Source organism: Aethalodelphis obliquidens, unplaced genomic scaffold (genome assembly GCF_003676395.1).
Source record: "Aethalodelphis obliquidens isolate GAN/ISIS:26980383/991018 unplaced genomic scaffold, ASM367639v1 scaffold16, whole genome shotgun sequence".
Classification (NCBI taxonomy): domain Eukaryota; kingdom Metazoa; phylum Chordata; class Mammalia; order Artiodactyla; family Delphinidae; genus Aethalodelphis; species Aethalodelphis obliquidens.
Genome location: NW_020837960.1, coordinates 9,074,566 through 9,362,923, shown reverse-complemented (window position 1 = coordinate 9,362,923; position 288,358 = coordinate 9,074,566). Strand labels below are relative to the sequence as shown.

The following is a 288,358-nucleotide window of genomic DNA, read 5'->3' as shown; positions in this document are numbered from 1 at the left end:
CTGCCCAGTAGAGACCCCATAGCAAGCCCTGCTTGCCTGTGGGTGCTCCCAGCTGACACATGCAGAGCCCCAGACTGGGCTGTCTGGCGAAGGGTTTCTCTGCCAAAGTAAATCCGTAGGCTCTGGAAAAGGAGAACTCTTCCTCAAATATGCAGATAACAACGCAAGGATTCAAGAATCACAAGTAATCAGGTAAACATGACACCATCGAAGGAAACTAATAAAGCTCCACTCACCCTAAAATATTTAGAGTTATGAATTGAATAACAAAGAATTCAGAATAAACTCTTAAAGAAATTCAGTAAATTAGGAAAAAAACACAGAGATAACTAAACAAAAATAGGAAAACAGTGCATGAACAAAATGAGAAGTTCAGCAAAGAGATAGAAATCATTAAAGAAAAAAAATCAGAAATCCTGGAACTCAAGAAAGCAATGACTGCCCTGAAATATTCAATAGAGAGTTTCAACAGTCAGATGAAAGAATCGGTGAACTTGAAGATAAGCCTTCTGAAATTTTCCAGTCAGAGGATCAAGAAGAAGAAAAGAAAAAGGGTGAAGAAAGCATACAGGACTTATGCAATACCATCAAAGGAAGCATCACTGACATTATGGGAATTCCAGAAAGAGAAGAGAGAGAGAAAAAGGGAAAATAAAATTAGTATAAGTGTCTCTTCTGACCACAACAATATGAAACTAGAAATCAATAACAGGAAGTAAATTGGAAAATTCACAAATATGTGGAAATGAAACCATACACTCCTGAACAAATATGGGTCAAAGAAGAAATCAAAAGGAAAAGTCAAAAAGTTTTAAAGACAAAAATAGATATGCAACTTTCCAAAATATATGGGATGAAGTGAAGTAGTTCTTTTTTTTTTTGGCTGTGGCATGTGGCTTGCAGAATCTCAGTTCACCGACCAGGGATTGAACCCGGGCCACGGCAAAGTGCCGAATCCTAACCACTAAATCACCAGGGAACTTCTGAAAGTAGTTCTAACAGGGAGGTTTATAGTGATAAATGTCTAAATTAAGAAAAAAGAACTACCTCGCATAAACAACCTAAAGTTGAACTATACCTCAAGGAACTAAAGAAAGAACAAACTAAACTGAAAGGTATGAGAAGAAAGGAAATAAGCAAGATTAGAATAGAAATAAATGATAGAAACTAGAAAAACAGACACCATAATGAAGTGGCAGTTATCCCTGGGATGCAAGGTTGACTTAACATACACAAATCAATAAATGTGGTACAGCACATTAACAAAACGAAGGATTAAAATTATATGATCATCTCAATCAATACGGAAAAATATTTGATAAAATTCAAATGAACCGATTAAACAATGGGCAAGGACCTGAATAGACATTTTTCCAAAGAAGACATACAAATGGCCGACAGGTGTACAAAAAGGTGTTCAACATCACTAATCATCAGGGAAATGCAAATCAAAATCACAATTAGCTATCACCTCACACTTGTTGGAATGTCATTAAGAAAATGAGAGATAACAAGTGTTGAGGACGATGTGGAGAAAAAGAGAACCCTTGAGCACTGTTGTTTGGAATTTAAATTGGTAGGGCTAATATGGAAAATTGTATGGAGGTTCCTCTAAAAGTTAAAAATAGAGCTACCATGTGATCCAGAAATCCCACTTCTGGGTACAGATCCAAAGGAAATCAAGTCAGTATTTTGAAGAGGTATCTGCACTCCTATGTTCACTGCAGCATTATTCACAATAGCTAAGAAGCAGAAATAAACTAAATGTCCATCGATGGATGAAAAGATAAAATAAATGTGGCATATAGAGAGAGAATGAAATATTAGCCACAAAAAAGAAGGAAATCCTGCCATCTGCAACAACATGGATGAACCTGGAGGACATTCTGCTAAGTGAAATAAGCCAGACACAGAAAGACAAATACTGTATGATCTCACTTATATATGGAATGTAAAAATCTCAAACTCATAAAACCAGAGAGTAGTATAATGGTGGTTGCCAGTGGCTGAGGGTGGAGAAAATAGGGAGGGATTGGTGAAATGGTACAAAATTTCAGTCGTAAGATGAATAAGCTCTGGGGATCTAATGTACAGCATGGTGACTATGGTTAATAATAATGTACTGTATACTTGAAATCTGCTAAGAATAGATCTTAAGTGTCCTCACCATAAAAAATGTATAAAGGTAACTATGTGAAGTGTTAGATGTATTAACTCACTTGATTGTGGTAATCATTACACAAAATATATTAAATCATCATGTTATACACCTTAAAAATCATGTTGTATGACCTTAGCATATATATAATTTTTATTTGTCAATCATACCTCAACAAAGGTGGAGGTGGGGGAGAAGTGTGTTGTTTAATCTTCAAGCATTTTGAGATTTTCCAGTTATTTTTCTGTTATTGATTTCTAGTAATTCCACTGTGGTGTGAGAGCATATTTTATATGATTTCTTTTTTTTTTTTTTCCCGTCACGCTTCGTGTCTTGCAGGATCTTAGTTCCCTGACCAGGGATGGAACGCGGACCCCCAGCAGTGGTGTCTGACATTAAGTTGGAGAAATTCTAGGTCATTATTGTTTCACTTTTTTAAAAATTTCTTTCTCTCTCCTTTCCTTCTAGTATTCCCCCTGTGTGTATGTGACACCTTTTGTAGTTGTCCCACAGTCCTTGGAGATTCTGTTCCAGTTTTTTTTTTTCCTAGTCTTGTTCTCTTTGCTTTTTATTTTTATTTATTTATTTATTAATAGATTTATTTATTTTTATTTACTTATTTTTGGCTGCATTGGGTCTTTGTTGCTGCTTGCGGGCTTTCTCTAGTTGTGGCGAGCGGGGGCTACTCTTCGTCGTGGTGCGCGGGCTTCTCATTGCGCTGGCTTCTCTTGTTGTGGAGCGTGTGCTCTAGGCACGTGGGCTCCAGTAGTTGTGGAATGCAGGCTCAGTAGTTGTGGCTTGAGGGCTCTAGAGCACAGGCTCAGTAGTTGTAGCGCACGGGCTTAGTTGCTCCACGGGATGTGGGATCTTCCCAGACCAAGGATCGAACCCCTGTCCCCTGCATTGGCAGGCGGATTCTTAACCACTGCACCACCAGGGAAGTCCCTCTTTGCTTTTTAGTTTTTGGTTTTGCTTGATATATCTTCAAGCTCAGTGATTCTTTCCTCAGCTGTGTCCAGTCTACTAACAAGCCCATAAAGGCCTTCTGCATTTCTCTTATGGTGTTTTGGACCTCTATCATTTCTTAACTTTTCTATGCTTCATTAAGGTTTTTTTCTTGAGGTTTTATCTTGTTCTTTTGTTTGGAACACATTCCTCTGTTTCTTCATTTTGCTTGACGCTCTGTGTTGGTTTCTACGCACTGGATGAAACAGTTACCTCTCCCAGTCTTGCAGCGTTGGCCTTGTGTAGGAGATGAGCTTTATTGTTCTAGCTGTCCTAGCTCTTCATTGTCTCAAACCTTTGTGAGCCAAGCAGTTTATTTTACCTTTAACAGCTCCCCGTCACTGAGGCTGTACCAAGACCAGTCAGTGCCAAAGGAGAGGAGTCAGGCTGATTAGAAGCCAGACCCTCAGGCAGCAGCTCTTACAGAATGCAAACATACACAGTCCCTTGTCGGCAAGCATAAGCTACCAGAGCCAGGGAACCTGGAGGCGTCCTCGGGGTAGCAGTCACAAAAATCAGGGCTCCAGACAGTGCATTAGTTCCTTTCTAGGAGATACCCGTGAGCTGTGGCGAGGCAGAGGGACCGTATAAGATGGCATCCCCTGGCCTTCATTCCTTGAGCCCCTCCGTAGCCTCTAGATGTATGCCAGTTGTAAAGCCTGCTCCTAGGCCAAAGCTCCAGGACAAACGTAGGCCTCTTTCACACAAAGCCCGGGGGTGTGTTTCAGTCAGCTGTTTGGGCAGTGCCCTGGCGTGGTAGCCTGCCAAGAACTGTCTATGGGATTGTTACAGTCCTGCTCACGTGCAGGAGTGCAAGCCGCCCGGCCACCAGAGCCAAGGAGTCAAGCTGCCAAAACCAGGGCACCAGATGTAAACACGGGCACCAGATACATAGAAGAGCTCCTCTCCGAGAGATGCTGGCACACTGGAGCAGGGCAGAGGTAAAGCATGAAGATAGCATGTCCTCGAGGTCTCAGGAAAGGTCTAAGGTCAGCCTTAGATGTGTCATTAATCAGAAGCCTGCCCCTCAGGCTGTGGCTGTAATGATAAGGCGATAGGCTTCTCCGACTTGCTGTGGGAAAGACAGACCTCCTGGGTCTGTTGCCTCCTGCCGTGCCCCAGGGGTGGTAGGAGTTTATAAATTCTTTCTCCTTGGTTCCAGTTGTAGGACTCCTGGAGCATAAACCCCACTGGCCAGCAGAACCAGGTGATATAGAGGTGTCTCCTGGCAGCCGCCACAAAAGTCAGGGCACCTGACAAGGGTATAAGCTCTTTATGGGAAGATACCAGTGAGCTGGAGCAAGACAGAGGGAGAAAGCAAAGATTGCATCCATGGGTCTCCATTCCCTGAGAGCACCTCCATAGGCCCACATAAGTGAGCCAAAGCAGAAGCCTGTCCCTTAGGGCAAAGATCCTGATGAAGGAAACAGGGGGACTTCCCTGCTGGAGCAGTAGTTAAGAATCTGCCTGCCAAGGCAGGGCACACAGGTTTGATCCCTGATCCGGGAAGATCTCACATGCCACAGAGCAACTAAGCCTGTGTGCCACAACTGCTGAGCCTGCGCTCTAGAGGCCGCGAACCACAACTACTGAGCCCGCGTGCCACAATTACGGAAGCCCACGCACCTAGAGCCCATGCTCCGCAACAAGAGAAGCCACCGCAGTGAGAAACCCGTGCACCGCAACAAAGAGTAGACCCCGTTTGCCGCAACTGGAGAAAGCCCGCATGAAGCAATGAAGACCCAACGCAGCCAAAAATAAATAAATAAATAAATAAATAAATAAATAAATAAATAAATACAAGTAAGGAAACAGTCCTCTTTCTCAGAAAACCTGGGGAAGCGTTTCAACCTGCTATCTGTGCAGCGCCCTGGGGTGATACCCCGCCAAGAACTGTCTCCCTGTGGGACCCAGGAGCGCAAGCCCCTCTGGCTTACAGAGCCAGGTTATCAAGGGGCATCCCTTGGGTGGCAGCTGCAGACACCAGGTCACCAGACGTACAAACTGGGGCACTGGACATATATAGAAGTTCTTCCCCTTTGGGAGATGTTGGTGCTCTGGAGAGCAGCAGAGAGGGTGGTGATACACCCACTGGCTGGAGCAAGGTGGGGCGGGGGGGGGGGGGGTAGTGCAAAGATGGTACCCACCAAAAAGAGAAAAAAGGGGAAAAAAAGCAAAAAAAGAAAGGAAGGAAAGAAGGAAGGAGGGGAGAAAGAGAAAGAAAGAAAAGAAAGAAAAAAAAGTTTAAAAAAAGAAGGAGAGCCAGAATATTGCACCCGCCAGCCTCCATCCCCAGAGATTTTCCCAGCAGGCCTCTACCCCTCAGACCAACACTGTCAAAAGTAGCAAGTGAGTCCTTTTTCACAGAAAGCCTGGGCACTTTTCAAAGGGCTGCTTCTTTGCTGGGCCCTGGTACCCATGGGTCTGCGCACCAGCCCTCAGTTTGCTACAGCCCATGAGTCTCCCGTGTGCAGGCTCTGCTGGTCTTCTAAGCCAGATATTTGGGGGCTTGTCTCTTGGGTGCAGGTCTTAAAGGTTGGGGTGCCCAATATGGGGTATAGACCCTTCACTCCTCAGTGAGACGATTCGGGTTTTGAGGTCCCTTCTGTTGCAGATCCCTGCACTGGGGGTGGGGGATTTATGGTGAGATTCTGCCTCAGCCTTTCCCACCTGCTTCCATGTGGCTTCCCTCTCGTTTTTCAGGTGTGAAGGGCTGCTCTGCCAGTTTTTAGCTTTCTTTCAGAGGAAACTGTTCCACATAAATTCGGTGTGTCCATGGGAGGAGGTGAGTTCAGGATTTTCCTATGTCACCATCTTGAACCAGAACCTCTATCATTTCTTTTTGGTTTTTTTCTTAGGATTTCCATCTCTCTGATTACATTGCCCATCAGTTCCTGCATCCTGTCTATTTCATCCTTAGAACCCTTAGCATATCATTTATAGTTGTTTTCAATTCCTGGTCTGATAATTCCAACATTCCTGCCATGTCTGGTTCTGATGCTTGCTCTGTCTCTTCAAATTGTGGTTTTGTGGGCAGTGGAGCTGAGGTCAGCATCAAATTTGAAATATTTAAAGTGGATACAGAACCGTTTCAGCAACGCAGACAATTAAGTGTGTTGTCGGTGATGGTGCTGTTGGTAAAACATGTCTCCTGATATCCTACACAACAAACAAATTTCCATCTGCGTATGTACCAACTGTTTGTTTTTTTTTTTTAATTTTTTTTGCCACACCACACATAGTATGCAGGGATCTTAGTTCCCCAGCCAGGGATAGAACCCGTGGCGCCTGCAGTGGAAGCATGGAGTCTTAACTACTGGACCACCAGGGAAGTCCCTGTATGGACTGTTTTTGACAACTGTGCAGTCACAGTTATGATTGGTGGAGAGCCATATACTCTTGGACTTTTTTTTTTTTTTTTTTATGGTACGCGGGCCCCTCACCACCGTGGCCTCTCCCGTTGCGGAGCGCAGGCTCAGCGGCCATGGCTCACGGGCCCAGCCGCTCCGCGGCACGTGGGATCCTCCCGGACCAGGGCACAAACCCGTGTCCCCTGCATCGGCAGGCGGACTCCCAACCACTGCCCCACCAGGGAAGCCCTACTCTTGGACTTTTTGATACTGCAGGGCAAGAGGATTATGACAGATAACCTCTGAGTTATCCACAAACAGATGTATTTCTAGTCTGTTTTTCAGTGGTCTCTCCATCCTCATTCAAAATGTGAAAGAAAAGGGGGTGCCTGAGATAACTTACCACTGTCCAAAGACTCCTTTCAGGCTTATTGGGACCCAAATTGATCTCAGAGATGACCACTCCACTATTGAGAAACTTGCCAAGAATAAACGGAATCCTGTCACTCCAGAGGCTGCTGAAAAAGTGGCCAGTGACCTGAAGGCTGTCACATATGTGGAGTGTTCTGCACTCATACAGGAAGGCCTAAAGAGTGTATTTAACAAAGCAATATGGGCTGCCCTGGAGCCTCCAGAACTGAGGAGCTGCAGGTGTGTGCTGCTATGAACGTCTCTCCAGAGGCCTTTCTGCACAGCTGGTGTCGGCATCATACTAAAAGCAATGTTTAAATCAAACAATCTTAAAAATTAAGATTCGTTTTTGCAATAATGACAAATGCCCTGCACCTACCCACATTCACTCCCATGAGACAAGGCCCATAGGTATGGCCCCCTTCCCCCTCTCAATACTGGTTAATTTTGAGTGATTGTGCATTGTCAGAAAAATGATCAGTACTAGTTTTTGTTTTGTCATTTCAAAAAAAATTTTTTGTTGTTGTTGTTTTTTTGTTTAAAAGCAAGGCATGCTTGTGATGACTCTGTAACAGACTAATTTGGGTTGTTGAAACAGTTCCCGGTTTCCACTCTGGAGAGCAATCTGGGATATCTAGCTTTTTAAATTTTCCTTTTTTGAGGGGTGGGGCAGGGAGGTGTGTGTGTGATTTGTTTTTATTTAGTCATTTTTTTTTAATTCATTAACCATTGGACAGCCCTTAAGGGGAGGAGGACGGATTGATTTCACATTCTACTTCCTAGATCTAGTTTAGAAAACATGTTCCCCACCTGGTGCTCTCAGGAAGGAGTATAGTAAACGGCTCATTTAACAATATACTCCTTTTTGGGAATTCCCTGGCGGCCCAGTGTTTAGGACTCGGTGCTTTCACCGCCGTAGGCCTGGGTTTGATCCCTGGTCGGTGGAACTAAGATCCCGCAAGCCGCGCAGTGGGGCTAAAAAAGAAAAACTTTACATATATATATATATATATATATATACTCTTTTTGAAAGTTGCCTTTTCTCTTGACCCTTGAATAGGTCCAGTATTTGACGAAACTGATGAAAAGTGGTTGGAATCTGTCTTGCCCCTCCTCTGTTCTAGGATGCACTATATATGTGACCCTGACTCTCAAGGAAATTGGTTTGCCATTTGCCATTGATTTTTTTTAAGTTAATTTCTAACTTTTTTCACTGACAGATGAAGAAAAGTACTGCACCTTCTGAAATACACAAAATGGATTGAGTATGCAATTAAAAAACATTTTTTTCCCTATCAAAAAAAATTTGTGGTTTTGCCTTTTAATTTTTTGTTGATATTGGGACCTGATGTGCTGGGTAAAGGGAACTGCAGCAAATAGGCCTGTAGTAATGCAGCCATGAGGAGTGGGGAGGGGAAGCCTATTGTTCTTGATTAGGTTTCAGCCTTTTAGGGAGCCTGTGCCTCTGAACTGTGAGCTTTAAGTGTGTTTTTTACTGTTTTCCTTCCCCTTAGGTGGGATAGAGTGGGCTGGAGTTGGGTATTTTCCTTCTCCCACCTGGAAGGCTATAGTTAAGTGGAGCTGGGTATTTCCCTTAGTCGGGCTCTTATAAGACCCCAGCAGATTAGGCTCTGATTAACTAGTTTCTCCTGAGGGCAGGCCTGGTGCGAGAGTGCCCTGGGGTATTTAAAAACAGGCTCCATTTCCCCTCTCCCTTCGGAAGCACGAGGGGATTTTTCTCCCATGTTTACCGTGAAAACTCTCAAGCTCCCAGAGTCGGAGGCCCCCCTTTGAATGGGTCCTCTGGAGCTTTTAACTTCAGAGTTGTCTGCCCTGAGCCTCTACCAATTTGTCAGTTGTGTTTGGATTCTTCCTACCTCAGCCCTGGTTCCTGCCACGGTTCCTGCCCCTGCGTCTGCCCTCCCGGTAAGCCAGTACTCCCTGTTGTTGCGTCTCCAGTCTTGGGAACAGCCGTGTGCCCTGTGTCCTCCCCTCTCTTATGGATCCAAGAAGAGTTGTTGATTTTTCACTCCATTCAGCTTTTTAATTGTTGTTAGGATAGAGCGGTGACTTCCACACTCCTTACATGAGAAACTGAAATTGTTTTGCCTTTTTTTTTTTTTGCGGATGGCATCTTTTTCTTTTTTGAAGTGGTCACAAGTTCTGAGCGCTCTACCAGGGACCAGAAGGGAGGGTTTGGGGGAACATCCTTCTCTCTTTTTTTAGTTGGAGGAAGTCAGCTGCCCTCCTCCCAGCCGCGCACGCGAACGGCAGCCGGGGCCCATGCAGGAATAATGCTGCTGCCTGCTCCGGGGGTGCCTGTTTTGCATTTTTTAATCGTGACACATAAAGTACATGTTGTACCCCTTGTAGTTTTGTGGCGGTATTGGTGGTTAGGACACAGTGTAAGATCCCTTCCACTGGGATTCAAGGTTGGTCTTTTGGTGGTATTATCTTTTCCAGAAGAGAGAATTTCCAATTTGAAGGTCATGTAGGGTGTGTGGTGGGAAAGGAAACCTGACCTGTTGATGATAAATATGAGTGTATTTAATAAAACTTTAACAATATTTAAGGATAGATATTATTTTTAAAAAATTTTATTGGAGTATAGTTGATTTATAATGTTGTGCTAGTTTCAGGTGTATAGCAAAGTGATTCAGTTATACGTGTGCATATATTCATTCTTTTTCAGATACTTTTCCCACATAGGTTATTACAGAATATTGAGTAGAGTTCCCTGTGCTGTACAGTAGGTCCTTGTTAGTTATCTGTTTTATATATAGTAGTGTGTATGTTAGTCCCAAGCTCCTAATTTATCCCTCCCCCCACCTTTCCCCTTTGGTAACCGTAAGTTTGTTTTTGAAATCTGTGAGTCTGTTTCTGTTTTGTAAATAAGTTCATTTATATCATTTAAAAAAATGAGTCCACATATGAGTGATATCATATGATATTTGTCTTTCTCTGTCTGACTTACTTCACTGAGTATGATAATCTCCAGGTCCATGCATGTTGCTGCAAATGGCATTATTTCATCTTTTTTTATGGCTAATATTCCACTGTATAGATGTACCACATCTTCTTTAACCATTCCTCTGTTGATGGACATTTAGGTTGCTTCCATGTCTTGGCTATTGAAAATAGTGCTGCAGTGAACATTGGGGTGCATGTATCTTTTCGAATTATGGTTTTCTCTGGATATTTGCCCAGGAGTGGGATTGCTGGATCATATGGTAATTCTATTTTTAGTTTTTCAATGAACCTCCATACTGTTCTCCACAGCGGTTGTACCAATTTACATTCCCACCAGCAGTGCAAGAGGGTTCCCTTTTCTCCACACCCTTTCCAGCATTCATTGTTTGTAGACTTTTTGATGATGGCCGTTTGGACCAGTGTGAGGTGATACAAGGATAGATATTAGATCAAATTAGGGTCACGTAAGGTCCAGAAGAGGTGAGAAATCTTCATTGGCCTGCCAGTATTATTTCATAATACATAATTATGCATAAGGGAATAATCAGTGTTGACTGGAGGGGGAGGATCTGAGGATCTCCAGGACCAAGTACAAGATTTGGGGCAGGTTGGGTGCCTCAGAGAGTTTGGCTAGTTTGAATTTAAGAGCACTGTTGGCCTGCTTTATTTTTCCAGAGGATTGAGGGTGGCTAAGACAGTGAAATTTTTGTAGCAGTGGAAGTACTTGTTGAATATCCTCAATAACCTTACTGTTGAAGTGGGTTCCTCTGTCACTAGAGAGGAACAAAGGGACCCCCACGTAGGGAAAATTCTTTCTGGTACCAGCTTAGCTACAGTTGTGGCAGTAGCCTGTTTGCAGAAAAAAAAGCTTCTAACCATCCCGCAAACAAAGATATACATGTCCTTCTTTTTTTGTGTATAAAGAGGGAAAAGAGTAACGAGTAATTGAGGGGTCTAAAGGTGGAAGAAGAGGATAGAGTTTTTCAGGTTTTGAAACACAGACGTGGAAGGAGTCCCAGTTCGAGGGATCAGCGTTGTTTCCTTGGTCGTGGCATAGAGAGGCGAGGCGATCGTGAAAAAGCTAGGGATCCGGCTCAGCAATAGGCACCTAATCCCAGAAACCCTCAGGGTTGTCTTGGTCTCAGGGAAGGGGTCTTTTTTTTTTTTTTAATTTTTATTGGACTATAGCTGTTTTACAATGTTGTGTTAGTTTCTGCTGTGCAGCAAAGTGAATCAATTATACGTATACATATATCCACTCTTTTTTAGAATTCCTTCCCATTAAGGTCACTACAGAGCTATTAAACAATAGCTAGCAACAAAACCAAACCAAGAGGGCTTCCCTGGTGGCGCAGTGGTTGGGAGTCCGCCTGCCGATGCAGGGGACACGGGTTCGTGCCCCGGTCCGGGAGGATCCCACATGCCGCAGAGCGGCTGGGCCCGTGAGCCATGGCAGCTGAGCCTGCGCGTCCGGAGCCTGTGCTCCGCAACAGGAGAGGCCACAACAGTGAGAGGCCCGCGTACCGCAAAAAAAACAAAACAAAACACCAAAACCAAACCAAACCGAGAGATGGCTCCCAAAACCAAAATCAAATCCTTACCGTGCTACCACAGACAGTTTTCTGCAGCACATGGATCAGGGGCTGGACTCCAGCCTGAGATCCCTAAATCGCCCTTCAGGGAAGTGGCACAGGGGCTCAAAAAGCCTCAGGACCTGGGTGGAGAAGATGGGGGCCCAGAGGTGGGCTTCTAGTTCCATTCCAGTAATGGCACCAAACTGTCAAAGACAAAAACCAAACAAGTAAGGAAACTGAGTTTATTCAGAATATTGCCATCGTGGAGAACAGTTCAGAATCAAAGGCAGGGTGAGTTTGCCTTAGACTGTTATAGGGAGGGTTTGGACAAGTTATAGGTAGAGTAGTTTACAGTTAGAATTGCTTTTGTAACTAGGGGAAGTCTTGGTCGGCTGACTAGGAAATGTGTATTTTGGTGTCTAGCTAGTTTGGGCGCACTTCTTTTTTTTTTTTTTTTTTGCCTCACAGCGCATCTTGTGAGATCATAGTTCCCCGGCCAGGGATCAAACCTGGGCCTAGCAGTGAGAGCACCGGGTCCTAACCACTGGACCGCCAGGGAATTTCCATGGGCGCACTTCTAATCTCAGTTAATCATTCATGAGACAAAGGACTTGGAGTTAGAGACCCTGTGTCTGGCCTTGTTGGCAGGTTCAGGCAAAAATGGAAACGTCTGTGTTTAACCTTCTCGCAGGTAAATAAGGGGCTCCTCTGTGAGCCCTATGGTAGTCATGAGAAAGAGTAGACAATGACTCTCATCTAAGTCACGCGGGAGAAGGTGGTTTGCCGCAGTTACCTATTTCCAATCACAAAAGGATAGGATCATCTCCAGGGAGAAAAAAAAAAAAAAGGTTGAAGAGATTTCTTAATCATCACTGTTTGTCCTGTGGCACAGGGATTAGGTAAAGTTCAACGCTGTCAGTTTCAAGGTTAATTTTTTTCCATTATGATCCAGTTGTTTTGGTAGATTTGTTGAAAAGATTTGTTGCTGCCAATGCTTTGTTTCTAAAATGAAAACTTCAGTCCTCAGTTGGATTAGCCACATTTCAAGTGTTTAAGAGCCACATGTGGCTAATGGCTACCATAATGGATAACCCAGACATAGAACGTTTTCGTCATCACAGAAAATGCTACTGAACAATACTGCTGTAGGCCTTACAGCACAGTGTCTAATAAATGTTTTGAATTTTGTGAAAAGCAGTCGAAAGCAAATTACACTGTTAGAGGCACATATGAAAAAGTTAAAACTCAATGACTGAGCACAATTTATTTTGAGGATTTTATAGTGAAACAGTGTTGATAAATACAAATATAAAAACACTTTTGTAAAGCATACATTAGACCAGACTAATTCAAGGGATGTTTGGGTATGTATGATGCTGAACTCTTAGGATCCCACACAGTACAGGGTCTCTTTGTTAAATATTTTTATTTAAAATTCTCCTTAATAACTAGAATTCCAGAATCTTCAGTTAATTTGGGGATGGTAGTGAAAGGAGCTATACTGGATTAGAAGAGAATTAATTATTTAATTAATGAAAATACTTCAGCACTACTTCTGGAACATGAAATATAGACTTTGTGAGACCACAAATTCTTGATTTAATGAATGAATGAATGAATGAATTCATTAATTATTTAAGAATTAATTAAGAATTAATTATTTAATTAATGAAATATACTTCAGCCCTACTTCTGGAACATGAAATATAGATTTTGTGAGACCACAAATTCTTGATTTGCGTACTTGAGAAAATTCATACATACTGCTGAGACCACAGTTGAACAGCCCTGCAGATATTGCTAGATGTTTAAAATATGATCAGATCCTTCAGAATTTTCTCCCAGAGAGGCAAGTTTAAAGGCTGCACAGTGTAAAATCCAAAATACTGACAATACCAAATGCTAGGGAGGATGTGGAACAATAGGAACGCTCATTAATTGCTGGTGGGAATGCAAAACAGTACAAGCCACCACTTTGGAAAACATTTTGGCACTTCCTTACAAAGTTAAACATAGTATTACCATGTGATCCAGCAGTCACAGTCCTTGGCGTATACCAAAATGAGTTGAAAACTTATGTCCATGCAGTAACCAACACGAGTGTTTATAGCAGCTTTATTCATAATTGCAAAAATTCAAAGCTAACAAAATGTCATTTAGCAGGGAAATAGATAAGTAAACTGGTATACGTACACAATGGAATATTACTCAATGATAAAAAGAAATGACTATCAAACCGTGAAAAGACATGGGAATCTTAACTGAATATTACCAAGTGAAAGAAGATATATTCCAACTGCAAGACACTCTGGAAAAGATAAAACTAGACAATAAAAAGATCAATGTTTCCCAGGGGCTGGGGGCAAGGAAGAGGAGGCATAAGTAGATTGAACAGAGGATTTTTAGGACCGTGAAACGATTCTGTATATTACTGTAATGATGATAGGTACATGACATACATTTTTCAAAACCCATAGACCTGTACAACACAAAGAGTAAACCCTAACATTAAACTACACGCTTTAATTAATGATATATCAGTGTTAAGTTCATCACTTGTAACAACGGCACACACTATTGCAATATGTTGTAAACAGCGGAAACTGAGAAGGGGTGGAATATGTGGGAGCTTCCTGTAGCTTTCTGTTGGATTTTCCAGTAAACCTAAAACTGATCTTAAAATCTATTTATTAAAAAAACAAAACCCCCAAAACTTAAAGGTATCTCTGCAGAAACCTGCAGGGTTTTTCCCATTTTCCTACAGGCTCATGATTTCAAATGAGAGGTTGCTACATCTTTCATAAACGTTAGAAGAAAAGCTAAAACTTATTGAACCTTTATATTATGGGTACTACGTATAAGTATGTTATTCTACTAATCAACAAATATTTATTCAGAGCAAGTATATCCAGCCTACGTTTAGAGGTATATCACCTACGCAATTTAGTTCAATCGTCACACGCTATGAAATACTATTGCTATTAACGTTTTCAAAAACAAGAACTCTGAGAAGTCAAACAACTAATAAACACTAGAACGGGTATCTAAACTGAATTCCACACCCAAAGTTCGAAACCATAACACCGAATAGAAGAGAATTAGCGATTTCTAACTCCGTCATCCGAAACAATGAACAGCCGACAATCTCGCGATGTTGTTGCGGCTACTACTACTCCCAACATGCAAAGCGGCTACCGTGCCGCAGCCCGTGCCGCAGCTGGTGCCGCAGCCTATGCCGCAGAGTCCGGAGGGCCCCGTCGTGCCTCGAGGCGCGAAAGGTAACCTGGGAGCCGTAGTTCTCCTGGACGCCTACTGGTGTTGCCAGCGCGGCGGTGGCGGATCGCTCGGTTCCAGCCAGTAGGTCCTGTGAGGGCGAGCTGAGGCGGAGAAAGGGCGTGGAACTGGAAACGGGTGAGTTGGACGCGGTCTACGCGGTCGAGGGAGGCGGCACCGCGGCTTAGGGTTGACTTAAATAAATGGACCCGTGCTGCAGTCTCTCCGGAGACACCGCGGTCTTAGCGTCAGCGAGCAGAGGGTGAGGAGGCGCCAGAGCCCGGTCCTTGCACCCGTACTCGTCCTCAGCTCTCCGCCAGCATCTCCACCATGCAGTCCCGGGAAGAAGCTTCGCGCTCTCGCCGCCTTGCCAGTCCCCGCGGCGGGAAGCGGCCCAAAAGGGTTCACAAACCCACGGTTTCAGCTTTTTTCACGGGCCCGGAGGAGCTGAAGGACACGGCCCATTCCGCAGCCCTGCTGGCCCAGCTCAAGTCCTTCTACGACGCGCGGCTGCTCTGTGATGTGACCATCGAGGTGGTCACGCCTGGCAGCGGGCCTGGCACGGGCCGCCTCTTCCCCTGCAACCGTAACGTGCTGGCTGCCGCGTGTCCCTACTTCAAGAGCATGTTCACCGGCGGCATGTACGAAAGTCACCAGACGAACGTGACCATGCACGATGTGGATGCCGAGTCCTTCGAGGTGCTGGTCGATTACTGCTACACGGGTCGTGTGTCTCTGAGTGAATCCAACGTGGAGCGCCTGTACGCCGCCTCCGACATGCTGCAGCTCGAGTATGTGCGTGAAGCCTGTGCCTCCTTCCTAGCCCGCCGCCTTGACCTGGCCAACTGCACGGCCATCTTCAAGTTCGCCGACGCCTTTGGCCATCGCAAGCTGCGATCACAGGCTCAGTCGTTTATAGCCCACAACTTCAAGCAGCTCAGCCAGATGAGTTCGATTCGGGAGGAGTCTCTGGCAGATCTGACCCTGGCCCAACTTCTGACTGTCCTGCGCCTGGACAGCCTAAACATCGAGCATGAGCAGACCGTGTGCCACGTGGCGGTGCAGTGGTTGGAGGCGGCTCCCAAGGAGCGGGGTCCCAGCGCTGCAGAAGTCTTCAAGTGTGTCCGCTGGACACACTTCACCGATGAAGATCGGAATTACCTGGAGGGGCTGTTGACCAACACCATGGTGAAGAAGTACTGTCTGGACCTTGTTGAAGGGGCCCGGCAGATGCGATATGGTGACACGTTGTGCAAGTCTCTGGTGCCAAAGCCAGAGAGCAGCAGCGGTGGCAGCAGCAGCAGCGGCGGCGGCGGCGTTAGCAGTGTCGTTAGCGGCGCTGGTGGCGGCGGCGGCTGCAGCAGCAGCTCTGTTGTATCGGTGGCAGAAAATCCACCCCAGAGGCTGGGTGTGTATGCCAAGAAGATGGTGATCTTCTTTGGACATCCCAGAGATCCCTTTCTGTGCTGTGACCCATACTCGGGGGACATTTACAAAGTGCCATCACCTTTGACCTGCCTTGCTCACACTAGGACTGTGACCACCTTAGCTGTCTGTGTCTCTCCAGACCATGACATCTATCTGGCCGCCCAGCCCAGGAAAGACCTCTGGGTGTATAAACCAGCCCAGAATAGTTGGCAGCAACTTGCTGACCGCCTGCTCTGCCGTGAGGGCATGGATGTGGCATACCTCAATGGCTACATTTACATTTTGGGTGGGCGAGACCCTATTACCGGCATTAAACTGAAGGAGGTGGAGTGCTACAGTGTCCAGAGGAACCAGTGGGCACTGGTGGCTCCCCTGCCCCATTCTTTTATTTCCTTCGATCTGATGGTAATTCAAAACTATCTTTACGCTCTCAATAGTAAGCGCATGTTCTGCTTTGATCCCAGCCACAATATGTGGCTGAAGTGTGTTTCTCTGAAGCGCAATGATTTTCAGGAAGCCTGTGTCTTCAATGATGAGATCTATTGCATCTGCGACATCCCTGTCATGAAGGTCTACAATCCAGTCAGAGGAGAGTGGAGGCAGATTAATAACATTCCCTTGGTGTCAGAGACTAACAACTACCGGATTATCAATCATGGCCAAAAACTGTTGCTGATCACCTCACGCACCCCGCAGTGGAAAAAGAACCGGGTGACCGTGTATGAATATGATATTAGGGGTGACCAGTGGATTAATATAGGTACCACATTAGGCCTGTTCCAGTTTGATTCTAACTTTTTTTGCCTCTCAGCTCGCGTTTATCCTTCCTGCCTTGAACCTGGTCAGAGTTTTCTCACTGAGGAGGAAGAAGTGCCCAGTGAATCTAGCACTGAGTGGGATTTAGGTGGATTCAGTGAGCTGGACTCTGAGTCAGGAAGTTCAAGTTCTTTATCTGATGATGATTTGTGGGTTCAGGTAGCCCCTCAGTGAAATGCGCAGGGTCAGCAGAGTATGTTATAGATAAGCTGAAACTCTAAGGTGTTTTTACTGCTTTGGAAGGTATCTTACAGAGACCCTTTCGTTTTGCTGGAAAAAAAAAAAGAAAAAAAGTTGATTAATTTCAGGTTTGGTTTAGAAAGGGTATTGTTTGAAATACTAACGTAATTTAATGTTACAGAATTTAAACATTAAAAGAAATCAACCTATTTAATAATTTACTGTTCTAAAAGTCCAGTGTTGATTGTTTAGTATGTTTATGTTTGATGACAATATAAGTTAGTTGTAATCAATAGTCTTCTATTATTAAATCTTACATTCTGTCTTGTGCCACAAATACTTCAACTTGAATTTTAATTTCTACAATAGAAAAACTGATTGGTTAGGAATTATTAGAGAGGGTTGGAAAGCATATATTTTCCTTCAGAACAGTGTAGTAGATTTCCAAAACTTTAAACTAGTGGATTTTTACAAAATGTGTTCTAACACATATAGTCTGCTAAGTTTTAGTTCAGTTTTCTCCTCTTTCGTGAAAAAAAAATACATATGTTTAATGTGACTGAATGGTGATTTCATTTGTGATAATATATAGAATGGTCATACGCTCACTGAAAGTAAAAACAAAAAAACAGGATTCTACTTTTTGAAAAGAAATTTCAGTTTTAAATCTGTAATATAACGTGTAATTTGCAAATAGTGACCAATTTTCCATCTAAAAAAATTCCATTCTAGTAGTGTCACCAATCATCTAAAAACCTTTTTAAAAAAAAAACAAAAACCCAGTAACTTGCTTTGTAGGTTCATATTTTAAATCTATACTTGATACATGCTTCACTGAATCAGAGGAATAATCCTTTTTTCACTGGACATGATTGTGAAAATTTTTATCCACTGTCCTAAAAAGTTTATGTGATTCTTAAAATATTTTGGCTGTACAGTTTTGGTGTTTATCTTAGAAGATTTGTCAACAAGATGTGATTATTCTTTACTGTTTTGTGAGTAATATTGGTTTTGAAAGTATGTATTAGTTAAGAACAGTATTTTATTGAAATCAGTAGCTATTGTGTCTGTCAACTATAAGATCAAGTGCCAGCAAAGAATTTTCAAACTCTAAGTTGTGTATAGAACTGTTTTGTGTAGCATTGAAAAATTCTGTCAGTTTTGTAAGTCGCTAAATGTTATTATCAGCTTAAAGGTATTTTTCTATTAAAAGTTTACAGTTCAATAACATAAGTGGATGATAGCATTTGGGGCCAGTAGTGAAAGTATATTTCGTCTAAAATATTTCTCTATGCAGTGGTGTACAAGGCTATTTTATTATGGTATTTGTATCTGTTCTGTGTTTCTCTATGAACCATGCTCCAGTCTTTGTTTCTGTCAGCATATGTAAGGGAAAGAAAGTCCAGAAATAGAGAATAAATCACACAAGACTTACATTGTTAAATACATGAAAACATAAGTGCTTACCTCTTGAGGGTTTATTAGATATAGTTGTTATTGATACATATACATGATAAGTGACCAGATGTTTATGGTGTATAACTTTTTCTACACACAATCAGAATGATCTCCCTGAATCTTCATTCAGTGACATGATAATTCCTCTTCTGTGTTTATTCTCTAGTGACAGCGTGCTAACATTTCTTACACCCGGGCAGAGTACAGAGGAATGTGCTCTTTCTGGTAGGGAACTGGATTTTTTATTGAAATACCATAGGATGAAAACAGAGAGGAAGACGTAAAAGGTTGTTTTTTTTTTTTTAAAGATATTTCTTAGCCATTTTGATGGGCTGTTTGAAGATTCTACAAGACATTCCTGTTCAACATTTTTAGTGAAATAAGATGCTTGCTTATCCTACCAGTATGTGTTCCTTCAGAAGGACAGACATGCTTTTAGTTGCCTGAGGCTCAATTTTGTTCCATTTGACATCAGGGTTGTTTTCGGCAGTGTCCTTAACACAAAGCTGTTTCTCAATAGGGTTATTTTTTTGGCCAACTTTTTCTTCACCAGGAACTTCTTGTTGATAGCTTTTTCCTTTGTCGGGTTGAAATAGAACAGTGATGATCTCAACCAGACTATCCTTCTGCAGAATTAAGGTGTGCAACTGATTGATAAAAGACAGATTCTCCAATTGTCATTTTCAACTTTTAAGTTAAAGCCTAAGCGAAATAGTAGTAATATCTTGGTTTACAAAGAGATTTTCTTGGGAAGAATTTGGTTTCGTGCTATATTTGTGAATTAGAGAATAGTTGTTAATCATTATTTTACGGATAAGTGATTTGTATGTGATTAGTTACAAATAAAACATACTAGAATCTAGACTTTCTGATTTTTTAATTCATTGTTTCTGTTAAATGTATAAAACCCTTGCTTGTACAGTGAATGACAACTAGCAGTGTTGAAATCCCTTCTTGACTGGAAAGTACCCTTGTCTCTGTTTTCCAATTAATCACATCTTTTAATAAATATGTTTGTAGGACTGCTATTTGTAAGATTTAGAATGATGTTAATTATCTTTCGTATCTGTCCCTGTAGTCTGAAAAGTTCAAAGGACCCCAATTTTAAAAAATTCTTTTAAGTTCAAACCATAAGTGGTGTTAGGATTTCCAAAAGGGTAAAGTAGAAATATTTGTACCTGATCTTGTTGAGAATCTGGGGAACACTTTTGATCTACTCCCAAGAAAAAGGCCGGTGTCATAACATCCCTGAAATTATAAAAGTATGACTACTTCTGAAGCTCATCAGACTCAAGATAAGAGCACTTGTGACAGTCTCTCCTCCCCATACCTGCGTAAAACCTTTAACCCTTTCATCATTCTAACTAACTTTAAAGGAACATTTGTTAGAGCAAATATGATAAAGCAGGGAAGTATGAGGAAGCAACCTTACTTACAGAAAATGTGACTATCAGTAGAAACCTAAAAGAATCAGTGTCATTTTTAGAACCAACTAGAGGGTTCAATGTATACAAACCAATTGTTTTTTTTAATAATAATAAAAAGCAAAAGACACTGTTCACCGAAGTTGCCAAACCTCAGAGTACCATGGAGGCATAGGTTTGTGCAGAATAGGGGGAAGGGCCCCCCTCCTTTACTCTGCGCCCTTTGTCATTCTTATCCGTTTCATCAAACTTCCATTCCTCACATCTTTAACCTTGAGGACTCAACATGGTCCAAGGCACAGGGAGAGTAGGAAACAGATACTGTTGTATAACATTCCATCCATATCTGAGACATTTTGTCCTAAAACAGCCTAGTCTGTGGGGAGTCACCTGTCTGTATTGGAGTCACCATTTTTCATTCTCACCTCTAAAGCTAAAATTGCTGCTCAGACCCACTATATCAATCAGGAATATTCTTTTGGGCAAACTATTCATTAATTGTAGGAAAACTAGTTTAAAAGGACTATGTAAATGTCAGGCAAAGTATTTCTTCCAAAACAGATATGTTTGTGCCTTGAAGAAAAAGAAGAGCCAGGACTCTCAGATAAATTAATATCACCTTAATTTAGATCATCTTAAGAAAATAGAATAGAATTTTGTTTTCGCATACTGTAACTGAAAAATTCAGCCGTGGCGCTCACTTCAGGTACAGCCTGATCCAGGGTCTCAGCGTCCTCAGGGCTTTCTTTGTACAGAGAAGATATCATGGGGCAATGTGTTCCCTCATTTTGTGCGTTGATTAGAATATAGGGGCGGTTGTATGTAATGGAGACCTGTAATTGTGTAAGTAAGTTTCTCATATGAAATTTCTCATGTCAAAGTCTAATCTGTTGTGTTATCCCTCATCTAGAAAGTTGACTGGCACCCAGGCTTTTCTGTTTTCTTGTTCTGCTACCCTTGGGGTGTTGTCCCGACCCACATGGTCCAAGCCGGTTCACCCTTGTGTCCACATTCCAGCCATTAAAAGGGGAGGAAGGGGGAGGGGAGGACACGACCCTTCCCTGTGAGGGAAGTCGTGAGCATTGCTTCAGTTGCGTGACACTGGCCAGATCTTAACTACATGGACATACCTAGCAGCAAGAGTGCCTAGGAGAGGTAGTCTTTGTTCTGGGTCAACATGTATCTAGTTAAACTTCAAGGGTTCCTTCTTACAGAATGAGGGGAAAGGCTATTAGGTTAAACAGCAGTCTCTATCACACCATCTGTCAGGCCAGGTTTTGTCACATGGCAGCCAGAGTGATAACACCATCCCAGCAGTTACTGCAGTCAAGGCAAGATGGCCAGGCCTCCGTCCTACCCCAGAAACACTCAGAGAGCTCCCTGGGCTCCCGCTGCCGCTCTGTACAGAAGAGGCAAGGGCACTTCATATTGTTTTGATTAAATAAAGCCTTCTAGGCTCAGTGTGTACTGGTACCCTACATCATGAGCCAGTCTTATATTGGCATTATATCGTAGAATGTTCCAGCTTCCTAGAAGGAAGGAAAAGAGTACTGAAAAATGGCTCTGTGTAATCAATGGCAGTATTAATTATCTTAAACAGCAAACGTTGCTTCTAATTAAAATGTGAGATATCAATTATAGAGTAATGATGAAAACTGGACATTTCTTAGAGCAAAATAGGCTGTTTAGCAGCATTGTAGCATTTTCTGTGCCTGGATCATCTTTGCAGTGCTGTGTGAATATAAGCTACTCCTCTCCCCCTCTGTTGAAGCCCAGACCAATTAACCACAATAGTCTATTCAAAACTTAGTTTCTTGCTGAATTCTTTTTTTTTTTTTGAATTCTTATACTGACTTCAGGTTAATCATAGTTCGTGCAATATACACATATAGTGTCACTTTTTGTGTTTGTGAAAACTTCAAAACAGCTGCCAGAGAACATTTTGAGTAATTGCTTCTGTCAAGTATATAACTTTTATCATCATAATTTTCATTACAGATAGCCATACTTATTTTAAAAAGACTCAAACAACCTGATTTTCACATGGAACCCTAACGTCCGCCCGCAAGTGAAGAGTAAGTAATACTTGTGTTAGTAGTTGTATTTCTATTAGTACATGAATGAAGAATATGACTCCATTCTCTGTTTCATTTCTTGTCTAAAGACAAGATTTTTGATATATGCTGTGACTGGGTTCTTCTCCATATTCTGTACTAGATACTGCTTGTTTAGTATCCCACTCCCATTACTTTCCTGTATGGCCTCCTCACATGCTGGCGTTATTCCATGTGTTGATCTGTTTACTCTTTATTATATGTCTCCTGAACTAAACTGTGCACTCTTCATGGAGGAACCGCGTCTGTCTTTTCCACAGCTCCTAACATAGTGCCGGGCACATCATCCGCATTCCATAAATGTTTGTTGAACAAAGAAAGAAATGTATTTCGTGCTTGTTTGCATTTATATGAGAAACACTTGCATTCAGAGCTCTCATCTTTTTGTCAATTTTCCAGCTATGAGGGAGAGCTATTATTAAACTCTTTTGTCTGGTTGTCATAGCAACCCACTGGCCTCCAGAGCTACAGGTTATTTCTGATGGGCATATTCTCCTAGACAACCAAACACGCAGCGTTTTCAATTATGGAGTAATGATGCTATTATAAATCACATTTCTGACACTATATTTCTCTATCTTTTATAAAGATGGCAGAGAATTAGAACAGAGACGAATCTGTTCAAATCAACAAAGGCTAGGGGAAATTAAGCAGTATGACTCACATCTCTCCTCTCAACCCTTTCATATTTCCTCCAAGTTCTCCACCTTTCCATAAGCACCTGTGAATTCACTTGGGTGTTCTGACCAAGTTATTAAGGAAGTTTTGAAAGTTAATTGCTACAAGACAAACTCTAAAAAAGCTCTGTTACAGCTTAAATAGTTTCTTTTTCTCCTCCTTGTTTCTTCCTTCCTCTGTCCGTCCCTCCCTCCCTCCCTCCGTCCCTCCCTCCCTCCCTCCGTCCCTCCGTCCCTCCCTCCGTCCCTCCTCCGTCCCTCCGTCCCTCCGTCCCTCCCTCCCTCCCTCCCTCCCTGATCTTAGTTCCCCACCAGGGATCGAACCTGTTTCCCCCTGCAGTGGAAGCACGAAGTTCTAACCACCGGACCACCAGGGAATTCCCAGTCCTTGCTTGTTTCTTAAATTTCATGTTAAGTTAGCAAATGATAATAGCCTTGCAAAAATTGAGATTTGCTCGGAAAAGTTTCAAAATGAGGTCTTTTCCAACCTCATTCTTCCTTCCATTCATATTTTAGTGGCAAGAATTGAGAAGAGTTTTATTAAACTGGGTTAGTCATCATAGAAAACTCATTATCAGTTCAATAAAACAGGGTTTTTCTGGCCCATTCAACAAGGCATGATTGTAGTTTTTAAAAGGCAGAGTCTTCTTTTTTTTTTTTGGCTGCGTGGCTTGTGGGATCTTAGTTCCCTGACCAGAGAAGGAACCCAGGCCCTCAGCAGTGGAGAGCGCAGAGTCCTAAACACTGGACTGCCAAGGAATTCCCAGCAGAGTCTATTTTCTAATGATGGATACCTTAATGGGATTTTACATGTATGTTATGCTGTATTTTCTTTTCTGTAGGTTTTGGTCACATGCAGTATGGAGAGTCAGTTACCACCTAGTTCCAAGTAGATCCTATGAAAAATACTTCACTACACCCTTTCTCTGTGCAGTTCTAATGCTTTTGTTATACATACAGTTGTGATACCCATCAGGAAACTGTCCCATAACTTTATTTAAAAGAAGTGATACTGCATTTAGCTTACCTACTGGGCTTTGACATTATAAAAGCAGTAACACTTTAGTACATGCAACGATCTTCAACAAATAATATACAATGGGGATACTGTCAGGAAGACAAAGAGAAAGATAAGGGGGGATGGTATCGTCTGTAATGTCAAGATTGCAGATTTGGGTACCTGAACACCTGGGGTATTTTGATTAACATATATATATATATTTTAATATCTTTATTGGAGTATAATTGCTTTACAATGATGTGTTAGTTTCTGCTTTATAACAAAGTGAATCAGTCTGATTAACATATTTTTAAGAACTTCATTTTAGTCTTCTAGAAATCTCCATGCACTGTTACTCTTTTAAATAAGCTCTGAATCCTACACATTAGCTGAGATGTCAAAACTTTGAGACAGCTAAACCTAGATATCTGCCTATTGTAAAAATTGAAAATGGCCCAGTGGAAGGGAAGGATTCTCCAGGGCAGGAATGAAGGGAAGGGTTCTCCAGGGCAGGAATGAAGGGAAGGGTTCTCCAGGGCAGGATCAGACGTCCAGCCACACAGATCTTGCAACAATTCTTGACAAAATCACCAATTCCCAAGTCTAGTTCTCTCCTTTAGAAATTAGGGTATTCAGTAATTACTGCACCTTGATTTGGTTGGATTTGGGTACTGAGTCAGATTAACCAAACTATCAAACAAATATACAAAATCCGTAATATTGATACATTAACTTACAAAAAGAAAATAGAGCTTTTGCATTCAGGAGGGAGCCCCCAGTGCCCAATTTTTCCCTCGGGAGTGAAGAGTTTGGACCGTGTATCAAGTGCCACAAATTCGAAGGGTGCCACCCAAGGGCCTGCATCCCAAATCACATAGCTTGGGGAGCCTTGGGGAACCAACCAGCCAGCCTTGTCATTTGCAAGTCCTCCAGGACCACATTAAAAAAAGGAGTGATGTCAAATGGGTACTCAAGTACTTCCATGGGCTCAGCACAGAGGGGACAGGCAAAAACACCCCTCCTCTAGTTTCTCCCTGAAAGGAGCTTTACTGCATACTTTCCCAGCTACTGCCTGAAGGTCCAGCTTCTAATCAGCTTGTGTATGGATGTTGACTGGGATTCTCCCAGGAGACTGAAGGAGCCCTGGGCAGTCCCCCTGCTTGCTGTCTAAAGCTCGCTCCAACAATACAAACAAGTCTCCAGCTTCTCTCTGGAAGGAGCTTGTCCACACATCCAGCACCGCAACTTACCTGGCTGCCCCCTGAAGGACTGGCTGCCAAGCCACCTTGCTCTGGAAGCCAACAGGGCCCAGCTTCCACAACGACCCTGGAGCCCCATTAAACCAAGGGGCAGTTTGATACAGAAATGTCAGCAGGCTCAACACACAGGGAACAGACAAAAATGCAAGGCTCTCAGTTTCTCCCTGGAAGGTATTTGCATAATTTTCCAGCTTCTGCCCAAGGTTTGGGCTTCGAATTAGCCCATACCTGAGAGCTGACAAGGCGTATAATTAGTCATCATGTGAGGGTCTGAACGGGCATGTGCATTCTCCTTCCTGTGCCTTCTCCCCGCCTAGCTCACCCCAGCCATAAAGCCAAGTCTCCGGATACTCTGTGAAAAGAGTTTGTCAACATATCTAGCACCCCACCTTCTATGGCTACAAGCTGAGGGACTGGTCCTAAATCTCCTAGCTCTGGATGATGATGGGGCTCAGCAGTTATGAGTCCCCTGAGACCACAGAGAACAAAGAGGCATTTTTATATGGGTGCACAAGTGTTCCCAGCAGTGATTCCCTCTGGCTCAGCACAGAGTGAATAGGCTCAAATTCCCAGCTCCTGGTTTCCCTTTGATAGGGGCTGGACTGTAGAGCTAACATCCTGCCTTTCCCAGTTGCTGCCTGAAGGTCAGGCTTCCAATTAGCCTGCACTGGGGACCTGAAGGGACAAGCAATTAGTAGTCGTTTGGGAGCCTGAACGTGTGCGTGGGCACTTCCCATGCCTTTGGAACAATAATGGGTCTTGGCACACCCGAATCTGCTAGAAGCCACCAAGAATAAGGACTGTGATTTGGATAAGCACAGAAGTTTGAGAAACGGGACTTCCCTGGTGGCGCAGTGGTTTAGAATCCTCCTGCCAATGCAGGGGACACAGGTTCGAGCCCTGGCCCGGGAAGATCCCACATGCCGCGGAGCAACTAAGCCCCTGCGCCACAACTACTGAACCTGTGCGTCCTAGAGCCCGTGCTCCGCAACAAGAGAAGCCACCACAATGAGAAGCCCATGCACCACAACGAAGACCCAAAGCAGCCAAAAATAAATAAATTAAAAAAAAAAAAGTTTGAGAGGCAATCAGGAGCTCAAGCCATGCCGAATGGCAAGATTCATCTCTCACACAAGGCTACTCTTTCTAAACTGGGAGAGGGGGAATTCCCTAGCAGTCCAGTGGTTAGGACTCCGTGCTTCCACTGCTCGGGGTCCGGGTTCAATCCCTGGTCAGGGAACTAAGATCCCACAGGCTGAGCGACCAAAAAAAAAACCAACCAACCAAACAAACAAAAAAAACAAAACTGGGAGAGGTGGCTGTTTTATCTGATGCACAGAAACCAACACAGAGAGTCAAAGAAAATTAAGAAACAGAGGAATATTTTCCAAACAAAAGAACCAGATACAACCCCAGAAAAAAGACCTTAATGAAATGAAGATAATGACTTACCTGATAAAGTGCTCAAAGTAATGGTAATAAAAATGCTTACAAGGTCAGGAGAACAATGCATGAACAAAGTGAGAATTTCAGCAAAGAGAAAACGTAAGATACTGTCTTATACTTAAAAATATTTTGATAACTATATTTTAAAATGATTTTGTATGTAATCCTATGTATTTTAATAGTTTTATTGTGATATAATTCACATACTGTATAATTCCCCTACTTATAACATAATTTAATAGTTTTTGTATATTCAGAGTTGTACAACCATCATTACAATTAAAATTTTTTTTCCATCGCTTTAAAAAGAAACCTTGTATCCATTAGCAGTCGTTTCCCATTTTCCCTCAACTTCCCCCCCTTCTCCAAGACCTAGGCAACCAATAATCTACCTTCTGTCTCTATGAACATTTCATACCAATGAAATCATATCATACAAAATGTGGTCTTTCGTGTCTGGCTTCTTTTACTTAGCATAGTGGTTTCAAGGTTCACCCGTGCTGTGGCGTGTGTCAGTACTTCATTCCTTTTTATGGCCTGATGATATGCCATTATATATGCCATTATTTGGACGTACCGTATTTTACTATACGCTCTCAATAGATGGACATTAGGGCTTTTTCCACTTTTGGGCTATTATGAATCATGCTGCTGTGAACATTCACCTATGAGTTTTTGTGTGGACATATACTTTCAGTTCTCTTGGGCGTATATGTTTACCTTTTTGAGGAAGCGCCAGGCTTTTCCAAAGCTGCTGCCTCCTTTTGCAATCCTTTCAGCAATGTAAGAAGGTTCCAATTTCTCCACGTTAACAATTGTTATTTTTCTGTCTTTTTTATTATAGCCATCCTAGTAGGTATGAAGTACATTCTCATTGTGGTTTTGATGTGCATTCGCCTGGTATCAAACGGCTGATGATGTTGAGCATTTTTCCATGTGCTTCTTGACCAAATGTATATCCTGTTTAGAGAAATGTCTTCTCAGACGTATTGCTCATTTCTCAATTGGGTTGTCTTCTTATTGAGTTGTAAGAGTTCTTAGTATATTATGGATACTACTGCCTTATCAGATATATGATTTGCACATATTTTATTGCATTCTATGTGTTATAGGCTGACTTCTGTTCTCCTCACAATTCATATGTTGCAGCCCTAATCCCCCAGTACCTCATTTTGTATCTGTATTTGAGGATAGGGCCTTTATGGAGGTAATTAAGTTAAAATGAGACCCACACCCAGGATGGACCCTCATCCAATCTGACTGGTGTCCTTATAAAAAGAGTTGATTAGGACACATACAAAAACACCAGGGATACGTGTGCACAGAGGAGAGTCCATGTGAGGATACATTACAATGGTGGCCATCTGCAAGCCAAGGGGAGAAGCCTCAGAAGAAACCAAACTTGCTGGCACTTGGACCTCTAGCCTCCAGAATTGTGAGAAAATACATTTCTGTTGTCTAGGCCATCCTTGCTGTGGTATTTTGTTATGGCAGCCTTCCAAACTAATATAGATTTTGATACTGGAACTGAGGTTCTGCTGTTTTAAATGCTTAAAAATGTAGAAGTGGCTTTGGAACTGGGTAATGGGTAGAGGCTGGAAGAATTTTGAGTGCATGTTAGAAAAAGCCTAGGTTGCCTCGAGGAAACTGTTGGTAGAAATATGGCTGTTAAAGTTGCTTCTGGTGAGACTAATGCTGAAAACTCAGTCTCTCTACACCAGTGCCGAATTGACTCTTGGAGACAGAGTTTTGGGTGAAGTAGAAAAGAAGAGCTTTATTGCTTTGCCAGACAAAGGAGGACACAGCAGGCTTCTGCCCTTGAAAACTGTGTGTCCCCACCCAGGAAGATTTGGTGAGGAGTTTAATTTTTTATTTTTTAATTAATTTATTTTTTATTTTTGGCTGCGTTGTGTCTTCGTTGCTGTGTGCGGGCTTTTCTCTAGTTGCAGTGAGCGGGGACTACTCTTTGTTGCGGTGCACAGGCTTCTCACTGTGGTGGCTTCTCTTTGTTGCGGAGCACGGGCTCTAGGTACGCGGGCTTTAGTAGTTGTGGCTCGCAGGTTCAGTAATTGTGGCACGCGGGCTTTAGAGCGCAGGCTCAGTAGTTGTGGCGCACGGGCTTAGTCACTCCACGGCATGTGGGATTTCCCAGACCAGGGATTGAACCCACGTCCCCTGCATTGGCAGGTGGATTCTTAACCACTGCACCACCAGGGAAGTCCTGGTGAGGAGTTTTATAGCAATGATTCAAGTGTGGGGTTGATAAAACTAGGGTGTGTGCAGGGCCTGCACTCCAGTAATCTGGTCTCAGGTAATCTTTTTTTGTTTGTTTGTTTTTGCGGTATGCGGGCCTCTCACTCTTGTGGCCTCTCCCGTTGCGGAGCACAGGCTCCGGGCCAGGACGCGCAGGCTCAGCGGCCATGGCTCATGGGCCCAGCCGCTCCACGGCATGTGGGATCCTCCCGGACCGGGGCACGAACCCGTGTCCCCTGCATTGGCAGGCGGACTCTCAACCACTGCGCCACCAGGGAAGCCCTCAGTTAATCTTTTGATGAGCTTCTCTGGTTGCTTTAATCTGGCCTCAGGTGGTCTTCTCTGGAATGAAGAATGCTGACATCTTCCATTTGTTGGGGGTTTTAGTCCTATAAAGGGCTTAAAGATATTGTTATGTGTGTCCCTTGAGGTGGGAACCAGGACCCTGCCCTGAGGCTGCACTCTTGTTTCTTGACTGCTCCTCCCTTGTCTTTGCATCCCCTCCCTTCCCTGATTAGCAACTGTTTGAATCTGCCTTTTGGGACTCAGGGAAAGTCATGGAGGCTGGAGTCTGTTCCCTACAAACAAGAAACGGGGGACATGGAAAGGCTTCACCAGTAGCCCCACAGGGTGCTGCTTGGTTTCAAGACCCCAGATGGAAATAAGGAACGTGTTATTGGGCATTGGAGGAAAGCTGATCTTTGTTATAAAGTGGCAAAGAACTTAGCTGAATCGTGTTCTAGTATTTTGTGGAAGGTAGAACTTTGAGTGATGAACTTGGATGTTCAGCTGAGGAGATTTCTAAGCAAAGGATTCAAGGTGTGACTTAGGTTTTCCTTGTTGCTTGTAGTAAAATGTGAGAGGAGAGAAACTGAAGAAGGAAATGTTAAGCAAAAAGAAACCAGAAAGTGAAGATTTGGAAAGTTCTCAGCCTATCCTTATTGCAAAAAATTGAGAAAGCATGTTCCAGAGAGAACATCAAGGGTATAGCAGAACAATCACTTGATAAAGAGATTATGGCTGTGAGTCCTGGATCTAATCAGCCATTTCAGCAGAGGCCAGGAAGGGGACAAAACGGAGGAAGGCTATTGAACTTCTGGGATTCAACAGAGGGGATGACAGAGCTGTTCTCTGTGAACATGCCTTATCTTTCAACAAAAGGGAAGAATGACCCTGAGGGTGATTCTGAGACTGGGAGGGCTGCCACTCCCACAGGGTCCCTGAGTTTCAGCAGGACAGGCTGCCCAGGGCCTCAGGGCTGGAGCTGCTCCCTGGAGCCTGGGCAGGGGGAGTTGCGGGTAGGGCCACTACTTCAGTGGGCCTAAGGTCAGAGTATCAAGCCAAAGAATATTATTCTTGAGCTTTAAAATCAGGGAATTTTTCCTGCTAAGTTTTGGGCTTGCTTGGGACCCATGACCCCTTTCTTCTTTCCAATTTCTTCCTCTTGGACTAGGAATGTCCATTGTATGCCTGTCCCACCATTGTATTTTGGAAGCAGATAATTTGCTTTTACAGGTTCACAGCTTAAGAGGGATTTTTGCCTCAGAATGAATCAAACCTCAAGTCTCTCCCACACTTGATTTATTTATTAATATTTATTTATTTATTTTTGGCTGCGTTAGGTCTTTGTTGCTGTGCGCGGGCTTTCTGTAGTTGCGGCGAGCGGGGGCTACTCTTCGTCGCGGGCGGGCGTCGCGTCGTGTGCGGGCTTCTCATTGCGGTGGCTTCTCTTGTTGCGGAGCATGGGCTCTGGATGCGAGGGCTTCAGTAGTTGTGGTACTCAGGCTCAGTAGTTGCAGCGCACGGGCTTAGTTGCTCTGCGGCATGTGGGATCTTCCCGGAACAGGGCTCGAACCCACATCCCCTGCATTGGCAGGCAGATTCTTAACCCCTGGGCCACCAGGGAAGTCCTCCACACTTGATTTAGATTATACTTAGTTGAAACTTGGGACTTCACGCAGATGCCAGAATGGGTTAAGACTTTTGAGCTGTTGGGATGGGGATGAGTGTCTTTTGCATGTGGGACATACATGAATTTGGGGGTCCAGATGGTGAACTGTTATGGACTGAATAGTGTCCCTCTAAAATGTATATTTGAAAGCTTAATCCCCAGTACCTCAGAATGTGACTGTATTTGGAAATAGGGCCTTGAAAGAGGAAATTCAGTTAAAAAGATTGGATTAGGCCCTCCTAATCCAATCCGACTGGTGTCTTTATAATATAAGGAGATCAGGACACGCAAAGAAGCAGCAGGGATGCACATGCACAAGGAAAGACCAGGTGAGGATACAGAGAGAAGGCAGCCATATGCAAGCCAAGGAGACAGGCCCCAGAGAAGACCAAACCTGCTGGCACCTCGATCCCAAACTGTGAGAAAGTTAATTTCTGGTTTTGAGGCCATCCTGGCTGGGGTGTTTTGTTATGGCAGCCCCAGAAAACTAGTACCTCATGGGTTATCTTTTCACTTTCTTCTTCTTCTTTTTCTTTTTTGGCCTCACAGTGTAGCATGCAGGATCCTAGTTCCCCGACCAGGGATCAAACCCACACCCTGCATTGGGAGTGCGGAGTCTTAACCACTGGACTGCCAGGGAAGTACCTTTCTTGATAGTGTCCCTTGAAGCACAAAAGGTTTTAATTTTTCTGAAGCTCAATCAATCTATTTTTTCTTTCTTGTGCTTTTGGCATTATGTCTAAGAAGGGAAAGCCCTATCCTTAGGTCATAAAGATTTATTCCTACATTTTCTTCTCCAAAAGTTTTATAGCTTTACATTTAGGTTTCTGATCCTTTTTTTTTTTTTTTTTTTTTTTTTTTGTGTGTGTGGTACGTGCGCCTCTCACTCTTGTGGCCTCTCCCGTTGCGGAGCACAGGCTCCGGACGCACAGGCCCAGCGGCCATGGCTCACGGGCCCAGCCGCTCTACGGCATGTGGGATCTTCCCGGACCGGGGCACGAACCCGTGTCCCCTGCATTGGCAGGCGGACTCTCAACCACTGTGCCACCAGGGAAGCCCTCTGATCCATTTTTAAAAATTTTATTTTATTGAAGTATAGGTGATTTACAATGTTGTGTTAATTTCTGCTGTACAGCAAAGTGATTGTTATAAATATATATATACATTCTTTTTCATATTCTTTCCCATTATGGTTTATCACAGGATACTGAATATAGTTCCCTGTTCTATGTAGTAGGACTTTGTTGTTTATCCATTCTATATATAATCGTTTGCATTTGCTAATCCCCAACTCCCAAGCCCTCCCTGCCCCTTCCCCCTCCCCCTTGGCAACAAGTCTGTTCTCTATGTCTGCGAGTCTGTTTCTGTTTCATAGATAAGTTCATTTGTGTCATATTTTAGATTCCACATGTAAATAATATATGGTATTTGTCTTTCTCTTTCTGACCTACTTCACTTAGTATGATAACCTCTAGGTCCATCCATGTAGCTGCAAATGGCATTATTTCATTCTTTTTTATGGCTGAGTAGTATTTCGGTGTTTGTGTGTGTGTATTCCACTGTGTGTGTATATTATATATATATATATATAAAATATTCCATTGTGTGTGTGTGTATATATACATACATACGTACCACATCTTCTTTATCCATTCCGCTGTTGATGGACATTTAGGTTGTTTCCCTGTCTTGGCTATTGTGAATAGTGCTGCTCTGAAGATAGGGGCGCGTGTATCTTTTTGAATTACAGTTTTGTCTCAGCATATGCCCAGGAGTGGGGTTGCTGTATATGCTCCGTTTTGAATTAATTTTTGTGTATGGTATTATGAAGGGGTCTACTTCATTCTTTTTACATGGGGAGATTGAATGATTCCAGGACCACTTGTTGAAAAGACTATTCTTTCCCCCATTGAATGGGCTTGGCACCCTTGTTAAAGTTCAAATGACCATAAAAGTAAAGGTTTATTTCTGGAGTCTCAATTCTGTTTCACTAATTTATGTGTCTCCCTTTTACCAGCACCACACTTAGTCCTGATTTCTGTGGCTTTGTGGTAAGTTTGGAAATCAGGAAGTGTGAGTCCTCTAACTTTGTTCTTCTATTTCAAGTCTGTTTTGGCTATTTGTAATTCCTTGCATTTCCATATGCATTTTAGGATCAGCTAAGGATTTTGATAATGATTGTGTTGCATCTGGATCAATTTGTTGAATATTTCTATCTTAACACCATTAAGTTTTCCAATTCGTGAACATGGGCTATCCTTCACTTATTTAGATATTCTTCAGTTTCTTTCAGCAAAGATCTGTAGTTTTCAGAGTACATATTTTGCACTTATTTTCCCGAACTTATTCCTAAGTATTTTATTCTTTTTGATGTGGTTATGAATGGAATTATGTTAATTTCTTTTTTTTAGTGTAATCCTATGTATTTTATTTTTGGCATTTATTTATTTATTTATTTAGGCCATGCCACATGGCTTGCAGGGGTCTTAATTCCCCAGCGAGGGATTGAACCCGTGCCTCCTGCAGTGGAAACATGGAGTCCTAACCATTGGACCGCCAGGGAATTCCCTTTATTTCAGGCATTTAAACAGTTCTTCTGAGATGGGATCTGTAGAGTTCACCAGACTATCAAATATGTTCAAAGGAAAAAAAATAAAATAAAAAGCCCTACTCTGCGTTGTAGCCAATGATCTTTATAAAATACAAATCTGACCATGTCTCTTCACTGATTAGAACTTGTAACTGACTGCCCGTGGCCTCAGACGAAAGTCCAGTTTCCCTACCATAGCTTGTAAGTTCCTGTATGCATTGTCACTGCTTGCCTGCCTTTCTGGCCTGTCTCTGTACCTCTGCCTCATCCTCATACTTTGTGCTCTGATCTTAGTAAACTACTCTTAGATCCTTGAAAACACCCTTCTTCTTCTCCCTCGCCAAGACCTTTGCATGTGCTCGCCCCTCATCCTGTAACCCTTTTTTCTGCACCTCATGGCCTCACCAGTGCCGACTCACTCTTCAGTTCTCAGGTTAGACATACTTACTCCAGGAAGCCTTCCTTGACCCTGACATCTGGGCTGGGGCTTCTCCAATGAGCTCTCCCGGTCTCTAGTGCTTCCACTGACCATCTGTGTGTGTTAGTACTTGCCTGTCTGCTTATCTGTACCCTTACTGGATTGTAATCTTAATAAGAGCAGACATTCTGTCTTTTCCCTCTGTTTTCTCCTGTACTCTGCTGGCAGGAACAGAACTTGGTCTGGAAAGTCATTTCTAACTCTGATGTGTTTTATTATCCTCAAGTTTTTGTAATTTCCTCATTTCTATATATAATACCAAGGTTTCCCCACATTCCAGTCTAAAAATATTGGGACTGTCTGTGATGTTTGTCTTTATTACTAAGTTACAGTTAGTGATCAAATGAAGTTTGAATTTTTGTCTGTATTTTATCTCACATTATTGTTTGGCTCTATATTTCAACACTCAAAATGATAGATTTAGAAATTACCCTAAAAATCAACCAACCAGTTTTGCTTGTTTCAGTTCCACAGCTGAATAGATGATCATTCAGATTCTGCTTGAATACCACCAGTGAAAGAGAGTTCATTATTTTGAAGAAGGTTCTTTTTTTTTCTTTTTTTGGCTGCACTGCACGGCTGTGGGATCTAAGTTCCCCCGACCAGGGATTGAACCTGTGCCCCCTGCAGTGGAAGCCTGGAGTCCTAACCACTGGACCGCCAGGGAATTCCCACAGAGTTCATTATTTCACTCTTCTAAATTTGTTTCTCCTTGCTTGGATTAAGAAAAGAAAAGGGGAGAAAACCCACAAGATTTTCTAAGTTGAAGAAGAAGATGGAGTCTAGGATTTAGGATACCACTAGACATACCACCAATCCACCTACCTTTTTATTATTTGTTTTACATGAGAAATACTGTCATGTCATCTGCTAAAAATTGTGCAGATATTAGCCACACCATCTACTGGAAAAATCAGGTCAGCAGAGATTTCATGAAATGACTGCATCTGATAATGCTTTTCAATTTCAAGACCTCCTGTGTCATTACTTTAAACAACCCAGTGATTATAAGCCATAATGTAAATAAGTACATCATAATACTTGTAGGCCACACGTGATAACTCAGCATTATGGTTAAATCCCCTGTGGAGCACAAGAGCCCATAGCAAAGTAAAATATTGTACTTCACATTGAAACAAGTATTGTTGTATCAAAACAAATTAGAAAACTTGAGAGTATTGTATAATAATTTTAAATATATTTTTTTCATGCTATACTTGAGGAAAGATGGATTCAATTTCAGGAGAATGAAGAGATCTTTTGGGGATTTTCTAGTTTTAGAAATAGACTATACATGAACTCTCTTCAATACTCTGTAATGACCCACATGGGAATAGAATCTAAACAACAGTGGATATATGTATATGTGTAACTGACTCACTTTGCTGTACAGCAGAAACTAACACAACATTGTAAATCAGCTCTACTCCAATAAAAAAATAAAATAAAAAAATAAAAAAGAAATAGATTATATAGATCCTTTTTGGAGTAACAAGTTATAATACAACTTATTTTGGGGGCAAAATTAGAATTCTTTTTATGTATATTAAGGAGCTCTTCAAAGACAATAAAATTTAACCTCTCAAAGCAAAATGTTCATACATTTTTTAGTCTATTCTTGATTGCTCACTTGCTCGCTGGATTTGAAGAACATTTTCCTTTTGACTCACAAATGTGTTTCGATGCTTAACCAAGGTCTTTGCTTCACCCTCATCTAATAAGGGGAAGACTCAAGATTTTATAGATTTAGACTGACATGTTCCTTTCATGTTCCTTTCATGTTCCAGGTTGGATTATTTTCATTTTGGTACACTTCCTTCCAGTCATTTATTGAAAGTGTTTTCTTACATAGACTTTATATATCATACTGTAGATACGATTTTATATGATTTTGCCATACTTTCTTATTTCACAAAAAGTTCTCCCAACATAATTGTACATGTGCGCAAATTAATATGGTAAAGAGGCTATATATATACAAGGATGCTTATTACCGTATTATTTATAATAGCAACATATTTAAAACGCCATTAATGTTCATCAGCAAATATTTGGATCCTAAACATATAAACAAAAATTCAAAAAATTCATATAAACAAATGTAAACAAACATTTATACTACAGAATTATATGCAGCCATTAAAAAGAATGAGGTGGATCTGTGCGTTTTGATGTGGAAAGTTGTTGCCGTTGAATTTGTTGTTATCTGGACTGTGTGACTTCTGAAACCCCTTCCTGTTTGGACAGCCTGAGACTGTTTGAAGTCTCCTAGGGACAGGGCTTTTCTACAAAAGCAAAAAAGTTTGCAGGTAGGTACTTTCCCAGACTCCTGGCAGAGAGCTTGTGGGCAAAATTTATGAGCGTGTATGTTCTTTTCTAGGACTTTGAATCTCAAGAAGTGACACAAAGAAACAGCGTATTTAGAATTCTTTCTGGTCATGGCAGCAGTAGTGGAAAGAACATCTATGTGCTGGGGCAGGAGAGTAACAGCATATAAATAAGACCCTTTAATGTGGCTTTTTACTTTCAAAATTTGTATTACACATTTGTGACAACATGGATGGACACTGGGGGGATTATGCTAAGTGAATATGTGAGAGAGAGAAAGACAAATACTAATTATATGTGGAATCTAAAACCAAAACAAATGAACAAACCAAACCAAACTCATAAATACAGAGAACAGATGGGTGGTGACCAGAGGGGAAGGGTGTTGTGAGGAAGAGTGAAATGGGTGAAGGGGGTCACTTGTATGGTGACAGATGGTAACTAGACTTATTGTGGTGATCGTGTATACAAATGTCAAATGTGTTATGTTGTACACATGAAACCAGTATGTTATATACCAATTTTACCTCAATTTTTAAAAAAAGAAAGAAAAAATCAGTAAAAAAAAAAAAATAGGTATTATATACAGTTGGTTCAGAATTCAAAGAGTACAAAGGAAAGGTCCCCCCTCTTTTCTCCCATCCTTCTTATCCCTGTCCCGTAAACACCTGGTTTTATTTTCCAATGTTCTTAATTTTGTGTGTGTATCCTTCCAGAAATATTTTATGGACATACACAACAGTATGTGAATCTTTCTCTTCCCCCAACCTTTTTTTTTTTTTTTTTTTACTAAAATGGCATCATACTATATAAGCTACTTCTGATCTTGAAGCATATTCTGTATCCTAAGTCAGGAACCTGTTCATTCTTTGTTTTATAGCTACAGAGTAGACACTACATACATACATACAAAGGTATTATAATTCAGTCAGTTTGTATTGGTGGATACTTGGGTGATGTACAATCTTTTGCTCTTACAAACAATGCTGTTGTGAATACCCTTGTACTTGTGATCTTTCATGCCTCTGCCAAAATATCTGTAGGATAAATTTCTCAAAGGATATGTACATTTGGAATTTTGATGAGGTATTACAAAATCCCCCCCCCAGAAAGTTTACGCCAATTTATGCTTCCACCAGCAATGTGTAATGGTGCCGTTTCCCCGAAATATGTTATTAGACTTACTGATTTTGCTCTGACTTGATTTTGACTTTAGTTCTAGCTGCCTGAGAAATCTTGGTTTTCCTGCACATTTTCTGAGCTGGTTCTTTGCCTTTCCAACAAATTCCTTTTTCTTTCTTTCTTTCTTTTTTTTTTAAATTAACCAGAGAAAGTTTCTGTTGTTTGCAACCAAGAATCTAGACTGGTATGATGTCTATGATACATTGTTCAGAGCAAAATCAAGTTGAGGAATAACATGCTTACGGTGATTCCCATTTTTTTTCTTTTGGCCGCTCTGACTGGCTAGCAGGATCTTAGTTCTCCGACCAGGGATGGAACCTGGGCCCACTGCAGTGGAAGTGTGGAGTCCTAACCACTGGACTGCCATGGAATTCCCTGGTGATTCTCATTTTTATAAAAACAAAAATCAAAACAAAATCACATGCATGTAGGTGTCCAAAAGAAATATCTGGAAGGATACATTCTAGACAGTGGCTGGTTACCTCTGGATACAGGAGTTGTCAGAGGAGGTTAGGGAAACACCTTAACTTTCTCCCTCATACACTTGATTATTATTGGAATTTTTTACAATGAGCATATATTACATTTACCTAGAGCCCACACTCCTCAACAAGAGAAGCCACCGCAATGAGAAACCCGTGCACTGCAATGAAGAGCAGGCCCTGCCCGCCGCAAACAGAGCAAGCCCGCGCGCAGCAACGAAGACCCAACAGAGCCAAAACTAAACAAATTTATTTTAAAAAGACATATTTCTAAAAAGAAAAATCATATTTGTACTATTCTGTACTTGCTTTTTTCACTGCTCATTATGCTTTTGAGATATATCCATACTAGTCCATGCAACTCTGAATCATACACCCCAACTGCTACTATTTCTTTTTTTTCTTTTCTTTTTTTTGCAGTACGCGGGCCTCTCACTGCTGTGGCCTCTGCCGTTGTGGAGCACAGGTTCCGGACGTGCAGGCTCAGCGGCCACGGCTCACGGGCCCAGCCGCTCCGCGGCATGTGGGATCTTCCCGGACCGGGGCACGAACCTGTGTCCCCTGCATCGGCAGGCGGACTCTCAACCACTGCGCCACCAGGGAAGCCCTACTATTTCTATCTTTAAAAAAAGAAGAACTTTGATTGACTTTGCCAGCCACTTACTTCCCTGTTTTTTTGCTCTTTTCACCCTTTTGGCAATAAAATTACCTGAAAGTGTTGTCTACACTCGCTGACTCTAAGTTTTCTCTCAAACTTTCTAAACCCACTGCATTCAGGCTCCCTCGATTCCACTAGCAAAAGACCTGGGTGTGACAGCTAAAAATCCTTCCTCTCTAGAGTGGCTGTATTGCTTCATGAACGGCCAACGAGAAGCCTCACGTCTCAGCTCCTGGCAGTGGCTTCCGTGGTGGCCCCACGGCTTTAGAGAACCTTCTTCAGCTTCTCTGGATCTTTAGGCTCTGGGGCCAAGCAGCCTCGCAGACCGGCTCAGCTCAAGAGGTGATGGTAGTTCTGTTGCCTCTGCCGCTGTGTGATAGTCCTTGGAACACGGCACACGTGAAGATGCTGAATCTAGAAGTCCTTTCTGACAGCATGGGATGATTGAGTAGGCAGGCTGTTTCTTCCAAGCTGTTCTGGTCTTGCTAGGTCACTTGGAAGAACTTCCAGGGACACCAGATCAATGCTGTTTTTGCTTGCCACCTGTGTTTTTCATCGTCCCTGAAGCCATCAGAAGTCTCCTTCAGTCCCTCTGCTGCCACTAAACTTCACTCTGTATGACAGACTCTAGGTCCATCCACACCTCTACAAATGACCCAGTTTTGTTCCTTTTTATGGCTGAGTAATATTCCACTGTACATATGTACCACATCTTCTTTATCCATTTGTCGATGGGCATTTTTGTTGCTTCCATGACCTGGCTGTTGTAAACAGTGCTGCAATGAACATTGGGGTGCATGTGTCTCTTTGAAATATGGTTTTCTTTGGGTATATGCCCAGTAGTGGGATTGCTGGGTCATATGGTAATTCTATTTTTAGTTTTTTAAGGAACCTCCATACTGTTCTCTACAGTGGCTGTATCAGTTTACATTCCCACCAATAGTGCAAGAGGGTTCCCTTTTCTCCACACCCTCTCCAGCATTTGTTGTTTGTAGATTTTCTGATAATGCCCATTCTAACTGGTGTGAGGTGATACTTCATTGTAGTTCTGATCTACATTTCTCTAATAATTAGTGATGCTGAGCAGCTTTCATGTGCCTCTTGGCCTTCTGCATGTCCTCCCTGGAAAAATGTCTATTTAGGTCTTCTGCCCATTTTCTGATTGGGTTGTCTGTTTTACTAATATTGAGCTGCATGAGCTGTCTATATATTCTGGAGATTAATCCTTTGTCCGGTGATTCGTTTGCAAATATTTTCTCCCATTCTGAGGGTTGTCCTTTCGTCTTGTTTATAGTTTCCTTTGCTGTGCAAAAGCTTCTGTTTCATTAGGTCCCATTTGTTCTTATGTCCATTACCCTAGGAGGTGGGTCAAAAAAGATCTTGGTGTGATTTATGTCAAAGAGTGTTCTTCCTATGTTTTCTTCCAAGAGTTCCATAGTGTCCGGTCTTACATTTAGGTCTCCAGTCAACCCTGAGTTTATTTTTGTGTATGGTGTTAGAGAGTGTTCCAATTTCATTCTTCTACATGTAGCTGTAGAGTTTTCCCAGCACCACTCACTGAAGAGACTGTCCTTTCTCCATTGTATATCCCCACCTCCCCTGTCATAGACCAGTTGACCATAGGTGCATGGGTTTATCTCTGTGCTTTCTATCCTGTTCCATTGATCTATGTTTCTGTTTTTGTGCCAGTGCCATATTGTCTTGATTACTGTAGCTTTGTAGTATAGTCTGAAGTCAGGGAGTCTCATTGCTCCAGCTCCATGTTTTTCCATCAAGACTGCTTTGGCTATTCAGGGTCTTTTGTGTCTCCATACACATTTTAAGATTTTTTGTTCTAGTTCTATAAAAAATTCCATTGGTAATTTGATAGGGATTGCATTGAATCCATAGATTGCTTTGGGTAGTATAGTCATATTCACAATATTGATTCTTCCAATCCAAGAACATGGTATATCTCTCCATCTGTTTATGTCATCTTTGATTTCTTTCATCAGTGTCTTATAGTTTTCTGAGTACAGGTCATTTACCTTCTTAGGTAGGTTTATTCCTAGGTATTTTATTCTTTTTGTTGCAGTGGTGAATGGGATTGTTGCCTTAATTTCTCTTTCTGATCTTTCATTGTTAGTGTACAGCAATGCAAGAGATTTCTGTGCATTAATTTTGTATCCTACAACTTAACCAAATTCATTGATTAGGTCTAGTAGTTTTCTGGTGTCATCTTTAGGATTCTCTATGTATAGTATCATGTCATCTGCAAACAGTGACAGTTTTATTTCTTCTTTTCCTCTTTGTATTCCTTTTATTTCTTTTTTTTCTCTGGCTGCTGTGTTTAGAACTTCCAAAACTATGTTGAATAGTAGTGGCGAGAGTGGACATCCTTGTCTTCTTCCTGATCTTAGAGGAAATGCTTTCAGTTTTTCACCATTCAGAATGATGTTTGCTGTGTGTTTGTCGTATTATGCTTTATTATGTTGAGGTAGGTTCACTCTATGCCTACTTTCTGGAGAGTTTTTTTTTATCATAAATGGGTGTTGAATTCTGTGAAAAGCTTTTTCTGCATCAGTTGGAATGATCATATGGTTTTTATCTTTAGTTAATATGGTTAATATGTTAATATGGTGTATCACATTGATTGATTTATGTATATTGAAGAATCCTTGCATCCATGGGATAAATCTCACTTGATCATGGTGTATGATCCTTTTAATGTGTTGTTGGATTCTGTTTGCTAGTATTTTGTTGAGGATTTTTGCATCTATATTCATCAGTGATATTGGTCTGTAATTTTCCTTTTTTGTAGAATCTTTGGTTTTGGTATCAGGGTGATGGTGGCCTCATAGAATGAGTTTGGGAGTGTTCTTTCCTCTGCAACTTTTTGGAAGAGTTTGAGAAGGATGGCTGTTAGTTCTTCTCTAAATGTTTGATAGAATTCACCTGTGAAGCCATCTGGTCCTGGACTTTTGTTTGTTGGAAGATTTAAAAAAAAAATTTTTTAAACATCTTTATTGGAGTATAATTGCTTTACAATGGTGTGTTAGTTTCTGCTTCACAAGAAAATGAATCAGTTATATATATACATATGTTCCCATATCTCTTCCCGCTTGCGTCTCCCTCTCTCCCACCCTCCCTATCCCACCCTTCCAGGCGGTCACAAAGCACCGAGCTGATCTCCCTGTGCTATGTGGCTGTTCCCACTAGCTATCTGCCTTACGTTTGGTAGTGTATATATGTCCATGCATCTCTCTCGCTTTGTCACAGCTTAACCTTCCCCCTTCCCCGTATCCTCAAGTCCATTCTGTAGTAGGTCTGTGTTGGAAGATTTTTAATCACAGTTTCAATTTCATTACTTGTGATTGGTCTGTTCATATTTTCTGTTTCTTCCTGGTTCAGTCTTGGAAGGTTATACCTTTCTAAGAATTTGTCCATTTCTTCCAGGTTGTCCATTTTATTGGCATAGAGTTGCTTGTAGTAGTCTCTTAGGATGCTTTATATTTCTGCGGTGTCCATTGTAACTTCTCCTTTTTCATTTCTAATTTTATTGATTTGAGTCCTCTCCCTCTTTTTCTTGATGAGTCTGGCTAAAGGTTTCTCAATTTTATTTTTCATCTCAAAGACCATCTTTTAGTTTTATTGATCTTTGCTGTTGTTTTTTGTTTCTATTTCATTTATTTCTGCTCTGATCTTTATGATTTCTTTCCTTATACTAACTACGGGTTTTGTTTGTTCTTCTTTCTCTGGTTCCTTTAGGTGTAAAGTTAGATTGTTAATTTGAGATTTTTCTTGTTTCTTGAGGTAGGATAGTATTGCTATAAACTTCCCTCTTAGAACTGCTTTTGCTGCCTCCCATAGGTTTTGGTTGGTCGTGTTTTCGTTGTCATTTGTCTCTAGGTATTTTTTGATTTCCTCTTCGATTTCTTCAGTGATGTCTTGGTTAGTTAGTAACGTATTGTTTAGCCTCCATGTGTTTGTGGTTTTTACGTTTTTTTCCCTGTAATTGATTTCTAATCTCATAGTGTTGTGGTGGGAAAAGATGGTTGATATGATTTCAGTTTTCTTAAATTTACCGAGAGTTGGTTTCTCCTGAGGCACCTCTCAGCTTGCAGATGGCCGCTTTCTTGGTATGTCCTGGCATGGTCTTTTCTGTGTGGGTGTGCATACCTGGTGTCTCTCTCTGTATATCCTAATCTCTTCTTTTTACAAGAACAATAATCATATTGGATTATGGCCCATGCTAATTGCCTCATTTTAACTTAATTAACTTAAAGGTTCTATTTCCAAATTCAGTCATATTCTGAGGTACTGGGGAGTTAAGGCTTCAACATATTACTTTGGAAAAACACGATTCTATTCACAACAAGTGCCATTTAAAATTGGTAGAGCCATAGCTTTAACATGTAAAGAGCTTACAGTCATCACTCCAGCCCTCACAAGAAGAAATAAGTTGAACAAACTTAAAAATCAAGAATTTTCTTAGATCAGTCAGAGGACCGAGGTCACAGGACAATCCACCATTCCCCCAAATTGGAGAGACAGATAAATACAGAGAACAAAAGTCAGCTTACCTGAAGTAGAAGCACTGGAACCAGGACTGATAGAAATATTCAAAAGGTAATTGATGAATTGCTGGAGGCTGAGTGTGGACTAGTTTAGAGTTAACTCCTGGGAGCCCAGTCTTTAATTTTACTCTCCGGGAGCATTGTCTGTTCTCCTAGTGAAGACCTGAGAAGAGTTCCCTCTTGTTTGGTCTGGGAATATTAATCCTTTTGAAATATGCCCAGGGGAAGAAGCATTTTGAAATATCCCCAAGAGCATCATTTTTCATATTAAGGCCTGCTATCAGGGGAAACCACTTTACCAGAGCCATAGCTAATGTGAGCAGGGAAGAAGGGAAATATCCAACTCCAGGACCCTCCAGTCTTCCTGTATCACCTACGTGGGGGAGAGGGGAAGCTGAGAAGCATTTGTGAAACAGGCTCACCAAAAGACTGAGACTTAATCATCAGATTATAGACTGCTTCCCTTGCGCTAAACTTTACCACCACATTGATACGGTTCCAGTATAGTAACAAAGGATTTCAGCTGAAAGAACTGCAAAGGCTCAGATCCTATTCAAGAAGGAATTTCTAGAGGAATTATCTGAACAGGAATTTAAAATAACTATGATTGATGTGCTAATGGCTCTAATGGAGAAAGTGGGCAACATGTGGGAACAGGGAGATGGAAATTCAAAGATTCCAAAGGAAATGCTAGAAATAAAAAGCACTGTAAAAATGAAGAATGCCTTTGATGAGCTCTTCAGTAGTCTGGGCATGGTCAAGTTAGCAGCCAGCTTGAAGGTATGTCCATAGAAACCTCCCAAAGTGAAATGCAAAGAAATAAAATGAAAACAAACAAAAAACAACCACAGCCACAACACTGGAACAGAATATCTGAGAACTGTACATACCAAGAGTAAATGCTAATGTAAGCTATGGACTTAGGGTGATTATGATGTGTCAGTGTAGGTTCATCAGTTGTAAACAGTGTACCACTTGGGTGAAGGATATTGATATTGGTGGAGGCTGTACATGTGTGCAGACAAGGGGTATATAGGAACTCTCTGTACCTTCCTTTCAATTTTGCTGTGAACTTAAAACTGTTCTAAAAATTCCCTTTTACCTAAGAAAATGGAGGCATAGAGAGGTTAAATAACTTGCCTAAGTCTTAACCAAGGTCTATTAGGTACAGAATAGGAATCGGCAATGAGTCAGTCTGGCACTAGAACTTTTGTCTTCAACCAGTGCACTTTTCTTCCTTTTTTGAATCTTGCTGCTTCTTTTACCTAACAATGTATCTTGCAGATCAATCCAAAAAGCGCAGGGAGGGCCTTTGCAATTTAACCAGTTTTTTTTGTTTGTTTGTTTTTTTATTGGCTGTGCTGCGTGGCATGTGGGATCTTAGTTCCCCAACCAGGGATTGAACCTGTGCCCCCCGGCAGTGGAAGTGTGGAGTCTTAACCACTGGACCACCAGGGAAGTCCCTAACCAGTTATATATATCTATATATCTATATATCTATATATATATGTATATATAAAAGGTGTCATTTACATCCCTGCAGTCCTTGTGAATATTAAGTGCCTCAAAGCACTGGTTTTAAACTTGCTGTTATGGGAACGGCTATAAGGCGGCAGGATTTCTTCATACCCAACTCTAGTCACTTGGGCAACCAGAGCCTTAGAGGAAGTCGTGTTCCTGGGTTGAAATTAGAGTGGAATATGCCAGAACAAACACCCAAAACCTTGGGTCTCATTACTACTTTTTTTTTTAATTTAATTTTTATCAGAATAAAGTTGATTTACAATGTTGTGTCTTTTCTAGGTGTACAGCATCTTGTTCAGTTACACATATACATATATCTATTCATCTTCGGATTCTCTTCCCATATAGGTTATTAGAGAGTGTTGAGTAGAGTTCCCTGTGCTATACAGTAGGTCCTTGTTATCTATTTTATATGTATTAGAGTGTATATGTTAATCCCAACCTCCTAATTTATCCCTTCCCCCCAACTTTCCCCTTTGGTAACCATGAATTTGTTTTCTGAGTCTGTGAGTCTGTTTCTCTTTTGTAAATTAGTTCATTGATATCAATTTTCAGATTCCATCTATAAGTGATATCATATGATGTTTGTCTTTCTCTGACTTACTTCACTTAGTATGATCATCTCCAGGTCCATCCATGTACCTGCAAATGGCATTACTTCATTCTCTTTTATTGCTGAGTAATATTCCATTGTATATGTAATGTGTATATATATATATATATATATATATACACACACACACACACACACATCATCTTTATCCGTTCCTCTGTTGATGGACATTTAGGTTGTTTCCCTGTCTTGGCTATTGTGAATAGTGCTGCTATGAACATAGGGGTACATGCATCTTATTTTTTCTGGTTATATGCCCAGGAGTGGGATTGCTGGATCGTATGGAAATTCTATTTTTAGTTTTTTGAGGAACCTCCATACTGTTCTCCACAGTGGCATCACCAATTTACATTCCTACCAACAGTGGGTTCCCTTTTCTCCACACCCTCTTCAGCATTTGTTATTTTTAATGATGGCCATTCTGACTTGGTGTGAGGTGAGATACCTCATTGTAGTTTTGATTTGCATTACTCTAATAATAAGTGATGTTGAGCATCTTTTCATGTGTCTGTTGGCCATCTGTATGTCTTCTTTGGAGAAATGTCTATTTAGGTCTTCTGCTCATTTTCTGATTGGGATGTTTGGGGTTTTTTGTTGTTGTTATTAAGTTGTATGAGCTGTTTGTATATTTTGGAAATTAAGCCCTTGTCGGTTGCATCATTCGCAAATATTTTCTCCCAGTCCATAGGTTGCCTTTTCATCTTATTTATGGTTTCCTTTGCTGTGCAAAAGCTTATGTTTGATGAGGTCCCATTTGGGTTTTTTTTGCTTTTATTTCTCTTGCCTTGGGAGACTGACCTAAGAAAACCCTGGTACAGCTTATATCAGAAAATGTTTTGCCTATGTTCTCTTCTAGGAGGTTTATGGTGTCATGCTTTATATTTAAGTCTTTAAGCCATTTTGAGTTTATTTTTGTGGATGGTGTGAGGGTGTGTTCTAACTTCATTGATTACATGCAGTTGTCAGGCTTTCTCAACACCAGTTGCTGAAGAGACTGTCTTTTCCCTATTGTATATTCTTGCCTCCTTTGTCAAAGATTAATTGACTGAAGGTGTGTGGGTTTATTTCTGGCCTCTCTGTTCTGTTCCATTGGTCCACGTCTGTTTTTGTGCCGATACTACACTGTTTTGATTACTGTAGCTTCGTAGTAATTGTACAATAACCGTGGTATTGTCTGAAGTCTGGAAGGGTTATGCCTCCTGCTTTGTTTTTTTCCCTCAGGATTGCTTTGGCAATTCTGGGTCTGTTATGGTTCCATATAAATTTTAGGATTATTTGTTCTAGTTCTGTAAAAAACGTCATGGGTAATTTGATAGGGATAACATTAAATCTGTAGATTGCTTTGGGTAGTATGTCCATTTTAACAATATTAATTCTTCCCATTCAAGAGCATGGGATATTTTTCCATTTCTTAAATCACCTTCAATTTCTTTTATTAATGTTTTATAGTTCTCAGCTTGTAAGTCTTTCATCTCCTTGGTCAGGTTTATTCCTAAGTATTTTCCTTTTTTTGGATGTGATTTTAAAAGGGATTTTTTTTTACTTTCCCTTTCTGAATTTCACTGTTAGTATAAAGAAATGCAACCGATTTAACAGTTTTATATTGATAGACCCTAAGGTTTTTTCAAATTGCTTATTTAGAAATAAGATTAGCCTTATGCCTGTCATTTCTAACATGTGTGAGAATACCTATAATAAATTTCTGGAAGCGGAATTACCCAGTTAATAGATACGTGCTTTTAAATTTTGGTATTTTGTTTTGTTCTGTTTGTTATTTTGCGGTACGTGGGCCTCTCACTGTTGTGGCCTCTCCCGTTGCGGAGCACAGGCTCCGGACGCGCAGGCTCATCGGCCATGGCTCACGGGCCCAGCCGCTCCGCGGCATGTGGGATCTTCCCGGACCGGGGCACGAACCCACGTCCCCTGCATCGGCAGGCGGACCCTCAACCACTGCGCCACCAGGGAAACCCAAATTTTGGTATTTTGAAAACTTTCTCTATTAGAAGTTGTATCCATGTGTACTGTTCTACAAATGTGCATGTTGGATATGGAATGGTAAAAGTAGGTGTGGCCACAAGAGACGAGAATGAGACTTGGGAGGAGGAAGTTTATTATACTCACAGATCTCAGAGAGGAGGTGATCATGTGCCACTCAGGGCTACAGGGGAAACACCAGATTTGGCAGAAGATGGGAGCAAGGGGAAAGTCTAGGCCAATGTCTTCAACAGAGTTTGTTTGGAAGAGGCGACGTAGGGCAGAGTAAAGTTTAGGATTGGCTCGTTTGAACAATTCAAGTGGTCTCTGGGCTATAGAAGTGGCCTCTAGTTGCCTGGTATCTGGCCCTGGGATGATTTTAGAGCAGAGGGAGTATTTTATTGGTGTGTGAGAATTAGATAAGGAGGTGGTTGGGGCCACAGACTTGGAATTGGCTGGTTTGTATGTGAAAGATGTGCTCCTGGGCAAGCCCTTTGTTCTAAGAAGGGCTAACCTTGGGAGAAGCAGTCTCTCAGCCTGCAAACTTTTTGAGATGTAAAGACATAATAAAATACAGAAAAATTTAAAAGATTAATGCATATATTTTAATAGTGTACAAGATCACCTATTTTCTCACAACTTCACCAACATTAACAAATTTATGTTTGGTAATCTGGTGAAAAATGACATCCAGTTGTAGTTTTGAGTCATCTGTATTTCTTTTTTTTGCTCTTTTTCTTCTATTTTCTCATTCATTCACTAAAAAATATTAACTGCTTACAGTATGCCATGTACTTACGATGTGGGCACCCTCAGAAAGCTTACATTTTAAGAAATGAATAGGGCCCATTAGAGAGAAAACTACACAACTTTAGAGAGACCTAAGAAAACTGACTAACTGAAAGGACAATGTTGATAGATGAGAAGAATCAATGTGAAAAACAATTATGCCAGCTATTACCAACTCAGTAGGTGTGGTATGGGATCACAGAGTTTTGGGGGGAAGGCAGAGGTGGCAACTTGAAATAATGAATAGATATGAACATTTTTAAACCGAAAGGTACTGTGAGGGTATCTGCTTCACCAGATGTTAAAACATACTATGAAAACACAATAATGAAACCAGTGTGGTGCTGGTACAATAACAGACAACCAGAAACAAACTCTAGTTTATGTATGATGGGTGAGCAAGTACCATACTATTTTAATTATTACAGTTTTTCAATACTTAAAAATCTGGTTGTTTCCCCCAGTACAGTTTTCAGAAGTTATAAAAATTGCATTAAAAAACAAAAACTGCTTTTGACTGTTTGGATTATGCTTCTTTGAATACGATTTCATCCAGAAACCAGACCTCATAGATCCAGGTGTCATAAGGGTTATCCACATATACCCACAATATTAACATGCTTAGCAAAAAAAAACACAAAACAAAACAAAACAAAACCCCACAGTGGCCATGGGGGAGGGGTCAGAGATTACTGGGACTTTTTTTTAAACACTTATTTCTCTATTGTTTAGAATTTTTATATATAATAAAAATACATTGACTTTATAATCTCCTAACCATACAAAAATATAGGCAAAACAATATAATAGAAAGGTGTGATGGTAGACATGATATCAAATATTTAACTTCTGCAAAAATCCAGTAATTGAAGCTGGTATATTCTCTACTTATTCTTTCAAAGCAAATAGAAAAGTATTATTTTTCATGATTTGATTTACTAAAATTTTTGTGTTTGTCAAGTCTTTTCTGAGCAATCCTTAAAATCAGTTTCAGTTTAAGGTGAACTGCCTTTAAACTTCTGAGAATACTGTCTTGTTACAAAGGTAAAGGAGATAATTTAAAGAATGCATCAAAGAGAAACACTTCACATAATGAGGTGTGGTTTTAAAAATGTCCTCAGATTGTTTATTTTGTATGAGCTAAATATGTGGGTAAAATATAGCAGTACTCCATTTATATCTTATTATCTTTTCCAATTGAGGAGAGTCAAGCACCAAAGTGCACTGCTTATTAGCTAGATGACAAATGGGCTTGGAGAATGTAAAATACTTCTCTGTAACACTATACATTCGTGAAATAGCCAAGTAAGTATACTGAACAAATATAAAGACAAGTCTCCAAATACTATCTGTCTCACCAATGCTAAGTTGACACTTATTAGAAGAAAAAAAAGTATTAGAAGAAAAAAATATATATTTAATTTACTCTTTCATAAAGTTTTTAATAAGCTATAATTTTCTTACATGTACACTAGTAACCTTAAAAAGACAAATACTACCAAATGTTAACTACTGTACAATTTATAAAAAATATAATTTTAAGAATTTGGAATAATAAAGGGAAGGTACCTACTTCAAATGGATTAAATAAGAAAATGCCACTTTTTAAGAAATTTCACCAGGAAATGGAAAATTTCCAATTTGTCTAAAGGAACACTAAAACCTTTTACTGAAGTCAGAGACCTTGCTATTTTTGTTCAAGACTTCATCTACACAGTTTCAAATAAACCCTAAAAAATATTATCCAGTACATATAAGGCCGCTACACAGAGTACATGACGGGAAAAAAGGACTCCATCAGAATGAGAAGTCGTGAAGAACAGAGATATGTCTTGCTCACCTTTACATCTCCAGTTCCTAGCACAGTGCCTGGCTCAAGGCGAAAATGCTTAAGCAATGGTTGTTGCTTTGCATTGAACCAGGCAGATACACCCTTCTACCTTTGGTTCGATTTTCATTCCATATTAAGCACGACCTAAGCTTCAGTCCTGGTTCTTGGCCCTTGATGTTAAACTGAATAAAGCAAGCCAATATGCATACACTTTCTACATCAGTTCTTCTGACAGGATCCTCAGGACTGACTCACCACGGGCTGTGAATCTTCTCTTATGTGGTCTAATTCTTATTTCTTGGATAATATCTGCATGCAAAAGTAATGCATTTTCAGTGCAGTACAAGTATGTTCATATGAGTAAGAATGGAATAAAGGCCTTTCTTTTCCATGTTTTAAATAACAGATACATAGCATCTTATGACATAATTAGCAATTTTTAGACACTGAACATAATACACTGTATTACAATGCAATGTGGTAGGCTTCCATTTTAGGAACAAAAATCAATTTCACATGAAAAAAGATTTATTTTACATTTAGAATAAGTCTAAATTTTTAGCATTTAAGTACTGTAAAATAAACAGAGAGGAGCTTTTACGATGTATTGTCTCCATTCTGTCCAAAAAGCCCGTACAAAAAGCTTTTTTTACAGTTATTGATCATCACCTCGTTGCCTTAAATTTCTAGATTTTCCATTTTCAATTCTTCTCTTTTTGAAGACTGGGGCCACTCCATCTGCCACGACTCCAAGAGAAGTCACTGTTTTTTCTTTAAAAACCACTTTGGGTTCCCCACCAACATCAGCCTCTGAAGTTGATACATATTCATTCTCAGCGCTTGGAAGTTCCAAATCTACCTTCTCACTGGAACAGAAAGTAAAAATAGAACCATTATTTGACAGAGTAAGATAAACTTTCACCTAATGTGTGAGCCCACCAAAGCCTCAAGGTCTTCTTTCTAATGATAATAATAGAAGTTAGAAGCTGGTCGTTTGGGAGTAGGAAACTATTTTAAAACACTGATTTTATAATATTATTTAAGATACTGAGCACCTGTTTATGTGGACACATGAGGAAAAGTCCCATCTATTCTTTTGTTCCTGTTGGGCGTATCACTGACGGAAATGCTTGTACTTATGATTAGCAGTATAAGTTACACAGGTGGATAAATGAGAAGTATCTTTGGAAACGGATTTTGCTGTGGACTGACAAGGACTCTGAAGGCTTACACAGCACAAGACGAAAACCATGGAATCCCAGTGTTCTGGTGTAGCGGACTCCGTGAGACCGTTTGCCTAGCATCTCTTTTCTAGGACTAGCCCTTCAACTATCCACTTGGTTAGTATGAATAATCAGACGACTAGTACAGAGCTCAGTACCTAATTAATATGAACCTATCATAGTACCCTACCGTCTACATAGTCAACTGGTTTGTGAAAGAGTAAGTAAGTCACACCATACCCATCAGTCCCGCCCATGAGCTTTTTGAACATGGACCAGAAAGACCATTATGTTTAATACTCTAGTGGCTAAGAATGTAAAACCTGTTGGGAACCATATATCCTATTTAGAGAAAGGAGTTCTGCAGAGATAGAGAGTAAGGCTGGCATACAAAGAAAAGTAGGATGGGAGATGGAGAATCCTGCCAGTGTTTCAGGCCTGGTTCCAATAATTCGTGAGGCCCAATTCCTACCCCTCCTACAACTTGTAGATAGAACCTTTCTGGGAATCTTTGAACTAATAACCTCTTTTTTCAATTTAAGGTAACTCAAGTTTCTATCACTTGAAACCAAAAGATTACCTGGTCAGCATGAAAGGAAGAGTGATGACAATAGAGAAAAGGGAATAAAAAGTAAAGGTATGATTTAAATGTTAGAAGTCCCAGATATTATATTTCCCAGTTGAGAAACCCCATCTAAGAAGAGTGAAGATTATACAGATCTACACTCCTCAATCTCAGAAGAACCCAGGTAATGTAGTCATTCATCTTGATTCTTGGAAATAAAGGGAGAAAAACCTTTCCTGGAGGCCAGGAGAAGTGTGAAAGGTTATGGTAGATCTACAGTAGTAGTTAACTCTAATAACAGCAGCTATATAGTGAATGTCTACTATAAACCAGACAATGCACTAGGCACCTGGAACAGAAATATTCTCTTTTTATTTGGGGTCTTCTAGTTAGTGTCTTTTTTAGCACTAGAACACCTTTTAACTTTTTTTCCCTTTTGGGAACCACCTCTTCTCCCTTCTGAGTTTTGAGCTTAATTTAGTTCAGGTCCAGTCAGAATTCACAGTGGTTAGCTCAGGAATAGGAACTGGGTATGTGATGAAAGCTAAGCAGGATCACTTTTGGAAGTCGCAAAGCAGCACCTCTTTTTTGCTGGGATCTCTAACTGTAAGTATGATATAAGCCTAAAGCTTTGCTATCAAGTGGGGAGAGCCTGTGAGAAAGGCAGTCAAGTCAGAGGAAAGCAGAGACAAAAGTCAGAGACATTCACAGTGATTTCTCATCAACTACGGCTCTTGACAACTGCAGTTCAGAGATAACATGATTTTTAGGTGTTTGCTTAGAATTTAATATATGCTATTCAGTTCAATTATCTTAAAAGTACATGATAACAAATTTGCTTCCCTCTCACACAGACCATGTAGAAAGGTCTGTGGCGGTAGAATTGAGAGATCTTTTTATGTTCCAACCTATATATACATGGGTTAAAAAACAGGTTTAAAAGAGGTCTCTAAGCATTGTAATAATTTTTAAAAATGTAACAATAGTTAGGAATTTGCTAGGATTGCAAAAAACAAAATAAAGAACATAAGTACAAAGGATATAAGAACAAGGAAAATTTCAAATCAGTAATGGATAGTTCAAAACTAGAAAAACCAAAACCAAAAACTATTCTATATAATATAAAACTTGAGGAAGAAGCTATCTTAGTAGATCATGATGTTATATAACATTTCCTCAAAATCTGATGAGGGGATGCAAGAAATAGGAATTCTCACTGGAACAGGTCCTAAATTTGATTTGTTTTGAATAGAGACGCCTTCCAAACTTTATTGTATTAAAAATATATGTTAAATGCCATTTTTGTTTGCTTTTCCTACTTCCCTATCTTCCCTTAGATTGCCAACAATGGTGCTTTCCAAGAAGGCCAGCAGCCCCTAAAGTTGATGGGGTATTCATTCTTGGCTTTGTATTTTTATGTTTTTACAGGAGTGGAAACTGAGGCTTAGAGAGAAGTTAAATAACTTGGTCAACTCAACTGTTACGGTAGTAATATTATTTGGATTAAAACCCAGGCCTGTGTTGATCTAAAACCTATATTCTTCCCCCTAGACCACTCTGCTTCTGGGTGAAACTAAGAAATTCCATTAGCCAAGCAGAGAAAGATTTTGAGTAATGAAGAACAGTAGGGTTTGGTCGCTGGACAAATGAATCTCTGTCCAACAAAATCTATGAGAGACTCATTTAATTTCACAATCTTGGTGTTTTGTGTTGTATTTTGATGAAGTGATCAAGTCATAGTATTACTTCTTAAGTGGGATTACGGGAGAGATAAAATAGAAAAAGAGTCCATTTTTGAAATCATGGTCCTAGGGAATTCCTAAGTGGAAGCTAACAGAAGTGGCAGTGAAGTAGGATATACACCTGTGTGACATAATCAGAGGAAAAGAAGTTTGTATTTGAAAGAAAAGAGTCTGCAAATAAAATATCTTACAGAGAATACACCTTCTTTTCAAATAACTTTAGAACAGTTACAAAAAATAATTACACAAACACTTCCTCAAAACCACGGTCATTTCCAAATTCAAAATGTAAAAATTGTAAAGGTTATAATACCTGAACACAATGTAATAAAGGTGGGAAAAAAACCCCAAAACTTCCACCTATGTAGAGATTTAAAAATAAGTCCTTTTGGAAAACCACCAAGTCAAAAAAGAGTAAGCAAAAACACAATATTAAATTGTTCCAAAAACAATGAAATCAAGGAATCATCACCCAAAGTTTATGTGATATATGGACAGAATTATATTCAGAGACAATACAGCTTTGATTATTTTCATTAAGAAATAAGAACAGACCCCTTCCTTACCTCCTGTCAATAGTCTTAAGTGTTCATCTGAAGAAAGAACAAACACAAAGAAACTTAAGAAAAGTCAGGGGAAGAAAATTACAAAAGTAGAAATGAAGAAACAGAAAATCCATTAATAAATGGATATGTAATAAAATACACAGTTAAAAGTAAGAGCTGATTCATTAAGGAAAAACAAATTTAAAAAGCCTTTAGTGGAGACCCCAGTCTTCATTCCCACAAAATGATCAACAATTAAATAGCTACCCACGAAGAAAAACAGCTCTAGGAGAGCTCTGGAGTCCATTTAAGAAATTTAAGCAACACAGTGGAACAAAATACAATGAGAATAATTGCAAAAAAAGATAAGAAAGACAACTTCACTTTGCCTGCATCATCCCATCCCCCGAGCTGACACCGCTCAGAGACAAGAGGAAACCTCCCAGTTGGAAACAGTTCCCCTCAACATGAAAAGAAGAGTGGGTGGGTGACCAGCTGATGCAGCCTTTTGGGCCACTGCAGGAAGGTCCTGCTTAGGTTTCACTCCACCCACAATGGCGAAGGTGAGACCTATAGAGACTGCTAGGAACAAGGAAAAAAATCAGGGACGACCAAGAACAGCCATGCAGTGGGAGTGATTGCAGTTCACAGTGATCTGCTCTGCAGGCAAACAAAGCAGCTTTTGCCACTGAAGAAAGAACCAACAGACATCACAGCTGCTTCAGATGCCCTGCAGATTTCACCAGGTATTGTGCTGCACAGCTATTAGCTTTCACTTATGTCAGCTGCCTCAGTCCCTTTGCCCTTGCCACTGCCAGAGCCCAGGAACCACACTGCAGTCAGCTCAGGCCTCTGTACAAGATGGCAGCCTAGACTCCCATGGCTGACCCCACTGCCATTTGCATGCTTGGGGCTAGCCCCACCAACTCTGCACTTGCATGGTGCTGCCCTGACACCCATCACCAGCCTCTACTGCAGTGCTTACCCTCAGGGGAAGATTGTGCAGCCATGGGAAAGCACCCCGACAGCCAGGGTCCCTGAAGCTGTCAGTGAACGTGTAGTTGACTCTGGCCCTTTGCTGCCTGCCTGGCCCCTACTACTGTGTGTCTGCAACTGGCCCTGACCACTACATACACAGGCATCTATAGCTGGCCCCGCAGCCGAGTGCATTTCACCACCAGAGCCGGCCACCACCACTGCCTGTCCTGGTCTCTAGCTGCTGGACCTGGAAGTGCTGCTGAGGACCCCAACAGCCCTTGCAGCCACTGTGGAACCCTTGCAGTGTTTGCCAAGAACCACGCAGTTGTTGGATTCTAGTGACCTGAGCTAAAGTGATGACAACCCCCCAGCCCCACTGCTGCCACATGCCCCCTTGGTGGCCGGTACCACCAGACCTGCTCCAGTGTGCCCCACCTGCAGGTGGAAGTTTTCCCATAGTGACATTAGTCTATAAAGTCTACAAGAGGTTATTCCTTTTTCAAATGTGTAGACACCTACACGAGGCTGCTAGGTTCACCAAGAATCAGGGAAAAATGCCTCTACCAAAGGAATACAGTAAACTTCCAGTAACTAGCCCAAAGAAATTGAGACCAGGAACCATCCAACAAAGAATTCAAAAAAACTGTTCTAGAGATGCACTGAGAACTATAAGAGAATACAGGCAAACAATTTAATGATATCAGGAAAACAACAGAAGAACAAAATGAGAAATTCAAGAGAGATAAAAAAACATAAAAAAGAACCAAACAAATCTTGGAGCTGAATAGTACAATGACTGAACTGTAGCATTCAATAGAGAGCTTCAACAGCAGACTCGACCAAGCAGAAGAATCAGTGAGTTTGAAGACAGATCATTTGAAATTCTGTAGTCAGAGGAGAAAAAAAAGAGTGAAAAGGATGAAGAAACCCTATGGGACTTTTGGGACACAATCAAGAGAACTAATGTATGCATCCTTGGAGTCTCAGAAGACGAAGAGATGGAAAAAGGGGCAGAAAGATTATTTAAAGAAATAATGGCTGAGGGAATTCCCTGGTGCATCAGTGGTTAGGACTCTGCTTTCACTACTGAGGGCGCAGGTTCAATACCTGATCGGGGAACTAAGATCCTGCAAGCCACATGGTGTGGCCAAAAAAGAAAAAAAAGACAATGGATGAAAACTTGAAAAATGTGGGGAGAGATTTATGGGTCCAAGTTGAAGTTAGTAGGTCACCTCAAAATTTCAATCCAAAAAGATCTTTTCCAAGACACATTTTACTAAACCTGTCTAAAATCAAAGAATTTTAAAAGCAGCAAGAAAAAAGAATTTCTCTCATACAAGGGAATTTCATAAGGCTAACAGCAGATATTTCAGTGGAGACCAGGATGATATATTCAAAGTGCTGAAAGAAAGGAAAAAAAAAAAGCTAACCAAAAATACTTTACCAAACTAAACTGTCCTTCAGAAATGAAGGTGAGATAAAGACTTTCCCCCCCAAAATAAAAAAACCCGCTGAGGGTATTCATCATCACTAAAAGTGCCTTATGAGAAATGCTGAAAGGTTGCTAATTACCAACATGAAAACACACAAAACAATGGTAAAGGTAAGCACAGAGTCAGATACAAACCAGTTTAATAATATAATATGGTGTCCTGTTAACTACTTAACTCTAGTATAAAGGTTAGAAGACAAAGGTATTAAAAATAGCTATAGCTAAAACAATTTGTTAATGTATACACAATATATAAAGATGTAAATTGTGACATCAAAATAATACTGTAAATCAACTATGCTTCAATAAAACATTAATGGGGGGGCAAGTGAAAAGGTACTTTTTGTATTCAACCAAAGTTGTTATTAGCATAAAACAGACTGTCATATATATAGGATCTTTCATATAAGCAGCATGGTAATTACAAAGCAAAAACCTAAAATAGACTCACAAAAGATAAAGAGAAGGAAATAAAAGCACACCACTATGGAAACTCATCAATTCAAAAAGGAGAGAGAAAAAAAGGAAAAAGGGAACTACAAAACTGCCCCAAACCAATAAGATGACATTAGTTAAGTCCTTACGTATATTAATCTAAATGTAAACAGATTTAATTCTCCAATCAAAAGGTACAGAGTGGTGGATGGATAAAAACACAAGAACCAACTATATGCTGCCTACCAGAGACTCACTTCAGATTTAAAGACACACATAAGCTCAAAGTTAAGGAATGGAAAAGGATATTCCATGCAAACAGAAACCAAAAGAGGGCAGGGGTAACTATATTTATATCAGACAAAATAAACTTTAAGCCTAAAATGGTAACAAGAGACAAAGAAAGTCATTATATAATGATAAGGGGGTCAATTCATCAAGAAGATGTAACAACCTTAAATATATATGTGCCCAACACTGGAATATATTAAGCAAAAACTAACAGGTATGAAGGGAGAAATAGACAACAACACAGTAACAGCAGAAGCCTTAAATAAACCACTTTCAACAATGGATAGATCATCCAGAGAGAAAATCAACAAGGAAACATCGGACTTGAACAATACTTTAAACCAAATGGACCTTACAGACATATAGAGAACATTCCATCCAACAGCAGCAGAATACACATTCTTTTCAAGCACACACAGAACATTCTCCAGGTCAGATCACCTAATAGGTCACAAAATAAATCTTGGCAAATTTAAGAAGACTGAAATCATACCAGGTATTTTTTCTGACCCAAATGGTAAAAAACCAGAAATCAATAACAGGAAGAAAGATGGAAAATTCACAAATATATGGAAGTTAACACACTCCTGAACAGTTAATGGGACAAAAAAGAAATCAAAGGAACTCAAAAAATATCTTCAAACAAATGAAAATGGAAACACAATATACCAAATCCTATAGGATGCTGCAAAAGCAATTCGAAGAGGAAAGTTTATACTTGATAAATGCCTAATTAAGAAAGAGATAGATCTAAAAAAAACAACCTAACTTTACACCTCAAGGAACTAGAAAAAGAACAAACTAAGCCCAAAGTAGCAGAAGGAGGGAAATAACAAAGATCAGAGCAGAAATAAATGAAATAGAGACCAGAAGAATAGGAAAGATAAGAAACCTAAAAGCTGGTTTATTGAAAAGAAAAACAAATTTGACAAACTTACCTAGACTAAGAAAAAAAGAGAAGACTCAAAATCAGAAAAGAAAGAGGAGACATTAAACTGATACCACAGAAATAAAAAGGATTGAAAGAGACTACTGTGAAGAATTATACACCAACAAATTGGATAACCTAGAAGAAATGGATACATTCCTAGAAACATACAACCTACCAAATGAATTGTGATAAACAGAAAATCTGAACAGATCAGTGACAAGGAAGGATACTGAACCAATACTTAAAAACCTCCCAACACAAAAAAGGCCAGGACCAGATGGTTTCATTGGAGAATTCTATAAAACATTTAAAGAATAATTAACGTCAATCCTCCTCAAACTCTTCCAAAAAACAGAAGAGAATATTCCCAAACTCATTACAGGAGGCTGGCATTACCCTGATACCCAAGCCAGGTAAGGACACTACAAGGAGAGAAAACTATAGACCAATATCCTCGATAAATATAGATGCAAAAATTCTCAACAATATATTAGCAAACTGAATTGAACAGCACATTAAAAGGATCATACACCATGATCAAGTGAGATTTATCCCTGAGATGTAAGGACAGATGGTTCAACATTTGCAAATCAATTGATATTGATTGAAGAAAGATAAAAATCTTATGATCATCTCAACAGATGCAGAAAACACATTTGACAAAATACAACATCATTTCATGATAAAAATACTCAACCACTTGGGAATAGAAGGAACATAACATCACAAAGACCATATATGACAAACCTACAGCCAATATCATACTCAATGGTGAAAGACTGAAAGCTTTCTCTCTGTGATCGCAAACAGGACAAGGCTGCCCATTCTTGCCACTCCTATTCAACATAGTACTAGAAGTCCTAGCCAGATCAATCAGGCAAGAAAAAATAAAGGCATCCAAATTGGAAAAGAAGTAAAATTATCTCTCTTTGTAGATAAGATGATCTTATATATAGAAAACCCTAAAGACTCCCCATGCCCCCCTCCCCCTCCAGCAAACTGTTGGAACTACTCAATAAATTCAGTAAATTTGCAGGATACAAAATCAAAATACAGGAAATTCCCTGGAAGTCCAGTGGTTAAGACTCTGCGCTTCCACTGCAGGTGGCGCGGGTTCGATCCCAGATCAGGGAATTAAGATCCTGCAAGCTGCACAGAGTGGCCAAAAACAAAACCAAAATCAAAATACAGAAAGCAGTTGCATTTGCATACACTAGCAACAAAACATTTGAAAAAGAAAAAAGAAAACAATCCCATTCACAATGCATCATAAATGATAAAACACTTAGTGATAAATTTAACTGAGGTGGTGAAAGGTCTGTATACTGATAACTACAAGACACTGAAGGAAATTGAAGACACAGACAAATAAAGATATCCTGTGTTTATGGATCAGATCAATTAATATTGTTGTAATGTCCATACTACTCAAAGCCATCTGTAGATTCAATGCAATCCTGATCAAAATTCCAATGGTATTTTTCACAGAAATAGAAAAACAATCCTATAATTTTTATAGGAACCACAAAAGACCCCAAACAGTCAAAGCAATCCTGAGAAAGAAGACCAAAGCTGGAGGCATCACACTTCCTGATTTCAAACTATACTACAAATCTTTAGTAATCAAAACAGTATGATACTCTCATAAAAACAGAAACATAGACCAATGGAAAAGAATTGAGAGCCCAGAAATAAACGCTCACATGTAGGGTCAACTAACATTTGACAAAGGAGCCAAGACTATTCAATAGGGAATATATATTCTCTTCAATGACTGGTGTTGGAAAAATTGGGTAACCACATGCAGAAGAATGACATTGGACCCCTATATCACATCACTCACAGAAATTAACCCAAAGTTTATTAAACACTTAAACATAAGAAATGAAACTGTAAAACTGCCAGAAGAAAACATTTAAAAAAAGCTCTACCTGACACTTGTCTTGGCAATGATTTTTTGGATATGACACCAAAAGCATGGTCAACAAAAACAAAAATCAACAAGTGGGACTACATCAAACTAAAAGCTCTGGGCAGCAGAAGAAATAATCAACAAAATGAAAAGGAAACGTACAGAATGGAAGAAAATATTTGCAAATCATATATTTGCTAAAGGGTTAACATTCAAAATATATGAAAAACTCATAACCCAATTACAAAATAACCCCAAAGAATCCAATTAAGAAATGGGCAGAGAAAATGAATAGACATTTTCTGAAGAAGACATACAAATGGCCAAAAGGTACATGAAAAGATGCTTGACATCACTAATTGACAGAGAAATATGAATGAAAACTGCAATATCACCTCATACCTGTTAGAATGGCTAGTATTAAAAAGACAAGAGATAACAAGTGTTGGTAAGGATGTGGAGAAAAAGAGATACCTTCAGCACTGTTGGTAGAAATGTAAATTGGTACAGACACTATGGAAAACAGTATGGAGGTTCCTGATATTAAAAACAGGACTACCATATGATCCAAGATTCCCACCTCTGCATATACATCCAAAGGATATACAAATAGGATCTTGTAGAGATACCTGCACCCCCATGTTCACTACAGCATTATTCACAGTAGCCAAGATATGGATAAAGAAGATGTGGTAGATACATACAGTGGAATATTATTTACCTATGAGAAAGAAGGAAATCTACCATCTGTGACAACATGGAGGGACCTTGACAGCACTGTGCTAAGTGAAATAAGACAGAGAAAGACAAATACTATATGATACCATTTATATGTGAAATTGAAGAAATCCAAACTTACAGAAACAAGAGTTACAGAAGTGGTTACCAGGTCTGAAGAAGGGGGGGAAATGGGGAGATTGAGCAAAAGGTACAAATTTCCAGTTGTAAGACTATTTGGGGGAATCTAATTTATAGCATGGTGATTATAGTAATCATACTGTGTTACATACCTCAAAACTGCTAAGAGACTAGATCTTAAATGTCCTCACCACAAAAAAACCAACCAACCAACCAAACAGAAACATGGTAATTAAGTGTGACATGGAGGTGTTAGCTAACACTATTGTGGTAGTCATTTTGCAACATGTCAATCAAATCAACACACTGCACACTTTACTTATTTATTTATTTTGGCTGCACCATGCGGCTTGTGGGATTTTAGTTCCCCAACCAGGGATTGAACCCAGGCCCTCGGCAATGAGGGTGTGGAGTCCTAACCACTGGACCACCAGGGAATTCCTATGCACACTTTAAACTTACACATGTTATATGTAAATCATAGTATCTTAACACAGCTGGAAAAAAATTCTTTAACAAATATCATCCCAAAAGAATAAAAAAGTTTACAATGTGAAAGGATTTAAAAATTGAAAAATTTCAACATACAGGAAGTTTAATGTATTACCATATGTTTTAAATTTTAAGCCCTTGATGAAACACAAGATTTTAGGGGAAAATATGAATTACAGAAACTGACTAGCTGAAGCTATTTCCTACCCCTGCCCCCCCTAACACCAGCTGCAGCATGTAACAGTGACTGAGTGCTTAGGTGTTCTAGGTACCAAGTATGAACACAGTGATAAATGTGTTAACTTGTTTTTTTCTAATTTATTCCTCACAATAAATTAGAAATTAGGCAGGAACTATTATTATCCCATTTTACAGATGAAGAAATTGAGGCTCATGTAGATTAGGCAACTTGCCTAATGTCACATAGATAGTATCCAAGAGACTAAAAAAGCTATCAAAACTTACCTCCCCCTAGAACTCCAGGACCAGAAGATTTTACTAGTGATTTTTTTAAAAAACTTTCTAATCCCAGGGAAACTATTAACCATTTTAGAACATTAAAGAAATGGAAAGCTACCTAATCCATTTTATTTAGCATAAGTCAGATACAAAAATCTCATAAAATTATCATACATTTAACAAACAAAAACAAAACTAAACCATAGACCACCATTTCCCAATCAGTTTTCCACATCAGCGCTATGGCTACTGAAATTCACCAAAATATATTTCTGATAATAATCCTTGAACAATCCAGAAATAAAGCACACTTCCTTAACATAATAAAGATTATCTATCTTAAGCCAATAGTCAATATAATCCTCAATATAAATTTTAGAGACATCTCTATTGATATCAGCAACAAAACAGATGTGTAGAAATGCCCACTCCCCTTATTATAATATAACATTGGGCTTAAAAATGTAACTAAAATAAATACGACATGAAATAAATAGGAAGTAGTATCAACAGAAAAAAATAAAAAATATTTGCAGACAAGTTTCTACATGGAAAACCCAAGACTCAAAAGAGTAAGTCTTAAAAATAATAAAATAATCAGCAACATAATTGGACACATAGGCTTTTTCACACCACAATTACTGGTTTACAAAATAATGGAAAAAATGGACTAAATCTGCAATTAAAAATAGCAAAATATATAAAAGTTTATTCAGGTACTTAATAAACATGTACTAAGCACCTATTATGTGCCAGTCACTGTTTTTAGTCCTGGGGTTACAGAAATGAATCAAGTAGACTAAGTGGCTACTTAGCTTACATTCAAGAAATGCAAGCATGAGACTTACACTACAAAATGACTTGAGTAAAAAGAGGCATGTACAACATTTTTTGATGAAACTATGAAATATTGAAAACATCAATTTTTGCCAAATTCAACAAGTATAATTTATTTGTAATATTTATATAAATATTGTTGAACACTTGCAAATGATTTAATTAACATGGAAAAAATGGGAAGAGACTACTTAAGAAAATTTGGAAAAAAAAAATACAGGGATACACCACCAGATATCAGAACATACCATATAAAAGGATATAGTTAAATCATAATAATTAAGGCTTTATGGTACTGTCACAAAGATAGATGGACCAATGGAACAGAATAGGTAGCCAGAAACAAACTGATAAATTTAAGAATTAAACACAAGATTAAAACAAAATGCCATTTTAAAATGGGGAAGAATGGTACTGGCAAAATCGGTTTGCCAGGTAAGATAAAAAATTATTTTACAATCTCATCTTGGGACTTCCCTGGTGGTCCAGTGGTTGAGAATCCGTCTTACAATGCACGGGACACCGGTTCGACCCCTAATCAGGGAACTAAGGTCCCACATGTTGAGGTGCAACTAAGCCCACTTGCCGCAACTGCTGAGCCTGTGTGCCACGACTACTGAGCCCACGTGCCACAACTAGGGAAAAGCCCATGCACTGCAATGAAGAGCCCGCGAGCCACAACTGAGACCCGATGCAGCCAAAGAATAAATAAATATTTTTAAAAAATCTCATCTCATACAATGTATCAAAATTATTAAAGATGGATTAAATAACTACATAAAAGATGGATTAAATAATTACATAAAAATGTGGGCTTCCCTGGTGACACAGTGGTTAAGAATCTGCCTGCCAATGCAAGGGACACGGGTTCGATCCCTGGTCAGGGAAGATCCCACATGCCGCGGAGCGGCTAGGCCCATGAGCCATGGCCACTGAGCCTGTGCATCCGGAGCCTGTGCTCCGCAACAGGAGAGGCCACAACAGTGAGAGGCCTGCATACCGCAAAAAAATTAAAAATAAATAAATAAATTTTAAAAATCTCATCTCATACAATGTATCAAAATTATTAAAGATGGATTAAATAACTACATAAAAGATGGATTAAATAATTACATAAAAATGTGGGCTTCCCTGGTGACACAGTGGTTAAGAATCCGCCTTTCAATGCAGGGGACACGGGTTCGATCCCTGGTCAGGGAAGATCCCACATGCTGTGGATGGAGCAACTAAGCCTGCGCGCCACAACTACTGAGCCTGTGCTCTAGAGCCTACAAGCCACAACTACTGAGCCCGAGCGCCACAACTACTGAAGCCTGTGTGCCTAGAGCCTGTGCTCCGCAGCAAGAGAAGCCACAGCAATGAGAAGCCTGTGTGCAGCAACGAAGACCCGACACAGCCAAAAATAAATAAATTAATTAAAAAAATAATAATAATTACATAAAAAAGAAGTAAGATCACACAAACCAGGAGGAGATACAAGTATAAACTTGACTTTTGGATGAAAAAGGGTAGTATCAATAAAACAGATCACAAAGGAAAAGAAATCAGACTAAACATTAGAAAGTTCTACACATCTAAAACCATTATAAGCACAATTAAAAGTCAAACTACAAATGTGGAAAATCCACCATAACTACTACTAATAAATGGTTAGTGTCTGTACTACATAAGGATCTTATGCAAGTAAGGAAAGACTAATACTTCAATAGAAAAATATGCAAAGACTATGAACAGACAATTCACAGAAGAGTAAATACAAAACACTGATAAATACAGGTATATGAAAAAAATGTTTCAACCTCACCAGTAAATCTACTTAGGAAGTCAGACACAATCCATCACATATTAAATTGGCTGCTGTTAAGAATAATGGCTTTACAGTAAACTTATCACATGGAAAACAAAATACTCAAATTTTAAGAAATCTCAACTTTGAAGTACAGGAGATATTGGTATAGGAAGGCCATCCTCCTATTGTAAGTCACTTAGGAAATCACTTAGGGGCTGAAGTAATCAATGCAGTCTATTATTTCTGCAACTTCAACATATACAGTCAATATACTTACGGTCCCTGGCACTATGTAGCATTAAATACACATTTCCTAATATTTCATTAAGTAAAATAAGAGCTGAATATTTAATAAAAACATTTTAATAGTTCAAAGCTATATTATGGTACAATATCACTAATGAATCAATTCTTATTAGAACAGTATATAAAGCTGTCCAAAACTTGTATTACTCCGTCTTCTGAAAAAACATGACCTTTTCATTAAAGTACAGTTTTTTGGTTTGTTTTTTTTTGGCTGCCCGCACGGTACGCGGGATCTTAGTTCCTCGACCAGGGATCAAACCCAGGCCCCCAGCAGTGGAAGCAGAGTCCTAACCACTGAACCACCAAGGAAGTCCCCTAAAGTACAGTTTTAACAATGAATAATTTCACTTTAGAAGTATGCATGGAACAGTTATATTACATTACCATTTCAAAGCATTAATGTTTGGAGAAAAACTGCTTAATTCATATAAATACTTTTTTCCCACCTGAAGATATTTTTTAAGCATTTAAGAAACACCAATGTGTGAAGGTGGGGGTGACATTTTCCTTTCATTGTGTAAATGATCCTAAGACAATAGCTGATATGAAAACATATCAGCTATTGATATGTATGTAAATGTAAACCAGGTATCATCTTTACCATGATCTTGTTTAGTTGATAAAACTGCCATTTTTTGAATAAAAACTTAAAAACTTAGCTAAGTGTCACAAGCCATTTTCAATACAGTAACAAAACAAGAGCTTTTTTCTTGCCTTTAGATAGATCCCATGAAGCATGTACTGAATATGCAGGTATTTGTTTCTCTGATAGAATAACGATGGTTGAGTGTGAGAAGGCACATGTGTGTATGGTATGTTAGTGTGGGAATGTGTGGTCAATAGAAAGGTCATGTCTTAGTAAGAATTAAAACAATCATTAGTTTACTTTAAAAAAATAAACCTTAGCTTACATTTTAAAATATTTAATTAGAAAAAACAAAACCATTCTAGAAGTAAAGGAAATGAGCTACACTTTTAATGAGCACCTTATTCCTGAAATTAGGTACTGCAATTTATGGAAGTAATGGGACGTAAAATACCTGTAATAACAGTGGCATTAAGTTTCAGGTACTTACTGGGACTCAACCTCTTGTTTAACTTCTTGCCATTCTCCATATGGGTTTGATTTTTTATGAGCTTTGGGTTTTTCTTCACTTGGACCTGATGAATTCTTCCCTTGGGTATTTTTTTCTTTCTGTGTTTCTGGTTCAGTTCCTTTATCACTATTTTTATTTTTTTCCTGAAATGTCAAAGTTAAGAAATAACAAACTTCAAGCAAAACTGCCAGGACCAAAAATTTCTTTAACGTAGTCTTGGTATTGATTTATAAATAATACATTAACTCAGCAGTTCAAATTTGCATGTAATACAACAAACGTACATAAAAGAACTCCTTTAATGCTTGATTAGGTTTTTCATTAAGTCTAAAATGCTAACACATCATGGCCAAGGCTGTTTTTTAAAATAATATAACACGATCCTATTAATGTTCTACCCCCCCTCAGAGACATACACTGGCCTTTTTATCCTCTCTTCTCCACTTTACTGCTTCTCTCCTTACTTACATGTCCAACAGTGACCTCCCTTTATACTGTGCCCCTTTTGAATTTAATGCCATGTCGCTGGACCCTTCTATACCCATTATCTATTTAAAGAACTCCCTCAACAAATTAGTGTTAACTGAAATCCATCTTCATGTTGAGGACACTGCCAAAACCTCACTGGCCTGTACAACTGGTAATGATGTGAAATTGGAAAAAGACACACCCCTGAGGTAGAAATAGCTCCCAAGGAGCCCCTGGAGAGGGCTGGTGCTTTTATCATCTGGGATAACAAAGCCCCGTGGCCCGGTTTAGCATGTGGACCATGCATTAGATTTCAGCCTCTTCGTAAACTTGCACAACCATGGGTGGCAGTCCTGGAACACTGTTTCGTTTGCAATTCTTTGAATGGATGTTAACTCATTCCCTTATGCTGCTGATATCACAGAAGTAGGAGACAGCATCAGCTTTCTCTTAGCCAACCTGACTGCTTCCAGGCCACGACATTTTTAAAGTGAGGTCATGCAATACATGCCTCCCCCTCTGAGGCTCACACCACCTTCTATATAGTTCTCTTCCATTCTTCCTCTCATGATCTAATGACCTCTGGCCACTACTCCATATATATATTTTTTAATGTTCACACTTAATTGTATGTATGTTTTTTCCTTTATTTATTTACTTTTTGGCCATGTGGCATGTGGGATTTTAGTTCCCTAACCAGGGACTGAACCCACGCCCCTGCATTGGAAGCGCAGAGTCTTAACCACTGGACCGCCAGGGAAGTCCCCATTTCTCCATATCAAGTGATGACTCTGGCAACTCTGTATGTTCTCTCTGTTCAAATTCTTGTCCTCCACACTGTAAAGCAACTATACTCTAATAAAAACGAAACAAAACAAAAAACCAAAACTCTTGTCATCCCAGAGCTTAAAAATTCCCTACCCTCAGTTTTGTGACCCACAAAACCAATGACTTTGGCCTTCACTATATTTCAGCCGCCTAATAAGATATTCTCCTCATATGTAGTACCTGGTGCATAGGTAGTATTCAAATATTAGATCCTCACACTTATGTTCCTTTTAATTTGAATGAGGTCATCACTCAAAAATGCCCCACTTACGAAATCATAAACTCCAAAAGCCCACCCTCTGACCACAATGTTATTCTTTTGGCTTTCTGGCTCGCTTACTTCTACAATACCTCCTATCCAACATCATTACCATCTCTACTACCTTAATTTCCTGTGTTCTGAGTTTGTTAGTCTCATCTAGACTTTACATTCTTCGTTATCAGGCCCCAGCCCACAGAGAATCACGTTATAAACATTCTTTTGCTAGCACCCTTAAAATATCTTTGTCCCTATGCCTGTCTATTGCGTAGGACCTAAAAATCTCCAACACAAATCTATCCAACCATTAGTTTGTCAAGTGTTACCAAAAAAAATCACACAACCATACAAACTGATGAGATTTCAGAATTTATGACATCCAATTTCAGCAGAGACTTTAACACTGCTTAGTAATGTGTCTCCAGTTATTTCTTCTCCTGGTCCCCTTAGTGATTATTCAAAATACATATTCAGCTCCACAGGGCTGAATTAATAATTTTATATTCATATCATGGAATACTATCCATCCATTATTTTAGTACATGAAGACTTAACGATGTCTTTGTGACAGATTAAATTGGAAAGTGATAATAAAACCTTATTATAGTATGACTCCATACCTTGTTTAAAGCAATGTACAAGTCTGAATAGAAAATTATAGACCAAAAACATCAAGGTATTATACTGATTTCTCTGGGAAACGGCAGGATTATAGTTTGTCCTTTTTTGTTTATCTGTGTTTTGTAATATTTTGTTTGCTTGAAGTTAATAATATCTGTCCCACGTTGGATGCTGGGTTACCTGAATTTCACTATAAACATTGTAAGATATCTACTACACAAGAGCTTTCCTGCTGCTCTTCTATAAACTGGATACATTCCTCACCCTAAGTTCCACCAAGATTTATGGGGTAGGTTGAGAAGTTGCAGGCAATGACAAGACCCTAGGTAAGGCTGGAAGTGCCCTCTCTCCAGCATCCTGGATATTCCTTCACCTCTCAGGCCAGTACTCAACCATGGATCAATGCTATGTATCTTGTCTGCTTTGGCACCCAGGCTCCTGAGTGTTCCTGGAAAGGTCACAAAAGCAGGAGGACTAGCTATACTAGCTATACTATACTAGCTATACTATTAACACTACTAAAATGTCTGTTCTACTTTCCCACCATGGTTGGGCACTTAGCACCACCACCTGTCAATCCTCTTACTTACTTCATTTCTTCTCCCACCCTGGCTCAGTGATTATTTTAGTCTGTTAATGTTGTCAAGCTCCCCAAAGCTTCTCACTCTCAGCAAGCAATCTTGATTTCTTTATACATGAGTAAATTGAGGCTAAAAGGCAGGACTCTTCTTTCCTGGCAGCAAATCATCCATAGTCATACCTTACAGAAAATGAAAACCTTACCTTCTTACAGAAAATGAGTTTATTCCTTGTTCAAGACCAACCTATCCACTTACCCTTGTTGGTATTCCGTTTCTACCTCCTTTGGAGTCCCTCTTAAGGAAAACATCAACACCACAAATCTCTCACAATTAAAAGTCAGTATGTAGCCACCATCTTATCATCTAATTTCTACTTTTCATTACATATCCAAACCACATATATACTGTGAACCACTTTTCATCCTCCTGTAATCTGAGTTTTCCCACCTAAAACTCTGGTATAACGGCTAGAAGGATATCAAGGACTTCCTTACTGCAAAATTCAATGGACATTTTTCCTTTTCTAGACCTAGTTAATCCCTGATGTTCTCTACTCCTTTGGCTTCTGGGATACTGAATTCTTCTGCTTCTCAGCATACCTTCCTAATCATTCTTTCCTCATTCTGCCTTGTGGGCTCCTCTTTCTCTCCTGTACTTAAATGTTTAATATTCCCCAAGGTCATTTTCCTAGGTTACTTCACCCACTCTGAGACTTAAATTACTACCAGTATGTTGATGATACTCAAATTAACATTTCTAGCCTAGACATTCATACTTGCGTGTTCAGACAGCTCTCTGAATGTTACAGAGGCATTTCAAACTTAGGAGGTCTAAAAATGAATTTACTATATTGTTATCAAATAGATATCAATAAATGATACAACCATTTATACGGGTGCCAAAATGCATCTCTTGGTTTTATTTCTATCTTCTACCAGAAAGCTGAAGAAAGTCTGTAGATCTTTTCATAAATTAACAAACTGTTGTAAAGAGTAAATCGAGAACTTACCTTAAACTTTATTTTTAGCTTTTGCGTTTCTGTAGAGACCTCTCCTTTTTTTCCTCCCTTTTCTGCTTCTTGTTCCCCATCAGAATCATTATGTGAATCTGATGATTTGGACTCTTCTAGGGTGCCAAGTGACTTTTCATTGACTTTACTAGAAAGCAGATCGCCAGAGTGTGGAATGAAATCATCAGGTTTTTCCCATCTGGATTCTATTCAACACATTTTAATAGTCATGTTATTTAGTTACCAATTCTATTTAGAAGAATATTCCCAATATAATGTTTCCTGTCACTTACAGTATATTAAGTGACAACACTGCATCTGTTTCACACCATCACTTGATCAAGAAGATAATAAATAAGAGATCCCAAAGGTCTTGCTATTATCTTTCAGAAATTAAATTCAAGCAATCTGGATTCACTAGATGTATAAACTACAGCCCCAATGGAAAGAGACCTAAGAACTGGTAATACTTTCTGAGGACTCAAAATTTAACCAACACCAGTTTCAGAAAACATCGTAATGGGCACACATGAGATTTCCTGAAATTTATTTATCACAAAATTTCCCTGGGATCTTCATAAAGTGGAATAATATGGCGAAGATCTGAATGAATATAATTTGTCATTTTATAATAAGGGGAAAAAAAAAACTCAGTTGAACTCTACTGCCACCCAGTGGTTTGTTGGGCTTTTAGTAAAATGATAGCAGTTCTAATTATCTGCAGTTACTCTCTATTTATAGTTTAATAAAAGGGACAGGGATTCTAAAATTTATTGTTCAACTGGGAAAGTTTTAAGAGTAAAGGGGGCTCTATTAATAATCACATTGATCCAGATATAAACTGAAATTGTTGAGGGAAAATCAGTATGTATAGTCCCTCATTAATTACAGGGTTCTTTCCAGCACTAATGAAAAAAATTACTTTTTCCTTGTCTTTATTTCACACAAGTAATAAAAGAACTTACAAGAAATAATTGGTTAAGCATCTAATATGTACCAGGCACTGTTTGGGGAACTTTAGAGACACATGACCATCATGAACTCACAGAGTACAGGATCAGCTCTACTTAAGAGCAAATATAGGCTCAGTGACTTACCCACAATCATAGAGCTGGTAAGGGAAGCTGTGCGTTGAGCTCACTCAGATCTAACTCTATAGTTATGTGTTATTTTATCTTTATAAGGATTCAGTACATCAAGTTTACTGAGGTAGAAGCATTGTCATCATTGGGCAAGCTGGGTATCTACTTGGAGGTCAAAAGGGCCTTTTCCTCCTAAAAGACTTAATGCTATGTAGCAGTCTTTGGATAGCAGGAATTAAAAAACAAACAAACAGGGCTTCCCTCGTGGCGCAGTGGTTGAGAGTCCGCCTGCCGATGTAGGGGACACGGGTTCGTGCCCTGGTCCAGGAAGATCCCACATGCCACGGAGCGGCTGGGCCCATGAGTCATGGCCGCTGAGCCTGTGCGTCCGGAGCCTGTGCTCCGCAACGGGAGAGGCCACAACAGTGAGAGGCCCCACGTACCACAAAAAAAAAAAAAAATAACAAACAAAGCTCAAAGTTACACCAATACTATAGCTATTTTGGTATATTTAATTGCAGAAGAAACCAACTATAATTACTGGCAAGACTAGTTTTATGAAATTAGATAAAATCTTAATTTGAAAAACAGATAATAATTAGGTAACAATAATTCTGCATGTTTTATAAATATTTATATAACTGAAAATTATTAAATTAGTAAAAGTGAAAATTAGACAGTCTTATTAGCCACTGCTAAAATAGCTTCAGTTCTGCTTTTTAAAATAGGAGAAGGCAAGTTGAATGAGGTGATCTTCCAAGGTAATGATTATATTTCTAAAATAATCCTGATAAAAACCAATGATGGTAGAGAAAGTAAAAATGATTTTCAAAGTAAAAAAATTTGTGAATGCAGTATCACCTGAGAAGAACAACACATGGCTCAGTATATTACAGAAATCTTTTTGCTTTTCCATTGTATTAATGTTTCTAAATTATAAAAAATACATACTTGCTACAGAAATATGTTTATCACTATACTAAAATTCTCAAGTTCAGACAATTCCTCAGCAGGCTAATAAGCAGTGTGAGGTACAATTTTAGACAGCTTAAGAGATAAACAAAGGTAATACTTACCCCCTGTTTCTGTATTGTAATAATAGGTATAGCCATTTTCACTTAAACCTTCTACCCAAACGGTCTTCACTGCCGTCTAATGGGAGGAAAAAAACCAGCATAAACTGAAGATGTGGTTATATATTAGATAACTAAGGCAGACTCGGCCAGCCTTTCCTTTCCTCTTGACACCTGGCAATTAGGGGTGGTGGTACTGATCATGGCCAGGAAGCTTGATTTGTGTTAATCATGAGCCACCTTTCAGGGAGGGAGGGAATGCCTTGCCTCTGAAAGCCAGGAACAGTTCTTTGCAGACTGACAGGGACATGTAAATGGCAACTGACTGCAAACCAACTAATAATATTTGCCCTGCGTGGACTTTTAGGGTAGACATCACTTTTCCACCACCATGCACCCTTTTAACAAAAGGATTATAGAAAGAAAGAAACAAAGGGGGTTGGGGGGACAGGGAGGCTTATCTGGAAGTAAATTTGCTTAATCAACCCTACAAAAATCCCAGAAGCCAATCACTTAAAAGAATTTTAAAAAGACTATTAATGTGCTTCAGTTACCTTTTTTAAGTTTCCTTGAAATCCTTCAGGTTTCTCCCACTGAGATGCTTAAAACAAAATATACTGCATTTGTAAAATCTTCCCAAAAAAATTTAATTTGGCAAAAAATTATAAGATATTCAACATGAATGAAACACTATGTGTCTACAGTTTAAAACATAATTGAAAAATAAAAAGAAACAACATACATCCCAGTAGTACTGTGAAGAATACATGTGAATGCTATGTAACCAAGAAGGAAGGCCAGAATGAAGGATAAGAAGTTACTGGTACTTCACAAGAATTATCAGAGCTAGGTAGGGCTTCTCTTAAAGATTTCTTGGAATTCAGGCTTGATAAATTTTGACATCTTGGGGCAGGGGAGAGTGAGAGATGGAATGAATGACTCCAAAGAGGAATAAGATGAAGAATGCAGGAATTAAAAACAAATATTGCTGAGAGCAAGAGTATATAAAGTAGGATGGCGAACAAAGGCAGCAAGGAATAGGCACCAGAAGGGAGAAAAAATGTAATTAATAAATAATTTCTATGTAAATTTGAGAAAGACTTATAATCCCCAGCATACAATTATTTATGGTTCACTGCTGAACAACACGCACTTCACTTATGGCTCAGTGCAAACTCTCAGAGATTGTTACTATTTCTATGTCGTCAAAAACTGACTATGATTCTAGAGATCTTAATAATTCCCATAATACTGGTAGCCCAAGGTTTTCTTCGTGATTAACTCTCTAATCTCATTTCCTACCTTCCTGACCATTCTTACCTTTTCTTCTACCCATTCCTTTAATATATGTACCACCCACCCTTTCTACTTCTTGTTCTCTTCTTTCTCCTTGTGATCTCATACACTCCTAAAAGTTAAAATATTTACAAAGCTTTATTGAGAAAATATAAAGCTATAATTTATTTGTAAGGAACCCACTATTAAGTCTTTAATTATGACCTTGAGTCACTATGAGAAGGGTACCTTTTTAAAGGGCACATAATTTTTTTACCAGTGGCAAAACCGTAAAGTTAGTCTTTCATTGTTTAAACGTTCCAATATTAACTAAAAGTCCTAACACAAAACAAACTGTCAGTTATCATTCTCTACTATTTTTATGCCTAAATGACTTACCTCCTGTGATAAGATCATAATAGTAATGGTAACCCTCAGAGGTTATGCCTTCTACCCATCTGCCCTTTGAAGGGTCTTTTTTCTTTTTCTTCTTTTCTTTCTGCTGATTTGATGCAGAGGTGGGTGGCATAGTGCTGGTTACTGGTGACACGCTTGGATCTGAAATTTCTGAAGAAAGATGACAGAAGGGTGAAGTAGCTGATGTAAATTTTTTTTCCTGTTATAAAACACTAATAATTTTATTCCAATTAAAAGCCTGACAAGATTCTTTTGGGAACTTGACACGTTATTACAAAGCCTATTTAGAAAGCTAAATATGCAAGAATATAAGAATGTCCTGGAGAATTGTAAAGAAGTGATGAAGGGAATCTAGTCCTACTAGATATTAAAACATTCTGACACTCTGAATAAAAAACCAATAGTATAAAACTGATCCAGGAGTAGACAAACAGATGACTGAAACACAATAGTACAGAAACAGTTCCAACTGCATATTTCTAGTATTTCTTATTAGAGAAAAAAAAATAATTTAACAAACGATGTTGGACTGACTGGTTAATTATTTGGAAAAAAGTAAATTTATTGTCCACTCCCTGCTCCTCCCATGTTTTTACATCAATATAAATTTCAGATCAAAGATATTTACAAAAAAACCAAAAAGTAAAATAATGTTAAATTTGAATGCATAGAAATTCAAATATTTGGTATGGCAAAAATAACAACAACAAGAAAAACGTAAGACAGACAAATGATAAATCTTTACAACAAATATGACAGAGGATTAATGTTCCTAACAAAGATCCTTTACAAATCTAACATTCTAACACAAAAATGGCCAAAAAGTACAAAGGTACTTTAACACTTAACTTCACTAATATCCAAAGAAATGCAAATACATACAATTTTTTTTGCATTAGATCAATAATACTGAAAAGAATGACCAATCCACAGTTAGTCAGTATGATCTATTGGATATTTACATGGGTATAAAAAATGGGTAGTTTTTATGGCTTTGCTTTTTTCCAAAGGAATAATTATTCCCAACATTAGTTAATAAAATAATTTTATTTCTAGAAAAAGTATAAATCAGCCCAACATTTGTGGAGACAGCTTGATTTCATTAGTCAATATACAAAATATATTTACACTTTAAATCTGCAATCTCACTGCTAGAAATTGAGCCTACAGAGATAAACGTGAAAACATGCCTACATAAGGGTGCTCACCGAAACATTCTTCCTAACAGTAAAAACTCCAAGGAACCTAAATGTTAATCAGGAAGAGACTAGTTACATAAATTATGGCATTTTAATGGCATCCTATTATGGCATTTTATACCCTTTATTGAACACTTGTTACAAGTGGTCACAGTAATGAGCAATTCATACCATTATGTTACTTAATTTTAGTAAAAATCGAAAGTCGTATCACTAGCAACAGGCTATTCTGGTTGACCCCAAAGCTTGTGTTTCTAAACACTCTGTAGCCACTAAAAATAATGTGTATCTTTAATTATTTAAAATAAAAGACGTATTTGACATATCATTTAGGGAATAAATAAAACCACCCCCAAACAGACCACAGCATAAAATGTACAGTATAACTTTATTAAAAAAATTCTAAAGATGTCTGGAGAAATCTTAAAAGCAGCTAGTTTTAAAAACTCTTTTCTTTGCCTATACTGTTTCACTTTTAAAGGAATACATATTCTATTTAGAAAACAAGGCTATTAAAAACATTTGATAGGAAAAACCCAATTAAATATAAAACACTAAGATTTATTTGCTCATAGGGCAGCATAATAGAATCTCCCGATCTACCTAATTGATGAGATGAATTTTCAACTACGTCTTTAATTCTGCAGGAATGCCTACAATCCTTTTTCCCCTTAAAATGAACATAAAGCTTTAACCTTGTAGAAATACTACTACCTAATAATGTCAAGGATATTTTAAAAGTCTTTTTTTTTAACTAATAATGTCAAGGATATTTTAAAAGTCTGGTCACGGACTTCCCCGGTGGTGCAGTGGTTAAGAATCCGCCTGCCAATGCAGGGGAGAGGGGTTTGATCCCTTGTCTGGGAAGATCCCACATGCCATGGAGCAACTAAGCCTGTGTGCCACAGCTACTGAGCCTACGCTCTCCAGCCCATGAGCCACAACTACTAAGCCCACATGCCACAACTACTGAAGCCCGTGAGCTCTAGGGCCCACGTGTCACAACTACTGAGCCTGCGTGCTGCAACTACTGAAGCCCATGCTCCGCAACAAGAGAAGCCACCACAATAAGAAGTCCTTGCATTGTAACGAAGAGTAGCCCCCACTCGCCACAACCAGAGAAAGCCTGTGTGCAGCAACGAAGACCCAACGCATCCAAAAAAAAAAAGTCTGGGCACAACTGTTCTTATGTGATGAGGGCAACGCCAATTAACTGTTACTCTGCTTAAAAAGTTAATCAAAAGCAGTTTTTGTTAGAAAGTAAAGAATACCGTTCCATGTTGACTACTGCAACCATTATGGAAGATCAACAACTGAGATCTGGTTTCAGGATGATGGATTTGTCATGGAAGAAATGCTTTATAGAAAATTACCAATTTAAAGTCTAAATTCAGTGACAAGATAGATATACTCCACTTAAATAATGCCTTTTATCTGGAAATGAGTTATCCTCACACCCTCAAATTATCTACCTTCTTGCTGGCGGGCATGTGGTAAAATGGGAGCCTTCATACACTGCTGGTGAGAATGTAAACTGGTTCAACCACAGAGGAAAACAGTATGGAGGTTCTTCAGAAAATTAAAAAATAGGTCTACTATACCATCCACTAATTCACATCTGGGTATATACCCAAAGGAAATGAGACTGGATTATGAAGAGATATATACTTATTGCAGCGTTATCACAGCTAAGTTATTCATAGCTAAGATAGGAAACGGCCTAAATGCCCATCAACAGATAAGTGGATAAAAAAAGATGTGGCGCGCGCGCACACACACACACACACACACACACACACAATTCAGCCATGAGAAGGGAGGATACCGTGCCATTTGCGACAACATGGATGAACCCTGAGCACATTATGCTAAGTGAAATAAGCCAGATATGGAAAGACAAATACTGTATGGTATCACCTATATGTGGAATCTAAAAAAGTCAAACTTGTAAAAGACAGAGCAAAATAGGGGATGGGGGAGTGGAGGGATAAGACTGATGTTGTTTAAGGGTACAAACTTGCAATGAATAGTAAGTAAGCCAGAAGTCTAATGAACAATATAATGAACATAGACAATGATATCATACTATAATTATGTAATATGATAAATATTGCTATAATGGCAATCCCATTACAATAAATGTATCAAAGTAACACACCATGTTACATACATATCCAATATATTCAATAAAAAAATTAAAAAGTAAAAAAAAAAACTACCTTCTAGTAGTAAAGTCACTTGATTTGTCCACACAAGGTTAATTCACTATAATTCAATTATATAAATAAACATGATTCATAGTTTTGACCATATAGATAAAGTGGACGGGGGTTATAATGCAACGCCAATTTTTTTTTTTTTTTTTTTGCGGTACGCGGGCCTCTCACTGTTGTGGCCTCTCCCGTTGCGGAGCACAGGCTCCAGACGCGCAGGCTCAGCGGCCATGGCTCACAGGCCCAGCCGCTCCACGGCATGTGGGATCCTCCCGGACCAGGGCACGAACCCGCGTCCCCTGCATCGGCAGGCGGACTCTCAACCGCTGCGCCACCAGGGAAGCGCCAACGCCAATTTTTTAAATGAATAGATCCATTTAGCCAAATAATTAGAATACATAAAAACTCAAGTGTCTCGGAAATGAACCGCTGACCTACGATAGAGCGAGGACTAGGAAACCCCAAGAGTAACAGTTGTTGTGAATGGAGGTACTGAAAGATGAAGATTTAAAAGCAAAACAAAAGTGCACAAGCAAAAGTCCCACAGTCTCAATAGGGCTGTGATGTACAGGCAAAGCACTAAGAGTATACCGAGTGTACAACCTCTCTATGGAAACAATAAGAGCTCACTGAGCATGACCTCTGATGTTACTTTTAAAACACGCTGGCTCCTTTTTTACCTGACTCTAAGCCAAGCCTTTTCAAATCCTCTTGGTATGCTTTCAGGGCAGCTGCCTCCATTGCAGCAAACTCCTTTGATGCCTTTTCTTCTTCCTTTGCCTTATCCAGGCTTTTCTGTTTAATCTGAGCAAGACACATACAAAAGTGAAAGCTAGATAAAGGGCTGATATTTACATAGAGAAATTGGCAAAGAAAGAAACAAACTAGATTACCTCACTGATCCTCCTTGCCACATTTTCCTTATGATTCTTTCCTCTTTCATGAAATTCAATGCTCTTGAAGATTAAAAAAAAAAAGAAGATACAAAGGAAAACTACACATAATGTTCACAGCAAAGTAACAGTAAATATATGGAACATAACAAAATTGAATTACAATTGGCAGAAAAGATAAAAATAATTCTAATGCAAATTGGTCCTTTTTATCAAATGATGCTAAGGAACTAAACCACATTATTTATTATTATGCCCTCTGACTACGTTTCCTTTGGTGCTTAAAATAAACTATGATGACCATATTAATAGAGAAATAGACAAGGTACCCCTGATGACTAATCTAGTGAATATGATTGTAAAGAGGACTCAAACAAGACATGAAGCCAAAGGAGGAGTGGAAAAAAAATCTTAACTTCAAGAAACACCTCTCAACATAAAATGTCAAAACCGGCGAATCTCTAGAATTTGTACTGCTCTACTTGCCACATTAGGTAAAAGACACAGAGAATAAGCAATGATTCTTAGAACCTTATTCTTCCAAACTGCGAGAAAAGTAGATGTTAAAAAACTCCTCCTAAATTGTAAACAAATACTATTACTATGTGGTAATGGTACAAAATGTAAAACTTCTATGCAGGGCAACTTGGCACTATCTGTCAAAATTAGGCTGCTGTAACAGAGAACAAAGAAACTCCTTATATACTGATGATGAAAGAGCTCCAGCATATGGTGTCCAGTTTAAAAAAAAACAACTGTGATGCACGGCAGTGTAAACAGCATGCTACCTTCTATGCGTGCTGGAATCAGAACCTGTATCTATGCCTATAGAAACAATGGAAAATTTAAAAAGTGGTAACCTATAAGGAACGATGGTAAATGGATGGATGGGGACAGAGTCGGTGAGTGAATGCTATTACCTATTTAACAGCCAGAATGCTCCCTAAATTACAAATGTGTTGTTGTATGCAGTAAGAAATTTCTGGTAACTTTTCAAAATAAGTTTTGTGAGTCAATTCTTATCTAACACATTTCCTGATTATTCTAAAGTACTGCTGTGAATTCCTCTTTAAAGTGTGACTTCATAAGGCAAATATTCATCCTCTATTTTTCATATGTTCGTTTCCTAAAGTTGGTTATATTACACAAAGAATATTTAAGGCCTGTTCAAAAACAAATTAATTTTGTTTCTAAAGGTTAAATCAATGTATATTAGCAATTCAAGAAGATGAAGAAAGACTATCCTAGAAGGAATTATTTACTCTGGATTGGTGGTCCCCAAACTTTTTGGCACCAGGGACTGTGGAAGACATTTTTTCCCTGGGGTGGGGGGTGGGGGGTGTTGGTTCAGGCGGTAATGTGAGTGATGGGGAGCGGCTGTAAATACATATGAAGCTTCACTTGCTTGCCCACCACTCACCTCCTGCTGTGCAGCCCGGTTCCTAACAGGCCGTGGACCAGTACCACTAGAGGCCTGGGGGTGGGGGACCCCTGCTCTAGATCACTCAAAAACACTGAATTGCTTGGATACTTCCAGGGAAGAGACTATCAGTGATTTGTGTAGCTTTTAAAATTTGTGGCATTTTTTTTTTTTTTAGGATGGCTAAGTCAAACAAAATAGTCAAGAACTTTAGCAACTATTCAAAAAGACAAAAAAAAAAGCAAGACAAAACTGAACAGAAAAAATCCTTAAACTCTTTGCAGATAATAGTAATAAATGTCTATCAAAGAAACATAACACTGTTAAAGATGGGGCTACTGTTCTTCTGTGCCTCCCACTCTACCAAATAATAAGGATATGAATATACATTTAAAAGATACCCTACCGTTTATGTACTATGTACATAGAGTATGACATGCATGAGATGGGGAAAAAACCAAAAATCAATGGTGCTTTTTGTTTCATGTCTTAAAAGCTGAATTTGGACCAAGACATACAGTAATAATGTGCTTAAAGGTTCCTATTTTCACATTCCATGACAAAGGTAACAATGTTCTTTCAAGTTTAAGCATTTAGAGATATAAAGCTCTGCATCAAACATATTTAACTATCTCTAAAACAAAACATACAAGAAAAAGTACAATGTCGCTTCTTTCTACATATTAAGGGCTTTCTGCTTTTACTTTTCTTTGTATATGACAACATTACAAACAGCACCATCATAACGTAGGTGTTTCATAAACATTAATGCGATGACCCACGCAATGTCCAGTTCCTTAATGTGACTGAAGGGCCACAGAGAAATAATTTGGCTTAGTACATAATCAAATTTGGGCTGATGAAAAAGAAGGCGGCTCACAGCTTTCCTACAAGGAATGAAAAGACAACAAAAATTGTTCGATGTTTTGAAAAATCAAGAGCAATGTATATGAAACTGTTTTGTAAGCTCTGAGTTTAGATCAAAAAGGAACATTTCACATGAATACAATATTATGAGAATCTTTAATAGAGAAATTATCATACAGGCCTATTGTCCGCTATCCAGCACTTGCAGTAATCACAGAATTTCTTTGGTTGGGACTTCCAGTAGTCTGCCCTGGAAAAGGAAAAACAAGTTTAAGTTTATTTACAATTAAAAAAGGTAAATTTTTGCATGATTTACAACTTCTTAAAAAGGCCGAAATATAAGCCTCTGCTACTGAATCTTGACTTGTTACACACAGCACCCTGCTTTATTATTTAGCTGAATGAAATCAGTCAACTGAAATTCTGTTGCCAGTAGAGTGGAAAAAGTCTGCAACGGATTTAAAACGCCCTTAAACAAAATAGCTTTTTAAAAAATGCCTCATTTGTTACTGTCATCAATGTGAAGAAATAAGGAACATCTTGGAGAAGATTATCTATTCTTTCCATTCCTTTCTGGCATTTTTGGAGATTACTGTTAATTGAAACATGAAGAAACTCATAAAGTTCACTTTAAATCAAGTTATTTCTACCCAAAAAACAAAACATAAGACACCTCTGGTGGGAGGCCGTGGTTCCTCTGAGACTATCAGTTAATACAGTTTGTTCTTGAGCCTCATGGCAAAAGAGAATTAGAAAAGCCAAAGGATCCCTCGGCCGGCAAGACCAAAAAATAAAAAATAAATTCATAGGCTAACCAAGGCTGGCCGCTTCTAGTAGGCGGAGGAGGCAGCGGTGGCCGCAGCCCAACCCTACAATTTCACAATACCCCACGGTTCAAGCGCTACAGAAACCAGAAGGATGCTCTCGGCCCCCAACCGTGTAGGTGGCGGGAGCGCTCCGTCGCTTTGCGGCGGCCGTCCAACCTCCAGGGGCCGCCAGCCTCCCTCCCAGAGCCCGTGCTCCAGGCCCCCAGGGCGCTCTGCGGGGTAGCATCCCCACCCCGCCCAGAAAACTGGCCCCGCCTGTCCGCTGCAGACCCCGAGCGAGTTAAAGAAGCGTCCGTCACGCCCCCCGGCTGAGGGCGGGGGGAGAGGGGTGGTGGCGGAGCTAGAGACCCGGAGGGGGAAAGGGCCGCCCGGAGAAACAAGACCTCGTTGTTTAGAGCCTGAGACCCGACTCACATGACAGGACCAGCCGCTCCGCGGGTCGCTCCGGGCCCGGCTGAGGCTCGTGTTCCCCACGCGGGACGAGTCGGAGCCCAGCTCACCGCGAGGCCCACCGCAGCCTCTGAGCCCGGACACCTCCCTTCTTCCCCCGGACCAGTGTTCCACGGTTCCCAACTACGGGTGCCCAGACGACTCAATCCGCGTTCGAAATTTCCTCTTCTTCCCCTCCCCCTCCAGGGGCGGTACTCCCGGCTCCGGAGAGGTGGGGTTGCTATAAACGGGTTGAGGTCACGGAGAAGGGGCGAAAGCGCGACGGGACCTGAGCTGAGGGACGGGAAGCTCAAGCCTCAGGTCCCCGCGTCATCCCGCCTTCTCTTTTTTTCCCTGAGATCCAGAACCTCCACCCTTCTTCTAGGCTCGCTGGCTCGTGGCCGAGGAGCTCGCGCGCCGCCTCCGCCCCGAACGCAAACAGCTGTTCCCAGAGACGTCGCCGCCCTCAACTTTGCCAACTAGTCCGCACGCACTTTGACCAGCAGAGCAGCCCGGACCTGTAGGCTGGGGGCCGTTGGCGGAGTTAAAAAAAAAGAGGTGAAACAGCTGGTTTCGGAGCCGAGAGTCGCTTGGCTCGGCCTTGCCTCAGAACTTTCCTGAGGCGGCGGAGCGACCCAGCCCCGCCCCCCGGACGCCCGCGCGCTCGGGTCGGGCGCGTTCCCTGGCTCGCGAGCGCGTGGGCAGCGGCGGTAGCGACTCGGGTGGCGCAGAGGCGGCGGCGGCTGGAGTGGCGGTGGGCGGTGGAGCTGGGGAGCGGCGGCGTTTGCGCTTGTCAGGTGAGTCACCGCAGTGTTCTCAGCAGCACTTCCCATATGGTCTAGCGGTTAGGATTCCTGGTTTTCACCCAGGCGGCCCGGGTTCGACTCCCGGTATGGGAACGGTGTATCTCTTTTTAGAAGTGGACAGGGGGGACTAACTCATTTTTATTTCCAGTGGCTCTGGCTCTTTTTTCCTGCCCCCTACCCCAGGTGATTTCGTGGAAAACGCGCGTTCGAGTAGTTGTTAGTGACGCCGTGAACTGGGCTGCGGCTTTGGGAGACACGAGTGCCGCGCCGGGCGGGCTGGAGGAGCGAGTGTACTCAGGGTTCCTCTCCTCCTGCCGGAGGCTGGCGGGGCTGAGCTGCCGGGAAGGAGTTTCACTTTCCCCGGGGCCGCCCTCCCGCCCCTCCGGCCCCCGGCCGTCCCTTTCCAAGCGCTCGGGAGGTGATGATTAACTCTGGCTTCTCCTTATCTGTCCCCAGTGCCCCCCTCGGGCCCACACCCTCCTCCTCGGCCGGCCCCTTCTGACGGTCCCAAGCGAAGCGGGGCGTGTTGCCCCCTGCCCTCGGCGCCCGGGAGCCCGCGCCCGGCTTGGAGCCCCGTTGTCTCGGCCGGGTGTTGACTAGAAACACCCCCGACACAAAGCAGCCCCCTGGCGGGGTGGGGGGGGGGCGCGGGGAGGCGCCGAGGGCTGTCCGGAGATCCTCGGTGCCCGCGGGTGCGCTCTCCTGACCGCGCAGCTGCCCGCGGCAGCCGGATTGGCCGCGTGTCCACCCCGGGCTCCCGCGGCGCCCGAGCCCCGCCCCGAGGCCGGCCTGCGAGGTCATCCCAACTTGACATCGGGGGCGCCGGCCGTAGTTCTCAGAAAGTACCCCAGAGTCCGGAGCCACAGACTTGAGTGTTTCTGCTCGGGAAGGCCTCTGGGGAAGGGCGTCCGTCCCGTTCTCCGCCCACGTCCGCCCCCCCCCCCAAAAAAAAAACACGCACACACGCTGTGGAGAAGAAAAATACTACTAGGATGAGATGTCTTTAAAGAAGAAATGTGACTTTCCAAAAGGGTCTAACGTTTTGAGCGCCGCGGATAGAAAATCCTGGGGTGGAGGTGGGGCTTGGAAGAGAGAAAATTGGCCGGAGACTGGGGAGGGGATGTTATAACAAAGTTTCACTGTATTTTTAAATATAGAAGCCCTGTGTTTATTACAAAGAAGGGGCAGCTGTGTCAGCAGCATGTGAGCTGTAAATGAAACAAAAGCGTTATCTTAAATGCAAGCTGAAATTAGAAAATGGGGTGAGCTCTGATGTTTAGTCTATTGGGCCTCCGGGAACAAATGAAGAAGGAAAAAGTGGCTCTTGTGGACGAGTCTCTGGTCAGTGCCATTACGCAGAGCAGAAGGATTAGTTGTTAGTATGTGCCTTCCCAAACTGTGTTTGATAGTTTTAACTGCACAGTGAATTTTGAACTAATCTGTTAATGTGGACAGTATGATTAAGGATGAATTACTTTCACATTGTAAATAAACTTCCACAACTAAAAATGTTTTAGATCATCTTCATTAGTTCAAATATTTGAACGTTTTCTCTACACCAAGCATCATCAGATAGTCTTGGAAGTTAACTGATGTTCAGGTTCTTCATGTTAGGAGGTTTTGGAGAGAATCCTGAATGGAGTCATATTTTGGCCCTTTTGATTAGCTGTATGACCTTGTGGTAGATCTTTCACCTTCTCTGTGCTCTGGGTTTAGAGCCATAAATTCTTGATGATACATACCACTCACAAACTTGAGAGTTAAAAGAATTGTTGAGCAATTCTTGTGTCGGTAATAAGAGTGGAAAAGTTTCATTTAAATAGAGGATTGTGTCATTGTTCAGAAACCATTTACTAAAGAATTAGGCCTGAGCCTGGAAGGAAGGAAAGATCCTTCTGCCTTAATTGCCTCCAGAAGAGCTTCAATCTTGACCTCGTATTTTGTGACGACTTGGTATCAAATTGTGCTAAAATGGATGTGATTTTCAACTGAGCACCCGGTATAATTGCAAATAGCTTTGTATATATTTGAGGGTATGCTGAGAGGAGTAGTTTGGTGACAATATATCTGTCCGAGACATAGACTTATATATTGTTGTGTACCAGGCACAGTTGGCTAGGGCAGCATCTGAGTTGCAGAATTCCTTCAAGAGCACATAGGTGAGAAGTCACTTCTACTCAGGGAAGAGGACTAGAGACCAGACAAGGAAGGGAGAGTGTTTGCCCTGGACCTTGAAGAACAGGTTGGATTTCTCCTGGTGGGGAATGTGTATCAGAAAGCGGAGGTTGGGGCAACAAGTGTGAGGCTGGCTAGTAGCCTGGCTGGGTAGGAGCACACAGTGCCTGGAGGGAGAGCCATGGGGGTCAAGTTGGGATGGTAAAAAGGGAATTTTAACTGGATAAATTTTGACTAGGTAACAAGTTGTTTTATGGCATTTATGTCACTAGACTTTTTAAAACATTTTGCGTCTCTTTGAAGAAACTAAATATAGCATAATATGTGAAAAATTCTTTTTTTTATGAGTCAAACAATATAGAAACATGTAGAATATTTTGTGCCCATAGGTTTTATGTTTAGCAATTAGATATTAATTTTTAACCAATGGAGTGGAGAAAATTAACATTTAAAAGAATGAAATCTAGGTTTAGATTATGAGAATGATCTGCAACTATATTCTTACTGGAAATAGTCTAAGACAGAGCTGCTAGTTACTGTCGGTGAAGCATACACCTTAAATTGGTCAGGACTAGGTGATAACTTTGTAAGGATTCATTCATACGCTTGTGCCTTGCTTCCAAAACACCATTGGTAGTCATGTTTTACATGTTCTCTCTTGAGCCACAAAATAAAGTGATACTAAATGAGTGGTGTGGATTACCCAAATAGTCTCTTTACTATTTGTTACTATTAGGTGCAGCTAGAAGATGTACGACAGTTCAGTAAACGTTTGCATAGATGAACACCTGTACGTAAAGAAATGTAAGGGTTGGGAAAATGACGATGGCATTTTAAAATCCAAAGACTTTACCCTGGTCTCTGAGCCTAACATTGTCTAGCCTCTACTTGGGTCCTCAACGCCACCTCCTCCCTCCTCTCCCTTTTCATTGTACTTTAGCTGCACTGGCTTCTTGCTTTTTGTTCCTTGAATGTGCCATACTTGTTCTTTTCTCAGTCTTATGTCTTGCTGTTTCCACTGCCTGCAGTATTCCCCCTCCAGCTCTGCACATCTCACTCCTGTCAGCGTTACCTTATCAGAGAGGCCTTTCTGTTTACCCTCACTAGAGACTCCCTTTTCTGGTTACTGTCTGGTTACTTTATGCTGCTTTATTTTCTTCTTTTGCGTATCTGAAATAAACATGTTTGTTCCTGTTTATTTCTTGTCTTATTCTACTAGAATATAAGTTCCATGAGAGTAAGAATACTGTGTAGTGAGATCACTCTTGTTCTGTAAGAGTCAAACAGTAATGAAGAAGTTGGTACCGTCATAGGTTGCTGGGGGAAATGTAAAATGGTGCAGCCACTTTGGGAAACTGTTTGGCAGTTCTCTCAAAATGTTAAACATAGAGTTGCCATGTGACCCAGCAGTTCCACTCCTAGGTGTATACCCAAGACAGATTAAAACATGTCCATGCAAGAACTTGTACACAATTGTTTATAGCAGCATTCATAAGCAGAAAGTGACAGATAACCCTAATGTCTGTCAACTGAGGAATGAATGAATAGAATGCAGTGTACCCATACAATCAAATATTTTTTGGCAATAAAAAGGGATGAAGTAGTGATATATACCACAGCATGGATCAATCTCAAGAACATTATGCTAAACAAAAGAAGCCAGGTCCAAAAGACCACATTTTGTATGAGTCCATTTATATGAAATGCCCAGAATAGACAAATCTGTAGAGAAAGAGGATGGATTATGGTTGCCTAGGATTGGCCGGGGTGGGGGAGGATGACACGGGGGATGGGAAGTGATTGCTAATGTAGGTCCAAGGTTTCTTTTTAGGGTGATTACAGTGTCCTAAAATTACATTATGATGATTGTTGCACAACTCTGTAAATATACTAAAAAACATTGAGTTCTACTCTTTGTGTGGGTGAACTTCATGGTATGTAAATTATATCTCAGCAAAACTGTTAAAAAAAGATTGAGGCAATCAAAAATATAGAATATTTTGTCTACATTTTACGTTTATCATTTGGATATTAAATATTTAAAAATAATAATGGAATGATTTAACACTGCAACTCTAGCTCCTAGATAGTCCAGGAATGTAGCAAGAGCTCAGTAAATAACAGACGAAGGAGGTTGAAGTATACAGATAATTACGATACAGTGCATAGTGTAATAAATGCTTAGAGGAGACTAAGCCAAGGGTTACAGGGGTTTGAAGGTCTCTAAAATGTCACATCTGGGTTTGTGTGAAGAGAATGGGGAAAGGCCTCTAGGAGGCAGCGTTTGAGATTGGCTTGGAAGGCTGCTTATGCTTTGCGGGTGGAGATGATTGAGCGGGAGACAAGGCTATAAGAAGGAAGCAGGCAGGAACAGAGGTCCCTAAACAGTTGCTAGCACATTTTTTCTGAGCTGAGAGTACAAATAGTATAGGAATGGACCAGTAGTAGTATAGTAGTATAGTGTAAGAGTGCAAGAATAGGCTACGGTCTGTAGCAGACAATGTCAGTGCTGGCAGATCTCCTCTGATGTCTTTTTATCATCCCTCCCAACCCCTAGTGTGCTTCTGATGGCTCATACTTGGGAAGAGTTGTATCCCTTGCTGGCAGAGAGCTGGAAGTACCTGGGGGTTTATCCCCCTTCCCCTAATAGCTCTCAACCCGAGACTGTCCTGTCAGGAGAATATCTTCGGAGCAGGGACTTTGACTTTTCCCCCGGTTCTGTATCATCAGCACTTGGGGCAGTGCTTGGCACTTGTTGAGCATTCAGAAAATATTTGAATGAATGAATGAATGAATGAAAACCAGGAAGTTGCAAGGTATATTCAAAGTGAAGTTTATTTCCTAAATCCCCTTGACTCTTGCAGAGCATTTAGGAGATTTTGGAAGGTTGTGATTGTGAAGGTCCTTGAATTTTGGAGTAAGGAGTTTACTTAGCTAAAAGAAGGAATTTCTGGTAATATGATACGTGTTTTAATGAAATTAATTTGGCAGTAGTGTGCAGGATGAACTGGGGGATGGAAGGGTTGTGTCTGTGGTGTCCACACTGACCAAGGTTGGGGGGTCTTCTGCAGTACAGTAATAATCTAACAACTCTCCTTGCCTCTAGTGTCTCCCTAAATAGGGTGGTGGCAAAAGAATATAAAGGATTAAATGGAAGAGGTGCATTGAAGGAAAAATTTAAGATGTCAGGAGTATAAATACTCCTCAAAGAAATAGGGAAGTTAGGAAGCATAGATTTTTTTTGGAAAGGACAGACAATTTTTGCGATTGTTGGCCAGGCAGTAAATTATTATTGCCCACCAGTGTGTGTGTGTGTGTGTGTGTGTGTGTGTGTATGTGTGTGTGTCTGTTTGATCACTGAAATTGTACCTTGAATTCAGAGACAAAATTAAGACTGTGAGACTGCCACCCTGTGGACAATATAACTTAGAACTGAAATCCTCAAAAATTATAATAAAACTTGATCCACTTGAAATTAACTATTATAGAACTGATTATGGTTCTTCCATATTGGTATATGTGGTTATGCTCATTAAATAGAAAGTTGAAATTAGTTTTTTTTCTGAACTTTTTCTGGGGCTTTTAAATAAACGGAATTTAAATGAAATCAGTAGCTTTAAAATGTTGCAAAGAAATTCAGGAATGCCTTTTAGATGGCATACTTCTTTCTCTAGAAATTTCATATCAAAGAGTGTGTTTTTTAAAACATGGTGGCATGTATGCCTGTTGTAAGGTGGTGCTTTTTTCTTGTATATTTTATCCTATTTTATACATATGTCCTTGAGAGTTATATTTCTTGAAAAATATGTGAGGACTTCCCTGGTGGCACAGTGGTTAAGAATCGCCAGCCAATGCAGGAGACATGGGTTCGATCCCTGGTCCTGGAAGATCCCACGTGCTGTGGAGCAACTAAGCCCGTGCACCACAACTACTGAGCCTGTGCTCTAGAGCCCGCGAACCACAACTGCTGAGCCCGCATGGCGCAACTACTGAAGCCCACGGCCCTAGAGCCTGCGCTCCGCAACAAGAGAAGCCACCACAATGAGAAGCCCATGCACCGCAACAAAGAGTAGCTCCCACTCACCGTAACTAGAGAAAGCCCGCGCGCAGCAACGAAGATGCAACACAGCCAAAAAAAATAAAAAAATAATATAAACACTTGTTTTGAAGAAAATAAATATTTAAAAAAGAGAAAAATATGTGAAAGTGTACCCCATCATTTTTTTCCTCTTAAGTGAAAGTGGCTTTCCCTTCCCATTTTTATAGAGTAGGATTCTATTGTTAGCAATTCGCCATGCTTTGAAGAATTGCCTTCATTGTAGTTTTGTAAATAACTTGGCTTTTATTACAGGTTATTTATTTAGAAGGGCAGTCTGCTCACAAATTAAACTGGTAAACTAGCTTGAATCAAAATGAAATTGTGGGTGTGAAAAAAATGTTTACTCTCTGCAACTCAGGAAATGGTTTTGTCTAGAACTCTGCAGAATAAAACTTTCCCAGCAGATGAGCTGCTTACAGCCTAATGTTGTAAATGGCTTACACGCTTGTTTTCCCTGAGGAGTCTGGAGGGGTGGGGTCGCCATTTAGCGCTGGAAGTTTGTGTTAGCGGTAAAGCAGAAGTGGGCTGAAGCCCCATTCTGAGATCACAGTCATGCATCCTTTCTGAATGTGATATCCAGGATGAGGAAGAGAACGAATGGCGCATCTACTGAACCCCTACCCCCTTCACTTTAGGGACCTTATGTTTTGGTCATGGAGAGATTTTCAAATGTAATGTTAATGGTTTAAAATATTCAAATATTTCTGAGTTATTTTTCTCAAAAGTGTAGCATGACAAACATGATAATAGACTTTCAATATTAGGTTTTGTTTAACCTTTTCAAAGTAAATAGATGAGATTGTGACTTTTCTGAACTATTTTTTCCTACATTTATATCTTATATTCCACAGTTGATGTATATGGTGTGATTTGAAGTAGACTATTAATGGTGAAAATGCAAATGCTTATCTAGGTCTGCAAGGTACATTGCCATATAAAAAACAGTATTATTTAGGTACTGTTTAAGGAAAGTAACTTTCAAAATACTTCATGGTCTATTTGCTCCTTTCCTAAGTATTGGGACAAAGAGCCAGTAAAATTAGAGGTATATTTCTGTTTTCTAACCTTCTTTAATGGTTTAATTATCATATCATTTTTAAAACTATGGAATTGAACTTATATAAAGACATTTTTAGCTTAATATTTAGCCTGCACTTAAACTTTGTTATCACGTGGTATCTGCCTTTTTAATGCTAGAATGGTGATTCTTTTAGGATTAATGGTAGTTAGTGTTCCCTTTTACTTTCCAAGCATGGGTTCATTTTCATAACTAAGTATAAAACATTTTGTTCTTTGAAAAATAATTCCAGCATAGATGACTTGAATTTTGATAATAACAATAACAACTGTCTCATGAGTTTTGTGTGTCTGTTGGGTGTGTGTTTACAAATCTTAATAGGTCTTTTATTTTAGAATGCAGACTATTCACTATTAAATAAATACCTTTGATTTGAACCTTTTTTTTTTTTTTTTTGCTTTATTTTAGATGTCTAGGGAGGTACTTAGCCTAGTGACTTCTAGATCCAGAGGGTCTTCTAGATAGTCTTAAATATTGTAGTTTAATCTTTTAATTTAAAGTTTCTTTTGGGTTCAAAATCCCAAGATCAGGATACATTTCTGATTTAGGATGTGTTGATATATTGCTTTGTGTGAAGCTTTTTATCTGTTTCCAGATTTAATTAAACACTTAATTCAAGTTTTCAAGGTTGTAATGGGATTTGTTTTGCCCCATCTGTGCTTATCACTGATACCTTCCTATGCCAAGGGACCCAGTGACCCTATTACCTGGGAAGGATGGGGCCCTGCCACCGAGTCATCCCCTGAGTAGGGCAGGCACTGACCCAGTCACAGAGCTGAAGTGGAAAGGAAGAGTATGATGGGAAGGGTCTGTCCCAGAAAACAGGTGGCAGGTAGGGGGAGGGGAAGCATCCTGATGGAAGGCCGAACATAGACTTAAGGAATTCAAAACTTCTTGCAGGCAGTTGGCATCAGGAAATTTCAGATATGAGAGGGAATGCCTTTGCATTATTTATTCTCCCTGTTTTTTTTGCCCTTTCACATGAACCACAATTGTTTTTTAATTAACTGATTTATTTTTTTGGCTGCGTTAGGTCTTCGTTGCTGTGCGTGGGCTTTCTCTAGTTGCGGTGAGCAGGGGCTACTCTTTGTTGCGGTGCACGGGCTTCTCATTGCAGTGGCTTCTCTTGTTGCGGAGTGCGGGCTCTAGGCATGCAGGCTTCAGTAGTTGCAGCACGCGAGCTCAGTAGTTGTGGCTCACGGGCTCTAGAGCGCAGGCTCAGTAGTTGTGGCGCACAGGCTTAGTTGCTCCACGGCATGTGGGATCTTCCCAGACGAGGGATCGAACCCATGTCCCCTGCATTGACAGGTGGATTCTTAACCACTGCACCACCAGGGAAGTCCCCTGAACCACAATTTTATTGTCCCTTAAATCCTGCTTTGAAAGACTGTTTCTTCTTTTCTATTTTCAATACCTTCTAGAATTGTCTTTTACTAGTTCATGGAACATATTTTAAGAGGGCTTTTTACAAGTTTGTAGGAAAAAGAAAGCACATAAAGTTTATATAAAAGTAAATCTGCCACCTCACACTCATTAGGATAGCTACTATCAAAAAAACCCAAAAAACCAAATAACAAGAGTTGGTGAGGATTTGAGGAAATTAGAGCCCTTGTGTTCTGTTCATAGGAACGTAAAATGGTACAACCACTACGGAAAACAGTTTGGTGGTTCTTCAGAAAATTAGAAATAGAATTACCAAATGATCCAGCAATTCTGTTTCTAGCTATATACCCCAAAGAATTAAAAGCAGTCTCAAAGAGATGCTGTACTCCCATGTTCTTAGTATCATTATTTACAGTAGTGAAAAGGTAGAAGTAACCTAAGTGTGCATAAGTGGATAAATGGATAAACAAAATGTGGCATACACTTACATGGGAATATTTTTCAGCCTTAAAGAGGAGGGAAATTCTGACACGTGCTACAACATGAATGAACTTGGAGAACATTATGCTAAGTGAAATAAACCAGTCACAAAAAGACAAATACTGCCATGATTCCACTTACATGTGGTAACTAGAGTAGTCAGAATCATAGAGACAGCAGTAGAATGTTGATTGCCAGGGGCTGGGGAGAGGAGGAATAGGGAGTCATTTAATGGATACAGAGTTTCAGTTTTGCAAGATAAAATGAATTATGGAGATTGGTTGGAAAACAATATGAATGTACTTGTTACTACTAAACTGTACACTTCAATGGTTAATTTTACCATAATTTTTTAAAAAGGAAAATTTGAATTTGTATTTGGATATGCAAATTGTAAGAGAGTAAAAAGCATCTGTAAGGAGATTGAAGTTACTTGATTTGGTCAATATTTAGATGCTTGGGATGTAACAACGAAAAAATCAGACAAGATCCTCATGAAGCCTACCTCTTAGTGGGAAAGATAGACATTGATTGAACAAGTAAAAAGTGTGTTTGAGTGTTACATGCAGAACAGGGAGACAACTAACGAGTAGGTGGAAAGGCGGCTGTAGTGAAAAGGCTTCCCTAAGGAAATGGCATTGAAGTGGGATTTGAAGGATGGGTAAGCACTGGCTAGGAGAAAGAGAGGGATGGAAAGTGATGGGAGGCTGAGGGAGTAGCATTATGGAAATGCTCCAGAGCAGGAAAGAAAGGGTATTATGCTTTGGAAAATGGAAGAAGGTGCTGAGGGCTTAATGTGAAATGTGATGGGAGATGAGGATGGCAAGTATCAGACCATATAAGGCATTGTAGGTCATGTTAAGGATTTTGAGTTTTACCTTAAACAGAGTGGTTAGACATTGCTGTGTTTCAAGCCAGGGAGTATGGAGGTGAAATGGAGTGGAAGTAAGAAAAAAAAATGTGTCTTTTTATACAGTGTACCCTTTAAATGTAAATTACCTCCTTAATCTGGTGCTTGAATGTCAGAAGGAAAAGTGGTTCAGTTATGTTTATTCAGATGATATATTGGTTGCCAGTGTGGCCTGTTAATGTGGTAAGATGTACTTAAAGGGTGAATTTAAGGGAATTGTCAAGGGTAATTGAGTAGAGGCGATTTTTACCTTTATATTCTGACTTGTTAGTTGAAACCGTAGAAATGGATGAGTTTGCCAAAGGGAGAATCTGGAGTGAAAAGAGGCTTTTCAACGGAACCTTTAGGACATCCAGTGTTCAGTCATGAGATAGAGGAAGTGGGGCAGAGAAAGCTGAGGAAGAGTAGTGCAGCATTGGGGGAAAACCAGGAATGAGACTTACAAGTCTAACAAAACAAGCTCTGAAAGTGTTAATTGGGTTTAGCCCAGTGTGGTCATTGACCTTAGTTAGAAGAGATTTAGTGACATAGTACAGGCAGGATTAGATTTGATAGACGAGAATGAGTCAAAGAATGTGTGGGAAATGAAGAAATGGAGTATAGACAAATCTTTGAGGAAGGTTGGCTGTGAAGGGAGTGAGAAAGGATGGTAGAAGGGATTGAGGTGTATGTGACAGTTGGGGTGTCAAATAACGGAAGCTTTTTTTTTTTAAAGAAAAGCTTGAATTAAAATAAAAATCTTCTTTAGATCTGTGAAATATTTGAAAAATGTATTACACACGTTGCTGATTCCCTAAATAGGATCTACTGAATACAGATGTGAACCCATTGACTTAATCTAGATATGGTATTGTGGGACTGTGTACACACAGGTGCAATCAGACCTGCCTGGTGAGGTACAAAGGTCTGTTTGTCACTATACTAATTTCTGGTCATCTGGGCAGTAAATATTGCAGAATCCTGGGTTCACTTAAGACCAACTAATTTGAGTCTTTGGTGTAGGACTCAGAAGTGTGTGTGTGTGTGTGTGTGTGTGTGTGTGTGTGTGTGTGTGTCTTTAGATGATTCTTATGCATCTGTTTTGTGGACTGTCTTTGGAGAATCATCCCAAGAATGTTTTACTTTGAAGTCTTCTGAATCCTTTTTTTTTAAAAAAAAAACATTTATTTATTTGTTTGTTTATTTTGACTGCACCGGGTCTTAGTTGAGGCATGCAGGATCTTAGTTGCGGCATGCCTGTGGGATCTAGCTCCCTGACCAGGGATCGAACCGGGTCCCCTGCATTGGGAAGGCGAAGTCTTACCCACTGGACCACCAGGGAAGTCCCTGAATGCTTTTTAATAGCTCTATCATGAGGATTAAATGAGGTATGTATGTCAAGCACTTAGCAAGGAAAGATTTTCATAACTTTGTCTGCCTGTATGATTGGAGTAGTGGTAGTGTTTTTGTTTTTTAGCATGAACCTAGCTTGATCTTTTTTCCTGACTGTAAGGGTAATACACATGTCCCCCCCGCACCCCCCCCCCCACCATAAGTCCTTCTTTAGCCACTTTTCATACTTCTTCCCTCCTCCCTGCTCTCTAAGGGCCATGGTGCTTCCTCCTATTGCCTTGCCTTTGTTCACTCCTACAACTTCCTCTGCTGATAGTACTCTGCCCCAGCCTTTTACATGACTGCCACCTTATCATTCAGGTCTCAAAGCAGCTGTCATGTTTTCTGAGAGGCCTTCCCTTATCTAAAGTAAGTTTTCTTGGTCACCCTTTGTCACTTTGTTGATTTCCTTCATATGTGGGCAGGGACTATGTTCGAATTGTTTACTTGAGTCCACAGGTAAACTGACTATATCCTGAGTCTACAGAAGAGTGCCAGGCACATAGAAGCTACTTAAATACCAAATATCACAGACGAATAATACAAATCATAAAAATTTTACTAACCGGCACAAGTACTGTTAGCTTTCAGTTGATCATTACTTCAGATACTGAAATGTGGACCATATATGTATAAATGTCAATTGTGCAGTGATACATACTGTTTTCTGACTTGCATATTTCATGTAAATATATTGTGGAGATTTTTTTTTGGTACACTGTTTTATATAGATAATCATTCTTAACAGCTGAATAATATGGTACGCTCCATATAATGAGATATGGTTTCTGTAACACCTAATTTATTTAACAGTTTGTTTTCAGTTTTTTACTGTTTTGAACGATGGTACTGAATTTCTCTCTGTATCTTTGTATATGTTATTTGTTTTGTTAGAATAAATTACTGAGACTGAAAAGGTACATAAAGACCTTTTGGGGACTTCCCTGGTAGTCCAGTAGTTAAGAATCCACCTTCCAGTGCATGGGATGAAGGTTTGAGCCTTGGTCATGGAACTAAGATCCCACATGCCGCAGGGCAACTAAGCCCTCACGCCATAGCTAGTGAGCCTGAGTGCTGCAACTACAAAGCCCGTGCTCTCTGGAGCCTGTGTGCCACAACTAGAGAGAAGCCTGAGTGCTGCATTGAAGAGCCCACGCGCCGTAACAAAAGATCCCGCGTGCCGCAACTAAGACTGGACACAGCCAATAAATAAATAAATCTTTAAAAAATATAAATTAAATGGATTAAAAAAAAGACCTTTTGGTTGTGAAATTGCCTCTGGAATGCTATTCTTATACTCTCAAAAATAGAGTATGAGACCATTTATTTCCCCATACCCTCTCTAATCATTTTACTTTTTGCTAATAGGTGAAAAATGGTATTGTTTCTCTGCTCTGAGGTTGTGAGAATGAACATCTCTTGTATTTGGCCACATTTTGTGAAGTGCCTCTTCATGCCCAATGCCCATTTTTCTAATAAGAGTGTTTTTTTTTTTCCCCCCCAGGAAAAATCATTTAATATTCATTTGCCAAGCACAGGGTATATTCAATTTGTGGGTTAACACTTAAAAAATACAGACAAAAGGCAGAAAATATTGATTTTAAAAGAAGAAAAGGGGGAGGACATTTAAAAATCCATTTAAAATTAAAACTTTTCACAGAATCTCTAAAGTGGATCTAATAAATCCTGTGTCTCAGTATAAGAAACAGGCTTAATAAGAGTGTTTGATTCAATTAATAATAGTGTTTTCTTTCCTCCACATTTTATTATGAAAGTTTTTAAACATGCAGCAAAGCTGAAGTTTTATAATGAATACTCATACACCCACTATCTAGATTTTATCATTAACGTTTTATAATATTTGCTTTACCATACTTTTATCCTTCTATCTAAAGTAAATTGCAGGGATGTCCCTGGTGGTCCAGTGGGTAAGACTCCGTGCTCCCAGTGCAGGGGGCCTGGGTTCGATACCTGGTCGGGGAACTAGATCCTGTATGCATGCTGCAACTGAGAGTCTGCAGGCTGCAACTAAGGCCGGGCGCAACCAAAATTAATTAATTAATTAAAAAAAAAAGTAAATTGCAGGCATTAGCACATTTCCATCTAAATACTTTAGCATGCTTATCACTGACTATAGTTTCAATATCTGTTTACTTTTTTCCTTTTGAGGTACAATTTTTGTAAAATTAAATCCATGAATCTTTTTAGTTTAAACATTTTATTTCAATTTAAAACAATTGGATGTTCATTGGTCAACCTTTGAAGAGGACAAGGCTGTTTTCTTTGAGAATGAGCTCACTGTTGCATTTCCATATTGTATTGCCTTTCTTATATATTGCCTTTCTTATGTATTGCCTTTCTTATTGGCTAAGATTTCTAGTTGGTTTTTTAAATGGAGCAAGAACTTTAGTTTTTGTAAAGCATTTGTTGAGTTTCAACAAATGTTTTTGCCTGGGTAAGCCAAACCTAAGACTAGGTTTTGTTTCTTTTTTCTTTTTTTTTTTTTTTTTTAAATTTGTCATATGTTCCCCCTAGTTTATCCTTTGCCTTACCTTTGGTTATGGTGCTTTTAGATTTTTATGTAGTCAAATGTCATTCTTTTCCATATCTTTTTTTTTTTTGCTGTTTGTGTCATACATGGAAAGACATTTCTTACCAAATAGTATATAAATGCTTATATTTTCTGCTGGTCCTTTTTTTTTTTTTTTTACATTTAAATCTAATTGGAATAATGTGATATAGGTTTTGTTTTTTTTTAAATGATTAGCAGTGATTTGAAATTGTTAGTTAGCTAATACTGTCTAATGAGCCCTCTTCCATTCTGTGGGGTTTTTTTTTCCCCAGACAAAATAGGATTTAATGTTTTTGTTGATGCTGTTTTTATTATAACCTAAGTTTGTATAGTATCAGATTTCTTTCTTTGGTAGTATCAGATCTCTTTTTTAAAAAAATTATTAAAGTATAGTTGATTTACAGTGTTGTGTTAACTTCTGCTCTACAGTGAAGTGACTCAGTGATACACATACATTCTTTTTTATAGTATTTTCCATTATGGTTTATCCCAGGATATTGAATATAGTTCCCTATGCTATCCAGTAGGACCTTGGTACTTATCCATTCTATAATAATAGTTTGCATTTTTTTTTAAAAGAATTCCTCACTTTTCTTATTTTCTTTCAGATGAACTTTAGCAGAGTCTTGAAGGATGGGGTGAAAGGATGGTGGGGAAGCAACAGCAAGAGCCAAGGCAGAGAGATCAGTAAATCCTGGGGACTTGTTTCTCTAATTTGTAATTGTCTGAATTCTTAATCTGTGTAACAGATGACACATGCTTATTTTAGTATCCTTAAATTTGGGAGATGTCTCTAGGGTGGTTCAAACTAAATTCTAAAGTTCAAAATGTTTATGAGGTTTTAAAAGTTTGGGATGTTATAGAAAGGGCATAGGATTCTAGGGTGAGAATGATTTTAAATCCCTGCTTTAAATGAGCAGGTCATAATTTTTGAGCAACTATATGCATCACCTATGCTATTTTTCATGATTCTGTGGGTGGACTGGCTGCTTCTTCAGAGCTGACTCAGCTAGGGCTGGATGCATAATGTAGGGTGGTTTCACTTACATGGCTGGGACCTCTCTGTGTGGCTCTCATACTCTGTGGTGGCAGAAGGGATCCTAGCAGCATGAGAGGGTAAGCCTCTGTGTGCCTCAGCTTTTCAAGCCTCTGCTTGTGTTTTATTTATTATTAATCCATTGGCCAAAGGAAATCACTTGCCCAATTCTTCATTTAAGGGATGGAGAAGTAGACTCCGCCTCTTAATGGGAGAAGAGGCAAAGTCAGTCATGTTTCACATAGGGAATTTGAAACAAATTAGTAGCTATTACTGCAGCAATTTAGCACAGGAGGTAAAGGCCTTAGCTACCGGGATATCTAACATAAAAGCCAGTGAGAACAGGCTGTGCAAGACCTGGGGGGAGGAATGCTTGATGTGTTCATGGGATAGCAGGGAGATATCAGTGTGACTAGAAGAGGGGGAGCAAGCGGGAAGTAGGAAGAGATACAATCACAGAGGCTGGGGCAGGGTACGATCTTGCAGTCCTGAACAGTTACGAAGACTTTGTGTGTGTGTGAAAAGAGGCACTACGGGAGGGTTTTGAAGCTGGAGAGTGATATGATCTGACATATCTTTTTAAATGGATTACTTCTGATTGCTGCTTTGAGAGTAGACTGTAGAGAGAGAAGCAGCAATCAGAAGTAATCCATTTAAAAAGATAGGTCAGGCTGCTTGGACTGCCTCAGTGATTGATGCAGGTAAGAGATATCAGTAACAATGAAGTTGAGTGTTAGGGTTTTATATATATTTTGAACATTGAACCAACAGGATTTCCTGACAGATTGGATGTAGGTATATGACAGTCAAGAAAGCCAAGGTTTCTGGTCTGAGCAGCTAGAAGTATTGAATAGCCACCAAGATGATTGGAGAAAACTGTGGGTGGTAGGGTACTTTTTGAAGGGAACATCAGGAATTCAGGTTTGGATATGTTAAGTTTGCCAATCAGACATTGGAATGGAGTTGTCAAGTTTGATAGAGGAGTCTGTGATACAGGAGCAAGACCTGGAGATAGAAAGTTGAGAACATTAAAATACTTAGAGCATCATATATGTCCAAGAAGTATTTCATAAAATAAATAAATCTAAATTACTTAAAAAATTTCAAGTTTTATCTGTATAAGTGGTATGGTTTCAAGTATGGGAGAAGAGCAGCAGAGCAGTTTGGCTGTAGCTAAAATGTGTCCTTTGTGATGAGAGTAAATTATGAGTTCAAAAAGTCATTAATTGGGCTTCACTGGTGGCGCAGTGGTTGAGAGTCCACCTGCTGATGCAGGGGACACGGGTCCCTGTCCAGGAAGATCCCACATGCCATGGAGTGGCTGGCCCGTGAGCCATGGCCGCTGAGCCTGCGCGTCCGGAGCCTGTGCTCCGCAACGGGAGAGGCCACAACAGTGAGAGGCCCGCGTACCACAAAAAAAAAAAAAGTCATTAATTGTCTGAATGGTGTTGTGAAACATGAATAAATAAAGCCTGTAGTCTAAATATTTTATTTGAATATTCCTCTTTACTGAAACGTTTACCAACTTGTTTCTAATTTGAGAAGTTTATTGACAGGATGCCGTATAAGTAAAAGCCTGAAAAGGACAGAAGACGAAAGTTGAAAGAAAGGGCCACTGATTAGGATAATCAGTCCTAATCTATTGGGGAGTCTCCTTCTTTGTTCTGTCTCTAATTTTATTTGTAGACTTAACATAATGCGATGTTCAGGTGTAAGCACTGGGACTAATCCAGAAGCTGTTCTCCTTTAACAAATGCAGAGCTTTGCTGCTGTGGGCTTGACCATTAAACAGGGCTGCCAGACCCAGCCTAACCAACCTATTCATCGGAATTGGGCTGTTCAGGAAAGTGAGAAAGGGGCCTCGCTTTTTGTGTAATTTAGACTTTGAGAAATGACCTGGGAATGGCATGGACTGTGTGGAAGAGAAAAAAGCAGATTTATGATTGAGACAGTATTTAGTTGAACCTCCAAATGTTTTCATTCAGCAAATATTTATTAAACACTGTTGTGGGTCAGGAATGCTATCCGGCTGAAATAAATGACCAATGAGACATGTAAATAAATGATGAAAAAACAAAAAAGAGTGTCGTCACCAGATATTCCAGCAGAGTAAGCAAGAGAAATTATAAAGGAAATCAGTTCACCTTTAGGTCCCTGAAAGCTAGAGTGCTTTGCATATTTTAGCAGTGTATATATGTATGTATGAATGGATAAACAATGTGATTCGTTTATCTATTAGATCACTTACAAAATACTGTGGGAGCACAAAGGAGGAAGTGACCAGTTCTTCCCTCTAATGGTGAAAGAGAGATTCCCCAGGTGGGGAAGGCCAGCAAATGTGGAGTGAGAAAGCGTGACATGCTCTCAATTAATAAGTTCAGCAAAGCTGGATTATAGGGTGAATGTTGGGAGGTGGCATGGTCACAGGTGAGGCTGTAATATGGTAGACCAAAGTCAAGATGCAAAAATGTATTGGAATTTACTCTGTGGGTGCTGGTAGGCCATTGAAGTTTTTTGGTTTTTTTTAATAAGAATATTAGGAGGTAGAATTTATGAGAAATTCCTTTAGGAGGACTTCATTCTTTTTTTTTTTTGGCCGTGCTACATGGCTTATGGGATCTTAGTTACCCTGACCAGGGATTGAACCTGGGGCCCCAGCAGTAAGAGCGCTGAGTCTTAACCACTGGACCACCAGGGAATTCCCGGAAAGACTTCACTCTTGAATTGGAAAATCAAATGTTGAATTTTTAAAGTTATAAACATATACACTGAAAGTGAGCACAGTTAGTAAGTCATATAATTTATGGTAGAATCTGTTTTATCCCTTTCAGATAATATATATGATCTTAGTGCAGGTAAGACCTACACTAGGTAATCAAACTACACCAGGGTGATCAAAATATGCAGGATGGCATTGGTTTGTTCTTGAAAGAGACAGAAATGTATTTTTGCTTTATGAAATTATTGCGAACCTTTTTCTTAAAGATTCTGGCATTTAACTTACTTTGAAATGATTTTAGGCTCATGGAAGAATTGCATTAATAGTACAGAGAGTTCCTGTATATTTTTCATTCATCTTCCACTCATGTTAACATCTTATATAGTCACAGTACAATGATGAAAACTAAGAAATTAACATTGGTGTAATACCATTAGTTAAACTGTAGTAGGATTTTTTTTTTTTTTTCGCGGTACGCGGGCCTCTCACTGTTGTGGCCTCCCCCGTTGCGGAGCACAGGCTCCGGACGCGCAGGCTCAGCGGCCATGGCTCACGGGCCCAGCTGCTCTGCGGCATGTGGGATCTTCCCGGACCGGGGCACGAACCTGTGTCCCCTGCATCAACAGGCACACTCTCAACCACTACGCCACCAGGGAAGCCCTGTAGTAGGATTTTTATAGTTTTTCCACTAATGCCCTTTTTCTGTTCCAAGATCCACCAAGGATACACAAATTGCACTTAGTTGTCATATATCCATTCAAATCTGTGGTGGTTCCTTGTCCTTTTTGACCTTGACACTTGGAAGAGTACTGGTCAGGTATTGTGTAGAATGTGCCTCAATTTGATTTTGTCTGATATTTTCTAATGATTATGGACTGGAGTAATGAGTTTTTGGGCTACTGGAGTTAAAAACAATTTTTGTTTTATTTTTTAACTTAATCATAAAGTAGAATTGATTCCCTTATTTGCTGTACAATTCTATGAACTTTAATACAAGTTTAAATTTGTGTAGCCACCAGCAAAATCAGGATATAGAACAATTCCATCACCTTCATGCTCTGTCCCTATAGTCAGTCCCACCGTCCCCCCAATCCATCCCCTACAACCACTGATCTGTTCATCATTACGGTTTTGTCTCTTTGAGAATGTCATGTAAATGGAATCGTATAGTATGTAACCTTTTGACGCTGGCTGCTTCTTTCACTCAACGTAATGCTTTTAAGAGTGATCCAAGTTGTATTTATCAATAGTTAATTTCATTTTATTGCTGAGTATGGATGTAGTATTAGTATGTTTGTTTATTCCCCCTTTTTGGATAGGTACTTCAGAACACATTATGTGTCCTGGCACTATAATAAGCAATTTAAGTCAATTTTTTGTGGATTTTCAGGGCTAGTTGCTAACGTTAGTTTCTTCATTTCTCTATTTTTACCAGCAATGTAATTAAGAGAAATTGAAGTTCTTGTTTCTTTAACATATCCTAAAATTCCCCTACTTTTCTGTTTGTATTTGGTTCTTTTTATTAAAGAGCAAAAGTAATAGCAAGGTGAATTTTTTTCATGTTGCTTGGTTTTAATCTTTGGGGCTGAGCCTTCTGTGATTCAGGCCTACAGCAAAAACTCAACCCAAGTAAGTCATCGGTCCACAAGGAATGATGAATTTATATTGAGTGCATTTATTTATAAGAAAGCCATAATACTTAGCTTTTTTATTAGTCTCCTTGTAAGTAGGGCCTTTAATTTGTTTTATAGATAAATAAGAAATATCAAATAAAAATAGACATAGTCTAAATCAGGGTAGTGTAAAATAAGAGGCTTGACCTCTATCATATTGTCTTAAATTTTACTAATGGCAAAAGGTAGTTGTCTTTTGTTTTTAAGAGCATGGAGTTTTGGTGTATTTTAAGATGAACTTTTTGGGACTTGTGTTAAAAGTCTATTTGCTTAAATATCCTACTGCCATAAGATAAAAAAATGTTTCTAGAATATTAGTATAGGTTTTCTTTTTCTTAAAACCTTTTATTAGTAAAGTGTAATAAGTGTAATTGAATTTTTGGAGGACTTTATAAAGTTTCCAGTTGTTCTGAATATCTGGTAATTTTACATACTACTTTCAATAAATTATATAAAAATTTGAGGAGGAGACTTCTCTTTTAAATGTAGCCTTAATGTGATTTTTGTTTTCAGTTCCTCAAACACTATTCAGAGGCCTCAGAGAGGCTATGGAGTAATAAAATGTCAGAACTAAAATGGATTTTCAGAATTACCAGATCTCTAGACTCTCTCAATATTTTACAAAAAAATGAAACTGAAATCCCATAGTGGTGTGAAGTAACTTGTTCACAGTCACAGTTGGTTGTAGAAGCTGCGTGATACAGTTCCTCCCCTCAAGTGGGTAACTGGTTTATGAATGTAGACACAGAGTTGTACAAAATTAACTGCAATACAAAATGGAATGTTCTGGGCAATAAGAAAGGCACTGCTTTTCTTAAACAACAGTCTCTCCATCACCCCAAAAATCTTTTCTTGACCCCTTCACAACAAAATTACTTTGTCTTTAGTTTCTCACCCCTCATTCTTCCCTAAACTCTATCTGATCAGATGTTTTGCTTGTTTCTTTTTCACCTTTACCACACCATGAAAATTCTTCTTTCAAAATCAGCAGTGATGTCCATGCTGCTAAATCAACTGTCGTTTTCCTCTCAGACCTCATCTCATTTGATCTGTTGTCAGCATTTGGCACAGTTGCTCATTCCTTCCTCCTGGAAGTACTTCTACTTAAATTTCAGGTTAATGCCACATTTGCCTTATTTTCCTGCTGCATTTCTGGGTACTCCTTTTCAGCCTTCTTTGCTAGTTCTACCTCATCTCCCCTACCTCTAAATAGTAGAGTGTCCCCAAGCTTCTGTCATTGTTACCTTTTATATCTGTAGCTTTAATATCAAATAGATGTTAATGACTCCCAAATTATATATACCTAGCCCAGACCTCTACCCTGGGCTTCAAGACTGTGTATTCAGCTCCAGGACAATACCATTTTGACATCTTTACTTGGATAGCTAATGAGCATCTCAAACTTAGTGTGTTCAGTAACTCCTGATCTCCCCCTACCCCAAACCATCACCATCTATGTTCACCTTAATGTGTTCAGTAACTCCCGATATCCCCTTACCCCAAATCTATCACGGTTTTGGCATCTGCCGTCTTCCAGTGGCCAGAAACTGAGTTTTGAAGCCTTATTTCCCCCACAACCCACTTGTTGTCCATTCAGAAATCTCGTTGGATATTCCTTAAAAACATACCCATAATTTACTCATATCTTCTTCTTCTGCCTCCTTTGTCTAAGCCATTATCATCTTTTCTGAGTTATTGCATAAGCTTCTCCTTTCTTCCATCCCTGGCCCACTGCAGGTTTTTTTGCAACACGGCAGTCAAATCTTATGACTCAGCTACTCCAAACTCCCCTGCTAAAGTCTCTAAACAGTGAGGCTCTCCCTTAGTTTCTAGTGCTCTTCCTCCTTCTGTTACTCTCTTCCTTATTTTCTCTACATGAACCACACTGGCCTCCTTGCTTTCCTTGAACATATCAGGCAAGCTCCCTGTTAGAGTCTTTGCATGGGCTTTTTTCTGCCTGAAATGTTCTTCCTTAGATGTGTCTTCATGGCTAGAGGTCTTTACTCAAAAGTGACCTGGCAAAAGGAAGTCTTCCCTAGCTAGTTTGTGTAAATTGTCATATTCTTCTCATTGCTGTTTTATTTTTTCTTATTCGTCCTTATCACTAACATACTACACATTTTATTGTGTCTTTTATTTATAATCAACATACTATATATTTAGTTCATAACATTTCTCTCTTCCTGGCTAGAATGTAAGCATCATGTGAGTAGGGGTCGTTTATCAACAATGTGTCGTCTTCTTCACTGCTGTATAACAAGGGCCTAGAGAAGTACCTGGCACATGGTAGGTGCTCAGTGAATATTTGCTAAATGAATGAGTGCCTAAGAGTACCTCAGATCTGTTACTAACTTGACATTGGTCAGGTCACCTCTCTGTAGACCTCCTTTTCCTATTGTTAAATGAGACTAGATTGTATCAGTGTTTTAGGTTTTCTTAAAACACTGAAGACTTAAATGAATGTAGTATCAAGTTTCCTTGAAGGTTTTTATAAGAATTCAGTTACTTAACAGAAAAGTTTAAAAACCACTGGACTGAATAGAGGATCTCTAAGTTTCCTTTCAGCCTTGTGGTCAGTCCTTGTAATAATAGTTATAAGTGGGGCAACAGAGGGAAGCCTTCATGTAGAGAAGGCATTTGAACTGAGATTATGAAGGATGGATGAGTAGGCAGAGATAAGGGAAAGGGTAGGAAATAAGGTAAGTGCTTTCCAAGCCCAGAGAAGGCAAACAAATAGGAATGGAGCAATCCAGGTTTCAGTAAGGCTGGAGAGAGAGAGAGAGAGAGAGAGAGAGAGAGAGAGAGGGGGGGGGGGGGGGGGGGGGGGAGGGAGGGAGGGAGAGAGAGAAAAACAGACCCGAGATAGACAGTGGGGAAGAGGTGGAGAGTGGGGAAGATAGGACTGGAAACAGGTAAAGTGAGGTCGGATTGTGAAAACTTTGAACACCATGATAAGTAGTCCAGCTTTTTGCCTCTAGGGAATCAAAGTTTGTTTTTCAGCCATGAGTGATCATCACATCACTCACAGAGTTGTTCTTTAGGAAGATTTCTCTGAGAGTGGTGAAACATGAATTGAAAGTACGCAGTTGGTGGTAGAGAAAGGGACAGTTAAGATGTTGTTGAGATATTATTTTTCTCTGATATGTTGCTTTTACCTGAAGAATAGCAAAGGAGGAGCTGAAGTTTCACTCTCATCTCAATATAAAAACAGAAGATTTCCTCTCTACAACATTTGGAGGTTGCTGAATCGTAAGGTGACAAGAGTCTTTCTGAGCAGCTGCTGTGTGAAGAGCACTAACTACATTAGGTTCTAGGGCTCTGTAGCAGCAGAGCAGTGGTTCTCATACGCCTGGGCTCTATCCACACCACTGAATCTGTTTCTAGGAGTAGGCATGTATCTTCAGAAGTTTCTTTCGGTAATTCGGAGGTGCATCCCTGGTTACAATCCACTGAAGTAAAAAATATATTGTCTTCAATATTGAATTTTAAATTGCAAGAGATAATTTCATGGTGATATAAAACTTGAGATTGCACTTAGCATATTACCTGGTAGCATTATAAAGAATATAATTGTACAGTCAAGTCTTGGTTATTTTTGACAAGAAAGGAAAGTCTAACACCCAAAATAACACATACAATAGAATCTTGTAACATAGTTACATGAATTCAGCTGTATCAAATCATGGGTCAAATCAAACAACCTAAGTGTCCATTGATGTATGAAGGGATAAAGTAGATGTGTATATATGTATACACACACATACATACAATGGGATACTACTCAGCCATAAAAAAGAATGGAATCTTGCCGTTCATGACAACACGGATGGACCTTGAGGGTATTACGCTGAGTGAAATTAGTCAGACAGACAAATACCATATGATTTCACTTATATGTGGAATCTAAAAAACAAAACAAATGAACAAACACCACCAAACCAAACTCATAGATACAGAGAACAAATTGGTGGTTGCCAGAGGGGAAGGGGGTTAGAGGGTAAATTAAATGAGTGAAGGAGGTCTAGTTATAAAATAATTAAGTCATGATGATGTGATGTACAGCATGATAACTATAATCACTAACACTGTATTGCCTTTTTAAAAGTTGCTCAGAGAGTCTTAAAAGTTCTCATCACAAGGAAAAAATTCTATGGTGACAGATGGTAACTAGACTTACTGTGATCATTATGCAGTGTGTACAATATTGAATCATTACATTGTACACCTGAAACTAATATAAAGTTTTATGTCAATTATAACTTCAGTTTGAAAAAAAATCATGGGGGAAATCATGTCTGTTAAAAGTATTTTCAGTGTACAGGTAAAATCCTGATATGCTAAAATTTCCCTTCAATGAACTGTTTGAGAAAAGTTATTCATTCATGTCTGAGTTTCTGCTATGTGTTGGACCCTGTCTTAGTGGTAGGAATACAGTAATGAACAAAGCCAGGCAAAGCTGTGGCCCCTTTTGCCTTTGGTTTGCCTCTGAAAACACACAGACACTTGACCAGGAGGACGTTCTTATGGATGAGTCTTATAATCTGAAGGGGGAAGGGGAAGGGGGTCTTGGTTTAACAAATCTAGTGATAGATAATAGAGAATTACAATTAAGCTCACATTTGGAAATGCTGCACGTTGCTCAGAACCTGGGATTACGCTTTGGAGGTTTTAACATCAACAAAATTAATGCTGTCCTGCTGAAAGATTTATAACACTGAATCTTGGTCTTTAAATTTTTATTTTTATATTTAAATAGTAGGGAAGAGTGATTTTGGTCATTTATCATTTTAATGGTTTGATCTTTTCTTCTTCCATCTCTGGATGGAAACATGTTAGCTGCAGATCCAGAAAGATTCAAACCATGCCTTTTTCTTAGCCCAGGGTTCCTAGATATGAAACTTAGACTGTTCTGTATTTTCACGTACTAGAAGTTCTCAAATTTGAGTTCAAGGAGAAGAGGTAAAAATAAAAGGGAAGAAGAGAGTGCTTGCTTACACAGTAAATTCTTTTCATAAGTTCTATTTTTAAACAAAGAAATGAACAGTGTCTTAACTTCAGTTGGCATTTAATAAATTCATTCAGTTGACATCTTTCTCAGCTAATAGTTCAAATATAAATGTTGGCAATTCCCCCAGGTGTGACAGCTCTATATTAAGATATATACTGACTTTGATATATATCTAATTTTAGAAATAAACATACCCACAGTATATACAGGTGCATTATATTTCCATCACAAGTCTAAGATGCCACATTTTATTTACAAATTTAGAGACCTAAAGTTTGTCATCCTGAAGTATTTGATACTGGTTGCTTCTGCTATGAAGCATAATAATAACAGCTAATGTTTATGAAGTGTTTATTAAGCGCCTAGTACTGTATTGTACATGAACTGGATTTCTTTTTCAAGTCACATTTGTTGAGGTATAGTTTATATACAGCACAATTTGCCCTATTTAGTTATACAGTTTTGCAATTTTTGACATGTACAGGTATTATAACCAATACCACAGTCACCATACAGGATATTTCCATCACCCCAAACAGTTCCCTCGTTCTCCTTTGTAGTCAACCCGTTCCCCTCATTCCCATCCCCTGACAACCACTGATATAATTTCTGTCTTGTTTTGCCTTTTCTAGAATGTCATATAAATGGAATCATACAGTACGTATTTTGAGTTTGGTTCATTTCATTTAGCCTTATGCTTTTAGATTCATCCATATGGTATCATCTGTCAGAAGTGTAGAAGTTAATACCTTTTTATTGCTGATAGCATTCCATTGTATGGATATACCACAGCGCGTTCATCTGTTCACCAGTTGGTGGACATTTGCGTTTCCAGTATTTGGTGATAATGAATGAAACTGCTATAAATATTTATGTAGTTTTTTTTTTAATAGACACATATTTTCATTTCTCTTAGGTAAATATCTAGGAGTAGGACAGCTGGATTGTAGGATAAGTGTATGTTTAACTTTATAAAGAATTGCTAAACTGCTTTCCGAATAGGCATTCCCACCAACAGTATGTGAGAGTTGTAGTTGTTCCATATCCTCACCAGCCCTTGGTATTGTTAGTGGTGGTGGTGTTGTTTTTAATCTACTGTAATGGTGTGTAGTGGTATTCTGACTTTAATTTGCTTTTCTCTAGTGAGTAATGATGCTGAGATCTTTTCTCTGCTTATTTACCATCTGTATCTCTTCTTCGGTGAAGTATCTGTTCAAATAGTTTGACCATTTAAAAAATTGGCTTGTTTTCTTATTTTTGAGTTGTGAAAGTTCTTTCTATATTCCAAATAGTAGTATATGAACTGACTTTAATTCTCACAGTAATTCTTTGAGTTGGAGGTGGTTACTGTTAGAAGTAATTTCCCAGGATTACACAGCTAATAGGTAGCAGAGCTAGGATTTGAACTCAACCTGTGCTGAACTGTTTGCCAGGGGTTTTTTTTTTGTTGTTGGTTTGTTTTTTTTTGGGTGGAGATTGATTTTTGGGAGCTGTGAATAGAACCAGGATCCAATTCCTGTAGGTGGTAGGATAACGCTTATAGAGACACCCCTGAGCAAAGGGGCAATATATTACAGTAGCAGCTCTGGATTGCCTCTTTGGGAACAACTCAGATGTTTGTTTCTGTTGAAGAGGGGTGATTATTTTTACTTTACATCTTTTACTTCACTTCTACATACCGGTGGCCAAAAGTACTTTTAAATTACAGTCTGAATATCTGCCATTATCAAGTAATAAGGTACTTGATACAAAAGGATTTTCTCAATAGCAGAAGCAAACCCTTTTATATATCTATACTTCATAAAAAATTTCACACATTTGATGTTAGTCATTTGTTTTTTAAAAACCTTTATCATAATAATGCTGACTTCTAGGCACTTACTATTTGGTGATATCCTCAGGGAATATGTAGAACTTACTGACCTTTCAGAGCGGCTTTGGACCCCAGTACTTCTAAAGTTATAGTCATAGTGTTAGATGTTTTTTAAAAATCTTTCATTATCCACTCTGTCACTTGTTGGTTCGACATCATCCTTTCACTAGTCCCTCTTTCACCACTTATAACTTCTAATTCTGATTAGGTAAAAGATAATCAGATCGTTAGGCTTATTTGTGGATATTATCTAAGATAAATTTTAACTCTGGGAAACGACTTGGGGGATTTTCCAGTGAAAATTTCCCGTGACTGCTCAGAGGATCTTTTTCCTTGGTGTTTGGGTTCCAAGTAGTCATTCTGGATAAATGAGCTCTAAAGCAAGTTAAATATAACATTTGTCAGTAGAAGATGTGATGTATTTTTCTTTTTAGCATAATTTTTATTAATAATTTGTTAAATCGTGGAGATTATTTTAGTAAAAATATTAGTCAAGCAGTGTTCAGTGGCATGGATAAACAGGCACTTAATGGACAGAAAGTTAGTTTACAATCATTATGTTTTGTAGCAGTTTGTAAAGTTCCTGTCAGTGACAGCTTGTCCTCTCAGCTGTGCCTCTAGTAAGGCAGAATAATTACTTCCAAGTAATTAACTAAAGGAAGAAAACCTTGCTAAATCTTATTTACTTTTTGTAAAAGATAGGATGAAGCCTAGCTAGTGAGTTGCGCTTCTTCATTTCAAGTACTTTTGGAAGTACTTAATGCTTTTAAGCCATTCTGATCAATTTAAGCTCTTAGAGTAAATTAATAAATACTCACCCAGAGGACAGGGTAAGTAGCTGTAATAATTACCGTTTCCACTGCTTGGGCACATTGTCAGATGTACGATGACTTGGAGAGCAAACTGCACTGGCCATATGTTTTGTTGACACCCTGGGGCTCACCAGAGCTGTAACAGGGTGCTTTGCACACGGTTGGCTTCTATGTGTGGACAGTTTTGTTTGGAAGGTAAAGAAAACTGTGGCTATCGCTTGGCAGTAGTAGAGTTATGAACAGTGATTGCATTGATAATTTGTTTCAAATAGAGTTTTGTGAAGCTTGCAATTCTATTTAAAATCATTTTGCTATATTGAACTTTAGTTCTTTCTAATCCCAAGTTTGCTTTTTTATTCTGAAAACCAGATTAGTAATTCACACTTACTTTTCCATTGAACTTTGAATTTTCTAGTGGATTTTATCTGTTTAGCGAATGTATAAATCTGCATGTGGTATTACAGTGTGCTAGCTTTTCCAGATTACATAGCAATATACCCCTTTTATATAAGAGTTAATGAGTTGCCAGGTTAGACTCAGCAGGCCATTGTTACATTAAAAGCCAGAAAGTTTGCTGTCTCTCTTCCATTCCCTTCCCTACTTTTTTTTTCTTTCATAGTTTTATTTAGTTGCTATATTAAAATAACTTCTAAAAATTGAGATTTTTATTTTTTAAAACAACATAGAGGTTTTTCATTTTGCTTCCTTACAGGTTCTATCTCATTGTTAATTTTAAATTATGGTAATTAATCTGAGCTGAGTAATGGTTTAATCAAGGTAGACCTTGCTCCTTGGCTGTGCCTCTCTCCTTTTTCTACCCCTCTCCCCGTTTTCACCTGTGGATTCGCATGTCTGACCTAGCAGAGTAATTGGGTCCACGGCAACATGGGCGTGCCTCCCTTAGAAACACTCAGTCTCACATATGACTCATAAGCTGAAGCACAGACACCACTTCCCCAATCTACAGGAGCCATTTTAACAGCACAAAACTTGCCGGATTGCTTTTTACTTTCAAGCCCAAAGGACAGTATCTAAAGAGAACGAGAATATTTGAAGGTAACTTGTTAAGATTTTGCGTGTTTGCTTCTGGCTGTTTCCTGAGCCTGATAAACGGAGGGTGGTTCTTACCTGTCGAAGGACAGGGCTGAATGTGTTCTTTAACTCTCTGGAAAAAATGTGTGTAGTCAGTCACATGCCTGATCGAACTTCACTACTAGGGGGAAACAAAGCTTTCAAGTTCTGGAAAGTTTTAGATCTTCTTGGTAAAGCATTTTTTATATTTTGTGTGATTTTTTTTCCCCCCCATTTTTTTTCTCCTTGAGAATAAAGGAGATTTTTCTTACTTTCTTTTTCATACTACAAAGCAAACTAGGTCAAATTCCAATTTTTAAAAATGTAATTGTATTTGTGAGGGTACCCTGTAATTTACAATTAAGTAAACTATATTATTCACCTGTGATTTGGGTGTTAAGAAAGAAGTTCAAGAGCGAAGATTTTGTTTTGGCGTTTTAGTTAAGGGGAACTTTGGGACACCTCAGTCATAGGTGTTGCTCATTGACTGTAATGCCCTTTGTAATATCCTTTTTTCTTTCTCTAAAGTTAATGAAATTATACTAAACACTTAATTTTGAAAACTATATAAGTTTGAGTAAAATGAATGGTCATTTAGATAACAGGTTGAAGTGATTATTAAATAAAGAGGAAGAAAGGCTAGAATGATTCATTTACTATTAGAAAAAAATAATAAAGTTTTATAATTCACACTGGAAACTTATTCTGTGTAACAGCCTTAGAAGCATAGCTAGTTTCTGAGGAAACGTAGTATTTTGATTTGTGTAAAAAGAAAAAGTAAAGAGTATTAACCTTCTGTCTATACAACTATTCTTAAAATTTGCTTGTTTGGAGTAAAAAAAAAAATACCTAGAAAAGGTTGCTTAGTTTTTTCCTGAAATATTTCTCATTATTGAAATTAGGAGATTCTGGTGTGCCTTGAAGTTCTAGGTGCTCTGAGAAGCTGGATGCAGCAGTATATTGCTTATGAAAGTTATTTGTGAAACTAAAATTTGAATGAAAGTAAAATTTGAATATGCAGTGATTCCAAATACAGTTTTTAGAAATAAAATTTGCCAAGTCATTTATTATTGAATGTAATGATATTTAGCTAGTTCTTTGGGGATTCGCTGCTAATAAATTTCTGACTGCTTGAAGGCCTATCAGATGAAAGTGAAGATTTCTAGGCTGTCAATTATTATTTCTTACTCTTTGAAAGGATTGTTCATATTATCAGATCTCAATTTGTGGTCTTATAAGACAGGCACAAGCAGACATTTTACCAGTTCAGCTCTGAGCCATTTGCTGTCATCTTTGTTTGCATATTGCTGGTTTAGTCAGCTTTTGCGTAAGCAGAGGTTGTATTTACTTCTAGTGTGCTCTGTGTGAAAAATCTAATGAAACTTTTTTGCCTTTCTTTCTCTCTTTTTTTCCTCCCTTCCTTCCTCCCTCCCTCCCTCCCTTCCTTTTCTTTCTTTCTTTTATTTTATTTTGAGTTTTTAAAGGCCAGCGACCCACAGAGAAAAATCAAGGGGCACACAAAGAAGCAAATAATTAAGATTTTATTTATTAAAGAGAAGTAGAAGAATTTAGTTTCTTAAAATGAAGACATTGGTGCAATTCAAATAAAAATAAATACCAGTCATATATTTCAGTTTCTTATTATGTGGAGAAGACTGAGGTGGGGCTTCAGGGAGAAGGGAGGAAAAAAAAAGCATAGAAGCAAAGGAAGGCCAGTACGACTTATTAGGCAGTCCCCTTCCCATCCCACCCCTTTCCTTTTATAAGGTTGAATATGAGTTTAAAGTGAGTCATCAGAATTAAACTTAGAATTACCAATTTGAAGAACTTAGCGTTAAAAAAGACTGAAGATCATCCAACTGCCTCACTTTTATAGTTGAAGAAACAGTGCTCAAAGAGGTCTTGTGACTTGCTCAGGGTTATGTAGTGCTTGATGGCAGGCCTTCGAGCCTGGAGCTGCTCCTGCTAGCCCACACCAACAAGTGATGCTTTGTTTGAAATGGTCTGTATTTCCTCAAGAGTAAATAAAGCCTTAATTAAGTTGCTTGGTGATCATTTTGGTGATAAGGTATGACCAAATGAATTAACTAATGATTTTGAAAATGTGTTCAAACTAAGTTTCCTTTTTCCTCAGAGAGAGGATGAGCCATTTGTTTAATTTCTACAACAGCTTTTTTTCACTACTATTAGAATTTTTTCATAGTTGAAGCATTGTGACATTGCATGTTTAAGATGGGCCTCAGGGAGATGGAAATACAAGGACTTGGGAATTTACGTTGAACTTCCAGATAGAAAGACAGGTTTATTTCCACTTTAATTTTACCTCATATTGTTTTGGGAGGGCATATACTGTTTAGTATGATACCTTGTTCTATTAAAGTGTGTGTGTTAAACTTTGCATATGTTTACAAAAATCTAGAGGTCTCTAAACCCTAACGTAAGTACAATCTTGACTTTAACCTTCCCGTAATTAATAATCTCATTCCATTTGTTGTACCCTACTCCTCTTCTTTGAAAGTTTACTTTACATACCGGGCACTTGAGTCTTAGAATCTGGGGAATACAAAATCTTTGTCTATTCACTTTTTGATGTGTTTTTATTATGGTGGTTGAAATTTACTTCAGATCTGCCTTTCTTTAGATTTTTTAAATGCTTTGCATATGACTGTTGAATCTTTTAAATTTCCAAGTCCCCTAACCTAATTCAGCGTCAGATCCTCCACAGTGTGGCCATCATTGTTCTAAGCAACGAACAGGGCACAGAAGGCTAGAAAACCTGGGCTCTCGTCTCACAAACTTAGATTCTTACTGGGAAAACGTAGGTGAAATAAGTAAAGAATGGAACCAAACCACTGAGTTGTTAAATTTCGGTTCAGACTGTTTGCCTAGAGGTGAAAGGTGACTGAGACTTAAAATAGGCAGAAAAGTCTATGAGTCTTTAGGAATTATGAGTATTGAAGAATGAATAGCATTTGTGTAGGTTAAGGAGAGTGTCTTCAATAAGAATAAGAATATAAGCTCTTAGAGAGCAGAGAGGTTTTATTCTATTTCTTCAGCTTTTTCAACCTTTGACAGAGTATCAAGCACAAGTGTATAGGCCGGTGTTATTTGCTGCATTAAACCCTTGGCTGCTCAGTTGGGCAGGTCCTGTTAAAGTTAGTGGTAGCAAATCTTTAAAGGGCATGTGGCCTTCAACTTAATCTCTGATGCCTGCACATTGCAACCAAAGAAGTAATTAACACCTGCCTGGTAGTATACTACCTTTAAAGTAGTAATTTTTGACCTTTGGTGTAACAGAGAATCACCTGGCTTCAACTTAGAGATTTTGGTTCCTTAGGCCCTGGGGTTTGACTTATCCATCTGCAATTTTAATAAGTACTCTAGATGACTGTGATGCACAGGCTGCCACACTTTCTTGGAGAGTTTGCAGGCCTAAGAGCTGTGAAGAGTGATTAATCAGTTACTTAACATTTTAATATCTGAATTTTTAAGGAACAGTGGTATTTTGAAGCCCACGGCCTGTAGTAAGTAAGAAAAGTCACTAGAACTTATTTAGCCTCGTCTCCCTACCCTAGTTATCCCTTTGTCTGTTCCAGTTTTTTGCTGTGGTATATTTTTCAACTTTGTGGCTCTCCCTGTTTCCTTTTCTCTAATTCTACCTCTTCTCCTCCGGCTCCCCATTCACTACCGGCTTGACCACAATATATAATTAAACTAATTATTTTTGTTTTTCAGGTATAATTAGCCTCTTCTTTATCTCTCAGCAAGCCATCACATTCTCTCCAATGTTAGGTTTTTTTTTTAGTTCCCTTTGGTGCTTCATGGTATCTCTCCATTCTGTTTTCCTTGGGTTAGAGCCAAAACAGCCCCTTCCTGATTTAGGGTAGCATTATAGTCTTTGAAAACCCTTCTCTCCTGGGAAATACACTATTAGTGTTTGTAATTGTTTGAGTCTGGCAGGGAGTAACTTTTTTTTTACCGTTTGAGTTTCTTTGGACATTTAACTGCATAGTTGATTGCATATTTGTAGGCTTTGCATTACATTACGTCTCATCTAATGGGACATAGGTGTTCACAGACTCTCATAGAAATGGGAAGAAGAGTCCCATCAGTTGAATGGTCTGAATATAATTTTGCTACCATCAGTTGGCCAGAATATTTTGCTCCTTTGCTTAGGAGCTGCCTCATAGAAATGGTAGGAATTAAATTAGTAATATCATTGAGTCAACCTAAATGATTAGGGCAGTTTTCAACTGTCTGAGCAATCTTTCTCCCATTAGTAGAAGAGGAACTCCTAAAGAGCAAGTTATTTGTCACCTCTATCTTTGTGTCTTGTCAGACGATCTGTATACTAGAGTAAAAGTGGCTATTGAGCTATACTACAAATGTGTAGGCACCCCACCCTTTTTGAAAAAAATAACTCCTGGGCTGTTTGCTTTGTTGGTAGAGGTAAACTTCTCTTTTCACTTTCATTCTCTTACCCCTGTAGGAATTCAGAGCTCTTCTTTCATTTGTCTTTTAATGCTGAGTAGCAGGATATCAGCTCTTTTTTATCTCCATATTTTGTAGCTTGAGATTGGTTGCCAGCATCAAAACAAACCAAAAAAAAAAGCACAACAGTAAACAATATGAATGCCTTCTGGAGTTTTTGTGAAGATTGATTTAATAATTTTTATATTAAAAAGCTATCAAAATGATGCACATTGTTAAAAATCTAATAAAAAGCCTTTAGTGAAAAGCAGCCTCTCTACCCCTTCCCACTCTCAGTCCTGCTGCCTAAAGGCAACCACTTATACAAGTTTTTGGTTTTTTGATTTTTCAAACTTGAATTTTCTTGGATCTATCCTTTTCCAGTCTTCTACCCCACGGAATAGAAGTTCTTCAAGGGCAGGAACCAGTGTGACTTCACATGATATAAAGTCATGTAAAGTTCATTTTCTGTGTGATAGATGCTCAGTAATACAGTGGTCATTGTATTTGTGCAGAGTTGTATGGTACAGTTTTACAAATCTAAATTAAAGAAAATTGGTTATTTTCTGTGTTTTAGAAAACAGTCCTGTAAACAGTGAAACTAGAAAATTTTACAATTAAAACTATAAAACTGAGGTGTTGATTTAATAACTGTTAGTTTATATGCATCTTATTTTTTATACCAAAATACTAAATGGAAGCTGAGTATTGTAATGGAGCAATTCATTATCCTTTTTTCTTTAAAACTGAAATGTGCATGTGGGGGAATGTATAAAACATATACAGTTTAAATGTAATTACATAGTGTTTACCCATGTCACAACAGAAATAGAGCCTGTTTATTAAGATAGAAATCCCCCAGCGGGACTTTCCTGGTGGTCCAGTGGCTAAGACTCCCTGCTCCCAACGCAGCTGGCCCAGGTTTGATCCCTGGTCGGGGAACTAGATTCCTCAGGCCTCAACTAAAGATCCCGCATGCGGCAATGAAGATCCCAAGTGCCACAACTAAGACCCAGCACAGCCAAATAAATAAACAAATATTTAAAAAGAAAAAAAGAAATCCCCCACTCTGCCCATGTCTGCTTCTCCTTAAAAATAACTATTATCCTGATTTTTGTGATAAGCTTTTCTTTATAGTTTTACCCCTTTGAACTTTATTTAAATGGATCACACCATATATATTCTATAGTGACTTGCTTCTTTAATTTAACTCTATTAGCTTTATCTTACTTAATTTTAATTGCAGAGTAGTATTACATTGTCTGTATCGGAATGTATTTATTCCTTCTTGTTGATGGCAGTAGATTATTTCCAGTTTGGGAACACTCTTGCACATAATTCTTGGAGCATACATGCAAGCATATGTGAAGAGTTTACAAAGAGTATGGAGAGAATGAATATTTAAGATACTTCAGAGTTTTTCATTATCTTTCCTAGGAACAGATGCCTGCTATTGATGCCTTCCTACCCATTCAGCATCTTACTATGATGTTTTGCCCTGGGGACTAAAATCTTCCAGGACCCTAAACAAATGGGCAGTTGATGCCTTTAGAGTAAGTTGCAAACATTAGTATATTTGACCACTAAACACTAAGCAGTTTAGCATGCCTGTCATTTATTAACTAGAGATTAATTAGTTCAAACATAATTTTGAATAAAAAACAAATTTTGATAGAATATTATAATCCCTATTATATACATAAAAACAATATTATTATTGATATGTATGAAGTAAAGGTATAAAAATATAGACAGTTGGGGCAACATCAATTTTAGAGTAGTCGGAGGAGATTGGTGAGGGATATACAGAAGGCTCTAACTGTATTTGACTTTTTTATTCTTAAGAATCTGAAACAAATTATGGAAAAGTGGTAATGTAATGTGAAGCTGGGTGATGGGTATGTCAATGTATTCTTTCTTTGGTTGAACTATTTCACAGTAAATTGTGCTATATAAGGGGTAGTTTATTTTTGCCCCACATTTACATATAACTGAGAAATAATGTTTAATTTGTTGAGGAGTAGAAGTTGATTTTTTTAAAAAGTGAATAAACTCTACATCAGTTAAAAAAAAATCACCATTTCAGTGAAGGAGATTAGGTAGATTCAGAATTAAGTTATAATAGGACCGTGTATCTGTCCCACATAACTAACAAGATGGCTCTGGGCATACTTCTTTTTTTAATAAATTTATTTTATTTATTTTTATTTTTGGCTGCGTTGGCTCTTCATTGCTGCGCGCGGGCTTTTTCTAGTTATGGCGAGCGGGGGCTACTCTTCTCTGCGCAGACTTCTCATTGCGGTGGCTTCTCTTGTGGTGGAGCACGGGCTCTAGGCGCGCAGGCTCAGTAGTTGTGGCGCACAGGCTTAGTTGCTTCGCCGCATGTGGGATCTTCCCGGACCAGGGCTCAAGCCCATGTCCCCTGAATTGGCAGGCAGATTCTTAACCACTGTGCCACCAGGGAAGTCCTCTAGGCATACTTCTGATGAGTAAATGATAATTTCCAGTTGAGATCCATTGGAGCTATAGTTTGCTAGAAATAATTTAGTCTTTAGAATCAAGACACATTCAAATATTTTTCAAAAACACATTTTAGAACAAAGATTCATAAAATATAATTGATATAGTATTAACTGACACTGATAAACTTTTAAGTAGCTAATACCCCAAATCAGACTTTTACATCTAACCAGATTTATTACCATAATTAGTGTTTCATCTTGCTTCCTGATATGGGTGTCATCTTGTTTCCTTAAAATTCTTACTATAATGATAGTAATTCTTGCATCTTTAGTGACTTTTTTTGTTATAAACTTGATATGGAATCTTTATATAAGATTTCCAAAATTTAATAATGTAAATGTGGGAGTTGTTATAAAAAGGGAAACATAGATCTTAATCCAGTGTTTTGCTTTTGCAGTCATCTCTTGGCTCTCTTTTTTGAGCTCTTTTTCACAGTGTCCGTATAAGTAGTGGCAGGGACAAAGAGGAACAAATGAAAGTAGAAGTCATAGGATTTTATAGTTGGAAGGGTTCTTAAAAGTCATGCAATTCAGGGGGCTCCTGGATTTGTTATTATTATGTTCCTTTTCATCCTATATAATTCATTGATTTCATTCAACAATTATTTATTGTCTGTTAGGGAGAATTCTTGATGCTGGAGAGTACAGCAGACAGAGATTTTCTTATGGCAATTTAGAACATATCCATGCTGATGGAACCAATGCCGTATTTTGTGTTTTTGGCCGCACTGTGTGGCATGTGGAATCTTGGTTTCCGGATCAGGGATTGAACCCGTGGCCCCTGCGTTTGACGTGCAGAGTCTTAACCACTGGACTGCCAGGGAAGCCCCCAGTGCTGTGTTGGTGGTGGTGTGTAGCCTGTACCTTTTAGGCAAGATAGAAAAGGTTAGACCCACAAGCTTCTTGTTAAGATCTCTACACACGGCATTCCTAAGGTGGGCTATAGCCTTTGTTCTGCAGAAGGTCAGAACACTTTGTGAGAGGCATCACTGAAGATGGGCTGCTTTTTGCATCTTAGATATTTCTGTTTGTTATAATTGAAGCCTAATAATCATGATTTATCTTTCTTTGGTAATAATATTTTTCTAAGCACTGAGTCCTAGCGAATGTTTAAAATTCCTTTCCAGGTAATCTTTGTGTTTATTTAGAATTTTATGTCTTAAAGAAGCTTGTTAAAGTATGCTGGAAGAATATATACAGTATTATTACTATTTATATAAGGTTAAATATATACCACACAAAGCACACATATATTAAAGCATAAAGAAAAAGAACGTGAAGATTTTAGATTTAAATTAGAATAATCTGAATTAACGTTATATGTGTTTTAGTTTGAGAGACAGGTCATATTTAGAAACAGAAATTTATGTTGTTTATTCAGAACGTTTTATGGCATGAACTGTTAAGCTGGGTGTTACATTTGATCCTTTCGTCTTTGGATCAGAGACAAATATGTGGGCTGTTATAGGATCATTTATAACCTGTTAGTCTTCCGAATAAACTGAAAGGAAGGTGTACTGTTCGTCTGCACTTGGAAGAATAGAACAGCTGCTCACCATTGTTCGCATATTTGATTGTTGAGAAGTGGTAGACGCCAGGTTCTCTGCAGATGTCCTGAGACTTTTCTGACCATTTTCGGGTGGTTCGACCCAAGCATCAGAGCCAGAGGCTGTGGGAAGGGAGCTAATGTGTAAGGAAATGGACAATTCCCTTAGGGTTCAGGGAGCATTTATTCCCTAGATACTGGGGACAGTTGAGGGTAATACATTTACAAGTAAGAGCAGAAATATACTAAAGATATGCTAGGAAGGCACTAGTAGCTCTTAACACTGTTGAAAAGAATGAACTAGATATTTTCATTGAAAAATACTGAATAAAAATGAAATTGTTTTCCAAGATACTCATTTAAGAAATGTTACTTGCTTTAGGAACATGGTGCCATGTTTAAAGCTGATTATTACATGTATATTAAATTCTCTTTAGGAAAGAAAGACCATAAGATGAGCTTACTTGCAGTAAAATATTGAGTCATTGTGGACATTGACCTAGAGACAAATAGCACTATAGCCTGGTGAAATTGTAGTTGTGGTAACTTATAGCTTAGGTAAGAATTGACCAATGGAGAAGATGGCTGTATTGTGCCCAAGTTTTTATGGAATATGACGCATATGAGTGATGAATTGAGGTGATTCTTAGGAATTATTAGTTGGGGAGGCAGCTGGGCATGATGAAAAGTGAGCATCTCTGTTTTAGTTGTAATTAATTGCAAGCTTGCTTAAAATGACTTAAAACAGTAATAAGTATTCACCTATTGGGAATGGAGTTCTATTTGCTTTGCGTATAGTTGGGGAACATATGTGAATAGATAATGTGAGCCATGTTTTGGATATACTGAGAAGAGAGCAAGGGAGTGGAGGTAGTTAGATTGGGGGGGAACACAAATTGTAATCAGGGAGAAGTGCTCACAAGAAGCCATGGTAAAAATGACCAGAGATCAAAGAGGCAAGGTGTCTGTCCTGCTGTTTTGAGTCAGTTGTTCAAAGTGGTTTTTTGTTTTTTGTTTTGTTTTTGGTGGTAGTTATCTTTTTTGAGAGGTAAAGGCAGGGTGGGGAGAGCGTCTTCTGTCTAGGTGGTCACATGTTATTTACCTAACCAGTTGGGTAAAATAGTTTGGGGGCTGTCCTGTTGTTCAGAGACTTGATTTTTTTACTCACTCATTGTGGTTTTCAAGTCTTAATTTGTAAGGTACTTACTCCTAAGAATACTTCTTAAGAAATCTATTAATAACGAGTCTTCATGTGTGTAATGAACTTAGATCCCAACCTCAGAATACCTTTTTAATTGTTCTGTTTTCATAAACACTCTTTGCCAATTCTATCTTATACTTCTGACACCAGACTTTGATACCTTTTCACATAAACTATTGGACTATTTATAAAACAAGACATAAAGATGTAGCAGAGAAGGCAGGAAATACTTGACGTTTGTATGCCATATCTTGTTCTCTGCTTCCTGTCAGTTAAACCACGATGAGAGGAACAGAGACACAGATGTACAATTGCTGCTCTAATTTCCCATTCGGGAGACCAGTTAGGTATAAAGCTTGTTTCATTAAACTTCTGTCACTTGTTGATTCTAGGCATGTTGTAGTCTTGTTTTGTGTTATATGGGTTGTATGGATGACAATTAGATGTTTGATATAGAAAATATAAAATGTGTTTACTTTTGTGAAATTTTTATAAGTCATAAAAGACTGGCATTCAAATTTGTATCTATGGTATACATGCAATATGAAATGATAAGCTAGTATGTTGGTCTCAAAATTTTGACAAGCATTAATTTATTTTTGTATTTTGGTTTATCAGTATTTTTTAAAACTTTTAGAGCACTTTATGGTTTACAAAGGAAAATCTTACTAGGTACAACTTTAAGATGATGAAAGGAAGGCCACAGAGGTTGACCTATCTAAGAAAATAAAGTTAGTAAATGGCAGGACTAGGATTTGGATGCAGGTCTTCTGATGCTAAATCTTGTGTCCTTTTAGGAAAAGGTTTGTTTTCATTAAATTACTATTTTACCTATTATTCAGTGATTTAACCTTTTAGGTTTTCCTTAGCTTCTTCTATCTGCAATGTCCCCCCAGCAAATAATTACTGAATATTATGGGAGAATAAGCTTTGTAGCCACTTCTGCTACATCTTTTGTCTTAGCTGATAGACTAATTGCCCGTAGTGTCATAGTGTTTTTTTCCTGTCCTTCTCCCTTACCCACTGGTGTCTGGCAGATAGGTCCCTAATGAGCACTTGTGAAATAAGTAAAAGAATGTAGATAGTACTGATATGATTTCTGAAGGCCACCTAGTATATAGGAAAAGATAATACAGGGGGAATTTTCTCTTCTTCCTTGAAGTGTTTATATTTGTGAAGGGAATGCTTTAAAAAATTTCCAACAAACTTTTTTGGTTGTTGTTAAATTTCAATTAACTCAAAGTCAAATTAAAAATTAAAGTGAAATAGAGGCCCTGAGGTTTGCCTGGAAGAAGTCAGCCATTGGATTTAGCTGTATCTATTTTCACCTCAAATTTTCCGTTCGCCTCTCCTTATGTGCCTACAGATGGTCTGAAAGGTAAGAAATTCTCCCACAACTCTTACTGTCCACTTCGAGTGGGAGAGGTCACATTTTCTGTGTCTAGTTGCCAGGGATCGAGAGGTACCTGGAAGTTAGACATGGGAGGAGAGGGGCAGAGTTTCTTCTGTTCATGGGTTGTAAGATAACTGTATTGCGTGATAGTCTCACATTTTTAAAGCAGAATATTTTGAGGGGGAACATCAAGATCACCAGATTAGAAGCCCTTCAAAGGCAGAAGTTTTGGTCTGTTTTGTTCTGTGCTGTATTCCTGCCACCTAGAATAGAGTCTAACATGTTGTAGGTACTCAGTGGAGTGTATGAATAGATGAATGAGCAGGAGCTGAAGTCAGACGTGCTCAAACTCTCTCTGAGCATCTTGAGTATTCCTTTGACAAATAGTTACCATGGGCCGTCTGTGTAAGCTGTGGGAGTATGGTGGTGACCATGACAAAGTCCTTTTGCCCTTATTTGGTTGGCTTTGTCAATGCATGGTTATTACTGATATGAAGATTAAATGACAGATATAGCAACATACTGTAGCATAAGGCCTGGCACATGTAAATAGTAGCTATTATTTTCTTCTTATTTATTTCTAATTTGTTATCATCTCTTTCTTAAATTCCTTGAGGATAAGTATCATGGTTTCTTCGTATCTGTGCAAAAACATCAGTGGTTGTAGAGATGTTTAAGAATTACGTAAAGTAGTATATATGTCTTGCTTTATAAATTGTAAAAGCACTTATTAGACACTAAGATATTACCAACAAATGATCACGTAAATGGACCTTATTGTGCTGTTGTACAATTTCTGGATGTGTCTTCATGCTAAAGTATTTTTAAAAATCTAATAAGTGCCTGTTATATCTACTAAAGCAACTTTGAATTCTTGAACTTCCAAAGAGTAAGGCAAAGCCATAAAGCAGAAAATACTTCTAACAAAGAGCAAGTTTAATGCAGCTAGACATTCTTACAGGAGTATCTCTCTTTTAAACATCACCCTGGAAGGAAGTAGATTCCTTGAAAGTTGATGATAGAAGTCTCTATTAAGTGACTAAGAAACTTTCATCTGTCATGGGTATCATATCCTTCTTCACTAACTGAATCAGCATCATCTTTTCAAAATACTTAATACTAAATGGCAATATACAATCATCCACAGATGCAGTGAGTTCATAGATTTCAAAGTTTCACTGGTATCCAAATGGATGTAGGACAATTTTGATGTTCAATTGAATAACTTGTAAGAAAGGTTATATCGTAATAAGTCATATCTTTTTGAAAATTTTATTTTCCTATTTCTCCCTTCTTCCAATCCTTAGGCAGAGAACAAAAAGTTGAAGTAAACTAGTGATTTTTGTTTGTTTTGAATAACTTCCCCACACCCTGGGTAGTTTAAAAATCATTGTTGAGAATCTCTATTACAAGTAATTAATGAAGAATTTAAGGAGGACAGTATACACATCAGTGGCTAGAAGTTATCAGTGTAGCAGTCAAGCTATGGAATGTTTGTTTAAACTGTCCTCATCATTTTTAGATGGTAGTTACCAGATCCCACTTGCACTGGGCTTTGTAATCTTGGGACCACACTCTGTTGTTGCAACCGGATATGAAAACCTCCAGGAACTTTGCACTTCTTCTTTCCAAATCAAGCCTAAATTCCACTGCCTGACTTTCAAGACCCTCCATAATTGGTTTTGCTTTGCTTATTTAACCACATTTTCTACTATTTCCCATTGTCAACTCTTAGCTCTGGTCAGGCTGTTAACTATCTCCAAACTTACTTTGGTAGGTTTTGATTCTCTTTATTCTTCTGTGTCTCAGCCTTCTCTCTGTCTCTGTCTCTGTCTCTGTCTCTGTCTGTCTCTCTCTCTCACACACACACACACACACACATGCATGCACATATGTACACATGTATGCACATATAAGCAAACATGCACATACACACACTTTCCCTTTCCCTGTGGTCTCTCCACATCCTATGTCACTTTAAGGTTGAGTTTAAGTCCTTTATTGTCTAAAGTGTTCCCTTGATCCATTTGACCGTCCCCTTTTCTGAAATGCTACAGTATTGATCAGCTTTATTAGCGTTTAATTAAATGCTAACTTTTGGTGTTCAGTTGTTTTCTCTCTTGGTCTTGTTTCCTGAACTAGATTGTGAGCTTCACAGGAACAAGCCCATGCAGTATCTCTTGGTCTTTCCCACAGTGATGAGCTAAGGGGAAGTTCACTAAATATTCACCAATTTTTTTTTTTACCACCAAGTCAATCAGTAGACCATGGCTGCTTCTGAAAATGGATGTTGTGGAAGGCCTAAAAATTGAACTGTTCTGTATTATAAATCTTTTTTTTTTTTTTTTTTTTTTGCCACACCATGCGGCCTGTGGGATCTTAGTTCCCCGACCAGGGATCAAACCCGTGCCCTCGGCAGTGAAAGCGTGGAGTCCTAACCACTGGACTGCCAGGGAATTCCCTGTATTATAAATCTTTATATTACTTGTGAATGATATTTAAAGTTTGCTTCAACTTAAGGTATGTACAATAGGAAGATACGAAGTTACATGTGTAATTTATACTAAGCCCATGCCCCTCCACTTTCTCATCTCTCATCTTGTGGTTTTACTGCTTCTAGTTTTTTTGGTGTCATTGAGTTTAGCATCTTAGGTGAGAGCCAGGTACTTAACGAGGATGATTGTAGGAGGAATCCCATTTTAAGGATCTTGACATGGAGCGTCAGAATCTTTTGATTATATCCAAACTTATTTAAACTAGATTTCTATTATCTAGAGAAGAAAAGGGGTATGCTATGAAATTGGGGATATTCTCGCACATAGTGAGCAGGAAGTTTTGTGCACAAGGATCTTTGAGTCCATCAAACTTGTTGGTGACTTGGGAAAAGGTGAAAATGCTTTGCATCTCTAGAGTTTATATCCTTAAGTCTGGTCCCACTGTGACTTGGAAGAGGCCGCTAAAATGCCACAGGTATAAAAGGTTATGATCACCCAAGAAGATGTGGAGAGATCTGGATTGAGCCTATCATTCAGCACAGATGAAGCCTGGGAAAGGGTAGTACATACAGGGTGCTGGGGGGAATTGGGGCAGGGCCGACTTGGGCTTCTTTAATTCGGGGGTGGGGTAAGGGGGCCATGAGAGACTATAAAATGCGGAAATGCTGGTATACCTATTTTTGAGATGGGAGTGAAGAGAAGTAAAAAAATTGTGACAGAGGTGTCCTTTTTAAACTTGGTCCGTGAACATTCCCAGTCAGTCTTCTGGTGCAGGTGATCAGATACCCCGTTTTTACAAATCTGACTGGCTGCATTTTTCTCATACCTTTTGGGACATCATGAAGAGCCACTTCAGCCCTGTTAATGAATTTGAAGTTTTTCTTATAGGCAGTGGAAGCCACTGCTTAGTTTTTTTTTTTTTAAATTAATTAATTAATTATTTTTGGCAGCGTTGTGTCTTTGTTGCTGCACGCGGGCTTTCTCTAGTTGTGGTACATGGGGGCTACTCTTCGTTGCAGTGCGTGGGCTTCTTATTGTGGTGGCTTCTCTTGTTGCGGAGCATGGGCTCTAGGCGCGCAGGCTTCAGTAGTTGTGGCACGTGGGCTCAGTAGTTGTGGCTTGCGGGCTCTAGAGCACAGGCTCCATAGTTGCGGCACACGGGCTTAGTTGCTCCGCAGCATGTGGGATCTTCCCGGACCAGGGCTTGAGCCCGTGTCCCCTGCATTAGCAGGCGGATTCTTAACCACTGCGTCACCAGGGAAGTCCCTTTTTTTTTTTTTTAAATTGAAGTATACTTGATTTACAGTGTTGCGTTGATTAGTTTTAAGTAGAGAAGTAAGTTGATCATATTTTCATTTTTGGTTAATTACTCCTATTGCAGGGTGAAGAACCACAAGGGGAGCTAGAGTAAAGGTAGTAATGACCCATCAATTGAACACAGAGCTCCTATCACCTAAAAATACAATCTGTGGCCGTTAAGCTTTTCATGTAACCTTTGATTTTGTTTTCACCTGATGGTGTGTCTCTTCCTAAGAGTGAAACTTCTCATGACAGAGTAACAGTCTCTTCTAGAAGAGTATTGTGTAGTGTGGGAGTTAGAGATGGCAGGAGCTGTGTCCTGTAGCAAAATCTCCTGTGGGACTTCACAGCAACATCCCTGGCTTTTCCCCTTCACTTTGGGCCAGAAGGAAACACTGTTATTGATGGGAATCTGCCATATTCTCAGGTGAGGGAACCATTGGACTAGAGCGTATCTTTTCTCTGATGATAATATTAAACAGGGGAATAAACAACCACAGAAATGAAACAGTTTTCTTGTGAGCTGATTCTTGTTTGTTACAGAAAGAAAAATGTTAACTGCCTGATCAGGTCTTGCTGATAAGCACATTTCAGCATATTTGTGTTCCTGAGCTAGGTGTGTTTTGTCGGAGTTTAGATTTTGCGTGCTGGAGGAAAGAAAGTTCCTTCAGTCAGTTTATTTGCATAATAAAAACACCAATAAATGACATTTTTGACAATTATCACTTTCAGCCACTTGGGGAAAGTAAATTTTTTTTTTTTCATGACCAAGGTTAAAAGACTATCTGATTACTGTTGGGTATTTCTCTTTGGTTTTAAATTCTCTTGTTTTCAGAACATGCTCAGAAAAAGGGTTAATCTTGAGACCACAGGTAAGAACAGGTCTAGGTATGTGATATGGTTTTGCAAGGTGCTACAAATGCTGCCTGAGTGTAATGTGACACCAGGTAGGCCCAAGTGGCCAATGATGGGAAGTGGAGAACAATGTGAAAGAACCGGCCTTTCAGGTCTGGGGAGTGAGTAACTGCAGCCTGTCCTCTGAGTACTGGAACTGTTCTGGGGTGTCAGCAAAAAGGCCAAGCATAGAGAAGTCAGCCTGTTCCCTTGATCATATTGACTTTGTGGGGTTTTTGTTGTTGTTGTTGTTGTTTCACTTTAGCATGGTTGAAGCTAAGGTGAGCTTATTCAGGTTTCCAAGGCCTGCTTTGGCTTTGCATATATCACCAGAATACAAAAAACATCAATTTGTGTTTCATTCACATGGAAATAAAAATATACTTTTGAAAAAGATCTAAGTACTTCACTTCCCCTGCCCTCCCCCTCAGTTTCAATGAAAGATGCCTAAAGCAGCAGAGCTACTTAAAAGATACAGATGGTTATATATATGGTACTTATATGATTCCAAGAACATATTTTTAAACTTTTTCTACATTTTCTTGAATTCCTTGAATATTTGAAATGAGTTAAAGGTGGTAGTATAGAACATTTTCTTTTTGAATTAAGAGAACCCTGAATGCAGTAGGGAATGATTTGCTCCTCTGTGACATTTACTTGTATTTTTTTCTCTTCTATTTTGTGTATAGAGTACATGATTTAGAGAGTGCTATGCAGTGAGATTTATTTTACAATTAGTGTCTTTTTTTGTTTGTTTGTTTCCTTATTCAGTAGAAACTGAGGGTCTACCCTTGTTGGGGGAGGTTAAAGTCTGGTTACTTAACTGTAACTACATTTTGATGTGTTTATTATTTTTTTTCCTTATCTACAAGTTTTTAGTGTGATAGCAATAGTGTATTCAAAGAACTAGCAAGAAAAATGTCAATAAAATTTATTTTAAAGTATTTTAATGAGTTATTGTGGTAGCTTTATAAAAAGGCTTACTGATGTTTCCTTTTCACTTTTTTAGGCGGAGTGAAAGGTAAAGCAAGATAGTATGATATGATAGAACTTGGAAACGAACAACAATAGTAAAATTTTAAGATTTAAAGCAATAATAGAAAAATCAAGAAACTCCTCTTTTTCAGTTATTCCACATAAAAATGTGGAAAATGATTTACCAGGTAGCAAATATGTGTAAGGGATTTCTTATTTGTCCAGATATTCTACTAATGAAAAATACTAATGAAGTTCTATTAATGTAGAGAATTGGGCTGGGAATTGGGGAAAAATAGAGAATTGTTGCTTTCTTTGTCATTAACTGTCTGTGTGACCTTGGACAAGTCAGACTGGGCTAGGCCCAAATTCTCTAACTGTTCAACAAATGCATTGTCCTAGGTAATCCTTACATCTTTTTTAGTTCTAAAAGTGTATGATTCCACACTTTTCAGATTGAGAATGGGCAGACCCTTGGAAGATTGTATAGAATTTATCTTGTTACCACTGATTTATTATTTTCATTTCTGCTGGGAGCTAATATAAAGCATTCTACCATACTAGAAAACAACTGGAAAGGCCTAACTATGGTCTATTACAGAAGAATTCCATTCATTACAGTTTATGGATTTATTGCTTGCTTCTCATTTCTAACTTGAATAGCTTCTCTTCTCTCACGTTTCTTGCTCTATTTTCTTTAGTTTTTATTGTATTTCTTCTAGTTTCATGGTTTTTGCAATATACTTCCTGTTCTTACGATGGGTGTATCTGTATGCTGAAAAGGGTGGTTTATCAGGTTACCACTTCATATAAAAATACTTTCCGTTCAGGTACTTGGCATCTGGGGTTACTACATAGTTCCAGTTCTTTAGATACTCCCCACCTTATAAATACACAAACACACACACACACACACACAGAGTCTGAATACTTTATTAGAGATAGTCATTCAAATTAAATTTTAAAATTTTAAAATTTTAAAATTAAAATTTTAAAATTTTAAAATTGCTAAAAATTGGTGTATTTTACCTTCTTTGGGCCAGAACTGTCTAATCTAAAAACTTGTTCCTCTTTTATTTGATTGGTTCCCTTTGTCAGTTTTCATATTGAGCGTAATGAGTTGGTAGCTTAATAACTTCCAAAGGTTGGCAGTGATTATTTAAAAGTATCATTATGAATTAATGGGTTTATAGACCCTTGTGTTTAAAGCCCTTTTGAAGGGAACTTAAATTTGCATTCAATTAGGGATTAGAAGGCAAGTGTGAAAAGTATTAAAAACTGATTTTGACTATCATATGTTTATAATACCTGAAATCTTTTATAATAAGTTATATAACAATTAACCATTGAGTTGGCTGTAGTAGCCAGTAATGTGGCTAAGGGTTTTGTATTTACAATCAGTAAATTCATTTTGTTTGGATTAGGGACATAATGGAACTCTGTGTTAAGGGAGCCTTGCCAGACAGGGTGTGGTCCTAACCTTGAAGCAACTGGATTTATCAAACAGGTGCCAAATTTTTAGGCACTGGAGTAGAATTATACTTTTGTTGATAATGGGGCTATAGTGTTCTTTGTTGGAGTCTAGCAAATAGCTGTGGTAAAGGAGACTCCTAGGGAGTATGGAAATGAGACTTAAGGAATAATTTGTTATCTGGCAAGCATGTGTTACATATCTCTTGCACTGTACATAGATTATAATGAAGCTAATGTTTATTGAGTAAAATTTATATGCCAAGCATTCTGCACATACATTTGCATCTCATCTTCACAGAAACTCTAGATGTTGGTGGTGTTATGCCCATTTTACAGAATGAGAAAACTGTGGCTTATACCTATTTTGCAGAAAGAAGAGACTGACACTAAGTAAGTAACTTGTCCAAAGTCACAGTGCAGAAGATTCAAACCCAAGTGGTCTGATTCCAGAGCCTGTGCTTCTAACCATTTTGCTTGAGCTACTACTTTACCTTAAATTTGAAGCTTAGTTTGGCAATAAGCGGTGAGGACCTCATTGATGAGACATTCCTTTGGCATGTCTCCTTGAAGAATAAGAATATGGTCCTTACCGAGTTGAAAGATATGACAGCCAGCTTGGGGAGTTTTTATTATTTGATGGATTCCCAACTGGATGACTGCACAAAACTGTGAAGTAAGTTAACTGTCTGTGTCTTTGTGTTGAATTAATAGTTTTCACTTTTTACTTGTTATTTTATAAAGACTAAGTGACACTTTGAAAATGAAATATGTTTGGAAACTATTAATACAGCAAAGTGTTCCTGAATATAATACATATAGCTAATGGTTAGTAATTCAACCAATTTTTAAATTTCCTGAAGACCTTATAATTTTGTTAGAGTAGAAAAAAGGCCTCTACTTTACGCTGAGTACCCATGTTTTTTCCACACTAGAGCAGATTTGAGGAGTAAAATGATAAGTTTAGTTTTGGACATGTTGTAGACACGTTGACTGTGAGGAGCACTGACACGGACTTATCCACTAGACAGTTTAGTGAGTGGATTTGGACATCGGGAGCTGAACTAGAGAAGGAAGTTTGTTTTTTCTAATTTGATATATGTATTTACTTAGAAACCTGTGTTCTAGGGAATTCCCTAGCATGGCAGTTCAGTGGTTAAGACTCCGTGCTTCCACTGCAGGGGACACGATTTCCATCCCTGGCCGGGGAACTAAGATCCTGCAAGCTGCACGGTGCGGCCTAAATAAATAAATAATAAGAAAAAAACCTTAAAAAGAAAAAGAAACCTGTGTTCTGAACTATTACAGCATAAAGGATTTGGGTAGATTTAGAGGCTGTGTATTGTAGTCATGGACAGAGTCCTGATTGAGGAGATGAAGATTCTAGTTATAATTCTGTTAATGCTTTCAGATTGTGAGACCCTGGACACAGAACTCAGTTTACTCATGAAAAATTGAATCATTGATCTAGGTGTCCAGTCTCATCTCTTGCTGAAAAAATTTTAATACACTGAGGCTGTGTTACTTAAGTACCTCTAATATGTATGGGTGGTACCTCTGGATCAGGAATTAGAAAAATTCTTCCCAAGAACCACCTTGGTGCCGTAGGCTGTATAACTACTCAGAGAAGAGGAAGAGCAGTGGGATAGAGTGAAAGAAGACAGAGGGTCAGAGGACTAATGAAGCCAATAAAATAATGGAGGAGCTTTCCTTTACTTACACATTTTCAGTTTATGAACTTCTATATAGAAATGAACAGAGTGAAGGTATCTCTTCCTATCCTAACAAAGGCTTAGTGATGATGGGCTGTCATTTCAGTTTCGGTTGATTACTGTTGGTTCCTAGTGTGTACTGTAAGATATAGGTATGTTGATTGCTTGTCCTTATTTTTGAGACTTAAAAAAACATTTATTAAAGAACAGTAGCACTGTGGAAGTGCTAGTAAGAAAAGGTTTGTGACTGCAATGGAAAAGAAAGTGAAACTTTACACAGATGTGTTCACACTGGTCATTGGGACAGTGTCACCTTTGTATTTATGAATAAATGGATTTTGGAATAGTCTTTTGGAATCTAACCTTTTACAGAGAAATTTTCCTATCAGGAAACATCCCTTGATTCTGGTTATACTTTCTTACTGTGGTTCTTTAAGTTTAGAATAATGATTTCCATCTTATCAAAAGTACTACAGTAATTCTTTCAAAGAACATACATAGAGCGTAAATATCTGTGATAGATTTTCAAAACAATATCTGTCAATATTATCCTTTTTATTATTAGTATTATATTATTATCATTAATATAATCCTTTTTATTATTATTACCAAACCGCAGAGGTTTGGTAGGTACAGAAGAAACTTTAGACAATGGTTATTTACCCAGAGAAGTTTTGCTCTAATTATTTTGGTGCCTGGTACATAGCTTTGCAAGTAATAGATACTGAAACACGTACTCAGTTGAATTAGGGGGACATAATTTTCAAGTGTGAGACAGTGTACAGTTAGTGCTAATTTGGTGGTAGGGGCAATAAGTACTGTATTTTTGAAGGCCCATGTAGGTCAAGGCATAGAGGTTGGGAGGCTCTGTGAAAGAAATGGGACTTGAGCATTGAAAGATAGAGAAGATGGGAATGGGTACTGAGAAGTGGGAGGGGAATTCCAGGAATGGGGAATAGTAGAAGTTGAAAATGGAGGTAAGAATGAATGTAGTTTGTGTGGAGGACCTAAGAAGGAAAGCCTAGTACAGAAGAATTGGGTGAGAGTTTAAAGGAAAATATTGTATGTATGTTTTATGTTTCTATGTATGTCTGATGAATTTTGGTCAAAGTACTTTCCCCCGCACCAGACATGGTACAGTACTCAAAAACTACAGTGCTAAAAATACTTTCCCAGTGTTGGAGTTGAAGTCTTTATTAAAAGAGATGGAGTGGGTGTGGGAAACTGCTGGGTTAGAATTTAGTGAGTAGAAATATTGAATTGAATTGAATTCTTAACTTTTTTTTTGGATTTCCTGTTAGGGAAACCACAGTCATCCATGATGACCCCCTAGAGTCTGCAATATATACGAAATTGGCTGAAATTAGGACAATGAGTATGTGATTTAGCTGGCACATACTGGCTGGATTTAAGTTTTCAGGGAAACTGATTTCACGACATCAGCTTCATTCCTGAACTTGTCTCTTTAAAATTAAAATTGTAAATGCTGTTTCAAAGAACTAGATGTTATTTAATGTGCTTATTTTTATGTCTTTGTCTTTTCATGTCATATTTATGGCCATAACCGTATGAAGCAATATTTAATAAAATTGTGATAAACTTTTAATTTCCCTTTACTTTTGTTAGTAGTGGTAACTTTAAAAAAATATATTGTTAAATATGCAAACATCTTTGGCAGGCACTCTTTAAAGTTTTTCTCCCTCTGCTGCGAAATTGTTTTCACTCTTAAGTTGCGTTTCTGTTTTTCTATTGTAAAGTGCACTTCTTTGCATGTTCTAATTTGCCATGACGTGGTCAAGTGCTGTTTCCTTCCTGTTGCTTGCAAGCCTGTGCTAGAGATAAGGATACATTTCAGTGCATTAAAAAAGAAGCCACCGAAGACAGGCTTAAGCATGGTAAAGCATTCTACTTATCAGAAACCTTTTTAAAGAACAGAAAGAGTGAGCTTTATTTCTGCTTATTTTTAAAAGCTCTTAAAATAGTACTATTAAACTTTAAATGTATTAGACAGATTTTAAATCCTTATATATATTAGGCCTAACAAGGATACTGTCTGAATGTTTCTATTAAGGCAAAAATATATGTTATGAAATTACTCATGGAGTAGGAATTCCTATGTGTGTGGTTTGCTAGGTTAGTAGAAAGAAGGAAATTGTTTATATATGCTTTATTGCAATTAAAAAAACCTAGTTATGGCTGGGTAGATTTTTTTTTTTTAATAAATAGTACTTTGTAGTTTAATGGGGGTTCGGGTGGGGGGAGAATGGCTTCAATTTTCAGTAATGAGAGGTGATCTTATCTTAGCAGGAATGAAATCTTAAAAGAAAATATATGTCTAGTTTTTTTAAAAAAAAACAACAACCCTGTATTCACTAGTCATGTTGCTTTTGTTTAAAAACATTAACAAAAAAATGCTTTGGAGACATTGCTGTCTGTATTAACTGTTATATTCAAAATAGTATGATTGCTTTCTCATAACTAACTTATGTTTTTCAGGTCAAGAAGTTCTAGAGAAGAAAAATTTCAGAAAAATTGCCTCAATTTAAGTAAAATCCCAGTGAACCAAGAAAATTTGAAGCACCTTCCTTAAAGAAAACCTGGTATACAGTAACTTCACAGACTTAGCTTGGGTTATTTACACAAATTGGTCACTGGACTCTGCTGCCTGGTACTTGAACCTGTTTGGAATTTTTCTCATGTGGATCTAAGGGGAATGCTTTATTATGGCTGCTGTTGTCCAACAGAACGACCTAGTATTTGAATTTGCTAGTAACGTCATGGAGGATGAACAACAGGTATGAATGAGACTTAGAGAAAATCAGATTTTAATAAATTTATTATTTTACTTTTTCTATTTGTCTCAAAATTATTTCCTTTAAAAGACAGTAGGAGAAACTTTATTAATGTAAAAATTCAGATATTAAAAATGTGGAGGTAATGTGATTTTACGTGTTAAGTACTAGTTAATTCATTAAGAAAGAATCTTATCCTTAGCTTTGATGTGGTAACAAGGATATAATACTATTGGGGTTAGCTTGTTTTTCTGTAAAATGAGACTTAACAGGAAATACCTTAAGTAATTATTTCAGAGTACTTTGAAAAGTTCTAGATGACATACTGACAAGACATGTAAATTTTTCTTAGGACTGGTGATTGTAATAGTTGCTTGCAATTACACAGTTTTAATATATGTGGTTAATTAAGATTTATAATCCTGGACTATTCCTTCAAGGGGATGGAAAGATGTTAGCAGTCTCATTATCAGACATCATTTCAGTCCAAAGCATGTGACTCTGAGGAAGTTACTTAACTTCTCTAGATCCTGATTTCATCATCTGCTGAATGAAGGGATTGAACTGAAGAATTTCTAAATTGGCTTTCTTTTATTGAATTTATACAAGATGTGTAAATTACTATTTCTAGAGAGTAAGAAAGATCCAAGAGATAACGAGAAAAGGACTGAGTTAATTCTGGTCTCCTCCCTCCCCACTAGAGGTTCTTGGGACTTGATAATTTACTTCATTTTGAACAGGTTATTTGGGAATGTAAGACGTGATGTGAGAGAAATCATGTGTTAGAAAGATTCATTGTACTGGGAAAAATATTTTGAGGGCTAGTAGACTTAAAATAATGTCTAATAAAGTTGATTTGAATATTGAAGTAAGCCTAATCCTAAATATCTAACTTTAATAGGCCAATTATAATGTATCATGCTTTTATTCTAGGTGATTCTTACTTTTGGCAGGGTATTGTAATTTCTTAGTTCTTTGTATTGTACTGTTGAGTGAAGAGACAGAATAAAACATTTATAAATAAACCTACAAACGGTGAGAATTTCGATTAAGGTGCTGTAAAATCAAGGTGAGCTTTGGCTAGGGAGGAGAAAAGTGTGAGGGAGAAGATTGCATCCCAATTAAAAATAGTTTATGCATTTAATCTAGGGACAATAGAAAAGACATTTTAGAAGGAGAAAGTGTTTTGAATTTGTTTTAAAACAGTATGTTTCTGTATACGTTAAGGTTTGAAAACTGTGTGTTTACTGTGCAGCCCTCGAAGATGAAAGATGTGAGGTTTGTTCTTGGGATGTGGCCACAGGGGACAGAGCTCTAAGCCGCTCACTGGTATATGCTTCCAGTGCACTGGCTTTGATACTCTTTAACCATAAGAAATACGTTTTACATCATGGTGCAGCATTCATACATGTATCTATATAGGCTTAGAATAAGTTTTCCAAGACAGTACCTACCCTTACCATCTGTGATGTACTTAGTTTAACTTGGAGAGGTTATTAATGACTTTGGATAGGGAGATGCATTAACATCACAATGCACGTATATATTTTTTCTTATTTATTTATCTATCTATTTATTTATTTATAAAAAGTTATTTATCTTTTATCTAACAAAATGAATATGTATTAGTTTTTTCAGATATTATTATAAGGACTTAACAAATGTGAAACATAGGGCAAATACTATCATCCCTATTTTACAATGAGGAAATTGAGAGAATAGATAGGTTGAGTGACTTACCCGAAGTCATACATACAGTTGGTAAATATTGGAGCTACAACTTGAACCCAAGCAGTTTGACTCTCACTAATGATGTTGAATACTCTTGCCATGATGTATGCTGATTGTACTATATTATAATCAGTTGGCCAGGTTTAGGGTTTTTCCATCTGTGGCCATGAGCACAGCAAACTTAACTTGATGCTTGCAGGGGTAGATCCAGTAATGTCAGATTTATTAGCATCTTATCTATTAAGTAGATGTAGCTCTACTTTGTTGTTTTTTGTTTCCTTAAATTTGTTTTTGGTATAAAAGTCGTAGCATGCCAATTATAAAACAAGTCATCTAATAGAAAAAGAAAGTAAATCGTGAGAGTCTCTTTTCAGTTACTGTCCCTAATCCTGTTCTCCCCAGAAGATACCAGTATTGACTATTTGATGTGTAATTTTTTGGACCAAGGCCTAAACAAAAGAACAATATACATACATACCAACCTATATACACAGGTTGTTTTTAAGATACAAATGAAAGAATGTAATATCTTTTTTGTGACTTATTTTCACTTAATGTATTATAAATATTTGTGTGTTTGTATGCCGGCTCTGCATCATTTATTTTTCTACATGGTGGATGGATTATAATTTATTTTACCAGTATTTGATCATGAGCAATTGGCTATTCCCACTAGTTTGCTAATATATTATAAATGAATATCCTTGTTTGGGAGGCAATAGACCTATAATGGTTAAGAGCTCAGATACTGGAGTCAGAGCACCTGGATTTGAATCTTTGCTCCACTACTTATTATCTCTGTGACCTTGGGCAAGTTACTTAACCTCCCTGTGTCTTAGTTTCCTTACCTGCAAAACAGGGATCATAATAACAGACTTGGTATTGTAGTTAGGGTTGTGACAATTAAATGTGTTGATGTATATAAAGTTCTTAGAACTGTGCCTGGCACATAGTAATATTTACTGAGCACTGTCATTTTATTACTTCACGTGCACGCGCATGAAGTTTGTAGTGTATCTTTGTACACTTGTATGACTATTTCTGTAGTAAATTTTTAAAAGTAGAATTACTGAGTTTACTAAAAGTATATTCAAAAAACCGTATCAGTTTCTACTACCACTAACAGTGTATTTCTCAAACCGTCACTAACAGAAATCCTTTTTTTGTTCAGTCTTTTGGGTGAAAAAAATTACATTAAAAAAAATTAAATTTTACCATTTAATTTGCATTTTCTTGACTACTAGTATTGAGGTTGTGGGATTGTTCCATTAGCTTTATTTATTGTTGATTTGAATTTTCTTTGAATTAATAATATCCTTTTGCCTGGTAGTTCTTTATATATTATAAATTTACATCAGTGTCATTGTCTTCTAATTCACTGTACAGTCAATGGTTAACTCTCTTTTTATGACATGTGATGCAGATATTTTGTCCCAATCTGGTACTGTCTTTTAACAATATGATATCTTGTGCCCTATAGAAATTTTAAATATTTATGTCATAAAATTTACCAGTTTTTTTGGTGATTTTCGTTTAGGAAAGCTTTTCTTACCCCTAAAACTATTAAATATTCTCCTATATTTTCTTCTAGTATATTTTATAGGTTTAACTCCTTAGTCCATATGAAATCTACTTTTTTTTTAAAAAAATTAATTTATTTTATTTATTTTTGGTTGTGTTGGGTCTTCGTTGCTGTGTGTGGGCTTTCTCTAGTTGCGGCGAGCGGGGGCTCCTCTTGGTTGTGGTGTGTGGGCTTCTCACTGTGGTGGCTTTTCTTGTTGCAGAGCACAGGCTCTAGGCTAGTGGGCTTCAGCAGTTGTGGCTCACGGCCTCTAGAGCGCGGGCTCTAGAGCGCAGGCTCAGTAGTTGTAGAGTATGGGCTTAGTTGCTCCGCGGCATGTAGGATCTTCCCGGACCAGGGCTCGAACCTGTGTCCCCTGCATTGGCACGTGGATTCTTAACCACTGCACCACCAGGGAAGCCCTGAAATCTACTTTTGTAGGATGTGAGGTATAGGGATCTGACGACTCTCCTCTCCCACAAATGGGGATATTGGCCCTTCACCATTTATTGAGTGTTTTATGATTTCCACACTTAGACTGCTGCCTCTGTTGTATACTAAATAACCATATGTATAGACTTTAGTTTTGAACTTGCCCTAGTGTATTTTATTCCATTTACCTGTTTTGTATTGTGCCAATCTCACATTGCTTTCATTAGTATCACTTCATAGATTTGATATCTGATAAAGATATTCTTCCCCCCTCCAAAATTGGGATAGAGTTTTGAATGAATTTTAGAACTGACTTGTTAAGTTACATAACTCTGTTGGGATTTTGACTTTTCAAAGTTAAGAAGTATTTGTATCTTTAAAATAATTTGTTCTGTTTTATGATCCTATATTGGTTTAATTGGTTGGTCTTTATAAAATCACTGTTTGAAGGTATCAGATTAGAATGTATTTCCTGTTTTTAGTTATGGTCTGTGGTTATTAATGTAGTCGTCTAAAGAAACTGACACCATTAATGTGTGGTTTCCACCACCTTGATCATTTTCCCTTATATCAATTCGTACTCTTTTCAGAATTGCTTGGAAGAACTTTAGGCAGGAATGAGGAAAGGGGTGTTGGAAAAGAAATATCAATATTGTTATTTCTGACAAGCCATTTAGAAGTCTGTTCTTGCTATCCATTCCAAACTGGGCCTATTTGTAGGTGAGAGCGAGGTACTTCTGTGGGAGAGCAACACTGTCGGTATTGAATTACAGTATACTTTCATTTGAAAGTGCCTTGGTTTGACCTTATTGAACAGGTATGTTTGCCTGGTGAATGTATGAGATAAAAAGAAAGCTGAAGGTTGTGGACCTAAGTATCTAAAGAGAAGGAAACTTGACTATATGCTCAAATATTCCAGAAGTTAATTGAGTGAAAAACAGCTGTTAGTTTAATGCTTTTTATAATTTTGGTATATCATTACATTATATGTTTTTTCAGTTGTTGGTTCTAAAAGTAGAACTTAGCAAATCATAGTTATTTGTGCTTAACGGACTCAGCTCACTAGGGAGAACCTTGGTGACATGCTAGGGAAAGTAAAAAAAATATTTTTATAGAATCCCGTCCCAATGTAAGGAGGTGGTCTTATGACTTTCGTTCTTAGGGTGTAAATTGGCTCACTCTGCTGATTCCTAGAAGCTAAAGTGTAAACTGCTGTCTTTTCACCAAGCTGCCCGTTAATTCTCATTCAGTGTTTGGCAATCACTACCCAGTGTAACAGAGGTCAGCACAGAGTGCTGTGGATACAGAGAAAGGAGCCTTTGACGGCACTGCAACTTTGGGAAAGCTTCACCATGGAAATTACATTTGAACTGGACCTTGAAGGAAGATCCAGTTTATCTGACAGATGAAGAAGAGGAAGTGTTTCAGAACAGTGGACTGTACCAGAAGTTTTGATGTATTTCTCCTGACTGTATAATCAAACTAAACACCTTAACTTACGGTTAGAAGCTTTTCATAGTGTGACTGTTTCATGCTCTTTTCTTTCTTGTACTACATTAGTTTTGCCAGCCTACTGTATGATTTTCCCAAATGCTTTTCTGCTTCCCCACTGTTTGATCTTCCACATTCATACCTGTTACCTGTTTAAGTTCTAATCATCTTTCAAGATTTTAGGACAAAACCTACTTATTCCAGGAACTTATCCTAAAATCATCCCTTCAGGAATTAACAACTTTATCCTGTTATTCCTACATGACTTAATGTCATTATATACATTTGCCCGTTAAATTTTTATATATACATTATTAATTTCCCAGATAAATGCTGAACTACTTGAAGAAAGGGTTGCCTCCCCCCCTTAATATTCCCCATGCCTTTAACATAATTTATCATATATTTATGGGTTGAATCCTCTTAAAGTTTCTTCTTCCTTCTCTTAATCTTGTTGGTAAAATGGTGTGGGATCTATATCTGTTCAGTTATGGCACTTATTACATCAGAAGGCCTTTCTTCTGGTTTGTTTGTTTTGCTTTTGTTAACATCTTTATTGGAGTATAATTGCTTTACAAAGGTGTGTTAGTTTCTGCTTTATAACAAAGTGGAACAGCTATACATATACATATATCCCCATATCTCTTCCCTCTTGCGTCTCCCTCCCTCCCACCCTCCCTATCCCACCCCTCCAGGTGGTCACAAAGCACTGAGCTGATCTCCTGTGCTATGCGGCTGCTTCTCACTAGCTATCGATTTTACATTTGGTACTGTGTATATGTACATGCCACTCTCTCACTTTGTCCCAGTTTACCCTTCCCCCTCCCCGTGTCCTCAAGTCCATTCTCTAGTAGGTCTGCGTCTTTATTCCTGTCTTGCCCCTAGGTTCTTCATGACCACTTTTTTTTTTTTCCCCCATATAGGTCCATCCACCTCACTAAAAATAACTCAGTTTGTTCCCTTTTATGGCTGAGTAGTATTCCATTGTATATATGTGCCACATCTTCTTTATCCATTCATCTGTCAACAGACACTTAGGTTGCTTCCATGTCCTGGCTGTTGTAAATAGAGCTGCAGTGAACATTGTGGTACATGACTCTTTTTGAATTATGGTTTTCTCAGGGTATATGCCCAGTAGTGGGATTGCTGGGTCATATGGTAGTTCTATTTTTAGTTTTTTAAGGAACCTCCATACTGTTCTCCATAGTGGCTGTATCAATTTACATTCCCACCAACAGTGTAAGAGGGTTCCCTTTTCTCCACACGCTCTCCAGCATTTATTGTTTGTAGATTTTTTGATGATGCCCATTCTGACTGGTGTGAGGTGATACCACATTGTAGTTTTGATTTGCATTTCTCTAATGATTAATGACGTTGAGCATTCTTTCATGTGTTTGTTGGTAATCTGTATATCTTCTTTGGTGAAATGTCTATTTAGGTCTTCTGCCCATTTTTGGATTGGGTTGTTTGGTTTTTTTGATATTGAGCTGCATGAGCTGCTTGTAAATTTTGGAGATTAATCCTTTGTCAGTTGCTTCATTTGCCAATATTTTCTCCCATTCCATCAGAAGGCCTTTGAATGAGAGGTGATATCCTGCCCCACAACTCTCTTGACTACAGTACTTTTTTTTTCTGGGACCTGTGTGTCCACATTCTCACTTAGTGCTTGGGCAGTATGGCATGTCACCGCAATTCCAAGACCAGAAACAAATATTCATGGAGTTTTTTTCTTGAAAATGTATTTAGAACTATTGTGTTAAATGTGTTTAGTGAAAACTGCCTCAAATAACTTAAGATTTGTTATTGAAATTATCAGTAAGTAAATATCCATTTAGAGTTTTCATGTTTCTTGGGATACTCGTTCAAGTTGTAGAGAGGAAGTTTTTGACATGGTTGTATCTTGAGAACGAGGTTGTATTTTGTAGACTGAGAAAAATATAGATCACATCAACCTGCCATTTTTTAGCTGAAATGGTAAAATTCTGTTAGGCCAGGGAGTTAGTGTACCTTAGAGTAGAAGGAATGTGTTGACAGTATTCTGTGTGTAACAGCACCAGTGTTGTGGAGACAGGAAGTTGGAATGATGCTACTAACCTGTGCGTGGACATGGTAGAGCCTCTGTTATTTACATACAGTTCCAGATTATATTGACCAGTCTATCTGTTCCTGTTGTCCTCATTCTTAATCTTGCCAGGTCAGATTTATCAGACCCATTAAAAGTTTGACCATCTGTGAAACTAACATACAGAGATTGCTTGTTTCTTTTCTGTACATTTGGAAAAGCCTTCATCAAAGGAGTTATGCTATAGAGCCCCCATTACAAGCCTTATTATCTTTGGGAAAAGTCTGACTTTGCATAAGGCCTAAGGCCCTCTTCAGGTTATATGAAGGGCCAACCCTGCCTGTGGCCTAGAGTTTGGCCTGGCTTATCTCCCTGCCGACTACCGGCAGCAAGGAAGCTGATGGTTGTTAAGAAAGAAGAGTTGGTGAGGGGAGCAGGAACTTACTATCACTCTCTTTTGCAGAGTCTTCCTCTAAGTGTCCCCCAGCCATCACACAGAGGCTCCATGACAACGTCTTAAAAATGAATATGGATGAGATCATTGCATAGGGTAGGACATGGACTGGTCTGGCACCAGAAACATTCAGTGTGGCTGAATTTTAGTAACTGACGTTTACTTAGCATTTTGTTCTGCGTACTTTGTGCTTTACAGGGATTGTCTTAGTTAATTCTTACAACAACCTGATGAAATAGGTATTCTAATTCTCAATTTACAGAAGAGTAAAGTGAGGTTCCGAGAAGGGGAGCAACTTGCCTGTAAATGCTAAAGCTGGGAATTGCAACCAGCTTGTGCCTTAAACAACTATATTTGGATAATTCCAGCCACTAATACGTGTCAGTGGTAAAAAAGTAGTTTTAAATGTGGAAGAATTATTATACTTGCATTTGTTATGTTAGCAAAAAGAAAATGTTATTCATTGTAGTTAATTTGTTAGTGTAGTTACAGGTTGACAGTCTTCGTGCCTGATAAACCTGTGTATTTCTTTTTTTAAAACAACAGTTTGTTTTGTTTTGTTTTTGCTTCTTATTTTTTATTTGTTTTGGCCGCACTGCACTCGGAATCTTAGTTCCCCGACCAGGGATTGAACCTGGGCTCTCAGCAGTGAAAACATCAAGTCCTAACCACTGGACCGCCAGGGAATTTCCTAAATAACAGTTTTATTGAGATATAATTTATATGCCATACAATTCACCTATTTAAAATGTGTAATTCATTACACGTCTAGTATATAAATGGCATCCATCACCATAATCAGCTTTCAAACATCTTAATTATCCCAAAAAGAAACCTCTACTCCTTAGCGGTCGTGCCCTATTCCTTCCCCCACTCCTAGCCATTAGCAACCACTAATCTACTTTTTGCCTCTATGGATTTGACTATTCTGGACATTTCTTATAAGTGGCATACAATATGTTATCTCCTATGACTGACTTCTTTCACTTAGTAGAGGGTTTTCAGGGTTGTAGCATGAACAAGTACCTCCTTTTTGTTATTGAATAATGTTCCATTGTATGGATAATACCACATTGTATTTATCCACTCTGTATACCTTTCTGGAGAAGCTATTTTTTCAGTGAGGTTTGTGTTGGTCAGTTTTTTTTGAGGATAGACTTAGCAGTCTCTGTTCTCCCAGATAGTACTCCATCTCCTAGAGCACCCTTGCTAAGTAAGGAAATTAGTACCTCTTTGATGTATCTCAGTTTAGCTATGTAATCTTGACATTTTTTTGCCCCCATTCTGTTTCACTTAACACATAACACGTAAAGGATAAGCCACTATATGTACAGGTGGTGTTACTGTGTTACTGGCCTTTCCTGTTTTAAAAGCCATGGTCACCTTCAGTACTATTTAGAGAATACTGATGACGATAATGTCCTTTGATTTAGTGAAATAAAAAGAAAACTGATAAATTAAAAGAAAAAAAACTGTTAATGGTTTGTTAAAGTGTGAATTTAACAAAGTGATACCCTTAATAATGTTCATAAATCTAATATGCCTAATATTAAATAAGTTAGAATACAGGCAGAATTTTTTTTTTAACACGGTTATAACCAAAATTCTCAATATTAGGCAATTCTTTTCTTGGAAAGAAGAATTGTAATGACTTGGTGATACGTTTGTGAGCTTATCTGTTTCATCTGTTCCCACCTCTTGTCAATTAAGAGTCTTTGTGATGTAGCATCAAGTGTATCAGCTTGGGGATGAGGCTCCACAGCTTACTAGCTGTATGATTTCAGACAAGATTTTAAATTTCACTGAGCTTTGATTTCCTCCACCAAAAGTGAAAGTTACTTCCCAAGGTTATGAGCAGTCAATGTTTATGTAAAACATTTAGCAAGAGCGTAGGGCAAAGGAAGTAGTCAATAAATGTGGCAGTTGCTGTATTAATGACCTGAGGTAAATCAAGAAAAGGCATTAAGGTTTGTAGTGTTGCACTGTGTACTCTGCATCACTCAGTTGTTTTGGATAAGTGAGGTAATGAAGGCAATTTTTATGACTTGGATACCAGATAGACAAATACATTCACCCTTTTTTTTCCTTAAAGTTTTCCTATTTTTTCTTTGATACTTGAGAATGACTGACTTGTTTCTAGAATAAGCCAATAAACTTTTCATTCAGGATTTTAAAAATCTGGGAGATTCATTCTGTAGGGGAGCACTCTCCTTTAACATTGTAGCATGTTAAGTTTATTTTGATGTAGTTTGATCTGGAGTTCAATTTTTTGCAGTGACTCTAATTTCTGTCATTGTCTGTGATCATCTAGTGTGACTTTTGATTCTGGAAAAGGCTTTGTTGTAGCTAAACTGCCTATATTCACGAATGCCCTGGCTCATTTTATTCTACGAGTTGTGCATATATAAGATTCTTGTCAAAGTTCATCTTTTAGAAGTAGGAATTACCTCTTTAATTATGATTTTACTTAAATTCTTTGAGTTGTACAGAATCTGCATGTTTAAAACATTTATCAGTCTGGTACTGACTGCTGTGATGTTGCCTAGTTAGTTTGCAAGTAAACATTTAAACCTGGTTAAAATTTACTACACCTCCTAAAATTTACCTTTTTTTTAACCTCGTAATTGATTCTGTTCATACTTAGCTAGACACACACACACACACACACACACACACACACACACACACACACAGATACACACACACACACACACACACACACACACACACACCCCAATATATTAAGCTTTTAAAGTGGGCACTCTAGTAAAAAAAACTAAGATTGTTTTCAGTGATTATTTTACTTTTTTGAGATGCATAGCCAAGTTGTAATTTATCCTGACTGAAAGAAGAAAACTCTGGGCAAAGACTAAAGAAGGCCAATTGTCATGAAAGACCTAAAATGAGATTAGACTTAGCTAAATCAACTCCACAGGGGTTTACAGTGGAATTTCAGACATTATCTTGGGGAAGTCTGGAGAAAAGACCATTTCACTTAGACCTTTCTGTTTTTCATGGTGCTGTGCAAGAGAAAAGGCTTCTTCAGAAACACTCATCTCTACTGGAGTCAACAGAAATAAAACAAAATTTTTCAGCTGTAGCTCTAACACAGTGTACATTAAGAAAAAACAAAAACAAACAAACAAAATATATATATATATTTTTAAACCCACACTTTAGCTGAGATGAAACTTTTATTATGACTATAATTTATCTGTAGGATCCTGTACTTGTGGACTCTGGAGTCAGATTGCCTGGGTTCAGATTTCAGCTCTGCCTCTGGCTGACCAGTGGCAACAAAACAACAGCACAGTGTTGTGGGTTAACTGGCATAAGCCATGTGAAGTGCTTAACATAGTAACTGCTTTCATCATCACCACCACCACCATCGCCACCACATTAAGAATATCGTTTTATTTTTACTTTATTTTATTGTTTAGTGAGGAGCTCTCAAAAATAGAGACTGGAGGATACAACATTGTAATGAGTTCCTTTTTAATCAGATTAAGGAAGGACTTTGACTATGTTAATTACCAGGAATTTGAATCATTTTTCCCTTATACGAAGCCCCTGGCTGTAACATAATATTTATCTACATCATGGTATAAAAGGTACGTAACCCATGAAAACCTAGGATATTGGAGAACTGAGGGGACTGACAGAAGCATGTATTAAAATTTTGTGCCTTGATGCTGCTTTGGATGTTTACCTGTGTGCCAAGAAAACATTACCTGCTGTATTGTTGAGTAAAGTGTAAAAATAACACTGCCTAACATTTTGTAGAGCCGTTTACAGTTTACAGAGTCTTCTCCACGTACTCTTTGATTCTCACAAATCAACCTGCAATACAGTATTCTTTCTATTTCCTGTAGTAGACTATTATCTTGAATTTATTACTGGATAACTAGAAGCACTGTATTAGAATCCTGTAATAGATTCCTAGGGCAGGGTTACAAAGGTACCCAGAGTATTGTTCAAAATAACCTGGCTTATTTACTAAAGGTATCTAGATTCCTATTCTTTTTAAAAAAAAAAAAAAAAATTATTTATTTATTTATTTATTTTTGGCTGCGTTGGGTCTTTGTTTCTGCGCGGGGGCTTTCTCTAGTTTGCGGCGAGAGGGGGCTACTCTTTGTTGCGGTGCACGGGCTTCTCATTGTGGTGGCTTCTCTTGTGGAGCATGAGCTCTAGGGGTGCGGGCTTCAGTAGTTGTGGCGCACGGGCTTAGTTGCTCCGCGGCATGTGGGATCTTCCCGGACCAGGGCTCGAACCCATGTTCCCTGCATTGGCAAGCAGGTTCTTAACCGCTGCGCCACCAGGGAAGTCCCGTCCTATTTTAATAACATTCTTTTAGAATATCAGTTAGTAGATGGTTTGTCTTATTATCTGTTTATTTCCTCATTAATTTTTTTGACAGAACTTGATTTGTTTATATTTCTATTAAGAGATGATGCAGAACTGTGTAGGGATTTTATATACTGCTTTAGCTAGTGCATTGAAGTATTTTTAAGTTTTCGGAATGTTAGTCATCAATGTTTGGTGTTTTGTTTAAAATGAAAATGTACTAGTAACAACAACAACAAAACCTGGGGAAATTGCCAGGGAACAATCTCCATAAGCATAAGACTGGTAGGCCCAAAGACTTCTGTGGGTGAGTTATCTTAAACTTTAGTGAATCATTTAAACAGTTTCAGTTCAGAGAGAGAAGTTCCCTAATTCATTTTTACAGAGCCAATATAACACTGATGCCAAAAACTGGCACAGTATATGCATACACACATGAACAATAGGCTAATTTCAAGATGGATATTTTGTTTAACTACATGAGGTAATATTTATTGTCTCTTAGCTTTACCAAGTCCTGTAGGTGATGTGCATTCTGTCGATCCTCACAATAAACCCTGGTACAGTATGGCAACTGTTTTCCCCATTTTATGAATAAGGGAAGTCTTTGTAAAGAGGAATCTCGAGAGGTTTGAATGAAGGAATGAGTATTGCCCAGAAACACAACTGTAAAGTGGCAGCGCCTGCATTGGAGTTGAGTCTTTGACTTGAGAAAGTCCAAAATCTTAACCATTATGCTAGGAGAGATATAAGAGATAAAAGGAACTTTGAATGAAAGAGAGAATCTGGAAGAATATTAAGTAAATAGCCTTTTATAGGAATTAAAATTGTGATAAATACAATAGGATTTTTATTTTCTCCCTAATACATTTACATATTAAAAAATTTTTAAATTAGATTCATGTACTACACTTTCAGTCAGGAAAACTGTTTATAAGTTAGACCAGTGTGTTGGGTAATGTGCACTGCAGCTCCTTAAGACTTTTCTGCCTGATTGCTAAAACTGCTTTTCATTTTCTTTTAAAATAAGACTAGAAGGGATAAGCTCCTATAAAGAGAACTTGAGTCAGTCAACAGAAGTATTCTCATTTGCAGATAATGAAGCTGTTTTAATGACAGATTTTCAAAGTATGCCAGGAATCTGGCTGTGAAGAATCCTTCACAAGAACTTAGTGCTGAGTCCCAGAGACCAGCTATACAATCCTGGCTTGTTTTATGTAATACATTAATTCCTGAAATCATTTAAAATGCACTTTGGAAATTGGTAACAGTGGTAGCTGTTGGGGATGGGGAACTATATAGAAAGGGGGACAGTAATGTTTTACACTCTTGGAATATAAATATGTTCATATATAAATCTATTCCCCAAAATAATTTTTAAAAAATGTACCACGGGAACTTGTATGAAGGATTTTAATTTTGACTCATTTCGTTCACCAGTCACCCTAATTTTGTGCGTGTATATCCACATAGATGTGCTGTGTCTAGAGATTTTCTTTAATATTATTATGGTTCGTAGGAGGGGATGAAGGAAAACCATCCTAGTGTTTGATCTGGTCCCAGTCTCCTCTCCCTAACTGCTCTGCTTTCACTTCTGCCTGAGAATAGTGCTCAGAGCTGAGAGCACTAGAGTACAGTGAGTTGAAGGTATTTTCAGGTTCTTTTTCTCCCATCATATGGACCTCTGCTTTTTAAGCTTTTTGTTGAAGTATAGCATAAACACAAAGATGCACAAATCATAAGTGTACAGTTTGATAAATTTTCACAAAGTGAACACATATGTATCCAGCTTTTGCTTTTAGTTGGAGCTAAATGGTTGTTACTGGGAGTAGATGGTTTATGTTTCATGCAGCAGTTTTCTAAAAGGACTCTTCTTACTAAAAACAAAACAAAAGGGACTTCCCTTGCGGTCCAGTGGTTAAAACTCCGTGCTTCCAACACAGAGGGCGTGGGTTTGATCCCTGGTCAGGGAAGTAAGATCCCACATGCCAAGTGGTGAAGCCAAATTGAAAAACAACACAAAACAAAAAAACATGCCTGTCAATGTACGATTGTAGTAAGCCAAGTCCTGCCCCCCCAGCTTTATTACATATAACATTGTTTAAGGTGTGTACAATGTGATGATTTGATTTGTGTGTTTGTATATATGTATATATAGTAAGTCAAGTTTTAAGAGTGTTTATTTTTATCTAAGTCAAATATTGAAGGATTTTGATCATCAAAAAATTCATTGAATGCTTGCTATATGCCATGCAGTATAAGTGATGTATTTACATGTTATTGAATTTTTACAACAACTCTAGAAGATACTATTATTCGTATTTTAGATGGACACAAAAACTAAATCCTAGAGAGACTGAATCATTTGCCTGAGTTCAAGCACCCAGGGCATGGTGTGCAGTCTGGCCTTAAATAGGGTCATTCTGACTCTAGGGCCTGAGTAGTTACTGTTATATCCTGTTTTCACCATGTGTATTTCTGGTGCATTTGCTGCATGGTAAATATTGTCAGATTGTGTCCTGATAGAGTAAGGGGTGGGGTTTTTGTTTTTTACATCAAAGGTGGAGGAAGTCATTTCAAAGCAGTGTCTTCATAGGATGAGGCTTCGGGACAGCCTTCTGATCGGAAGAGAGGACACAAGATAAGTTTTTACAAGTGCGCTGTGCTTAGTTAGTTTGCATGTTTTTTGGAATGGGAGATACTGAAGGTATCTCCCATACCCCACTCCTGGTATCGCCTTGACCGGAGGCAGAGAGATGGTATAAACTACTGGAAAGGTGCTCATTTAGCATCTTATCTTTAAAGAGGATTATCTCCATTGGGGAATTTTTCTTTTCTTTTTCCTTTTAGCCGTGCCTGCTGCAGGGCATGCGGGATTTTAGTTACCCAACCAGGAGACCCTGGCCCCCTGCAGTGGAAGCACGGAGTCTTAACCACTGGACCACCAAGGAAGTCCCTCCATTGGGGAAATTTTTAAAGACTGTTTTTAACCAGCTTTTTGTTTAGGAAAACATTTGATAGATACTTCATTTTAAGCAGTTTCGTAGGCGATCGGCAGGACGTTTCACAACAGCGCGGACCAGATTGAGCTCTGCTATTGGAGAAGCTTGGCAAACAAGTTATTTGAAAGTTCTTTTGCTTTTTTATATCTGAAAACTTGTTGAATAAACTTACTTAATAGAGTTGGAATAATGATCCATAGTTTCTTAAGTATCTGCCTAGGGCTTTGGATCATGGTATACTGAGGAAACAAGCAAGCCTACTCAGGGTAGTAACATATTGTACTGCTTACAGATTGGTCACTTTCCTCCTCTTTTAACTTGATGGTGTTTCCACATATATCATCAGCCACAAATGGCAACTACATAGTGGACAATGTTGAAATTTGGGGAGTTGTTTCTCTTCCCTGCTAACACTTGGTTTGATTTTTATTACTGCTGCCAAAAAATGGTTAATTTTGCTTTCATCACATGTCATAAATTTACCTGAAATTAATAAAAAGGGAAACCAGTATACGTATTTTTCTGTCCAGACCTGTTAACACCTTCACTAAAGTTACAAAACAGTCAAAAGTCAGTTTTTCACTACAGTTTAATTTGCTGTGGAAGTAGAGGCTTTAATAACTCTGATCTTTAACAGATTTTAATTCTAAAAAGCGTTCCCTCTCTCTTCTCACCCATCATTTGTGATTTATTTTAGTTCTATTCCAAAAGCAAATGGGAAAATAATCTGCAAGTGCCAAATAGCAGAAGATCTCGTAACATAATAATACAACTGTTTGTCTCTTTGGATTACTAGTATCTCAGACATTGGCATAAACAATCAGAGTTGACTCAATTTAGGGAATGCAGTTTAGAATCTTGCAATTCTTTAGAGCAGTGGTTCTGACCCCTACATACTCATTGGAATCACCTGAGGAGCTTCAATAACATGCTCTGGTTACATCCTTAGATATTCTGATTTGTTTGATCCCGTATAGGGTCAGGTACTGATATTTTTAGATGTTTCCCAGTATATAGTCAGGGTTGATAACCACTGGTAGTTTACTGAGATTCCCTGGTTCAAATAAAAGGTACTGAAGAGGCGATGCTTATTTAATCTAATTATTTAAATGAGGAGAGGGTTTAGAGCTGATTTAGAAGATTTGGAGAAAAAAATTTTTTTGAGTAGCCAACCAAATGAAATGTAATATTTTTGTTCGGGCATCAATGAAGTGTTGATTCCCTCATTTCTTAAAAGGAGGTAACAGGTCTTATTGCTAACTATTAGAAATGTGGCCTAATGACTAGCTCTGACCTTCCTGAAACTCCCTTTTTAAATAAATCTTGGGAAGGAGTCTCGTCAAAATGATATAGAAAAACTAGGTGGATAAAGTTTGATGGTCTTCAGCAAAGAAGCAAAGAAACTTGAAGAATAATGTCTAACCTTAATTTATGAATAGTAACAAGAATATATATATATCTATCTTTACTGCCATAAGCTGCCATAGGGTAAAGGGAGCTGGTTGTCATATGAGAGATTTAAGCTAAATAAAATGGAGTCCTGTTATGGGCTGAATTGCCCTCCACCCCCCAAATACATATGTTGCAGTCCTAATCCCTGGTATCTCAGAGTGTGACCTTGTTTGGAAATAGGGTCATTGTGGATGTAATTAGTTAACATGAGGTTATACTGGAATAGGGTAGGCCGCTAATCCAGTATGGTTAGTGTCTTTATAAGAAGAGAAAACTTGGACACACACATATACAGGGAGAACACCATGTGAACATGATGAGGGCCATTTACAAGCCAGGGAGAGAGGCCTGGAGCAGATGCTTCCCTCAAAGCCCTCAGAAGGAACCAACCCTGCTGACACCTTGATTTCAGACATGTAGCCTCTAGAATTGACAGACAATACGTGTCTGTTGTTTTAGCCACCTAGCCTATGGTGCTTTGTTACAGCAGCTCTAGCAAACTAATACAAGTCCCAATATTTTATTTATTAAAAAAATTTTAAATCTAGGAAAATTCAGCATTTGGAATTTGGCAATTTTTTCATTTAAGAGGCTAGGGTCCATTTCTTTATATGGAACGTTAGAATGTGTGGTTATGAAGTTTTTAGGTTCCTGATGATTCAGTTACTAGTCAGTCAGTTTAGTCAATCAGTTTATAAGGCAGGAGTTTACCATGAGCCCAGATCGGCAGCTGGAGTTTCTGGAGCGTGTGTTTTCCTTCTGTTCATGGTAATAGAGGGAGAGATTCTTTCCAGTCACCTGAGAGAGGTTTCCTAGATCTATTTTGTATATACAGATTCAGGCTTGTTACCTAAGATTCAGAGTTGGTCTGTTTATTGTATGTGAATTAATAGCACCCTGGAGAAATTAGAAATGAACAACTTTGAATATATATCTCAGTGGACTAGAAAAGAGTGGCCTATGTTTTTCGTGAGAGGAGCAAGTATCTAGAAGGAGAAGACGGTATGGCTAAATTGGGAGTGATCCTGGGAAGTCCCTGGGGACCAAGAGGGACTGGCTGTGCCTTCAAGACAGTTTATAATAGATTTGGATCGGAGAAGCCCTGAAAAAAGATAATATTGAAAGTCATACTGCAAACACAGCTCCTTGCCTATTCTGTTTTTCTAAACAGAGCTAAGTAAATATGCCAAAAAAACAAAAACAAAAACCAATCCCAAAACAAAATGGCACCATGTTTAAGGCTGGTTATAGTAGGGAATAGGTAAAGAACATGGACTCTGGAGTCAATTTAACAGTCTTCCGGAGACTTCCCTGGTGGTGCAGTGGTTAGGACTCCGAGCTCCCAATGCAGGGGGCCTCAGTTCGATCCCTGGTCCAGGAACTAGATCCCACACGCATGCTGCAACTAAGAGTTCACATGCCACAACTAAGGAGCCAGCAAGCTGCAACTGAGGAGCCCACATGCCACAACTAAGGAGCCTGCCTGCTGCAACTAAGACCCAACGCAACCAAATAAATAATAAATAAATACTAAAAAAAAGTCTTCCACTTACAGTAAATTATTTCCTTTCTCCTTGAGACTTCATTTTCCCATGTATAAAACAGATAATCTTATGTGTCTCCTTAATTGGATTTTGTGATGATGAAATAAGGTGGTAATCCATGTGAAGCAATGAGCAAAACGCCTGGTGCTAATAATATTAGCTAACAGCAGTAGCAAAGCCAGAAGGTTTGTGACCACTTGTGCATGCGACTCCCTCCCCCAGTTTAGTCCATAAGAATGAGTAATCTCTTCTACTGTAATGTTATCAACAGGCAGTTTTCAAATCCATACCTTTAAAATACATCTTAAAAGCTGGAAGTGCCCTTGGGATCAACTGGTGCTCTTCTTTCATTTAAAGTGAGGAAGATAAGATCATGATAGTAGGATTGGAGAAGGCCTTGGGTCTCCTGGTTCACAGTCTTTCTTCTTTACTACAGGTTGCCACTCTCTAAATCACACAGCCATATGTCCCTTTTCATTCTTAAGTAATCTTTTACTTCCGTGGAAACTAATTTTTTCTCTCTACTTTTTGTGTGTTTGAAATTTGTCTTAAACAGTTTTAAAATTATTTTAAAATTTGAACTGAAATTAAAAATGATTGTTTAACGCAAATTAGAATATGCTTGATTATCCACAGACTGCCTCTGTTAGGGAGCAAAGAAATTGGCAAGAGTGGTTGCTTCTGGAGAGGGGCACTGAAGTAGATGTAGCATTGATTATAGTGGTATATGACAGGGTGTTCTAACACCTGTACCTCTGGAGACTAGAGTCATCAGCTCCAATCCAGTTACAGAGTAAGAGAATAGGACAAGGCAGAAAGTAGTAACACGTATCTGTAGTCCTTTGAAACTTGGGAACTTTATAGGTTCAGAAAAAATTTTGGAGATATCCCTCGTAATAGCCACACTCTAAACACTCACTACCCAAACTTAAGGAGCCAAATAGATGTGGGTAGGGAGAAATACTTCGCTTTCATTTGAGGGCTTCTGTGAATTGCATCGACCTGCCTCTGTCTCTGACTTAGTGGTGATCTTGGGTAAATTTTTTAACCTAATTCTTTATCTGCCAGTGGATAGAAATGATAAGCCCTGTCCTTACCTGGTACATGGAGTTGTTGCGGCTTAAAATGAAATCATGAGAATTAACTCAACTCTGGGCTCAGCCTTGTCAGAAGTCGAGGAGCTTAAGTTTAACTCTTAGGAGAGAAGAGGAGAAGTGCTGTCAACAAGCATGTGCTCATGCTAAGTTGGGTTGCATGTGCAGCATTCACTCTCAAAAAAGAGAAGGGCAAGGCAATGACTATACTTGGGCTACTCTATATGATACTCTCTCTAGTGCCTCCCTGTGTGTGTTTTACATTGTAATGTTTGAGCCTCTTTCTGTTTTAAAACTTATGATTTGGAGAGCCAGTTCCTTCTGACTAACTTTCCTCTTTTCTGAAATAGGAAGAAACATTTTAAAATAAAGCAATCCAAATATGTTTTAGTATTAATGTTATCTATAAATTTCAGAACATAACATTCTTGAAGGCACAGATAGTATCTGTTTAGTACCTATGATACCATATATTTAATTTAGGTAATTAAATTCTTATATAAGAAGTAATATTTAACTTCTATGCACTGCTACAAACATTAATTTTAAAAGATTGAGGCTGCTTAGTTATAATGAAATCATAAATATTTTCAACATATATATATTTTAAGAAACAGGATATTTACATGAGCTATCTTCCCATAAGATACTTATTAATTATGAAAGGAAAAATAGTAAGTTTATGGTAGAGAAGCCTGGTAGACCCCACCCTAACTGAATGATCAAAGTTAATATCACTAGTAATGGGACAAAAAGGTATTTTTTGACCTCCTGATAAGATGTATTTGAAAGGACACAAGATTACTTTTTTTTATTCTAGCCAAAAATGCAGACTGAATCTAATGATGAGTTAATACCACAAAAACCCAAATTGGGGGACATTTTATGAAACAAATGGCCTGTATTCTTCCAAAGTGTCAAGATCATGAAAGACAAAGAAAAACTGAAGAACTGCTCCAGATTAAAGGAGAAGAAATTGTTCTAGATTAAAGGAGTTGTCATGAAGAAACATGATATTTACTAAATGAAACTTAGGATCCTGATCTCAATTTTTTTTCCCATTTTTTGAAAAAAAGACATTAATGAGATGGAGAAATTTGAATAAGGTCTATAGATTAAATAATAGTACTGTATCAGTGTTACTTTCCTGGTTTTGATAATTGTGCTATCTTTGTATAAGATAATGGTCATATATTTAGAAAATATATACTTAAGTATTTAGGGTTAAAGGAGCAGTATGTCTACCACTTTCAAATAAGTCAGAAAAACTATAGATATAGAAATGATAATATAGAAAGAGGATGATAGACATGATTAAGTGTTAACATTTGGGGAATGTGGATAAAGGTTGTAGGAGAATTCTTGGTACTACTTTTACAACTTTTTAAAGTCTGAAGTTTTTTAATTTTTAAAGTAGAAGAGAAATGTAATGACATCTTAATCGTTTTTTTCATCAATAGACGGTTTAGTGTATATTAGTGGTTTAGGGGATGATGATTTGCAGAGAAATGTTACTATGAAAGTGTAACAAATGAACAGAACCCTTACCATATGACGAGTAGAGCAATATAAAACAAGTTAATAAATGTCGGCATTTTTACTGTATTTAAGAAGTAAGTCTTGTATGGATAGCCCTTACTATATAGTAGTGTGACTCATGTGTACTTAGGTACATTCAAAACATTTTTTATTTGGCTTTCACTTTTAACATTGAATTTTTTCATGACTAATTAACTGATTTTTGAGTAGGCTGTTAAAAATCCTCTCTGCCTCAGTTTCCTCGTCTGTAAAATGAGATGGCTAGACTAGAGTTCTTCCAGTTCTCGACTTCCCTGATCTTATAACCAGATAGAAAGTGAAAGTTAATTTTCCCATTTGAACCAAAAGCAGTTAGTTGTTAAACACGGCCTGTGTGCCAAGTGACAGTGTAATATTTATTAAGCTCATAGATTTTTTTCTGTCAAAGAAACTTTTGCTGAGATTTTAGTTGTACATTTCATTTGTATGACACTTCTTATGCATTAATGATACTAGTTTTTTTAATTTAGTGAGCTTTAAAAACATACTTTTATGGGACTTCCCAATGAAAACTTGGCTGTTAAGACCCAAAATTGGTAATGAAAGTTTTATTTGGTCTTAGTAGGTATATATTCTCTGTATCATAGAAAGCTTGTCAATATACAAGTAGCTGATGATGTGAAAACTGAATTGTGTAAAATAATTTGGGTTGTATTTAACAAAAGCAAAACTTTGTTAATCCTTTTTTTCCTTCACCCCTCCCAGCTTGGCGATCCAGCTATTTTTCCTGCCGTCATTGTGGAACACGTTCCTGGTGCTGATATTCTCAATAGCTATGCGGGTCTAGCCTGTGTGGAGGAGCCCAATGACATGATCACTGAGAGCTCCTTGGATGTCGCCGAAGAGGAAATCATCGATGAGGATGACGACGACATCACCCTTACAGGTGTGTGTGCCTCTGACAGCACCTTCCTTCGGCATAGTTTTAGTCAGTGGGTTAGCCCTGTGATTTGGGGGATATAAAAAGTTCTTGACTCGGTTTTGAGTAACTCCGTTACCGGCGGAAGCTAGAGCCCTGTGGGAAGAAGGAAATGACGTTTTCTTTCTCATCTGCCTGTGCTTCATGGTGCTCACTTATCTCCTCCTCCTTCTTTCCTAAATAGACAGATGAACGTGATGAAATAGAAGGTGTGTAAGAGGAACCAAACCAGCTCGGTTCACCAAGTTTTCACTGAGCACTGTTTGTGTGCCTAGCTCTGTACTCCTGATAACAGTGAAAGGTTGTTTGCAGGGCAAAAGATAGGAATATTCTTTTGTTACTGCTGCTGCAGGAAGCAAAATAGGAGGCCGTGACCCAAATGTAGGATAAGGTGCCGAGGTTTAAAGATTTGTTCAGTCAGAACTAGTAGGATATTTCACACTGAATATAAGTGTTGAGGTGGTGCTTTGTTCCATCAGTTTTAGAAACTGGTGCATGCATTTGTAATTTTATACATTTACATTCATATATCTTGGCCAGAGATGTTGGAGGTGTTTGAGAAAGTTAATTACTTAGAAGCAAAGATTATTTGAATATTCTTTTTTTTTTTTTTTAAAGTTTTATTTATTTATTTATTTATGGCTGCATTGGGTCTTTGTTGCTGCATGCAGGCTTTCTCGCGAGTACGGGCTACTCTTCATTGTGGTGCATGGGCTTCTCTTGTTGCAGAGCACAGGCTCTAGGTGCGCAGGCTTCAGTAGTTGTGGCACGCAGCCTCAGTAGTTGTGGCATACGGGCTTAGTTGCTACACCTCATGTGGGATCTTCCCAGACCAGGGCTCGAACCCGTGTCCCCTGCATTGGCAGGCAGATTCTTAACCACTGCGCCACCAGGGAAGCTCTGAATATTTATTCTGAAATTAAAAACCAGAAATTAACATTAGTCACAGTATTATCAACTAAACCTGGACTTTATTCCACGCATTTCACACTAACATCCTTTTTCTATTCCAGGATCCTATCTTGAATCTCACATTGCAATTAGTTGGTAATTGTTCCTAGTCACTTTCAGTCTATGACAGTTCCTCTGTCTTTCCTTGTCTCTCATAACCTTGATGCTTTTGAGGAGTACTGGTCAGACACTGTACAATGCTCCTCAGTTTTATTTCTGTTATATTTTCTCATGATTGGAATGAGATAATCCATTTTGGGCAAAAATACCTCCCAAATGGCATTGTCTTCTTATCATTGTATCATATTAACATAGTAGATTTTTTAAAAAGTACAGATTTAATTCTCACAGCAGAAAAAGAAAACTGAAATTAGAGAAGTTAAATGACTTGCTTATGTCATGCACCCAGTGACTGAGTCATTGATAACGTTGATGAACAACACTTAGTTTTTGTACTGTCCTCTTATTTTTTACAAAGCATGTTCTCATATATTCACATTTTTGTTCAGAGCAACCCAGTGAAAGTTTTTGATAAATCTATATTTGTTTCTCGCTTATCAATAAGACAGTTGGATTAATCATATTAGAGGTTTCAACTCATCACTGACTGTGTACTTCGTGTTTTGTATAACAGAATGACCACCACTATGCATGTATGTGTTGTGTAGCTAATGGGGTTTTCTCCACAGTGTGTTCTGACCTACTTTCTTGATGCCTTAGGGTAAGGCTACACTCTTTGTGGATCGGGAACCAGGGTCTCCCCTGAAGGGGTGTTTATTCCTGGTTTTAGTCACTAAGGAAGATACTGGCCCTCAAAGAAGAAGTGGAGACTAGGAAAGCAGATCTTGGATCTTTAGGGGAAGGAATTATTTCTTCCTTCCAGTTGTTCACTCTCTTGGGCTTAGACTTGAAGATAGCTGATGACGAGATGCAGACAAGCTCCTTCCTTCCTGGAAAACAGAACTGGTATGGAATGGATCCAGAAAATAAGCCACATCTTGAAAATCAGATTTGCTATTTGCATGTTTCTTCTCTCTTGCCTTTCTTAACTTCCAACCCAAGCCTTTGTTTAACTCTTCTGCACTTGTTCGAGTCATGTCATAAGAAATGAAAGGATCTTATAGACCTCCTTAGTCCAGAGTGGGAGAGGGGAGAGTACTGCGCTTTTGAGAAGCTACAGGGAAGATGATGATGGGGATAGTACAGTTTATAAACTAATTATGAGACCTAGGTAGCACTTCAGATGATAAGGAATATTGTTAACATTTTTAGGCATGATAATAGCATTGTGTTAGATTCTTCATCTTTTAGATACATATGCTCAAATACTTAGAGATAAAATACAGTGTCATGGATTCCTTCAGAGTAATCCTGGGGGTCAGGGTGTGTGTGAGGGGACCTTGAGCAGTAAGTGGAGTTGGATGAAAGATCGACTATGTTCTGATAATGATTGATGCTGAGAATGGATACGTGAGAATTCATTATACTATGTCCCATAATTTTGATTCTGTTTTGAAATTTTCAATAAAAAGGTCAAACTATTTTTATGGACTTGAGGGTTATATTAGATGGCAGCTGTCATTGATAACCCCTGATTTCAAATTTTCATGTTCATCAGAACACTTTTTGTTTGGTACGCGGGCCTCTCACTGTTGTGGCCTCTCCCGTTGCGGAGCACAGGCTCCGGACGTGCAGGCCCAGTGGCCATGGCTCACGGGCCCAGCCACTCCGCGGCATATGGGATCCTCCCGGACTGGGGCACGAACCCGTGTCCCCTGCATCGGCAGGTGGACTCTCAACCACTGCGCCACCACCCAAACACTTTCATTTTTATCATTTATTTATCTCATATCAAGTTTGATATAAATTTTAACCTTTAAAATGTATAATGATAAAATACTACTTTTATCTGTTTATATGTTGGGGTTTTATATAACATTTCCTTTGAAATAAGGCTGTGCTATAAAAAATTTATGAAAAGCATTTGACTATGAGCTTTATCTATGTGGAGATCCTTCCATTACCAGTCTTGAGTCTAAAATTGAAATTATTAAAGGAGATGGACCCCTTTGGACCCCTCAGCCAGCTATCTGGGATCCAGCCCCACTCACAGGTGGGCCAACAGCAGCTTTTGGACACCCTTGACCCCACAGCCAGCCGTATAAGGAACTGGCCCTGCCCACCAGCAGGCTGACACTAGATCTTGGGATCCCGAGCCCCACAACTACCCACTCTAGAACCTGGCTGTGCCCACTTGTCAGCCAACACTAGCCCTGGGACCACCTGGGGTCCCTGGCAGCCTCCACGCAAGGCAGGACCTGGCAAACAACTGGAGCACAGGCCAGCCACACCTACCAGACCATCCACAATAGTTAGCCTATCACAAGAGAAGGACCCACGCAGTCCACTGGGGAGCACCTCAGAACACATAGCTCTGGTGACCAGAGGGGAGACCACTGCTGGGATGCATAGGACGGCACCTACAGAAGGCCACTTCTCCAAGGTCGGGAAATGTAACCAACCTACCAAATACATAGAAATAAAAAGAGCAAGTTAGATAAAATGAAGCGACAGAGGAATATCTTCCAAATGAAGGAACAAGATAAAACCCCAGAAGAACTAAGTGAAGTGGAGATAGGCAGCCTTCCCTGTAAAGAGTTCAAGATGATGATCGTAAACACGTTCAAGGAACTATGGAGAAGAATGGGTGCACAGAGCAAGAAGTTAGAAGTTTTTAACAAAGAGTTAGAAAATGTAAAGAAGAGCCAAACAGATGAAGAGTACAGTAACCGAAATGAAAAATACAGTGGAAGGAATTAACAGTAGACTAAATGACACAGAGGAACAGATCAGTGAGCTGGGAGACAAGAGTCGTGGAAATCACTGAAGTTGAACAGGAAAAGGAAAAAAGTATAGAAAGAAATGAGACAGTTTAAGAGACCTCTCAACAACATCAAGCGTACTAGTATTTGCATTATAGGGGTTCCAGAGGAGAAGAGAGAGAGAAAGGGGCAGAGAACATGTTTGAATACATAATAGCTGAAAACTTTCCTGACCTGGGAAAGGACACAGACATCCATGTCCAGGAAGCACAGAGAGTCCCAAACAGGATCAACCCAAAGAGGAACACATCAAGACACATTGTAATTAAAGTGGCAAAAATTAAAGAGAGAATTTTAAAAGCAGCAAGGGAAAAGCAACAAGTTACATACAAAGGAACTTGCATAAGGCTGTGAGCTGACTTTTTAGCAGAAACCCTGCAGGCCAGAAGGGAGTGGCTCAATATATTTAAAGTGGTGAAAGGGGAAAACCTACAACCAAGAATACTCTACCCAGCAAGGCTTTCATTCAGGTTTGATGGAGAGATCAAGTTTTACAGACAAGTAAAAGTTAAAAGAGTTGAGCACTAACAAACCAGCTTTACAAGAAATGTTAAAGGGATTTCTCTAACCAAAAAAGGTCACAACAAGAAATATGAAAATTATGAAAGGAAAAATCTCATTGGTAAAGGCAAATATACAGTAAAGGTAGTAAATCAGCCATGTATAAAGCTAGTAGGAAGGTTAAAAGACAAACATCGTAAAACCATCTGTATTCACAATGAGTAGTTAAGGGATACACAAAACAGAAAGACGTAAAACATGATGTCAGAAATAGTAAACGTGGAGTTGGGGAATAAAAATGCAGGGTTAAAATGCATTTGAAATTAAGTGATCAACAACTTAATAGGTATATTGCTATATACAGTGTGGAGAATACAGTAAATAACTAGATAATATCTTTGTATGATGATGTGTCTTAACTAGACATATTGTGATCATTTTGATATGTACAGCAATAGCACATCACTATGTTGAGAAACTAACAGTGTTGTAGGTCAGGTGTACTTCGAAAACAAACAAACTCATAGAAAATGAGATCAGATTTGTGGTTACCAGAGGCAGGGGTGGGGGGAATGGGAATTGGACCAAGGTGGTCAAAAGGTACAAACATCCAGTTAGAAGATAAAAAAGTACTAGGGATATAATGTACAATATGATAAATATAATTAACACTGCTGTATGTTATATATAAAAGTTGTTAAAAGAGTAATTCCTCAGTTCTTATCACAAGAAAATTTTTTTTGTGTTTCTTTAACTTTGTATGAGATGATGGGTGTTCACTAAACTTATTGTGATAATCATTTCATGATGTATGTAAATCAGATCATGCTGTACACCTTAAACATACACAATGCTGTATGTCAATTATAACCTCAATAAAATTGGAAGGAAAAAAAAGGCTTGTGGGTTTTATTGTTGCTTACAAGAAATTTTTGTAATCATTTAATGAAGGGCAAACATTTTCTCTATATTTTTAAAAGCTTAGTTGTACTTTTTTTTTGGTTTTCATTCCTGTTTCATGTAGCAGCCACCAATTTATTTTGTATTTCCTGACCTAAGCACTGAAGCGAAGTGGAATAAACAAAGTTTTACAAATTAGATTACTGATATTAACCACATTAAACTTGCCTTACGTTTTTGAAATTCAGAAGGTAGTATGGTTTCTATAGATAGTTGTGGAATGATTTCTATATATAGTTGTGGAATGATTTCTAGTGTATATGAAGTTTAAAAAGCAAGGGTCAGTACAGCACGAATGGTTACCTATTATTTAGGATAGGGGAAAGAATATAAATGATATGTATGTGTTTGCTTACATTTAAAAATAGAAAGATATGGGCTTTCCTGATGGCGCAGTGGTTAAGAATCCACCTGCCAATGCAGGGGACACGGGTTCGAGCGCTGGTCCGGGAAGATCCCACATGCTGCGGAGCAACTAAGCCCGTGTGCCACAACTACTGAGCCTGTGCTCTAGAGCCTGTGAGCCACAACTACTGAGCCCACGTGCTGCAACTACTGAAACCCACATGCCTAGAGCCCGTGCTCCACAGCAAGAGAAGCCACAGCAATGAGAAGCCCGCACACCGCAGCAAAGAGTAGCCCCTGCTCTCCACAACTAGAGAAAGCCTGCGCCCAGCAATAAAGACCCAACACAGCCAAAAATAAATAAAATAAATAAATTTTAAAATAGAAAGATAAAACCAAAAGCTAATAAAAATATTTTAAACGTAGTGGTCACTTTTTTTTTCTTAAATACTTATTTACTTATTTATTTATTTGGTTGCGCCGGGTCTTAGTTGTGGTACGAGGGATCTTTTAGTGGTAGCATGCGGGATCTTTAGTTGTGGCATGCGGGCTCTTAGTTGGGGCATGCGGGATCTAGTTTCCCGACCAGGGCAGGGGTCGAACCTCGGCCCCCTGCATTGGGAGCATAGAGTTTTAACCACTGGGCTACCAGGGAAGTCCCAGTGGTCACTTTTGAAAGATCCCATTTATTATTCTGAAAATTAGTAAATAACGGAAAAAGAACCAAGCGTTTAATTTGCCTTTATTGTATGAACCATAGCTCAGGGTAACCAGATAGTTTATGACAAAGTTCTTCCTTATAGAGAATTCTAGCTAATAAATGCTAAAGGAATGATAAGATTAGAATTATCACCATTTTGAAATCCCTAATGAAATAGTGCATCTAGGTAACTATCATCAGTAACTTCTAAAGCCATTAGGTAAAAGGCTGATGGAGAATTTTATGCTGGATAGATCAGGTTGGCAACACCTGAACCTGCTTCTCAATCCTCGAAGTACTGCAGGAAGACCTACCTACCTTCAAAAGGCCCATTGAATCACACAGCATCACCTTTGAAGTATTCTTGCCAAAGAATTGAATGCGAATCAAATCAATCTTCTAGATGTAACTACCAGTTTACAGGAAATACACGGGGGGAGGGATATGGTAAGTGACACCACAGATATATAATCAGCAAAATTTAGAATGTGGGAAGCTACAAACAGATGATCCTGTTTCTCCTAAGATAAACAACAAAAATGGAAAAAAGCCAAATACTAAGGAAGGTACGTGCCACCAAATGTAATGCGTGAACTTTGTTTGAAATCTGGTTAACAAACCAATTTTTTCAGATTAAAAAAAATCTGAGACAAATTTCAATATTAAGTGGATATCTGATTTAAAGAGTGATTTTTAAAAGATGTGAACATGGTATTGTCTATATACTGTAATATTTACGATTGAATGATAGGCTCTCTGGGGTTCACTTTGAAATAATCCCGTGTCTGTGTTGGGCCAGGGAGTATAGAATAAGGAAGATTGACTGTTAAGTATTGAAGCTGGGCCCTTGATACATTCAGTTCATTATAAATATGATTTCCTATATGTTTGTATATGTTTGAAATTTTTCATTATAAAAAGCTTGATAAAGAAGTGATTTGAAATTCTCATTGTATTTTCTTAATTGATAGGCAACTGAATAGTTATACATACTAATTTAATCATTTTTATTGACCCAGTAGACTTTAAAATATTTATAAAACTTACTTATATAAATGAACATTTAGAGTTAAATGTTTAGAAGATGGTAATTAATTATGGAGCTACCTGTGCCTTACTTGCCTGATTTTTTCAAAAATTTAGTTTTAGGAGGATATTTTCTTCGATTCATAGAATTTCAAAGCCTTGACAGAGGAGCAATATGCTTTTCTTCTTTTTTTTTAAATAAATTTATATATTTATTTATTTTTGGCTGCATTGGGTCTTCGTTGTTGGGTCTTCGTTGCTGTGCGCGGGCTTTCTCTAGTTGCTGTGAGTGGGGGCTACTCTTCATTGCCATGCGCGGACTTCTCATTGCGTTGGCTTCTCTTGTGGCAGAGCTTGGGCTCTAGGCGCGTAGGCTTCAGTAGTTGTGGTACGCGGGCTCAGTAGTTGTGGCTCGCGGGCTGTAGAACACAGGCTCAGTAGTTGTGGCGCACAGGCTTAGTTGCTCCGGGGCATGTGGGCTCTTCCTGGACCAGGGCTCAAAGCCGTATGTCCTGCATTGGCAGGCAGATTCTCAACCACTGCGCCACCAGGGAAGTCCCGCAATATGCTTTTCTACTATGCCTTAAATCTACAAGATTTTAAATAGGAGGCTTAAGTTTTTAAGAGTAAGTGTTACAGTGCCTTATTTTAATCATTTTGCTAGACTTTTTGAAGTATTTATCTTTTCTGATTTTAACTATTATGGAGGAATTGGACTTGTAAGCACTTTTTTAAAAATTCTTTTAACGTTTTTCTTGGAGTATAATTGCTTTACAATGGTGTGTTAGTTTCTGCTTTATAAAAAAGTGAATCAGTTACACATATACATATATCCCTGTATCTCGCTCTTGCGTCTCCCTCCCTCCCACCCTTCTAGGTGGTCACAAAGCACTGAGCTGATCTCCTTGTGCTCTGCGACTGCTTCCCACTAGCTATTTTACGTTTGGTAGTGTATATATGTCTATATATACACTACCACTCTCTCACTTTGTCCCAGCTTAGCCTTCCTCCTCCCCGTGTCCTCAAGTCCATTCTCTAGTAGGTCTGTGTCTTTATTCCCGTCTTGCCCCTAGGTTCTTCATGACCTTTTTTTTTTTTTTTAGATTCCATATATATGTGTTAGCATACGGTATTTGTTTTTCTCTTTCTGACTTACTTCACTCTGTATGACAGACTCTAGGTCCATCCACCTCACTACAGATAACTCAAGTTCGTTTCTTTTTATGGCTGAGTAATATTCCATTGTATATATGTGCCACATCTTCTTTATCCATTCATCTGTCGATGGACACTTAGGTTGCTTCCATGTCCTGGCTATTGTAAATAGAGCTGCAGTGAACATTGTGGTACATGACTCTTTTTTTTTAAATTTTTTAAATTAAATTAAATTTATTTTTTTATGCAGCAGGTTCTTATTAGTCATCCATTTTATACACATCAGTGTTTACATGTCAATGCCAATCCCCCAATTCATCACACCACCACCACCACCCCCTGGCTGCTTTCCCCGCTTGGCGTCCATAGTTTGTTCTCTACATCTGTGTCTCAATATCTGCCCTGCAAACCGGTTCATCTGTACCATTTTTCTAGGTTCCACATATATGCGTTAATATACGATATTTGTTTTTCTCTTTCTGACTTACTTTACTCTGTATGACAGTCTCCAGATCCATCCACATCTCTATAAATGACCCAATTTTGTTCTTTTTTATGGCTAATATTCCATTGAATATATGTACCACATCTTTATCCGTTCGCCATGACTCTTTTTGAATTACGGTTTTCTCGGGGTATATGCCCAGTTGTGGGATTGCTGGGTCGTATGGCAGTACTATTTTTAGTTTCTTAAGGAACCTCCATACTGTTCTCCATTGTGGCTGTATCAATTTACATTCCCACCAACATTGCAAGAGGGTTCCGTTTTTTCCACAACCTCTCCAGCATTTATTGTTTGTAGATTTTTTTTTTTTTTTTTTTTTTTTTGCGGTAAGCGGGCCTGTCACTGTGTGGCCTCACCCGTTGCGGAGCACGGGCTCCAGACGCGCAGGCTCAGCGGCCATGGCTCACGGGCCCAGCCGCTCCGCGGCATGTGGGATCTTCCCGGACAGGGGCACGAACCCCTGTCCCCTGCATCGGCAGGCAGACTCTCAACCACTGCACCACCAGGGAAGCCCTGTTTGTAGATTTTTTTGATAATGGCCATTCTGACCAGTGTGAGATGATATCGCATTATAGTTTTGATTTGCATTTCTCTAATGATTAATGATGTTGAGCATTCTTTCATGTGTTTGTTGGCAATCTGTATATCTTCTTTGGAGAAATGTCTATTTAGGTCTTCTGCCCATTTTTGGATTGGGATGTTTTTTTGTTTTTGGTTTTTTATTTTGCAGTACGCGGGCCTCTCACTGTTGAGGCCTCTCCCGTTGCGGAGCACAGGCTCCGGATGCGCAGGCTCAGCGGCCATGGCTCACGGGCCCAGCCACTCTGCAGCATGTGGGATCTTCCCGGACGGGGGCACGAACTCGTGTCCCACGCATCGGCAGGCGGACTCTCAACCACTGCGCCACCAGGGAAGCCCTGTTTGTTTTTTTGATATTGAGCTGCATGAGCTGCTTGTAAATTTTGGAGATTAATCCTTTGTCAGTTAAGCACTTGTTTTTGATAGAATATATAATTAAAATTTAATTGATTTATTTTTCATTATAATTAGGGGAAGTAGTTTCGTAACAAAGACTGTGAATCTCCTAATGAAGTTTTGTGTATCTTGGTATGAAAATGAGAAGGACACCTACTTTTAGAATTAAAAAACTAGTCAAAAATATATTCAGGTGCTCTAGAGTGCTTTTTGTAGTAACTCAGAAACGTGAGCACTGGCCTTAAGAGGAAAAGCTTAAAGCCTTTAAAAGAGGAAGACTCTATAAGGGTTAAATTGCTGTTGGAGAAATCCAGGCTAGATTAAAATCCTTGCCTCTTTTTATGTTGGCTGTCTTCTTGTTCCTTGTCCTCCCTGTGACCTATAGATATTTGGGTTCAAAGATATTAGCTGAGGGAATGGAGCCCAGAAGGTTGGAATTCTGCAGATACATCTTTCATATCTGGAAGAAGGAGGTTCTCTTCTGGCTTGGCAGGTTGTGGGGACTCCCAGTGTTAGCCAGTATTTTATGAGAGAAAATGTGCTTTGTTGGGAGTTTTTCCTAATTGAGAGGAGCTGACTAGTATATAATCCAAGATCCAGAACTTCTTTGAAAGCATCATTCAGGAATTGTCTCTGGTCTCTGCTGCTTCAGCAGACCATGCCTTCCGTTCCTATTGTGGGATTCCTCCCTTGGGGAGGCAGTCAGCCACATTAGTCAATTTGTAAAGCAAATTACTTAATATGCTGTTATTATAATAATCTTTAGCTGTTACACATTTTGCTTTCTAATGGTATAGACTAATTATCTCATTTTCTTTAAATGCATAACACTTCTTCTCATGCCCTTGCTTCTACTATTATTCTTGCTTTAATTTCTCTCTCTGCCTCTCAAAGTATTTAAATCCTAGCTATCTTAAATGACTCAGCCTAAACCCATCTCTTCAGGAAGTCTTCCTAACTTATAATGATATACAGTGCCTGTAGTCAGTCTGCTCTATACTGTAAGACTGATCACTATGTTATTTTCTTAGACAGTATCTAAGTATCTGTTACCAATAGATAAGGAAAAAGGTCATGTCCTATACTATTGTATCTTCCACATTTCCTTGTACAGTTACTTAAGAGTGATAGTCATTCAGTATTTTTGCCAGCTGGGGATTTGGAATCAACGAAGAATTTTGTAGATTCTTGGAAATCTTCAGTCTAAAACAGAGTGTGAATTGTTTAGGAAATATTTAGGATAATAAATGTTATAATATTCTAATGGAAAGTTAAGGTAAATTTCAAAGAACTACAGATTTCTTGGAAGTCTGGTTATAATCTTAATAATGAAGAGGAAAATGATTTTGTTGCTTCTCTGGATTGAATAGGAATAGGGAGAGTACAGTGTATAAATGATCACTTTCATTCATTTGATTGAGAAAAAGAACTTTTGCTTTAAGTACTACGTTTATATTTACTTTCTAATGTTTTGTAAAATTAAAAGGCTTATATTCATTGAGTTATAAACTATCAGTCCAACCCTGAATCTGAAAATCATGATTTTATTTATATATATATTTTTTCAAACTTTAAAAAATAACATGTATAATTTTGTCAGTATTGAGGGGAAAATATAGCAAGTAAGTACAAGGGATTATGGATGATAAATACCACATTCAGGAAACTTGAGTTTATCCATGCAAAGAGAGCATTGGTAGCTCTAGTTAGTTTCTTGGTGCTGATCCTAGAACTGAGGGGCTAAAAGCCATTCAAGGAATTTGCTGTGCAGCTATTTCGGACACCTCTCTGGGATGCAGAGAAGTGTCTAGTGTCTAGCATGTATTTGAATTAATTTTCATTTGTATTTTAATATTTTTAAAGAGCATAAAAAAAAAACTTGCACTAGGCACAGTTCACAGTAGGGAAATTAGTGTTCTATATTACACATTAGAGAAGAAAGGTACCAGAATACTATAATTGTCAAAGAGTGTTTAGATCATGTGACTACGACTAAAACTTTTGGTGATGATGGCAATTCACTAATTATAGAAGAATGGAAGAAGATTCAGAAATTAACAGAGACTCATATTCATTCCTGTGAGTGAATTAATAGTATTGCAATCAGTTTTAGAGCTGAAAGGGACCTAAAACTATCAACCCAGTCATTTTAAAGTATGGAGTCAACAGAAACACCACGACCTGCCCAGTGACATCTTAGTTTACTATTCATGTAAATACAAGAATTATCAGGAATGACTGGTGTTTTCCTCCTGGAGTATGAGTTCTATTTTGCTTACTTTTTTATCTCCCAGTGTCTTGCAGAGGTTTTTGGTTGTTGTTGTTGTTATTTTTAATAAAACCCCTGCATCTTGCAAAGTTTTAAATGAGAAATAATGGTGATTTTCAGTATAGATTTTATATGTTGAGACAAACTATTGTTATCAACCAGAGTACTAAGTGATGTATCCTGGTTCAAGAGATGAGAATCTATGCTTTTTAATTCATTAATTTATTTATGTATTTATTTATTTACTTAGGCCATGCCACACGGCTTATGGGATCTTAGGTCCCCGGCCAGATATTGAACCTGGGCCCCTGGCAGTGAAAGTGCTGAGTCCCAGCCACTGGACCACCAGGGAATTCCCGAATCTGTGCTTTTTAGAAGAACAAATGTCTTGTAGCTAATTCTGTTTTCTCTTTAAATGTATTGTAGTTGAAGCTTCCTGTCATAATGGGGATGAAACAATTGAAACTATCGAGGCAGCTGAAGCACTCCTCAATATGGATTCTCCTGGCCCTATGCTGGATGAAAAGCGCATCAGTGAGTGTTGTGTTATGACTGTTCATGTTTATATGCTTTTTTTTTGAAGTATAGTTGATTTACAATATTGTGTTAATTTCTGCTGTACAGCAAAGTGATTCCGTAATACATATGTATACATTCTTTTTTGTATTCTTTTCCATTATGGTTTATCATAAGATATTGAATATAGCTCCCTGTGCTATAGTAGGACCATGTTTATATGCTTTGAAAAGCTCTTCTTCCATCTCTCTCTCAGATGATAAATATCAAGAGACCAGAGACCATGTTTTATCTTTTTTTGGTCCCAAGTGCATCTTAAGGTACAGTACTAGTTGAGGCACCTTTGCTAAAGTGTTCAGTTAAACGAGATTTTTTTTTTTAATTTGGGGAGTGAGGACATTAAAGATAAAAAAGTAATTTAGTTGTCAAATAGCAGATTATGCAGAATTTCTTCTTAACCTCATTGGTGAAGTATTTAGGGCCCAAACTATTATAATGTAGTGATCTTTAGTCAATATTGATCTGTATTGATCAATAAAAATTGATCTTTAGTCAGTATTCATCAGTGAATAGGCAAAAATCCATTGCAATGTTTTCTTAGACTTGATGGCATAAAATTCACTGCCACATTTATTGATCTGCTTTTAAATCCATGTTCTCCTTTGGATGTAGTCAAACTCATAAACTTAATTATTATTAAATCAATTTAAGATGTTTATTGAATATTTTCTATATGCACAGCAATGTATCAGGCAATAACATGTTATGGAAATGAACAGATCTTGTTTCTTTCCTCAAGCTGACAGTTTTCTTTTGAAGATAGTTGTTTATGTAAATAACTGTAAAAGCCAAAAATAAAGGCCATGAGAGGGATAGCAGAGTGTTCTGGAAGGAGAGATTTCTCTAGCTGAAAACACCTGAGACAGGCTTTATGGAGGCAGTGTTTTGACCTGGGCGATTAGTAACAAATAAGCTTTTCATGGGTGGAGGAGACAGGAAGGGGCATTCAACATAGGCAGAGGCAGACACAGACCTGTAAAAAAAAACAATAAAATGTTTGAGATTCAAAATGCTTTGGTATAGCTGAAGTATAAGCTTCATAATGGTTTGTAGATTGTGGAAGCTCAGAATGGCATGCTATGGAGTTTGGGTTGTTCCTATCTTTTTTCCCCTGTAAACTATGGGAAGATATGTTAATTTTATTTTTCTTTCTAATCTTCAGGGTGTAAAGTTTTTATAGAGAAGAATAATATGGTCAGGCCAGACTTAGGTTTTAAAGAAAAACTTTAGCGGCAATGTGAAGAATGGAGAAGACAGACAAGATAGACTGGGGATAGGAAGTCAGGTAAGGGAGGCGTTGAATAGTCCCATCAAGCCTGGACTGCCTCAGGGTACTTGACTTAGGGCAGAGGAAATAAAAAGCAGGGACTAGATTTCAAAATCTTATTTCTATTTTAATCTTCAAAGAAACAGGAAATATTTTATGAAATTATTTTGGTTTATAATACAAAGTTGATTACAATTAGTTGATTTTATTTCCATTAGATAATAATATATTTAGTTCATCTGAAGATGACATTGTTGTTGCCCCAATCACCCATGTATCCGTCACATTAGATGGGATTCCTGAAGTGATGGAAACTCAGCACGTTCAAGAGACATATGCACACTCACCAGGACGCTCATCACCAGAACAACCTAAGAGAAAGAAAGGTGGGTGGTTAATTTGTTAAGGGAAAACAGTCAACTCTTGATGTGGAATCTAAATATAACTTTTATTCAAGGATATTTCTACCTGAATTAAAACTTACGTGAGAAAAAATTGAATGTACAAAACAGAGTTATTTCTTCGTATTAGATGAATTTAAAGAATTATTTTATACTTTTTTATACATTTAAAATACTTGGTCTACCTCACAGAAAAGGGATTTTCCAACTTTCTAAAGCCTCAATCTTTTATCTAAACTCTTTTATCCAAGCTCAGAAAGAGCTCAGGGGTAAGGGCTGAGGTCAGTTTCCTTCCGCAGAACATAGTTTGAAAACCACCAGCATAGATTCCAGTATAAGATTCCAGTGGGAAGAATACAAGTTGGGAATCAGCAGGTAAGTAATTGAAGAGGGAAATGTTAGAATGTGTTAGAGGGAATTTTAAAGTTTTCACAAATTAGGACCATACTTACATTCTAACACTGACACTCTTCCCACTTCATTGCCTTTTGATTCTACCCCAGCTTGTTTGATATTTTGAGTTTAATATCTTGGTTGATGGCATCACCAGCCACCACATAACCTAACTTCACATGAAAGTAAGGGAAATTCCAAGAGCCAAAAATGCAGAGGAAAATAAGAGTGACCTGACACTGCAACAGCTCTGAGGGCTGAGAAGGACATGTCAGTCTGGATGTCCAAGGGGCTTGGTTTTATTGCCCACATAGAGGCAGATGCTTAAGTCTTGGTCCAGTGCAAGATGGGCTATTAGACAGAGACCTCAGCATATAATTGGGATCCCTTAGCTGTACCCTAAGGGGAAAAACAGTCCACCCTTTGGCACAGACAGATGTTAAGAAGCTTGTATTTCTTAGCTGGGTGGAAAAAATTTTTCCTTTGAGAATTCATAATCCTAGGTTTGTCTTAACTTAGGTTTATGATTAGATTTTAAACTGTTACTGACGTTAGGAATTTCCAGCCAAGTAATTAACATAACAATGGCCCCAGGCTGGCAGTAACTTTGGGCACCAGGCGAAGCTCTTGTAAAATTGCTTTGGCACGTCGTATGTTTAATCCAGGCTGCACAGTATTTCTTCAAATAAAACCCTGTTGAAGGTGAACTCACATTTCAGTATCACAGAATGCATAAGAAAGATACTTCCTGAACGAGAAGCAGCAGACATAGAAAACCCTAAGGTTAGTTTGCTAAGAACCTCAGATAATAGGATTATCAAATAGAAACTTTCAATGAATATGATTGTAATTATTAATGCAAGGGAATAAAAAGCATTGTCAAAGAATGAGACTATTAAAAAATACCAGGTGAAACTTCCTCTTCTAGTCCAGATGGAGTAACAGAACCTGACTCGGCAACAATTTATTGGATATGTCACCAAAAGCACAAGCAACAGAAGCAAAAATTAATAAGTGGGACTACAATAAACGAAAAGACTCTGCACAGCAAAAGAAACAATCAACAACATGAAAATGCAACTTACAGAATGGGAGAAAATATTTGTAAATCATATATCGGATGAGGGGTTAATATCCAAAATACATAAACAATTCGTATAACTCAATAGCGAAAAAAAATCCAATTAAAGAATGTGCGGAGGACCTGAATAGACGTTTTTCTAAAGGAGACATACAAACAGCTAGCAGGTACATGAAAAGATGCTCAGTATCACTAATCATCAGGGCAGTGTAATCAAAACCACAGTAAGATACCACCTCACACCTATAGAATGGCTAGAAAAAGTGATAGAAAAGACAAGAGATAGAGTGTTGGTAAAGATATGGAGAAAAGGGAATATTTCTGCACTGTTGGTAGAAATTTAAATTGGTACAGCCACTGTAGAAAACGGTATGGAGGTTCCACAAAGAGTTAAAACTAGAAATACCGTATGATTCAGCAATCCCACTTCTTAGGTGTATATCCAAGGGAAGTGAAAACAGGATGTTAAAGAGATACTTGCACTCCCATATTCTCTGCGGCATTATTCACAGTAGCCAAGATTTGGAAACAACTAAGTCTTCATCCACAGATGAATGGATAAAGAAGATGTGATATATAAATACACAGAATGGAATATAATTCAGCTGTGAGAAGGAGGGAAATCCTGCCATTTGTGACAGCATGGACAGACCTTGAGGACTTTCTGCTAAGTGAAATAAGTCAGAAAGACAAATACTGTATGCTATCTTTTTTTTTTTTTGCGGTACTAGGGCCTCTCACTGTTGTGGCCTTTCCCGTTGTGGAGCACAGGCTCCAGACGCGCAGGCCCAGCGGCCATGGCTCACGGGCCCAGACGCTCCGCGGCATGTGGGATCTTCCTGGACCGGGGCACGAACCCGTGTCCCCTGCATCGGCAGGTGGACTCTCAACCACTGTGCCACGAGGGAAGCCCTATGCTATCATTTTATGTGGAGTCTGAAAGAGCCGCACTCATGGAAACAGAGAGAAGAATGGTGTTTGTTGCGGGGTGGAGGAAATGGGGAGATGTCAGTCAAAGGGTACAAACTTCCATTTATATGATGAGTAAGTTCTGGGGACTAATGTACAAGCATGGTGACTATGGAAATTTCTAAGAGAATAGATCTTAAGTGTTCTCAGAAAGGAAGTGATTATTATGTGAAATGATGGGTATGTTAACTAACCCTACTGTGGTAATCATTTTGCAATATATAAATATATCAAATCATCATGTTGTACCCTTTAAACTTACACAATATGTCAATTATATATCAGTAAAGCTGGAAAAAAAAACAGAACCTGGATTTACCCTCCTGTTTGAAACAGCTAAAACCACAGATAAAATATATGAAGCAATGGTACTAAAGAAAGTGGTGGACATCTGTCAACAAAAGTGAGTGATTCCTGGGAAACAGGAAACCAATGAGGTGAGCCCTATGATTACCCCACCTTCCTGCATGGAGGAAATATTTTTGGAAAACAGTTTGAAAATTCCTTAAAGAACTTAATGTATACTTAATATGTGACCCAGCCATTCTACTACTCAGTATTTACCCAAAAGAAATGAAGCCATACATTTAACAGAAAAACTTATGCGTGAATGAAGGTTCTTAGCAGCTATATTTGCAGTAGCCCCAAACTGGAAACGACCCAAACGTCCATCACCTGCTGATTGGATAAACAAATTTGTGGTATATCCATACAATGAAAGACCACTCAGCAATGAAATGAAATGTACCATTGATACATAAAACAAAAACGGATGAATTTCAACATAATTATGCTAAGGGAAAGAAGGCAGACTCCCTCCCCCTCTGCCAAAAACAAGAAGAGTATGGTTCTGTTTATATAAAATTGTACAAACTGTAAATTAATCTATAATGACAGAAAATATATGAGTGGATTGGGCAGGGTGGGGAAAGGTGAGATGTGAGGATTACAAAAGGGCACAAAGCACTTTTGGGGGCGAAGAATATGTTTATTATCTTTGAGTGTAGTGATGGTTTCACAGGTGTATACACATGTCAAAACTTATCAAATTGTAAATTTAAACATAAGCAGTTTATTGTATATCAGTTATACCTCAATAAAGCTGTTTTTAGAAAGTGAAAGACTAACATGCTATTTAATGGTGAAAGGCTGATATGATAAGGAACCAAATAGAACACATAATATATGGGTTAAACAGCAAATGAGTCACTGCTTAAGGGAGAATTTAGTGAGCTCCAGTACAGATCTGATGTAGAATAAAAAATATGAAAGTTAGAGATGTGAGGATTGCGTGAAAAGGTCTACATGTTTAATCAAAGCTCTAGGAGGAGAGCATGTGTAGAGTGAGGAAGAGGCAGTATTCAAAGATAATGACTGAGGAATTTTCAAGAATGATGTTAATCCCAGCATGGTGAATCCTGAGTAGCATAACTAAAATAGATCCAAGCCTAAATATATTATGGTAAAAATGTGGAACATCAAAGACTCCCCTCCACCCCCCCGTCAAAGAAAGAAAAGAAAAAAAAAAGGAAGAAGAAGCAAACCAACCAGGGAGGATCTGCATTACCTGAAGAGGATTGATTATTGGATTGGCAGCTTACAAGCTCCCAGTAAAGGCTGGAAGGGCTGGATATGTTCAAAGCACTGAGAAGAAATAACTGTTACCAGAATTTCTATACCCAACTAATCTGTAATTCATGTGGAGCTGTGTACATTGCCACCGTGAACAGTAAGGAAGATGATGGAGAGGATGGATATTGGGTAGGCTACTGACAGTATCTGCCATGACTAAAACGAGTGGAGGAAAACTGGGGAATAAAGAAAATATTATCAGAGCAAGGCAATAAATAGCATAAAGTAAGATGGGAGGAATGATAGGAGCTAACTGAAGTCTGGCTTCTCTCAGTCCTTACTGTCATGAACACAGTTAGCTAGAAGTCTCTATGTCATGCAGAGGTTCTCTGCAGATGTCTGCAGTGATGGAAGTTGAGACACCAGGCTCCTACAGTCTACGTTTGTACATCTGGTAGTCTCAAGAGGAACCTGGCCTTAAGAGTGACTTTTTTGACCCTCTTTTCCTTGACTCTTACCTTAACTTCAGAAATGTTTTCCTGGGAATTCCCCAGCAGTCCAGTGGTTAGGACTCCATGCTTTCACTGCCCAGGGCCTGGGTTCAACCCCTGGTTGGGGAACTACAATCCCGCAAGCCACGCGGCATGGGCAAAAAAAAAAAAAAAAAAAAAAAAAACCGTTTTCCTATTCAGTTTGTCTTGGGATGTGTTGTCACTAACCTTGTGACTTTAGCTAGGATTCTACTTTTCTAAATTACTGCCTATATTATATTACCCCAGCATTCACTCTTATGATCTAAGATCAGAGAGTCAGCTTCAAGAATGTAGGGGTAAATGGTACTAACTAAAGTATCTATTTATGCTTAATCTTCACTGTCTCTCATATACAGGGTGGTAGTCTGTTCAGACAGCATCATCAGCTTAACCTAAATCATAGGCAGCATTGCTGCCGAGTTGTGGTTCTAGATAAGTGGCAAAAACAGATCACAAACGCAGTTTTAGAATAGTTGGTTGACCCAGACTAAGGCTGCACAAAATATAGTTTAACTCTGTTGCATTGGACTTGTTTAGGACTGGATGATGGATAATCATAAAGTAAATTTGTTTGCTGTAAATTGAAAGAAATATAGAAGAATGATATGTTTAAAAATACACAATAAAAATGGACTATGTGGTTCACAAAAATTTAGCCTCACTTATTTTTTATATCTCTAGAAGTTTTGGGTAGTTTCCAGTATTTGAGAACTAACCAAGAGGCAGACAAACTGTGTGGCTTATTTTCTGAGCCCAAGTTTTATCAGCATCAAGAATATTCCCCCAGATTTTAAGAAAGCACTGTCAGTATTGTCACCTCAAAGACAAAATGTAAAGTTTAAACTTAACCTCATTTTTACAAATGAGCCAAAGTATCGTTTTCTACATAAAAGTGTTTGTGATCTAACCTAAGTTAATGTCAAATTTTTACTAAAGTTATTTTCCTTTTAATAAATAGCACTTAGGAGACCAATATATGTGTTCAATGTATAAATTATTTGGCACTTGAAATTTAGGATAAATGACAAAACAGCATTTATAAACAGCTAAATTGTCCATTCCCTCTCTCTTTTGAGGGCAAATATTTATGTAGAGCCATTGTGATTTCAGGGAGAAAAACTAAACCACCACGACCAGATTCCCCAGCCACTACACCAAACATATCTGTGAGGAAGAAAAACAAAGATGGGAAGGGTAAGTACTACTGCTGTAACTTCCCTATAATACTTATGGGTCAAGTAACATTCAGATTGCTTTAAAATAATCTGCATATTTTAAGTAGAAACCACCAGCTTTTATTGAAATGGATCTTATTGCTGCCACATGCTTATAAGGTATGGTTACCACCTTCTGTAAAAGACTGGTAATAATGTAGTCCAAGAAATCCATCTAGGAGATTTTCACTTACCTGTCAAAATAATCCATCCTTTCATTTTTTTTTTTTTTTTTTTCGGTACGCGGGCCCCTCACTGTTGTGGCCTCTCCCATTGTGGAGCACAGGCTCCGGACGCGCAGGCTCAGCAGCCATGGCTCACGGGCCCAGCCGCTCCGCGGCATGTGGGATCTTCCCGGACGGGGGCACGAACCCACGTCCCCTGCATCGGCAGGCGGACTCTCAACCACTGCACCACCAGGGAAGCCCATCGTTTCATTTAATAAAGAGCCTCTTGGAAGAATTCAGCCACGTTAGGTTTTCAGTTCATAGACACTTTATTATATTGTCTTGGAGTTTTAGTATTTTCATAACTGCTGCCTAAATTTGAAGAAAATTATTAAGGCTAATCTGCTGGCTCTTTATATAAAAAGAACAACTATTGAAAGGTTTTGTACAACTCTTTCTCAGTTTCTTAGGCGTAATAATGGTTCTTAAAGAGGCTGAAAAAAAAATTTGTCTCAAAGTGCTTTCTCCCTAAGTCATTACACATCTAATTGGCAGGATTGCTCTGTTCAGACATCTTATACGGGACTAATAAAAAGATCCATGTTAGACCCTAAAATTTATGACCATTATATCACCAGTACTAACTGAACTGTGTAGTATGTTTGTATAATTATAGATAGAACTTAAAAAGACCTTTAGTTGTGTTTTATTGCGTTCTTTCAAATGAAATTTTGGGCAGTTAAAAAGAAATTGCTTTTGTTTCAGGAAACACAATTTATCTTTGGGAGTTTTTACTGGCACTGCTCCAGGACAAAGCTACTTGTCCTAAATATATCAAGTGGACCCAGCGAGAAAAAGGCATTTTTAAATTGGTAGATTCTAAAGCAGTGTCCCGGTTGTGGGGGAAGCACAAAAACAAGCCTGACATGAATTACGAGACCATGGGAAGAGCCCTCAGGTACGTGAGGCTTCTGTAGTTCACTGTGTGACCAGTAGTGGTTCCTAAATACTGAAAAGTAGGTGACTTCAAAAAAGTGCGTTGGTTAAAGAAATGGTGAATTTTATTGTTGAAGGGCTAAAACCTCACTGCTTGTAGAAATGAGTGTTATTTAAGTTGAAATCTTATTTCAGTCTGGGAAAACGTTCTCCTTCCTCCCCCTAAATCTTCATGCAAACGAGATATTTTATTTATGAAGGGATCAGAAAATGTTAAGCTGTCATCAGAAATTGTAAATTGACCACAAGGCTCACGTTTTGAGTCATTAAACTTAAGTTCAGCACAAAGTAACAACTAGTGGTAATGCAGGCAATGAATAAGAGGGTGCATTTTTAAACATGAATCTCAGGTATGATGTGTAATATATTGTGTTGGAATAAATTAATGCTTCGATCATAATATTAGCCATTGTGAAAATGTTGAACAAAAGTATCACTTAAACCCACTTTTAGTTTGTTTTTCTTGTGATCATGTCATTTAGTCTTCAGGATCTGGGTATATTTGAGAAAGATTTATTAGAAATATCAGTGATCTGAGAACTCGGTAAACTTTTAAAACCAGAACTATTTAGTTACAGTTGGCATTTTATTTTTTAACTCACACTTTTTAAGTTCTTGATTTAATTAAAATAAATGACAGAATTTGAATCACTTCTATTTGTACATCATTAAGTTTTATACAGAAAATTGTTTCAGATTAACTGAAGCAAATTTAAACAGGTTAGGGACATTATAATTACAGTAAGCTGTGGAAGAGAAATAAAATAACTACCCTTCATTTAGAAAGTCTTTTCTCACCTGTTTGTTTCTAGCTTTAAACTTTTGTTTATGATTAGGAAATTTTTATTGTGTTGAAGATTATTTTAGTTTATGTATAACTGAATACAATATTGATGGAATTGTCTGCTTTGAATAGGTACTATTACCAAAGGGGTATTCTGGCAAAAGTAGAAGGTCAGCGCTTGGTGTATCAGTTTAAGGATATGCCGAAAGACCTTATTTATATAGATGATGAGGATCCAAGTTCCAGCATAGAGTCTTCAGATCCATCACTGTCTTCAACAACCACTTCGAGTAGGAACCAGGCAAGTCGATCGAGAGTATCTTCAGGTCCAGGGATAAAAGGAGGAGCCACTACAGTTCTAAAACCAGGGAATTCTAAAGCTGCAAAACCCAAAGATCCTGTGGAACCTGCACAGCCATCAGAGGTTCTTAGGACAATGCAGTCCACACAGACTCCATATCCTACCCAGCTCTTCCGGACTATTCATGTAGTACAGCCAGTACAAGCTGTTCCCGAAGGAGAAGCAACCAGTAGCATGCAGGACGAAACATTAAATTCTTCCGTTCAGAGTATTAGGTGAGAAAATTAAACTTACTGGTGCAGATCATTGTACGATGTTTCTGACCAGAGTCGTCGTTAAACGTGTCAGGATTCAGAAGTGAAAATAAAACTTATATACATGTCAAGCTAGAACTCTTGGTCAACAGATTGTTTCAGCAGCGTTGCATCAGTCCTGTGATTGTATCAATGATTCCTTATTTTCATTTATTTATTATTTTTTTAAAGCACTCTTTTTTTTTTTATAAATTTATTTACTTTATTTCTCTTTGGCCGCGTTGGGTCTTCGTTGCTGTGCGTGGGCTTTCTCTAGTTGCGGTGAGCGGGGGCTACTCTTCGTTGTGGTGCGCGGGCTTCTCACTGCGGTGGCTTCTCTTGTTGCCGAGCATGGGCTCTGGGTGTGTGGCCTCAGTAGTTGTGGCGCATGGGCTTAGTTGCTCTGTGGCATGTGGGATCTTCCCGGACCAGGGTTCGAACCCATGTTCCCTGCATTGGCAGGCGGATTCTTAACCACTGCATCACCAGGGAAGACCCTATACCTTACTTTTAAACTGTGACATTACTTGATGTTATTCAATCAATTTGAATCAGTTCTCTATAGCTTTGTGTAACTGAATTAATCCATATAAGAAGGGATCCACATATAAGAAAATCCAGAGAATAGTTTCAGATCTTTTTTCAAACAAAGTTAGAAGCTGTAAAAATTTAACATAAATTTACATATCATGACCCTTTGGAATGCATTGAGTTCTAAGAAATCCACATTAGTCTTTGGGAAGATACTATCTTCTCAGATAGTATCCAGAATAGTTCTAAAGTTCAAACAGGTTGGAGGCCAAGAATCGAAGGTCCTCTTTTTCGGGCTTTTAAGTGGCAGAGTTGGAAGAATAGTTTTGTGGTTTAATCAAATCTGCCTCATAACCCCAGAAAAGACATGAAACAACAGATTAGACTGCTCTATTGCAGACACTTGGGACTGGTCTTGACTGATTTAGAATGGGGAAAAGGGAAGAAGGCAGAAAATTAGATGGACATTTTCAGGTTCTGTTTTTCCATTTCTACTGCCATGAATTTCCAGAACATGAATTATAATAAAATATAGGAGCCCCTCCAAATCCAGTAAAAATGATTCTTTGATTATTTTCATTAGCTGACTTCAATCTTACAGTTGTATATTCTAGAATATAAATGCTGGGTTTTTGTTCAATTGATCTTGAAGTATACATTACCTAGAATCAAAACAGACTTATAGACGATTCAGTCTTCCCTGTATGGTCCATTTAAACTTTCGACAAGTTTGATTTAAGAGAATTGAATTCTCTTAAATTGTTGACTTGTAAGGAGTATAAAGATCACATTTTTTCCATCTTAATTAAAGAAGTACTTATTTAACTCTGTATTTTCCCTTTAATGTTTTATTTTCCTCTAAGTTCTGTTGGTTACTTACGATGACTGAATATCTGATGGAAATTATGTGGTTCCTCGCGTTGATTTCTATGCTCTTTGTCATCTTATCATTGTATGTATTTGTGTTGATATGAAACATACAATGGCCACAGCTGATCACTGGGACTCCCTTCTTGGACTGATTCAGTTGTTTTTTAGCATCTCTAATCAAAGTTCCCTTTTTAGACCTAGAGAATAAAAACAAACCAGAAGAAAAACAACAAGAGCAACAAAAACACATACCTTTAGCTCTGAAAGATAGTAAATTGTGTATTATATTGGATAGTTTATTACTCTGAATGTCAATTTCTGAGTAAGACTCACTGCCAGATATTAAAACATTGTAATTACACTCCCTACCTCTGATTTTCAAACTGTCTTTGGTGTACCTTTCAGAATCTTCATTTCCACAGTCTCAGAGTTCTGTGGACTCTCTGCCTGCTTCCTGTTTCTCCTATTTTTTTCTCTGGCAACCTACATGTTACCGATGCATATCATTATGTGATGTTTCTGACCAGAGCCATTCTTTGTTTAATGGCTCAAGAGTCAGCATTCGTGATAGTGCCTTCTTGCAGCTTTTGTTAGATCTAATTTGCACACAGAGTGCAGTCCAATTTCTGTAGCCTCCACTGCCAGCTCTCACTCTACTCATAATTCCTTTCTTGCTCTCCAGCTAAAGCTTACTTCTTGCCTGTACCACATTCTGGTACATAAACCAGGTGTTTCAGGTGACTTTAATGCCTGTCTCCTGCTATACATTTAAATCTGTAGGAGCTAGATTCTATTCATTGTCCTTTTCCTAACACCTAACATAGTCTGACATATAACACCCCTTCATATTTATAGAATTTATTTTGAAGTAGTGTATATGACCATTCTTTATCTCCTTTTAGAATAATGAGTTCTCTAAGTGGACTACTTATAAAATGAAGAAATATAAAATTTAACTTTTCAAACTTAAAGACAGTTTTTTTCTTTTCTTTTCTTTTCTTTTTTTGACCATGCTGTGCGGCTTGTGGGAGGGATCTTAGTTCCCTGACCAGGGATTGAAACCGGGCCCATGGCAGTGAAAGCGCTGAGAACTAACCACTGGACCGGTGGGGAATTCCCAAAACACAATTTCTTCTTTTTTTTTTTGTGGTCCGCGGGCCTCTCACTGTTGTGGCCTCTCCCTCTGCGGAGCACAGGCTCCGGACGCGCAGGCTCAGCGGCCATGGCTCACGGGCCCAGCCGCTCCGCGGCACGTGGGATCCTCCTGGACCGGGGCACGAACCCGCGTCCCCTGCATCGGCAGGCGGACTCTCAACCATTGCGCCACCAGGGAAGCCCACAATTTCTTCTTGTAGAAATTATTATGTATTTATATGAATGTATGTATGTATCCACATACATTCTTTTTTTTTAATATAAATTTATTTTATTTATTTATTTTTGGCTGCGTTGGGTCTTCGCTGTTGCACATGGGCCTTCTCCAGTTGCAGCAAGCGGGGGCTACTCTTCCTTGTGGTGCATGGGCCTCTCGTCGCAGTGGCACCCCCCCATTGCAGAGCACGGGCTCCAGGTGCACGGGCCTCAGTAGTTGTGGCTCGCAGGCTCTAGAGTGAATGCAGGCTCAGTAGCTGTGGCGCACAGGCCCAGTTGCTCCACAGCATGTGGGATCCTCCCGGACCAGGGCTCGAAACCTGTGTCCCCTGCATTGACAGGAGGATTCCTAACCACTATGCCACTGTGGAAGCCCCACATACATTCTTAATCATTCATTTGACTTTAAAAAAAATTATTTTCTCATTTGGTTATATTTTATTTTCCTCCCCCAAATCCTACTTATTTTCACTGTAAGTATCCCAACTTTTAACTATGAGAAATTTCAAAATATGGGAAGGCTGAAATAGTACACTGAACAACTATACCATCCACCTGGATTCACAGTTGATAGCATTTTGCCTTATTTGTTTCCTCTCTATATTTATTTATACCCTTTTTTTCCTGTTTGGCTATTTGTCAAGTCAGTTGACATCACCATGACATTTCACCCCTAAATACTTCAGTGTACACTCTTTAAGAGTAGAGACATCCTAAATAATCATATTATCACTCCTAAGAAAAGTAACAGAAATTTGGCTGTATCTTTCTTGACTACTTTTTAATAAAATCAAAGACCTTTGAAATATTTTTTCTATAGTTGAGGGAAGGTCAAATGATTATGACTTAAATTTAGATTATTAAATTAATATACAGCAAGAGATGATACTTTCAAAGAACTCTCTATATTCATACACTTTACATATATTAATGTATAGAAAATCCTTATTGCTCAGTGAGGTGTAGGTAATATTCCTGTTTTACAGTTGAGGAAACAGAGTCAAGGAGAGGCCACGGAGCCTGGTCACCTTTAGTAAGTGGTGGAGATAGTGTTTTAATGCAAGTAGTTTAGTCTAAAGCAGTGAACTTAATGAGTTGCCATACTGTCAGTTAATTCACACAATCACATGAATTATCACTTACCTACAATGAAGTAGCAACATATTTTTTCTCAAGTTTTTCCTTTACTCTTTTCTTTGTATCTCACATAATTGCACATAGAGTTATCCCTCAGTATCCTCAGGGGATTGGTTCCAGAACCCCCTTTGGAGTCCAAAACCTGAGGATGCTCAAGCCCCTTATGTAAAATGGCATAGTATATGCGTATAAGCTCCATACACCCTCCCATATACTTTAAATCATCTCTAGATTACTTATAATACCTAAAACAGTGTAAGTGCTATGTAAATAGTTGCCAGCATGTGGCAAATTCAAGTTTTGTGGTTTGGAACTTTCTGGAAATTTTTTTTGGGGGGGCGTGGATATTTTCCACCAGAGAGGTTGGCGGAATCTGTGGATGTGGAGACCGTGGATATGGAAGGCCAGCTGTATCTATATTGAAATTGATTAAATTTCCTTAATTGATTTAGGGTATATATGCTCAGTTTTACAAATTTTAACTTTGGCTTCACAAAAATAAACCTCTGGTAAAATATTTTCCTAAAATGGTTCCTTGGTAAATCTGCAAGTCCATATACCAACCCAGTATAACTTATTTCTCTATGTTTATCCAAGTACTAATAGTTTGTCTTAGGGTCTTTTAAATAATTAGCCTCTAAAAATGTATAATGTATACATTATACATTTTAAAGCAGTGTAATGGAATAGAAAGAATGTGGGCATAACCTTCTCGCCCTCCAGCCTTGTCAATTATTAGATGTGACGCTGGATCACATTAACTAACTATTCTGAGTCTGTTTCCTCCTCTATAAAATGAAGATGATATTATTTAAGCTTACAGGTGGTTGTAACAATTAAATGACACTTTCTGACATCTGATATTCAACAAAAGCCAAATATTATATTGTATATGTTTCTTAGCTTCAGAAAGTTTGAGGAATTTTAAATTACCAATATTGTACCAGTTGGTTACAAGCAGCTTACGTTTTTTAAAAGTAGTTAACTGTAATATAACCTTTGTTATATAATATAATGAGACACAACTGACAGTTTAATCATTAACTAAGAAAAAAAATAATTTAAAATTCCTGTGTTTAGGAAAAGGCTGTGTAGTATTTAATCCTTTAATCTCTGAATTTTTTATTAGTGAAAATTTATTGTTTTAGAATTTGTTCAAATAAGCTAATATATTTACATTGCAGATATATATATATATATATATATATATATATATATGTCTCAGTATATATATTTTCTGGCAGATGGCAGGCAGGTGTTCAGGAAAGGGACATCTTTTTCTGACTTGAATAAAAGCATTGAAAGTCTAGTGGTAGCCCTGATGAGCAATAGGGAAATTTTCCAAGTACATTATTGCTCATGCCACATCTGAGAGAAGGAAAGGGGAAGGGGGAGGGGTATGTATTAAAGGTTGTTAACTCCCCACAGTTTAAAGATCTAATAGAAAGTATTCATCTTTGGCTGAAGTTATTCAGGACTTAAGAAGTGACAGTATGTTGTAATGGTTAAGCACATAGGCTCTGCAGTTGAATGACCCCTTTTCTTATCTAACTGCTCACCTTATGCAAGCTGTTCAGCTACTTTGTGCATTAACTTTTTCATATGGAAAATTGGGATAATACTTATAGGGTGGCAAGGCTATACATATTTATAGATACAATCTGTGTGCTTCCTATATGCCAAGTTCTATTTTATCTATACATACATGTACATGAACTCTTGGCATGGGAAGCCCTTGGGTCTTTTTTATTTAAAAAATGGTATCTGTCAGCTACCATTTGCAGGCTTAGATTCCACCCAAGATATCCTGATTCAGGCGGGCAGGGAAGAAGGGAGGCACAGTGTATTTTGGAAAAGTGCCCTAGTTCCCGAAGTTATTCTGTATCCTTCCTACTCATCCCTTCCTGCCCAATAGTATTAGTACATCTGGCCATACCCTGCCAGCCTATTAAATCTTCATTACCTGACTCATACTCTCTTCTAGCAGTGTCCTTCAAGAGAGCTGCCGATCTCCTGCTGTAGACTACTCCTCACAGTGGTGACTATGGTGGCAAACTGAACTTGGGAATCAGTATCCTACATGTATGGGTGGGCTGCAGTTATCGTGTGTCTTTCTGCTTCCTTTGAACTTCTTCTGAGTTGTGCTGAGTCATCTTTCCATCTAGCCCATTTGTCTTCTCCTCCAGAATTTCATTTCTCACATGTGACAGGCCACATAATTGTAACTTGCTAAAATTTACCTGTGATAGTCTCCTGGCAATAATTAACATTTGGTTTACGGGGACTAATCCAGTTCCTAGTCATTTGGAGTAGCAATCATCTCTCTTTTGTAAAATAGCTTTATAGAATTCAGAGGAAACACAGTTGAGATCCAGATGCTGAGTTTTTTCAACAGCATTTGTTTTATATTAACAATGGCCATAACTGTAAACTTCACAGCTGTGAACTTTTAAAATTAGATTGACTTATAATATCATTTATGTACCACTTTTCTTCAATAAATGGAATTAAAACCTTACATAAACTGGATTTTACGTTAAAGGATTTTTTAAATTTTAAAAATTTTTTTTGCGGTACACGGGCCTCTCACTGTTGTGGCCTCTCCCGTTGCGGAGCACAGGCTCCGGACGCGCAGGCCCAGCGGCCGTGGCTCACAGGCCCAGCCGCCCCGCGGCATGTGGGATCTTCCCGGACCGGGGCACGAACCTGCGTCCCCTGCATCGGCAGGCAGACTCTCAACCACTGTGCCACCAGGGAAGCCCACGTTAAAAGATTTTATGTTAAAATTGTATCTTTATGACTAAAATATGTGAAAATTACTTGAGCTGAGAAAACTGCTAAAACACGCCTCTATTTTTGCCAAGGGTTGGCCTTATTTTTTGTTCTATCTGCCAGCCTAAAGAACCCTCATGAGTTAATTATATTCATGACTTGTTTTATGTAATATGAACCGTGAACTATTAAAATTCTTCTAATAATTCTGTCTCATACATTTAAGATTGTTTTTTATTTTAGTTAATTGAGCGTTTTCTCTATATATAGAAAAACAGGTTGAAAACAATTATAATCATGTGAAGTTTGGTAATTTGGTTGGGTATATTGATGACATTACCCCTCAAATATTAAAATGATAGTGAGTCCAATATGTTTATTTAAAAGTCCCTAATTTTCTTTCAGGCAGCTTATACATAACTTCCTTGGGAAACATTTTGATATCCTCCTCCCCCAACAAAATTGCTTCCCCATTTGTGTTAATATAGCACTTAGTATAGACTTTTTTTTTTCCCCACCAGATGGTATCGTAGTTAATGGACTGAGAGTTTTGTGTTGGGCATTTCTGTATGTAGAGTGTTTAATGCAGGGTCTGGCGCAATGTTTATGTTGTGTTGAAAATAGGGGAAGGAGCATTTGAAATGAATAACTCATGTTTTGTCAAAGTGAGTTGTCAAATGTTAAGTTTTAAACAATGTAGAATATGCTAATTTCCTCACTTTTATTTCATAATCTCAATAGGACTATACAGGCTCCAGCCCAAGTTCCTGTGGTCGTATCTCCTGGGAATCAGCATTTGCACACAGTAACACTTCAGACAGTGCCAATCACAACAGTTATAGCCAGCACAGATCCATCATCAGGTGCTGGATCTCAGAAATTTATCTTACAAGCCATTCCATCATCACAGCCCATGACAGTACTGAAAGAAAATGTTGTGCTCCAGTCGCAGAAGCCGGGCTCTCCTCCTTCCATTGTCCTGAGTCCTGCCCACGTACAGCAGGTTCTTACCAGCAATGTTCAGTCCATTTGCAATGGAACCGTCAGCGTGGCTTCATCTCCGTCCTTCAGTGCTACCACACCTGTGGTGACCTTTTCTCCTCGCAATTCACAACTGGTTACTCACCCACCTGGCACTGTAATCACTTCAGTTATCAAAGCTCAAGAAACAAAAACTCATATACAGGAAGTAGAGAAAAAGGAGGTTGAAGATAACTTGAAAGAAGGCACTGGGGAAACTGAGCAGCAGTCACAGCCTTATGTGATGGTGGTATCCAATGGATTTACCTCTCAGGTAGCTATAAAAAACGAACTGCTGGAACCCAACTCTTTCTAAGTAATATACCAAAGGAATTACAGATGGTGGTTTTTTAATTGAACATTTTCAGTTGTATGCAAACTATTGATTGATTCTAAGGTAAATTCTCCAAATGTTCCTAATTTTATAGTTACTTGTTAAAAATAATAACTTAGAGTTAATTTTGACTTTGTTAGATGAGGGGAGGAAAACCCAAGTGTTTCCTTTTGTTCTTCAAATGTTTCAGAATTCAATTGTGAAGGAACAGGCGTTTTATACTATGAAGACATTCTTTTGAGATTTTTTCCAGTGGCTATATCATAAGCATTTTTAAAGTTTCTTTTTAAATTTTACATTGTATTAGCTTTTCTGATTCTTCTGTAAATACAGTACTTAAATATGACATCAGGAAATTTACATAGGAGCTATTTTCATTCCACTTGTATAGGTTAAGTCTTGACTCTTTCAAATGCAAGACACCTATTTTATGCCTTGTTAAAATTATGATTTCACTTAGATCGACTTTAGTTTGTTGCACTGTATATTGAACTATGACTATGTAAATTATAACATTAAAAATCGAAATGTGCCCATGATATGGCTGAACCTGTTTCAGAAGCAGGATAATATAAAAGTATCAGCCTAAGAGTGGCTCTCCTACTAACTAGTTGTATAACCTTGGGCAAGCCACTTGACCTTTCTGGGCATCATAAGAGGAGGGATGTATTGGATTAGATTAGATGAACTCCAATTTCCTATCTAGTTCTAAATTTTATGATTCTAAGCCCTATGTTTTAAGCTTATCTCCTACTGTAAATATAGCTAAAATATTGCAGAAAAATTAATGACCCTACAAAATTCATTTTGCTGTTACCTGTTAAGATTTGCTCTGAACCTGAATTCCTCCTAAATACTTTGTTCATTAACTCTTTAGGCCACTGTGCATTGTGGTCCACTAGTAAAAAACTTATGTTGCTGAGTGCTAGATGATATACTGCTTTTCTGAAAGAGTCAGGGCTCTTTAAGGCCCCAGAAAGCAACCAAGCCTTGGGCTAATCTGGCTGAGTAGTCAGTTGCTATGAAAGCATAATTGCTTTATATTTTGGATCATTTTTTTTTATTGAGAGTGGGGGGAGGGGGAATTGCATACAAAGATATACATTATATATCCCAGTTTCTGAAATGCAATAGTTTTTAGATTACTTTTTCAACTGTAAATAATGTACATTTAATTTCACAAGAAAAATTGTTTTCTGCAAATTTTCTAGTATAGCAAAAAGAAATTTTTGTAGTTGAAAGAATCATTATGTTTAGAGGTCTAATGTTATATGTTTTCATGTTACAGAGTGAATTTGTATTTAAACAAAAATTTAAATTTTGGAATCCTCTAAACGTTTTTGTATCTTTAATTGGTTTATTATTAAATAAATCATGTAAAAATCCTGTGTTTTTGTTTTCAAGAAAATGTTCCTTAAGAACAAGTATACAGACAATGTTGCTAGTATTACAGTGTTATTAAACGTTTATATAACAGCCTCCATTAGTCAGATTAGAATTGCAGAATGTCATCCTCTCAGTTTTCCTTTCTACCATGCCAAATGGCAGTTTCCGGACACGACACAATGGATTACAAAGCTCCAAAAATTAGAAAATAAAATGTTCCCAGCGATAATATTAAACACACTCTAAAAAACAAGTTTTCTAATTAGAAATTAGATCAGTTAATTGTTAAACTTGGAAAACACAGAAACAGAAAAATGTAACAAAATTAAAATCTCAATCCACTACGCCTATACCCAGTAGTAACTTCCACTTATTCATTTCCTCAGGTCAGTTAATATTCTTCCCAAATATGATTTTTTTTTTTTTTTTTTTTTTTTTCAATACGCGGGCCTCTTACCGTTGTGGCCTCTCCTGTTGCGGAGCACGGGCTCCAGACATGTAGGCTCAGCGGCCATGGCTCACGGGCCCAGCCGCTCCGCGGCATGTGGGATCTTCCCGGACGGGGGCACGAACCCGCGTCCCCTGCATCGGCAGGCGGACTCTCAACCACTGCGCCACCAGGGAAGCCCCCCAAATATGATTTTTAAAGGAGCATTCTTATCTCTGAAGATGGAGGGAAACAGAGAAGAATCTGAAGGAACAGACCTTGCTAGTTTTCTCCAGTTTACTACCCTTAGCTTATACCCTTCTGTTCCATTGTTTTTCTATGACTTTCCATTCTTCATCAAACCTAGTATAAAAATGTTCAGGCTTAACCATTTCTTTGAGTCTTCATTTCCTTATGGAAGCTCCCATGTTACAGAAAACTTAATATGCTTTTCTTCTTTAATGTCTTTGTCAGTTTGAGCTTTAGGCCCAGGCAGGGACCCTAAGAGGATCAAGGAAGAGTTTTCCTCCCTTAGAACTCTAGCCATGCATCCCCTAATATAATCTCCCAGTACTGAACTCCTGAATAGGGACATAACTCTTACTCAGTACGTGGCCTTTCTACATCAAGTCATTGATTCAACATGTATTAAGGAAGTACCTGCAATGTTACTGTCACTGTCCTTAACTTATAAACCTGCTGCTTTCCTCACTTTCCATTCATGCTTTTTCTTAAAAATTTCATTGAAGTATAGTTGATTTACAGTGTTAATTTCTTTTATACCGCAAAGTGACTCAGTTATACATTTATATATTCCTTCTTTTTTTGGCCACTCGGCATGTGGGATCATGGTTCCCTGACCAGGAGCCAGACCCGCGCCCCCTGCAGTGGAAGTGTGGAGTCTTAACCACTGGACCACCAAGGAAGTCCCTATATCTTTTTCATATTCTTTTCCACTGTGGTGTGCCGCAGAGTATTGAAAATAGTTCCCTGTGCTATACAGTATGACCTTGTTGTTTAAACATGCTATATGTAATAGTTTGCCTCTGCTAATCCCAAACTCCCATTGCTTCCCTCCCCTAGCCCCCCCACCCACCCCGCTCCTTGGCAACCACAAGTCTGTTCTCTGTATCTGAGTCTGTTTTTATTTCATAGATATGTTGATTTGTACCATATTTTAGATGCCACATATAAGTGATATCATATGGTATTTCTCTTTCTGATTTACTTTGCTTAGTATGATAATCTATAGGTCCATCCATGTTGCTGCAAATGACATTATCTCATTCTTTTTGATGGCTGAGTAATATTCCATTGCATACATCTTCTTTATCCATTTATCTGTCAGTGGTTCTTTAACCCACTGTAGTAGTACATTTGCCCTATTACCCTGAAATTACTGTTGCAAAAGTCACTAAAAAGGAATCAATTTCCATATTGCCAGATTCCCCCCTTCTTCTCTTTCTTGACCTCTCCAATATTTGATAACCTTTTATAACTCACTGTTCCTTTAAACTCTCTATTGCCTTTACTTTTGTGTCCAACTCTCTCCGTCCTCTTCCTGCCTTTATAATAATTTCTTAATGTTCCTCTTGGGTTGCTCCAGAGACTTTTTCAAAGGTTAGAGTTCTCCCAAGTTTTATCTAAAGATCACTGTTCTCTGTTGTCTTCACCTTGTCCCCCTTCAATGTGTTCTTCCCCAGTGCAACAGGGGTGCACTTAATTGTACCAAGCCATTCAGTGGTTTCTTACTATCCTCAGCTGGATTTGAGGCCCTGCATGGTTTCACAAAACTCCTTGATCCCACCAGCCTTATCTTCAAATTTTACTCTCCAAATCATACCGTCAGATAGGATTTGGATGCTTTCAATTGCAAGGAACCAAAAAACCCTATTCAAAATTATTCAATAGTACAAAATTAGAAGTCTAAAGTTCGGAGGTTTCCAGGTTTGTTAATTCAGGAGCACAGTAGTGATGTTGAGCAACCAGATTTCTTCCATCTTTCTGCTTTTCTCAGTATTTTGGTTTAGTTTCCAGGATGGCTTCTGCTGTGGTGCAAGATAGCTGCAGCAGTTCTTCTATGTTTCTGTTTATCAGTAAGGAGACCTTTCCCAGAGCACCCTGAGCAGCCATCTCTTCAGAGCTCATTGGCTAGACTGGTCATATATACCCCTTCCTAAACCAAGTGCTGGCCAAGGAAGCAGGATTACCATAGATGACTTAGTCATGTGTTGGGGAGATGGACAGTCAAACAAAATTGGACTCCATAGCAAGGAAGAAGGGAGGAATGATGTAGTCTACTGTCATCTATACACAGCCTTCTTCCCACACATATACTTCCAAAAATGCTCACACCTACAGAAAGCATGATTTCTCTCCTAAAGAGAGATCAGCTGAAGTGTCATCCAGCTACTTGATCCAGTTTCATGACTAGGGTCTTCAAGGTGATTCACAGTCCTCTGTTTCAGATCACCTGTGGCCCCTGCTTTCTTGTCCTCCACTGCCACACCAGCATGAGCACTGGGAATAAATCTCTTTCCAAGGCTTCTCAGCTTTAGAATACATTTCTTGATGGTGTCAGTTTGATGTCCTGTCTCAGGGTCACCATTTTCCCAGTCTGGAGTAGTTGTCTTCAGTGCCTTGCATCCTTTCTTTTCCATCTGGCGGGTGATACATACTAGAGTCTGTTTTGTAGCATTCCACTTCCAAATACCAAACTGTCAGTTTGGGTTCTTGGTCGTTAGCAACAGAGATGGATTCTGGTTTTCAGCATAAAAGAAATTTTATTAGAAGAATATCATGCAGTTTACAGAACAGACAAAAAGACTAGAGAATCAGAGTCAGTCTGTGTCACACAGTTAAACAAATCGCAAAACCATATTGCACAACTGGTCCACTTGGAGCCACTGTTGCCAAGCACCTAAACACCGAGCTTTGTACCACTGTCTCTACTGCTTCCGAAATTTGAGAGAATAGAATTTGCATCTAGAGAGAATAACCAAGGTCCTTCCTTGACTCCTTACGTTAACTAGCTACCAATTTATGTGACTGGCTGCCCAAAAGAATGACCGATGTCCTCTATCGGGGCAAATCTAGATTTTTATGGGGTACACAGTTTGGTGGTTGGATGGGTGAGGGGAACTTACTTAGGAAAAACAGAAAAGTAGAATACCAACTTAGAGGGTTTGAAGGGGCTTATGCAAATGAACAGCCCTAAACGCTGTACTTGCCAACTCTTTGAGCTCCCTTTACTTTCCAGACCTCTGCACTTGCTGTCACTCTGCTTGGCACAGTTGCTCTCATTCTATTTGGCTAAATTCTATCTTCTACCTTCAGGCCTCAGCTTAGACATTACTTCCTCTGAGAGCTTTCTCTGAGTTCTTAAAAGTTCCCCACTACTGTCATAGAGCCTTTTAGTTTCTCATTTGGGCACAGATGACACTATAATAATTGACTGCTGGTATGTGTGATTCCAACACTACATTATAAAGAGCCAAGACTGTAGTCATTTTAGTACCCTCAGTCCCTACTGTAATATCTCCACATAGTAGGTACAGTACTCCATAGTTATTAAATATGTGACTAAGCTACATACATGTTCTCCTTACCTGTTTTTATGTTCGTGTTCTCATGTTGCTAACCACCATCTGTGTGCCAATGACTATCAATTCTTACCTACAGCTCCAAGCTTGTTTTACAGATAGCTTTATAGAGCTATAATTGACATACAATAAGTGGCACATATTTAAATAGAGTATAAAATGAAATCATCGCCATAATCAAGTAGTGAACCTACTCATGTTTGGTGAACATTAGCCTAAAAGTTTCCTTGTGCCCCTTTGTAACCACTCCCTTCCTGCTGATCTGCTTTCTGTCTACATAGATTATATTAGTTTGCATTTTCTAGTATTTTATGTAAATGGAGTCATATAACATGCACTATTTTTTTTGCTCTGGCTCCTTGCACGTAGCGTTAACTTTTTTGAGATTCATCCATGTTGTAGTCTGTATCAGCATATTTTTCCTTTTATTACTGAAAAAATTCCCTTGTTTTCTTATAATATTCTATTACATGGATATACTAGTTTATCCATCCACCTGTTAATGGACATTTGGGTTGTTTCTAGTCTTCAGCTATTATCATTAAAGCTGTTAGGAATATTCCTGTACAAATCTTTATATTGGACATGTATTTTCATATCTGTTGAACAAATACCTAGGAGTGGTCTGGCTAGGTCATACGATGGTTGTACCATCTTACGTTCCCACCAGCAGTGTATGAGGCTTTCAGTTGCTCTACATCCTCTTCAACATGCTCTTTTATATTCAATATTTTTGCCATTTTAATGGGTGTGTAGTAGTATCGCATTGTGGTTTTAATTTCCCTAACGACTAATGATTTTGAGCAATTTTCATGAGCTTACTTGACATCCATGTATCTTCTTTGATGAAGTGATTGTTCAGTTTTTTTGCCCATTTAAAAATTCCCTTGTTTTCTTATTACTGAGTTTTGAGAACTCTATATATTCTGAATACTAGCTCTTCATCAGATATATGATTCACAAATAATTTCAAAGTGCAGAAACTTCTAAATTTTCATAAAGTTTATCAACTTCTTTTATGGATCATGCTTTTGGTGTCATATCTAAGAAATCTTTGTCTAACCCAAGGACACAACGATCTTTTTTCTAGAAGTTTTATAGTTTTAACATTTAGGTCCATGATCCATTTTGAGTTAGATTTTGTAGATGGTGCAAGGTATATATTGAAGTTCACTTTTTTGCTTTTGTATATCCAATTTGTTGAAAAGACTATCCTTTTCAATTGAAAAGTCTGAAAGGACTATCTTTTTCAACTGTCCTTTCTGCCCTGAATTACCTTTGGACCTTTGCTTAAAATCAGTTGTTCATACACATACGAATCTCTGGACTCTCTTTTCTGTGCTATTGATTTGTCTATCTTTGTACCAATACACAAGATTGATGTGTTGAAATCAGGTAGTGTTAGTTCTCCAACTCTGTTATTTTTCAAAGTTGATTTGGCTATTCTGAGTCTTTTGCATTTCTATTTAAATTTCAGAATCAGTTTGTCAACTTATAAAATGGAAAAAGTCTTTGGGATTTTGATTGGGATTGGGTTGAATCAATAGATCAGTTTGGGAAGAACTGACATCTTAAGTCTGAATCATGAGCATAGAGTATCTCCATTTGTTTAAGTGTCTTTAATTTCTCTCAGCAATATTTTGTAATTCTCAATGTATATGTTTTGCACATCTTTCGTCAGATTTAATTTTCAGTATTTAATATTTACTGCTATTGTAAATATCATTTAAAAAAATTTCAGATTGTTTTTCATTGCTGACTGTTTTAATCTTTCCCCCTACTGAAGCATAAAGTGCACAAATCTTAAGTGTATAAGTTGAAAAAATTTGATACGTGACTACATTACTGTAATTGTCACCTAGTCAAGATATATAACATTTCCCACATCAGGAAGTCTTCCTCATGGCCCTTCCCAGCCAGGAGATCACTCTCTGACGTCCCTCACAATGTTTTTTATTTTCATATAAATGGAATCAACCAGGATGTACTCTGTCTGGCTTCTTTAGCTCAACATGATGTATGTGAGGTTCATCCATATTGTTGTGTGTACTGGTAGTTCATTCTTAGTCTTTGATCTCTAGTATTTTTCTTCTGTGAAAGGACATTTAGGTTATTTCCAGTTTTTGCTACTGTGACTAACGTTGCAATCAATATTCTTGTACACAAACTTAAGTATTCTTTTCTCTTGGGCATATGCCTAGTGGTAGAATTTCTGGGCAATAGGGTTCATGTACGACTAGCTTTAGTAGATAGTGTCAAAGTTTTCTAAAGTAGCTATACCAATTTATACTCTCCCTAGCAATACGTGAAAGTTACAGGTGTTCCATATCCTTGTCAATACTTGGCACTGGAATTCTTTTTAATTTTAGCCATTTTGGTGGGAGTGTTTAGTACCAAATTATGATTTTACTGTCCCTGATATAGCTATTGATGTAGAACTTCTTTTCATACGCATATTGGCCATTTAGAGAACATCTGAAAATCAACCAAAGTAATTAACATTAACTTATTAAAGAAAAAATAAACATGGACATTTCAATAAAGGCAGAAAAAGCATTTCATATTGAATGCTTTCTCCCTAATGTTACAATCAAGATAGGAAGTCCATCATCACTACTTTTACTCAACACTATAGTAGACATCCTAGCCAGTGACAACCAGCAAGAAAAATAAAAGGTATAATGATTGCACAGGAAGATGTCAAACCATCTATCACAGATCACAAGACACTGTGATGACTAAAATTCTAAGAGTCTACAAAGTATTAGAAATAGTAAGGGAACTTAGCAAGATGGTTGAATATAAGGTCAATATGTAAAAACCAGCAGTGTTTCTATACACTAGCAACAAATATTAAAAATTTAGAATGCCATTTAAAAAGCATAAAAACCCTCAAATACCCAAGAATAAATTTAATGAAAGATATGTAAGACTTCTACACTGTAACCTACAAAACACTGCTGAGAAAAATTAAAGACCACTTAAATAAATGGAAGGGTGTATTATATTCATGGATTGGAGGAATCAACATAAAGATGTCAGAAAAAAAAGAAATGGAGGCAACCTAAATGTCCATCAACAGATGAATGGATAAAGATGTGGTATACAAAAAAAAAAAAAAAAAGATGTGGTATACAGATATACGATGGAATACTACTCAGCCATAAAAAAGAATGAAATAATGCCATTTGGAGCAACATGGATTGGTACAGAGATTACCATACTGAGGTAAGTCAGACAAAGGCAAATATCATATGATATCACTTAATATGTGGAATCTAAAATATGATACAAATGAACTTATTTACAAAACAGAAACTGACTCACAGACATAGAAAACAAACTTATGGTTACCAAAGGGGGAAGATGCGGGGAGGGAAAAATTAGGAGTTGGGGTTAGCAGATACAAGCTAGTATATATAAAACAGATAAACTACTGCATAGGATAGGGAACTATATTCAATATCTTGTAATAAACTACAATGGAAATGAAAAAGAATATCCATCTATCTGTATCTGAATCAGTCTGTGTACACCAAAAAGTAACACAACATTGTAAATTAACTGTACTTCAATTAAAAAAAAATTAGGATCAGTTTTCCCCAAACAGATTGATCTATAGATTCAATGCAAGCCCAGTTAAAATCCTAGCAGGATTTTTTGTCTTGGGGCGGGGGGTGGGGGGGTTCTTTTTTTTTTTTGAAATTAACAGGTTCGTTCTAAAATTTATAAATAAATGGAAATAAGTTCTAGAAAATGTATAAAATGTAAATACAGAGGCCTTTGACTAGCCAAGGCAATCTTTAAGAAAAAGTTATAGGGCTTCAAGACTTATAAAGCTACATTAAGATAGTGTGGGACAAGGTTAGACAGACCAACGTAATAAGAACCTGGAAACAGACCCTCATATATGTGGTCATCTACTTTACAGCAAAGGTGCCATAATCATTTAGTGGGGGAAATGGCAAATGACAGCCTTTTCAGCAAGTAGGGCTGGGTCAATCGTCTATCCATAAGGGGGGAAAAGGAAACTTGATCCCAACCTCCTACCTTTCATAAAAATGAATAAACCTGTCTGTGAAAGGTAAAATACTCAAGCAACAAGAAGAAAACACAGGTGACTATCCTCATGGCTTTGGAGCAGACAAGGCCTTACATATGATACAAAAAGCATTGATCACAAAAGGAGAGATCAGCAAACCCAGACAGTTTTACCTCAATTATTTCTGTAATTCTTACGATCCCCTACAATCACTAACCTATTTAAGAGTCACTTGGCCTGTAATACAGCAGTTGTCTCCCAACAACTGTTCTTTTCCCTTTAATCATTCTTCCATAGTACAGACAGAATAACATAAAAATGCAAATTTAACTGTTACTGCCTTTTTTGAGTAAAAATCCTATAACAGGTTAACATCTTTAAGAGAATTACATCCAAACTTCTCAGCAGATTACAACTAGCCCTTTATGATCTGGCAGTTACCTGCCTCTCCACCACCCAGTCAGTCTGCTTCTAGCTTGAATTTTGGCTCTACCAATTTCAGAGTTCACATTATCACTTTCTAACACTCGGCCTATTCTGCCTGAATTGCCTTTTCCATTTCCTTCACTAATTCGAATTCATCTTTCCAGACTGAGGTTCCGGTACAACATATTTGAGGATGCCATCCGTATACCTTATATTCGGCTATCACATCACTGACTATTGCCCTTCTTTGGTTTTAGCACTTTGAACAAAACTGGCTTAAGTTTCTGGAAGGCGTTAACATCATTGAATCCCAGGACTTAGTTTAGATTCTGGATGTGGCAGACACTCGAGTTCAGTTACTTGTTTACCTCTACTGAGAGCCGCTCACTCCCACTCCTTCCTGCTCCCCCCCCCCCCGCCCCCATCCCTGTCCCGTGGAACTTGCTGGAAGCTTCTTCTATCTGAATTGCACGGGTCAAAGGGCGGTGACGGAAGGCCTGACCAAAGAGGTGGAAAGTAAAGCAGCACTGAGACAAATTCAGGCCACCTTTCTCCCTTCAGTGCCTTCGGATGGTACACGTTTTTCTTCTGTCTGGGAAGCCAAGTAGGAAGAAAGCCTGGGCCTGTGTCGTTCTGGGGAAAGGAACAGTTCACCCGCACCGGAACCAAAAGGTTTCCTCCAGTCCAGCCTCTGCAAGGGCGGAGCGACTTCCGGCGAGTCCGAGGCCTTTAGGGTTCCCAGCGCCAAGATCCCGGCATCGACGCGCCATCCGGAACTCGCTCCCGGAAAAGAACACGTAGCCGAGAACGTCACGGGTCACGAAAAGCTTGGCTGCCTCCGGAAGCCATGATGAGAGCTGCAGAGAAAAGGGAGCTCGATGTGCCTTGTGTTATTATTATTAACAGACATACAAACGACCCCAAACGCCACACGTTCCTGAGCGATAACAGTACGACACAAAAGTCCTTTCGACCTACCACCCACTGAGGCTCTGCGGCTGTGTGGGTGCGCGCAGGGACTGGTTTACGCCGCGGCCTGCGTAACCATGGCTGCAGGGGGCGGGGCCTGACAGGCTGCTCGCCGGCCGGGGGTGGGGGCGGGGTGGGCCAGGAGAGTCGGTCCTCCAAGGTCCCAGCCCAACACGCGCCCGCGCTTCGTCTCCCCTCCCCTCGCGGCACGCTACGTGGCTGCTCATTGGCTACGTAGGACGGAAGCTCGGTTGGTGTTTCTCCAGAAGTTCCCCCTTGGGCGGCGGCGGAGCTGGTAACCTCGGTAGGAGCAGCACCAGCAGCGGTAACAGTAACTGTTAGAGATGGCGGCGGCTGCTGCGGCACCTGCAGCAGCCCAGAGGTGCGTGTTTTTCCTTCTCTTTGCTATTATTTGTATCCCCCTTCGTCTTTCTTTAGTTAGAGAGCCCTGCTGAAGTCGTTGTTTTCCTGGCAGGTTTTTCCGGAGCTTCTCTGATGCTCTGATCGACGAGGACCCCCAGGCGGCGTTGGAGGTGAGAGAGCCGGTTCACTGTGCTCTGGGGAACGCAGCCGCGTTGGGTTCCGGCCCACCCCGCCTCTTCCCAGCACTGTCTTCCTGGGGTCGGGGCTGCTGCTTTTCCTGTCTCAGCCCCGATGTTGACAGACTCCGCCTCTCCCTTCTGTGTCCCGCAGCGGCCCGGTTACGCTTCCCATCCCTAGTCCGTTCCTGTATCCTTGGAGCTGCTTAGTAAAACCTGCTCTCCATTTTGGGGGTAGAGGTAACATTCATAGTTGGTCTGAAAGGGCTTGTTTGTTTTTTAAATGGCATTTGTGACTGAGAGCAGAAAGTGAAATCTAAGGCTTGATGTTTATTCATTCGGTTTTTCGTTTGACAATCATCCTTGCCATTTCTGTGTACCAGGTTTGTGCTGAGTGCGTGTATGAACTCACACTATTGGAACAGAAACCTTTTCCCGTGTGTGCCCGAAAATTTCCAGATGTCCAGTCACTGTTCATTACCCACTCATTTGTTTATTTCTCAAAACAATTTCTTGGGGGCAACTGTGGAAGGCACTGTCTGCTCTGGATTAAAGTCTTATTTATGTATTTAACTGACTTGGAAGGCACTTTGTGTTTGTGTTAAGGGAAAAACTATAACGCTGTGAAGGAAAGCAAAAGAGCAAGAGTTAAATAATAATTTGAAGTAATAAAGAGAGCCCAGACTAAGAATACATGGTGTAGTGGGTCACAAAATTTAGCCAGGGGTTTCTTGCTTTGAAGCATAAAAAAGAGGAAACTTTGTTTTGCTCTTATGGCTTAACATATGTAAGGTTAGGAATTTGAGGCAAGAGAACCTTTTTCCTAGCTATGACTTCTAAAAGAAATTTGTTCCGTGGTTAGTGGAGGAGGTGACATTTGAGAAGAGGCATGAGGGAGTGAGCTTGGAAGCTCTGGGGAAAGATTATTTCAGGCAGGAAGAGGAGTCAGTGTCAGGATGCTGAGGTAGGAATGAAGTCAGCTGTGCAAGGAGCAGCAAGAAGGCCCATTTGGTTAGAGTGGGATGAAAGTGGAGTAAGAAATGAGGTGGGGAGGAAACCAGGGCGTGGGTCCTTTGGGGCCTTTTAGGTTGGATTATGCTTTTGGGGCTGGGATACGAACACCTTCAAATAAAGTGGTTGATTACTCGGTAGTGTTGTGATGTTTCCTAGTGATGCTTTTGGGATCACTATTAGAGTAATGTTACCAGAGGCACTGAGAGTTTTTCTCCATAATTCCTTATGTCAGCTAAATAGCTGTTAATTTTCAGAATCTACCTTTGTTATGGTCCTCTTAGGCCCCATGCCTCCTTTGGAAATCTAGTTTATATAATAGTTGCTATTAAAGGATATTAATGTAATGAATTCTTTGTCACGTTACATCTCAGTTACTTTTAAAATTATTTATTGAAGTGGGATATCTAACACAAATCTTAAGTCTGTACTAATGAACTTGAAGTTTTACATGTATGTATACCACCCAGATCAAGATATAGAATACTTCCATTCTCAAGGCTTTCTCATGTTTTTCCCCAGCCAATAATTCCTCTTACCCACCTGTTCTGTACTCTGTCACCATCAGTTAGTCTTTCTTGGACTTCATATAAAAAGTATCATACACTAGGTATTCAGTTGAGTGTAGATACTCTGTCTTGCTTTAAACATTATGGGAGATACATCCATAAGTTATTTGCTTTTCACTGCTGTGTAGTATTCCACTGTATTAATATAGCACAGTTTATTCTAACAGTGAACATTTGGGGTATTTCCAGTTGTTAGCTAGTATGAATAAAACCACTGTGAATTTTCTTGTACATGTATTTTGGTGAACACATGCAGTCCTTTCTTTTGGGAGTGCATTTGTTTTTTTGTTTCTAGGAGTGAAATTGGATAGTGTGGGTGTGTGATTAGCTTTAGTACATTTGTCCGTAAAGTGTGGCTCTTGGACCAGTAGCATCAGCATCACTTAGGAACTCAGAGAAATGCAAATTCTTGGACCCCACCCCAGATTTTGTTTTTTATTTTTTTTGGCTGCGCTGCAGGCATGTGGGATCTTAGTTCCCCAAACAGGGATCAAACCCGTGTCCCCTACAGTGGAAGCATGGACTGCCAGGGAATTCTCCACCCCAGATTTTCTGAAAGTACTTATGGATCTGGTAGGCCAGTACTCCTTACCCGTCCATTTTACAGAAGAAAACAGACCCAAAGAAGTCCAAGTGATCTGTCATAGAGATGTATGTGGCCAGTTAGAGGCAGAATAGGGGCCTCAGGACACATGTTTCCTGATTCTTAGTCTAGTGCTGTAGAATAGCGGCTTTCAAAAGCATGATCCCCAGACCTTCTGCAGAAGAATCACCTGGGAATTTGTTAGAAATGCAGATTCTCAGGACCTACCACAGGACCTACCACCTGAATCAAAAACTGGGAGTGGAGAGAATGATCATGATAAGAACCAGCTTGTGTTAAGAGGAAATGTTCTTTTTAAAACTTAAGATGACCTTCTCACAGAGATAAACAGGCAAATGTTAATTACTAAGTAATTGGTAATAATGAGTAGGGCCTGAACCTTGATGAGAAGTGAGAGTCTGTTTCCCTCTAGATTTTCCCAAGGGTTGGTTTAACAATAGCTATTTTAAAATTAAGGTCGCTTGATATTACATCAGTTAAAATGTCACATTTTTATATAAGACCATCAATTAAGAATAAAGAGAAAGTGTATCAAGCTGATTACATTTTTCATTCATTAAACAAACAACGTTAGTGGCAAATGCTGTACTGGGAGCCAGCGAGCTAAAGATGAAACTACTGTAGTGAGGGAGTTTGTAGTCTAGTGGAGAGAGACAGGCAAGTCAACAGATCATTAAAATATAAGTACTCCAGTGGAGTGGTGTATCAGGTACAGTAAAGAGCATAGCAGAGGCTAACTGGGGAAGTAAAAAAAACTTTGCAGAGGAAGTCTTAATTCAGTAGAGGGAGGAAACATATATGTGGATTATGAGAATCTTTTGAGGCCCAGTGTGAGTAGTGCTTAAGAGCATGGGCTCTGGAATCAGACTGCTTGGGTCCATAGCCTGGTTTCAAGAAAGTTCCTGCTATCACTTTTCTGGATCAGGTTTCCTGTCTGTAAAATGGGATTAACTAGGACCACTTGAAAGGGTGATTATGAGGATAAGTAATGTAAGGTACAAGGGTGAGGCCCTTGAGGTAGACATCTTACAGATTCTTCTCTAGGTTCTAGCCACGCTGGCTTGCTTTCTGCTACTCAAATGTGTCGAGCTCAGTCCTGGTGCAGGGCCTTTGGACTTGGCAGTTCTTTTGCCTAGAACGTACTCTCTATTGACTACCTCTTGTTTTGCTTGGAAATGCTCATCACTCTAGATTTCTCTGAAATGTCACCTTCTCAAGGAAGCTGTTTTCTCTGACGACCTTATCTGAATTGGGCCCCAATGTAAGCTTCAAGAGTGCAGGGGTTTTGTGTATCTGTTTACCACTGTGTTCTCAGCGTAGTGCCCGGGATGTAGTAGGCACTCAGGTGTGTTAAATGACTCCTACCACAATTCTTGGAACAACTGTGAGGTGCATTTACAAGGACGCTGAGGCTAAAGAGATTAACTTGCTCAAGGTTATCGAGTTTAGAAGTGACAAGTCGCAGGTTCAAGGCATCAGGGTCATCTTCTGGAGGAGTGGGTAGGATTGGGGTGTATGATATAATTGTTTGGGAGCTGACTTTGAAGTAGTTGACCACAGATAGCTTTGTTGAGGGCATAGCTGGTTAGCATAAAGTATACCAGTTCTACATGGTTATGTGATTTTTCTCTAGGGGTGCTTGCTAGTTTAGGAATGGAGAAGGCTTGATACTCTTGTTTATCCATGATTGGGGTTTAGCTGTGACTAGAAGAAAATGGCAAGTGGAGTCAGGCTGAGATATTCAGAGCTAAAGGCCTTTAAATGTTAGGTCAGTCTGAGCAGTCTGCTTTTGCTTTTAATCTTAACAAGTAACCTTTTTGGATAGCATTTTAAGAGAGCCAAAGATTTGGAAATTAATTTTCTAAGATCCAAGTCTTAAACAATTTTAATGCCTTAAAAAGGAATTTTCCCCCTCTCGTTCTGTGTTATCAGGGTACTTCCTTTATCATTATCTTGTTAAAGATTTCAGTGTAATTATATTTTACACTTCATGGGTTTCTTTACTTTTGTGAACTATAACACAACCCATTTTCTGTGAGAAGTACTATATCTTTGGATACGTTTTGTGTAAGTCTGATTAAATAGCCCTTTGCTGCTGTGATTCAAATGTTGGCCCTGAAGTCCTTGCCTTTTGAGATACCTCTCTTTAGTCCCTTTGTATTCTAGCAGCCAGCAGCTGTTGTCACAGAAACAGTAGAACACTGAAAACACTGCCACAAGTCAGATGTAGTTAAGACAACCACAAGTAATTATTTTAACGTCACTTTTTCTGGTATATTCCTTATTCAAAATAAATTTATTGTTGTGTTTTATTCATGACTTACAAGTTGGTGTGTTATAATGTTCAGTTTGTGTTGAGTGGTTTTTTGGTAACTTTTTTTATTGATAGCTTAATAAGTCAGTTGCTTAGTTTATTTAACTGAATGACCATAACTGGTTCTCCTTAACCAACAATTGGTTTGTGTTTTTAAAGGTCACTTGCAAGTTGGTTCAAAATTCAGAAGTTTATACCTGACTCCTAAAGAAAAGGAATATTTTATTCATCTTTGAACCTCCAGTGTCTGGCCTATGTTTATTCCATAATATGTGTTTAAAAATACTTTTTGAAAAACAAACAGAAAAACCTGACTACTGAAAAAAATAAAAATACTTTTTGAATTGATGATCCAGATATTATTATAATCTGTAACAGCCTTTTTGACCTATAATATACATTTTCTGGGTGAGGAGAGGCTGGAAATGTGGTTTTATGATATATTTGAGTAGATATGTAGGAAGCCATCAGCTGTTTTCAAAATTGTTTGAAAGCTTAGTGGAAGATGGTGTTTTTAGCTTAAGAATGTCAAAGTATTAGAAAATCTTGTATTAGTACAAATGTTAGATGGTGTGTGAAAGAAACTTGGAGTAAAATTTTACCATGAGGCAATGTTTAGTGGTTAAAATTTGATTTGGAGTCAGACAGACCTGGATTTGAATCCTATCTCTGGCCCAGTCACTGACTGGGAAGTGAGGGAATGGATTTTCTGCGCACATCTGGGGGAAGAGCATTCTAGTGAGAGGGAGCAGCAGGTGCAGGGTCCTGAGATGTTCGAAGAACAGCAAGGAGGCCATTGTGGCTAGAATGGTGGCGCAAGGAGAAGAGTTTTAAGAGGTGAGATGAGAGGGAGAGCAGAAGGTTATATCGAGGAGGGCCTTGCAGATCATCGGAAGGACTTGGGCTTTTGCTATGAGTCAGCTGGAAAGATGTTGGAAAATTTTGAGCAGAGACATAGTAACAAGATCTGATTTTCATTACTGCTTGGATCAGGGTGATAGGGGTTAAGATAGTAAAAAGTGGTTTAGATCTTAGGTATGTTGGGTTTTAGGTTTACGATTACCAAGTATAGTACACATTGCTTTGTGAGAATCACACTGCGAGGTTCAAGCAAAGCCACATGTGTGGCTATTGAAGTAATTTTGCCTGTTAAGAAAACTACCAAGTCCCTAGGGTGTGTGGGCAATGGGTAGAGAATCAAAGCCTTCCTGTTTGCCTGCATTTGTCCTTGGCTTCACTGATCGTGCTCTCTCTTCTTGCATCAGTATTGTTCCAGCTACCACTTATGAACTGTGACTGCCCAGACTGGCAGAGTTTTAATCGCTCTGTTAATTCTTGATCAACTGATAGTAGCTATCTATGAGATATTGTATCTGGGCTTTTGACAGAATGCTGTAATTTCTTAGGCCATTGATAAGAGGATAGGAGAGGACCAGGTAAACTTGATTATGTATTTATTGGTTCCATTAACCTCTCTGAGCTCTAGGTTTAACTTCCATTTTTTAAATTTTTTTTATTTTTGTTTTTATTGGGCAGCTTCACATTTTCTAGGCATCTCAAACTCTACATGATCTTTGAATCTTCTCCAAATTAGAAGGAGAAAATCAGTGGTGGTCAATGTATATGAACTAAACTCTCCAGAATAAATGAGGTGATAATAATGACCATTTATTGAGTTCTGCTGTAGGCCAGGAACTGCTAAGTGCTTTAGGTAGATGTTACATTCAGTTGTGGTCTTTTGAGGGGAGAAGGGAGGAGAAAGGGGGATATTGATCCTCTTGGAAAGAAAAGCTCCAAACTTGTTTCCCTGTTATCTTTCCTCCAAATACTTTATGATAATAGGTTATTTGATTAAAAATCATGTTTAATTAGAATTCGATGGCTTTTAAAAAACATGTACTGACACTCAACGTGTTTGTATTTGTAGGAGCTGACTAAGGCTCTGGAGCAGAAACCAGATGATGCACAGTATTACTGTCAAAGAGCTTATTGTCACATTCTTCTTGGGAATTACCGTGGTAACTTTTCTTACAAAGTATATTGACTCTATAAGTTACTTACAAATTTTGCCCAAGATACAATGAATCAAATAAAATAAAGGTTATCTTCCAGGATTTTTAACTTGGTCTTTCATACAAGGTAAAGTAGCCGAAATGTGACAAACATGTTAAGCATCACCCATTTAAATTTTATGGTTGTCCGTTCTTTCTTCAGTGGGTGTAGAATTTGTACAGATTTCATTCATGGTTACTGGATATGCTAACAAAGAATAACATCAAATTTACTATTTTACAAAGTATTTAAATGAATTCCCTTGTTTTATTTTTTATAAAAAGAATGTATTTCTATATTCTGTAATTTTAATTATCTGGATAGATAATCTGAGTAGGGAGAAATTAAATACCTTGAGTCAGATTACATAAATGATGTTAATGAGAAAATTAGATGAACTTTGTGATACAGAGCTTTATTCATTGCCTGAAGCGCTTTAAGAAGGAAGTTCAATATTAGGTCATTAGGAAGGTATGAGGGTAATTTTATTTTGGATTAACTTTTCCTAATTTAAAATCATTTGTCCATTCCACCAGCTTGAAAACTTAAAAATCAGAGGCTAATTCAAATTTTGTGTGTAGTATTTGTTAGGATCCATAAGTAACTGACTAAAAAACCCATTTTTTTTTCATATGCAGACGCTGTTGCTGATGCAAAGAAATCTCTTGAACTTAATCCAAATAGTTCCATTGCTCTGCTGAGAAAGGGGTATGCAGTAACTACTCTTCTTGCTGGGTCTGGACTATAGTTTCTTGAATGAATTAATTGTAAGCTTTATATAAATAGTAAATTCTGTATTTATACATTTTATAGCTGAGATAGGATTCAATTTTAGGTATATTTTATACTTTTATTGTAGTATAGTTAGTATATATATATATATAGTTTAAAATAGTGATGGTTGAAGGCAAAGTCTAGATGAAACTCTTGGATTTCACATCCCTTTTTTGCTTCATCATTTGGAATTTACTGTATTTAATTGACTAGAGAACATCTGTTCCTCACCCAAGCTGGACAGGCTACATTTAATGAAGACTCTGTTATCTGTGTACTTTGTATCCCAGTTTGTTTCTGTTGATAAGTGTGACTTTATTCTTTAAGAATCAGAAACGTCTTTAATTCCTTAATATAACTATATTTTGGAATAAGCAAGTATATACAATTAAAATCAAGAAATTCCTTCTGAAATGAGTTCCAAAATTGGATTCTAATGGGAATTATACTAGATATTATAGTAGAGTATTTTAGGAAATCTCTTGGCTGGCTTATTAACATATACTTAAATTCTTTCTTTTAATAGTAGGAAAAATAGTTTCTTTTTTTTTATTATTTAGAAAGAAGGCTGTTTTTCATGATCTCATGTGTGTGTATTTGTTTTTAATATTCTCATGCAGGATATGTGAATACCATGAAAAAAACTATGCTGCTGCTCTAGAAGCTTTTACAGAAGGACAGAAATTAGATAGTAAGTATTAGAATTATATGTTAGTACACTAATCCATTATACCTATGTGTCTTAAATACCATAGCTGAATTTTGTTAGTGTAATCTCAAGTTAATTATAGAAACCCAGCTTTTTTCTCTTCTTGATGACATTTCGTGTTGATTGCAGAATTTGAATTTACTTAAAAATTGATTAAATTGGCCTTTCTTTAGCACTTAAATCACAGATAAACTATCATCAGAAGCAGAAAACTACATAAACACTTAGTGTGCTCCCAAGTACTTAGTCTGGCTTTATTTTTTTTCTAATGGATAAGTGAAAGTATAATTTGCTCTCACATTCAGAAGTCTATTTAAGTGATTATCCAGATGGCTGAGATAATGAAATCTTAAAATGAAAATTTTTATTGAGAAATGAAGTGTTAAGTTTGGGGTAAAGTATGATAGGGTATTGAAGAAACATGGAGGTTTGAGAGTATTGTGAGTTTCTGATATCACCTTTTTGAGAGAAATAGATGAAAATTATCACAGCAATATAGATATCTGTGCATAATATATAGAAATTGTAAAAGCCAAGTATCAAAAACTCTGCAGAGTACAAAAAGGTTGTAAGTAATCTCATAGTTACAGTACATAATCCTAATTGTGTACTATCATTTTATGTTCATCTTATGATAGAGTGTTATCACAATTCTCCAAAGCAGTAGCTCCTAACTGGGAATGGTTTTGCCCCATAGGGGACATGGAGCAGGCTTCAGTAGTTGTGGCTCGCGGGCTCTAGAGCACAGGCTCAGTAGTTGTGGTGCATGGGCTTAGTTGCTCCGTGGCATGTGGGATCTTCCTGGACCAGGGATCGAACCCGTGTCCCCTGCATTGGCAGGCAGATAAAATTGATTTTTTAAACATCAGAATTCTTCAGGATGAACAAGTAACTAACAGGTTTAATATTACAATAGCTATAAACTCTGTTAGGACAGATATTTTTGTCTAATTCACTGTTGCATCCACAGTGCCTAGAATAGTGTTTGGAACATAGGTATTCAGTAATTATTTGTTGAATGAATATGTGAGGTTGTGCGGATGAGTGATGTTACAGTCAGTTTGTTCTTTCTAGGTACAGATGCTGATTTCATTGTCTGGATTAAAAGGTGTGAAGAAGCTCAGAATGGTAAGTATGCAGGTTTCCCGTGGTCTTTCCGTTTAAAAAGAAGTAAATGTTTGACGTTTGTTTGTTTTGAACTTTATAACTTATAATTTAAGTAGTGGATGTTCTCTTAGGTTGGGCTTTCCCAAGGTGTTTTGATTTTTTACCTCATTCGATATGTTGAAAGGGAAATTTGGATGGATTTGTTTTGCAGTGGTATTACTGGTAAGAAACTACTGAGGAGTCTCAAGTGACTCCAGGATGCAGTTAAACCCCTTTCCCTTATTAGGTATGCATGGAGAATTGGTTTGCTTAATCACTATGTTTGTGCCATAGAAATCATGTATGTAATTTTGCCTATACACGTACTGTTACCTGAAAATGTTTCCTTTTTATGTTTTTAATAGGATCACAGCCTGAGGTGGTAAGTCCAAAGGTTTTATCCTTTGTGTGTGTGTGTGTGTGTGTGTGTGTGTTTTAAATTTTTTTTTAATTTTTGGCTGTGTTGGGTCTTCGTTTCTGTGCGAGGGCTTTCTCCAGTTGCGGCGAGCGGGGGCCACTTCATCGCGGTGCACAGGCCTCTCACTGTCGCGGCCTCTCCCATTGTGGAGCACAGGCTTCAGACGCGCAGGCTGAGTAGTTGTGGCTCACGGGCCCAGCCGCTCCACGGCATGTGGGATCTTCCTGGACCGGGGCACGAACCCGTGTCCCCTGCATTTGCAGGCGGACTCTCAACCACTGCGCCACCAGGGAAGCCCCTATCCTTTGTGTTTTTACTTAATTATATTATTACTAAGTATATTTGAGGCTGGACTCGGAATGAGCTTTCTGTCGGTTACATATCTCTCTAGGGCAGTTTTACTAATTTTCTTCCTCCAAACGCTGTCCCTTCCCTTCTTACTTAGGGACAACTTGGAGGCCACCATTGACCCAGGACAAGTTCTTTAGATTTACAGTCTGAACTGGCACACGTAGTTTAGAAAAGTTTGGATTGGTTAAGAGTCACTTTGTTTCTCAGTGGTCAGTGATGTTTGTTGCAGAGAGGCCAGCCATAAATGGTGTAAGACAATATCAGGAAGGCACCATGGAAATAGTGCTTCACATGTTTTTCCAGAGCAGTTTGATGCCATTGTTAAGCCTGAAGGTTATACTATAGTCTTAAAAATGTTTTTTTAAATGTTATTGTTATTTTCAGCTTAGAGAGTTACTGAATCTTGAAATTGGACATTTTATATGTAACCTTTTCCAAACATATCTTCAGAAATTTTTCTGTTTTTTATCCTTCTTTTAATTTAGAAGAAAAACGGTTTTTTGAAATTGAAACTCGTAAAATTTTAAAAATGCTGAGTAACAGGGAGATCAGCTCGGTGCTTTGTGACCACCTAGAGTGGTGGGATAGGGAGGGTGGGAGGGAGGGAGACGCAAGAGGGAAGAGATATGAGGACATATGTATAACTGATTCACTTTGTTATAAAGCAGAAGCTAACATCATTGTAAACCAATTATACTCCAATAAAGATGTTAAAAAAAATAAAATTAAAAAACAACTGAGTATTCTAATTCCTGTGAAGATGAGTATTATTTAACAGTTATGGATACCATGCTCTGTAAGAAGTTTTCATGTAGTTATTCCATATCAAAGTATTCCATATCAAACTATAACACTGGGTAAATTAATAATACATACATTTTTAATATGCAGTTACTAAACTAACTTGTAAAAATCTTTCTCTTTGAACTTGTCAAAATCAGTCTGCATCCCAGAGGACTTATCAGTCAAAAATCAAGTAAGTGTTTGTTTTTCATAATGCGTGATAAATATGCCTAAAGGGAAAAAACCCTGTTGTTTAATAGTAAGCAAGTCCTTACCTGTGATTTAAGTATTTCTTAGTTTATAAAAGAAATCATATTAAAGCCTTGAAAAACTAATTGTAAGACTGTTAACTGATTTGAATTAGTGTTTATATTAAGGTTAAAATCAGATCAATTGCCAATTAAAACTTACTTCACCTGATTCCACATTATGTCACCTTTCCACGTATTAAAGAGAGTCTCTTCCATTTAAGTTATTGCTGTTACCTAGGTAAATAAGTTAGTAGACTTGATAGAATTGTAACTCTACCTGCCTTTTATATGTGGAGTAAATTTTTCATAGAATAATTCTGCATGAGTTGAAAGTCACTTGCTGAGGGCAGCAGTTACAATCATGAATAAGTATTTAGCAAGGATTTGAGTTATTTTTAGTTGGTCATTAGCTGTGTGTACAGCTTGTATTCTTAGTGTAACAGAAAGAAACACAAGGCATTAATCTCGAGCTTTGCATCCTAACTGAATTTCAAAGGAAAACTGTGAGTCTTTTAAAGATCCAGTGCTTTTGATGTAAAATGGCTTGAAAATCTTAAAACAATTTACTCGTGTTCTTTCTGGGGAGATACAGGATGACTCTCCAAGTACCTAGTAAACAAGGAACTTTAGTGACAGGAGCAGGGGTAGGGTACATAAACTTAATAATTGGAGCGTTTGGAGTATAAAATAATCCCACATTGATGTAATAAATATACCACGTATCAGGGTACTGTGCTTAGTCCTGGGAATGTGATAGTGGCAGGATAGATGAATAGCTCTGCTCTCATGGAGTTTATAATCCACTCTAATTTGAAAGTGATGATATATTTTTAGAGCTTTCAGTGGGAAAGATACACATAATTAGAATCTCTAGGCACACTAATCTTTCCACATACTTTGAGATTGAAGGAAGGTACTATGTTTAATATTGTGCCTGGCAGAATGAGTTAAATTATTTTAATTTTAGCTCATTTGCTTCTGTTCCCTGTGCTCAGGGCTGTTTGCCCTCAGCTTCAGTAAAGAGATCCTGGAGTGCGGGGTCAGGTTGACCTGGGTCCAGTGTAACACCTGCTACTGATGTGCCAGTTGCCTCACCCTTCTGAGCTTACTTTTTTTTTCATTTGTAAAATAGGGATGGAAGTGTTTACTTCTTAGTATTAGGTTGAAATGAGAGGATAAAACTGTTGGTGTATTAGAATTGTTACCTGTTAGAATAAATTTTATCTTTAAAACTAGCTGTGCATGTGGCCTCATGCTGTGTGGTGTGGCCAAAAAAAACCAATTAGCTTAAGCACAACAGTATTAGAGATATGTTAGAACCTAGAAAATTACGTAAGTATTTATTAAATCCACTGGAGGGGTTTTGGACATCATCAACCTTACTTTTCTCTTCCCTTAGTACAGGTCATATGAAATTAGTTACATAAAATTGTTTCTGTGAATCAACAGCTGCTTTGCTATTTTGTTCCTCAAGGTGGAGCTCTTGTTGTTCATCAGATTATATACAGTTTTTATCTTGACAAAACAAGCAACAACTTTAAGAAAATTTAAGTTCTGTTTTAAGTTTCCTTTTTCTTTTTTATAGGTATGACTGGTATCAAACAGAATCTCAAGTAATCATTACACTTATGATCAAGAATGTTCAGAAGAATGATGTAAATGTGGAATTTTCAGAAAAAGAGGTTATTATAGTTTTTGAATTATCTTTGGTTGAGGTTAAATACGTTTATTTGTAAATATAAATATATATTGCAGAATAATCTATAGCAGTCTATTAGATATATATCATTTTTTCCTGAGATAATGTGGAAAATGCTGATGAAAATCTGAAGCATTGCTTTTCCATTTGAATCATTTTAAGTTTTGAGATGAGTATGTATACTGTAGGTTATAGCTAGGTGTGCATTGTTTTCTCTTTCTTTAGATTTGGAATTCAAAGCAGAATTTGGTTGACAAATATAAAAGACATTAGTAAGATACGTGCTTTGGTTACACATATGTGTGGATACTTCATGAAAAAGATCCACTTAATTTTTGTGACTTATATATCTTAGAATTTACTAACCATATTAAATGAGTATAACTTTCAATAACTTGGTTTCTTAGCATTTAGTAGAAAACCTTGTGATAGATATTTAAGAGAGTTCATGGTAGAACTAGATGTTTTGCACATGAATATTTCTTTGTTACGTACTGTATTATTTTGTTCTTGTAGATTGAGTTTCCTTGAGATTTAAATGTTCAGTATGTGTTATGAAACATACTCTGTTCTGCTACTTAATTATGTATATGAGAATTCATGCGAAGGATACCAGATTTTTAAAAGATTATTTTGAGATTCTTAAGTCTGATATTCCATAGAAAGTTTTGAAAATAATCTGCAGCAGTACTGAAGTTCTGTAATTGTAGTCAGTTTAAGTACTTTACCCTTCTTTAAATAAATTTATAAAATGTGCTACTAATTTTGTGATCATTAGTTGTCCGCATTGGTGAAACTTCCTTCTGGAGAGGATTATAATTTGAAGCTGAGACTTCTTCATCCTATAATACCAGAACAGAGCACATTTAAAGTACTTTCAACAAAGGTAAGATAATTGAAAAGGGTTGTCAGTGGTAATCTGTGATTGTGAGCTTATAGATCCTTCCAGCCACATATCTTTAAATTAAATACAAACAATAATTTTTGAATAGTTTTTCCACCTTTCCAAATTCTAGGAAAATGGATTGTAAAAATCTAACCTCAAAAGTGTTTATATGCTTATTAAGATAGGTAGAATACTTCTCAATAAAGAGGTTTTCATAAAAGATACAGTGATCAGCATTTTTTAAGATTTGATACTGACAGTGTCTCATGTCTTGAACTTGTCATTTTGGTCTGTTGTGATATACAAATACTTCCTCTCACACTTTCTTATGCAGTTAAAAATACAGACTACTATAAAGATGAATCTGCTTTCTTGTTTTTTAGTTAAGCTGACTTTTAGGTTACTTTGTTATGAAGGATTAATGAATAATTTAAATTGCTGTTTGAGTAACCATAATTTTTAGATTCCTTTATATTTTCAAAAAGAAGTAAAAATATGCAATAGAATTAAAATTCATGGTATATATCAGCTACCAGTCAAAAGATGTAGTACGAGTACGTAGAAGTATAATTTAGCAGGAAAAATACTAATACTAAGCTGAAAATCAAAAAATCTGACTGGTTCTTTGCTTGCCCTGTTAATTTAGAGTAGTCACACATAGGACAAGATTTTTAGCATCTATAAAAATGAGAGGGATATGGACTGTGAACTCTGAAATCCTTTCATCTGCAAGATTGTATGAAGGTATATGATGAGTTAATGAGTAAGAATGATAAAATTCCATTACTACATCTTTTTTATGCATATGTCCTGCAACACAGTGTGTTATTTAACTTTTGAGTTTAGTTGTGTGAATTTTCCTATCATAGAATAGAATCAGGGTTGGCCTGTGTCATGAAGAATGGTAACTGGGCCTGCAGGAAGAAGGGGACACCTGAAGAGGGTTGGAGCAGGAAGTAAAGAAGTAAAGAAGCAGTAGTTTTTGCATCTAGTTAAAAAAGATCTGCTCACTTATCTATTTGAAATGTACAAAGTACAAAGCTGTTTACTTAAGAGGCAGAGATAGGAAACAGTTGCTTGGACAATAGAAAGTGAGAAAAAGGGTGACATACTGTGAAGATTTTCATCTTACTGGCCCCATCCACATTGGGTAGAATTTAATAAGATATATTGGGTACAATAAGCACAAAACTATAACTAGATTTGAGAGGGAGATAGGTCAGAAAATTAGGAGTTTGGCATTTTTGTACATCTTTCTATTGAGAGGTTGTTAATGCATGTTTTTTTGAAGTAATTTAAACGTAAATTGATTTGTGTGATAGATGGCAAATAACTTAAAAACCTGTGTTACTGAGCCACCTTGTATAAAGGACTAGTGTGGTTGGTGAATACACAAGTATGTGTGGCTACAGTTGAGGATTTAACTAAGCAGTGTCCTGTCTTATTCTTTATTTTCCTTTGAATCTTGTGAGTGCTTATTGATTCTAACCATTCCCCAGCCCCTCTTACTGTGTTCCCAGTTTACTTTTTTTGCCCCTTGCTCCTTTCTTTAAATGCTACATAACTACTTTCCTTTCCTGTATACTAGTTTGTTTATATGTATACATTTATTTCCCTTATTCTTTTTTTTTTTTTTTTTTGCGGTACGTGAGCCTCTCACTGTTGTGGCCCCTCCTGTTGCGGAGCGCAGGCTCAGCGGCCATGGCTCACGGGCCCAGCCGTTGCGTGGCATGTGGGATCTTCCCGGACCGGGGCACGAACCCGTGTCCCCTGCATTGGCAGGCGGACTCTCAACCACTGCGCCACCAGGGAAGCCCTATTTCCCTTACTCTTAGTAAGTCTTCTGAAGATAAGAAGGTGTCATATTTGTGTCTATGTATGTGCTTCATGTAGGGTTACCAGATACAGTATAGGATGCCCAGTTAACTTTGTTTTTATTTTTCTGAATTTTATTTTATTTATTTATTATTTATACAATAGGTTCTTATTATCTGTTTTATACACATCACTGTGTATGTGTCAATCCCAATCTCCCAGTTCATCCCACCACCACTCCACCCCCGCTTTCCCCCCTTGGTGTCCGCTTTCCCCCCTTGGTGTCCGCTTTCCCCCCTTGGTGTCCATACGTTTGCTCTCTACATCTGTGTCTCAATTTCTGCCTTGCAAACCAGTTCATCTGTACCATTTTTCTAGATTCCACACATATGCGTTAATATACAATATTTGTTTTTCTCTTTCTGACTTCACTCTGTATGACAGTTTCTAGGTCCATCCACATCTCTACAAATGACCCAATTTCGTTCCTTTTTATTGAGATGATCGTGTGGTTTTCATTCTTCAGTTTGTTAGTATGGTGTATTAATTTGCCTATACTGAAGAACCCTTGCATCCGTGGGATAAGTCCCACTTGATCATGGTCTATGATCCTTTGAATGTGTTGTTAGATTCTGTTTGCTAGTATTTTGTTGAGGATTTTTGCATCTATATTTATCACTGGTACTGGTCTGAAATTTTCTTGTTTTGTAGTATCTCTGTCTGGTTTTGGTATCAGGGTGATGGTGGCCTCAAAGAATGAGTTTGGGAGTGTTCCTTCCTCTGCAACTTTTTGGAAGAGTGTGAGGATGGGTGTTAGCTCTTCTCTAAATGTTTGATGGAATTCACCTGTGAAGCCATCTGGTCCTGGACTTCTGTTTATTGGAAGATTTTTAATCACAGTTTCAATTTCATTACTTGTGATTGGTCTGTTCATATTTTCTATTTCTTCCTGGTTCAGTCTTGGAAAGTTATACCTTTCTAAGAATTTGTCCATTTCTTCCAAGTTGTCTACTTTATTGACATAGAGTTGCTTGTAGTAGTCTCTTATGATGCTTTGTATTTCTGTGGTGTCCATTGTAACTTCTTTTTCAATTCTAATTTTTATTGATTTGAGTCCTCTTCCTCTTTTTCTTGATGAGTCTGGCTAAAGGTTTCTCAATTTTGTTTATCTCCTCAAAGAACCAGCTTTTAGTATTATTGATCTTTACTGTTGTTTTCTTTGTTTCTATTTCATTTATTTCTGCTCTGATCTTTATGACTTTTTGCTTCTACTAACTTTGGGTTTTGTTTGTTCTTCTTTCTCTGGTTCCTTTAGGTGTAAGTTTAGATTGTTTATTTGAGATTTTTCTTGTTTCTGGAGGTAGGATTGTACTGCTATAAACGTCCCTCTTAGAACTGCTTTTGCCATATCCCATGTGTTTGTGTTTTTTACCTTTTTTTGCCTGTAATTGATTTCTAATCTCATAGCCTTGTGGTCAGAAAAGATGCTTGATATGATTTCAGTTTTCTTAAATTTACTGAGGCTTGATTTGTGACCCAGGATGTGGTCTATCCTGGAGAATGTTCCATGCACACTTGAGAAGAAAGTGTAATCTTCTGTTCTCGGATACAGTGTCCTATAAACATCAATTAAATCTGTCTGGTCTGTTGTGTCACTTAAAGCTTTTGTTTCCTTATTAATTTTCTGTGTGGATTATCTGTCCATTGGTGTAAGTGAGGTGTTAAGTTCCCCCACTATTATTGTCTTACTGTCAATTTTCTGTTTTATAGCTGTTAGCATTTGTCTTATGTATTGAGTTGCTCCTTTGTTGGGTACATATATATTTGTAATTGTTATATCTTCTTTTTGGATTAATCCCTTAATCATTAGGTAGTGTCCTTTCTTGTCTCTTGTAACATTCTTTATTTTAAAGTCTATTTTATCTGATATGAGTATTGCTGCTCCAGCTTTCTTTTGATTTCCATTTGCATGGAATATCTATTTCCATCCTTTCACTTTCAGTCTGTATGTGTCCCTAGGTCTGAAGTGGATCTCTTTTAGACGGCATGTATGTGGGTCTTGTGTTTGTATCCTTTCAGCAAGCCTGTGTCTTTTGGTTGGAGAATTTAATCCATTCACGTTGAAGGTAATTATTGATATGTATGTTCCTGTTACCATGTTTTTAATTGTTTTCAGTTTGTTTTTGAGAAGTTCCTTTAGCATTTGTTGTAGAGCTGGTTTGGTAGTGCTGGATTCTCTTAGCTTCTTGTCTGTAAAGCGTTTGATTTCTCTGTCAAATCTGAATGAGATCTTTTCTGGGTAGAGTAATCTTGGTTGTAGGTTCTTCCCTTTCATCACTTTAAATATTATTGTTCCACTTCCTTCTGGCTTGTAGATTTTCTGCTGAGAAATCAGGTGTTAACGTTATGGGAGCTCCCTTGTATTGGTCGTTTTTCCCTTGTTGCTTTTAATAATTTTTCTTTGTCTTTAATTTTTGTCATTTTGACTACTATATGTCTCAGCCTGTTTCTCCTTGGGTTTATCCTGCCTGGGACTCTCTGAGCTTCCTGGACTTGGGTGGCTATTTCCTTTCCTATGTTAGGGAAGTTTTCAACTATAATCTCTTCAAATATTTTCTTGGGTCCTTTCTCTCTCTCTTCTCCTTCTGAGACCCCTATAATGTCAATGTTGGTGCATTTAATGTTGTCCCAGAGGTCTCTTAGGCTGTCTTCATTTCTTTTCATTCTTTTTTCTTTATTCTGTTCAGTGGCAGTGAATTCCACCATTCTGTCTTCCAGGTCACTTATCCGTTCTTCTGCCTCAGTTATTCTGCTATTGGTTCCTTCTAGTGTATTTTTCATTTCAGTTGTTGTATTGTTCGTCTCTGTTTGTGTGTTCTTTAATTCTTCTAGGTGTTTGTTCTTTAACTCTTTGGGGTCTTCGTTAAACATTTCTTGCATCTTCTCAATTTTTGGCTCCATTCTTTTTCCGAGGTCCTGGATCATCTTCACTATCATTATTCTGAATTCTTTTTCTGGAAGGTTGCCTATCTCCACTTCATTTGTTTTTCTGGGGTTTTATTTTGTTCCTTCATTTGGTACATAGTCCTCTGCCTTTTTATTTTGTCTGTCTTTCTGTGATTATGGTTTTCATTCCACAGGCTGCAGGATTGTAGTTCTTTTTGCTTCTGCTGTCTGCCCTGTGGTGGATGAGGCTATCTAAGAGGCTTGTGCAAGCTTCCTGATGGGAGGGACTGGTGGTGGGTAGAGCTGGGTGTTACTTTGGTGGGCAGAGCTCAGTAAAACTTTAATCCACTTGTCTGCTGATGGGTGGAGCTGGGTTCCTCCCTGTTGGTTGTTTGACCTGAGGTGACCCAGCACTGGAGCGTACCTGGCTCTTTGGTGGGGCTAATGGCAGACTCCAGGAGGGTTCACCAAGGAGTACTTCCCAGAACTTCTGCTGCGAGTGTCCTTGTCCCTGTGGTAGCCACGTCTGCCCCCTGCTTCTGCCGGAGTCCCTGCAATACTAGCAGGTATGTCTGGTTCAGTCTCCTATGGGGTCACTGCTCCTTCCACCTGGGTCTTGGTGGACACACTACTTTGTGTGTGCCCTCCAAGAGTGGAGTCTGTGTTTCCCCCCGTCCTGTCAAAGTCCTGCAATCAATTCCCACTAACCTTCAAAGTCTGATTCTCTAGGAATTCCTCCTCCTGTTGCTGGACCTCCAGGTTGGAAAGCCTGACATGCGGCTCAGAACCTTCACTCCAGTGGGTGGACTTCTGTGGTATAAGTGTTCTCCAGTTTATGAGTCACCCACCCAGTGGTTATGGGATTTGATTTTATTATGATTGTGCCCCTGCTACCATCTCATTGTGGCTTCTCCTTTGTCCTTGGATGTGGGCTATCTTTTTTGGTTAGTTCCAGTGTCTTCCTGTCGATGATTGTTCAGCAGTTAGTTGTGATTATGGTGTTCTTGCAAGACACAGTTCTTGCCTTTTTTTTTTCTTTTCCTTTGTGCTTCCTCTAGTTTCACTTGTTCACAGGGTGCTTCATGCACAGGCCTCACACCTGGCACTTCACATCAGTGACTGTTGAGAAATGGCTGATCTGACATCTCAGCTTGGCGGGCTGGCAAACAGTGAATAATTTTTAAATATAAGTATGTTTCATTTGCTAAATTTGGCATCCTTAGCCGTATGCACTGTGTGTAGTGAGTGAGTGGTCAGTAATTGTTCAGAGAATGAATTTATATTGGATTCTGATGTTGGCCTTATGAAGTTGGCAGGGTGTAGTAAGTATTTTCCTTCTTAGTTTTACAGGTGAAAAGAAATTGAGGTTCATGCACTTAAAATGCCTTCCCCAAGTTCACAAGTTACTAAATTGTTCAGTGTGGCCCAGGAAAAATACTTATCCTTCTGTAAAGCAGTTGCTTCTTTTCATAGGTTTTTCTGTCTGGACTAAAGAATTTATATTTGTAGGATATATTCGGGAGGATGATTATTTTTATTGTCCTAACCCGAAGTAATATATATTACTTTGTTAAACTTCCAGTTTTTAAGCTGTGTTTTATGGGAAACAAATGGAAAGAATTGTACTTAATTATATCTTAATGTAAATGATGAAATTTTGGAATCTTTTTCATACAGCAGAGGGAGACAATGTTAAAATACTGAAAATCTTTCTCTGGGTTACTGAGTCTTGTTTAGTGATGACACTAAAAGGGAAAAATAGTAATTTGCTTTTCATACGTTTGCAGGCGTCTTGAATCATTTATGTGGTTGGATAAAAGGGTGCATTTTGCTTGGGAAAATATTCCTGAAATTAGAGATTCTGTAAAATCTGTGGTTTAAAAGGGCTATTTCTTTGCCTTTTGAGAATCCTGTTTTCTTTCTCACCTTCAAATATTCATGTTGCGGGCTTCCCTGGTGGTGCAGTGGTTGAGAGTCCGCCTGCCGATGCAGGGGACGCGGGTTCGTGCCCCGGTCCGGGAGGATCCCACATGCCGCTGAGTGGCTGGGCCCGTGAGCCATGGCTGCTGGGCCTGCGCGTCCGGAGCCTTGCTCCGCAACGGGAGAGGCCACAACAGTGAGAGACCTGCGTACAGCAAAAAAAAAGAAAAAAAAAATGCATGTTGTATATTTATGTATAACCATTGGTTAAGTGTTATTAATTCAAACTAAATCTAATTTGCAATGAAAAGAGGAAGAGGTAGTATCCTTAAAATACTGAAATAGCATTTCTTAACTAAATTTTTTCTTTTTTCGGGGGGGGTGGTGGTGCCGCACTGCTCAGCTTGCAGGATCTTAATTCCCTGACAGGGATTGAACCTGGGCCCTGGCAGTGAAAGTGCTGAGTCCTAACCACTGGACTGCTGGGGAATTCGCTCAATTAAATGTTTTACAGTGTAATATGTAATATGTTTTTCTTAGAATTCATATTTTTTAGTACCTTTGGTAGTTATTTCTACATTCTACTGAATACCAGCTTACATATCTGCCTATTAATCCATTTTTTTATTAAGAAGCTGTAATGGTTCTTTTATTTCATTTTGTTAATATCGTGACAATATTCTCTTATCACAATCACAGGATTATAACTTCAGTAACAGCTATGCTGTGAAATATTCATTTTAAAGATTAATGTTCACTCCCTGTAAGAAAAAATTAGAATTCTCAGAATCCTTTGGAGTAAATTTGCCTTTGTGGAAATGTTCTTGTGTTCCTATTTTTAGTCAAAGTAATTTTTTGTATTATATCAATATAAAATATGAAGGCTTTTAACTGAAATTGTGGGAAATAAAAATGTGTGTCTTAGAGACAAAGAGCCCCCTTCTGCCTTCTTAACCCACTGACATTTGAGAAGTTTTAAAATTCCTTTACTTGATATTCATAGAAGAATCTTAATTATGATATAATGGGGTTGGAGGTGTCCCGGCAGGATACTACTGCTTTTTGAAACACACAGGTGTGTGTGGGGTTTTGGATTATTGTTTTGTTATGCCTTTTTGATATGGTCATGGTAATAGGGTTTTTTTTGTTGTTGTAGTTGTTTGTTTTTTTAAATAACTTTAGTTGCTGATATCCACAAATTGTAGAGCTGCCTTTTCTATTAATGTGTATACATCTATTTTCAAAAGAAAAGGATTTTACTGTCCATACTGTCTGTAGCTGTCTTGTTAAACTTATTCATTATGGGTATTTTTTTTATGCCCTTAGATGTTTTACAGCAAAGTATTTCATGATAGGCATTTACTGTAGCTTATTTAGCCAATGCCATGTTGTTTGACCTTTGGAGAATTACAGTAGGTAACTGTTTTTATTGCTGTGTATTATCCCATGTAATCCTCACAGTTACTGAATGGTGTAGGTATTGTTATTACCTTTTTACAGGTATGGAAACTGAACCTGGAGATATAAAATAATTTGCCCAGATTTTCAGCTAATTGTAACAATGATGAAGATATTCATAATAGCATTCAGTTGTTACTTGCCAGACACAATGCTATATTGTTTTCATACGTGGTTTTATTTAAGCCTCAAAAGAATCCTAAGTGAGGTAGACCCTATTAATCCCATTTTACAAGCGAAACTGAGGCTCAGTGTGATTAGTCATACATCCAGCAGTGGCACCTATTTGTGACTCTTTTGGAATTACACAACTGACTGTTTTTGACATGTCCTCAACCTCTGCTTATTTCTGAGGAAATAAAATAAGTAAAACTTCTAGCAGAAAAAGACACTTCCAGCAGGTTACTCTATTTATTGGCTCTCTCATCTCTAAAATATAGGTGGTTTTCTCTTCTCACTTTCTGTTAAGTGAGATGATATATATGAAGCACTTAGTACATGGGGTATGTAATAAGTGCTCAATAAATATTACTGCTATTATTATTTAATACTGATGATTTAGTTTTTATTCAGGTTGTAAAAGCAATAAATGCATATCATAGAAAATTTGGAAAAATATAAGTGAGCTGAGAATGTAATCAGTCTCATTACTGATGACATTTTGGCATACTTCCTTCCAGATAATTAGATATTTCCCAAAACTTAGGTCTGTCACTACAGATGATGGATGCTGGAATTTTTTGTTTATGGGAATGTGTCTTCTGATTGATTTCTTCAAGAAGAATAGAGGTGGTGGTCTTATGCACCAGCATAGTGCCTGGCTCACAGTAGGTACTCAATAAATACTTGAACTGAGCTTCTAGAACTTCGGAGAAGTTTATTCAGTTCCTCTTCATTCATTACCATCTTTTGCATTAAAAACAATTATAGGGCTTCCCTGGTGGCGCAGTGGTTGAGAGTCTGCCTGCCGATGCAGGGGACACGGGTTCGTGCCCCGGTCCGGGAGGATCCCACATGCCGCGGAGCGGCTGGGCCCGTGAGCCATGGCCACTGAGCCTGCGCGTCTGGAGCCTGTGCTCCGCAACGGGAGAGGCCACAGCAGTGAGAGGCCCGCGTACCACCAAAAAAAAAAAAAAAAAAAACAATTATAAAATGATTTGAGTGTAAAAATAAAGACAGTAGATGTGCAGTCTGGCCTCAGGGAAGACCGAGCTATTCTAATATTGGACAGAGGGTTTTGGTACAGCAATTAAATGTGCAAAGAGCTGACTGAGAGAATACTGGAAAAGCTGCATTCTAGAGATCAGGAAACATTTATTGACTGCAGACTTGAAACAGATGGTTCTCAAAAGTTTGCCAGAAAAAAATGTTTACCAGTAAACTGCACAGCCCTCTAGTCTCTGGGAAAGATTCCTTCACCATCAATTTGTAGTAGTAAGTGGGAGGTCACTTACCCCTTTTTAAGAAGGTAGTGTCTGGAAGAGCCTTGACCCTTTAGAAGTATGACTTTTCTTTAAACCTGAAGTTCCATTTATTGGAAAAAATTAAACTCTCTGCTGTGCAAAGGAGACCTTAGAAGTGGGTGGTAGTACACATAATATTGAAAACTGACAACCCAACAGAGGAGGGATTCTTATTAGTAGTTTGTGAATGCTGCTTTGGGATATTACGGCACATTGAAAGCCTTCCCTGTGCATATGAGAGCAACATTCAAGCAAACTACCAAAGGTTTGTTTGTTTGTTTGTTTTTTAATTGGAGTACAGTTGCTTTACAAAGCTGTGTTCGTTTCTACTGTACAGCAAAGTGAATCAGCTATACATATTCATATATCCCTTCGTTTTGGGATTTCCTTCCCATTTAGGTCACCACAGAGCACTGAGTAGAGTTCTCTGTGCTATACAGTAGGTTATAAACTACCAAAGTTTTAAGTTAACTTTTAAATTATTTTTGACTTAAATAAAAATAGAATGGCTGATTAATGGTCCCAATAAAAATATCTGAAATTGTACTGGTGGTAATTTGAGAAGTATCTGTCAGAATCATTTTTAAAAGCATATATAAGCATTAAAAGTGAAGTAGGTGTAAAAAGGAATTCATAGAATATTAGTCTCTCCCCCCTTTTACCTTTTAAAAAAGCTGTTTTAAATGGTTTATTATGTGCACCTCTTTTAATGAATGGATTAAGTATAATTTCAAGTTCAGGTCAGCATGTCTCAGTTGAAACAGGTTGTGACTTAGGGCTTTGGCTTTATAAAGGCCTCTTTGTTCATAGTGCACAATTATTTAGGTTATAGAGGCTTTCAGAGATGTGAGTGCTCTTCATGTGAAACAAGGGACTTTTTATAGATGGTGCTTAGCTCAGGAACACGTGTGAATATAGGGTGCCCCGTGGCTGAGGTTAGTTAAGGATAGTTTTGATGTACACACTGTTTGTGAGGTCTTCATTTCTGGATGAGTTGAAAATTAAAGGAGCAAGATGCAGTTTTAAATTTTAGTATAATATTAATAGTCCTTTTCAGTAACTATTTCTGTGTCATTGCAGCTGTTGGATTTCTGACCCTTTTTGATAAAATCCCAGCAGTGACAGCTTAAAATAATCAGAGTACTTTCACTTAATACTGTGTGTGAGAAAATATTGATAGTATTTTACTTTATAAAAGTTAATCATAGTTCATTTTAGGGAATTCTGGAGATCCTTTTAAATGTTTGATTTTATTTATGTAGAATTTAAACATGTAAATTACATTAAAAATGCTAATTGTTTTGCCCCTTTTCTAGTGAGATTTGTTTCCTGCTTTTCTCATGAAAACATTTTTTGTTACATTTCTATGCGCCTTAAGAAGATACCCTTCCATTCCATCACTTCATATCTGACTGAAAATATTGGCAGATTTCTTTTAGTGTTTTGTTAAAGTATTTTAAAATGCACATTTTAAGGATTCTCCCCCTAAATGCTGTTGGTAGAAAGATTACCAGTAATTGTTAATTTAAATGATTCATCTTCCCCAAAGGGGTCAAAGAACCAAAGTGTGACACAGTAGGCTTTTCTTTTTGTAAAGTCTGTCTTCTGGGTGTTTTTCTACTTACAAAAGTAGTAATTCTTTTCTTAGAAAAAGCATTAGAATATAAAATTCTAATTTGATTCGTAACCATTTGCATAATAATTATAACTGTGTTTACCATCACTGTAAATGCTTATTTTTGCTAGGCTAAAAATGAGGGCGAGAGCATTATTTGAATAAGGAAAGCATAAGGTAAGTGCTATACCAGTGTATGTTACGGTTAAGGGTAGATTCTAAGGGAGCAGCCTTGATTAGAGAGTTAAAGATGCTTTTAACATTTCATTGTCATAAATGGCCTTAGTTTAAGCCTTCCGAAGCTCCTCATGGTCTGTAAAAAATATGTAAAACTGTTAGCATAACTTGTGTTACCAAACCAGGTCCATTTACCCAGTGCACAGCAAGCCAAACACTGGGACACCGGGGTTTGCAAAAGGGAAAGGGTTTGTTCGTGAGGCAGCCGAATGAGGAGATGGGAGAACAAATCTTGTATCTGCCTCACCAGAGGTGAGGGGCTTGGGATATTTATGGGATAAAGAAGCAAGGTGGTCTGAGGTGTGGGAAACGATGATGAAGTGAGGTCATTGGTGTTCTGTGTAGGCATATCTGAGTTACATGCTTTTTCATGGGATGCATGTTCAGAAAATGGCATTAGCATGATTTGGGGGGTGAAGATTTTTGCCCTCTGATGTCAAAAGGTCATCCATGAGATACTCGAGACGGCCCAGTTGAGTGGTCAGTGGTCTGGACTGGTTTGAACTGGGCAAGAGTAGCTCCATGTTCCTGGAAAACAGTTACCATTACTATAATGCCCCATATATCAGAGGTGTTTTATATAGGGGATAGTTAAAGGAGTCTTGTGATATGTTGTTCAGGTTACATGAAACTTGGAGGGTATGCAGTTTGCAAGAACAATTAAAGTGAGCTTAATCAGTGAAGGCAGCTTACAGGATGTTATTTATCAAGCAAGTTATAGTTTAAGGGATCTACCTGGTGACTGCCCTCAGTTTCACTTGTATCATTTTTATACAATGGAATGAATTTCTCTACTCTAAAACAGGTTAATGTACATGGAAATATAGTAATTCCTTTAGAACATGGTTTCTCAGTGGTGGGCACTGTTAACATTTGGGGCTGGATAATTCTTTGTCATGGGAATTGCCCTGCATGTTGTAGGATGTTTAGTAGTACCCCTAGTCACTCCTCACTCCCACCTCAGTTGTGATGACCCAACAGTGTCTCCAGACATTGCCAGATTTCCCCGGGGGACAAAATTACCCCTGGTTGACAACACTGCTTTAGAAGAAAAGCATGTGGATTTCAAGACTCTTAATTGTAGTTTATAGTGTGTATGTATATTGTTTTTGAAGGGTGGCTTTTAAGTAGAAACAAAATAAATGTTTCAAGTTTTTCGAATTTAACTTGGTATAGTTTAAGGAAACTGTTTTGAGGACACTGTTCTTATAAAACATTGATAAGTTAAAGAAATTGCATTTTTTCCACTGTTTTGTGTATTTTACATTGAATAATAGATTTTATTTGGTGTTTCCTCTAGATTGAAATTAAAATGAAAAAGCCAGAGGCTGTGAGATGGGAAAAGCTAGAGGGGCAAGGAGAGGTGCCTAACCCCAGACGGTTCATAACAGGTTTGTTTTCTGGCCTTGATGAGCTTTAAATTCATATTGTGTTATATAGTTGAAATTAAATACTAATGAGTATTCTATTTTCATTATTTATGTTCCCAAGATAAGATACATTGAATATAAGGAGGTTGCTCTGTAATGAAAACAGAGTATTTCTTATGATGGTTCTAACTTCTTAAACTCCATAAGAATACAGATAAATGGCAGCAAAAGCCCAGAGGGAATTGGGATTGATTGTTTATCACGTCAGTTTGTGATGTCAGTTGGGGGTTGTTTGCTTTTGTGTGTTGGCCTTTCCTATTTTTTCTTTCTGTGTTTTACGTGAATTAGTAGTTTACTCTGCTGATGTATTTCCTCCTCTTCCCTTCTCCCCTCTTATTTATTCCTTTCTGTTTCTTCTAATTATGTCAACTCTTAATTTCCTGGAATTTCAAGGCTTCACAGTGAAAAGTATCTAGCCCATTTCTCCCTCTCTCTCTGTGTCTATGTCTGTATGTCTGTGTCTCTCTGTCTGTCTCTCTCTCATGTTTTGGCTGTGCTGGGTCTTCGTTGTGGTGTGCGGGCTTCTCTAGTTGTGTGGTTCAGTAGTTTTAGCACACAGACTTAGTTGTGCCACGTGGGATCTTGGTTCCCCGACCAGGGATCAAACAGGCCCCCAGCATTGGGAGCGCCGGATCTTAACTGCTGGACCGTCAGAGAAGTTCCCCATTTCAGTATATTTCTCTTTTTTTTTTTTTTTTTATAAATTTATTTATTTATTTTTGGCTGCATTGGGTCTTCATTGCTACACGCAGACTTTCTCCAGTTGTGGCGAGCAGGGGCACTCTTCATTGTGGTGCACGGGCTTCTCGTTGGGGGGTCTTCTCTTGTTGTGGAGCACAGGCTTCAGTAGTTGTGGCTCATGGGCTCTAGAGCGCAGGCTCAGTAGTTGTGGCTCACGGGCTTAGTTGCTCCGCAGCATTTGGGATCTTCCCAGACTGGAGATCGAACCCGTGTCCCCTGCATTGGCAGGCAGATTCTTAACCATTGCACCACCAGGGAAGTCCCTCAGTATATTTCTAAGAGGTGGAGGCAAACAGCTAATGAAGGCCTAAGGCAGGCTTAGGGGTAGAATAAGGTTGATTGCTTAACCCTTTAAGGGACAGACTATGTTGTGGTCAGTTCTGAGCATAGGCAATAGGCACATAGGTATTTTTCTAATGGAATGATTAATCTGTAGGACACACTTAGAACTACAGTCTAAGACTATTTTATAGCAATGGCCTCATTAATGAATGGAGAGAAATTTCCTTTGATTAGAGATAATGTTCTGATTTGATGACTGAAAAGAGGTAACTCTTAAGTTTCAGCTACTTTTAGATTTTTCACTGCTTTCTTCTATAACAGAAAATATAATTTCCTTGTGGCACTTTGTAGAAAACACTAAGTTAGCCAACAGATCATTTTTAAATTTTATTTTGAAATGATTTTAGATTCTAATAGAAGTTGCAGAAATAATAGAGTTCCCACGTACCCTTCACCCAGTTTTCCTGCATGATAATATCGTAACTAACCTATAGCATGATTAACAAAGCCAGGGAATTGACACCAATAGATAATTTTTAAGAATTGAAATACTTCAAGTTGGTATATAAGCTGTTTATTAAGCTTCTGCTTCCCACTTTATGTGAAAGGTATAGTAAAGATATTATGCACTCTTCTTGGAGCTGACTCCCAGATACTTTTGGATGGAGGTTTATATATAGCTTAAAGCATTTTTTAAAAGAAATATCAACACTTTTAATATAGTATCTCACCTAAGTCTAACAGCAGCCCTGATATTAGGTAGCCTAGTATTGTTCTTCCTATTTTACAGGCTCAGAAAGGTTAAGCAACTTGCCTAAGATTACCTAGCAGTTTTCATTGTCTGGGACTAAATCCAGCCATTTAGAGTCTGGCCCTGGTTCTTCTACCCCATGTGTGATACTGCTTGTTGCTGCATTTTTAACAATGGGAAGTCTCTGCTGACATGAGTATCTTTGCAGTTATTTGATATCAATATTATAGTGAATAAGCAAGGAAGTTAGGTTACCTGTCTCTCAGTAGTTCATCTACCATCTCTACAGGTGTTAACGTTTTTCTGAGATTAAAGATTTTTTGGTGTTATAGTTACAAACTCTCTAAACTCAGTGCCTTGGAGATTCAAGATGCTATTCCTCCTGACCTGTTATATTTTTGTAAGGAGTTAATATGCTTGTCAAAGTTTTGACAAGCTGGAGACTGCAGATAAAGGCAAGTTGATTAACCTATCTGGGTCAGCTTTCTTATCTGTGAAATGGAGATTAGAACTGTGCTCCCATCTGGCGAATCAGCGTTAGGATTAATTAAACCCATGTTTCCTAGGTTCTTAATTTACCATGGCACGCATGTTTTTGTTTTCCTGGCTAGTAGTGAAAATGTACAGAAGATAGAGGAGATTACTTGTAGAGGAAGGATAGATAAAATTTGGAAAACAGTATGCTTGCCCTGAATAAAACTGTGGTGTGCTGTGGTTTTGTTTTGTTGTGGGGTGGGGGTGAGATGAGCAGGGAGGGAGTTGGTTTACAGGTGAAGAGAAAGGATGGAAAAGCAGAATGAACAATTAGTAGTTTCTCAACTATTTTGAGAAAGGGCATACATAGAGCTCTAGGCAGCAGTGCAAGAGAGACGTTTAGACGAGCATTCATGTGTCCTAATATACTCATAGGGAAGTTTTGAATCCGTTTTTTTTTAAAGCTCTATAGCTGTACTGTCCAGGGTAGTAGCTGCAAGCCACCTGTACCTGTTGACTACTTGGAATATGACTAGTCTGGATTGAGATGTGCTCTAAATGTAAAATACCTACCAGATTTTGAAGACTTAGTATGAAAAAAAGAATATAAAATATCTTAATATTTTTATATTGATTTCATGTTGACCTGATATTATTTTGCATGTATTGGGCTAAATAAAACATATAATTAGGATACATTTCACCTGATTCTTTTTAGTAATGTGGCTACTAGAAATTCTTAAATTATGTATGTGAGTTGCATTTGTGGCTTACATTATATTTCCATTGAATAGTGGACAGAACTGCTCTTACAGCTCTTAGGTAACTGTTTAGTTACTTTTTAATTATTTGTGTGTGCAGATCTTGATTCCCTTGGTCTTTGGGGCAGTGTTGGCCGTGCCTGAGTCCCTGGGTTCGTTGCCTCTCTGGCTGCAAGCAGCCTCTGTTTATCCCAATGTGCCCTACAAATCTTATCATTTTCTATGTGTGCATGATGTGGGCGCTGAACTCTAGATCATCACGTGTAGTATTTTTCAACATTCAGGAATTCTTTATTGTTTTCTCCTACTGAAGTAATCTAATATTTTTAATGTGGGGAGAGGATCGAGTCTTAACTCACTGGCAGATGGCCTGGCAGTTCAATACTTTCAGCTTATTTCTACTCTGAAAGATATAAGTACCTCAGGTAAAGCCACATTTTTAACATTTATTAAAACTGTTTAGAGAAATTTGTTAATGAAGCATCTTTTTAAAAAATTACTATTTTTAGAATTGTTTGTACTATCTTTGCACCTGTTTTGTAAACATAAAAGTTCCTGTATGCTTCTCACCCAGTTTCTCGTATTATTAACATGAAGGATCTGTTTTTTAATCTAATTTTGCATAATGTACCAAAAGTTTACACTTTGAGTTATTTTGCTCAAAAGAAATTCCCAGATTTTACATTATGCTAACTGATTCAGTTTTTAGAAGTGTAAATGTTAATTATTGATTTATATATCAGAAAGACATTTATTACAAACATGAAATTCAGTGACTTAAAACTATTTGCTAAGATGTTGTATCCATCATGGTCAGAAAGTTACATATGCTTGACATAATCACATGTTGATTAATCACTTTTGTCTTTTTTTACTCCATAGATATAAAGAACCTGTATCCATCATCATCTCATTATACAAGAAATTGGGATAAATTAGTTGGTGAGATCAAAGAAGAAGAAAAGAATGAGAAGTTGGAGGGAGATGCAGCTTTAAACAAATTATTTCAGCAGATCTATTCAGATGGTTCTGATGAAGTGAAACGTGCCATGAACAAATCATTTGTAAGAATATAAACTTTAAGAAAATCTATTGTAGTAGTAAATTTCAGAAATTAAAAAAAAATAAGTATGTAATTTGAGATCAGATTGCATGTACTGTAGTTGGGAGACCATTTTGAATGGACTTTGTCTGAACATTTGTTCTTGCTCTAAACTTAGAGTAATTACTGAGGAAGTTGGGAACTTGTGGAGGAGGTAAGAAACAAATGGTATCTTCCAAATAAATTTTTTCATCAGGGAGTTAGAACTTGGAAGTCTTAAGAAATACCAAGGTTATAGTGAGTGGATGATATGGAGTTATTCCAGTTGGATTTATCACAATAGCTGAGTGAGCTTCCGGTGTTTACCTTCTGGTATCATGTATAATCTCAGTGTCAGATGAAGAATATAGAAGGGAAACTTCCAGAACAGTGTTTGCCAAGTAGAAGGTGCACATTAATTATTCATTGGTTTGTTAATAATTCTGTATTGATTAAGAAAATTCAGGCTTTTTGCCAGGGCATGAATACCACCTGAATTAGGCATCAAGTTCTGAGATTTTAATGACTAGTCATCACTATAGAACCATGTAGATTTTGCTTGAAGCTGTAATCATTTGACTTTTACCCGTAGCTCTGGAAATGTCACTGTCTTCTTTTAAGGTGTTGATATTTACAGTAGAAAGTTAAAGTTAAAATTTAATAATTAAAATTAACATATAGGTAATAAGTGTGTTTGTGGCTCAGATATTCCATGTAAGTTACCAAGTGGTAACTGATCATGATTATGCTTTTCACTATTGCCTTAAAAAATTGTTTTTAATTAAACTTTTTATTTTGAGATAATTGTAGACTCACATGCAGTTGGAAGAAGTAATAGAGATCCCTTATATCCTTTACAGTTTTCCCCAGTAGAAGCGTCTTGCAGAATTATAATATTACAACCATGATATTGACAGTTAAGATAGAGAACATTTCTTTTTTATTTATTTGTTTATTTATTTTTTTTGGCTGCATTGGCTCTTCATTGCTGCGCGTGGGCTTTCTCTAGTTGCGGCTAGCGGGGGTTTCTCTTCATTGAGGTGCGCAGGCTTCTCATTGCAGTGGCTTCTCTTGTTGTGGAGCATGGGCTCTAGGTGCGTGGGCTTCAGTAGTTGTGTGTTTTACTAGATATACCTAAGTATTGGGTTCTTTTTTTTGAGTGATTATAAATGGTATTATATGTTTAATTTTGGCATCCATGTGTTTGTTGTTAGTATCTAGAAATACAGGGGTTTTTTTGTTTTGTTTTTAATGTTTATCTTGTATTTATCTTGTATTTACCTCGTTTAACTCACTTACTGGTTCTAGGAGATTTTTTTTGGTAGATTCTTTGTGATTCCTTGTGATTTTCTATGTAGACAATCGTATCTTCAAATAGGGACAGTTTAATCTCTTGCAATTCCTATACACTAACAACAAAAGATCAGAAAGAGAAATTATAGAAACAATTCCATTCACCATTGCAACAAAAAGAATAAAATACCTAGGAATAAACCTACCTAAGGAGGTATTTCAGATAGGGACAGTTTAATTTCTTCCTTTCCAATATGTGTGCCCTTTATTTCCTTTTATTGGCTAGAACTTCCAGCACTATGTTGAATAAGATTGGTGAGAGTAGACACCGATGCCTTGTTCTCCATCTTAAGAGAAAAACCATTCAGTCTTTCACCATTAAGTATAATGTTAGCTGTAGGTTTTTGTAGATGCTTATCAAATTAAGAAAGTTTTGCTCTATTTCTTTTTTTCTGAGATTTTTATCATGAATGGCTGTTGACTTGTCAAATACTTTTTCTGCAATATTTCTGCATGTGGTCAATATGATTAGGTGATTTTTTTTCTTTAATTTGTCAAAGTGGTGATTTTATGTGATTAATATGATTGATTTCTGCTGTTCTACTGTTGAACCAGCTTTGCATCCCTGGGATAAACCCCAGTTGGTCATAGTGTATAATTCTTTTTATATATTACTCAATTCTATTTTTAAATACTTTAAGCATTTTTGTGTCTATATTTATGAGGCATGTTGGTCTACAGTATTCTTTTTTGGTGCTTTTTCTGGTTTTGGTATCAGGGTAATACGTCATAGAATGGATTGGGAAGTGCTCCATCCTCTTCTTTTTTGGGGGGAGGGTATTTGTAGAATTAGTGTTGTCTTTAAAGATTATTTAAACCAATGAAGCCATCTAGGCCTTGATACTTCTTTATTTGGGAGATTTTAAATTATGAATTTCATTATCCCAGTAGCTTATAGGACTCTTCAGGTTGTCTATTTCATATTGAGTGACTTGTGGTAGTTTGTTTTTGAGGAATTGGTCCGTTTAAGTTGTTAGTGTTGGTAGGGTTCCCTTCAACTTTGAAGGGAACTGCAGGGTCTTTTGATGACTGCAGGGTCTGTAGTGATAACCCATTTCATTCCTATAATGGTAATTTGTGTCTTTTTTTTTTTCCTTTGTCTTGCTAGGGTTTGTCAATTTTATTTACTTTTTTTCCCCCAAAGAATCAGCTTTTTGTTGATCTTAAATTTTTCCTCCTATTTTTTTTGTTGTAAATTTCATTTATTTCTGCTTTTAATTATTTTCTTCCTTATGCTTACTTTGGGTTTATTTTGTTATTCTTTTTTTAATAGGTTCTGTGGATATGAACTTAGATTATTGATTTGACCCTTTTTCTTTTTTCTGTTATATGTGTTTATGCTATAAATTTCCCTCTCAGAAGAATTCAGCTGTCTTCCACAAATTTTGATGTTACTTTTTCATTTTTATTCAGTTCAGTATATATTTTGATTTCACTTGAGACTTCTTATCCTAAGTATATATTCCACTTGAAAAGCATGTATATTCTGCTCTTGTTGAATGGAGTGTTCTATAAACGTCACTTAGATCCTGTTGATTGATACTCTTGTTGATTTTCTGTCTTACTGTTCTACTGATTGAGAGAGGGTCTTCAGCTATAATTGTGGATTTATTGATTTCACCTTTAAGTTCTGTCAATTTTTGCTTCACATATTTTGCAGCTCTGTTGTTTGGTTCATATGCATTTAGGATTGCTGTATTTTCATGGTGGATTGACCTTTTTATCATTATATAATGTCATTCTCTAGCTCTGGTAATTTTCTTTGCTTTGATGTTAATATAGCTGATTCTTATGTCTTTTGGGTAATTTTTGCATGATATATCTTGTTGCGTCCTTTTACTTTCAACCTGCCTAAGTCGTTTTTTAAACATTTTTAATTTTATTGTAACAATTTTATTGGAGTATAGTTGATTTACAGTGTTGTGTTAGTTTCAGGTGTACAGCAAAGTGATTCACTTATATATATTCATTCTTTTTCAGATTTCTAAGTCATATTTAAAGTGAATTTCTTTTAGACAGCATGTTGGGTCATGTTTTTTTTAATTTATTCTGCCAGTCTCTTTTAATTGATGCATTTGGACCACTTAACTTTTAATGTAATTATTGGTACATTAGGACTTACTTATGTCTACCATGTAAGTTTTCTGTTTGTTCTGTATTTGTTTCTCCTGCCTTCCTATGGGTACTTGAACAGTTTTTAGAATTTCATCTTGATTTATCTGTAGTGTTTTGTAGTGTATCTTTGGTTGCTCTAAATTTTATATTAGCTATATTATACTTAGTTTATCATAGTCTACTGGTGTTATTTTTTTTGACACTGAATGACGTATAGAAACCTTACCTCCCTTTATGTCCTTTTACTTTTTCTCATTTATAATTTTCTTAAAGAATTCTTCTATATATGTTTAGAAACCACATCATACAGTGTAATAATTTAGAAAACGTAGAGGAAAAGCAAACTATTGCATTTATCTATATTGTGACCTTTTTCTTTCTTCCTTTCTGACTTTCAGGTTTCCATTGTTTGTTTCTTTTTTTTTCTTTTTAAACTCCTGAACACATTGTCTCCTCTCATTTTTTAAAAAAATATTTATTTATTCATTTTATTTTTGGCTGCATCAGGTCTTAGTTGCAGCATGCAGGATCCTCCACTGTGGCTTTTGAGCTCCTCATTGTGGCATGTGGGCTTCTCTCTAGTTGTGGTGCTCAGGCTCAGTAGTTGTGGTGCGTGGGCTCTGTAGTTGAGGCACGCTGGCTCTCTAGTTGTGCCCCGCATGCTCAGTAGTTGGCCGCACACAGGCTTAGTTCCCTGACCAGGGATTGAACCCGTGTTCCCCGCACTGGAAGGCGGATTCTTAACCACTGGACCACCAGGCCTCCTTCTGTTTGGAGAACTTCCTTTGGGCATTCTTTCAGAGTAGATCTGTCCATAACAGATTCTTTCTATTGACAAGGATTTCTTTGGGTTTATACTGGTTGGGATTTACTCAGTTTCTTGTATCTATAGGTTTATGTCTTTTGCCAAATTTGGGATCTTTTCATTCATTATACCATTGAGTACTTTTTCAGACCTTCCTTCTTTGTTTTCTTCTTCCTGGAACCCAATGACACAGGTATTGGATATTTTGTTACAGTACTATACATTCCTGAGAACCGTTCATTTTATCTCTGTTTTGTCTCTGTCATTCAGATTGGGTGATTTATATTGTTCTGTTTTCCGGTTCACTGATTCTTTGCTCTATTCTCTCTATTCTGCTCTTGAGCCCATTCACTGACGTTTTTATTTCAAGTGTATTTTTCAATTATAAAACTTTCATTTGGTTCTTCTTTATGTCTTCTGTTTCTTTACTGAGGTTTTCTATTTTTTTCATTTGTTTCAAACTAGTTCATAATTCTTGTTGAAGCATTTTTACCCTGACTGCTTTAAAAATGTGTCAGATAATTTTAACATCTCTTTCATCTCTGTGTTAGCATCTATTGATTGTCTTCTCTTTTTAAACATATAATCTGAAATCTTCCTGGTTCTTGGTGTTTTTCACCAGTGCCAAGTGATATTCAGTTGAAATCTGGACATTTTCATGTTACAAGACTCTGGATCTTATTTAAACCATCTGTCTTAGATGGCTTTCTCTGACAACCCCTCTGGCAAAGGAAGGGAAGTCACTACCTCACTATTGCCAGGTGGAGGTAGAAATCCAGGTACCCCACTCTACCTCCGTTGACACCCCAGGACATCTCCTTGTTACTGCTGGGAATAGGTAGGAATTCTAGCTCCCCACGTGGTTTCCACTGACACCACAGGCAACAGAGGAGGCCGGTTTGTGATAGCATAGCATGGGTGGAAGTTTAGGCTCTTCATTCAGCCTTCACTGGCCTGGGTGGGGATGGGACCACAGTTTTTTACTGTGGTGTTTAGCTAGAGTGATTATTGTCTAAAAGTTTTCTCTCTTTCTGTTTGTCTTTGTCCATTGGCTAGAGAAATAAGGCTTTTGTTGGGGCTTTTTTTGTTTGCACCCTTTGGCATTTCCAGCCTCTTCAGTTCCAGCTCTTGGAAAACATAAGGCAAAAAGAAAACCCAAAGAACTCACCACCGTGTTGTTCTTTGGGTCCCAAGGTCCCTAGCTGATTTGTCTTCTTTTCACCTTTTAGAGTTGTCTTATATTTGTTATTTATATAACATACAAGGTTTTTAGTTGTACTTAGTGGGAAGACTAGGAAAAAGTACACTCACTTGATGCCTCCAAAAGGAGAAATCAGGGTTTTGTTAGTTTGTTTTGCCACGCTGTGCAGCTTGCAGGCTCTTAGTTCCCCCACCAGGGATTGAATGTGTGCCCCCTGCAGTGGATATGTGGAGTCCTAACCACTGGACCGCCAGGGAATTCCCTGAAATCAGTTTCAGTGTTGACTTTTAAGAACTTCTGGACAAAATAGTGTGTGAGATTTCAAAGTTACACTAGAGAATCTGTGTCCATTTTCATACAGAAACTTTGCTAAGTGTAACTGAACCATACGTATGCATAAAATAAGCCATCTGTTTGGCAGCATTGACCTGGAACATACCAAGGGCTTGCTTCTGTCTTTGTGGGGGAATACAGGCATACCTTGGAGACCTGTGGGTTCAGTTCTAGACCACCATCATAAAGCAAATTTTGCAATAAAGTGAGTCACACTTTTTTGGTTTCTCAGTACATGTGAAAGTTATGTTTACACTATGCTGTAGTCTACTGAGTGTGTAATAACATTATGTCTAAAAAATAATGCATGTACCTTAATTTAAAAATTCTTTATTGCTAAAATATGCTAGCTTTATCATCTCAGTCTTCAGCAAGTCATAGTTTTTTGCAGTAGTAACATCAAAGATCACTGATCACACATCCCCATAACAAAGATAATAACAGTGAAAAAGTTTGAAATACAAGAGAGTTATCAAAATGTGACAGACATGAAGTGAGCACATGCTGTTGGAAGAATGACGTCAATAGATTCACTTTATGCAGGGTTGCCACAAATCTTCAGTTTGTAAAAAATGCAGTATCTGCAAAGTGCAGTAAAGTGAAGCACAATAAAACGAGGTCAGCCTGTACAAAGAAACAGACTCTATCTTATCTCTGATCTCTCTGTCTAATTGGGCAAAAAGATCAACATATACAGAATAATCATGGAAGTGCTCCGTTGCACTGCAGTCCATAAGAAGAAAGGGGAAAATAAATGTCATCAGCAAATATGATCAGATTATAAATTAAATCTGCTTCGTTTAGTTCTCTTAGGAGTAGTTATTATATAAACTTGTCCCATTTTTTTCAGTATTTTATTCGCAGCCTACTGTGTGCCAGGCTACTGCACTTAGATCTAGGATATAAGTATTGGTAAAATATGTTTCTTTCCTTTTAGAAACTCTCAGCTTTAGTTTGGAGCCACGGGTGGGAAGCAGGTATGAGAAGGCAGATTCGTAAAATTTTATCAGTGCAGTGTCATAGACAAGTCCTACAAGAGTAGCTAGAGTCCTGACTAGGGTCAAAGAAGGCCACAGAGAGATGGTGACATGTCATGTTTGGAGGATAACTAAAGACATAAAAAGAACCGGGACAGAGGAGAGCATCCCGTGCAAAGGAACCCATGGAAAGGAGCTTGGTAGAGAGTGTGGGGCATTGGGATTATTTTGAGGCTCCAGTGTAATGGTAGCATATGTAACTTTATACATTCACCAGTAACATAGCTGATTATTTTCAAATGTTTAGATTTTAACAATTTTCTGTTCTTTGCTGTGATCCAAATCAATGAATTTTTATTGCATTAACAGTTACAGCTTTATTTTTAAAATGTATTTATGAATATGCTAGGTTTGTTAGTAGGTGTTCTATTCAGTGGGTAGTAAATAGATGACCAGTGCTTTACTGAGACACTAACTTTATGTGTCTGTGTATGTATGTACCTTGATTTAAAAATAATTCCAGCATACACTTGTGTACATTTGACAGAGAGAGAAGGGTCTCTTAAAGTTCTCTCCAACTAGAAAGAGTTTACTTCGCAAAGTCTTCACTGTGCTCAGCAAAAGAGATGACATTATCGTTTTCTTTGGGAGCCAATTTCATTGGGTTGGCCAAAAAGTTCGTTAGGTTTCCCCAGTAAGATGGCTCTAGTAGTGCTTAGTTGTCTTTAGCTTCATTCGAAACAATTTTGTTAGATTGTATTGTGACAGCTGTCATATCAGGGTGCATTTTTTTAAAACTTATCAAAATTAGTGAATTTTTGTGTAGCTATTTTAATATTGAAGATGGAAGGAAAAAAGCAACATTTTCTGCATATTATGCTTTATTATTTCAAGAAAGGTAAAAACGCAACTGAAACACAAAAACAGATTTGTGCAGTGTATGGAGAAGGTGCTGTGACTGATCAAAAGTGGTTTGTGAAGTTTCGTACTGGAGATTTCTCACTGGACGATGCTCCATGGTTGGGTAGATCAGTTGAAGTTGATAGCGGTCAAATCGAGACATTAATTGAGAACAGTCAATGTTATACCACGCGGGAGATAGCTGACATACTCAAAATATCTAAATCAAGCGTTGAAAATCATTTGCACCAGCTTGGTTATGTTTGGGTTCCACATAAGTTAAGTGAAAAAAACCTTGACTGTATTTCCGCATGTGATTCTCTACTTAAACGTAATGAAAACGTTCCATTTTTAAAACAAATTGTGATGGGCAGTGAAAAGTGGATGCTGTACAATATTGTGGAACAATATTTCGCTTGTGGGGCAAGCAAAATGAACCACCACCAACCACACCAAAGGCCAGTCTTCATCCAGAGAAGGTGATGTTGTGTATATGGTGAGATTGGAAGGGAGTCCTCTATTATGAGCTACTTTTGGAAAAGCAAACAATTGATTCCAACAAGTACTGCTCCCAGTTAGATGATCTGAAAGCAGCACTTAATGAAAAGCGTTCAGAATTAGTCAACAGAAAATGCATAATCTTCCATCAGGATAACACGAGACTACAAGTTTCTTTGATGACCAGGCAAAAACTGTTACAACTTGGCTGAGAAGTTCCCATTCATCCACTGTATTCACCAGATTATTGTACCCTTGGATTTCCATGTATTTCGGTCTTTACAAAATTCTCTTAATGGAAAAATTTCAATTTCCTGGAAGACTGCAAAAGGCACCTGGAACAATTCTTTGCTCAAAAAGATAAGTTTTGGGAAGATGTTGCCTGAAAAATGGCAGAAGGTAGGGGAACAAAATGGTGAATACGTTGTTCAATAAAGTTCTTGGTGAAAATGAAAAATGTGTCTTTTATTTTTACTTTAAAGCTGAAGGGACTTTTTGGCCAACCCAGTATTTTCATCTGAAGGTGGTTTTTCACATATACCTCTGTGCTGATTAGCAGGGAGACACGTGCTTTATATGGCAGTGTGTGTGGACATGGTCCTCCTACCTAACTAGAGTTTCCTTTTCAGATTTTTGCATGATATGGTAACTTATCTGGAAAGCCTAAGGTTAAAACAGAATATTGTCTTGTGTATATTGAGCCAAACATAGCTTATATTGGGGACTCTGTGCTTGGAATGTTTTTAGAAAAATATTCTGTTTTGATTACATGGGCCAATAATTAATCTATTTTTATTTTTTATTGCAGATGGAGTCTGGTGGTACAGTTTTGAGTACCAACTGGTCTGATGTAGGTAAAAGGAAAGTTGAAATCAATCCTCCTGATGATATGGAATGGAAAAAGTACTAAATAAATTAATTTGCTGTCACTGTATTGCGTATGTTCAGCTAACGCCCATTGTGTATTAATACTGCATTCTTGAATTTTGAACACTGAGTACATCTTTTTAAAGGATTATACCTCTTTACCTCTTTGTGCTTTAGAAATTATTTTCCTTCAAGTGTTCTAAGAGTCTAATGAAGAATGAAGATCATGTTTTATCACTTTTGCCCTTAAGGACTTCAGATATGCTGAAACGGAATGAAATATCATTTGCTACTAGATAGATTAATTCTTCCTAGTTGTGGGAGTGGAGAAATTGTTAATGGGATATCTTGGGTTATTGCCTTATTTTTGATGCAGTATTCTGTTAATAATTTATTAGACGTGGCAACTTTGGGTGAGCATAGATTTCTCAATTTCAGTGTTAAATCGTTTGCTTTTAAAAACTGCTTTTGAATGGAGTTGTAAATACAATTTTTCTATGAAGAAGTTTGGTTTATTTACCTTTTTCTTAAGTTTTTAATGAAAACTTTGAGAAATTATTTATCACAGGGGATTCCCATTTGATTATTTTTATGGGAAGTATTTGTAATTGCACTGAGAATTTTGGTCCTTACCCTTCAAATTCCTGTATAAAACATTGGTACCTGAGTTTATCATGCTGCAAATTTAACTGTACTGAAGGCTAATCTGTGAAGCGGGGTCCAACAGTAATTTAGGAGAGCCCAACTCCACTTCTTGCTGCTTCTGCCACAGCAGGATTCCTGAAATTACAAGACTGGTGGTTTGGTTTGGTTTTTTTTCTTCTTTTTTTCTTTATTAGAAAATCTCACTTCTTATAGCCCCATGCTTTTGGTGGTTTAGGGCAGCTACTGAGAGAGTAATATGTATACATTTAGTATCTATTCTGTTTATAGAATAAATAGATAACCATGGGAATACAAAAACTAAAAGACATGATCGTTGGCTTCAAAGACTTTATAATCTAGCAGAGAGAGAAAATTAACATTCAGGAAGGACTTATGAATGGTTGAATGGTGAACTTACTACAAATACAGTTTTGAGATAGAAAAAATATCTATCTGTGATTAAATGTTCTGTGATTAAAACTATTGACAGTCTAAGCTGTTATAAAGCAAAGGCCATGGATGACCTGTAGGTGTGATTCCTTTTCTTATTGTAATTTCAGAACCATAGAGGGTGGTGTCTGTTAGGTCTCACTAACATTTTGTGGCAAGGAAGTACTCTATACCCTCATAGCTGAGGATAGGGTAAATGGGGGGCAAATTAGCCGCCATCTCCAAAAAGACTGGAAATTCAGCCTCTTCCTTCCAGTCATTTGACATGTGTAGGGGAGTTCATAAGGAAAAAGTGGTGGGGTGATACCAGATCATGCCCAGACTTGCTGTTACTGCTTGTTTATGCATGTAGGGGTTTTCACTTGTCCTTCTGCCCACTTAGAGTTACAGGCTACTTCTTTTGATTTTGAACACTGAAGGAAAAGGCAAAATTAAGTTCTTGCATGTATGAATTTCTAAAATTTTCTCCTTAGGAAACAAGATAGTGATTATGTTAAGTTTTCTCAGTACCGTTAGTCCCCAGAGGTAGGGAGGCTCTTCTACAGAGATGGTAAGTCAGGGGCATACCCCAGAGACGAGACTCCTGGCGCTAGCAAGTCTCTGCCACCCACTAGCTTTAAAATCTTTAACAGGTTTACAGCCTTCCTATGTTTTATTAGTTCCTTTATCTGCAAATCCATAGGGTCTTAAAGTTTAATTAAAAGTCCATGATTCTAAATAAGGAAGCATTTTTGCCTCTTAAAAGCAACTTTTTTCTTTCTTAGGAATGACACTATTATAATAGAAGTTGGGTTTTTTTAAAAAGGTTCTAGTACTAGTTTTGCTTTTATTTTAAAGGATACACTGTCTAAAGTGTGTTTATCTGTTGTCTAGATTTGCTTAAGGATGTCTGATTCAGGATTTTGCTGAGCCAAATGGAGTTCCTAATATACATGACTATGTTATATTACAATGTTACCTTGTCTAAATACAATAGGTTTATGGGTAAAGAAGGGAATTTTGAGAAGTAGGTTAGACTGCTTGCCCTAAAGGACCACTCTAAAGTACTGCTTCTCTTTCACCATTCTAGACAATGAAAAATTGTGAGTCCAGAAAGTTAAAAAACTTCACTTTGAGCCTTTATCTTTATTCTCTGCTATCTCAGCTTGGCTATTAATTGGTTCCACTTTCTTTCTAGACTCCCATTTCCTTCCTCCCTCCTTCCCTCCCCCCTTCCCCCCTTCCTCCCTTCCCCCCTTCTCCCACATGGCTTTCAGGATCTCAGTTCCCCCACCAGGGATTGAACCCGGGTCATGGCAGTGAAAACCCAGAATCCTAACCACTAGGCTACCAGGGAACTCCCTAGACTCCCATTTTCAGTTCTCAAATCTTGGTTCTCTTTGTGCCCTAGTTACCCTTTTGTTTCTTTAGAATGTACATTTTTCTCTTAGTATTTATTTTCCTTTTTGAGGTTCAGTCTTGGAATACATTTTTTTCTATCTTTATATGGAATGGAAGAAAAGGATGGTTTGCACTAATAACTACAGTTCTCCCGCACTCCATCCCCAGCCCCAAAATTTCCATTCCTTTGATTTGAGGTATTCACTAACTGCAGAACATTGAATTGTTATTGTCTCCTTGAGTCTGGAAAAACTTTTATTTTCTTAGCAGGCTAACTATATAGGACAGGGAGAAAATAATTGACCTGTCCTAGATAAATTTTTTAGATAAATTTCAAATAAACATTTAAAATGAAGCTATGGGCTTCCCTCCCTTTTTTTCCTATCTAGATACGTGTATTAGGATCAGTGTATCACTGATTTCTTCGTGGCACAGTGGTTAAGAATCCACCTGCCATTGGAGGGGACACGGGTTCGAGCCCTGGTCCGGGAAGATCCCACATGCCGCAGAGCAACTAAGCCCTTGCACCACAACTACTGAGCCTGTGCTCTAGAGCCCGCGAGCCACAACTGCTGAGGCGCGCACACCTAGAGCCCATGCTCTGCTACAAGAGAAGCCACCACAATGAGAAGCCTGCGCACTCCAATGAAGAGTAGCCCCTGCTTACCACAAATAGAGAAAGCCTGCACGCAGCAACAAAGACCCAGCACAGCCATAAATAAATAAATAAATAAATAAATAAATAAAAATAAAATGAAGCTATGTCACTATGCTATTATGAATAGTTTAGATAGACATTTTAATTTAGTTCACTACTGAAATGTGTTTTGGCTATCCTTTCCCATTTTACCTTTTCTCCTTCCCCAATTATCTACATATCAGATTAGGTCGTTGATCTGAGAAATACATCACTGACCCAGAGCAGTATTGCCTATTAATTGACCATCTGATCTGCTTAGTGCACTTTAATTTTATTGGGATCTTCCTTGTCCAGGTTAGTGTGCATGTCTCTGACTTGTAGCTATTACTGATATTTCCAAAAATAGGTAGAACTTTTCTGGGTGTTACGTGGTGTTTGTCACTAGAGCCACTTTTTTTTTTTTTTTGTAACCAGCTAGCTGTAAAGAAGTTTACCTTGACACTCTTACCTGCTATTTTAGCCCCATATTTTAGCATCCATAACAGCATATGGATATCTGTTATCTCTGCCTTGGAGGAACCAGGGAGAGGAAATAATAAAAGCTAAAAGGACAAAGTAATGGTTTCTGTGCCAGGAAGAGTCATGTATAGTTTTAAATAAGGGGGATCTTCAACATTGATCTGGTTTATTTTGTCTCCAACTACGCATATTCTCTTGTAAGACCATTTTACACGTATCAAGAGATTTTATTTTGGAAACATTGGGTACTGGTGGGTAAGTTGGAGATACTGCTTTACTCAAAAGTGTTACTATTTGGTGCCGCATTTGTGATTTACTTCTGAAATTAATTTAACTCTTAGCCTCTCTTCCTACCTCAGTAAACTTATCCCCCAAATCAGCTAAAATCATACACATTGCTAGCCCATGCAGGCAATAACAGTGATAGCTATTCTGTACTAGTGCTTTTTATGGGCCAGGTGTGCTTTATATGTACTACCTCGTTTATAACAGCCTTGTGAGGTAATGATAGCATCCTGTCATTTCAGATAAAAAATGAGGCCCAAGTTAAGTTCTTTGCCTAGTTCAGTCCACTGATAAGTGATGGACCTGGGATTTGAACCGAGGCCTGTCACAATTCAGTTCCCATGCTTTTAACAACTGAATGAATTGGGTGGACGAGTGATTTTTATTAATTAATCAGCTGTCTCACAATGAAGCAGAGGATGTGCAAGTTGAATTTTTTAATTCTTGTACATGAGCTGGGAAGTACATTTCTTAAAGATCAGAATGTTATCATCAGTTTCATAAGTAGGAAAGCTTATTAGGAGTCCAGATCTCTGGCCTCTTGTAAAGGTAATACAAGCAAGTAGTCTTGACTTGCGTTGAAGGTTTTGTTTTTCTCAAATGCAGATAATTACAGAGAAACAAGATACGCTTAGAACTGTTACAGGTGAAAGAAGACTGGCACATCATCCTGGTCCAATTCTTGTTCTTTAAACTTGGGAGCTCTCACACTAGTTTTCCTTGTTCAAATACTAAAATTGTTTCAAGGTTCTTTTTTTCCTATCTAGATACGTGTATTAGGATCAGTGTATCACTGATTTCTTCAATAAAATTGGAACGATTCAGGTTTAGTCCCTTTGTTCCAATCATGTGAACATTTTATATATATTCTGAATTTTGCCTTGTCTGGAGTCTTCTAAATGTTACCTTTGCTGTGCCTTCAAATTTGATTTTTTAATTCTTATTTTTGCATTGAGACTTCTCATACATAGCTCGTTGACTTTATTTTCTCTTATAGGATTCAGTTATACAAAAGATGTTTCAAAAACAGTACTCTTGGCCCAAAAGCAATTTTTACATATCAAAAAGGAGTAAGGAAGATAATCTTCAGTGCTTGTGTATGGGCTTTTAAAAACCATGCTCTACAGTGCAACTGCAAAAGCTCTAAGTAATAGTAAACTGTTATACATACTGTGTGCTTGATGCTCTGTTAAGTGCATTAAAAGGCAATATTGCATAGTAGTTAAATGCTGGACTCAGAAGACAGCCTGCTTGAGATCAATCCTGGCTACACCGCTTACTAGCTGTGTGACAGTGGGCAGGTAGTTAATGTCTCTGTGCCTCAGTTTTCCTATCTAAATTGGGCTAATATACCCACTTCATGGACGTATGTGAGTTGAATGTGTTAATACAGTTCTACAATTACTTATCCTCATCCAGAGGGCTCTAAAAACTAGATTTGTGTGTGTGTGACTCAGTGGTTAAAAAAAACAAAAACCTGTCCTAAACTTGCAGTTTGAATAGTCATATTTTCCTGCAGAAGTATTAATTTGTTTAATAACAGTGCTACCACAGATCCTGCTGAGGTTATTAAAAAATCAATAGTATATCTATACTAAATTCTAAAATTCAAAATCCTGAATTCAGAAACACATCTGGCTCCAAAGTTTTTGAATAGAGTTACATGTACCTGTATATGTAAAGTGCAGAGAGCAGTGCTTAATGTATATGCATTTAGGCTGCGAGTTTTAAATACTGTAGAAAGCCTTTTTGTTCGAAGTTCAGTCCTTCAAGATTCAGGATTCTGTCTGAGGAAAGTATATCAGCTGCTTAAAAATCATTAGTATAATTTAAAAAATTATAGTGAGAGCATAAAAGTTCGCAGAAAAGCTTTTATTTTGAATGAGTAGTTATTTTAATTTACCTAAGCAGAGCTTAAATATGCAAGTATTGTCAGCAGTACTTTAAAAAGAATCATAAAGTAGGAACTTCCGTGGTGGCACTGTGGTTGAGAATCCACCTGCCCATGCAGGGGACACGGGTTCGAGCCCTGGTCTGGGAAGATCCCACGTGCCACGGAGCAACTGAGCCCGTGCGCCACAACTACCGAGCCTGTGCTCTAGAGCCTGTGTGCCACAACTACTGAAGCCCGTGCACAGCATCGAAGAGTAGCCCCCACTCGCTGCAGCTAGAAAAAGCCCACAAGCAGCAACAAAGGCCTAACGCAGGCATAAAGTAAGTTAATTAATTTTAAAAAAAGGAATCATAAAGTATAGTGGTGCCAGAACACACAAACTATATGTAGAATGTTAAGGGACTTCCTTTCAGAAGTTCTTTGATTTTAATTCCATTTTAACTTAAATTCAAGACAGTAAAACTATTAGGGCTTATAAAAACAAGTCGCAAAATCATGCTACTTGTAAACCACAGGTTCTGTCCTGTTATTTCCATCAGTGTAGAGAAACTGATAGTTGTTTATTTACAAGAGTTCATCAGTCTATTCCCTCTCTACCCTGCTTCCTGCCCCTCAGACAATCAGTGGGGAGCAAAAAACATGTGCAGTCCTTTGTATATAGACACTAGTACTATACATTCAAGTTTGGGGGTCTTCTCTCCCAACTACCGCTTTTTGTCACTCATTTGTACTCGAACATTGACCTTTTCTGTGACCTAATTGACTACAAATGAACACTTTCCTAAGTTAGCTAGCTTAACTTAGTGCCTTCTTAGTGAAATATGCTAAGAAATTGAATATTTCCTTGGAATTACTACTTACTATTTTGCTATTTATTAGTTGCAAAATGATCGATTTATTTCAACTACCACAGAGGTAATGGTCTCATAGCAGAAAGGACACTAACACGTGAATTTGGAATCTTAAAATCCCAGTTTTGATATGTTAATAATGGTATGTTTTGAGGACAAGTGACTTAACCCTTCTGAATTATTTTTCTCATCTCTAACACTAGATGATAATTACCTGTCAGGACTGTGAGGACTTAACTAAGTCCTGACTCAAAAGTATGTGACCAATAATTGTCACTTAGTATAAGTGCTTGATTTTTTTTCTCAGTGCTGTTGAGTAGTAGAATTCCTAAAAGGAAGGTAACAAATCTGACTTAGCTGCTATTCAAGGGCAGCCTCAGCCGTGTTTTTAGCTGTATCTGTCACTGTTTCACTGTGTACCTAAGCTCCAGGCACACAGGAATAGTCTGTTTAGGGGTTTGCATACTTTCCATGTAAAGGGCCATATAGTGAATATTTTAGGCTTTGTGTGGCACATAAAGACTCTATCGCATGTTCTTTTTAGTTTGCAGGCCTCTGCTCTGTCTGAACATCCCATGTATTTTTATTCCTTCTTCCATCCGACCTGGAAAGCTTCAGTTTCCTATTGATGTGTCAAAACTAAGTTCATATGCCACCTCCAGGAAAGCTGTTGAATCTTGTGCTACTCTGTCAATGACTGGCTTTGTAGCAGTTGGATTGGGTTATTTGCTTATGGTTGAGGCACCCATTAGATCCTTTGATAGAATCAAACCAAAACCACAGTGTCCTGTGAGCGTGTTTGAGAGTTTGTTCATTATCAAGTCACTACAGTTGACTCATTTCTTCCCTCGTGACTGAGCTGCTTTGGGGAGGGTCGAGGGGGCTGGCTTTGAACTTTGTACCTGCAGTACCTGGTGCATAGAGAAGCTTTCAGAATTTGGTAGGTGGTCTTAACGCTGCACAGAGGAATGCCCTTATTTTCTTCTCTTCATTCTTTTAAGTGTCCTCAGTTAGAATACTCTTGTTAAATCCCCCCTTCCATCCCCTCCGCAGGAATTCACTGCCACTCCAGCTGTGTTGTGGTGGAGGTGCCTTGTTGATGCATCTGTTAAGGCACCGCTCAGAGTTTCAACCAATTTTAGGGTTAGTTGCATGGTGTCTGTTTTACCCTGTGTGTCCTACTTCATTACATTGTTATTTACTTATTTTTGGATCTTTGATGCCGAGCACAGTGCCTTTCACATGGTAGACATTCAAGTATTGAAACTCTTGTTGCACACTAAAGAATTAGTTTTAAAAACTGTACTTTGTTTATAATCTGTGCCCTTGAAATTATTTATTCATCAATATAGATAGAATAGTAATTTAAAAATAGATATTTAACCCTGGTCATGAGAGCTAAATCTAATTTGTTATTCAGTTATCTACATCACTAGAGGGAATAGCAATTATATAACTAATCAAAGGCCGTGTAAAACATATTTTTTTGTGTTGCCATTTAATTTTCAGATTGCTTTTATTCCCTGCTGATTGTTTTAAAACCAAAATATATGTGTTTCCTTAAAGAAAGGACTGAAATTTACTTTCTAATTAGGTTAGTCATCCTTTGAGAAGAAATTTTGAGCCCAAGGAACTTGGGTAAAGGAGGCCAGAGTTTTACAAACCCCGGAATTGGTTTGGGCATATGCACAGGCCTGGAAACTAAGAGTGAGTCGAGCAGTTTCATTTATAAGCATACCAACTTCTGGAGGCAAAAATTTGGACGGCTTACTAGTACATATTTTTTTTTTCTGGAAGACCGCCAAAGAGATTTTGAACTACTGAATACTACATGAACCTCTTCGGTGAGGGTTACGTACTTCATTTTTTTAACAATACCTTTGCCGTCTTTCAAAAGCCATATACTTTTTTTTTTGGATTGGGTTTTCACTTTAATATTGGTAATAGAATAATATATAGAATAATATAGATAAGTGACAAATACATGTTCATGGTATGATACCCATTCATTCATTCATCAGCGTTGAGTGCAAGGTATGTGCCAGACACTGCTCTGGACACTAGGGATACACTGGTGAACAGATGCCCTGCGTTTATGAAGCCTAACTTACGGGGGAGATGAGCAGAATGTATGTTAGATGATGTTAAGTGCTAAGGGAGGAAACTGCACGTGCGAAGAGGCCCGTAGGTGGTTGAAATTTGAGATAGGAGACCAATTGAGAACTCAGGGAGCCGACTGGAACTCAGTACAGACTCGAAGGAAGCAGAGGGAGCGGTGGAGATTCCTGAGACCGAGCACCGCCAGCAGGAGGAGCAGCAGACGTGCAGGCCTCGGTGTGCGTGGGCGCTAGGAAGGCCGTGGGGCTGGGGCCGACTTGGTGAGGGTCGGGATTGAGTGAGTGGAGGCAGTGGGGGCCTCAGTCACGTGGGGCCTTGCAGGTGGTAGAGGTGACGTGGTGGTAACCAGTGCCAGGGCTCGCCCCAGCTTAATGTGGAGTCCTGTTGTCCTCAGTGCTGTCAAAATTTTACTGGTTATTGTCCTTTTTAAGAATGTTCTGATTTTTATCAAGTGTATATACGGTCGAATCAAATTTAGTTTATAGATCTAGCAGGGATTGCAGTGGAGTTTTGCTCTGAACACCTGATGGTATTGATGTGAATGAATTTGAGTCGTGGTATATGATTTAGTGGGTATAGGCGAAGGCCTCAGGTTCAGTACTTCATTGAAATTTTTATTTCTGTTCTTTTAACACATTAAATTACAGATAATGTCACATTTTAGTGTAATCTGTGTTTAGCAAAGCTGTTTCCTGTTCTGGAATATAAGTATGGTTATAGCATACTAGATGCTGAGACAAAATTGGATTAATTAGAATGATTGGTTGTGGACAGGGACTTAATGAATGTGGCATAGGATTTTATGTTTAATAGAATTGTCAAAATCAGATCAGCAGGCATGTTTTTATGGGCCGTCTGCCAAGACTAGAAGTCGCTTTGGTACCTGTACTCCCTGGTACCAAAATGGAATGTTTGCATTCCATTCCTTGTCAACGTGAGACAAAACAAAGAAAAATAAAATCAGAACTTTAGAGCTGGAATGAATCTTAAGTACTGTCTGGTTTTACAAATGCATTTTTTTCCAGAGCACTCTCATACACTTTTTTCTTCATAAGAGTTCTTCAACTCACACAGGTAGTTGGTGATAGAATCAGAATTTAACTTGGACAAAACTTATTTACCCCAGTCTTGTACTGATCTTCTGACAGTTGTCTCAAATATCAGGCAACTAAAAATTCCAGCATTGGGAAGATATTCTGTATAAGATAGTGGTTCTCAAGCTTGAGGGTGAGTGAACCTCACCTGGGAAGCTTGTTTTTTTAAAATGTAGGCTTTCTCTGTTTCCTTCCTGAGATTTTGAATCAGTAGGTTTGTGATAGGGCCCAGTAAATCTGTGTTTATCATGACCTGGTGACTTTGAAGTATGTGACCTGGGACCTTGCCCTTAAAAAAATGATTTCGCAGAGTAAAGGTGAAGAGAAAAAGTGAGGTTATTAGCACTAATCATCTCTGATGTCTTATTTCTGAAAAATTTTAGAAAAAAGTAAAAAGCTACTTGAGATCTTGTTCTTTTGAAGAATTTGTTTCCCTCTCACATAGATGTAAAGGCAGAGGAGAGATGCTTAATGATTATTTTTGTTCCTCTGTCATCAGAACCTTAGGGTCATTATGATACAGGTCATTGAATCCATATAACCACAATGGTACACCACATGATGAAGGGAAATCTTTTTCAATGAAAGTGAAACAAATTGAGACTATTTGGACAAGATGCTAGTTTATCATTGCTGAGATATTACTAAAACTGAGCAGAGAATATTAGAAGAGTCAATATTCATGGAGTATATATGGAATATGATAGTACTGATTGATGATAAGGCACTATTTCTTTAGCGACTGGAATATTCTCAGACGTTGCCTGATTACACCTAGGTGCTAAGTGAATTAAAAATTATGGTGGTGCTGGTGGATTAAGTCGAGTAGAATATGTTAGGGAGATCTTTCTGGAGTGGAGATCTTTTTCACTATGTAGTTGTATAGTTACCTTAGTAACTAATAGGCAGGAATATGGTTTTAGTTGAAAAGAAACCACTTGCCTTTAAAAGCATAATGTCCTAGATGAATGGATAAAGAAGATGTGGCCCATATATACAATGGAATATTACTCAGCCATAAAAAGAAACGAAATTGAGTTATTTGTAGTGAGGTGGATGGACCGAGAGTCTGTCTTACAGAGTGAAGTAAGTCAGAAAGAGAAAAATACTGTATGCTAACACATATATATGGAATCTAAAAAAACAAAAGGTTCTGAAAAACCTAGGGGGCAGGACAGGAATAAAGATGCAGACATAGAAAATGGACTTGGGGACGTGGGGAGGGGGAAGGGTAAGCTGGGGTGAAATGGGAGAGTGGCGTGGACATATAAACACTACCAAATGTAAAATAGACAGCTGGTGTCCTGCAGCTAATGTCCTGCTAAGAGAAGATTTATGCTTGGTAAGTTTATTCCAGGTCTTTGACTATGTCAGTATAAAGTAAATTCATTATAGAAAGACGGATAATAGTCTAGCTTAATGGAATATAGGTAGTTGAAAATTTTTAGTAATTAAGTAATCCACACCTTTGAAAGGCTGAAGAACAGGAAGCTAAAGAAATCATGTTTTGAAAAAAAATGTATTGCAAGTAAATTTGCAAATACAATGCTAGTTTTAAGAAAAAGTATTTAGAGGTTATTTCTTCCAAACTATCTCATTGCTATTAAAATTTTTGTAGCCATGTTACAGATGAGAAAAAGATTGATTCAATTACAGAAATTTGATATGAAGAGAATATTTGTAAAGGAAGAGGCACAAAGAGAACAGGAATATGACATATCTGTAAAGTTATTAGTAAGCTCATTTGTTTAAAGGAACTTAAAATGGTTTTTAATAATTTGGTGTTTTAACCTAGTGATTTATTTATAGCTTTGTAGGTATACTGTTTCCAGTACCATTACTTATCTTTATCACTCTACGGTGATAACATAGACCCTAATAAAGACTGACGCCTGTGTATTTGATTTAAAAAATATTAAGACATGGTAAAGGTTCAGTAAACCAAACACCTTAACAAGTATTTGCTAGGTCAGGTTATACACGCATAAATGTATACATAGATGTACTTACCTTTCACACAGTAAGTACCCAAAAATTGTATGTAAATTGATTACTTTTGAGTGTAGGCAGTTTAAATAAAACCTGCGGTTGAGTCCCTTTATTGTTAAAGGTCAGTCAACACTAACTTAGTCTTGTAAATTTGATTCTAACATACTGGGCTTTTCAAAGTGAAACCTGTATATGCATATAAAATATGATCATGCATATATGTACCAAAGCCCTTAAAAGGAATTCAGCTTTCTTTTATAAACACCAAAACTCACTCTGCCTGTAAACTGTTTTTGCTAAAGTTTGCATCACTGACTCTCAAATTTGCACCTTTCTGTCTGCATACGCTACTAGGACTATCCTGTGCATGTAGATTTTTGTCAGCTCCCTCCTTTCCCCTCAGTAAATCCGTTAACTTAAAAAAAATGTGACACTTCTATAGAATAAATGTTCATAAAGCAAATTAGCATATTCAGCTTATACAGAAATACAAATTATTCCACTCCCACAAGGAATTTCTACTTTGTAAAAATGTAGCTTGTATTTTGGAGTGTAATAAAATCTGGTGTAAGAACAACTGTTGAGTGGGTTAAGTGATTATTCTGAATATATTTACTTTTTTAGTGTCAACAGTTATTTGAGGTGGTGGTGGGAAGGAGGTATGAGGATGAAGTTAAACAAGTTTTTAACATTGCAGTGGAGGTTTGTTCCATGGGATATGTTCGTGTAACATAGAACACTTACTGAAGCCCAGCAGTACCATTTCTTCATTTTCTCTCTGTGCTGACACAGCAACATCTGTCACATTCAAGACTACTGAGTCAAACTAGGACCTTAGGCCCTTGAAAACGAACCTGTGATGTCCATTAGGATTGGTTTATGTCACTACTGAGAACTAATTAAACGACAAGTCAAGATTCAGCACAGCAAACTGGGCAGCATTTGCAGCTTTTGGACTGGCCTGGTTAGAGGTTATTTAGGGATTGGCACCAGTTTGCAAAAAGTTTGTATTCAGCAGTGTCCTCTCTTCCGTAAAGTACATTTCTTCCTTTGTACGCTTGATTCTTCTCTTTCAAAGTAGACCTTCAGTTTTCTTCATTGAACACAATTTGAGTCTCTTTTGTCATTCCTATGATTAATCCAACCTTGAGTTTCCCCTCTGCCCTTAAAACATCCATTTCCTTTCATGTTAAGTTGACTTCCTTGGGTATTGAGTGACTTTTCATAACACAGCATAATTCCATTCTCTGTTAATTAAATTAAGTAAATACACCTCCTGTATTTCATTTAATCGTGGTGCTTTGAAAAGGAAACACCTTTTCAAGAGGCAGCCTTCCTTCCCTATGACATGCTCTCCTCGCTAAGTCTGGCATCTCTTCAGTTCTCACATGGAAAGCTACCAAGGGGATCCAACTAAAATGGAAACCAGCCTCCTCCTTGCTGGAAACCTTTCATTGGTTTCCTATTCCTTATCCCCAAATAAATTCAATTAACATGCAATATGAGTAAGATACAGCTCCTGCCTACATTTCCTTTTTTTTTTTTTTTTTTTGGGCCACACCTTGTGGCATGTGGGATCTTTCCAACCAGGAATCGAACCTATGCCCCCTGCAGTGGAAGCGAGGATTCTTAGCCACTGGACCACCAGGGAAGTCCTACATTTCCATCTTGATATTGCCTACCTCAGCCTGAATGCTCTGTTTCCCTGCTCGAACCATACAACCTCACCTCTACCTGACCTATTCCCTCTGCCTGGAATGCCCTTCCTTTCACCACCCGGCGCTCTCCTGCTCATCCTTGAATACCCATTGAAGGCATTCTTTCTCCAAGAAGCCCAATGATCCCATCTTCATCAAGGCCTTTGGTGTACCGAATCCCAATCATCTGTTCTCTCATTAGACCACAGGCTCTTGTGGGGTGGGATCACTGGCTCAATCTTTTTTTTTTTCCTTTTATTTCCAGAACCAAGTACATACAGTTTGCTGGGTGGTGAGGTGGGAGACGGTGTGCAGAACCATTGGCACTTATTTGCTTAGTTAGTAGAGTGACAACCATTTTGAAAACTCAACGTGTAAAATTTGTAGCTGTAGGAAGTTGCTGCTGCCTGAACAGTGTGATCATTACATATAATTCAATGTGTATCTTTCCTTCATCCCTTTTTTCTCCAAAGACTAGCTTGCTGTACACTCCATTAAATGCAGGTATATGAGCGTTCATCTCATAACCAAGTTTTAAAAATTCCGTATGACTTTACAGATGTAAATTGGCAACACTAGATATACAGTAGTATGGTGTATATAGACTATGGGACTGTCATGGTATCAAGACCTTTCATCTCTGAATCTTTGTGTTGTTTTGGAAAACTTTTATTTTCCTTAAGAAAGTTCTTAATCTCTTAAACTATGAGAGTCAAAACTAAAATGTCAAAAACATGAAATACCTGCTCATCTTCCTGATCTAATATTTCAGTTTTTAAAGACAGTCCTTGTTCCTGAGATTCTTTATGTCATTATAGATACATAAGCCATTCCTCCTCAGCCGTGTCTGTCAAGCCACACTGCCAGCCCTGTTACTAGGAGAGTAACTTGTTGGTAATTGGACTACATCAGCAGCCTGATTTGTACTGCAAAGGTAGAAATCATTATGCTGCTTCATGCCCAATGACCACTTTCTGAAAGCAGACTGAAAGGGTGTGAAGACCTGGTTTTCAGAATGTCAATGAAAGTCCTTTCCCCACAAGTCTGATTTACCTTCGCCTGCATTTTTCCTCTGTATCCTAATGCTTGCTAATTCTCTTTTCTTGGGGGTGACTGTTAACAGGGCAGCCACCTCTTAATCACATGCCAACACATAGTATAGATAAAGAACTTCCTATGAGCTGCCTTATAGTGTTCACTCTCAGATGCCATTATATGTCTTGTTTTCCCTTTTCTGTCTATGTTTTTATCTAGGAACTCTGGGGGCACATTTGCAAGACTGGGAAAGAACAATAAAGGTTAAGAACAACTGAGGAATTATGTACAAATAACCACAGAAGACAATTGTTTTAGTGACGATTTAAAAGGAACTCAAGTGTACAGTTGAGATCTTTGACAAATTGTAAATAATTTTTCATGATTATTTCAAAATAGCTTGGTAAGGAAGTCTTAAAAGCAGGCCTTACTGGCAAAGAAAAGCAAAAAAGAGCAAGTAATAAAAGGATTATGATGATATTTTAGACTTAAACTACCCTTTCAGTACATTTGCAATTCTGGATAAAGTTCTGTAAAGCAGTTCAAAAATATTCTGTTAAGTGTCTCGAATAACATTGCTCAGATGGAATATAAAATACTTTGTGGTCCCTTCAGCATCAAGATGCCTCAAACTTTGGTTGTTTCTGGAGTTAATTCTTTACAGCACCTGGTATATGAAGTGATTTCACACAATGCCCAAGATGCGGGCCACCCACCAGCTACATGGCATGACAACTCTACAGACTGAACGGCAACCCTGGTAATTATAAGGCCATGGATAATAGCCCCCCAGTGGTTCACAGATCTTCTGGCAGTGGGTGTAGCTCCGCCTGCATTCTATACAGCAGATTCCTTCATGATCCAATCTAGGGTCGAATGTCATGCCTTCTCCTTCCTGCTGCTGTGAAATAAAAGAGAATTATTTGTGTCTCCTTCATAATGAGAAGTTTATAGCATCCACGTTATTTTAAAATAAGGTCCTGAATGTCTCACTGCTACCAGAAATCAGCATTATTTTCTGTAAGAAGTTTTCAGTCTTTAAACCTTATAATTCAGAAATCCTTCTAACATCAGGGAACTTCCATCCTAGCTAATCTGTCACTGGCAGGAAGGTTTGTTTTTTTTTTGTTTTTTGAATGTTATGGTGAAGTTTCTCCATGCCTTAAATGAGCCATGGTTACCACTCACTAGTGACTCAATTTGTTTTAAATAGGAAAACAGGGAGCGTGATTCAAAAGTGGCGTTTCTGCCACTGCTGCGGCACCCTGGTTCCTTCTTGTAGTAATGGCTTCCAGGGCTCTGGGGAGCACATTTTGAAACTCATTGATCCAGGCTAACAGCAGATTGCTATTCCACTTGAACTGGCTGAGAACACTGCCAGGTCACTTAGCTTCTGCCTTCGTGTCAACATAAGGATCTGTAACACTCAGAAGAAGACACCATACGGTGTAAAACTTCAAGACCTTAAACTTTATCTTCTAGTTTCTATGTGCCATCATTATAGTTACATAAATACAAACTCGTATCGAAGTAAAAGTCACCTACAGAACCCTATTTTCACTGCCGGAGAGATCACAGAACTGGAAGAAACGTGCCCCTGCCAAGTTATGTAATATCTGGTTTTCCTTTTCATGGATTTCTAGGGGTAAAGAGTCTATATCCTCTTTAATATGGCATTGAATTACACTGGCAAAAAGCCCTTATCATTCATGTAAATTCTTTGTTCAATTTAAGCCTCTTTCCTGGAAGAATAACTTGGGGAGATGCAGCACCAACATAGGTTAGGCTTGAGCTAAGAGAACTTAAGCAACCCTATCACCTTTCTGGTATACTTTTAAAAAAGTCTTTATTCAACTTTTTTTGCTGTGTGTGTGTGAGGGGGTGCTTTCTATTATGAGAAATTTCCAACGTATTGGAAAGTGGAGAAAATTGTGTGCCAAACATCTAGATTTGACAATTGCCAACCTTTTGTCAAATTTGATTTTTTAAAAAGTATTTTAAATTCTGAAGTAAATTTAAAGAGACTTGAGGGCATTGTGACATTTCACCCATAAATACATTAGAATGTCTTACCAAAATAAGATAGCATTTTCCTGCACCACACTGCCATTATCACACCTCACAAAACTAACAATTCATTAACACCATCTGACACAGCCTATGTTCAGATTTTGTCATCAAAGTATTTGTCTTACTCTCTTAACACCATTTTTTAAAAAATTCTTTAGACTCTCCCCTTTAGACATTTTTTCCCCCTTATCTCTTGAAATAGGTTCATCTGGGACAGCAAAATTAAAAACTGCCTCATTCATTAATTGTCGCTGACTCTTCCAGGGCAGTAGTCAAAAAGCCTGTTGGTTGAGGCATTTCCTCACCTGAGGGTTCAACAAAAGTTTGTTAGGATTAAAAAGTTGGCAGAAATCTCAGGTTCTTGCCCTGAGATATTTCCTTAAAGGGATATGTGAAGGACGGGGAAGGTGTTCCTGCTTAAAGCTCAACATGTAATAAAGGAAAAAACTGTTATCAGTGAAATTTTTTCAAGAATATGGATCACTTAAGCCTGAAAGCAGGGCAGTCACATCCTGCCCTTCTGTGGAGGGGCTGATGCCCTCATCCCTAGAACCAGATGCAGCTAGGCCAGCTACCTAGAGAATAAACTATATTAAATTTTCTGTTTGCCTATTCAGTTTTTGTTTTTGTTTTTTGTCTGCGTTGGGTCTCTGTTGTTGCACACGGGCTTTCTCTAGTTGGGGTGGGCGGGGGCCCCTCTTCGTTGCGGTGCGCGGGCTTCTCATTGCAGTGGCTTCTCTTGTTGCGGAGCACGGGCTCTAGGCACACGGGCCTCAGTAGTTGCAGCACATGGGCTCAGTAGTTGTGGCTTGAGGGCTCTAGAGTGCAGGCTCAGTAGTTGTGGCGCACAGGCTTAATTGCTGCACGGCATGTGGGATTTTCCTGGACCAGGGATGGATTACGCGTGCCGCCTTCATTGGCAGCGGGATTCTTAACCACTGCGCCACCAGGGAAGTCCCAGATTTTATTTCTTTATTATTCTTTGAGCTTTAGGGAATGAAGTACTGTGGTGTCCTGAGTTATCTGGTAAGCCTTGGGTTACTTAAAAAAAAATACTTTTTTGCTCTAAATCTTTCTAAAATATATTAGTCTAAAATGGTAAACTAGAAAATATATTTGCAACACATGAAACGAGGAAAGAAAATGTACAAGTGACTTCTCTGTGTATGAAAAGATGCTCAATCTTACACATAACTAAAGACTGGCAAGATAAAGATAACCAGGAGATACAGTTTTACACCCAAGACTTTTTAAAAGTTTGATAATAAATTAGGCCTTTCATTACCATTTGAAGACATGTAGCTGCTGTAATTCCCCGGAAGACAATTTAGTGTCCTCCATTAAAATGTAAAATTCTTTGACCCAGCAGACCCATGTTTCAGTATTAGTGCTAAAGATATACTCCTACAGTGTACAAGAGGTATAGACTAATAGCTAGCATGGAGTAAGGTAGTGCTTCCTATGCGCCCAGCACTGTGCTAAGAGCTTCACCTGCATTACCTCATTTACTCCTTCCCATACCCTATGAAGCATGTACAAGGTGTATCTTATTAACACTATTTGAGGAGGGACTCCTCTGGTGGGGCATTGGTTAAGAATCCGCCTGCCAATGCAGGGGACATGGGTTCGAGCCCTGGTGCGGGAAGATCCCACATGCCACGGAGCCGCTAAGCCCGTGCGCCACAACTACTGAGCCTGCGTGCCACAGCTACTGAAGCCTGCACACCTAGAGCCCATGCTCCGCAACAAGAGAAGCCACCGCAGTGAGAAGCCCGTGCACCCCAACAAAGAGTAGCCACCGCTCACCACAACTAGAGAAAGCCCCCATGCAGCAATGAAGACCCAATGCAGAGAAATAAATAAATAAATAAAATTAAAAGTTTAAAAAAAAAACGGTATTCGAGGAAAATACATGTCCACCAAAGCAGAACTCGTTCAATTTCTGTACATTTATCCACACAATGGAATATAATGGTGCCATTAAAATGAATGAGGTGGATCCATATAAGAGATACAAAAAAGCTTCCAAAATACTGTATTGGAACTGAAAAGCCAGCAAAGTGGAAGTTGTGTATGCTTTTTGTGTTAAAAATGTGTGTGTGTGTGTGTGTACACTTATACAAAGGAACTGGGCAAATAGCCATTGTTAACAGGTTGCTCAGGGGAGGGTGTCTGTGGTAGAAGGGAAACTCACTTTTCATTGTATACATTTTTATACTGTTTTAAAAAAATACATGCATGTATTATTTTTTCAATTAAAACACTAGTTACACATAAGTACTTATTTTTCTATTTTCACTCCCTGCAAAGTATAGGAATGGTAAAACTACATTTCATTGAAGATTTGAGAAGTTTTTAGCATGTTGGTGTCATCCTTACAAACATCAGTTCTCGAGGTTTCTGTCTAAAGTGTTTGATCCCCATATGTGAGTCTGTCTCTCGAATGGACTGAGTGACCTCAAGGGCAGAAGTTACTCCTGTCTGTGTGCACAGGGCCTGGAAAAGAGCAGGTTCTCAACGAATGTCTGTTGAATGGACGAATAAAGCGGATATAAAGGAGGAAAGAGAATACTTTCATCCTGTGTGTTGCCTGCAGGGCACACTCTCGGAAATATTTTTAAATCATCAAATTCCTGATATGAATTTGTCTGTATAAATTCGCCTGTGACTCAAAAAAGGAGAGCACAGAAAACAACTTTGAACAAGGAGTACAACCAATCAGGATTTTACACTACAGAAGCAATGCTGGAGTTGTTACCCTCATTTATAAACCCTGCAACAAACGAAAGATGTATTTTTTTAAATAATTGGGTAAAAGTCTCAGTTGAATACTAGATGCTTATTTGAAATCTCAAGCAGAAACATCACTGCTTCAGTGCTGGGTTTAGTGCAGTCATCTGAACCTGTCATACAAACACCAGTACACACGTGGTAAGGGTTGTCTGGATTGAAGGGCTCTGAATCCTCTTGAACACTGGGTCTGGTTTCGTTATTTGGTCTTCCAGGCCCTGGGTTGCCCCATGGGCCACTGCGTAATCTTCTTGTGGTCATTGTTGTAACAACTTTTCTTACCAATTCTCTTCTTTCTCTCTGGATTTCTGCCCAAAAAAACCCAAAACTTGCTGTAAGTTAATTCCTTTATTTGAATAATTAAGGAAATTCTGTGTTTATCAGGGTGAAAAACATAAGAGAAGGATATTAAAACACATACGACCAGATCCTATTTAAATTTGTATTAATGATTTTCATAAGAATAAAGCATGTTTCACAGTCTTGGGTTAGTAGTTAAACATCAGATAATCAGAATTTGGTTTATCATACTAACTGAGGCAGGTGTTGTAAGATAACTGACAGAATCCATTCTCAGTTCCCTTTTTCTTTGCCTGCCTCTACTTAGGGGCTGAGAAAGTAAAACAGCACTTATTTCGCTAGACTCCCTTGCAATTAGGAATGGCCAGATGACACGTAAGCAGACTATGCTAGTGCAGTTTCTGGGAAAGCTTTTGCTTTCTAAAAGGGGACAGATACAGCTTCCTCCATCTCGTCCGTCTTCCTCGAATGCAGATGTGACATCTGGGTTATGTGACCAGAAGTGATAGGCACAAGGATGACAAGCCAGCATGCCACAGATAGCAGATGGTGAGCTAGAAAGAGAGTTGACGATAGTGCAAAAAACCTACCTCCAGACTTCTGGCTGTATGAAAAAAGTCAACCCGTATTTGTTGAAACCACTGTTGGTCTGCTATTCTGTTACTTGCCGCCCTACACATTCCTCATGAGTTTACTATATAGGTATAAAGCTTTACAGTTTTCAGAGGATTTACTATTATCTTGGTTGATTCTTTTAAAAATCATTTGGGATAGAATAAGCAGATACTTTTATACAAAAGGGCAACAAGGCTCGGAAAGACCAAGTGACTTGGCCGAGATCACAGAAGGTGGCAGAGAAGAGGGTCGAACATGAACTTCTCTGGCTTCCAGCCCACTGCCCTCATCCTCCACAATGCCTCATGGGGTCCTGCAGCAGGACTGATGGCTGCCGAGTAACAAGAATGGAGAGAGGACCACACAGGGTGGCTTTGGCATCTGAGTCTCAGTTTCTTCTTCAGTAAAACGGGGATAATAATAGTATCTAATTCAGAGGATAGTAATAGAGTTCAGGAGAATTTGTTTCTAAGGGTTCTAGCATAGTGTTTGGCATATCATAAGCCCTCAAGCATCAGGTGATGATGATGATATGATGCTATGTTATCTGTAAGGGCATGCATGTGCGTCCAGCCGTGCATAGCTTCCCCAGATAGCTTCTTGGTTTCTGTGGCAGGGCTGGAGAGGCATCAGGGAAACCTGGATTCAAACCTCAACTTCACTCCTTTTTTTTTTTTTTTTTTTAGCAACTCCACTTGTTTTAACTAACAATGACCTCAGGAGAGTGATTCAATCTCTGAACCTTAGTTTATTCACCTATAAAGTGGGAATATTACTAGTTAGCTGGACAGTTGTTGGCAAAGATTAAATGAGGACAAGATGTAAAGCTCTAGCACAGTACGGTGCCTGGTACACAGCCCGAGCTCAGCAGACTTCAGCTCCCACCCCCCCTCCCCGCTTTCCTCTGACCTTGTACAGCGTCATTCCCAGGGTCTCTGATGATATGGCTACATGACACTGATAACCTGCCAGCATAAAGATCCAAGGGCAGGGGTTGCTGGACCCTGGAGCTGGGAGGCTTTTATTAGAATTAGGTGGCGGGGAGCCAGGCATCCTCAGGGAGGGTTTCATTTTGTTAACTTTATTGTAAAATATGACTGCATTTATGAGACTGGAAAAAAATTCCCTCACTTTTAATGTCTATGATATTCCATCCTATGACTACACCAACACTTATTTAATCCTTTTCAAATCTGGGGCCATTTAGGTGGTTTCTACTTTTCTGGTGTTGTATGTAATGCATGTAATTCTTGGATGGATGGTGTGATGACTGAATACTTACGATGTGTAATTAATACTTAATGATACATAATTGAATACTTAAGATGTGCTCATGGGATTTCCCTGGCAGTCCAAGTAGTTAAGAGTCTGTGCTCCCAATGCAGGGGGCACAGGTTCGATCCCTGGTTGGAGAACTAAGATCCCGCATGCTGCACAAAAAAAAAAGATTCGGTCATGCTGTTAGCTGTGAGGGGCCAAGTCACATCTTGGATGTAGGAAACAAGCTCTTTCCCAGAGGGTGACGGTTCTCATTTTATCAGTCATCCCAGCACTGCCAAGAGCGCTGCCTTCCCAACCCCACCCCCAGACCCCTTGCCCTGCTCTTTTTCCATAGAACCTTGGATCATCCCATACGGTTTCCTTATTTTAGTTTAGTGTTTATGTACTGTCTCCCTTTAGCTACAACGTAAAACTCCTGGGGGGCATGGATTCTTGTCTCTTCTGTTCATCAGCACATTCCAGGTGCCTAGAACAAATAAATGGCACATAATAAACGTGTCAATAAATGTTTGTTGAATGAATGAATGAATCCATGAATGAACTCTCTGGGTAAGAAGCATGTCCTCAAACAGAAAGTGATCAGAGAGAGGGCTACATGTAGCAGAGTTGGAAACTTTTGTCCTTGACTGGAAAAGGTGACAAGGTATTGGAGAAGGAGTTCCTGGGTAGTGGAAGGCAAGAAGGCCCATTCCACGTGGAGGCAAGTGGGGAACTGAAAGCCAGAACTTGTAAATGGCCAGAGAATTGAGTTGCGACCACCCGCTGGGGCAAGACCTAGGATGGCAAAAGCGATGGTCCATTTGGCAGCCCCTAGAGTTGTGGCAGACACCGCTCAGAGGATTCCTTCTCACTGAGCATGCGTGTAGCTTTGGAATTCTCAGCCCACTCTTCCAGTCAGCCACTTCCAGCAGCTTATAAATTGCATCCTATTTGCTTTGCCTGGGCTAAAAAGTAACCGTCTTATCCAAGCTTTGGAGCTGAATAAGACTTGTGAACTGTAGGAATAAGTTAGCCATGGCAGAATCAGAAACCTGGAGTGTGTGTGTGTGTGTGTGTGTGTGTGTGTGTGTGTGTGTTTTAAATTTTTGGCCGCACCGTGCGTGGCATGTGGGATCTCAGTTCCCCGACCAGGGATCAAACCCATGCTCCCTGAATTGGAAACGCAGAGTCTTAAACACTGGACGGCTAGGGAAGTCCTTGTTTATTCCAATTGTGGTAAAATATATATAAAACTTACCATTCTAACCATTTTTAGGTGTACAGTTAAGTGGCATTAAGTACAGGCATATGGCTCTGCAAACGTCATCACCATCTATCTCCCGAACAGTTTTCATCTTACAAAACTGAAACCTGCACCCGTTAAATAGTAACTGCTCGTTCCCCTCTCCTAAGTCTGGTGGGTTTAATTCCTGTGTTTTCTTTATTTCCATGCTGCTCTCTCTCTGAGTTCAACATAATCTTTCTGAGAACATAGCCTATCTAGGCTGTGCTAGGAGAGGGGCCTTTTCCCCCCGCTTGAGCCAGAGCTACAAAGTAGGACTTTGGGAGGCCAGTGGGGTGACTGGGATGGGAACCAAGAGAGCAGCCCTGGAGACAGACAAAATCCAGGAAAAGAGCCTGGCCTGCAGAGCTCATCAGCTGCCCTTCTCCACCCGGAAACAGCCCACAGGGTGCTCCAACCTACCTCTGAACCCCAGGGGCCCTTCACTTATTTTCCCCGGACTTGGAAGTGGACCTTGAACTTAAGGAATCTCAGCCTATGCCCACAGCTGCTTTTGGCTGCCCCAGAATTCAAGGTTTGACCATAATAAGGATTCGGCGGTGTAACAGCTTCTTAGACCCCTGATTCTCTGCTTTAGGAACAAAAAAATGTAAAATTGCAAAGTGCAAACAACAGAGATTAGGGGCAGAGCGGAAGCAGTGGGAGTGTCATAAATAAAATCCGCAGGTAAGGCAGAGGTGTTCCGGGCCCACCTGCTTCCTGTCACCCCGCTGCTCTGGCCCTGCCCTGCGACATTCACGGCTGTCCTTTCCCTTCCCTTTGATGTCTCATGCCAATTACTGTGACACTGTGATGTGCACCCGGATTCATCTTCCTTGTCACATGCTTGGGCCCATGCAGGGGCTCACAGGAACCTCACCAGGGCAGGGAGAATTCCAAGCAGCGTCTTAGAATTAAAATGTTACCTTTGGGATAGGTTGGTTTAAGCCAGAAAATAGGAAGGTCGCCACAGAGTTCTAAGATTTTAGAACTCAAGAAGCTGTCGTCCTTCACGGGCTGGTCTACAGCCACCCAGATGAGAGAATTTTCTTCGTATTTAACAGGCATGATCTTGCCTTCCTGTAAGTAAGTGAAAATGAAATGCACTGAACAAAGTGGGCATGGAACATGCTACCTATTAAGATTCATGTGTTGGTAAAAGATTATCTCGCCCTATAAAAACTTAATGAGTTTGGGATTAGCAGGTGCAAACTAGTATATATAGGATGGATAAACAACAAGGTCCTACTGTAGAGCACAGGGAACTATATTCAATACACTGTGATAAACCATAATGGAAAAGAATATGAAAAGAATATATATCTGTTCAACTAAGTCACTTTGCTGTAAGCAGAAGTTAACAAAACATTGTAAATCAACTATACTTCAACAAAATTTAAAAGAAAACTTAATGAGAATTCTCTGTGTATATGTGTGTGCGTTCGCGTTCGCACACGTGCGCACGCACCCACACACACACACACTCTGAAGTTCTAATCTCTTCTCTCTGTAGCTTTTCTCGCAACATTCCACACCCCTCATGCCATCCTGCCTTTGGATAACTCGAATGTGTGAATATGAGCGTCCTGAGTGGAAAGTGAAAATTACTTGATGTCAACTTTGAGATTTAGGTTAACCTGATGTTTTTGATCAAAGATGTTTTAGAGGAAAAGCAACTGAACGGACTCTGGAATCTGATAAAGGATAGAGGAGCCCTTCGTGTGAAGTGAAAGTCCTTTGGGGGCTTGTTCTGCCACTGCCAAACCACGATGGAAAAAGCCGGCAATCGGTTCTTTAATGTCTTCAGTTCAAAGTAGTATTTAACATAAACCATTTCTACATTTCCCAGCTATAACAAAACGTATTTCAGATGTTCTCTGCATCAAGCACACCACTGAGATTTCAAAGCTAAATGCTGAGTTTTCTTCTACAGCGAGATGCTGAGAATAGTTTGATAACCTAGGAGACAAATTTATTTTGCCAGGTTGCTCCTTTCATGCATTTATTAGTTTGCAATAGGTTGTAGGCTGGAGAAATTAAAATGTTTTCTTATTTTTTAGCTAATAGCAGCACTTCATTTATGCTTTCTCCCTCAGGCTTCTGGCTGCCTTAAAACAAGTTAAAGTTATTGGAGGTAGCTAACACTCAGGTAATCCAGTTATTTACCTTAAGTTAAATGGCTCCATCCAGGAAGTGAATGTTCTTTGGGTATAGGAGCTTTTAAAAGTTATACAAAACTGGGCTTCCCTGGTGGCGCAGTCGTTAAGAATCCGCCTGCCAATGCAGGGTACGCGGGTTCGAGGCCTGGTCCGGGAAGATCCCACATGCCGCAGAGCAGCTAAGCCCGTGCGCCACAACTACTGAGCCTGCTCTCTACAGCCCGTGAGCCACAGCGCCTGAGCCCAGGCGCCTAGAGCCCGTGCTCCGCAACAAGAGAAGCCACCGCAATGAGAAGCCCGTGCACCGCCATGAATAGTAGCCCCTGCTCGCCGCAACTAGAGAAAGCCCGAGCGCAGCAATGAAGATCCAAATAAACGTAGCCTAAAATAAATTTTTTTAAAAATAAATAAAATAAAAGTTATACAAAACTGATGAAAAATGTATGAGAGCTAGTGGTGCATAAATCCACCCCATCACAACCTAAAGTGTGTGGGCACAGAATGGGGCGATAGGAAGAATGCACGTGCGCGCAACCTACAAGCTAGGGGTGTTAAATAAAAAGTGTACGATGTTGGGCTTCCCTGGTGGCGCAGTGGTCGAGAGTCCGCCTGCCGATGCAGGGGACACGGGTTCGTGCCCCGGTCCGGGAAGATCCCACATGCCGCGGAGCGGCTGGGCCCGTGAGCCATGGCCGCTGAGCCTGCGCGTCCGGAGCCTGTGCTCCACAACGGGAGAGGCCGCAACCGTGAGAGGCCCGCGTACCGCAAAAAAAAAAAAAAAAAGTGTATGATGTTAAATAAAAAGCGTACGGCACATACTTTCAGCTGCCGACCCATCTCCTTCCTCCCTCCCTCCCTTTCCTTGCAACACAATCCTGCTTTTGTTGGTGGCAGCAATCTGCTGGCCCCAGGGGAGGCACCTGCTTTCTCAGACTCCCCGGCAGCTAGGGGTGCCCATGTGAACAGCTCTAGACAATGCGATCCACGCTAAAGTGTGTTGCGGGGCTGAGAAGGCATCCAGCTTTTCCCGAGTTAAGGGAAACCATGGTTGACACTACTCAGCGTCTTCCTGCCTTCCTTACTTGACTGCGTGGTTGATGTTTAGAGCTGAAAGGAAAGGACGAAAAAATCAGAGATGCTGGCCACGGTGCCAATGTCTGGGGCTGCCTACCTCCACATTACTTACTGTGGAGAAAAGTCCTTATTTGTCTAAGTCACTCTAAGTGTAATGTGCTGCTACTGACAGCCAGACACATTCCTGATTCCCACAAACACGTTGCCTGAATTTGCTTTTGTCCACCAGAGAAGCCACCACACACCCTATAAACAACCAAAACACGAGAAAAAGCATTCACCTCTATGGCCTAAGAAAAGACTCAGAGGCAAAGATTTCAATACAAAACTATTCACCACAGTGAATTATATCTGTATTCAAAAAATTATTTTGAATTATTATTATTATTTGAAAAATGGAAAATTGAAGATACCTGTATTCAAGAACAAAAGACTTTTAAAATTATAATCATATGATGACATACAATACATCCATTATAATCTACATTTTAGAAGACCTAAAGTTAAGTGAAAATAATAAGAATGTACACCAGTATAACTTCAATTATGAAAAGAATATCACATACATTTGCACATGGAGAAAATCCACCAAAACATTAACATTAGCTATCTGTGGATTATGCAATTGTGGGTGATTTTCTCCTCTATTCTTTTATGTATTTCCCAAATTTCTACAATGACAAAGTATTGTTTTTAAAAATCAGGAAAAGGGACTTCCCTGGTGGCAAAATGGTTAAGAATCCGCCTGCCAATGCAGGGGACAAGGGTTCGGTCCCTGGTCTGGAAAGATCCCACGTGCCATGGAGCAACTAAGCCCGTGCGCCACAACTACTGAGCACATGAGCACAACTGCTGAAGCCTGCACTCCTAGAACCCATGCTCCGCAACAAGAGAAGCCACCGCAATGGGAAGCCCGTGCACCGCAACGAAGAGTAGCCCCTGCTCGCCGCAACTAGAGAAAGCCCGCACGCAGCAACGAAGACCCAATGCAGCCAAAAAAAAAAAAAAAAAAAATCAGAAAAAAACCCCCACCTTGTTTTTAAAAAAATCAGAAAATGAACTGCAAACTTATGATAAAATCTCGGTCGGCTATGGTTGAGGAGTTGGTTCTTTATATCCACTCATGGGGGAAATGTCAAGAGTTATTAGTTCACTAAAGGCTTCATAACAGAAACTGAGTGATAGGACCATTAAAAAAAAAGGTAATGCAATAAGGGATGTTCAAGGTCAGAACACAGGCGGTCTCCGTCTCATTTTTAGACTCTGTACCAGTGGGTCCACACTTGTGTTCTGAAGGGCGCAGCTCATGGGGAACAAACCAGATCATGATCAGAGGAGAATCACGAGAGGGATGAAGGGCTGGAACCCATCTCACAGGATGAATGGTGGGGAAACTGGGAGTAGAGGAGATACTGAGGACATGAGAGCCAACTTTTAAAACTCACGGGTTGGTTTTAGCTCTTGTTTTGAGACACCTGGGGCTGCTCCTAGGAGAGCAAACAATTGGACAGTTTCCAGGCACTTTTGCTTATTCTTGTTCTTCCTCAGCTGCCCTGAGGGAGCTGATGCCTGATATATCTCCCTCTCGGGGATACTGGAAAGATCAAAGTGATCATAATAAAATTAAGAATGAAAGCAGCAGCCGTCTATTCATTATCGAGTTCAGGGCCGTGGGGACAGGGCGCACACTGTAGTTTGTAGGTGGCAAATCTGAGGCTCAAAGAGTTGAAGTCACATCCATAGCAAGGGTCAGAGCTGGGATTTGAACCCACTTTTTCCAAAGTCCATTTTTTTCCCACCCTACCCTGCCACAACTCAAGTGGAAGATGAGAACGAGTGCGGTTACTCTGTAAGCCCTAAAGCACCAAATAAGTGTAAGGTATTATTGTTACATGTGTCTTTATAACTCTCTGTGCAATTCTTAACATAAATTTTTATAAAACCAAGCTCAAAGGCAAGCTATTAATAATAAATGGGTGAACAATGTTTAAAGCACCTCACAAGCCTGACACACAGGAAAGGAATTCGATATATGTTGAGTAGCCTCCTTGGGCTGAACTTGAACCAGTGGGAAGAAATTGCAGAGGGAGTCACTCAGCTCAACGTAGGGCAAAACAATTAGAACTGCCTCCCATGAAGGTGCCTGATGCACAGGGAAGGAGCGCCCTGTTGCTGCTTTCCAGCAGAGGCTAAGGGATCAGCTATGGTGAATTTTCAGGAGGAAATCCCCCTGCTGAGCGGCGCTGAGGCTGGAGTGAGGCTTGAGGCTCCTGAGGCCCTTTTAATGAAAAGATCCTAACACGTGAAGTCCTTTATTATTATTATTTTTAAATGTATTTATTTTTGCCTGCGTTGGGTTTTCGTTGCTGCGCATGGGCTTTCTCTAGTTGTGGCAAGCGGGGGCTACTCTTTGTTGCAGTGTGCGGGCTTCTCATTGCAGTGGCTTCTCTTGTTGGGGAGCACGGGCTCTTGGCACGCGGGCCTCAGCAGTTGCAGCACGTGGGCTCAGTAGTTGTGGCTCGCGGGCTCCAGAGCGCAGGCTCAGCAGCTGTGGCTCACGGACTTAGTTGCTCCGCGGCATGTGGGATCCTCCCTGACCCGGGCTCGAACCTGTGTCCCCTGCATTGGCAGTCGGATTCCCAACCACTGAACCATCAGGGAAGCCCATGAAGTCCTTTAAGTTGTCATTTTTTTAAAAAATTATTTTGGTTGCACTGGGTCTTAGTTGCAGCAGGTGGGCTGCTTAGTTGTGGCATGCCAACTCTTAGTTGCGGCATGCGTGATCTAGTTCCCTGACCAGGGATCAAACCTGCGTCCTCTGCATTGGAAGGCAGATTCTAAACCACCGCACCACCAGGGAAGTCCCCTTTAGGTTGTCGTAATCACTGATCAGATAGTTCCCTAACATCAGGCAAATAAGGGCCATGTCATGACCAATCCCCTTTATGTACTTTAAAATCTGGTTTTCCAAAACCTCCAATTATACTACATCATGTAAGAATGATCACTTGGAACCAATGAGTAGGACCAAAATAATTAAGTTCCTTTGGCAGAGAAGAAAGAGAACTTATGTTCTGGTCATGAACCTATCCAGGAACTAGAGACAGAAAGGGTTGTACCTTCAATGTCTACCCAAAGCCCTTGCTGTGTGGTGCAGGCTGGTACCCACCAGTTCAGAGGAGATGCTCTGCTTGGTCACGGTGCCCACCTCAGGAACTCGAGCCTTCACCTGTGCTTTGATGTAGCACTTCTCCCCTCCAGCAAAACGGATTCCTGTGATGCCCTAGGAAACAAAAGTTTATCCATCCGTCTATCCATCCATTCATTTATTCAGTGTATTGAGTGTCTACTGTGAGCTAGGCACCATTCCAGGTCCTGGGTACAGGGATGAACAAAACAGATGGAGTCTCTGCCCCCATGGAGCTTATCTTTTAGTGTTATTTACCAAAAATAAAACAACAGAGATAAAGTCAGGTGGCATTAAGTGCTATGGAGAAAAATAAAGCAGAGTGCAGAGATAGGAGTGACAGGGGATGGTGCTTTAGACCGTGTGATGGGGAGGCCCCTGCCAGGGGCTGCCTCCAAGCTGACAGAGCTGTTCATTGCTCCATCCATCCCGCCAAGCTCAGATGAAATGCCATCTTTCCTGTGCAGCTTTCTCTGGCCATCCCAGGCTAAGTGGGCTTCCCGCTCTCTAACTCCCTGAAAGCCCTCCCATCTTCATCCCTCATTTGGCACTTGGCTCTCAGGGCCCTTGCTCCTTGTGAATGTCACCTCCCTACTCAGCTCTAAGCTTGAGATCGATCTGAATGTTTTCTTTTTTGTTTTTGTTTGTCTGGTGCTCCCACAAAGGTTCTCAAAAGATGTTGGTCCAATTTATTAATTCCATCAGTTCGGATTTTTCCTAAGTCGCTGAGCCCAGAGTAAATAGTAGCTTTCTATAACACTGGGAACTGAATTTTGCTCCTAGACCTTATCCAAGGACTTGGACGTTTTGTTTTCGTCCCCTGTGAGATATAAACAGTGTCTCCTCCTCTGCCTAGGGAACAGCCTCAAGGGAAACCTCAGCCGCAAGGCTCCAGTCTTGGCTGACCGCTGGGCACTGACTCCGCCCGCGGAGCGCATCAGGCATAACGGTATGTTCTGACCCAAGAGTGTTTACTTTCACTCTGCTGGTTAATTTCATGACTAGTGAGTGGCCAAAAGCGGTATTAAAGACCTACAAATTTTATGCCATCATAATGTAGATACCAACACAAATCTGAACATCTCAACTGATCAATCTTCTGTTGAACTGAGACAAATGTCAGGAAGATACAGAACTTGTTCTAACGTCAACACCAAGGAGCGGGAAGAAGAAAAGCCTTTATCAACCTAGGGGCCTGGCTCAGGAGTCAGCCCTCTTAAATGAAGAACAAAGTCAAACGTCATTCATGCTTGACTATATTCATGGACGGTTACACCATATGGAATCTCAGAGCCAGGAGCCCTGCAAAACGGGGTGGGTGACAGACTGGAGAGGAGAAGGAAAGGCTCCTTCTTCCTGAAGCTTCTCGTTATCCGCCTTGCAGCCTGATTGGCCACATACACATTTCACTTATTCCTCCCAGTGTCACCTCTCACCCAGAGAGAGGTGGCGGCATGACCCCCCCCGACCCCCCTTTACAGAGGATGGACTCCAGGCTTACTGCAGAGGGTCTCGACTCTGCACCAAAATCACCTGGAAAGATTTTAAAAACACAGAGGCCTGGGCCTCTCCTCAGAGATTCCCATTTAATTGGCCTGGGGCCGTGCCCAGACACTGGCATGCTTAAAAGCTCCCCATGTGTTTATAACGTACAACTGGAGCTGAGGACCACCAGTTTAGGGAGAAAGAAACTTGTTCAGGGTAACAAAGTTTTAAAATAACTGAAACAGCCTGCTATGCACTGAATGTCTGTGTCCCCCCACCTTCCTATGTTGAAACCTAACCCCCCATGGGATGGTACCCAGAAGTGGGCCTTTGGGAAGTGATGAGGTCATGAGGGTGGAGCCCTCATGAATGGGATTAGTGCCCTTTTCCCAGAGAGCTCCTTCCCCCTTCTGCCATGTGAGGACACAGTGAGAAGACAGCTGTCTGTGAGCCAGAAAGCAAGACCCTCACTAGACACACAACCTGCTGGCACCTTAAGCTTGGACTTTCCAGCCTCCAGAACTATGAGAAACAAATTTCTGTTGTTTAAGAGTCACTCAGTCTATGGCAATTTGTTATAGCAGCCTCAAGGGACTAAGACACAGCCTCTGGACCCAAGTTTCTTCTGTACTAGTGGCTCACAAACTTTCCCTTGTATTCCAATCACCTGGAGGACTTGTTAAATAAAATACTGTGTTGGTCCCCTCCCCGAGAGTTTCTGATTCAGGAGGTCTGGAGTGGGGGCTAAACTGTATACTTCTAAGAAGCACTCAGGTGCTGCTGCTGCTGGTGGCCTAATGAACACACTTGGTGAACCACTGCTCTCTACCATGCTATCTCTGGAAGGTCTGCTGTTCTTATTCTACTTGTAAATCTAGGGCGCATGGTTTGAAAAACAGAAGGCAGGGGAGGGGGATTACTGCCCCTCTATGTGATATGTTCTTTTAACTTCAAACTCTCATAGCCTCTGAATCTGAGATGCCAGGGAGGAAACACCATAGAGCTATTACCATATCCCCAGGGAGAGAACTGACACTCTGGAAGGATTCACAGCCCTGAATGTGAGTGTAGTATGTATTGAGTTAGTTCTGACAGTCTACAGGCTGCATAGAAAACCGAAACCCCATAGGGATGGGCCCTGTGGGAAGGAGTTCACACTTATTAACCACCCTGTCTAGCTACAAATCCATATCAAACAGCCAGACATGTTAAGAGATTAAACAGAGGGAAGGGAAAGTCAAGAAAATATCCTGTTTTTGCAAACAAACAAAACCTTAGAAGCTGGTGATAATGAAGAAATTTGCTAAAAAGGTAATGAGTGAGGATCCCAGTGATCTAACATCCTTTTATCGAGTCGGCTAATCTCATGTTAGCTGCACAATTTTTTTCTTTCTAGGGGATCTCATTTATTTCTGTGGCTTAAACCAGAAGTTTCCAAGGAGGGCAAGGGGTCCTTTCCCCAGGGGGCCATTTAGAAACTTTTGAGGGAGTTTTTTATTGTCACAAAAACTGGGGTCTCTCTGGGCTTTTGTTGGGTGGGGCCCAGGGGTGTCAGATCCCAACCAGCTCAGGGGGGCCCTGAAGAACGAACCACCTAGAGTCCTGGGTGAAAAACCTGATGGTAAGCATCTGTGCCTAGAACATAACACCGTTTTACATATAAAAGAGTGATGTTTGGTATAGTCTTAATGTACAACCAATTTCCTAGGACTGGAATTACTCTGCAAATGGAGAAAAAATGGTACTTTCGTTTACTGTTTGAGAAAATTACCTGGTATCTAATTCGTTAACACACACTTAGGTCAATCTGCATTTTAGGCTGTGGCACAGACAGTGACCCAAGCATATGACTTTTATGATGTTTTCTAGTACATCAGGCTCAAGTCCAAATTTTATTATAAATTACTTTCAATTTATTTTTTCTTTATGTTATAGTTGGGGGCCATACTGATTCTTGAAACCAATAACCTACTTACCTACCAGGAAGGTTGTGCTATCCTTTCCCACCCCCTGACTTTTTCCCCTTTTCCCAGCTTTTTAAATTAAAAATTTCAAATATACACAAAGTCAAAAGCGTCGTATAGTGAAAATCTGTATATATCAGTTTATTCTATCTTAATTTCTAACCAGGATTTTTGTTATATAAATGGGTCATTAGGTCTGAGAGGGTTGGCTTAGACCAACATCACTCATGCTATTGAGGGTGTAACTTTCTAGAAAGTAACTCATATATTATCAACAAACTTAGCTTCTGTGTTCCACAGGGTATTGACAAAGACTATCCTGACCTAACTCTAGTCAGGCTCCTCTGGGTCCTCTGCTTACTAGGCCCCAACCTTGGGCTCTGTCTTGGCCCGTTTATTCCAGTTTTAGCAAGAATCCTGCTGAGTCAGCCTTGGTCTGATCAACCTGGATATCTGATCTCCTTGACCTGCCTGCAGCAAAAATCCTGTTAGGTCAGTTTAGCAAAGAACCTCTTAGTAATTTTCCATCCACCAACACCTCCACCCTGTTCTTTGGCTATAAATCCCCACTTTTCCTTATTGTATTCGGGGCTGAGCCCACTCTCTCTCTCCTACTACAAAACCCCACGGTAGTAGCCTGCCTTGAATGAAGTCCGCCTCACCTTCTTTAACAAGTGTCCTGAACAACCTTTTCTCTAACAGTGTAGAGCCTGGAGCCCTTTGTTCAGTGCTAATTCCCTCTTTGTTCAGTGCTAATTCCCTTTGTTCAGTGCTAATTCCCTCTCAGGGGGCTTTTTTTATCCATTGGCTCTCAGGGGGCTTTTTTTATCCATTGGCTCTACTACAGTCTTGGTGCGGTTAGCGGGGAAGGCTGTTCACTTACAATTCAGAAACTTTCCTACTCTGGCCCCACCTGCAACTCCATTTTCTCATCTTTGCCACCTCCCGGGCTACTTAGAACTTGGGAGCAGACCTGAGCACGGGTATTGCATAGTCTTCCCTGGGCCTGGAAAGCCCTGCGCCAGCTTCTCTGCCGGCCAAAATTCTTCTTCCATTCTTCCAGACCTGATTCAACTGTTGCTGATAATGACAGGTCTCTGTGGGGCTCCTGGGCACAAAAGCCTTTCTGTGTCCCCTATTTCTTTGGTTACAGGAAATAGGCATCACAGCCTTCAGGATCTTCCCTGAGTTCCAACGGGCAGGTTCAAACAGTTGCTAATTAAGGAAGGGAAGGGATGCAGAGGCCAGGGAGGCACAGTCAAGAAACAATAGCGCAGCCTTGGGGCAGGGTCCTGGTTCCCCATCAAGGAATACAAACAACAATATCTTTGATCTGTTTTGCAGATACTGAAACCCCCTCCAGGTGGGAGAAGTTAACTGTGTGCTGCCCACAAGCCTGTAGACCCCAGACCAGTTGGAACCGGAAGGTGGATGATGCTGACTCCTCACCACCAACCCATCAGAAGAATGTCCATGAGCTGAGCTGATCACACCCTTTTTGAACCATTACTATAAACTCCTCACTCCCTCTCCAGGTTGGGACACACAGTTCTGAGGGCATTAGCCCACTGTGGCTCCCTTTGCCTGGCAAAGCAATAAAGCTATTCTTTTCTACTTCACCCAAAACTCTGTCTCCAAAAATTAATTCGGGGTTGGGATTTTCAGAGACTGGATTCAGCTTCCTCGCCACCTCTGTAAAACATGCTCCCTCCCCCAACTGACAGCGATGGCCTCCTCCTCTCGATGGCTCCACGTTTCTGTTCATAGCTCCATGGCAGCGTGTTTCCCGGCCTGACCTGAAACCACTTCTGTGTGGATGTCCGCCTCCTGGACACGGACTGTAAGGTCCTTGAGGGAGGGAACAAGTGTCAGTCATCTTTGCATCCTCCATGCTTCACACCATCCCTTGCACACAGTGGGCTCCAATAACACTTCCTGAATTTGACTGACAGTTTGGAATACAGGAGAAAGTAATACTGCAGGTACCATAGTGGCTGATTCATGGGTTTTCAAAAGTCTGGGCTTATTTAAATCCATAACGGGTTCAGTCCATCAAAAAAATGTTCTACTCACCAGTTCTGACTTAGAGAAATGTGGAAGCTTTCAAAGAGGATTGATCAGTTTATAAAATATGTGTGGCCCCATTGGCCTCTGAGAACAAAACACAATCAATACCATTATTAGAACCAAAGGATTATAAAACAGAAATATAGGTTTGGGATTAAATTTTTTTTTTAGTAAATTTATTTTTGGCTGCATTGTGTCTTCCTCACTGCGCGCGGGCTTTCTCTAGTTGCGGCAATCAGGGGCTACTCTTCGTTGCGGTGCGCAGGCTTCTTATTGCGGCGACTTGATGGGGAGCATGGGCTCCATGTGTGCGGGCTTCAGTAGTTGTGGCACGTGGGCTCAGTAGTTGTGGCTCTCAGGATTAACCGCTCCGTGGCATGTGGGATCTTCTCAGACCAGGGCTCGAACCCATGTTCCCTGCATTGGCAGGTGGATTCTTAACCACTGCGTCACCAGGGAAGCCCAGGATTAACTATTTTAAAAGGATATTCCTGATACGTGCATATCTTGAGAGAGATGGATCTTTTCTTATTTAACTGCATAACCACCTTTGCATATCTTGATATTGTGGCATATCCTGGGTATTCAATTTTGTTCTGGGTTGGATGAATAAAGCATGTGTGGGAGTCACATTTTATAATTTTATATTGAGCAGTGCAAAGGAAAACATCCCTTTTACCTTGTCCTCAGTCTTGCAGTAAAAGCCTTTAATAGGTCCAGAGAAATTATCCCTGTGCCTTGACCAGAACCATCTGCAAAGCTATGACTAAGCGAAATGCAGCCACGCACACATGGGGCTGCAGAGCTTGGTCCCGGGGCAGAGCCCACGCTGAACACAGCCAGCCCTTGTCATCATCAAATAATGTGTAACATCAGCCGGGCTCTGAGGTTAGCATCTGTTTGTTATTCAAAAGGGCTTGTGAAGTGTGTTTGGGTATCAACAAGGGGAGTTCTTTCATTCGAATGAAAAGCATCTCTAGTTTTTCTCATCAGTCAGAGGAAGACAGGTCGATGAGAGGTTTGCAGGCCAATAAACTATCAGGAGAGACATTATTTTCAAGAGTCTTTTTTCATGAAGTCTCACCGACTCCATCTACAGATTTAACAGGAGAGCACAAACAGTGATGCCTCTTTCTCATCTCAGAACATGAAAGAGAGGAAGATATTTATGGTGGCCATCCAGAGAGGAGGCCTGCAGTGACACTTCAGTTCACAGATGTCCACTGAAGCATCAATGCGTGGCTTAATGTCTCCAACTGCCTGTAAATTGAATTTTTGAAAGCAAACATGTGTGCCCTTTTCAAAGGAGACTCGAAGGTTTCATCTGTAATAGGCCATAGTCAGAAAGCAGATGATACACCAGGGGAATTTCTCCATGCTCACTTCCTGGATTAAACGGGAAATTTGAAGAATTGAGAAACATGTATAAATAGATCCCACCTGTTGTTGATGAGATTATTAGGTCATTAAAGTTTCCCTCCTCTTGACAAGTGCCACTTTCAGACCTTGCAATGTTCTAGAGGAGCTTGAGCATTTTATTCACTGTGTTAAGAAAGCTGCTTGGAAAGAAATAGCTCTCGCAAGTCTTTCTGCCAAAACTTTTTTTTTTAAGTTTTTTAAAAAATTAATTAATTAATTAATTTTTGGCCGTGTTGGGACTTCGCTGCTGCTCGTGGGCTTTCTCTACTTGCGGCGAGCAGGGGCTACTTTTTGTTGTGGTGCGTGGGCTTCTGATTGCGGTGGTTTCTCATTGCGGTGGCTTCTCTTGTTGCGGAGCATGGGCTCTAGGTGTGCAGGCTCAGTAGCTATGGCTCGTGGGCTCTAGAGCGCAGGCTCAGTAGTTGTGACGCACAGGCTTAGTTGCTCCGTGGCATGTGGGATCTTCCCAGACCAGGGCTTGAACCCGTGTCCCCTGCATTGGCAGGCGGATTCTTAACCACTGTGCCACCAGGGAAGTCCCTCTGCCGAGACTTTGTATAGTTCTAAGAACTTGGTTTTTTCCAATGCTAAGGTGTTGCTTTTTCATTTTGAAAATGTAAAGGACACAGAGTGGTCCTCTCTCAGAGAGAATACGCTGCACGGTGCAGGTGGGTTAGTGGTACCATGGCTGCCAAAAAGAACAGTTCCTTCCCATTTGGATGTGTGTGAGGGGCGCTCCTTCTCCCTGAATGAGAAGTCTCCCAGGCTTCCCTGGTTAAACTCCTAAATGCATGAAATATACTTACATTCTGGAAATCATTAACTTCAATCGCTTCTTCAGCTCCACTTCCCATTTTAAAGGTCTCCAAGTTGTTCCCAGCATCTATTTCCATTGACCCATCTTGTAATTTCCCATTGATACTCATGGTATAATGGACATTGTAAATCTGGAAGAGAACATCAGAGTTAGTGATGCCTCCCTTTTAGAGCAATTCAGGGCTTATCTTTAGATCTGCAGTATATAAAGTATCCTTCCTATTTCTCAGAGATACACTGAATCATTCTTAATAGTAAGGATGATTATCTTAGTTATCTGTGAGGACTTTATTCATAGACCAATCACTTAATACATGATTTCTTAAAAAATATCTTAAAAGTAAAGCTTTTGATAGTCTCTGATACTAAATCAAATAGCTCAGTGATTTGCAATCCTGGCTACATGTAGAAGCATCTTAGTGGAATCTCCAGCTACCATGCTTAGGTTCCCCCCACTGGACTGATCAAATCAGAGCCTGTGGGGATGGGGTGTGAGCACAGATCTTTCTTTTTCTGAAGGTCAATTCTACTATGCAGCCAGAGTTAAGACCTGTTGATGGATAAATGGAAATTGAGGAGGCAGAGGGTTAACTGGGCTGTTATCTGAACAAATCTGCAGTAGCACGTCACTTTGAAGGTATTTTTTTTAAGTCCTTCAGTCAAGATTTGGCGTGGAGTGTGGTATACAGTAAGAACTGCAGACAGGACTAGGATATGCCCGAGATAGAGTAGCATTTACAGAGAGCAAGATCAATGTGCACATCTGTTTCAGCTCAAAATAAGAGGTTCTCATTTTAATGACTCTATGGGACAGACATGGCGTCATAAGGCATTATGTTATGAGACTTGTGGGGAGAAGGGAGGGAGCCTTGGCATTGTCCAAGAGCACTGGCCCAAGAATCAGAAAAACAGGTGGCCACACCCCTTATCCCTGGGTCTTGGGAGTTGCCTTGAGTGTAAAACAATGAAGTGGGACCTCAGAAGTGATTTTTTTTTTTTATGTTGGGGGTAGGAGTTTATTACTTCATTTATTTATTTTTGCTGTGTTGGGTCTTCGTTTCTGTGCGAGGGCTTTCTCTAGTTGTGGCAAGTGGGGGCCACTCTTCATCGCAGTGCATGGGCCTCTCACTATCGCGGCCTCTCTTGTTGCGGAGCACAGGCTCCAGACGCGCAGGCTCAGTAGTTGTGGCTCACGGGCCCAGTTGCTCCGTGGCATGTGGGATCCTTCCAGACCAGGGCTCGAACCCGCGTCCCCTGCATTAGCAGGCAGACTCTCATCCACTGCACCACCAGGTAAGCCCCCTCAGAGGTGATTTTCATTTATGTCCTTAGAGTTCTGGGGCTTCATGGAGGTGGTCCAGAGGTGAGGGGAGCAGAGCAGGTGGGACTGTGAGGTTCCTTTATCCACCCCAAGCCCCAGCCCCGTGCAGTTTAACCAGAGCAGCTCTGCTTCTGATCTCTTTTATGTGTTGGATTTCTGAGTAATATCTTGTTTAAAATTCCACCATTAGAAATTTTTTTTACAGTGTACCACTAAATTAGATGATCCAAAGGGCTCTCTTAGTTTAGACATCTGGTAAGGACAATAGTTTAAAAAGTAATTCACACACTGCTCCTGTTCAGTATGCCGCTGCTCTAGAACATTCTCTGTGTCATGGGGTAGTAGGTGGGTTCCTTTTCTTATCTTTTCTTCCTTTTTCTTCAAGGTATATATATGTATATATCTATATCTTATATATGATATATAATATATCTCTTATATGATATATAAGCTATAAAATCTTTAAAGGGGAAGGAATGGGAACTGATGAAAGACACTTGCTACTTAGTGTCAGGTCAGTAGGTCAGAACCGCAAAGAGCTCAGATTCAATTCAAGTCTGATTTTCTCCCTCATTATGACGAATGGCTGACCGCAGCATGGACAAACCCCGGGAAAAGTATCTGTTGTTATTGGATCACTACTTGTAGAAAACTCATTATTGCAAGACCCACAGGGTGCTATTTTAGTTTATCAGCAGAGACGTAGAAACGGCTTTGCTAGCATGTACCCTTTTAGGTAACAGCCCTCTGTCAGTTGAAGAGAAAATGCCGGCGTGCAGTTCAGCCTCATTCTCAGTGACCCTCCTTCCCTCGTTCTGATGAACTACGATTCCTGCAGGACACTGTCTTCACAGCTCACCCGATCATAAGAACCACGTCTAGGGGCTTCCCTGGTGGCGCAGTGGTTGAGGGTCCGCCTGCCGATGCAGGGATCACGGGTTCGTGTCCCGCTCCGGGAAGATCCCACATGCCGCGGAGCGGCTGGGCCCATGAGCCATGGCCGCTGAGCCTGCGCGTCCGGAGTCTGTGCTCCGCAACGGGAGAGGCCACAACAGTGAGAGGTCCGCGTACCGCAAAAAAGATTAAAAAAGAACCACTTCTAGGGGTTCTGGTTTAGGGGAAGCTGGAGCAGAGCCCAGCAATCTGTTTTCACTTTGCACCTCAGGCGTCCTCACCATCGGCCAGTTTGGGGAAACCTGTTTTCTTCGGCTGAGCCAGGGCTTTCTGCAGGTAAAGCTCAGAAAGCAGGCTCTGTTCTGCCCCTGTGCTCTCTGAGCAGCCACTATTCACTTGAACTAATTTTGGCTGTCCAAGGGCACATGGCAGACAACGCGCATGTGAGTTTCTGCTGGCACGAGTGTCCTTCCTTCACTCATGAGACAAGAGGCTCTTTTTTTCTTTTTTTTTTTTTAAGCATTGCACATAAGCTTTTTACTACTCAAGCAATCCTAAATTTAAGTAACTGTTTGCAAATTCTGAGCGGGTCTTAAGGAGACAAGATCGCAACACTAGAACTGTGGCTTTTATCCTAATTTCACTTTCCTCTACCACCCTTCCGCCACCTCCCCGCCAGCAAAAGGTCCCTAACGAGGCGTCCTTTGTAATGTAGCTGCAGCCCGGCTTTCATAAGCAGTACACTGTCTGCATGGGGCAGCAATGGAGGTTTGTGCCCTCCTGAAGTGCCTTGGGTTGGGGGGTGGTAAAAAGTCGGAAGTTATTTCCGAAGTACTGGGCCCTGAGCTCAGAAAGTGGCTCGGTTGGTGGAGCAGTAATCACATTATCTGCTCCAAACTGATGGAGCTGTTAGCACCTAAGGCTATTTCTGTCCAAGCACAAAGAAAGTTTATTATGTGCCAATAGTCTGCTCAATATGGTACCTTTTACAGCCAAGGAGGTTTGCTAATGAGTTTCTAATAAAGCCTGGGTTCATAAGATAATTACATCATGGTTGGGACAATGTCTTGAAAAATCAGGCTGAGAATAAAGTCCCCGAGCAATGATGTCTTCGCCTCATCCCACGGGGTAGGGTTGTCAGTTACGTCATATTGGTGGGAGTTTCCCATATTTCAATGCCTTGTTCCATTTACAATAACGTGGATGAAGCATGGCCTCAATATTTGAGCCCAGTCGCTTGTCCCCTGATTATTAGCACTCCAATGCTTCAGAATTCTCTAGCTGCTTTCCAGTAAACCTGTCCTAAGGGGATTTACCCATATGAAAGGCATAGGAGGTAAATTACTGCTGGCTCTCCTCTATAAACCAATATAGAGCAGCAGAGGCATAGATAATCCCCAAAGAGTGGGTAGTTCATTTGGTTGGGGATGTCTTTCTGTTTGACAGAGACTTGATTATGCTTTGTTTGGGCCATTTACATTTGTATTCAGGGAAAGCAGACCTGTGCCTGTGCTATGCATAGACGGTGCCAAATTTACCCTATTTAGTATTTTGTGATTTGTTTTTCAGACTTAAGTAATGGATCAGCATGGAATATTTTGGGAGTTAAAAAAAAAAACAAACCTACCACGATTTTCTTCATTTTCCTGCCTCTATAAGAGACAGGGATAACTTTGATTGTTGGCAATAAAATGTGATAAACTATTCCTCTGTATTTTTAGAATTTAATACTGCTCTCTTGAACCAGACAACCAACCATCTTGCAGTAAAGTACAAGTTATGATAAAAGGAGGCCCTGCTCTTTCAGGGCGATCTTTCAATCTCTCTTCCTAGAAGCTTGTCAGTTAGCTGTGTTTGCCTTGAATAATTAAATGCCAAATGGTGTTCATTTTCATACATACCAGGACCAAAATGTTTACCCGCTCCCTCCTAAAAAGCAAAGCTATTTTTGTACCCAAAGGACCTATACCATTGAAGTTTTGTCATCTAAAAGATAGCATTTACATTCGAAGATGGTACAGTTTCCCAAGGGATGACAATCTAAACCCTGCTGTTAATGGAGGTGGAGATACTGACATCGTTCTCATGTTCAGATATGCTGCTTTCAAATGTGAGCATCTGGCCCAGCTTCTATATTTAAAATATACAAATAGATTACGGCACTTTTCAAATATACACAAGATACTGTGCAATTCTGATCTTCCAAATCGATGCTTGTAAATTTGATATAGCCTCTAAAACAGACTCTGCTAAATGGCGTGCTTATCTACGTTAGGCATTTGAGTTAAAAATACAAATTATGCCGTGGCTGCAGAAGATGTGATGTGTAAAATGGCTGAACTGCTTTCAGCACCATTTTCTCTAAGTACTGGGATTCATTCATGCTTTGAATTTCATGGTGGGAGAGAAACGGGAAACAGCAGTCACAGATCCTCTGAGGGTAGTGATTAAGAAACAGCCCTTTGTGTGCACCCTGGAGATGGAATTCTTTTCCATTAATTGAAATACTTATACCAAGCCTGGCAATGGTCATCGAGATAAAATGCCTCCATTTACGTAGGTGAACAAAATTCCGAGTACTTAACAAAAACACGGGTATTTTGCTTAGTTGGGTCAGAAACACTTTTTATATTCCTTGAGAGCCAGCTGAGCTCTAAAATAAATAGTTGCATACAAAGAAAGTAGGACAGCAGTTAGTAAAACATTTACCATTAAATCACATGTGACCAAGCCAGAAGTGATTTTTAAAGACATTTGCCATCTTTAAGGAAGTTAGATCTTTTTTTTTTTCCCCCTTACTGCATGAGAGAAGGGGGCATTAAAAGATGAGGAGAGAGAGAGGGAGAGAGAGAGGGAGGGAGAGAGAGGGAGAGAGAGAAAGAGAGAGAGAGAGAGAAGACAGAAGGGAGAGGGAGGAAGGGAGGGAGGGAGGGAGAGAGAGAGACAGCGCTACTGAGAGGTCAAATTCGTCCCCTTATTGGGTCTGAATGTCCCTCCACTGTCTTTGTCTTAAATTCACAGCCTTTCTCAGCTGGGAGAGGGCTTAGTTCCATTTCTTTCCTAAGGATGAGTAAAGCGAGGCCAGAGGGGATGTGCCTTACCCATGGTCACTCAACTGCTTAGCGGAGACGCCAGGCTGGGATGGGCCAAAAAGAACTTTCTTGGAACCGTCCCCTGCTTTTCCCCGCTACTCTGTCTTTAACATCTTCCCATAAAGCCCTGACTGGCTTTTCTGCAAAGTTGCCCGTGAGTGGGAAGCCGCATCGTGGAGTTGGTTGGAAGAAGGGGGAAGGTACCCGGGAGGCCCCGAGGGGAAAGCATCCCCTGGGGCGAGGGGGCCGCTCTGGCGCCACCTAGGAGGGGACACGCGAGTGACAGAGAGGACCCCGCTGTCCCGCGCGCCCCCAGGCCCCGCGCCCCTCCCGGCCTCGCGCACCCTGACTCGTGCCCGCAAGCCGGCAGCCGCCCTCCGGACTTACGTGATTGTCGCTCCCCTTCCAGAAGTAGAAGGCCCCGATGGCCCCGAAGAGCAGCAGCGCCGCCCCCGAAATCAGGACCACGGCTCCGACCTGGAGCAACCGCGCGGGGCTGGTGGGCTTCACGGTCACCGTGGCGTACGCCTGCGGGCCGGCGGGAGAGGGACTGTCATGTCTGCGCGCGGCGACCCAGCGCATTGGGGGTGTCGGACAGCTCGCCCGGGGCTCCTCCGGGCGGCCCTTTTCGCCGCGCTTGCGTCCATGGGTCCCTGGTGCTCGGGAGTGGATGTGCGCTGAACAAACTTCGCGGTGCAGGGCCATCGCCCCGCGGGTCTCTCTCCGCCTGCCACCCAACGCCCCCTCTTTCCTCCCTATCCACCCTCCCCTTCACACCAGACTGGGGATGCCAGGCCCCTTGCACACGCACACGCGTGGGGCGCCACCCCAAGCCCACATTTGGGCGCCCACATTTGTTCCCAGCTCCCCAATTCGGTGACACAAATCGCTGACCCGGGACAGGGGATACGGGCCCCGCGTGTCTGGGGCTCCCAGGCGGTACTCACCGGGGGGCTACAAAACTCAACCTCGTCGGGTCCCACCAGGGCTATGGGCACTTTGTCCGAGTTCTCCGTCATGGCTGCGGTCACAGGAGCGGGACACTGGGCGGCTCCGCGCGCGCCCTGGGCTCTGTCCTGCTGCCCCGACGGGCCGGGCACTTCAACGCGGCGCACGCGCGCTTGCTTGCACCGTGCCCCGTCCCTCCTGGGCCAGCCCAGCGCTCCCCACCCCTCCCAGCGCCTCACCTTTCTCCTCCCTTCCTTCTCCCGCCTGGAGCAGCAGTGAGTTCATCCTGCCTTCCAGATGCCCCTCTTCTCGCTCTCTCCCGTCTACTGCCCCCACCACTCCATCCCCGCACCCCCTGCCCCAAACATCCTTGTAAACCTGAGTGTGTCATGGTGGGTGGTGCTGAGCGAGTAGACTAGGGGTGCTGACCCCAAGAAATGCTAAATCGCCGGCACTCTTTCCACCATCCAAGGATCTCTTAGGATGTCAGAAGGCTCTGCCGTGACGCCTGGCTGGAGGCTCATTTCCTGCAGTGTCCTTGGATGTGTGTGTTGGGCGGTGGTGCTGGTGGAACAGGACGCAGAGGAGAGCAGGGCCGTGAAGGTGGAACTGGGGACATGGGCCAACGTTTGCCAGGGTTTATGCTGGCCTGGCACTGCTGGATGGCCCTGGGACAGGAGCGTGGATCCGGGTCTTAGAGATGGGCCCTTGTCACTGGTTCCTCTAGGAGCCTTAGCAGGAGGGTACAGCTGCAGCAAAACTGAAAGCCAAGCAAAGGGGCTGGAGGGAAAGAGCTGGCGAGACCAGACTAAGAGTACGTTCTGGTTGACTGACTAAGTTAAACAGAGACAAAAACAACAATGGCAACACGCATACACCAAAAACACCGATGTGTCCAAAGGAATAGCTAAGTATATATGTACATATATAGTATGTATATATACTATATACACAGAGAGATAGACAGATCGATATAGTGTATAGTATGTATTTTTAAAGCAGAACAGGAGAGAGTTTTTTCACTTTGGGAAATGCCATCTGCCAGTACTAGGACTACGTGGTACCTCGTTTGGATCCAGGTTTCATTAATTGGGTTCTAGCTTGGTGCAGAGTCCTTTGCTGGGGAGTAAGCGGGGTACGGGACGGTGCAGGGGAGGACCTGCGGTTTCCTGAGCAGCGGGAGGTTGGGTGGACAGTACTTTGGTAGGAGGAAGTGTTGGATTTTGAGGGGATGCTGATGAGAGGGGGCACGTGGTGACAAGTATGATGACAGCGGAGCTGGGAAGGAGCAGAGGAATGGAAGAGACTTGCACAGAAGAGTCTGTAGGTCTCTGCCGGTGCTGGGCTGGGGAGACTGAGGCTTCAGGCCGAGGGAGGCTGGGAGAGTGGTGGGAGCCCAAGGGAAATGAGGAAGTGGCGAGGAGCAGTTGGGAGAGAGCGGATATGGTAAGACTAATTTCAGACTTGTTGAGCTTGCTGTGGGGAATGGAAAAGAAGAGCCCGGGAACGTCCCAAACCTGCCTTGGATTCAGACAAGGCACCACTGGCTGCACCTCCCACTAGACGTAAGGGGCTGAAAAACCCCCTTACACTCTGCAGAGGCTCAGCCCCAGGGCACTGCTGCAGAGTTCAAGACCTCCTCTCCCAAGGGCACTTGTAATGGGAATTTCAGAAGCATCAAGAGTAGTCACAGTCAGAAAATTGGGAGAAGATCCAGGATAAAGTAGTGATGCAGGAAGAAAAGGAGAGTTCGGGAAGGATGGGTCCGCAGAGTCGGATGCTGAAATCACGGAAGCACGAAGGAATACACGGAAAGGCCATTGGATTTCCCAGTTAGGAGGGCGCGGGAACCAAAGAGACAGCAGTTCCAGTTGTCTTATTTTTTGGGCACAGAAGACATGCCTCAAAGCATCATAGAGTGACTAAAGATATTTGCAACTCATACCACAGACGAGGAGCTCGTTTTCTTAAATAGAGAAGTCCTCGGAATCATAAAAAGACCACCAAGAGATAAAAGGATAGGAACAGAGACTCCACAGAAGGGGAAATTCAAATGGCTCTTCAACAAAAGAAAAATGCTTGACTGCATTTATAAAAAGGCATGCAAATGAAAAGTATTCTTTTTCACCTATCAGACTGGCAAAAATAAAAACCCTTGTTAAAACAATCTGTTAGAGAGTATGAGGGGAAACGAGGTCTTGTTGCTGTGGGTGGGTGAATTGGTACAACTTTTATGGAGAAAATTTAATTCCAAAATGCAAAGCATAATTTCATTTCTGTGGATTTATCCCACAGATGCGCTCACAAGGCTGGAAAAGTCCTCTACATGCAAAGATACTCCTTGTAGCATGTTTGTTAGAACAAAGGACTAGAAACGTTTTCAGTGTCCACAGCAGAGAATTTATGGTACGGCCTCACAGAGGGATCTTGGCAGGCATTTCAAAGTATGAAGAAGCTTTGAATATACTGATCTAAGAACATCACCTAAGATACTTTAAGTGGAAAAAGGAAAGGGTAGAAAATGTTCATAGATGCCTCCATTTGTATAAAAGATACAAACAAGGGAATTCCCTGGCGGTCCAGTGGTTAGGACTCCGCACTTTCACTGCCGAGGGCCCGGGTTCGATCCCTGGTCAGGGAATTAAGATCTCACATGCTGTGCAGTGCGACCAAAAAAAAAAAAAAAAAAAAAAAAAATACAAACAAGAATATGTATATGCATATGCTCTCTGGAAAGACACACAGCAGGGTTTGCCTCTGAGGAGAACCATGGGGCTTGGGGACACCAATGGGAGGAAGGTGCTTCACTGTGTACCTTTTGGAACGTTCTGAATTCTGTCTGTGCACATGTATTAACTATTCAAAAAAATGAGTGAATAAAACAATAAATAGGGCTTCCCTGGTGGCGCAGTGGTTGAGAGTCCGCCTGCCGATGCAGGGGACATGGGTTTGTGCCCCGGTCCGGGAAGATCCCACATGCCGCGGAGCGGCTGGGCCCGTGAGCCATGGCCGCTGAGCCTGCGCGTTCAGCGCCTGTGCTCCACAACGGGAGAGGCCACAACAGTGAGAGGCCCGCGTACCGCAAAAAAACCAAAAAAAAAAACCCAAAAAAACAATAAAGAGCAGTCAGTGGGTGGGGAGGAAGTGAATGCTGCAAATGGAGGCGATTCTTTCAAGAACTTTGGCTTTCAGGGGAGAAGAAAGTAAGGAGGACAGACCAAGGGAGTTGGAGGATCAAGGAAGTTCTCCCCAACCCACCCAGGTTGGAAAGATGTTTGAAGGCTGAAGGGGGATGGGAAAGGAGGGGGTGGAGCCAAAGCAAGCGAGAAGATTAACTCTGAGAAGGAGAGAGGGTCTGGGGGAGTAAGTGACGATAGGGATGCTTTGGGGTTATGGTTGCTGAGCAGAGGGTGAGGAGTGGGGCTGGGGATGCAGGACTCTGCCGCATTCATACAGCCAATGATGCCCGTTTCAGGTACGACACAGAAAGTAGCTGACTGGGGCTCGAGGGATGGCGGTGAGGGTTGGGCAGGGAGACCACTTACATCCTCTGAGCACATTCTCCCCAAGTGGTACATTTTCAACAATTTTAAGGTTATACGTTTATACAATGATCGTTAAGAGTGATGAAAAGATAGTAGAGGCAAGAGCACGGTGGGAGGTCCGGGGTGAAGGGGATGAAGGGATCCCCACTTCACAGGCTTGCTCCCCTCTGCTCATCCCCCTGCTGTACCTAATCCATGGGCTCATTTCCTGGGGGTTGGGACCCGACTCTGCCCTTGTGCCAGGCACTGTGCCAGGTCTGGGGACACAGCAATGAGCCAATGAGACATGGTCCCTGCTCTTGAGTTGCCTATAGTGGAGTGGGAAAGACAGTCATTGGCCAGGTAATTGCAAAATAAAGGTGTCCTTGCCTTTGTGATAATAAGAGGGAAAAGTACAGGTACCCCAAGATAACATAACATCTACTCTACATTGGGCAGGGGAGGAAGGAGCCCCTGAGGAAGTGACATTTAAGCTGAGGACTGAAAGAAGAGTAAGAATTTTCCAGGTGGAGATGGGCATAGGGGCGTGGGAAGTGTGGAGAGACAGTGGGTTCAAAGATCTTGAGGTGGTAAAGAATTTGGCATTTGAAGAAAAGAGAGGCTGGATTGTAGAGAATGAGAGAAAGGAGATGAGGCTACAGAGAGAGGCAGTTATCTCATCAGACAAAGCCATGTTAAGAGTTTTGAATTTTTTTCTCTCAGGATTGGGAGGTCATTAGGGGTTTGAAACAGTGGAATGGTACGATCAGGTTTGCATTTTAAAGACATCATTTTTATTACAACCCACACAAACTCATGATAAATTTTTTACCTGAATATTTTCTATTATAATGATTTTATATTTTTTCAGACACCTTTTCCCGGTAGCCTAGATCTTTGGCTATATATAGGGAAATACTTTACCAGACTATAGAACAGTGCTACACTTGGAGTTGAAAACCCTCTTTTCTTTCCTAAACTTGTCATATACTTGCTATGTGACCTTGGGTAAGGTTTTTCACTTCTTTGGTGCTCTTTTTTCTCATCTTTAAGATGAAAGAAAAGTCTAAAAGACGTCTCAGTTTGTGACCTTCTATAAGTCTATGTTTTTCCTTACAGATAGTCATAGAAATAAAACATTACTACTTGCAAAAAATGAAATGAAATGAAATAATAGAAACATCATTTTGACCTCCGTGGGCTAGAATGACTAAATTGGAAGGGGGCAAGATTGAAAGGGGTAGATGTTTTAGGAGGTTCCTTAGCAGTCCAAGCGAGAGAGATGATGGTGGTTAGGACCAGGAGAATCACAAACGATGGGTATGGGAAGGAAGGAATGGATTGGAGATTTCTCTTGGAGGAAGAATCAACAAGCTCTGAAGGTTGATTGAGTGTGAGGTATGGGGCAGAGGCAGATGTCAAGATGACCCCTACATTTGGAGCACAAATAACTGGGTAGATGGAGGGAGCGCTGGCTGAATTTTGGACACGTTAAATGTAAGCGCTATAAAAATTCAGGTGGAGAGCTTGTACTTGATAGCGTCAGGGAAGAGGCAGAGGGGCCATCTGCTGAGACAGAGAGGCTGGGAGACCGAGCAGGGCTTCTGAAGTGTGGGAGAAGTTGATAGCAGTTGTATGAGAAACACAATATGGAGTTTATAGAAGTTGTGACCATTTGGAGCTGGAGAACAGAAAGGTGCCAGGATCCCATCAGCTCTGAACAAACTAGGAGCAGGGTAGAGGGCGCTGGATGACGTTGGGGGTGATGGGTATATTGGTCAGGGTTCTCCAGAGACACAGAACAAATAGGGTGTATATAGGTAAATAGAAAGGTATTTATTACAGGGGATTTGTTCACATGATTATGGAGTCTGGGAAGTCCCATGATCTTCCACCTAAAAACTGGAGGCTCTGGAAAGCAGGTGCTGTTAATTCCCAGTTAGAGTCCTGAAGACCAGAGAATGAATACAGATGTCTGAGGACAGGAGATGGGTGCCCCAGCTCAAGCAGAGAGAGTGAATTCACCCTTTTGTTCTAGTCAGACCCTCAACAGACTGGAAGATGCCCACCTGTATTGGTAAGGGCAGATTTTCTTTACTGAGACTACTGATTCAAATGCCAGTCTTTTCCGGAAATGCCTCATAGATACCTAGAAATGTTTTACCAGCCATCTGAGCATCCTTTAGTCCGGTGAAATTGACACATAACCATCACAACATGTTAATAAACTAGATGTGGAGGAATTCTTTCACAATGTATATGTTATCAAATCACCACAACGTAACACTTTAAATATCTTACAATTTTATATGTCAATTATACCTCAATAAAGCTGAAAAAATTAACCATCACAATTGGGTATTGAAGATGGTCTTGGGAAGGGCAGAAGGTCAGGGTCTAGTGATTCTAGGGTATGGGCTGCAAAGGGAGGTCCTTGAAGTTGGGAGGTGCTGATGAACTTGGAGAAGGATTGGCGTGATGGTGGTGGCCTGATGGGTGGGAGAGGAAAAAGCTATGTAGGTTGTAATCAGAGGGGGAGAACACAGAATTTGAGATCTTAGAGGTGGTTTGGTTCTGCATAGAAATGTGGTCTAAAGTGTGGACTTAGGGACAGCGGGGATTGGAGATGATGCTTCTGGGAGTTGCGGATATTGAGGTCAGGGTGATTTTGAAGTTGAAGTAGGGGTTATAAGGATGTGACGGAAAAAAAAACCTATAAGAGAGTTGCAGAAATTGTTAAGGAAAGAGGGAGAATGTTCTGCATGGAACTCCTTGGCCAGAGATGAGGGAGTGAATAATATGGTGTGAAAAAAAGAAAAAGATGGCGTGAATGGATGCATGAACGTCAGAAGAAGAACTCTGTTCCAAGAGGGTGGTGAGACCCAGTCCTGGAATGGACTGTGGAGAACCAGAAACAGCTTTTGGTCTCCAGAGAATGCATGGAGTACCTCTCCTTTCCAGGAGAGGGATAGAGGAGCAGCATAGAGCTCCAATATTAGCAGTATTGTTGTAGCTGCTTTTATACGGGTTTTCTATCACTACCGCTTCCTGTATACACTGGCATTTAGGTGAGGAAATGGTGGACAAGTGGTTAAAAGAGGGGATTCCAAAAGAAAACAAAAACATTAACTCAAAAAGATATCCGCACTCCCATGTTCACTCTAGCACTATTTACAACCAAGATACGGAAACATCCTAAGTGTCCATCAATGGGTGAATTGATAAAGAAGATGAGATATGTATATACAACGGACGGAATACTATTCAGCCATAAAAATGGGGAAATTCTATTTTTGACAATGTGAATAAATCTTGAAGGCATCATGCTAAGTGAAACAAGAGAGAAAGACAAATACTGTATGATCTCACTTACATGTGGAATCTAAAAGAAAAACAAAACGAAATCAGAAAACTCACAGAAAAAGAAATCAGATCTGTGGTTACTAGAGGCGGGGTGTGGGAGGACGGGCAATTGGAGGAAGGTGGTCAAAAAGTACAAACGTCCAGTTAGAAGACAAATAAATACTAGGGAGGTAATGTATTTACAATATGATGGCTATAGTTAACACTGCTATGTGATATATATGTATATATATAGGAAAGTTGTTAAGAGAGTGTAGCCTAAGAATTCTCATCACAAGGAGAAAACTCTTTTCCTACTTTTCTTTTCCTTTTATTGCAACCATATCAGAAGATGGATGTTGGTTGAACCTATTGTGGTAATCATTTCACAATATATGTAAATCGAACCACCTTTCTGTTCGCCTTAAACTTACACATTGATATGTGTAAATTATTTCTCAATAAAACTGGGAAAAAAGGGATTCCATGGTGTCACTAACACACACTTACTCTACTCAGGCAGCTGGCACCTCTCTACGACTTTCCCGTGGCAACATCGATGTCCACGACTAGGGGGACTGAGAGGGCGTTGATGTACGGCCGTCGTAGGCAGTTAATCTCGGTGTATCGTTCCAGTCCCTGTATCCCCGTGCTCATGAGCTAGCTCATGGGTTCTGTTTGCTTTTCCTTTCCCACTTCCTGCTGTGCAGCCAGTTTGGAGTTAGTGCAGGGAACATTTTTATACTGACAAAATAAAAAGTCATTTCACTGATGGCAGATACACTCCAGAAAAAAAGAAAAAAAGGTACATTCCAATGCTACATACCAGGGGTTAGTTTATTATCTGCCTTTTGGGGTCATCAAAGCAGGACTTCTTCCTTTTAGCTTAGCCAATTTGGAGCCTTTAAAATTTTTGTCAGTCCACACAGATAGGTTAATTTCCAGATGATTTTTCACTACTCATCCCTGAGCTGCCTCCTTCGCTTCATCTAAATGCCAGAGTGTATAGAAAGCATGCAGAATGTAGTGGTGCAGAGCCTGTATACGTAATGGGAGCCGTAGCCTGCCACTGCACCCCTCTAGGCGGCTATTTCTCGGCTCATTGGCTCCATCTCACCTTTCCACTCTCAAGAACTGAAATCCCCCTCGATGGAGCTTTATGTGGCAGTAATCCCTGGGTTATCATGAGAACGTCCTCTGTGTCTGCCTGCCTCCCTTCAGGCTTGCCCCCTTCAACCCCTTTGCACTGTAGTGAGATCCACTTTTCTAAAGGGCAACTCCCATCCCCTCCCACCTCTGCTTAAGACCCCACAGTGGCTCTCAGTGCCCAGAGTCAAGTCCATCTTCCTTCAAAGCACATACGAGGCTCCAGCCATTTCTCCAGTTGCCCATTTGCCTAGTTATTTGTCTGTTTTCCCCGCCAGACTGTGGTGTAAGTTTCTGGGAGGTCAGGACTGTGTCTTATTCACTGTCATTCATTGGATAGATGCATAGTTAATTAATTAATGAAAAGAGAAGCAGCGCAAGGGCCATCGAAAACAAGTCATAGTTTAGGAAACGTTGCTGGAAAGGCTCATGTTCCTTGTTAATTGCCTTTGTGGAATTAGGAATGGTCACTCACCTTATGGTAGGAGCTACTCGTGTGTTCAGTGACCA

At 39.2% G+C, this 288,358-nt stretch overlaps 5 protein-coding genes, 2 non-coding genes and 1 pseudogene across 13 annotated transcripts; 5 read left to right on the top strand and 3 right to left on the bottom strand.

The window, feature by feature from the left end:
- The first annotated feature begins 3,940 nt into the window (after positions 1 to 3,940).
- Positions 3,941 to 7,301, top strand: LOC113625537 (cell division control protein 42 homolog; annotated as a pseudogene).
- Positions 7,302 to 14,706: 7,405 nt separating this feature from the next.
- Positions 14,707 to 19,487, top strand: LOC113625573 (kelch repeat and BTB domain-containing protein 6). The gene has a single exon (XM_027116150.1). The coding sequence runs from the start codon at positions 15,072 to 15,074 to the stop codon at positions 17,157 to 17,159; it is 2,088 nt and encodes a 695-aa protein (XP_026971951.1). The 5' UTR covers positions 14,707 to 15,071; the 3' UTR covers positions 17,160 to 19,487.
- Positions 19,488 to 47,714: 28,227 nt separating this feature from the next.
- WBP4 (WW domain binding protein 4) lies at positions 47,715 to 81,412 on the bottom strand. 2 transcript variants are annotated; one of them, XM_027116148.1, is made up of 11 exons: positions 81,151 to 81,412; positions 80,087 to 80,159; positions 77,623 to 77,685; positions 77,410 to 77,533; positions 73,300 to 73,467; positions 72,180 to 72,226; positions 71,629 to 71,704; positions 69,471 to 69,676; positions 65,684 to 65,847; positions 50,422 to 50,618; positions 47,715 to 50,061 (listed from the first exon to the last, which is right to left on the bottom strand). In XM_027116148.1, coding segments are annotated over exons 1-11 (1,215 nt in total). In that variant the 5' UTR covers positions 81,153 to 81,412; the 3' UTR covers positions 47,715 to 49,966. The 2 variants fall into 2 exon arrangements, with proteins under 2 accessions (XP_026971949.1, XP_026971950.1); XM_027116149.1 differs by having other exon boundaries at positions 47,715 to 50,618; positions 81,151 to 81,397.
- A 482-nt stretch (positions 81,413 to 81,894) lies between these two features.
- Positions 81,895 to 186,905, top strand: ELF1 (E74 like ETS transcription factor 1). Of its 5 annotated transcripts, XM_027116144.1 has the most exons (10): positions 110,126 to 110,216; positions 116,139 to 116,254; positions 132,705 to 133,003; positions 154,451 to 154,631; positions 167,360 to 167,467; positions 168,995 to 169,162; positions 174,836 to 174,919; positions 175,872 to 176,064; positions 177,019 to 177,462; positions 184,903 to 186,905. In XM_027116144.1, exons 3-10 carry the CDS (start codon positions 132,932 to 132,934, stop codon positions 185,495 to 185,497), a joined length of 1,845 nt encoding a protein of 614 aa, XP_026971945.1. In that variant the 5' UTR covers positions 110,126 to 110,216; positions 116,139 to 116,254; positions 132,705 to 132,931; the 3' UTR covers positions 185,498 to 186,905. The 5 variants fall into 5 exon arrangements, with proteins under 5 accessions (XP_026971946.1, XP_026971944.1, XP_026971947.1 ...); XM_027116145.1 differs by lacking the exons at positions 110,126 to 110,216; positions 116,139 to 116,254 and adding an exon at positions 81,895 to 81,962; XM_027116143.1 differs by lacking the exon at positions 116,139 to 116,254 and having other exon boundaries at positions 110,068 to 110,216.
- Positions 81,993 to 82,064, top strand: TRNAE-UUC (transfer RNA glutamic acid (anticodon UUC)). The gene has a single exon. It is a non-coding gene; the product is annotated as a tRNA-Glu (tRNA).
- Positions 99,701 to 99,773, bottom strand: TRNAK-CUU (transfer RNA lysine (anticodon CUU)). Its single transcript has one exon. It is a non-coding gene; the product is annotated as a tRNA-Lys (tRNA).
- A 9,678-nt stretch (positions 186,906 to 196,583) lies between the features above and the next one.
- SUGT1 (SGT1 assembly cochaperone of MIS12 kinetochore complex) lies at positions 196,584 to 237,001 on the top strand. The gene is made up of 13 exons (XM_027116141.1): positions 196,584 to 196,749; positions 196,843 to 196,900; positions 203,332 to 203,422; positions 204,095 to 204,164; positions 204,851 to 204,921; positions 206,014 to 206,067; positions 206,451 to 206,467; positions 207,796 to 207,830; positions 209,474 to 209,570; positions 210,366 to 210,473; positions 223,228 to 223,318; positions 227,249 to 227,430; positions 236,438 to 237,001. The coding sequence occupies exons 1-13, from the start codon at positions 196,712 to 196,714 to the stop codon at positions 236,537 to 236,539; spliced, it is 1,014 nt and encodes a 337-aa protein (XP_026971942.1). The 5' UTR covers positions 196,584 to 196,711; the 3' UTR covers positions 236,540 to 237,001.
- Positions 237,002 to 251,454: 14,453 nt separating this feature from the next.
- CNMD (chondromodulin) lies at positions 251,455 to 279,995 on the bottom strand. Of its 2 annotated transcripts, none has more exons than XM_027116139.1 (7): positions 279,836 to 279,995; positions 279,276 to 279,416; positions 273,572 to 273,712; positions 265,813 to 265,926; positions 260,337 to 260,490; positions 256,092 to 256,261; positions 251,455 to 251,994 (listed from the first exon to the last, which is right to left on the bottom strand). In XM_027116139.1, the coding sequence occupies exons 1-7, from the start codon at positions 279,905 to 279,907 to the stop codon at positions 251,779 to 251,781; spliced, it is 1,008 nt and encodes a 335-aa protein (XP_026971940.1). In that variant the 5' UTR covers positions 279,908 to 279,995; the 3' UTR covers positions 251,455 to 251,778. The 2 variants fall into 2 exon arrangements, with proteins under 2 accessions (XP_026971940.1, XP_026971941.1); XM_027116140.1 differs by having other exon boundaries at positions 251,455 to 251,991.
- Positions 279,996 to 288,358: the final 8,363 nt, after the last annotated feature.

Coding starts and splice junctions, on each gene's coding strand:
- LOC113625573 (XM_027116150.1), top strand. CDS start 15,072: ATGCAGTCCCGGGAAGAAGCTTCGCGCTCTCGCCGCCTTGCCAGTCCC.
- SUGT1 (XM_027116141.1), top strand. CDS start 196,712: ATGGCGGCGGCTGCTGCGGCACCTGCAGCAGCCCAGAG. Junction 204,165..204,850: donor ATTGCTCTGCTGAGAAAGGG/GTATGCAGTAAC, acceptor ATTCTCATGCAG/GATATGTGAATACCATGAAA. Junction 204,922..206,013: donor AGAAGGACAGAAATTAGATA/GTAAGTATTAGA, acceptor TGTTCTTTCTAG/GTACAGATGCTGATTTCATT.
- ELF1 (XM_027116145.1), top strand. CDS start 132,932: ATGGCTGCTGTTGTCCAACAGAACGACCTAGTATTTGAATTTGCTAGT. Junction 169,163..174,835: donor ACAACCTAAGAGAAAGAAAG/GTGGGTGGTTAA, acceptor TTGTGATTTCAG/GGAGAAAAACTAAACCACCA. Junction 174,920..175,871: donor GAAAAACAAAGATGGGAAGG/GTAAGTACTACT, acceptor CTTTTGTTTCAG/GAAACACAATTTATCTTTGG.
- WBP4 (XM_027116148.1), bottom strand. Junction 73,468..77,409: donor AAGGCTTGGCTTAGAGTCAG/GTAAAAAAGGAG, acceptor ATCTTTCTTCAG/AAATTTCAGATCCAAGCGTG. Junction 71,705..72,179: donor TTCAAGGAAACTTAAAAAAG/GTAACTGAAGCA, acceptor TCCTCCCATTAG/ACGGCAGTGAAGACCGTTTG.
- CNMD (XM_027116139.1), bottom strand. CDS start 279,907: ATGACGGAGAACTCGGACAAAGTGCCCATAGCCCTGGTGGGACCCGAC. Junction 279,417..279,835: donor TTGAGTTTTGTAGCCCCCCG/GTGAGTACCGCC, acceptor GCCGGCCCGCAG/GCGTACGCCACGGTGACCGT. Junction 260,491..265,812: donor AGAGCATCTCCTCTGAACTG/GTGGGTACCAGC, acceptor ACTTACTTACAG/GAAGGCAAGATCATGCCTGT.